Source organism: Nomascus leucogenys, chromosome 6 (genome assembly GCF_006542625.1).
Source record: "Nomascus leucogenys isolate Asia chromosome 6, Asia_NLE_v1, whole genome shotgun sequence".
NCBI classification, from domain to species: domain Eukaryota; kingdom Metazoa; phylum Chordata; class Mammalia; order Primates; family Hylobatidae; genus Nomascus; species Nomascus leucogenys.
In genome coordinates this window covers 58,442,421-58,730,778 of record NC_044386.1, presented here as the reverse complement: position 1 = coordinate 58,730,778, position 288,358 = coordinate 58,442,421, and the positions used below count along the sequence as shown (strand labels likewise).

General features: G+C 42.1%; 3 protein-coding genes, 1 long non-coding RNA gene, 1 other non-coding gene and 2 pseudogenes across 18 annotated transcripts in view; 1 reads left to right on the top strand and 6 right to left on the bottom strand.

Annotated features, from left to right (window-relative positions):
- Positions 1 to 86,269, top strand: part of STARD9 (StAR related lipid transfer domain containing 9) — a 149,154-nt gene extending 62,885 nt beyond the window's left edge. The window contains exons 5-33 of one of the 6 annotated variants that reach the window (XM_003266783.4): positions 245 to 277; positions 364 to 425; positions 1,036 to 1,148; positions 13,072 to 13,141; positions 14,576 to 14,648; positions 23,527 to 23,594; positions 25,159 to 25,256; positions 25,636 to 25,845; positions 26,033 to 26,130; positions 28,142 to 28,219; positions 28,674 to 28,745; positions 32,031 to 32,210; positions 37,268 to 37,319; positions 37,656 to 37,793; positions 38,484 to 38,566; positions 38,692 to 38,795; positions 44,555 to 44,745; positions 45,237 to 45,708; positions 47,248 to 57,462; positions 57,648 to 57,845; positions 58,260 to 58,443; positions 58,856 to 58,993; positions 81,973 to 82,060; positions 82,223 to 82,344; positions 83,025 to 83,089; positions 83,272 to 83,474; positions 83,721 to 83,800; positions 84,038 to 84,196; positions 84,759 to 86,269. In XM_003266783.4, coding sequence (XP_003266831.2) covers positions 245 to 277; positions 364 to 425; positions 1,036 to 1,148; positions 13,072 to 13,141; positions 14,576 to 14,648; positions 23,527 to 23,594; positions 25,159 to 25,256; positions 25,636 to 25,845; positions 26,033 to 26,130; positions 28,142 to 28,219; positions 28,674 to 28,745; positions 32,031 to 32,210; positions 37,268 to 37,319; positions 37,656 to 37,793; positions 38,484 to 38,566; positions 38,692 to 38,795; positions 44,555 to 44,745; positions 45,237 to 45,708; positions 47,248 to 57,462; positions 57,648 to 57,845; positions 58,260 to 58,443; positions 58,856 to 58,993; positions 81,973 to 82,060; positions 82,223 to 82,344; positions 83,025 to 83,089; positions 83,272 to 83,474; positions 83,721 to 83,800; positions 84,038 to 84,196; positions 84,759 to 84,860 — 13,749 coding nt within the window. In that variant the 3' untranslated portion in view covers positions 84,861 to 86,269. Of the gene's footprint in view, positions 1 to 244; positions 278 to 363; positions 426 to 1,035; positions 1,149 to 13,071; positions 13,142 to 14,575; positions 14,649 to 23,526; positions 23,595 to 25,158; positions 25,257 to 25,635; positions 25,846 to 26,032; positions 26,131 to 28,141; positions 28,220 to 28,673; positions 28,746 to 32,030; positions 32,211 to 37,267; positions 37,320 to 37,655; positions 37,794 to 38,483; positions 38,567 to 38,691; positions 38,796 to 44,554; positions 44,746 to 45,236; positions 45,709 to 47,247; positions 57,463 to 57,647; positions 57,846 to 58,259; positions 58,444 to 58,855; positions 58,994 to 81,972; positions 82,061 to 82,222; positions 82,345 to 83,024; positions 83,090 to 83,271; positions 83,475 to 83,720; positions 83,949 to 84,037; positions 84,197 to 84,758 lie in introns of those variants that run through there. The other 5 variants (XM_030814227.1, XR_004030459.1, XR_004030458.1 and 2 more) reach the window with 5 other exon arrangements.
- Positions 72,526 to 72,626, bottom strand: LOC115835782. The gene has a single exon (XR_004030801.1). It is a non-coding gene; the product is annotated as a small nucleolar RNA U13 (small nucleolar RNA).
- Positions 73,912 to 74,844, bottom strand: LOC100599828 (annotated as a pseudogene). Its single transcript, XR_001115856.2, has one exon. The product of XR_001115856.2 is annotated as a protein FRG1 pseudogene (transcript).
- Positions 85,410 to 86,695, bottom strand: LOC115835478. Its single transcript, XR_004030462.1, has 2 exons — positions 85,776 to 86,695; positions 85,410 to 85,654 (listed from the first exon to the last, which is right to left on the bottom strand). It is a non-coding gene; the product is annotated as an uncharacterized LOC115835478 (long non-coding RNA).
- A 2,140-nt stretch (positions 86,696 to 88,835) lies between these two features.
- CDAN1 (codanin 1) lies at positions 88,836 to 102,426 on the bottom strand. 5 transcript variants are annotated; one of them, XM_030814225.1, is made up of 28 exons: positions 102,308 to 102,426; positions 101,597 to 102,075; positions 101,164 to 101,370; positions 100,799 to 100,968; positions 100,550 to 100,663; positions 100,389 to 100,467; positions 99,532 to 99,652; positions 99,244 to 99,353; positions 98,390 to 98,479; positions 97,627 to 97,702; positions 96,916 to 97,121; positions 96,508 to 96,628; positions 96,222 to 96,368; positions 95,896 to 96,062; positions 95,428 to 95,515; positions 95,101 to 95,190; positions 94,872 to 94,926; positions 94,533 to 94,666; positions 94,342 to 94,445; positions 93,974 to 94,132; positions 93,530 to 93,593; positions 93,265 to 93,343; positions 92,931 to 93,079; positions 91,631 to 91,738; positions 91,419 to 91,482; positions 90,798 to 90,979; positions 90,444 to 90,551; positions 88,836 to 89,885 (listed from the first exon to the last, which is right to left on the bottom strand). In XM_030814225.1, exons 1-28 carry the CDS (start codon positions 102,395 to 102,397, stop codon positions 89,760 to 89,762), a joined length of 3,687 nt encoding a protein of 1,228 aa, XP_030670085.1. In that variant the 5' UTR covers positions 102,398 to 102,426; the 3' UTR covers positions 88,836 to 89,759. The 5 variants fall into 5 exon arrangements, with proteins under 5 accessions (XP_030670085.1, XP_030670082.1, XP_030670083.1 ...); XM_030814222.1 differs by having other exon boundaries at positions 102,284 to 102,422; XM_030814223.1 differs by having other exon boundaries at positions 101,164 to 101,367; positions 102,284 to 102,422.
- Positions 102,427 to 104,284: 1,858 nt separating this feature from the next.
- On the bottom strand, positions 104,285 to 286,504 carry TTBK2 (tau tubulin kinase 2). 4 transcript variants are annotated; one of them, XM_003266784.4, is made up of 15 exons: positions 286,108 to 286,504; positions 244,610 to 244,745; positions 238,651 to 238,798; positions 204,490 to 204,563; positions 193,770 to 193,910; positions 191,603 to 191,707; positions 180,100 to 180,165; positions 174,871 to 174,963; positions 173,799 to 173,924; positions 157,738 to 157,895; positions 146,484 to 146,700; positions 139,711 to 139,922; positions 137,810 to 138,398; positions 117,252 to 118,525; positions 104,285 to 111,561 (listed from the first exon to the last, which is right to left on the bottom strand). In XM_003266784.4, the coding sequence occupies exons 2-15, from the start codon at positions 244,676 to 244,678 to the stop codon at positions 111,099 to 111,101; spliced, it is 3,735 nt and encodes a 1,244-aa protein (XP_003266832.2). In that variant the 5' UTR covers positions 244,679 to 244,745; positions 286,108 to 286,504; the 3' UTR covers positions 104,285 to 111,098. The 4 variants fall into 4 exon arrangements, with proteins under 4 accessions (XP_003266832.2, XP_030670079.1, XP_030670080.1 ...); XM_030814219.1 differs by lacking the exon at positions 286,108 to 286,504 and adding an exon at positions 285,461 to 285,898; XM_030814220.1 differs by lacking the exons at positions 238,651 to 238,798; positions 286,108 to 286,504 and having other exon boundaries at positions 244,610 to 244,701.
- Positions 163,943 to 165,711, bottom strand: LOC115835477 (annotated as a pseudogene).
- Positions 286,505 to 288,358: the final 1,854 nt, after the last annotated feature.

Genomic DNA, 288,358 nt, shown 5'->3' with positions numbered 1-288,358 from the left:
TCCTCTTTTCCTTCTTATGGTGATACATACGCCTCTCATTTGGTACATTTCTCCCATGAGTGTCTCTCGGAGCACTGGCACATAAAAGTCTTCTGTATTCCCCAGTGAAACTGCCTGAAGTGAAGAGGCTAGCACAAGGAGTCCATGCACTCATCCCCCATGCTGAGGATGGTTCCTGGGTATTCTGTGGGGGAGGGCATCATCTTGAGTAAACAATAATGCTTTCCTTTCTTCTGTTCTCCAGGCCTCTGTTGGGTTGACACCACGGATATGTGAGGTATAGACTATCTTTTGGCTGGATCCTCTCAAAGTAGGTCTCTGTACAGTTCCTACAGTGAAACCCCAACCCTCTGGTTTGTGCAGGGTCTCTTCGTCAGGGAGAAAGACTGTGCCTCACTGCCTTCCTCCTGTAGGATAAAAGTAAGGTAAGAACCTACCAAGCTCTGGGACCTACAGTAGTTCTCCTTCCACTTCAAATTCTACCATGTTCAGCTGTCCTATCTTTGCTTCCAGAGTCACCACAGGGATGGAGAAAAGCCACAGAAGAAATACCTTGCAGTACAAGAGCTGAGAAAGATACTTAGGCCCTTGGTTGTAGAAAACTTAATTTCCTACCCATAGACTTAACAAGCAGGTCTTTCCTTCTGTGGCCCAACTTACCCTGGCTGTCTAGTAGCCCTTGAGATGCCTTCACAGAACAATAGAGCTCAAGGGTCATGTTTGAAATTCACTCAAGAAACAACCTCTGTGGCCGGGTGCGGTGAATCTGGGAGGCGGAGGTTGCAGTGAGCCAAGATCGTGCCACTGCACTCCAGCCTGTGAGCCAGAGCGAGACTGTCTCAAAAATAAAAAATACAAAAAATTCTATTGTGTATGTATGGAAAGAGAATCAAGGCGGAACCTTGGCTTGATCAATACCTTAGAGTGTCAGAAGTGGAGCTGGAACAGGAACTAAGATCTCCTGATTTTTAGCTCAGTGTTGTTTCTACTTTTTTCCAAAATATAATTATGTTGCCTTTTTCTACTTATCTCTAGTTTTCTAGAAATCTATAATGAACGGGTGCGGGATCTGTTGAAGCAATCTGGTCAAAAAAAGTCCTATACCCTGCGGGTCAGGGAGCATCCAGAGATGGGGCCCTATGTACAAGGTGAGCTACTGTGGTCCTGGAGATCTGAAACCAAACTGAAGCCTGGGAAGCTCTCCTAATGTTCACTAATTCATTGAACATAGGTGTAATGAACACTTATTGTGTGCCAGCTACTGTGCTAGACACTGAATATATATTGATAAATAGAGAAGACGTGGTCCTGCCCTCAGGCAAGCTTACAATCTAGTGGGTGTGAGTCAGGAAACAAACATTCACAAGTAGTGATGAAGGTTAATAAATAAATGGATGTCAATGGCAAAGAGCACTGGAAAGTGTTGGTGACCCACCTGTATAGGGTGATCAGGAGGAGCTTCTCTGAGGAGGAAACGTTTAAGCTAAGACCTGAAAGGAGTATAGTCATGTGAAGAATGACATAACAAGGTGAGAAGTGTTTCAGGAAGAGAGAGTGGAATGGACTAGAGCCCTGGGAGAAGGCTTGGTGTTTTCAAGGGGCCAGTGTGGCTAAAGCATGGTGAATGAGAGGGAAAACTGTAGGGAATGTGGTGGAGTATGCAGGCGCCCAATATGGCATGGCCTCTACTGGTTCCCTGGTAAACCAGTCCCCTTTCTCTTCCATTGGTGGTGGTAGTCAGTAGGTAGGAGAGATAGGGCAAAGTCAGACATCAGACATGAGGTAGGATTTGATGTGTTTCCTAACCAAGTACTGATGTTTGGTGCTTGGTACCATCTGTCTTATATCATTAAGGTAGGTCCTGCTATTAAGTAGCAACAGTTGGGTTCTTTTATAGGCAAAGTTTTTACCCTTCCAGGCCACTTATAAGAAGTAATATATGGCCCAGGCGCAGTGGCTTACGCCTGTAATCCCAATGCTTTGAGAGGCTGAGGTGGGTGAATTTGCTGGAGGTCAGGAGTTCGAGACCAGCCTGGCCAACATGGTGAAACCTTGTCTCTACTAAAAATACAAAAAATTAGCTGGGTGTGGTGGCAAGTACCTGTAATCCCAGCTACTGGGGAGGCTGAGGCAGGCTAATCGCTTAAACCTGGGAGGCAGAGGTTGCAATGAGTCGAGATTGCGCAACTGCACTCCAGTCTGTGCGACAGAGCGAGACGCCATCTAAAAAAAAAAAAAAAAAAAGTAATATATACGTTTTATGTTCCTATAGCAGTATGCTAGTTTATTTTTTATTTTATTTTTTTAGCCACAAGGTCTTATTCTGTCACCCAAGCTGGAATGCAGTGATGCAATCATAGCTCACTGCAACCTGAACTCCCGGGCTCAAGTGATCCTTCCACCCCAGTCTCCCAGGTAGCTAGGGCTACAGGCGTGCATCTAGGCAGCGGATTTTTAAATTTGCTGTAGAGATGGGATCTCACTATGTTGCCCAGGCTGGTCTTGAACTCCTGGCCTCAAGTGATTTTCCCACCTCAGCTTCCTAAAGTGCTAGGATTATAGATGTGAGCCAGCGTGCCTGGCTGTAGTATGCTAATTTAAATCCTGATAAGGAGCGGGACATGAACCATCAAGAGCCGGTCTTTTCTCTGGTCAGGGCATGGCAAATGGATGATACAATAGGTATGCCAGTGACTGATTCTGCTACCTGTGTCTTTTCCCAAATGTTTAATCATAAATGGCAGCCTAGAAACAACAACAAAAACACCATTTCCTTTGCTAGGAACCAGTTTAAGTTTGCTCTGTAAAACTCTGTGTGTATACATATCTGTGTAAAGCAATACTTTCAAGGCAGACCATGAGTTGATGCAGCGGTATCAAGCTTCTCATCTTAAAAGTCTGTGTGTGGGCTGGGTGCGGTGGCTCACGCCTGAAATCCCAGCACTTTGGGAGGCTGAGGCGGGCAGATCATGAGGTCAGGAGATTGAGACCATCCTGGTCAATGTGGTGAAACCCTGTCTCTACTAAAAATTCAAAAAAATTAGCCGGGTGTGTGGTGCGCACCTGTAGTCCCAGCTACTCGCAAGGCTGAGGCAGGAGAATCGCTTGAACCTGGAGGCGGAGGTTGCAGTGAGCCAAGATCACACCACTGCACTCCAGCCTGGCGACACAGCAAGACTCCGTCTCCAAAAAAAAAAAAAAAAAAAGTCTGTGTGTGTATGTGTGGGAGGAGTAACCAGAGGAAGACCTCAGACATAGTTCAGATATCTGCATTCTACAGAAAACAATGAAATCTGGAGAAAGTTAAGGGTTGTTCCCAAAGTCACACAGCTAGAGTTGGGACAGAATTGAAACTGGGAAACTTGCATTGTACTGGAAGAGAGGAATGGAACAGAATCCTGTATATCAAGAACCTGGAAGGAGACCTAGGATCCTAGATGATTTGATTGGTATAGTACCTGCAACTCAGAAAATATGACTTTTGAAAGGTCATACAGCTTGGGTCATATGTCCAATGTCAATGACAGGATCAGGACTCCAATCTCAGGGTTCATGGTGCAAAGTTCAGGATGCTTTTGGATACCTTTATGGAATGAACCCTTGACGGGAGGGAGGTAGGAAATACTACATTCTAAACCAGTAAAAAATCTCTTAGATTCTGTGTTACAAGTTTCTTGAAGCCACTCTGGACTTTCTTAAACCATTACAAATACAGGTGGACTTTTTTTTTTTTTTAATTTAAGTTCTAGGGTACATGTGCACAACGTGCAGGTTTGTTACATATGTATACATGTGCCATGTTGGTGTGCTGCACCCGTTAACTCTTCATTTACATCGGATATATCTCCTAACGTTTTCCCTCCCTCCTACCCCGCCCCCCCACAACAGGCCCCGGTGTGTGATGTTCCCCTTCCTGTGTCCAAGTGTTCTCATTGTTCAATTCACAGGTGGACATTTCTTTTTCTTTCTTTCTTTTTTTTTTTTTTTTTTTGAGACAGGGTTTTGCACTTATTGCCCAGGCTGAAGTGCAATGGCGCGATCTCGGCTCACCACAACCTCCACCTCCCAGGTTCAAGAGATTCTCCTGCCTCAGCCTCCTGAGTAGCTGGGATTACAGGCATGAGCCACCACGCCTGGCTAATTTTTTATTTTTAGTAGAGATGGGGTTTCTTCCATGTTGGTCAGGCTGGTGTAGAACTCCTGACCTAGGTGATCTACCCGCCTCAGCCTCCCAAAGTGCTGAGATTACAGGCATGAGCCACCGCGCCCGGCCGACATTTCTTAATGAAGGAGCCATGAGCTGAAATAGTATAGAACCAGCCTTGGAAGCTAGGACCCTGAGTAGTCACACTGAACTATGTTATTCCCATCATCACCCTCTGATGAGATCTTAGTAAACTTTTTTTAAAAAATGTTTTCTTTCTTTATTGATATATATATCTTATCTATCTGCCTGTCCATCTGTCTTAAGGCTCATCCATTCTGTGAATATGACTTCAAAGTGGAAAGTGGTTTCTGGCATGAAACCAATTCTACAGAAATTTATTGAGTACCTGCAAGATGCCTATACTATTCCAGGTGCTATGGAAAATATGAAAATATAAGCCCTTAAAGAACTTGCAGTTCCAGTTCAGAATTGTGAGATGGACCTTGATAACTACCTAAATCCAAAGAAAGGAAAGGAGTAGCCTTTCCATTAAAAAGTTTATTAATTAGATGAGAGATTAAGTTGAAATCTGAAATGCACAAGGGCCTGCCCAAAGCACACATAAGAGGCCAGTGGTCATAGGATCTAAACTGATACCTAAGTGAGACAAAGACAGTATTGTATTTTTACTCTGGCCTTTATTTTAATATAAAGGTACAGGTGCAAACCAAGAGGTAGGTAGTTGGAACTTGAGAAAAATTCTGTATTTCCTATGTACTCAATCTATAAGTCACAGGAGTTTCCCCCCAACCCCAACCATTTAGTTCTTGTGCCTTTTTTATCTTGCCTTTCTGCATAAACTAGGACCTGTAGTACAATAGTAAATAAAAGTGGTGACAGTCTTGTTCTCAGAGGAAAGCTTCACCATTTTACCATTAAGTAATATATTCACAATAGTGATTGTTTTTAATAGATATTCTATATGCTTCTCAAACTGTGGTGAAGGACCAGTTTTTTTTGTGGTGGTGTTTTTGTTATCGGATCAGAGTCTCACACTGTCATCCAGGCTGGAGTGCAGTGGCACGATCGTGACTCACTGCAGCCTCAAACTCCTGGACTCAGGCAGTCCTACCACCTCAGCCTCCCAAGTAGCTGATACTATAGACATGTGCCATCATGCCAAGCTAATTGTTTTTTATTTTTTCTTTTAGAGATGGAGTCTTGCTATGTTGCCCAGGCTAGAAGAACCAGTTTTTTTTTTTTTTTTAATTCCAATCTTTGGTATACTAATACAATAATTTTTGTATTTTTAGTGGAGTCGGGGTTTCACCACATTGGTCAGGCTGGTCTCGAACTCCTGACCTCAGGTGATCCACCTGCCTTGGCCTCCCAAAGTGCTGGGATTACAGGCATGAGCCACTGTGCCCAGCCCTCGTTTTTTTTTTTTTTTTTTAAACAGTCTCGCTCTGTCGCCCAGGCTGGAGTGGCACGATCTTGGGTCACTGCAACCTCCGCCTCCCTGGTTCAAGCGATTCTCCTGCCTCAGCCTCCCAAGTAGCTGGGACTACAGATGTGTGCCACCACGTCCAGCTAATTTTTGTATTTTTAGTAGAGGTGGGGTTTCGCCATGTTGGCCAAGATGTCGAACTCCTAACCTTGTGATCCGCCTGCCTTGGCCTCCTCTTTTCTAGTATATTTATTTATAGCTATAAATTTCCTTGTAAGCATGACTTTAGCTGTATTGCACCAGTTTTAATGTGTAGTATTTTCATCATTAATCAGTTTAAAATATATATAATTTCCAATATGAATTCTTTTGACTCATGGATTTAGAAGAGTGTTTCTTTATTTTTTAACACTCAGGGATTTTCTAGTTGTATTTTTGTTATAGGTATCTAGTTTAATAATATTGAGTTCAGAGAACATGCTCCACATAATTCAACTAAAACAACATGTATACAGACATGCTTTGGATATATTGCAAGTCTGATTCCAGACCACCACAATAAAGTGAGTATCACAATAAAGCAAAAATCAAAATCAAAACACAAATGTTTTGGTTTCCCAGTGTATATAAAAGTTATATTTATGCTATATTTTATTAAGTACAAAGTAGCATTATGTATTAAAAGTGTACATACTTGATTAGGCACGGTGGCTCACGCCTGTAATCCCAGCACTTTGGGAGGCCGAGGCAGGCAGATCACAAGGTCAGGAGATCGAGACCATCCTGGCTAACATAGTGAAACCCCGTCTCTACTAAAAATACAAAAAATTAGCCGGGCGTGGTGGCAGGCGTCTGTAGTCCCAGCTACTCAGAAGGCTGAGCCAGGAGAATGGCGTGAACCCGAGAGGCAGAGATTGCCGTGAGCCAAGATCGCGCCACTGCACTCCACCCTGGGTAACAGAGTGAGACTCCATCTAAAAAAAGAAAAAAAAAATGTACATACCTTAATTTAAAAATATTTTATTGCTAAAAAATGCTAGTGGTTACCTGAGCCTTCAGTGAGTCATAATCTCTTTGCTGGTGCAGGATTTTTCCTTAATGGTGATGGCTGCTGACTGATCAGGATAGTGATTGCTGAGGGTTGGGATGGCTGTGGCAATTTCTTAAAACAACTTATGGAGTTCGTTACATCAATTGACTCTTCCTTTCATGAAGAATTTTTCTGTAGTGTGAAATGCTGTTTGATAGCATTTGCCTCACAATAGAACTTATTTCAGAGTTGGAGTCAGCCCTCTTAAATCCTGACACTCCTTTATCAACTAAATTTATGTAATATTCTGTTTCTTTTTTTTGTCATTTCACACAGCATCTTCACCAGGAGTAGGTTCCATCTCAAGAAACCACTTTCTCTGCTCATCCATAAGAAGCAACTCATCATCCATTCAAATTTGATCCTGAGATTGTGGCAATTCAGTCACATCTTCAGGCTCCACTTCTCATTCTACTTCTCTTGATAGTTCCACCACTCTGGAATTACTTCCTCTACCAAAGTCTTGAACCCCTTAAAGTCATTCATGAGGGTTGGAACCAACTTATTCCAAACCCCTCAATGTTGATATTTTGAGCTCCTCTCATGAGTCATGAATGTCCTTAATACCATCTAAAATGGTGACTTCTTTCTGGAAAGTATTCAATAGACTTTGCACAGATCCATCAGAGGAATCACTGTGACAACTATAGCTTTATGAAATGTATTTCTTAAATTATCAGACTTCAAAGTTGAAATGATTCCTTGGTCCATGGGCCATAGAACAGATGTTATGTTAGCAAGCATGAAAACATTAGCCTTCTTGTACGTCTCCATCAGAGCCCTTGGGTGACCAGGCACACTGTCAATGAGCAGTAATATTTTGGAAATAATCTTTTTTTCTGAGCAGTAGTTCTCAACAGTGGGCTTACTGTAAGCAGATATGCTGTCATCCAGGCTTTATGGTTCCATTCATAGGGCACAGGCAGAGTAGATTTAGCATGATTCTTAAGGGCCCTAGGATTTTTTTTTTTTTTTTGGGAGAGGGAAGGTCTTGCTCTGTCACCCAGTCTGGAGTGCAGTGGCATGATCACAGCTCACTGCAGCCTCAACTTCCCAGGCTTATGTGATTCATTTTCCCACCCACGCGCTACCATACCTGGCTAATTTTTTGTGTATTTTGTGGAGACAGGGTTTCACCATGTTGCCCAAGCTGGTCTTGAACTTGTGGGCTCAAGAGATCCACCTGCCTTGGCCTCCCAAAGTTCGGGGATTATAGCTGTGAGCCACCGTGTCCAGCCTGGCCTTAGGATTTTCAGAGTGATAATGGCTTCAATTTAAAGTCATGGTGGTTCATGCCTGTAATCCCAGCACTTTGGGAGGTTGAGGTGGGTGGATCACCTAAGGTCAGGAGTTCAAGACCAGCCTGGCCAACATAGTGAAACCCCCATATCTACTAAAAATACAAAAATCAGCCAGACGTAGTGGCGTGTGCCTGTAATTCCAGCTACTCAGGAGGCTAAGGCAGGAGAATCACTTGAACCAGGAAGGCAGAGGTTGCAGTGAGCCGAGATTGTGCCACTGCACTCCAGCCTGGTGAACAAGAGTGAAACTCCGTCTCAATAATAGTAATAATAATAATAAAATAAAGTCACCAGCTACATTAGCCCCTAGCAAGAGAATCAGCCTGTCCTTTGAAGCTTTGAAACCAGACATTGGCTGCTGCTTTCTAGCTATAAAAATCTGGGATGACACCTTTTTCCAATAGAAGCTTGATTTGTCTACATTGAAATTCTGTTGTTTAGTGTAGCTACCTTCATTATCTTAGCTTTAGCTATATCTTTTTGATAACTTATTACAGCTTCTCTGTCAGCACTTGCTTGCTCCACCTTGCACTTAAATGTTACTAAGAAGCTTCTTTCCTTAAACCTCGTGAACCAACCTCTACCAGCTCCAACTTTTCTTCTGCAGCTTCCTCTCTTCTCTCAGCCTTCATAGCATTGAAGGGAATCAGGGCTTTGCTCTGGATTAGTCTCTGGCTTAGGAGAATGTTGTGATGGTTTGATCTTCTAACCATACTGTAAAAACTTTCTTCATATCAGCAAGAAGGCTGTTTTGTTTTCTTATCGTTCATGTGTTCACGGAGCAGCACTTTTAATCTCCTTCAAGAACTTTCCCTTTGCATTCACAACCTGGGCAAGAGGCCTAGCTTTCAACCTTTCTTGGCTTTCGACATGCCTTCCTTGCTAAACTTCAGCGTTTCTAGCTTTTGATTTAAAATGAGAGACTCTTTCTTTCACTTGGACACTTAAAGGCCATTGTAGAGTTATTAATTGGCCTAATTTCAATATTATTGTGTCTCAGGGAATAGGGAGGCCTGAGTAGAGGGAGAAAGAGGGGAAAGGTTGGTTAGTAGAGCAGTCAGAACATATACATTTATCAATTAAGTTCGCTTTTCTATATGGTTCTTGGTGTACCAACACAATTATAATAGTAACATCAAAGATTACTGGTCACAGATCATCATAACAGATATAATAATAATAATGAAAAAGTTTCAAATATATATAGCACAGTTTGATTTGTAGCCTAGCACATTGACCAGTTTTTGTAAGTTTTCCATGTGTGCTTGAAGAGAATGTGTATTATACAATTGTTGGGCATAGTGTTTATACATTACTATTTAGCAGGTTTGATACTTGTTCAAATCTTCTGTACCCCTGTTGATTTTATTTTTCCACTTGTTTTAACAGATACTAAGAAAGGCAAGTTAAACTTTCCTACTATCAGTATGGATGCCTTTTTCTCCTTTTAATTCTGCCAATTTTTGTTTTATATATTTTGAGGCTTTATTATTGCATGCATACAAAATTAGAATTGTTAAAACTTCCTGGTTCATTGAACACTTTTCACTGTGAAGGATTTTTCTTTATCTCTAGTAATGCTTTTACTTTAAAGTCTACTTTGTCAGGCATTAACTAAACTAGCTTTCTTTGGGTTAGTGTTTGTATTTTTATCTTCTTTTCTACTTTCAGTTTTCTGTATATGTTTCAGATGTGTTTTTTATTTTAAAACATTTTCCTTTTACTTTGTTTTACCTTTGTTTCATCACAGTTTTGGTCTTTTAATTTGATATTGTGGTCTGCTTATATTTAATGTAATCACTAATTTTATTTGGGTTTAAATCTGTTATTTTGTGTTTTCTCTTTACCTTTCCTGTTTTATGTTCCTTTTTCTTTACTTTGTCTTTTGGTTTGATAACTTTAAAAAATTATTCCATATTCCTTCTCCACTAGCTTATTATTTACACATTGTCTTACTATTTTGGTGGTTACTCCAGAGATTACAACACAGACCATTGACTTATCAAAGTCTAATATTTACTGATTGTTCTGCTTCTTCCCAGACAATAAACCTTTTGGACCTTATAAGACTTGAACTCAGTTTGTACCTTCTTGACTTAAATGCCATTTTTATGGCTCTTAATTTTTAAAGAATATCCTACCTTTTATCTCTGAGTTCCTTCTACTTTAAGAATAATCTTGTTTTCCCTCTAGTGTAGATCTGCTATTGACAAGTTCTCTTTTGGCTTTTTGTTTGTTTGAGATGGAGTCTTGCTCTGTCGCCCAGGTTAGAGTGCAGTGGCACGATCACGGCTCACTGCAACCTCCATCTCCTGGGTTTGAGCAATTCTCCTGCCTCAGCTTTCCGAGTAACTGGGATTACAGGCACCTGCTACCATGCCCAGCTAATTTTTGTACTCTTAGTAGAGATGGGGTTTCACCATGTTGGCCAGGCTGATCTTGAACTCCTGACCGAAAGTAATCCACTGGCTTCGTCCTCCCAAAGTGTTGGGATTACAGGCATGAGCCCCCATACCCAGCCTGCATTTCTTATTCTTGAAGGTAAAGTTCACTGAGTACAGAATTTTAAATTGATGGTTATTTTCTTTTAGTTATTAAAAATTATACCATTCTCTTCTGCTTTCCACTGTTTTTGCTGAGAAGTCATCTCTTAGTCTAATTTTTTCAATATTTTTCCTTTTGTCTTTGAACAGTTTATTATGATCTACTTATGGGTAGATTTAGGTTTTTAAAAAATCATGCTGGTATTTTTGAATTGTGCTTTTGTATCTTTTTATCAGTTTTGGAAAGTTCTTAGCCATTACCTTTCCCTTTTTCCCCCATTCCCTCCACCACCATTACCTCTTATAATATTCCTTCTACCCCATTCTTTCCTCTTCTTTTGGGACTCTAATTACAGGTATGTTAGGCCTATTCCCTGTATACTCTGTGAGTCTTACCATTTCTTCTATATTTAATTAATTAATTAATTAATTAGACATGAAGTCTTGCTAATGTTGCCCAGACTGGTTTTGGACTCCTGGGCTCAAGGGATCCTCCTGCCTCAGCCTCCCAAGTAGCTGAGATTACAGGTGTGCACTACCACATCTAGCCTCCATTTTTTTTTCTTTGAGATGGAGCCTGGCTCTGTCACCCAGGCTGGAGTGCAATGGCGCAATCTCAGCTCACTGCAACCTCTGCCTTCCGGGTTCAAGTGATTCTCCTGCCTTAGCCTCCCGAGTAGCTGGGATTACAGTCGCGCACCACCACACCCGGCTGATTTTTGTATTTTCATGAGAGATGGGGTTTCACCATGTTGGTCAGGCCGGTCTTGAACTCCTGACCTCATGATCCACCTGCCTCGGGCTCCCAAAGTGTTGGGATTACAGGCGTGAGCCACTGCACCTGGCTGCCTCCATATTTTTAATCTTTTGTCTCTCTGTGCTAAATTTTGCGTATGTTTCTGATCTATCTTCCTGCTCACTCATTCTTTCTTCAGCTATGTCTAACCTGCTATTAAACTTTATATTGAGTTTTTATTTTCACTTACAGTATTATTTCTCAGATATCCATTTTATTATTTCATTTTAGTTTCCAAGTTTACAATCTTGTCTTTCAACTCCTTGAAAATAGTAAGCAGAGTTACTTTTTTTTTTTTTTTGAAACGAAGTTTTGCTCTTATCGCCCAGGCTGGAGTGCAATGGTGAGATCTCAGCTCACTGCAACCTCTGCCTCCTAGGTCCAAGTGATTCTTCTGCCCTGGCCTCCCGAGTAGCTTGGACTATAGGTTCCCGCCACCACGTCCAGCTAATTTTTTGTATTTTTAGTCGGGGTAGGGTTTCACCATCTTGGCCAGGCTGGTCTTGGAACTCCTGACCTCATGATCTACCTGCCTTGGGCTCCCAAAGTACAGGGATTACAGGCATGAGGCACCAAGCCTGGCCTTTTTTTTTTTTTTTTTTTTTTTTGAGACATAGTTTTGCTCTTGTTACCGAGGCTAGAGTGCAATGGCACGATCTCGACTCTCCACAACCTCCGCCTCCCAGGTTCAAGGGATTCTCCTGTCTCAGCCTCCCGAGTAGCTGGGATTACAGGCATGCACCAACACGCCCAGCTAATTTTGCATTTTTAGCAGAGACAGGGTTTCTCCATGTTCGCCAGGCTGGTCTCAAACTCCTGACCTCAGGCCCGCCTGCCTCGTCCTCCCAAAGTGCTGGGATTACAGGCATGAGCCACAGTGCCCAGCCTTCAAGGTTACTTTTAAGTCAGCCTGGTAGCTTCAGTATCTGGGTCTTTCTTGGATTGCTTTCTATTGACTATTATTTTTGTTGGTTTCATTTATGTTACTTTGTTATTTTGGGTGTAATTGTATTTAGCAGTAAGCCCATGAAGTTACTTTGTTTTTGAATCTCTAATACAGAGATTCTCTAGAACAGTTGGGAAGGCCTTTGGGACTTGGTCAGTAACCAGCCATTTCGAAGATTTACTTTCATGCCCGTAGGCTCCTCTTCACCTATCTAAAGCCTCCCCATTCTATAGTGGCTAAATTTAAGTCTCACTTCTTCTATGGAGCCTGCCCTGACCACGCCTCTGATCTCCTCATCATGTATCATCTTTCCAACTCCTGTGGCACTTGGCCATATTGTCTTGTGTAGTGTAACTTACCATGATTGTAAGCTGTGGGAGGACAGAGATGAATGTACTGTGTATTTTGTAGGCCAAACCGAGTCTGCCACCTTGTGGGGAAAACAACACTGGCCTACCTTAGGGACTTTGTGAGGGCCAAATGAGAACAGTTCTTATAACTTACATAGCAGAATTGTAAGGAATTATAGTTGTTTTTAGCATATGGTCTCTATGACTTATAGACCATAATCTCAGTGAGGGCAGAGACCTATATTCCTAGAGCCTATCATATACCTGACGAGATTTCCAATAAATATTTCTTGATTTAATTTATTATCTGAATGAATTTGGCCAGATTCTCTCATTTTTGTCTATTAAATAATATGAAATAGGAATGATAAAGTTAAAGACTTACAAGAAAAGGTTAAAGTTTATCAAAAATTTCATTTAATTTCTTTTTTCCATTTCACAAATCCAATAGGTTTATCTCAACATGTAGTTACCAATTATAAGCAAGTAATCCAACTCCTGGAGGAGGGAATTGCAAACAGGTAACAGGTTTGTTTGTTTCTATCATTCTTTTATCCTCACACTCCTATCCTGTGTTCCCATTTCCCTTTGGGGAGTATATAATGACACTTAAAATTGTCTCTCTGTGTAGAGATGTTCACAACCAGGAGGCTCTTCCCAGAATAGTAATATTCCCAGGGTAAGGGGTGGTGACTAAGATTTAGTTTCTTCTCACTGGTAATGAAGCCGGTATCTGTTCTGGACATAGTAATATTAGGCAGTAAGCCCAAGGAAGTTACTCTATACTTTGTTTAGAGCTTCTCAATTTGGAAGAAAAGATTCTTAACTGCATTGTCCTCTCCTCAGGTTTGATAGATATAAGGATGAATATAGTGTAAATGTTTCAGAAAAACATTTTTTTCTAGTTTTGCATACTTATAAGGTAGCCCCTCAAAAGACTGTTTTGAATCTGCTATGAATAACTAGGTGCTGTAGATTCCCCTAAAAGCTATTGTAAATTGTAATAACATTCCATGTTGTAAGTTACTATGAAATACCTAGAATATTACTAGTAAATGTCCCTAAAAAAGGCTTTTTTTTCTGGGGTAAAAAGGTCTTTAGAGCCTTCTATTTATCTTGTTAATAGCAGGACCAAGTTAATTGCACACAAAGGAAGAAATTTAAATTTAACATTCTCCTGAGCTTCATGGAACTCTCCTGGAGACACTTGCTTCTGGTCTTCAGGATACTCTGAGCTCCGTGATTTTTCAGTGTCAGGCTTGAATCATGAGACTAGCCTCTAGATTTTGGCCCTTTTCTTCAATTCTCCAGATCCTCTGAGAACAGAGCTCAGTGAGATGCTCTTAGATACAGGAAAACCTCTCCTGACTTTAAGGGTTAACACTGTAATGGATTTCTAAGGGAGGTTGTGAATTCCGCCTGGCTTAAGCATGACATTGATGTGATTTAAGATCTCATTTCCAAGATCTTTCTGACACTGTAGAATTAATATTCTGTGTTTAATCAAAACTTATCTTCTCTGTGTTTGAGGTATCTTCTCTAGCAAGCTCCCTACATCCACTTGTCTTATTAAAATGACTCCAAGAATAAAATAAAATAAAGTGAAAGAATAAAATAAAATAAAATGGGTCTATCTTGGGCATGTTCTTCCAGGTTGATGACGCTCTAGTCTTCATTTCCCTTTTCACTCGAATTTTTGCTCCTATTGCTTAAAAAAAGTTTCAGTGTAGTTTAGTATGAAGCTACACTCCATTTTATGCTCAGATATCAGCACCTAGAGTGCTGCTTCTGCCCTCTTTGGACTGTTCTCTTCACGATACTGGACTAAATATGTGTGTTTTATGATTCTCATCTGTGAACCTCAGCACTAACATTTCTTGTATTCTCCATGGATCCTTAAGAACCCACCATGTGTAAACAATCCTTGTCCTAACACTTTTTCCTTGTATACACAGAATCACAGCAGCCACCCATGTTCATGAGGCCAGCAGCAGATCCCACGCCATTTTCACGATCCACTACACGCAGGTTGGTAACCCCTTATGTTTGGTGAGATTTCTTCCTCTCCTTGTACCTTTAAACCACTTTCTTGTCTTCCTTCCTGTTTCATTTTTTGTTTGTTGGTTTTTGAGACAGGGTCTCACTCTGTTGCCCAGACTGGAGTGCAGTGGCACGATCTCGGCTCACCTCAACCTCTGCCTCCCAGGCTCAAGCGATTCTCCTGCCTCAGCCTCCCAAATAGCTGGGAATACAGGAGATGCCACCACGCCTGGCGAATTTTTTTTGTATTTTTAGTAAAGACGAGGTTTCACCATGTTGGCCAGACTGGTCTCAAAGTCCTGACCTCAAATGATCCACCTGGCTCTGCCTGCCTAAGTGCTGGCATTACAGACGTGAGCCATCGCCCCCGGCCCTGTTTCTTTTCCTTTCCTCCTACTCTCACATTTATAGGTCCTCTGATAGAACCTAATACTATAAACTGGATTTACACACAATCCGTTAAGCTATACACCTAGAATGGGTAGAAGCATTTTATAAAGACTAATCAAAATATCTTCTGCTTGTATTTATTTTTAACATTTTAAAACACTTTCACATCTGTGTGATCAGTATGGACATTTAAAACAAAAGGTTGAAAAGAAAATAAGCATTAAAATGAAATATTAGAAGATTCACTTCCATTATGATGGAATGAGGAGGTCAAGTCATATCCCCAAAAAGCAACTATAAAGCTGGACACAATCCTTTCTGTGGTCTGAAAATAGGTTAAAGGAATGTAACAAAGTGAGAAGCACCACACCCAAAATAAAACGATGACTGAAAACTTCCTAAATTTGTTGAAAATCATTTATAGATCTAAGAAGCTCAAAGGACTCCAAGTAAAATAAACACAAAGAAATCCACACCTAGACACATCATATTTAAACTGTTGAAAGACAAAGAGAACATCTTAAAAACAGCTAGAGAAAAATGACTCATACAGTAGAACAATTACGTGATGAATGGCTGACTTCTCATCAGAAGCATTGAACCCTAGAAGTTGGGGCTGAGATAATATAAAAAACTGGCAATAAGAACATTCCCAGATTGGAAAAATAAAAAGTAGAATTTATTGCCAGCAGACTTACCTGACAAGAAAACTAAATGAAATCTTCTAGGCTGAAAGAAAGTGATATTAGAAAGTATCTTAAATCTATAGGAGACAGTGAAATATCTGGGAATGGTAAATGTGTGAGTAAATATAAAAAAACCTACATTCTCATTTCTTCTCCTAATGTCAATAAAAGAATAAGATTACATAAAACCACAATTATAACAATGCATTTTTGTACATTGTCATATATGAACATAACAGCACAAGGGAACTGAAAGGAGATATATTTAAGTAGAGTTACTATATTTTACAGGAATTTAGTATTATTTTGAAGTAGATCATAAATAAAGATATGTATTGTAATCTGTAGAGCAACTACTAAGAAAATAGCACAAAAATATAATTTTAAAAATCAACATTTCTTCTGCCTCCTCTGGGCAGAAAAAACAACAGAAATTAAAATGGTACATATTAATAAAAATACCTAACAAAGGCAGTGGAGAAGGACAGAGGAACAAAGGAGATATGAGACATAGAAAAAAGAAAAATCAGACATGGATGGTTCTGAGCACATCAATAATTATTAAATACATTAAGTGTGAATTGCCTAAGGTACAAATTTTCAGATTGCATAAAAGTGAGACCCAACTATATGCTGTCTATAAGAAACACACCTTAGAACCACAGACACAGGTTGAAAGTAAAAGATGGAAAAAGATATACCATAATAATAGTAACCATAAGTCCTAGCCAGAGTAATGAGACAAGAGAAAGAAATAAAGGGCATCCAGATCAGTAAAGAGGAAGTCAAACTGTTGCTGTTCGCTGACAACATGATTGTATACCTAGAAAACCCTAAAGACTTACCCAAAGAGCTCCTGGAACTGGTAAATGAATTCAGCGAAGCTTCAAGATACAAAATTAATGTACATAAATCAGTAGCCCTGCTATACACCAACAGCAAACAAGCTGAGAATCAAATCAAGAACTCAACATTTTTTACAATAGCTGCAAAAAAAAAAAAAAAAAACCACTTAGGAATACACTTAACCAAGGAGGTGAAAGACCGCTACAGAAAGAACTACAAAACACTGCTGAAAGAAATCATGTATGATACAAACAAATGGAAACATATATCATGCTCATGGATGGGTAGAATCAGTATTGTGAAAATGGCCACACTGCCTAAAGCAGTCTACAAATTCAGTGCAATCCCCATAAAAATACCGCCATCATTCTTCACAGAACTAGAAAAGACAGTCCTAAAACTCACATGGAACGAAAAAAGAGCCCACATAGCCAAAGCAAAGAGACTAAGCAAAAAGAACAAATCTGGGCCAGGTGCAGTGGCTTATGCCTGTAATCCCAGCACTTTGGGAGGCCGAGGCAGGCGGATCACTTGAGGTCAGGAGTTTGAGACCAGCCTGGCCAACATGGTGACACCCCTCTCTACTAAAAATAGAAAAAATTAGCTGGGCGTGATGGCAGGTGCCTGTAATCCCAGCTACTCGGGAGGCTGAGGCAGGAGAATTGCTTGAACCTGGGAGGCAGAGGTTGCAGTGAGCTGAGATTACGCCACTGCACTCCAGCCTGGGCAACAGAGTGAGACTTCGTCTCAAAAACAACAACAAAACCAAATCTGGATGCATTACGTTACCCAACTTCAAACTATACTATAAGGCCAATAGTTACCAAAACAGCATGGTACTGGGACAAAAACAGGCATATAGACCAATGGAACAGAATAGAAAATGCAGAAATAAAGCCAAATACTTACAGTCAACCAATCTTCGACAAAGCAAACAGACACGTAAAGTGGGGAAAGGACACCCTATTCAACAAATGGTGCCGGGATAATTGGCAAGCCACATGTAGGAGAATGACACTGGATCTTCATCTCTCACGTTATACAAAAATCAACTCAAGATGGATCAAAGACTTAAATATAAGACCTGAAACCATAAAAATTCTAGAAGATAACATTGGAAAAATCCTTCTAGACGTTGGCTTAGGCAAAGACTTCATGAGCAAGAATCCAAAAGCAAATGCAACAAAAACAAAGATAAATAGATGGGACTTAAATAAAACAAAAATCTTCTGCACAGCAAAAGAAATAATCAGCAAACAGCCCACAGAGTGGGAGAAAATCTTTGCAATCTATGCATCCTACGAAGGACTAATATCCAGACTCTGCAAGGAACTCAAATCAGCAAGAAAAAAACAGTCCCATCAAAAAGTGGGCTAAGGACATGAATAAACAGTTCTCAAAAGAAGATATACAAATGGCAACAAACATAGGAAAAAAATGCTCAACATCACTGATTATCAGGGAAATGCAAATCAAAACCACAATACAATACCACCTTACTCCTGCAAGAATGGCCATAATCAAAAAATCAAAAAAGAGGCTGGGTCGGTGGCTCATGCCTGTAATCCCAGCGCTTTGGGAGCCTGAGCCAGGTGGATTACCTGAGGTCAGGTGTTCGAGACCAGCCTGGCCAACATGGTGAAATGCTGTATCTACTAAAAATACAAAAATTAGCTGTGTGTGGTGTCGTGCTCCTGTAGTCCCAGCTACTCACAAGGCTGAAGCCAGAGAATTACTTGAACCTGGGAGGCAGAGGTTGCAGTGAGCCGAGATTGCGCCAATGTACTCCAGGCATCTCCAAAAAAAATAAAATAAAATAAAATAAAATAGATGTTGGCCTGGATATGGTGAAAAGGGAACGCTTTTACACTGTTGGTGGGAATATAAACTAGTATCACCATTATGGCAAACAGTGTGGAGATTCCTTAAAGAACTACAAGTAGATTTACCCAGAGGAAAAGAAGTCATTATATGAAAAAGATACTTGCACATGCATGTTTTAGCAGCACAATTCACATTTGCAAAAATATAGAACCAGCTCAAATGTCCGTCAGTCGATGAGTGGATAAAGAAAATGTGGTGTATGTATACTGTGGAATACTACTCAGCCATGAAAAGGCACAAAATAATGGCATTTGCAGCAACCTGGATGGAATTGGAGACCATTATTCTAAGTTAAGTGCCGCAGGAATGGATAAACCAAACATATCTTCTCACTCATAAATGGGAGCTAAGCTATGAGGACACAAAGGCATAAGAATTATACAAAGGCATAAGGACACATAGGCATAAGGATGCAACGGCATAAGAATGAACTTTGGGCTGGGCACGGTGGCTCACGCTTGTAATCCCAGCACTTTGGGAGGCCGAGGCGGGCAGATCACGAGGTCAGGAGATTGAGACCATGGTGAAACCCCGTCTCTACTAAAAAAAATACAAAAAATTAGCCGGGCGTGGTGGCAGGCGCCTGTAGTCCCAGCTACTTGGAGAGGCTGAGGCAGGAGAATGGCGTGAACCCGGGAGGCAGAGCTTGCAGTGAGCCGAGATCGCGCCACTGCACTCCAGCCTGGGTGACAGAGTGAGACTCCGTCTCAAAAAAAAAAAAAAAAAAGAACTTTGGGGACTTTTGGGAAAGGGGGGTGAGGGATAAAAGACTACACATTGGGTACAGGGTATACTGTTTGGGTGATGGGTGCACCAATATCTCAGAAATCACCATTAAAGAACTTATTCATGTAACCAGACACCATCTGTTCCTCCAAAACCTATTGAAATTTTTTAAAAAGTAAGCATAAGAGAGCTGGAGTGGTATTTTAATGTCAGGCAAAAAATAGGTTTTAAGGCTGGGCGTGGTGGCTCAAGCCTGTAATCCCAGCACTTTGGGAAGCCGAGGTGGATGGATTGCCTGACGTCAGGAGTTTGAGACCAGTCTGGCCAACATGGTAAAACCTGGTCTCTACTAAAAATACAAAAAAATTATCCGGGCATGGTGGTGAGTGCCTGTAGTCCCAGCTACTCAGAAGGCTGAGGCGGGAGAATCACTTGAATCCAGGAGGCAGAGGTTGCAGTGAGCTGAGATCGCACCATCGCACTCCAGCCTGGGCAACAAGAGTGAGATTCCGCCTCAAAAAAAAAATAGGTTTTAAGACAAATACTAGAGACAGGAATATTTCATAATGATAAAGGGTCAGTCAGTACATTGAAGAAATATAACATTTATAAATGTATGCACCCTGAACAACCAAACCTCAAAATACATGAAAACACTGATGGAATTGAAAGATTAAAATAGACAGTTCAACAATGGTTGGATATTTCAGTACCTAATTTCCAGTAGTAGGTAGATAACCAAACAGAAATCAGTGAGGAAATAGAAGATTTGAGCAACATTATCAAACTATGTGACCTAACTGACATTTTCAGAACACTTCATCCAACATCACAGAATACACATATTTTCAAGTGCACATGGAGCATTCTCTGAGATAAACCCTGTGCTTCCTGAAGCTAAAGTAACCAAGATAGTGTGGTGTTAGCGTTAAGATAAATAGATTACTGGAAGAGAATAGAGTCCAAAATAGACTCACACATATATAGGCAACTGATTTTTAATAAAGTTGCAAAGACAATTCGGTGGAGAAAATATGTTTTCAGCAAATGGTGGGAGAACAATTGGATGTCTATATGAAAAAAAAAGAATTTTGATCTATATTTTGCACTTTATTGGAAAGTTAACTCATATTGAATCATAGCTCTAAATGGGAAACCTGAAACTATTAAACTTTAGAAGATAACTTAGGAGAACCTTTGTGATTTTTGATTAGGCGAAGGTTTTATAGATATGGCACTAAAAACACAAATTGAAGAAAAGTACAAATTGAAATCTGGAGTTAATCACAATTTCAAACTTTTGTACTTTTATAATTTTTTTTTGAGACAGGGTCACACTCTGTTACCTAGGCTAGAGTGCAGTGGCACAGTCATGGCTCACTGCAGCCTCAACCTCTCAACCTCCCGGGCTCAAGTGATCCTCCCACCTCAGCCTCCCAAGTAGCTGGGACTTACAGGTGTGTGTGTGTGTGTACACTTATAGTGTACAAAATAACTTTTGTATTTTTTTTTGTAGAGACAAGGTCTCGTTGTGTTGCCCAGGCTGGTCTTAAATCCGTAGGCTCTAGTGATCCCCCTGCCTCAGCCTCCCAAAATGCTGGGATTATAGGCATGACCCACCATGCCTGGCCTTTGCATTTTTTTTTTTTTTTTTTTTTTTTTTTGAGACTGAGTCTTGCTCTGTTGCCTAGGCTGGAGCACAGTGGCACAATCTTGACTCATTGCAACCTCCACCTCCCGGGTTCAAGTAATTCTCCTGCCTTAGCCACCTAAGTAGCTGGGATTACAGTCATGCATTACCATGCCTGGCTAATTTTTGTATTTTTAGTGGAGACAGGGTTTCACCATGTTGACCAGGCTGGTCTCGAACTCCTGACCTCAAGCAATCCAGTTTGCCTCTGCCTCCCAAAGTGCTGGGATTACAGGCATAAGCCACTGTGCCTGGCTCCTTTTGCACTTTTAAAGACACTATTAGGAGAATAAAAAGAAAAGCAGGCCAGGTGCGGTGGTTCATGCCTGTAATCCCACCACTTTGGGAGGCCAAGGTGGGTGGATCACTTGAGGTCGGGGGTGGAGACCAGCCTAGCCAAGATGGTGAAAACCCTGTCTCTACTAAAAACACAAAAATTAGCCAGGTTTGGTGGCATGCACCTGTAATCCCAGCTACTCGGGAGGCTGAGGCAGGAGAATTGCTTGAACCCAGCAGGCAGAGGTTACAGTGAGCCAAGATCATGCCACTGCACTTCAGCCTGGGTGACAGAGCAAGACTCCCTTGAAAGAAAGAAAGAGAGAAAAGAAGAAGGAAAGAAGGAAAAGCAACAGATAGGTAAAACTTATTTGCTAAACATACATCTGATGAAGGAATTATATATAAAGAACTCTCTAAACACTGTAAGAAAACAAAACAACGGCAAAAATTTTGAACTGACGTTTCACTAAACAAAATATGTATGCTAGTGACAATTAAATAGTTGAAAAAATTCTCAATATCCTTATTCATTAGGGAAATACAAATTAGAACCAAATGAGATACCACTACCCACCTTTTAACATGGCTAAAATTATACTAAATATCAGCAAGTTGTGTAGGAGCAGGAGTTTTCATACCCTGCTCTACTGGTGGGAATGTAAATGGTATAGCAACTTTGGAAAAGAGTTTTGCAGGGTTTTTTTTGTTTGTTTGTGTTTGTTTTTGTTTTGTTTGTTTGTTTGTGATGGAGTCTCACTCTGTCGCCCAGGCTGGAGGGCAGTGTTGCAATCTTGGCTCACTGCAACCTCCGCCTTCCGGCTTCATGCCATTTTCCTGCCTCAGCCTTCTGAGTAGCTGGGACTACAGGTGCCCGCCACCACGCTTGGCTAATTTTTGTATTTTTAGTAGAGACGAGGTTTCACCATTTTGGCCAGGATGGTCTCAATTTCCTGACCTCATGATCCACCTGTCTCCACCTCCCAAAGTGCTGGGGTTACAGGCGTGAATCATCGTGCCCAGCCTAGCAGTTTCTTAAAAAGTTAAATATATACCTACCATATGACCCAGCAATTCTACTCTTAGGTGTTTATCCAAGAGAAATGTCCATAGAAAGATGTGCACAAATGTCCATAACTGTTATTTGTAATTACCCCAAAATAGAAACAACCCGCACATCTATCAAAAGACAAATGGATAACTTGGTATATCCACACAATGGAATAATAGCAGTAAAAATGAATGAACTGTTGATGGATGCCTTAACATGGATGAATCTCAATTATGTACAGTGAAAAGAGCCAGACGTACGATTCTATTTATGTGAAACATTCTGAAAAGGCAGACTTACAGACATAGAAAGTTAAGTGATTGCTTCAAGCTGGGGATGGGAGCAGAGTGACTGAAAAGACTTGAGGGATTTGGGGATTATTTGAAATATTCTTAAAACTACATTCGGTTGATGATGTATAACATTAACAATTTCTGGTCGGTGCAGTGGCTCATGCCTGTAATCCCAACACTTTGGGAGGCCGAGGTAGGCAGATCACCTGAGGTCAGGAGTTCAAGACCAGCCTGGCCAACATGGTGAAACCCTGTCTCTGCTAAAAATACAAAATTAGCCAGGACTGGTGGTGCATGCCTGTAAGCTCAGCTACTTGGGAGGCCGAAGCAGGAGAATCACTTGAACTTTGGGAGCCAGAGGTTGCAGTGAGCTGAGATCTTGCCATTGCACTCCAGCCTGGGTAACGAGCAAAACTCCAGCTCAAAACACACACACACACACACACACACACACACACACACACACACACAAACAAAAATTAACAATTTCTAAAGCAAAATAACAAAACCGACATTGAATCGGGGTTGGGGGCAGAGTAGTTTCTTCTTGGGGGCTGGATGGCGCTAAATAGAACTTACAGGGCAGTTTCTACCCTGGCAAGTTAAGGTGCTGTGACTGAGGTTAGGAAGAGACCATTAGAGGCCACCCACATGCTGTGGCTGTCTGCTAATAAGAGTCAGAGCCCCCTGGGAGGGAGTTGAGCATTTGCATGGTAAATTGTACTGAAATTCCTGATGCCACTGAAAGTTGTGCTCAGCAAACTTCATGGAAGTTTGTGTTCTTAGTCTGTAAGTTCTGCTGGTGTTTTTTGTTTTGTTTTGTTTTTTTAAAGTGATGATCCAGGGCCCTATTGATTTTATCTGTCAGATATTGAGAGCTCACCTGGTTTACATCACATTAGAATACAGATTTGTTGAGTGAATTGGATAAAAATCCAAAATATCACCTTGGTTAGAAGAGTGTCTAAGGGGAAAACAATACAAATTGTTCCAAATGACAGGCTTTAAATGTTTTCTCCTCTAGGCAATCCTGGAGAACAACCTCCCTTCTGAAATGGCTAGCAAGATCAACCTTGTGGACCTAGCAGGCAGGTAATTAGGATTTCAAAGCTAAGGGGAATTACTCTTGTTCTTGCCTGTTTTACAGGGAATAAGCTTTTCCAATCTTTTTCACATTTCAGTCATCCTGAGAATATTACAAAAGAAATAAGCCTTCGAATGCTAGGTTAAGAAGTTATTTTCTAGGGGCTGAAAAGTTCCTCTACATCAGGGATTCTCAATCTTGGTTGCACATTAAATCACCTGAGGACCTTTTCCTTTTTGAGACAGTCTTACTCTGTTGCCCAGGCTCCAGGCTGGAGTGCTGTGGTATGATCATGGCTCATTGTAACCCTGGACTACTGGGCTCAAGTGACCCTCCTGCCTCAGCCTCTGGAGTAGCTGGGACTACAGGCACATGACACCACATCTGGCTTTTTTTTTTTTTTTTTTTTTTTTGTGGAGACAACATCTCATTATGTTGCCCTGGCTGGCCTCGCACTCCTGGCCTTGGGCGATTCATCTGCCTCAGTCTCCCAAAGTGCTGGGATTACAAGCGTGAGCCACTGCAGCTGGCCACCTGAGGAGCTTTTAAAACTCCCCATACCTATACCTCAGATCAATCAGATTATTAGTGAGGTTGGTGGGAGTGCAAGCATCAGGATATTGTTAAAGCTGCCCAGGTGATTCTAATGTTTAGGAAAAATTTAAGAAACCATTGCTTTCAGTGAAGGTAACCGAATTAGTACAATTTTTCTCTTTGATTTAATATTGATTTTATTTTTTCTTTATTTAATATGGATTTTTATGCAGTTCTTTACTTGAAAAAAAAAGTTTTACTTGGTGGTGCACATCTATAGTCCCAGCTATTCAGGAGGCTGAGGTGGGAGGATCACTTGAGCCCAGGAGTTTGAAGCCAGCCTGGGCAACATAACAACATAGCTCAACCCCATCTCTAAAGAAAAAAAGTTTAAAAAATCTTGAAAGGTTGAGAAGATACTGCCTTGTAGGTATTAGAAGGGAGCATGAATTATAGTTACATATGTATTTAGAAAGAAGTAGTCCTGAGGGGGATAATGTGATCACAAGAAAGGGTAAGATGAAATAAGGCAAATTTTCTTATTTTAAAACAATATGGTACAGTATTCCCTTAAGAACTAAGTGCTGTTTGAAAGAAACTATTATCAGCCAATTGGAAGTGTGAATTTTTAATGTTTCCCATTTACTTAAAAAAATTCAAAACTGTTGTCAGCTAATGGCACAAATACCATAAAGCTATAAATACAAGAATTTAAAACAATAGAGAAGTGAATATACCAAAAAGCCGTGCTAATATCATTACTGTAAATGAGCATTACATTTAGCATAAAGTGTTCTGACAGTCAAAATAAAAACAGAAACATAATGAGTTATTTGATTTTTATTGCCTGAGAAGCAGAAAAAGTCCAGTTCATTACAAGGTGGTAACATTTTCTTCTGGAACTGAATTCTGAAAGGAATTTATTATGTGAGTCTTTTACAGCATGACATACAGAATAAAGGATAGTATTTTTCAACAGCATTGTAAAGATAGTGTCTTATTTGCTTTTGTTTTTGTTTTTCATTGACTGTGTTTTAGTGAAAGAGCAGATCCCAGTTATTGTAAGGACCGCATTACCGAAGGAGCCAATATCAACAAGTCCCTTGTGACTCTGGGAATTGTCATCTCCACCTTAGGTATTTTGCTGATAGATAATGGGAGTGGGAGGGAGACTTTGGAAAATAACTCATGTTTTCATTTTGTCACAATAGGGTTCCTTTTGATAAGGTTATCTTCTGGTTTGGGGCATGAAAATTGATATTTGTCCTTGGTTTTAGAGTAGAATGCTATCCTACTACCATCATTTCTAAAAGAGGGGAGTCTAAAAAATTATGTGGCTCAAACATTCCATATCATGAGTCTAAAGTCTTTAGGGATACCTAAAATACCCTGTTGTATGCAGAAAGGGATTAGGAAATATGATACTTAAGTCTGTGTTCTCCAACCATTGTTTTGTTTTAATATATTTGCTTCATAATTCCTTCTTTCTTCCATTTTCTTTTTTCATCTTTTAAGCCCAGAACTCCCAAGTTTTCAGCAGCTGCCAGAGCCTCAACAGCTCAGTCAGCAATGGTGGTGACAGTGGGATCCTTAGCTCTCCTTCTGGGACCAGCAGTGGAGGGGCACCCTCCCGAAGGCAGTCTTATATCCCATACCGAGACTCTGTGTTGACCTGGCTGCTGAAGGACAGCCTTGGAGGCAACTCTAAAACCATCATGGTTGCCAGTGAGTGGGACGCCAGAGCTGGATCTGTGTTGGGACTGGTACTCAATCTCAGAGAAAGGGCCATGGCCACCAAGGTTTCTCATTTCATCAGGGGTCTTATACAGCATGGGCAGTAGTAGCAAGGCAAGTGATTAAGGGCTGGGATGGATGGGCTGGCATGTTTTTAAACTTTCTCCTTCTACCTCAGCGGTGTCTCCTGCACACACGAGCTACAGTGAGACCATGAGCACACTGAGATATGCATCCAGTGCCAAAAACATTATCAACAAGCCACGAGTAAATGAGGTGAGACCTTTTCATAAGTCCTGGTCTGGTATAGTTTACACAAAGCTTTATTTTTTTTTTTCTCTCATTGATTTCTTTCTCTTTGTACTCACCTCAACTTTCCAGATTTGTCCTCCAAATGATGAGGGAGTAGAATTCTTTCTTGTACTGTCTTCTCCTTCTTTCCTATCTCTACTGCCTTCATTCAGTAACCTTTTATGAATAAGTTATTTTAGATACTTCTCTAAGGCCATTCTTCTTTTTTTTTTTTTTTTTTTTTTTTTGAGACGTAGTCTCGCTCTGTCGCCCAGGCTGGAGTACAGTGGCGCAATCTCGGCTCACTGCAAGCTCCGCCTTCCGGGTTCACGCCATTCTCCTGCCTCAGCCTCTCCGAGTAGCTGGGACTACAGGCGCCCGCCACCACGCCCAGCTAATTTTTTTTTTTTTTGTATTTTTAGTAGAGACGGAGTTTCACCATGGTCTCGATCTCCTGACCTCGTGATCCGCCCGCCTCGGCCTCCCAAAGTGTTGGGATTACAAGCGTGAGCCACCGTGCCCGGCCTAAGGCCATTCTTCTTAAGATTTCTTAGTTTACCATTACTACTCTAAGAAAGGTCATTTATTTTTTATTTTATTATTTTATATTTAGAGACAGGGTGTCACTCTGTCACCCAGGCTGGAGTGCAGTGGTGCAATAATGGCTCACTCTAAGGAAGTTCATTTAAAAAGTTTGTTTACTGCTTTTATTTTGAATTTATGTTGGTTTATTCCTGTGTTTTTGTATTTGTTTGCCTGTTTTGAGAAAGGGGTCTTGCTCTGTTGTCCAGGCTGGAGTAAAATGGCACTATTGTGGCTCACTGCAGCTTCAACCTCCAGGGCTTAAGTGATTCTCCCACCTCAGCCTCCTGAGTAGCTGGGACCACAGGTGCATGCCACCATGTTAGGCTAATTTAAAAAAAAAATTTTTGTAGAAACAAGGTCCCACAATATTGCTCAGGCTGGTCTCAAACTCCTGGACTCAAATGATCCTCCCACCTCAGCCTCCCAAAGTGCTGGGGTTACAGGTGTGGGCCAAGGTGCCCAGTCTTACGCCTGTGTTTTTTTATGCAAGTTGTCTGTGTTTTATTTTTCTCTATGCAAATTGTGGTGACTTCTCTGTTTAGATTAAAAGGAGAGTGTAGGAATTCATTGGTTTTTGTTTATCCTTTAATATTTTTTCTTTCTATTGTTTTTCTCCTCTGCCCACACGGAAGTATTCATTGGTTTTTGAAAGCTAAATGAGAATTTTCCAAACATTCTTTCACAATTTCAGTGAGAAGTTCCAGAGAAGGGATCATAGCTGGTGGCCAGACATACACTACATATATACATATATACATATATATATATATATATGTGTGTGTGTGTGTGTGTGTGTGTATGTGTATATATATGTATGTGTGTATATATGTGTGTGTATATATGTATATATGTATATACACACATGTATATACATATATACACGTATATATGTATATATACACACGTATATACGTATATATACACACACGTATATGTGTGTATACACAGACACATGTGTGTACACACACACATACACAGACATAACCCATATGTAGACTGTTTTAAAAAGGCAGTGTAATTAGGCAGTATTAGGCTTAGTCACAATACAGGAAGGTTAGCACCTACTGCCTGTACATGCCCTGGCTTTTGTGTTACCTGCTTGACCTCTAGGGAAATGATTCGCAAACTTCAGTGTGTCTCAGAATCACCTGGAGGGTTTGTTAGAACACTGCTGGGCCCCAGTCCTTCAGAGTTTCTGATTTAGTAGGTCTGGGGTGGGCCAAAGTGTGCATTTCTAACAAGTTCTTAAGTGGATGCTGCAGGTCCTGGGACCACAACTTGAGAATGATTGACCGCTGTAGAGGCTCCTCCAAAGGAGTAATCTACCTCTTCCGAGCCAATTGCAAATAGCATTTCACAGCTGAGTGGGACTTGATAACAATCAGTGGTGATGGAGTTCTCTCTGTTTCAGGATGCAAACGTAAAGCTCATTAGAGAACTCAGAGAAGAGATTGAAAGACTGAAAGCCCTGCTGCTGAGCTTTGAACTGGTATGCAGACAGTCAGAACCTTTCCATACTTAACTGAAATTCTCCTTCTGAGCCTCTTTTCTTCTCCGTAGAGTCTGGGCCCTGCTGCATTCTATGTTCTCAGTTGACTCCTGAGACAGAGACAGGAGCAAAGACAAAACAGAGATTTCTCTGGTTTCTCAGTGTAGCTTCAGATGGTGTGGGCATTTTTTCACTTTATCATCTCTTGTCTTGTGCCTGGATGGTCCTTGCCCTGTGTGGGCAGGTACGGAGAATGGGGCCCTCCAGGAAAATTTCTGTGTATTTTCCATCTTTGTACCAATATGAGCCCAAATACTTAGGCTCCTGATTTATTTCTCATTTTAATGATAAAGTCTTTCCTTTACTGCATCTTACCTTCCTTCCCAAGTGTAAGGGTGGGACCTACCTGAAGTTCAGACCAGGAAAATATCAACACATCTCTATCTTTGTGCAGAGAAACTTCGGTTCATTGAATGATGAAAAGGATGAAAACCTGAAGGAGCTGGTTCTCCAAAATGAATTGAAGGTGGGTGTGTTGGGTGGACTCAGTTGTGCTTTACATCACCCTAGGAACTCCCTCCATTATTCCTGAGCTAGGTAGGGTTGCTCTCTTGGCAGGGCAGAGAAGAGCTATCTAATTTAAAGACAATGTTTGTTTCCTTTAAGCCTTGACCAGGGGATGTGTTTGCCTAGGAGACTGTTAATGGCTTTCTGACTTTCTGTATTGTTCTCTCAGGGATTCATAAGTCCTTTGGATAGTGAGAGTAGCCTGGGGGGGAAAAGACTGTTTTCTTGTCTGTAAATCAGTCAACCAAGATGGATTTATTGTTTGAGGATCAAATAGGTGCTCAGCATGATGTCGCAAGAGGTACAGAGAGGTCCCTGCCCTCAAATGGTTTGCAGTCTAGTTGGAAACACATTTAGAGAATGGTGTGTTTCATGAACCATGTGATTTAGATGAAAGAGTCTAGGGAAGGAAGAAATCATTATGGTTTGGGATTTTCAGAGCAGACATCATATGTTGGTGCTGGCAGGCAGAGAACTGACCTTGAACTAGCCATTGAAGGTTTGCTAGGGTTGTTACATAGGGAGAAGGGGTAAGGCATTGGGTGAGGGAGGGATAACATAAGCAAAGCCTTGAAACTGGGAGAAGGAAGGGGTGTGAGAGGCCGTGTGGAAGCACACACCGTGAGGAAGACTAAGCTGGTTAGAATGGGTGTTCGTGGTAGAGGGTAGTGCAGGTAAGGTTAGGGCAAGTTTAGAAGGTTTGAACTTGGTGTAAACAGGATTAATAGCTTCTTGAATCAGGTTGGTGACATAATAAAGGAGTATCTTTGGAAAATTAATATGATAGTTGTATGCAGGATGAATTGAAAGGTGGAAAGACTGGAAGCAGGGGACCAACCAGGAAAGAGACTGCTGTAATCCAGTGAGGGCAAGGACAGGACATTTTGGAAAAGTAGAATAAATGGTGATTCCCAGAGACATTTTTTTAAATTTATTTTATTTTTTTTGAGAGGGAGTCTCACTCTGTCACTCACGCTGGAGTGCAGTGTTATGATCTCAGCTCACTGCAACCTCCGCCTTCCAGGTTCAAGTGATTCTCCTGCCTAAGCCTCCCAAGTAGCTGGGACTACAGGTGTGCACCACCACACCTGTCTAATTTTTGCGTTTTTAGTAGAGATAGGATTTCACCATGTTGGCCAGGCTGGTCTCAAACTCCTGGCCTCAGGTAATCCACCCTCCTTGGCCTCCCAAAGTGCTGGGATTACAGGCATGAACCACTGTACCTGGCCCCCAGAGATATTTAAAAGGAAGAAATGGTGGGCAGTTTTTTTTGTTGACGGATTAGATTTATTTTTATTTTTTTATTTTATTTTTTTTGAGACGGAGTCTCACCCTGTCACCCAGGCTGGAGTGCAATGGTGCTATCTCAGCTGACTGCAACCTCCGCCTCCCAGGTTCAAGCAATTCTCCTGCCTCGGCCTCTTGAGTAGCTGAGATTACAGGCTCACACCACCACGCCCAGCTAATTTTTGTATCTTTAGTAGAGATGGGGTTTCATCGTGTTGGCCAGGCTGGTCTCAAACTCCTGACCTTGTGATCCGGCCACCTCGGCCTCTCAAAGTGCTGGGATTACAGGCATGAACCACCGCACTCGGCCTATTTTTTATTATTTTGGGACAGACTTTTGCTCTTGTCATCCAGGCTGGCGTGCAATGGTGTGATCTCGGCTCACTGTAACCTCCGCCTGCTGGGTTCAAGCAATTCTCCAGCCTCAGCCTCCTGAGTTGGGATTACAGGCGCCCACTGCCATGCCAGGCTAATTTTTTGTATTTTTAGTAGAGAAGGGGTTTCACCATGTTGGCCAGGCTGGTCTTAAACTCCTGATCTCAAGTGATCCGCTCGCCTGAGCCTCCCAAACTGCTGGGATTACAGGCGTGAGCCACCACACCCGGCAGACAGGTTAGATTTAAATCCTACAACCAAATATTTCAATTTCCAATATTCTGTTGCATCATACTTATATGTTATTAAAGTATCCTGGCCATGTTAACATTTTGTCACCCTTAGTAAACCTCAAGACTAAATCACACATCTAGAAGTTTCTCTAAAAAATTCCTCCTTCAGTCATGTATTCTGATTTTTGGTTCAGAAAATATCATCCCTCTATACTAAGAGATGAAGTAGGGGAGCCAAAATCATTCCAAAATGATTCTTGCATTATGCAGGCCAGCTGAGCTGGACTTGAACCTGCCCCTTATTGGCTGTATGATCTTAGGCAGTGTAGGAGTAGGTGATGAAAGCTGGCCAGAGGGGCAACTGTGCCAGGTTGGCTGAACTGTAAGCCAGAGTTCACTCACCAATGCCAGGGGTCCCTATCCAACCCAGCCCTTTACAGGTACCCTGTAATTTCCTGATTTCCAAACTTCAACTCAATGATTATTAAAATAATGTTTCTAGGGCACATAAAGCACTTGTACCTAAACCTGGCATAATTTTTTTTAAGTATTCCGTTTATGAGAGAAGCCCGTAGCTAAATCTAATTTTTTTTTTTTTCTGAGCTTCCTCAGTTCTTCCATTCCCAGGATAAGCTTAATGCTTAGGCATCAGTTTCCACTAAAAGAAGAAGTACCCTACATTTATCACTGTGCATGTCCCTAAGGTGGTCTTAGCTTAAGGCCTCTAAGCCTAGGTATATTTACTTTTAAAACTCTGTTCCTGGTACACAGTAAGCACTCAGTATTTTACTGTTATTATTGTTTTTATTGTCTTATTACCTAATCTTCCAGACAAGTTCCATATAGTCTTAGTTCCACCTGGGGAGATTCCTCTCAGTGCTTTGTGGTTCTGTGAGCCGTGTGCAAGCTTATATGATAACTCAAAGTACTGTACTTTGGGAAAGAAGTGTGTAGGTCATAAAAGGGTTCCCAAGTATGGATCATATAAAACCGGGGTGGGGAAAGGGAAATTATAAACATAGATGTCTAACATCCCAATTAATTTTTTAAAAATAACATGTTTTTTTCTAATTATAAAAACAATACATGCCCATTGCAGAAAACTTTAAAAATAACATTTATTGAGGGGGCTTCTGTTTATACAAGTAACACTTGCTTATTGAAGAAAACTTAGAAAACACAGCTTGCAGTTGGAGGAGGTACAAGGGCTTCTGTGGGGCTTTGAATAGTATCCAGGAAGATCATAAGAAAGCAGTACCCTGGGGAAACAGGAATAGATTGTAATGACTTCTGACCTTTAGTCTGTTCCCCATGCTGAGTGTCTCAGATCACCTCCTATACCTCTGCAGATAGACCAGCTGACTAAAGACTGGACCCAGAAGTGGAATGATTGGCAGGCCCTCATGGAGCATTACAGTGTGGACATCAACAGGAGGAGGGCTGGGGTGGTCATCGACTCCAGCCTGCCACACTTGATGGCCTTGGAGGATGATGTGCTCAGCACAGGTGTAGTGCTCTATCATCTCAAGGTGAGGAGGCTGGTGTATCCTTTTCTTCCTAAGCCACTGGCCCCAGAGGTCAAGGAGGGAAAAGCTAGGAGCAGCCGCCATGTTTCTGTGAATTGAAATCAAGACAGATGCTACAGAGCTGCCTTCAGGTTTGCTCTCAGTAAACGTCTACCTGACAAATTATGATCTGTTTTGCCTTTGTATGTATAGAGCAGAAGACTGGAAATCAGAACAATTGTTTTTCAACTGCTGCTACTGTTGTTCTTATGTAACTTACTTTTGTTCTCTTTGCCTTAATTTCCTCATTTTAAAGTAAGAATGATGCTTATCATATTCCTTTTCTGGCTTACTGAAGCATAGGGATACAGTCATGGAGAGTGAAACCCTAACCAGGATAACCATTAGTGCTCCTAAACTCTACAAATACAGACTGCTCAAAGGTGGCTTTCAGGCTGGGCGCGGTGGCTCACACCTTTAATCCCAGCACTTTGGGAGGCCGAGGCGGGCAGATCACTTGAGGTCAGGAGTTCGAGACCATCCTGGCCAACATGGCAAAACCCCACCTCTACTAAAAATACAAAAATTAGCCGGGCTTGGTGGTGGGCGCCTATAATCCCAGCTACTCAGGAGGCTGAGGCAGGAGAATCACTTGAACCCGGGAGGCGAAGGTTGCAGTGAGCTGAGATCACACCACCGTACTCCAGCCTGGGTGACAAAGTAAGACTATCTCAAAAATAAATAAAATAAATAAAAATAATGTTAAAAAAAAGGTGGCTTTCAGAGACTAAAGGGGGAATTCAGAAGATTTGAAAGTTTTCTTCTGACACCCCCACTTCATTCAACCCCAAATAAACAGTACACTTCCCACTTCTCCATCACTACATTTACCTGGAAAAGGAGACAGAGAAAGTAGGTAAAGGAAGCTTAAAACATAGGATCCAAAGAGCTAGAGTGGTGTGATGGTGGGGGAAGAGGGGATGACAGGCATCCATCTAGAAAAAGATTAAAGTTTCCAAACAGCACCTAGCCCACTGGCTCTGTGTCACCTGGAGGCCAGTCCTCATTTCTGATTGAAGTGGTTTTGAGAGTTAGTGACCTATGGTAGACAGAGTCTTTTATCTTGTTCTCATCAATGTGTTCTACTGTGGGAGGACAGTTCCTATGGACAGCAGAACGTACTTCCCATGCTCAAAATCCCTGTGCTCACTGAAAATCTAGTTTTCATTCTCATAATTATCCCCAGCTGATGTTTAAAAAGAACAAAGAGTTTCTGGGGAGTATGTAATGCTGCTGTTATCCCTGGAGAAATTGGACTCCTTCCTAGTGCTGCAGAGCATATGGAAGTGAGATGTTAGCAAAGTTCATCGGTGTTCTTAGGATAAGCCCTTTGGGAAGTTGTCAGAGACTGATCTGCTCAGACAGAAAATTTAAAGTAGTTTATTTTCTGGTATACGGGATATAAATTTTCTTAGTGAAAGTGCCTGAGGCAGAAGTGGCTGGCAACTTTTACCTTAGCAAGAAAACTAAACACCAAATGGCTGTATATATCCTCCCATTAGTCAGAAGCACAGAGAGAGATTGGAGGTCAGGAAGAGACCAGATTGATTAAAATGGTCAGTATTTGAGTAGAACTGATCTGATACATGGATTGGATGTGGAGTGAATAGATGAAGCTAGAAATCAAGTAGTAGAGCTTAGGGTCGCAGCAGAGGGTTAAAGGACATGACTATTAGATTGAATAGTAGACATGGAGATGAATGATGACCTCATCTGAAGATAGGATTGCTGATTTTTTTTTTTTTTTTTTGAGACGGAGTCTTGCTCTGTCACCCAGGCTGGAGTGCAGTGGCGCAATCTCAGCTCACTGCAACCTCAACTGCCTGGGCTCAAGTGATTCTCCTGCCTAAGCCTCCTGCATAGCTGGGATTACAGGCGTGCACCACTGTTGGGAATAATGCTTAAAATTTTAAGGAAATTGAACACTTAAAGGATTTTAGTAAAGCAATTTTACTTTTGTGTAGAGGGGTGCTTCTCCTTGGCCAGTTGCCATGAGAACACCTCTGAACAAAGGGGCATGAGAGCCTTTATTTCTGACAAAAGTCCTGCTCCTGTACCCTTCCCCCTTCCCCACTGGCTGGGGTCGGGTCGTACATTCTAAACTAATCCTGGTTGGCTAAACATTTGAACCTTTTTAGATGACGTGGGCACATAAGGGAGAGAGGGGGAAGGGGTGTCTGCAATGAGCTAGAGAGCTAGTTTTTTTTTAAATAAGGAAAGGAATGTGAGCTGGTACTGATAACACCTGGCATGTCTGGGCATGTAATAAAGGCAGGAAGAAAAAAAGAGAAAAAGGAAAAAAAGGGGTGGGGGGTTACTATGAATTGAAGAATAAAGGATTGATCAGGCTATTTGAAGAGAAACTTCATCATATCCCACAACCACCATGCCCGGCTAATTTTTGTGTTTTTAGTAGAGACGGGGATTCACCATGTTGGCCAGGCTGGTCTTGAACTCCTGACCTCAAGTGATCCACCCACCTTGGTCTCCTAAAGTTCTGGGACTACAGGCATGAGCCCTCACGCCCCGCTGGATTGCTGATTTTCATTGCTTAGTCAGTGCATAGTGAGGATTTTACTCCCTTCCTGGTGCATTTCCAGTGGACCTGGGTAATGAGATTTAGTCTACTTCTAATCCTGGCATTTCTGCATTTTATGTACTTTCCCCACCTTTTGTTTGTTTAGCTTTTGACTTAGGTAATAGTACTAACAGTAATGGCCCAAGATTCTGTTTGTTGCTGTTTGTTTGTTTGCTTTTTGCTAAGTTGGTTACGGACCTAGAACTAGTCCCTGGCAACCCGGAAGCTGTTTTTCCCTGGGTTACCTTGCGGAAGTGTGTTGGGTGGGAAGAGGATAGAGGGAAGGACAGGGAGAGCCCAGGTTACTGATATGCTGGACTTCATCCTCGTAATTGCGTTTGTGCCACTAACTCTGCCTTTGTGCCGCTAACTCTCCCTACATAAAGAGGCAGGGTGGGCAGTGAACACATATGCCAGCCAGCTCAGTCCTCATCTGAGATGCCATCACCTTTTGTTGGTAATTTCTACCCTGCAAATCTAGAAGTTATGATGTGCCATAGCCTTTATCTTTTTGGAAGGGCTGTCCCTGAACGCACATGAAACGTTTCGACCTTTTTCCCTTGAACTGCCCTCTGATTCTGTTTGACAGTGTTTGTGGAGGCTAGCATCTGTTGACTTCTGTGGTCCTCAGTGCCTGAGCAAGAAAGGCTGGCTCTGGCTGTTTGTGTTTGCAGAGAGGAGGGACAGAGGGGGATGCAGTGAGGACAGAGCCTTATTCATTATAGCTAGGATTCTTCCTTCTCGCAAGCTATTTTGGAGGAGTGTCAGGGACCTCCCTGCTCTGGCTGCTGACAGTGAAGCCTAGTGGCGAATTCTCTGGTCTCCTTAAAAACATTACTGGGCCAGATGTGGTGGCTCAAGCCTGTAATCCCAGCACTTTGGGAGGCTGAGGCAGGCAGATCACCTGAGGTCAGGAGTTCGAGACAACCCTGGACAACATGGCGAAACCCCGTCTCTACTAAAAATACAAAAATTAGCCGGATATGGTGGCATGTACCTGTATTCCCTGCTACTTGGGAGGCTGAGGCAGGAGAATCGCTTGAACCTGGGAGGCAGAGGTTGCAGTGAGCCGAGATCGTGCCACTGCACTCCAGCCTGGGCAACAGAGCAAGACTCCATCTCAAAAAAAAAAAAAAATTACTGGTCGGGTGCAGTGGCTCATGCTTATAATCCCAGCACTTTGGGAGGCCAAGGCTAGCGGATCGCCTGAGGTCAGGAGTTCAAGACCAGCCTGGCCAACATGGTGAAACCCTGTCTCTACTATAAATACAAAAATTAGCCGGGCGTGGTGGCAGGCACCTGTAGTCCCAGCTACCCGGGAGGCTGAGGGAAGGGAATCGCTTGAACCTGGGAGGCAAAGGTTGCAGTGAGCTGAGATTGCACCACTGCACTCCAGCCTGGGCATCAAAGCAAGACTCCGTCTCAAAAAAACAAAACAAACAAAAAGACATTCATTACTGGGGAGGTGTTATGTTGAAGTTGGAAAAGGCTGCAGGGGCTTAGGATCCAGAGAGACCTGATTTCTAGTCATAGCTCTCCTATTTGGTATGGGTATATGGGTTTCTCAGGCAGTTTATCCCTTGTGAGCTTCACATTCCTCAGCAATAAAAAGGAGATGTTAATACCTAAATTTTGAGTTGTTAAAGGATAAAGGAATATGATTTGTATAAAGTACTCAGCATAATGCCTAGGACATACTGAATAGTCAATAAATGATAAAGATATGTCTAAAATTTTGCATCCCAGTTGCCCTGTTGCTGTCTTTTCCTAACAGAGCTATGTGGGTCTTAAGCAAATTTGCCATAATCCAAGGTCTAAAAGGCCTTGTCTTCAACTAATCCACTGATTCATTTGTACTAACTCCAGTTTCCCCCTCCTCTCTTACACTCTCTTCCAGTTCTTTTTTATTCTAGAGGTGCTTTTCTCCTATTTGTGCTTTTACCCTTCTTAGAATCTGGTGTCTGTTAAACTTCATCTGCGGACCAAGAAGGTAAAAATCCTGTGTTTCCATAAATCTTCACAAAATGCCTGTTTGACTGAGACTTACTGGATCAAACTTGGACCACATCAACCTTTGCCCCGTAGGGAAAAGCCATACTTTTGCGTGTACTTTCTCAGACTAGAGAATTTTTCTGACCAATGGCTGTAACTATTCCCTAACTTTGGGCTATGGGACAGAAAGGAGTTTGCCCACACTTGCTGGACTTTGCAAATGGCTTGGGCTGCTTTGTGGTATATTTTTTAGCTCTGCCATCTCAGGGGCTTCCTGGGCTGTAGAGTGACTGGGCAGAGGGTCGAGAAGTGGTACAGACCAGGCTGGGATGGGATGAGAAGTGGTACAGACAAGGCTGGGAAGACAGTGAGAGCATTCTAATGTGGACTCTCCTGTAGGGCAAGGTTCTGTCCCTTTAATTCTCATTAAAATGGCTTTTTTCCCCTTTAGGAAGGAACAACAAAAATAGGAAGGATTGATTCAGACCAGGAACAGGACATTGGTAAGTGACAGAGCATATGAGTCCAACATTTTGGGGCAAGTATTTGTGCCTGATAGGTTTCTTCAGAGGACTCTGATGATGCTCTAAGAAGAAGGGAATCATTGGTGTATTCAGGGCCTGCTTCTCTTTCTGCTGCTAGGTTTCAGGTCTGGGACGTGATAGAGGGAGACCCACACGGTGGGAGGATTTCAGGTCTGGGTGGTTTCAGGTCAGCTCTTCCTCTTTTATTATGGTATAAGGTCTTCCAGATGTTGGATTCTGATTTCACAGAAAGAATTGGAGAGGGTGTTTCCCTGGATCGTCCTCCCACCCAAGTGACCACCACCTCTTTTGTAGTCCTGCAGGGTCAGTGGATCGAGAGAGACCACTGCACTATCACCAGTGCCTGTGGTGTAGTTGTTCTCCGACCTGCCCGTGGGGCCCGCTGTACAGTCAATGGCCGGGAGGTCACTGCCTCCTGCCGTCTGACTCAAGGTAGGACTGTCTGCAGCCCTGTTTATCCCAAGATGAGTGATGGACCAGCTCCAGTCTCATGGGCCCAAAGAGCTCAGTGAAGCAGGCTTTAAAAATGGATCACCCAGCCTCTACACCCTCAAGTGTGAAGATTTTCTAATATGTTCCTATTCCCATAAACAAGCCTTAATTCCAAAGTCTCGGAGTGAAGAATGACTATGAAATTTGTACCTGTGTTCATTAGCTCTGTCTCCCTAGGAAAGTCTCTGAGCCTCACTTTCCTCATCTATAAAATGGGGATAATAATAGGATCATTGTGAGAATCGAATGAACCTTATAGTTCTTAACAGTGTGCTTGGCACTCAGTAAACACTCATTATCATTATTACTATAATTACCACTACTGTTATTAATCTGTGCAAATTCTGTCTGTCCTTTGAGACTGAACTGAGATTCCTCCTCTTCCATCAAGTGTTCCCTGACTACTACACCTGGAACTCAACTTCCTTTCCCTTGGAGTAGTAGAGTTCTTCCTGTCTGTCTTATTAATTCAAGATGTATGCTGTGTGATACAGAATTAATACATATCGACTCAGCAAAATTATCAGTTATCGAGGGCATGACTTTGTCTCACAGAACAGTGCCCTACACATAGTGTGTACTCCAAAACATGAGCTGTTGATTGAATTCTCATTTGTCTCTGTGCTGCAGGAGCTGTCATAACCCTGGGGAAGGCACAGAAGTTCCGATTCAACCACCCAGCAGAGGCTGCTGTCCTGCGTCAGCGAAGGCAGGTTAGCAGGGCTGTGTTTTCTAGGTTATTGCTGGCCTCCCTGTTTCCACTTTTTAGAGGAAAAGCCAGGCTGGGAGGGGTGGAGGTGATGACAGCAGCCTCACTGTGCTTTCTTCCTTGTTCAAGGTTGGAGAGGCTGCTGCTGGTGGTGGCTCTTTGGAGTGGCTGGATTTGGATGGAGATCTCACTGCCTCCCGACTGGGTCTCTCCCCTTTGCTTTGGAAGGAAGGGTAAGAAATATCTGCTTATACTGATGTGGAACCTACTGGGTTCACTTCTTAGTCCATGACAGCATGGATCAGGGTGGGGGTGGGGGGTGATTAATGTAGCAGCCAAGGTCTGAATGAGCCCTTGTCTGAATCAACTTGGGCAAGTCATTTGATGATGCTGAACTTGCTGCTAAGTTTGTAGTTGGCAGGGAAGTGGTTTTGGCCCTTGTTCATTTCCTCTTTGGTATTTCAACTTTTTTCATCACTGAAAGAGGTATGTTATTTGATGTTCCTGTGGCCACTTTTCTCTCTCCACAAAATTTAGCTGTGATGTGTTTGTGGGCATCTTTGTTCTGAGCTTACCTTCCTATATACTCCCTTAAGTTCTGGCCTGCCTGTGTGTGAGCTCATAGTATATGTCACATAGTGTATGTGAGCTCATAGCTTCCAGAACATATGGCTTTCTCTGTGTTTTTAAAGATAGTGTGTGACTGAGAAGCCTTTCTTTCTCCTAACCAAGAATCCAGAACTGTGCATAGAGGGGCAGAAACTATAGGAACAATATGAAAATATCTTTGGTTCTACCCTCTCATACCCACTTTGCCTGCATTGTAACTATGAAACATTGAGTCAGAGTTTTTTATGGGATTGATGGCAACTACTTTTCTACTTCATACTTCATCCATTTCTACATAAAACACCCTTCCCAGATCTAGAAGCCTTGCAGATTTGGTACTGGGAGTCATTCTTTTCCTGTACGTCAAAGTGACCTCTGCCTTAGAGATTTCCTTTAGAAAATTTCAGCAGGGGACTTGGTGCCTGTGACATCACTGGTGTTGGGAGGCTGCCAAGCACCTTGAGCACAGGGTCTCAGTGGAGTTATCATGGCCCATAGTTTCTTCAGAAGGATCCAGCAGTTCTTTCCTCAGGCCAGCAGCATTTGATGGCAGATGAAGACAATCTTTTGTCGACCTTGGCAGTGAGGAATGTTGGATACAGGAGCAGAAGTGCTCTGATTCAGGGCCGTGTGCGGTGGGTCATGCCTGTAATCCCAGCACTCTGGGAGGCCGAGGTGGGCAGATCACAAGGTTAGGAAATTAAGACCATCCTGGCTAACATGGTGAAACCCCGTCTCTACTAAAAATACAACAACAACAAAAAATTAGCTGGGCATGGTAGCACGCGCCTGTAGTCCCAGCCACTCGGGAGGCTGAGGCAGGAGAATCGCTTGAATTCGGGAGGCAGAGGTTGCTGTGAGCCGAGATTGCACCACTGCACTCCAGCCTGGGTGACAGAGCGAGACTCCATCTCAAAAAAAGGAAAACAAACTATGCTCTGATTTAGGAAGCATGAACAGCAGGCAAGTCCTCATAGGAGAGCTGCTCAGTGAAGGATGCTACAACAGAAATTTAACGAAGGATGATCCTAGTGTTGAGTGACTGAGAGCTCTATGGGATGGCGAATAAGGTAGAAGAGGTGACACAAGGTGGACTCAGGACTTAGGCTGGAGCTTTTGCTTTGTCAGAGTGACTTTCCTTTTTTGTAGTGAAGTCATGAAAGTAGCTCCTGTTTTAGGTAAGGTTTATGTTGGGAAGACTCTGAAGATCTGTTTTTCCCAGAGTTCAGAGGTTTACAGAAAATAACACTGCAACTTAAATTGTTGAGAATGGAAGAGATGCATTGCAGCAGACAAAACTGGTTCACGTCCTGGCTGTACTACAGAAAAGCTATGTGACCTCAGGCAAGTCAATGAACCTCTGAGTCTGTTTCCCTACATCTAAAGAGACGATACTGCCATCTGTTTTCCAGGGATTCTTATGATAAAGATTGAAAGAGCAAGTATATATGCACAGTGCGGACACACCTCACAACCCCTATTGCTGCCAGCAAGGCTGCCTCCCTTTCTCTTTCCTGTCCTCCTGTCTCAACCCAGCTGACCAATCCACCCCAGAGTACATCGTGGTGTTGTGCACTTCTCTTGCCTTTTAAAAGTCTTCTGTGGCTCTCTAGCCCCACAGGCACTGACATGACCTTTCAGACACACAAGAATGTGTCCTTTCATTCAGAGAAGACAGCAATTTCAGAATCAATTCTCTCCCACCCACTGTCTCCACTCTTGAGCACCAGCTCTAGGAGCCTGTAGGCTGGGCTGGTCCTGCCCAGCTCCCATAGCCAGCATCTGTACCAATCCCTGGTGGAGGTGGTGTGGTGTGGTGCTCAAGTCTGTGATTGGGCAAAGGGACCAGGGAGAGGAACCTGCACGACTAGAGAAAAATATAAATTGTCAGCTGGGCTCCCAGTCTGGATTTGTGGTTGTGTGTCTACGAGTCTCTCCCCTCTGCTCTTGGATGTGGTTGGCTCCAAAGCCTCCCTTTATTCCAGGCTTCTTTTCCCTCATTTATCTCTGGAGCAGCATTCATGAGGAGCCTTCAAAGCTGGAGCTGGCTCCAGAGCCAGGGGAAATTGGCCAGTCTGCCTTCCTTTTCTCCTTGCAGCGGTAATCTGGACCAGAGACGAATTTGTCTTTGAATACCATTGCCTGTGTTCTTGGCATTTTCCCATTTGGAATTTTAGGGGGTTAACCTTAAGTGCCTAGAGCCTGGGAGACACTGTTGCTGCTGCCACTGCCACCACTGCTGCCACTGCGGCTTTAGTAAGTAGATGCTGCTGCAATCTGCTGCAGAAGCTGCCAGACCCCGAAGCTGGGGGAGGGCAGTGAGAGAAGAAGCAGGAGAGGGCAGTGGAGTCCTCACAAGCAGGTGTCTAGGCAGCAGCTGGGGGATACTGGAGCCACCAGAGATGAAGAGCAATTACCTGATAAAGACAGACGTCCCTTGGCTGGCAGGTAAATGAAGACTTGCCCTTTGTAATCTACCCAGACATGTAGCATAAGGTTGCTATTTTCTTTTTCACCTGCTTTCTGGGAACTTGACAAAATGTGCTTAGCAGAGGGGCCATTCTGTGCGGCCTCTTGGGTGAATGTGCTGCATCTATAGAGATCACAGCAGACAGCCTCTCCTTGCAGGTCCTATGGCTATGCAGGAAACAATATCGTAGCTGCCACTTTCTTAGGTGAAGGGTAAGGAGTGCCCCTCTAGGGAGAAGCAGATTGTAAATATGAAGGTTGAGGAGAAAGCCAGACAAGGAAACTGAGTAATCTCAGGGAGTTCAGATAAAGATCCTGTCTCAGCCTCTTGCATCTGGTGGTCTGTGGGTCTTAGCTGGGTTTGTCTAGGATGGGCTCATGTTTGTAATTCAGCCATTTCTATAGTCAGACAAAATTTGGAGCAGTAATACAAGCATGATACATATAGATGTATATTTCCTGTTAACTGCTTTCTCTATTTGTTTGGCATTAACAGGTTTCTATTCCAGTTGCTATCCTGAGCCTCTGCGTAACAGAGAGTAACCTTCCTCTTTCTGTATGCTCCACTGTGTATATTTGGCCTTTTGCCCACAGCAATCAGTGCCAGTCTTCTGAGCACACTCACTCAAGTGTCTGGACCTGTCCTAGTCCTTGGACCTGTTGCAGATTGAATGACCTCATAGCCTTCTTCCCTGGGAAGAGACTGTGGTTGTGTCAGCTCCCACCCCCATTCCCCCAGGCTGTTCCACCTATCACTCTTCACCCATCCATCTTTCACTGTCTTCCAAAGGCTGCGTTATGAAATCTTAATTTCTTCCAAGGCAGGGGTGGCAAACTTTTTCTGTAAAAGGCCAGATAGTATTTTAGGCTTTGTGGGCAATATGGTCTGTGCTGCAACTACTCAATTTTGCCAGCGTGGTGCAAAAGCAGCCCTAGACAGTACATAAGTAAATGGGTGTGGTTGTGTTCTAATAAAACTTTATTAATAAAAACAGGCAGCAGACCAAATTTGGACTCATAGGCTTTCATTCATGGACCTCTTCTGTGATACCCGTGTGATTTCATTCTGCTCTACAAAGTGGTAGATCTCCTAAAAAGTGGTTCCCTTACAGCGTGCTGGTCATACTGCCTGAGATACGGTTCCAGCATCAAACCAATAAGCTTCTCCAAGCTTCTAAGTCATGACATCTTGGGATTGTAGGGAAGGCTGGATAAAGCAGGCTTGATTCTAACTTTTTTGTTAGCCTCTGGCAGAATCTGACTCTTCCCAGCCACTCCCATTCTGTGCCCATCCTGGGGTGCCCATACAGTTGGCTCCTTTAAAAACCTAAATGACAGGGATGAAGATACCCTGCAGAAAAAGCATTTGAGGTCCTTACGTGACCCCAGGGAAAGGTCAGCAAGTAGGTAGAAGCTGTCAGTTTTCAGAGTAAGCCTCTGAGTCATCTATGGTCATATAGGAACCTGGTGGCAGAGTAAGGCATGACTAAAATCTAGAATTTTTTAGGCCAGGCACGGTGGCTTATGCCTGTAGTCCTAGCACTTTGGGAGGCTGAGGCGGGGAGATCACTTGAGGTGAGGAGTTCGAGACCAGCCTGGCCAACATGGTAAAACCCTGTCTCTACTAAAAAATACAAATATTACCCAGGCGTGGTGGCACATATCTGTAATCCCAGCTACTTGGGAGGCTGAGGCAGGAGAATCGCTTGAACCCAGGAGGCAGAGGTTGCAGTCAGCCAAGATCATGCCACTGCACTCCAGTCTGGGCGACAGAGTGAGACCCTGTCTCGAAAAAAGAAAAAATCTAAAATTTTTTGTAAGCTGTTTATTTTTTATTTGTTTATTTTTTTGAGACGGAGTCTCACTCTGTCGCCCAGGCTGGAGTGCAGTGGCGCAATCTCGGCTCACTGCAAGCTCCGCCTCCCGGGTTCACGCCATTCTCCTGCCTCAGCCTTTCCGAGTAGCTGGAACTACAGGCGCCCGCCACCATGCCCGGCTAATTTCTTGTATTTTTTAGTAGAGACGGCATTTCACCGTGGTCTCGATCTCCTGACCTCGTGATCTGCCCGCCTCGGCCTCCCAAAGTGCTGGGATTACAAGCGTGAGCCACCGCGCCCGGCCAGTAAGCTGTTTATTATAGACGACTTCAAATACAACACAAATTATCAACTCATGGCTAATCTTACCTCATTTATAGCCACACTCACTCTCCCTCATTCCCTCTCACTGGATCTAGACAAATTCTTGACATATTTCACCAGTAAATGCTTCAGTATATATCTCTGAAAGGTGTGGTAGAGTCTAAAACTCTTGAATCCTATTCCAGGGCTCATTCACTGAAAGCAGCTCTCAAGTGGAGACCAGCTCTCTTTTTGGTCACACACACAGGTGTGGTGTGTGTATAAATTATCAGCTGCCTTTTGCTACCAGATCACAGAGGATTTCTGTTTCAGGGAATGGAGGTGCAGTAACAATCTCTGAATATGTAGGAGAGAGTTTTATGCCCACAGTGTTTCTGGAGCTTCTGCTTTACTGAATATTTCCAACATATTTTTAGCAGACACCTTTTTATTCTTTTTAAAGGACCAAACTTCTGAATTTAGCTAAAATGTTTTTGTGTCTTTTTAAAAAGAACAACTTTCCTGGTGATTTTCCTTAACTAAAATGGATTTGTGTTTCTGCTAACCCCACAACTCTAAGAATATGCCAGTTTAATGACCATTCTCCCCTCCTGTACTGTGACATCATGAGCTGCCTGTGACACCATGCCTGTTTGTCCAAGGTTGCCAGAAGTCCGAAGCACTCTCTACCCGCTGATTGCAGGGGCTCTCTTGGAAGGCCTTATACGGCTATCAGTTTGTCCTGAGCTTGGTTTGCATTTCCCCTTGGGTAACCTCAGCCGCTTCTGTGACAGGAGAGTGCTTGAAGAGCAATGTGACGAGGACCATCCGCCACCGAGGGATGAAGAGACATCCCACAGGGCCCAGATTCAGCAGCAGCAGAGCTACGTGAAGGATTTGAGGCACCAAATCCCAGCAGAAGAGATTCGAGCTGAGAAGGAACTGGAATTTGACCAAGCTTGGATTAGCCAGCAGATTAAAGAAAGTAGGTGTCCAGCACTTAATGTGTCTGCCTCACCTCCTTATTCTTTCATTTTCATGCTTCCTCAGCCTTCTGTATTCTCTCTTTTGTTTTCTTCGTGATATGATGGAATCTTTGGTATTAGGTGTTCTCTTTTCTTTTAGACACCAGAGATTCTTATAAGAAGAGGGCTGGAAGCAAGAATAAGAAAGCTAATTTCCTTATTGTCCTCAGAATTATAGACTTTCTACTTACTGCTCCTCATTTGCTCATGTATCCATACCCTACTGCCTGCCCTAACATGTGCCCACTGCTGTGCTGAGTCCTGAGGGTCTTCATTCCCTTACTTGGTGGTAAGGGAGCCCTGTAGCCCTGCAGCCCTCATCCTGCCACATCACCTTGGCCAGCTCTTTCACTCCATACAGGTCCAGCCGTGGCTGGAGGTGTCTGAGTCCAGGCAGCCACAAGCAGGGAAGGAGATGCTGAAATTCTCTCTGGGTGTTTTTGGTTCCCAGACCAGCAGTGTCTGCTCAGAGAAGAGACCTGGCTGGCCAGCTTGCAACAGCAGCAGCAAGAAGACCATGTAGCAGAGAAAGAACTTGAGGCATCTGTGGCACTTGACGCTTGGCTTCAGACAGATCCTGAGATTCAGCCATCCCCATTTGTCCAAAGTCAGAAAAGCGTGGTGCAGCTGCAGCTCCTGCGGAGACACACTCTTCAGGCAGCAGAGCGGAATGTCCGGCGGGAAATGGTCTCATTCCAGCTAGAGAGAATCATCAAAAAGCAGAGGCTGCTGGAGGCCCAGAAGAGACTGGAGAAGCTCACGACATTGTGCTGGCTCCAGGACGACAGCACCCAGGAGCCCCCATACCAGGTCCACAGCCCTGATGCCACAGTCCCACGGCCTCGATGTAGAAGCAAATTGACGAGTTGCAGTTCTTTGAGCCCCCAAAGACTCTGTGGCAAGCATGTGCCCCAGCTGCACAGGTACAGCCAGTAGTTGTCACTGGGAAGCACTCGGTTAAAGTTTACAACCTTCTTGCCCAAATAGTGTTCTGTTTTTCCCCATGCCTCATTTCCTCAGTCTGTGAAATGGAAGGATGTGTATAGTCCTCTCTTCCTCATGACTTTTTCCGTCTTCTGGCTACTCTTCTTCTTTCTGTGTATATCGTTTTAGATTCAGGCCTTTCCCATCTTCCTTACCCCCCAAGTAGCAATTCTTGCTTCTTTGGTAATATCTTAGGAGTAAGGATCTCGGCCTCATTTTTCGTCTGTTCCTTAGACCTGGATTATCCATATACGTTTCCTTGTATATCATACCTCAATCTTGTCATGCCTGTAACCAGGCTTCTTGACTCCTACACCACCTCCCACCCTCTCCCTCCCCGACCCGCCACATCAAGTGAGCTTTCTGACCCTGCCTCTCACCTGGTGAGTAAGCTATCTTTTTGACTCCCAGGTTCAAGTTGGGACCTTCCTTGTTTCTTTTCTCCATTACTTCTTACATGCCATCAAGGCAGGGCTGTATTATCTCCCAGACTCCTTGGAGCAAGGGTTTGTGTCTTATACCTCTTTATATCCTCAGGACCTAGCACAGGTTCTTGTCCATAGGACGTTCACAATTAACGTCTGTTAGTGTTATGTTTGCTCACCTCTCTGGTCTTCAAAGTACTAGGTGGGCTTTTTAAAAAAACTTTATTATGAAAAAATTTTAAACATATGCCAAGTTGGAAGAATAGTACACGTATCACTGATATTATTCAGCAATTATTAGGCTTTACACACTTGCCTACCTTCCTGTTTTCTGAAGTTTTTGAAAGCAACTTCTAGACACCATATCACTTTAGTTCTACATTTCTAAGTATACACTTCTAAAAAAAATGGACTTGTAACCACAATGTTATTGTGACAGCTACCAAAATTAAGATTATTTGATGTAGTCTAAAACTTAGGCCATATTCAAATTTCTCTGCTTGCCCAAAATTATTTAGTTTTCTTTTTTCTCTCTCTTTTTTCCCTAACATGGTTCAGCATTGAAACTGTTGGTTTTTCAAATCAAGATCCAAGTAGGATTTACACGCTGCATTTGTTTGTTGTTTTTCAGGTTTCTTTTAGTCATTCTTCCTGTTTTATTTGTAATCATTATTTTTATTTCTTCATATTATTGATAATTATAGTTCTGTAGAATGTGTATCACTCTATAGATTTATCTTTTGGTTCCTCATAATACCACTTAAATTGTTCCTCTATTCCTCATATTGCCTATTAATAGGAAGCTTTCCCTACAAGTGTGATTAGCTTCAGTTCAGTTTTTTAACAAGATGAAGAAATTGAGGAACAGAGTGGGCCTGGAGCCTCTTGGAGAGCTGGGACCAGAGTCCACAATTTCCCTTTACACCTAGAGAGCTTCCCTCTGGCTCTGAAGTCGATAGGAGACAGTGACATTGGTTTTGTTTTTAACTTCCTTCTGTCCACAGGAAGTAGTACCTCTCACATCTTCTGAGATAGCTTTCCTTGTCTTCACAGCATTTTCCTAAGTTGGGATCCCTCTACCACATTACCACCTATGCCTGACCCTACTCACCAAACATCAGAGAAAACATCGTCAGAAGAGCGTTTGCCGCAGGCTGCTTCCTACCCTCCAAGGACAGGGTGTCTCCACAAGAACAGCCTGCATTCCTCAGGCCATGGGCAGCCCTGCACAGCCAGAGCAGCCTTGGCCAGGAAGGGAGCCTCAGCTCCAGACACTTGCCTCACCGTGAGTCCCAACTCTGTTGGCATCCAGGAAATGGAGATGGGGGTTAAGCCGCCCCATCAGATGGTGAGCCAGGGCTTAGCATCTCTGAGGAAATCAGCTAACAAACTAAAGCCAAGGCATGAGCCAAAGATCCTCATCTCTGCTACCCAGACCAGAGGGGCGAAGGGACTAGCAGACCCTAGCCACACGCAAGCTGGGTGGCGAAAAGAAGGGAACCTTGGGACCCACAAGGCTGCTAAGGGAGCCAGTTGCAATTCCTTGTATCCTCATGGACCCAGGCAGACTGCTGGGCACGGAAAGGCAGTCAAGACTTTTTGGACAGAATACAAACCACCTTCTCCAAGCAGGGCATCAAAAAGGCATCAGAGGGTTCTGGCAGCTAGGGTCAGAAATATTACCAAAAAGTCCTCTCACTTGCCTCTTGGCAGTCCTTTGAAGAGACAACAAAATACAAGGGACCCAGACACCATGGTCCCACTCACAGATTTCAGCCCAGTAGTGGATCATTCAAGAGAAAAAGACAATGATTTATCTGACACAGATAGCAACTACTCAGTGGATTCTCTCTCGTGTGTCTATGCCAAAGCCCTTATAGAGCCACTGAAGCCAGAGGAGAGGAGGTGGGATTTCCCAGAGCCAGAGAACTCTGAAAGTGACAACAGCCAACCATCTGAGGACTCACTGGCTGAGAAGAGGTACCAAAGCCCCAAAAACAGGCTAGGGGGCAATCGTCCCACCAACAACCATGGCCACCCCAGGACCAGAACTAGAGCTTCTGTGAGGGGCTTCACTGCACCCTCAGACAGTGACCTACTTGCTCAAACTCACAGGAGCTTCTCCTTGGATAGCCTGATTGATGCTGAGGAAGAACTAGGGGAAGATAGGCAAGAAGAACCTTTCCCTGGTTCAGCTGATGAGATACCCACAGAGACTTTTTGGCACCTGGAGGACTCCAGTCTGCCTGTAATGGACCAAGAGGCAATATGCAGGCTTGGTCCCATCAACTACAGAACAGCAGCTAGGCTGGATGCCGTCCTGCCAATGAGCAGTTCCTTTTACCTTGATCCTCAGTTCCAACCCCGTTGTGAGCTCCAACCCCATTGTGAGCAGGCTGAGTCACAGGTAGAGCCAAGCTGCTCTGAACAAGCCGACTCTCTCCAAGGCATGCAGCTTTCAAGAGAGAGCCCACTGATGTCCATGGATTCCCGGTTTTCCTGTGACTCTAAGATCAACCCCAGCAGCCCCCCAGGAATAGTGGGTTCTTTATGTCCAAGTCCTGATGTGCAGGAATTTCACCCCTGTAAGGGGGAGAGGCCTGGATACTGGCCAAATACTGAGGAGCTAAAGCCATCAGATGCAGAAACGGTTCTGCCATATAGCTCCAAACTGCACCAAGACAGTACTGAGCTCCCCTGCAATGCAAGAGATGAGCACACAGCCTCTGCTTCTGATATGTCTAGGCTGTCTCTCTGGGGAATTCAAAGGCTTATTCAACCAGGAGCCGATGGCACCTTTCAGGGCAGATGTATCCCTGACACAACCCAGCAGGGCAGCTGTGAACCATCCCACAATTCTAGTGTATCACACGTGCTGACTGCCTCTGGCACCACATTGACTCATGTAGGCAGCACCCACAAAAGGGATTGGTCTGCCCTTCAGCAAAAGTACCTCCTTGAGTGCTCTCGCCCTGTTTTGGAGGCCATAGGAGTGCCCAGGCCAGCTTTCCCCTACCTTGAGGAAGACTCTGGTTCCCTGGCCCAATCTTCTAGCAAAGGAGGAGATACTCTATTGCCAGTTGGCTCTCGGGTATCTAGCAATCTGAATCTCAACAACTTTCCAATCCATCTGTCCAGAATCAGGCGTTTGAGGGCAGAGAAAGAACAGGACAGTTTAAATGCCAAATTAGAAGGTGTTTCAGATTTCTTTAGCACTAGTGAGAAAGAGGCAAGTTATGACGAAACTTTTTCGGCAGACTTAGAATCATTGTCTGCTTCTCGATCTACAAATGCACAGGTCTTTGCAGCAGAGAACACGATACCAGATTCCATGACAGAAGCATGTGAAGTCAAGCAGAACAACTTGGAAGAATGCCTTCAGAGTTGCAGGAAACCTGGACTGATGACTTCCTCCAATGAGTATTTTTTCCAGAAGAACGCTTGTCACAGTAATGTCACTACAGCCACCAAAGCAGACCATTGGTCCCAAGGTTGGGCTCCTCTCAGGAAAAATAGTGCAGTCCAGCCAGGGCAATTAAGTCCCGACAGCCACTACCCACTAGAAGAAGAGAAGACAGATTGCCAAGAGAGCTTTAAGGAAGCAGTTAGAAGACACATAAATGTTTCCTTTGCCTTTCCTTCAGGTCCAGAGCTATACCTTCACTCTGCTCCCTGGAATCCATTGTCATCTTCCCTGCAGCCCCCACTCTTGGAAACATTCTATGTGACCAAAAGCAGGGATGCCCTGACAGAAACTGCCTTAGAGATTCCAGCTTGCAGAGAAGTAAGGGTACTTTCCCCACCCCCCAGGGAAGCCTGGGGCTTTGGTCACAACCACCAAGCTCTCCAAGGTGCTTATTTGAAGAATAATTTGCCAGTGCTGTTACAAAACCAGAATTCTAAGATTGCCTCATCTCAGCAGGTCACAGCTGAGATACCAGTTGATCTGAATACCAGGGAAGTCATCAGAGAATCAGGTAAATGCCCTGGAAATATTACAGAAGAAAGCCATGATTCAGTTTATTCTTCTATTACTCAGAACAGACATTTTCTCCCCTCTACCAGCACAACAGTATGTGAATTTGAAAATCAAGTTGGAATTTTAAATAAAAAACACAGTTTTCCAGCACTTGAGGGAGGAGAGGTCACTGCTCAGTCCCGTTGCAGTGTTTCCTCAGACAGCACTGAGTCTGGGAAGCCTCTCCTCCTCTTTCGCGAATCTGAGTCACGCGAGGAAGAAGAGCTGGATCAGAATACAGTTCTGAGGCAGACTATCAATGTAAGCCTTGAGAAAGACATGCCAGGGGAGAGTGCTGTTTCTTTGAAGTCCAGATCAGTACATCATAGAGTAAGCAGCCCAGTGATGGTGGCCCAGGATGGTGGCCCAACCCCAAAATGGGAAGGCAAAAATGAAACTGGGCTTGTTGAAAAAGCTCTTCATCCCAAAGATAGCTCAGAAGAGTTTAAGCTTCCAGGTACAAAGCCTGCATATGAAAGGTTCCAGTTAGTTACATGCCCTCAGGAAAGAAACCCCAGTGAATGCAAGGGTCCTGGAAAGTCACAAGAAATGTTAAATCCCAACGGAGAACCTTCTGGAAAGAAACAGAATAAAAGAGTTAATAATACTGATGAAATGGCTAGGCTAATTAGGAGTGTAATGCAGCTGGAAAATGGCATCTTAGAAATTGAATCTAAGCAGAATAAGCAGGTTCATGCTTCCCACACACCAGGTATCGATAAGGAGTTGGTGTTCCAGGACCAGAAGGAGCAGGAGAAGACTGACCATGCCCTTAGGCCAGACAGCTCTGGAAACCCTTTGCCCTCTAAGGATCAGCCATCTTCTCCAAGACAGACAGATGATACTGTCTTTAGGGATAGTGAAGCTGGAGAGATGGAGGTTAACAGCATTGGGAACCATCCCCAGGTCCAGAAAATCATCCTGAACCCCTTCAGGTCAAGGGAAGGTGTACAAGAGAGTGAACCTGTGAGAGAGCACACCCACCCAGCTGGATCGGACAGATCTGCCAGGGATATTTGTGATTCTTTGGGGAAACACACAACTTGCAGAGAGTTCACCAACACTTCTCTTCACCCACAGAGAATGAAAGCATTGGCAAGAGCTCTGCCATTGCAGCCCAGGCTAGAGAGGTCTTCTGAGAATAATGGCCAGTTTGGAAAAGCATCAGCAAGTCTCAAAGGGCAGCCTTGGGGCTTAGGAAGTCTTGAAGAATTGGAGACTGTGAAAGGTTTTCAGAAAAGCCAAGTAGCTGAACACGTCAGTAGTTCCAACCAAGAAGAGCCAAAAGCTCAAGGTAAAGTTGAAGAAATGCCTATGCAAAGGGGAGGCAGTCTACAGGAAGAAAATAAAGTGACTCAGAAATTTCCTAGTCTCAGCCAGCTTTGTAGGGACACATTTTTCAGCCAGGAAACTGTCAGCCCGTTACTAAGCCAGACAGACTTCTCTACAGCTCCTTCTCACCAAGACCTGAGTAATACCTTGCCCTTGAATTCTCCAAGGCAGCAAAGAAGGTGTCTTCATGTACCTGTTGCTCTAGGCATCTCTCCACTTGACCGTGTGCTGGATCTCACAATGTTGAAAATTCATAACGGTCCCTTGGTAACTGGAGTAGAGCATCAGGACCAGAGTACAGAGACCAGAAGCCACAACCCTGAAGGAAATGTTAGAGGGCGTTCCTCTGAGGCACACACTGCCTGGTGTGGGTCTGTGAGATCCATGGCCATGGGATCTCATAGTCAATCTGGTGTACCAGAGAGCATTCCTCTGGGGACAGAGGACAGGATCTCAGCAAGCACCAGCCCCCAAGACCATGGAAAGGACCTCAGAATCACCTTGCTGGGTTTCAGTACCAGTGAAGATTTTGCTTCTGAAGCCGAGGTGGCTATACAAAAAGAAATAGGAGTAAGTTCACTGAACAAGGTCTCTAGCCAGCCTGAAAAGAGGGTCAGCTTCTGCTTGGAAGAGGATAATGACCAAGCCAGCAAGCCAAGGCAGAAGGCAGAGAAGGAGACTGAGGACCTCGGACTGACCAGCGGTGTTTCCTTAGCACCTGTTTCCCTGCCGAGGGTGCCCACTCCAGAGCCTAGGCTGTTGGAGCCCTCTGACCATGCGTCCATGTGCCTGGCCATCTTGGAGGAGATCAGACAGGCAGAGACCCAGAGAAAGCAGCTTAATGACTTTGTGGCCAGGGGCACAGTCCTTTCTTACTGTGAAACTTTACTAGAACTTGAATGTTCTTCAAGGGTTGCTGGCAGGCCTCAGTGTAAACAAATAGATCAGTCATCATCAGACCAGACCAGGAATGAGGGTGAAGCACCAGGATTTCATGTGGCATCTCTATCTGCTGAAGCAGGGCAGATAGATCTGTTACCTGATGAGAGGAAAGTCCAGGCCACACCTCTGTCTGCAGACAGCTTTCAATCGCTGCCCACTATGGAAACTGACAGAGAGCCATGGGATCCTATGCAGGCTTTCTCCCATGCTGCTCCTGCTCTAGACAAAAAACATCATACTGGAGAACTGAGGCAGTTCGCGGGAGCAAGTGAGCCATTTATATGTCACTCTAGTTCTTCTGAAATCATAGAGAAAAAGAAGGATGCAACCAGAACACCTTCCTCGGCTGATCCTTTGGCCCCAGACAGTCTTCTTTCTTCAGTACCTGTGGAGGGGGTCAGGAGGGTAGTATCAAAGAAGGTAGTGGCTGCCTTATCTTCTCAGGCCCCTTGTGATGATCCTAGAGTTACTCTGCATGAGCTAAGTCAGTCAGTTCTGCAGGAGACTGCAGAGGGCATACCCCCTGGCAGTCAGGACAGCAGCCCAGAGCATCAGGAACCCAGAACTGTAGACACCACATACGAAGAAGTTTCAGATAATTTGTTAGTGACTGCACAGGGAGAAAAAACAGGCCATTTTGAAAGTCAGTCTGTGACCTGTGATGTTCAGAATTCTACAAGTGCCTCAGGGCCTAAGCAAGACCATGTCCAGTGCCCTGAGGCTTCCACTGGCTTTGAAGAAGGTAGGGCAAGTCCCAAACAAGATACCATTCTGCCTGGAGCTCTGACAAGGGTTGACCTGGAAGCTCCCACACAGCAGTGTGTGAAGTGGAAGGAGAGTGTTGGGTCTGGGTTGACAGAAGTCTGCAGGGCTGGCAGCAAACGTTCCAGGCCAACCCCACTGCCAGATCAAAGACCAAGCCCAAATCCTGAGGGAATTGGGGAGGGAGCCCCATGCAGACACCCAAGGGAAGCTTTAGATGGCCCTGCCTTCTCAAGGAACCCTGAAGGCAGCAGGACTCTCAGCCTGTCTAGAGGAAAAGAGAGCAGAACTCTTCCTTGCCAACAGCCATGCAGTTCTCAACCTGTTGCTACTCATGCTTATTCCTCCCATTCCTCTACTTTACTGTGTTTTAGAGATGGTGACCTAGGGAAGGAGCCTTTCGAGGCTGCCCCACATACTATCCACCCACCCTGTGTAGTACCTTCCAGGGCCTGTGAAATGGATGAGACAGGAGAGATCTCTTCTAAGGGACCTAATGTGCACTTGACACATGGCCTTGAGCTCAAAGATGTTAATAGGGAATTTAGGCTAACAGAGAGCAGCACTTGTGAGCCCTCTACTGTGGCTGCTGTCCTATCTCGAGCTCAAGGCTGCAGATCCCCTTCTGCCCCTGACGTGAGGACAAGTTCCTTCAGCCACTCAGCTACTGATGGAAGCGTAGGGTTAATAGGGTTTCCTGAGAAAAAGGTTGCTGAGAAGCAAGCAAGCACAGAACTTGAGGCTGCCTCTTTCCCTGCAGACATGTACTCTGAGCCTCTGAGGCAGTTTAGGGACAGCTCTGTAAGTGACCAGAATGCACAGGTGTCTCAAACCAATCCAGAACCACTGGCAACAACTCAGGGACCACAGACCCTGGATTTAAGTGAAGGGTCTGCTGAGAGCAAGTTGGTGGCAGAGCCACAGCATGAATGTTTAGAGAACACCACCAGATGTTTTTTGGAAAAGCCACAATTTCCCACTGAATTGAGGGATCGCAATTGCTTGGATTCCCAAGCCAAGTTTTTAGCAAGGTTAAAACATACCTGCAGCCCCCAGGAAGACAGTCCCTGGCAGGAAGTAGAGCAGCAGAGAGACCAGGCTTCAGGTGGTGGTGAAGGCTTCGCCCAGGGTGTGAATCCCCCTCCTTCTGATGAAGATGGTTTAGATGGCTGTCAGATTTTAGATGCTGGGAGAGAGGAGGTGGCTGTGGCCAAGCCTCCTGTGTCCAAGATTTTATCACAGGGCTTCAAAGGCCCAGCCATTGTGTCCTTGAGGCAAAATGAAACACCACAGCCTGCTGCTCAGAGGTCTGGCCACCTCTACACTGGCAGAGAGCAGCCAGCGCCCAACCACAGGGGCTCACTTCCTGTGACTACAATCTTCTCTGGCCCCAAACACTCCAGGTCCACCCCCACACCACAGTTCTCAGTTGTCAGCTCTTCTCGTTCTCTTCAGGAGCTGAACTTGAGTGTAGAACCTCCTTCCCCTACAGACGAAGATACACAGGGGCCTAACAGATTGTGGAACCCACATCTCAGGGGCTATTCCTCAGGAAAGTCAGTGGCAAGAACATCTCTGCAGGCTGAGGACAGCAATCAGAAAGCCTCATCTCGCTTGGATGCTGGCACTACCGATCACAGGACCCTGAAGCCTGCCACCCCTCCTTATCCAATGCCTTCCACTCTCTCACACATGCCAACCCCTGATTTCATGACCAGCTGGATGTCTGGTACTTTGGAACAAGCCCAACAGGGAAAGCCAGAGAAACTGGGTGTCCAGGTTAGGCCAGAAAATTGGTGCTCTCAGATGGACAAAGGAATGCTGCAGTTTGGCTCCGGTGACATCAATCCCTATGCGCTGCCCTGGCGTCCAGAGGAGCCTGCACGTATCAGCTGGAAGCAATATGTGTCTGGCAGTGCAGTTGATGTTTCCTGCAGCCAGAAGCCCCAGGGGCTGACACCATCAAATGTGGCCCGGTGCTCCAGCATGGACAATGGCCTAGAAGACCAGAACTCCCCTTTCCACTCCCACCTCAGCACTTATGCCAATATTCGCGATCTGTCAACCACACACAGCAGCACTGAGAATGCCCAAGGTTCAAATGAAGCCTGGGAAGTATTCCAAGGGAGTTCTTCGATTGCCTTAGGAGACCCCCACATCCTGACGAGCCCTGAAGGAGTAGCCCCCACTTTGGGTCATGACAGAAGACCTCAGTTCAGGGGCCCTTCTGATGAAGCAGACTGTCTGAGGAGTAAGCCCCCCTTGGCTGAAGGAAGTGCTGCAGGTCCAGTGGATGAGATTATGCTGCTGTATCCATCAGAGGCAGGCTGCCCTGTGGGACAGACCAGGACGAATACATTTGAACACGGCACACAGACCCTCGGCAGCAGGTGCCACTGGAGCAGCACTGACATCTACTTTGCTCAGCCTGAAGCCAGTGTAGTATCAGCCTCTGATCTGGCCTCATGGACCAGCATGCACAATCTGTCTCTCCACCTCTCACAACTGCTGCACAGTACCTCAGAGCTGCTTGGGAGTCTCTCCCAGCCAGGTGTGGCCAGAAGGGAGCAGAACACCAAGAGGGACATCCCAGATAAAGCCCCACAGGCCCTGATGATGGATGGCTCTACTCAGACCACTGTGGATGAGGGCAGCCAGACTGACCTCGCCTCATCCACCCTGTGCCTCCAGACTTCAGAGGCCGAATCTCAGGGAGCCAATGTGATCCTTGAAGGGCTTGGCTCAGATACCTCGACTGTGTGTCAAGAAGAGGGAGATGTACCAGGGGTACCTCAGAAGAGAGAGGTAGAGGACAAAGCACAGAAAATGGCTCAGCTCCTGTATCTTCAGGAAGAAAGCACTCCCTACAAGCCCCAGAGCCCTTCAATACCCTCATCCCACTTGAGGTTTCAAAAAGCCCCCGTTGGGCAGCATCTTCCTTCTGTGAGCCCCTCAGTTTCTGATGCTTTCCTGCCTCCCAGCCCCCAGCCAGAGGAGTCATATTGCTTAGTTGTCAGCAGTCCCAGTCCCAGTCCCAGCCCCTCTCATTCCCCAGGGCTCTTTCCCAGTACTTCCGAGTACCCTGGGGACTCTAGGCTCCAGAAGAAGCTGGGCCCCACAAGTGTTTTGTTGGTGGACAGGGCCTCCTCCCCAATCCTCACTCTTAGTGCCAGCATCCAAGAGCCAGGTCTTCCCCCAGGCTCTTTGACCCTCTCAGCCCTTTCAGCTTACCCTGTTGAAGGCCACCAGAAGCTTGACTCCAGCCCAGACCCTGTTGGTGCCCCAAGGACTCCAATGGATAATTATTCCCAAACCACTGAGGAGTTAGGTGGCTCCCAGAGAGGTAGAAGTTCCTTACAAAGGAGTAATGAGAGGTCCTTCCTTGAGTTGCACTCCCTGCACAGCCCACAGCAGAGTCCAAAACTCCAATTTAGTTTCTTAGGGCAGCACCCCCAGCAGCTTCAGCCCAGGACCACTATCGGTGTCCAAAGCAGACTGCTGCCACCACCACTGAGGCATGGGAGCCAAAGGCTGGGTGACAGCTTTGTGCCTGAGGAGGTGGCTTCCCCGGAGCATGGCCCACTGAGCGGTAGGGAGCCAAGTCAGTGGCAGAGCAGGACAGAAAATGGAGGTGAGAGTTCAGGATCTCCAGGGGAGCCACAATGCATTCTGGACCGACCTTCTTCATGGGGAGGCCTCCAGCACCTCAGCCCCTGCCCTGTCTCTGAGTTGACTGATACTGCAGGGTTCCAAGGTTCCACCTTGGGCCTCCCGCAGGCCTGCCAACCTGAGGAGTTACTGTGCTCCAGTTGCCAGATGTGCATGGCCCCTGAGCCCCAGCACCACAGTCTGAGGGACCTCCCAGTGCATAACAAATTTAGTAACTGGTGTGGGGTTCAGAAGGGCTCACCTGGGGGGTTGGACCTGACTGAGGAGCTGGGGGCCAGCAGTGATCTCAGCTCTGAAAAGCAGGAACAGAGTCCCCCACAACCTCCTAATGACCACAGCCAGGATCCTGGGTGGTCCAAGAGGGAGCAGATCCCCCTGCAAGTTGGGGCCCAGAACCTGTCACTCAGCGTGGAACTCACAGAAGCGAAACTGCACCACGGCTTTGGGGAGGCCGATGCCCTGCTCCAGGTGCTGCAGAGTGGGACAGGGGAGGCGCTTGCTGCTGATGAACCTGTGATATCCACCTGGAAGGAGCTCTATGCACGGTAAGGACCCCCAGCCTGGAGTCGGGAGGGGAAGGGGTGGGCTGTGAGGAAAAAGAACCCAAGAAAGCTAATAGCTTGCTGTTTCCCCTGCCCTGGTTCATCTCTGGGATCTTCCAGGGGTCAGAGATAGATCTTAAAGTGAAGGATATTCAGGGCCAGCTTCAGCGAATCATGTTTTGCCTCAGGCAAAAAAAGGCCATTGAGACCCTCAGGAGAGAGCGGGCTGAGCGACTTGGGAACTTCTGCCGGACGCGAAGCCTTAGCCCTCAGAAACAACTGAGCCTCCTGCCCAACAAAGATCTCTTCATCTGGGATCTTGACTTGCCCAGCAGACGCCGAGAATACCTGCAGCAACTGAGGAAGGATGTTGTGGAGACCACCAGGTAGGGTGGACCCAGAACCCTGCTGGGAGCAGGCTCTGTTGGGGGAGGGGAGTATGGGGAGCAGGAGCTGAAGTTTTAGCATCCTGGAGGGTTCTCTATGGGAGACAGGGTAAATGGAAAGAGGACATAGACAGGAATGGAGTGAGGGAGGGGGTGGGCAGAGAGAAGGCACAGGAAACGATGGACAGAAGGGCTCTGACATGCTATGCAAGTCTGCAGGCCTGGGTCTCAAGGTGGCTTGGTTCTCTCTGTCCAGCAACCTCTCCTGAGGCTAAAAAATCAAACTTTAAAACTCTGTGGGCAAATGGAGGATGGGTCTTTTAAGAAGGTGGTATCACCTAAGCTAGCCTTGGATGGACAGACCAGGACTGTCACCCACCCACCATGTTCTTTCCACCCTGTGATCTTTCTCAGGAGCCCAGAGTCAGTGTCAAGGTCGGCTCACACACCCTCTGACGTAGAGTTGATGCTGCAAGACTACCAGCAGGCCCATGAGGAGGCCAAGGTGGAGATTGCCCGGGCCCGAGACCAACTGCGGGAGCGGACTGAACAAGAGAAGCTGAGAATCCACCAGCAGATCATTTCCCAGCTATTGAAGGTGTGGAGTGGGGCAAGCCTCTGATTTCAGGATAGGCCTGGACCTCAGACTGGTCCACCTTCACCGTGGCCGCCTCTGAGTCTTGGGAAACATTTGGAGGAGGCTGTGGGACCCCTGTTGTCAACTCAAAGCTGGGCTCACTCTCTTTTTACATCATCACACCAGCTCCTTTCCCCAGGCCACGACCTGGGAGGAAGAGGCTTTGGTGTGAGGTGCAGGGTGTGGGGAAATACGAGCAGCGGTGGCTTTGAGGAAGCCAGGGCATGTGAGGCTAAGTCAGGGAGGCCCTGGGAGGTGGGTGAAGGAGCAGTAGAGGTGAGCAGGGAAGGGGTGGCTTTGGATAGGAGAAGGCGTGGCCTGGGGAAAGTAAGGGTGCATCAGAAGCTGGTTAATGGTGATTTGTCCTTCCCAGGAAGAGGATAAACTACATACCTTGGCTAACTCCAGCTCCCTGTGTACCAGCTCTAATGGAAGCCTCTCATCTGGCATGACCTCTGGCTATAATAGCAGCCCAGCCTTGTCAGGCCAGCTCCAGTTCCCAGAGAATGTGGTGAGTAGGCAGATGTTGGGAATGAGCCAGGGGCCTGGACTGCCGAGGCAAGAGTTTGAGCAGGATGCTGTGCCTCCTGGAGTTTGGGCAGGACACTGTGCCTCCTGGAGGCCGCTGCTGACATGAGCCCTTGTTATGTGCAGGCCTTTGGTTTTCCATTTAGTTCTGCCCCCTGCTCCTTCTGTTTATTCATTCATTCAACAAATGTTTATTCCGTGGGTGTTATTTTAGGATACAGCGGTGAGCAAAACTGTTCTTGTCCTTAGACTGTTTGAGGGATAAATATTAAACAACTGATTTTATTGTTTAGTTATTGTTGCAGTAAATTGTTTGAAGGAGGGTTGCTAAACCAGCATAAAACCAGGGGTCTGACTTAGTCTGGAAGGTCATAGAGATACTCCGAAGAGAATGTGTTTAAACTGAGACTAAAAGGATAAGAGGTAGTTAATGCAGTAAAAGCTTAGTGGTGCTGTTATCGGGAGAGATGTGGGCATGGCAAGTGAGGCCTTGAGGACGAAGAGTTTGAGGAACTCAGTGAAGGTTAGTGTGGTTGGAATGTAAAGAGCGAGACGGTAAAATGACATGAGAAGGGACTAGAAAATCATGTGGACTATAATGAGAGTTCTGGCCCCTTTCTAATCCATCTCACTGCGTGTCTTCCCAAAAGTGAAAAGGCTGCTGAAAGTAATAGAACACTTTTAAGTAGGGGAGTAGAATGACTGGATAGTAAGAAAAGGAGGCAGGAGCAGCTGTGGGAGACCTACTAGATGACCACGGCAGAGCTGAGAGAGATGATTGCTTGCGTTAGGGCACTGCTAGTGAGGACGAACAGAGGTGGATGTAATGGAGAGAGAGATCTACAGGACTTGGTGACTGGTGGGTGTTAGAGGAAGGAAGAGCAGGGAGTTGAGAACAGCACACACTTTTGACTTGAGCAGCTGAAGGGTGGTCATGTAAACAATGACAAGGAACACTGCAGGGAGAACCAGGTTTTGTGTGGAAGATGATGAGTTCAGGTTTGTACTTACTGAGTTGAAGTTGCCTGTGAGAAATCCAGGTGGAGGCCGGGCGCGGTGGCTCACGCTTGTAATCCCAGCACTTTGGGAGGCCGAGGCGGGCGAATCACGAGGTCAGGAGATTGAGACCACGGTGAAACCCCGTCTCTACTAAAAAATATAAAAAATTAGTCGGGCGTGGTGGCGGGCGCCTGTAGTCCCAGCTACTCGGAGAGGCTGAGGCAGGAGAATGGCGTGAACCCGGGAGGCGGAGCTTCCAGTGAGCCGAGATCGCGCCACTGCACTCCCGCCTGGGCGACAGAGCGAGACACTGTCTCAAAAAAAAAAAAAAAAAAAAAAGAAATCCAGGTGGAGCAGTTGGAAATAGCTCATAGGTGAGATCTGGCTGGGGATGAACATTTGAAATTCATTTTACAGATACAATGTCATTTAACAAAATAATATTTAAACAGTAGCAAAGGACATCCAATGTCAGGCACATGTTTGAGTCTCCTATTTGCTTTCCCCAGAAGCAGTCATTTACCCCAGTTTGGTGTATATTTCCAGGGATGATGTGTATACATCTTTTTGTAAAGCAGATGAATGGGAGTATACTGTACTCACTTTCTCACTTTGCTTTTTCTTTTAAAAATATCTTTGGGATATCATTGCATATCAGTAAATCTAGTGCTGACTTCTTTTATTTATTTATTTTAAGAGCCAGGGTTTTGCCATGTTGCCCAGGTTAGCCTCAAACTCCTGGGCTCAAGCTATCTGCCCACCTCGGCCTCCTAAAATGCTGGGATTACAGGTGTTAGCTGCCATGCCTGGCCTTCTTTTTAACAGCTGAATAGTGTTTCTTTTCTTCTCTGTTATTGCATGTTTTTAAGTTTGATGTTTTATATAGATAATATATTCATATAGTAGAAAGGGCACAAATATATACACATACAGGTTGAGCATCCCTAATCCAAATATCAGAAATTCAAAATACTCCAAAATCTAAAACGTTTTGAGCACTGTGACACCAGAAGTGGAAGATTCTACACCTGACCTCATGTGACACGTTGAGTTGAAACACAGTCAAAACTTCATTTCATGCACAAAATTATTTAAAACACCATATGAAATTACCTTCAGGCCGTGTGTATAAGGTATATATCCAACATAAATTTTGTATTTTGACATGGATCCTATCCCCACATATCTCCTTATGCATATGCAAATTTTCCAAAATCCAAAAAAATTCAAAATCCAAAACACTTCTGGTCCCATGCATTTTGGAGAAGGGGTACTCAACCTGTAAAAGGGATACAGGGAAATACCCATCCCTGCCCTCAGTGTACCTCGTTCCTCTCCTTCACCCTACCCAAGGAAAGCAGTGTTGTTTCTTGGAAGGTATCCTCCTAGGGGTCTTTATGGATACAAAATAAAGCATATTATGCCACTGTTCTATACCTTATATATTTTTTTCACTCAGTATAATTTGGAACTCTATTTGAATATGCAGAGAACTTTCTCATTTTTTTCATTGCTGCATAGCATTCCATTGTAGAGTTGCACTGTAATTTAACCAGTATTCTAACTTGGGTTGCTTTCAGACTTTTGCTGTTATCAGCAATACTACAGTGAATAACTTTATGCATGTATCATTTTGTACATAGGCAAATATATCTGTGGGATAAATTCCCAGAAGGGCACTTGTACAAAGAGTATATACATTTAAATTTTTGATAGGTACCATTTTCTCTCACAGATGAGCTAATTTATACTCCCACCAGTAATAGCTGAGAGTTTACCTTTTCCCACACTCTCACCAACATGTTATCAAATGTTTGGATTTTTTGCTGAAAATTATATCTCATTTTTCTTTTTTTTATTTTTATTTTTTATTTTTTATTTTTTTATTATTTTTTGAGACGGAGTCTTGCTTTTTCACCCAGGCTGGAGTGCAGTGGCTCAATCTCGGCTCACTGGAAGCTCCGCCTCCCGGGTTCACGCCATTCCCCTGCCTCAGCCTCTCCGAGTAGCTGGGACTACAGGCGCCCGCCACCACGCCCGGCTAATTTTTTGTATTTTTAGTAGAGACGGGGTTTCACCGTGGTCTCAATCTCCTGACCTCGTGATCCGCCCGCCTCGGCCTCCCAAAGTGCTGGGATTACAAGCGTGAGCCACCGCGCCCGGCCTCATTTTTCTTATATGCTTAAATATTTGTATTTCCTTTTTCATGAGCCGTCTGTTCATATCCTTTGCTCATTTCTCTCTTCCTCTTACCAATTTCGAGAGTTCTTTATATTTTAGCAAGAATAGCCCTTTGACTGATATGAACTAGAAATATTTTTTTACCAGTGCTTCCTTCTCTTTTGACTTTGCTTATTTTGTTTGAGGCCATGCAGGTAGATATATTTGTCAGTTTTCCTTTTATGGTATCTAGGTTATAAATAATAACTAGAAACACATTCTTCAATGCAAAATTATAAAGAATTTCTTCCATGGTTTCTTCTAGAACTTCTTTGGTTTTATTTTTCATATTTAAATCTTTGTTCCTTTTGGAGTCATTTTCATATGAGGTATGGATCCGATTGTGTTCTTTCCAGATGGCTATCCAGTTGTCCCTGTAATGCTTGTTAAACAGTTTATCTTTGCCTCACCAGTTTAAGGGGTCCCCTTTCCTTATACCAAGGCTTAGAATAGATTCTACCCTGCGGTAGTGTTAGTCCACCACTACCCTCATTGCTCTTCTCTTTCTCAGTTTACCAGAGTATTCTTTCTCGTTTATTAAAAAAGAATCGTCTTATTTTATTATAATTGACACAAAATGTAAATATTTGTGAGGTACACTGTGATGTTTCAATACACGTATACATTGCACAATACACGTATACATTGCATAATACACGTATACATTGCATAATACACGTATACATTGCATAATACACATATACACGTAGACATTGCATAATACACATATACACGTAGACATTGCATAATGATCAAATCAGGCAATTAGCACATCCATCACTTTAAGCATTTATCATTTCTTTGTGGTGATAACATAAAACCCTATCTTCTAGCCAACTTGAAATATACATTACATTGTTATTAGCTACAGTCACTCTATTGTGTAATAGAACACCAGAACTTATTCTTCCTTTCTAACTTTGTACCTGTTGACCAACCACTCCCCATTGCCTCTTCCTGATCCCCTCCTCAGCCTCTGGTAACCACTATTCTACTTTCTTCTTCTATGAGATCAACTTTTTTCTTTTCTTTTCTTTTCTTTTTTTTTGAGATGGAGTATCGCTCTGTCGCCAGGCTGGAGTGCAGTGGCGCAATCTCGGCTCACTGCAAGCGCCGCCTCCCGGGTTCACGCCATTCTCCTGCCTCAGCCTCCTGAGTAGCTGGGACTACAGGTGCCCACCACCACGCCCAGCTAATTTTTTGTATTTTTAGCAGAGATGGGGTTTCACCATGTTAGCCAGGATGGTCTCGATCTCCTGACCTCATGATCTGCCCGCCTTGGCCTCCCAAAATGCTGGGATTACAGACGTGAGCCACCGTGCCCAGCTAACTTTTTTATTTTCATTATTTATTTTTGAGGCAGAGTCTCACTCTGTTGCCCAAGCTGGAGTGCAATGGTGCGATCTTGGCTCACTGCAACCTCCGTCTCCCGGGTTCAAGCGATTCTCATGCCTCAGCTTCCCGAGTAGCTGGAATTACAAGCGCCCACCACCACACCCAAATAATTTTTGTATTTTTAGGAGAGACGGGTTTTCACCGTGTTAGCTAGGCTGGTCTCAAACTCCCGACCTCAGGTGATCCACCTGCCTTGGCTTCTCAAAGCGCTGGGGTTACAGGCGTGAGAGATCAACTTTTTTAGATTCCCCATATGAGTAAGATCACGTGGTGGTTCTGTCTATGCCTGGTGTCTTTCACTTAGTATAATGTCCCTGGGTTCATCCGTGTTGCCACAAATGACAGAATTTTATTCTGTTTTATGGCTGAATAGTATTCCATTGTGTATATATGCCACATTTTCTTTGCCCATTCATCCGTAAACATTTAGGTTGATTTCATCTCTTGGTTATTGTGAGTAGTGCTGCAATAAATATGGGAGTGTAGATATCTTTTTGACATACCGATTTCATTTTCACTGGCTATATACCTAGTGGTGGAATTGCTGGATCATATGGTAGTTCTGCTTTAGTTTTCTAGAAACCTTCATACTGTTTGCCATAATGGCTGTATTAGTTTACATTTCTGCCAACAGTGTATAAGAATTCCCCTTTCTCCACATCCTTACCAGCATTTGTTGTTTTTTGTCTTTTTATTATAGCCATTTAGATGGAACGAAGTGATATTTCGTTGTAGTTTTGATTTTGATTTCCCTAAAAACTGGTGATGTTGAGCATCTTTTTCACATACCTGTTGGCCATTTGAATGTCTTTTTTTGAGAAATGTGAAATCAGGTTTTTGCCCATTTTAAAGTTGGATTATTTGGGATTTTTTGCTGTTATTTGAATTCCTTATATATTCTGGATATTAACCCTTTGTCATATGCATAGTTTGCAAATACATTCTCCCATTCTGTGGGGTGTCTCTTCACTCTTTTTTTCTTAGCTGTGCAGAATCTTTTTAGTTTGATGTAACCTCATTTGTCTATTTTTGCTTTTGTTACTTGTGCTCTTGAGGTCTTATCCAAAAATTCCTTGCTCAATCTAATGTAATAAAGCATTTCTCCTATGTTTTCTTCTTGTAGTTTCATATTTTCTGCTGTAAGATTTAAGTTTTTGATCCTTTTTGTATATGGTAAGAGATAGGGGTCTAGTTTCATGCTTCTGTATGTGGATATCCAGTTTTCTCAGCATCATTTATCACAGAGATTGTCCTTTCTCCTTTGTGTGTTCTTAGTGTCTTTGTCAAAAATCACTTGGCTGTAAATGTGTGGATTTCTGTGTTCTCTGCTCTGTTCCTTTAGTCTGTCAGTTTTTATGCCAGTACCATGCTGTTTTGGTTACTATAGCTTGGTAGTATTTTTTGAAATCAGGTACTGTGATGCCTCCAGCTTTGTTTTGCTCGGAATTTCTTTGGCTGTTTAGGGTCTTTTGTGGGTCCATATGAATTTTAGGATTTTTTTTTTCTATGAAGAATGTTGTTAGTATTTTGATAGAGATTGCATTGAATCTGTAGATTGCTTTGGGTGATATGGACATTTTAACAATATTCTTCCAATCCATGAACATGGGATATCTTTCCACTGATTCATGTCCTCTTTAATTTCTTTCATTAGTGTTTTACAGTTTTCGTTGTAGAGATCTTTCACCTCTTTGGTTAAGTTTATTCCTAGGGACTTTATTTTTTTGTAGCTATTATAAATGGGATTGTGTTCTTGCTTTCCTTTTCAGATAGTTTGCTTTTGGTCTATAGAAACACTACTGATTTTTGTATGTTGATTGATAAATAAAAGTAAAATTCTAAGCCTCCAACTGACTGAACAGACCTCCTCTCAGCCAGGGAGACCCCAGAGAAACCTTAAAAGCTGAGTGCATGACCAACAGAAGGTTTTGAAATAAATGCCCTGCCCGGGCATAGTGGCTCATGCCTGTAATCCCAGCACTTTGGGAGGCTGAGGCAGGCGGATCACAAAGTCAGGAGTTCGAGACCAGCCTGGCCAACATAGTGAAACCCCATCTCTACTAAAAATACAAAAAATTAGCCAGGCGTGGCGGCATGCACCTGTAATCCCAGCTTCTTGGGAGGCTGAGGCAGGAGAATTGCTTGAACCCGGGAGGGTGGAGGTTGCAGTGACCCAAGATCGTCATTGCACTCCAGTACAGGTGACAGTGTGAGACTCTGACTCCAAAAAAAAAAAAAAAAACGCTGAATGCATGACCATGACCTGATGGGAGGTTGGACACACCTCCTTATATCCCCTTCCTCGCTAACAGATATTAGGCGTTCTTCCCTAAGGGCTAAACAGAAACCAGCCCTTTCAGCAGACTCCACACTGATAATGTCAGTTACTAGTTTATCTTCCCAGTTATAGAACAAAGACAATTAAATTTTTTTTTTTTTTTTTTTTCGTCAGAGTCTTGCTCTGTCGCCCAAGCTGGAGTGCAGTGGCACCATCTCGGTTCGCTGCAACCTCTGCCTCCTGGGTTCAAATGATTCTCCTGCCTCAGCCTCCTGAGTAGCTGGGATTACAGGCGCACACCACCATGGCTGGCTAATTTTTGTATTTTTAGTAGAGATGGGGTTTCACTATGTTGGCCAGGCTGGTCTCCAACTCTGACCTCATGATCTGTCCGCCTCGGCCTCCCAAAGTGTTGGGATTACAGGCATGAGCCACCGCGCCCGGCCTGTTGTTATTATTTTTAATAGTTTTGTCTTTTATTCTTCATAGCAAAGATAGGAGTGGTCTATCACAGTTATAATATTAGAGTATTCTAAATTTGTCTGTGTACTTAGTTTTACCAGTGAGTTTTATACCTTCAGATGTCTGCTTGTTACACATTAGCATCCTTTTCTTTCAGATTGAAGAACTGCCTTTAGCATTTTTTATAAGACAGGCCTGGTGTTGATGAATTTCCCCATCTTTGTTTGTCTGGGAAAGTCTTTCATCTCTTCTTCATGTCTGAAGGATAGTTTTACTGGATGAAGTATTCTTGGTTGATGTTTTTTTCCTTCCGCACTTTGACTGTCATCCCACTCCCTCCTAGCCTGTAAGGTTTTTGCCAAGAAGTCTGCTGCCAGACCTATTGGAGCTCCTTTACTTGTTATTTGCTTGTTTTCTTTTTTAAAAATTACAATTTAATTTAAGTGTTTTGTAGAAATGGGAGTCTCACTATGTTGCCCAGGCTGGTCTTGAACTTCTGGCCTCAAGCAATCCTCCTACCATAGTTTCCTAAAGTGTTGGGATTACAAGCATAAGCCACCACACCTAGCCTATTTGCTTCTCTTCTCTTGCTGGTTTTATGACCTTTTCTTTGTCCTTGACCTTTGAAAATTTGATTATTATATGCCTTGGAGTAGTCTTATTTAGTTAAATTTAATTGGGAACTTTTTACCTTTCTGTACCTGAATATGTATATCTTTCTCTAGGTTTGGAAAGTTCCCTGTTATTATTGCTTTGAATAAATTTTCTACTCCCCTCTGTTCTCATTCTGCACTCCCTCTTGAATGCCAGTGACTCGTACATTTGTTTTTTTGTTTGTTTGTTTTGTTTTGTTTTAGATGGAGTCTTGCACTGTTCACCCAGGGTGGAGTGCAGTGGCACAATCCCTGCCCACTGCAGCCTCCGCCTCCAGGGTTCAAGCAGTTCTCCTGCCTTAGCCTCCCAAGTAGCTGAGATTATAGGCGCCAGCCACCACGCCCAGCTGATTTTTTTTTTTTTTTTTTTTGTATTTTTAGTAGAGACAGGGTTTCACCATGTTGGTCAGGCTGGTCTCGAACTCCTGACCTCGTGATTCGCCTACCTTGGCCTCCCAAAGTGCTGGGATTACAGGCGTGAGCCACCTCTCCTGGCCACATTTCTTCTTTTGACACTACTGCACAGATTCTTTAAGCTTCCTTTTGTTCTTTTTCATTCTTTTTTTGCTTTCCTCCTCTGTATTTTCAAATATCCTGTCTTTGAGCTCACAGATTTATTCTGCTTTATAATTTCTGCTGTCGAGACAGCATTTTGATGCATTTTTGTTTGTTCAATGTATTTCACCTCCAGGATTTCTGTTTGATTTTTTAAAGATTATTATTATTATTTACTTATTTATTTATTTTGAGACAGAGTTTTGCTCTTGTTGCCCAGGCTGGAATGCAGTGGCGTGATCTCGGCTCACTGCAACCTCCACCTCCCAGGTTCAAGTGATTCTCCTGCCTCAGCCTCCCGAGTAGCTGGGATTACAGGCACCTGCCACAACGCCCGGCTGATTTTTTTTTTATTTTTAGTAGAGATGGGGTTTTACCATGTTTGTCAGGCTGGTCTCGAACTCCTAACCTCAGGTGATCCGCCTGCCTCAGCCACCCAAAGTTCTGGGATTACAGGCGTGAGCCACCGCACCTGGCCAAGATTATTTTAATCACTTTGTAAAGTTTCTCTCATAGATTTCTGAATTATTTCTCTGTGTTTTCTTGAAGTTTGTTGGGCTACCTCAAAACAACTATTTTGAATTCCCTGTCTTAGATTATACTTCTCAATCTCTTCAGGATGGATCACTGGCACCTTATTTAGTTGGTTTGATGAGGTCATAGTTCCCTTAATGTTCTTGATGCTTTCCAATGTGTGTCAATATCTGGGCATTGAAGAAATGGATATTTATTCTAATTTTTGCAATCTGGCCTTGTTTGTACCTGTCTTTCAGAGGGCCTTCCAGGAATTCAAAGGAGCCTGGCTGTTGAGTTCCCTAAGCCTGTGGTCACTGTACCCATCTTAGCACTAGAGGGCACTGTAAGCCTATGTAGCTGGGACTCTGTTATAGACTCCAATGTGCCTGGCCCAGATGGACCTGAGTAAGACCCAGGGAGAGTTCCCCACCTCGTGTGGTAATGCTGGCCAGGGCCCTGAACCAGGTGCTGGTTTTGTTGTTGTGGGCTTGGTACTGGGTTCCAAGGAAAAGTTTCATGCATAATTCCGTCTCCTTCCCCAAAGCAGACGGTGTCTTTCTCTGCACCACATTGCCTACAGTTGGAGGGAAAGGTGATGTGGGCAATTCTGCAGCTGCCACAGCTGATGCTATGCAGGGTTACACCTGAAGCCTATGGCCTCTTGGACCAGGGTGGAAATGGGTCATGCCCAAGGCCCAGGCCGCTACCATGCTGAAGTTTATTTGGGGCCCAGTGATGTGACAATCACATTCATCCTGATGGGGTGGTAAATTCTTTCTGGTGCTTAGTGTGGGTCCACAGTCTTTGTCCATGGGCACAGGCCTGGAATTAGGCTGTGGGGTTTTTTCTGGTCCTGTGTATTACTGTGGCATACTTAGTACTGGGCTCTAAGGCAAAGTGCCATGTCCACTAACCTCTCCTGCCATGTGGACAGTGTCTCTCATCACTACCTAGGGTTGGGGGAGGGTTGGTACAGTTAATATGAGACTCTCCTTCCTGTTATCTTTAATGCATCTTCTTCTTCTTGTAAAATCTAGTACTTCTATCTATCAACTGGTTTTCCTAGCTCTAGCAAAGATATCTTCTTGTGTGGATAGTTGTTCAACTTGATGTTTCTGTGGGGAACTGTCACTGAAGTGTCCTATTCTGCCATCTTGCTGTGCCTCTGTGTTACTGATCTGTTGTTTGTTTGTTTGTTTATTTTTTTTTTTTGAGATGGAGTCTTGCTCTATCACTCAGGCTGGAGTGCAGTGGCGCCATCTTGACTCACTGCAACCTCCGCCTCCCAGGTTCAAGCGATTCTTCCTGGCTCAGCACTCTGAGTACCTGGGGCTACAGGCATGCATCACCCTCCATGCCTGGCTAATTTTTCTTGTATTTTTAATAGAGATGGGGTTTTCAATGTTGGCTAGGCTGATCTCAAACTCTTGACCTCAGGTGATTTGCCCACCTCAGCTGAACAAAGTGCTGGGATTACAGGCATGAGCCACTGCACCCAGCCTGTTGTTTGTTTATTTTATTTTTTATTTTTTGAGATGGAGTCTTACTCTCTCACTGGGGCTGGAGTGCAGTGGCGTGATCTCAGCTTCCTGCAACCCCCACCTCCTGGGTTCAAGCGAGTCTCCTGTCTCAGCCTGCTGAGTAGCTGGGATTACAGGCGCCCGCCCCCACGCCTGGCTAATTTTTGTATTTTTAGTAGAGGTGGGGTTTCACCATGTTGGCCAGGCTTATCTCAAATTCCAAACCTCGAGCGATCTGCCTACCTCAGCCTCCCAAAGTGCTGGGATTACAGGCGTGAGCCACCGTACCCGGCCTGTTGTTTATTTTTTATATGAAATTTAGGATCACCTTGTCTAGTTCAATTGCAAGAACTTGTTACTATTTTTAATAGGATCATGTGGATTGACTTAGGGAGAAACCACGTCTTATGCTATAGAACTTTCTAACCAAAAACGTACTAGGTTCAAGCTTTCTTTTTATGTTTTTAAAGTTTTCTTCATATGTCTCTCACATTTCTCGTCAGAGTTATTTCTAAGCATTTTAAGTTTTTTGTTACTTTTATAAATAGGTTTTTTCCTTTATATCTTCTGATTATTTTGTGTGTATTAAAGCTATTGATTTCTGTGAATTAATTTTGCATCTGTTTTTTTGGTTGATTCTCTAGACCTGCACTACTAATTTTAGCAGCTGCTAATACATGTACGTATCTTAATTTTTTTTTTTTTTGAGACGGTGTCTCGCTCTGTTGCCCAGGCTGGAGTGCAGTGGCGTGATCTCGGCTCACTGCAACCTTCGCCTCGATCTTCAATCGATTCTCCTGCCTCAGCCTCCCGAGTAGCTGGGATTACAGGCGCCTGCCACCATGCCTGGCTAATTTTTGTATTTTTAGTAGAGATTGGGTTTCACCATGTTGGCCAGGCTGGTCTCGAACCCCTGATCTCAGGTGATCCACCCATCTCGGCCTCCCAAAGTGCTGGGATTACAGGCGTGAGCCACCGCACCTGGCTTTTTTATAGCTTTTGAGCTGAGATAGATATATTTTTGCTATACTAAGGAAATATCCAACTGTTCCTACTTTATAGCATATTCTTATCCAGAATGGGTATTTCAGAGTCTTTGGAGATTATTTCATCCATCCATCCATCCATCTATTTTTGGGCTAATATTGAACTATTCTTGCATTCCTGGAATAAATCCTATAATACATATTTATGATTCTGATACACTATTCTTTTAATGTGTTGTTGGAGTCCACTTATATTTTAGAATTTTGCATCAATATTTGAATTTTTCTGTGGTTTTTGCTTTCACAATATATTCTTTAGGTTTTATATTACTGTTATACTCCTTTAATAGGAAGGAAAGATGGTAGTTTTCTTTTTCAAGGTTTATGAATAGTTAAAAAAAGTAATAAAAACTTTATACCTATTAAGTTGGCAAAATTTAGGAAGCCAGATGGTGCCAGATTTTGGCAGGACTTTGAGGATATTGGAACCATTGTAGGTTCCTATGACTCAGCAATGTTTGCATAGGTTATGAGAGAACATGTAAGGAATTGTTTATTAAGGCATTATTTGAAGTGGCAATGAGTTGGAGGACATTCGCGAATCTATCACTGAGAAGAATGGGTAGGTAAAATGTGGTAGTTGCACACATGAAATATTAATACTATGCAAGAATCGAAATCAACAGATTAAACACCTAGGCAGAATACTGAGTGAAAAACTTTTTTTTTTTTTTCAGACATAGTCTTGCCGTGTTGCCGAGGCTGGAGTGCAGCGGCACGATCTCGGCTCACTCCAACCTCCAACTCCTGGGCTCAAGAAATTCTCCTGCCTCAGCCTCCCCGGTAGCTGGGACTACAGGTGCCCACCACCATGCCCAGCTTATTTTTTTTGTATTTTTAGTAGAGACGGACTTTAACTATGTTGACCAGGCTGATCTTGAACTCCTGACCTCATGATCCGCCCATAAAATGAGATATATTACTATTTGTAAATTAAACAACATATACAGTATATAAATACAACATATAAAACAATCACTTTTTGCAAGAACACATACAAACAAAAAGATGTACTCTAAGCACATCAGAATGATATGGGTGGGAGAGTGAAATGGGGATGAAAAGTAAAAAAATTTGAGAGCCGGACACGGTGGCTCACACCTGTAATCTCAGCACTTTGGGAGGCTGAGGCAGGAGGATTGCTTGAGCCCAGGAGTTTGAGTCCAGGCAGGGCAACATAGAAAAAAAAAAGCCAGGCGTGGTGCTGCACACCTGTAGTCCTACCTACTCAGGAGGCTGTGGTGGGAGGATTGCTTGAGCCTGGGAAGTCGAGGCTGTGGTGAGCTGTGATCATGCTGCTGTACTCCAGCCTGGGTGACACAGCAAGACCCTGTTTCAAAAAAAAATTCTTTTGAATCATCTTTTAAAGTTTGATATAATAATCCTTTTAAATTGACAAGGCTTGGTGTTTCAGCAGGGGATTAGTTATTTGAAAAACTTCTTCAATGGAAGATGGTCTGTTAAGATCAGGGGTTAGCAAACTATGGCCCTTTGGCCAGATCTGGCCTGCTTCCTGTTTTTGTAAATAAAGTTTTACTGGAATATAGTCATGCCCATTCATGTACATGTCGTCTGTGGTTGTGTTCCCACTACAGTGGCAGAGAGTTGAGTAGCTGCAACTACTCAAATGGCCCACAAAGCCTTAAATATTCAGCATCTAGCTCCCTACAGAAAAAGTTTGCCAACTTTTGGTTTAGATACTTCGTCTCTCCTGGAGCCAGTTTTGATTCTAACTTGTTCATTTCTGTGTATATTGTTATCAATTTCTTTTTCCTGTGATAGTTTCTCCGTCTTTTCTTGCTTCATGGTTGGTAATTTTTTGGAATGTATTTATCTACTGTTTCTTTCTTTTTTTTCCTTTTTTTTTTTCATGTAAGACAGGTAATGTGCTGACATAATAAGGTTTGAGAGAGGCACTTCTCAGACATGTATTTGAAAACCCGATCATCATGCTTACGACCTACAAAAGGATCATGTCCATGGTTTCCTTATGGTTGGATTGAAGTTATGCGTTTTTGGCAAAAAAAAATGCCATAGAAGGGATTTGCCCTTCTCAAGGTTGGGCAAAGAAAAATACAGGATGCTAGTTAAATTCAAAATTTAGACAACAAATAGTTTTATAGTATGAGTATGTCTCATGCAATACCTTATTCTCGGTGCATTGTATCAGAGGTTACCGGATACCGACATGTCCTGTTTCTGCTGATGTGAACTTTGATTAAGGTGGTGTTTGGGGGTCTCTCCACTGAATGTTGCTATATTCTCCTTTATGATTAATGAGCATGGCTGAATGTGGTGGCTCACGCCTGTAATCCCAGTGCTTTGGAAAGCTGAGGCAGGAGGATCAGTTGGGTCCAATATTTTGAGATCAGCCTGGGCAACATAGTGATATGCCATCTCTACACACACACACAAAAGCTATGTTGGTGGTGCATGCCTGTGGGCCCAGCTACTTGGGAGGTGGAGGTGGGAGGATCGCTTGAGCCTGGAGGGGAGTGAAGGCTGTAGTGAGCCATGATTGCACCATTGGCCTTGGACAGAGAGAGACTCTGTCTCAAAAAATCTTGGAGACTGGCTGGGCACAGTGGCTCACACCTGTAATCCCAGCACTTTGGGAGGCAGAGGTGGGTGGATCATGAGGTCAGGAGTTCAGGACCAGCCTGGTCAGTATGGTGAAACCCCGTCTCCACTAAAAATACAAAAATTAGCCAGGCGTGGTGGCACACGCCTGTAGACCCAGTTACACAGAAGGCTGAGACAGGAGAATAGCTTGAACCCAGGAGGCGGGGTTTGCATTGAGCTGAGATGGCACCACTGCACTCCAGCCTGGGCGACAGAGCAAGACTCCATCCCCCGCAGCACCCCCCAAAAAAAAAAATCTTGGAGACTATGGAAAACCCTGTTTTTCCTCAAACTTTCATCCACTGATTTTAGTGTCTACTAGTGTATCTTATCTGTAAAAATTATTACTGTGATATTTTAGTGGCAATTTTGTATTTCCCTCATTCTACATTTATTACTTGGAACTTTTTTTTTTTTTTTTTCACATGCACACATATGTTTATTGCAGCACTAGTCACAATAGCAAAGACTTGGAACCAACCCAAGTGTCCATCAATGATAGACTGGATTAAGAAAATATGGCACATATACACCATGGAATACTATGTAGCCATAAAAATGGATGAGTTCATGTCGTTTGTAGGGACATGGATGAAGCTGGAAATCATCATTCTCAGCCAACCATTGCGAGGACAAAAAACCAAACACAGAAAAAAACACAAAAAGATAAGGCAGAAACAAAAATCCCAGTCACTTGCAGTATCTGTCGGCTTTCAATTTGGCTCTCCTATCCAGAAGCATCTCATGCAAAAATCCATCTTTCTGAGCCTTTTTAAGAATTTCACTGTCTTCTTTACTTATTTTAAGTTTGTGGTCTTGGAAGCTCTGAAATTTCTTTACATAATTGATTTCACATTGTTTTACACTTCCTTTGTCTTCTTCTGGAATGTCATCTTTTTTCTTGGTTTCTCTTTCAGCACAGGATCTAATCTTGATCATTTCTTCTCCTGCTGTTTTACTTTTTGCTTCTATGTCTCCTGCTTCATTGCATCTAATAAAGCAGATTTTGAAAGACTGGTTCCCATTGTTCTCTTGGTCCAATTGCATCTGAACGCCCAACAACAAATCCATCTGAATTTATACCAAGATATTTTCCATAGCCAGATTTCAGGGCAATTCTGGAATCAGATCATTTGATAGCCGCAAACTGCTCTGGAGGACTAGGGCCCTCATCACCTTCCTTGTGTGGAGCTCCCAGGATAAAAAGACCATTGTCGAGTGCATGTATATAGGTTCCCTCATCTATTTCAATGGCTATGGTTCCTGAAATTTCACCAAAGTTTTTTACTGTCCACCAGATTCCAACAATATCAAGCTGGGTTGCTTCGTCTTCTCTTTTTCTCTTCTTCTCTTTTGCTCTTTTTCTTCTTACTCTTCACCTTGGTTCCCTTGAGCACGACCTTGGTAGACTTCACATAGGAGTACTCGGCCATGGCTCCGGGAGACTTCTGCGTGGAGAGGCTGAAGCCGGCTTAGGCCGAGTATGTGACCGGGAGCAGCATCAGGGCGGGGAGGAACAGAAGTGGAGACGAAGCAAACACTCCCTGACAGCGTACGTCTCTCCAGAACCCGCCTCCGTCTTCACCCAAAGGCTGAATCTACTTGGAACTTTTCTCTAAGAAAGTGTAGTCCCTTCTTCCGCCACTTAATTTATTCAACTATTTAATTTTTTTCAGTTTGGAATCATATTCTTTGGGGTATAATTCAATACGTACTGTCATTATTAATTTCATTGTTCAACTTGTTCCAGCTTTAATTATTTGGAGTTCTTTCAGCTTGGGTCTTGTGTCCTTTTGACATGCCCTGTCTTTTTTTTTTTTTTTTCTTTTTGAGACAGGGTCTTGCTCTGTTGCCCAGACACAGTCATGGCTCACTACAGCCTCGACTTCCCTGGGTGCCGGTGATCCTCCCACCTTAGCCTCCTGAGTACCTGGAGTACAGGTGCGCGCCACCACGTCCGGCTACTTTTGTATTTTTGTTTTCTAGACACGGGGTTTTACCATGTTGCCCAGGCTGGTGTTGAACTCCTGGGCTCAAGGGATCTGCCCACCTCAGCCTCCCAAAGTGTTGGATTACAGACGTGAGCCACCGTGTCTGGCCCTTGAGCACTTCTTTAATTGATTTTTTTATTGTTATAATCCATTGGCTTTAGTATATTCATAGAGTTGTGTATCCATCACCAATTTTAGGACATTTTCATTACTCACCTAGTTATTCCCTAAATTCATCATTCCCCAGCCCTTGGCAACCACGAATCTACTTTCTGTCCCCATGGATTTGCCTATTCTGGACATTTCATATCAATGGAATTATACAATATATGATCCTTTTTGATGGCTTCTTTCTCTTAGCATAATGTTTTCAGGATTGTGTTAGTTTCCTAGAATTGCTGTAACAAATTACCACTCACAGAGTGGCTTCAAACAACAGACATTTATGCTCTCATAGTTCTGTAGGCTAGAAGTCCAAAATTTTGGTGTTAGCAGCACCATACTCCCTCAGAAAGCTCCTGGGAGAAGGATCTGCTCCAAGCCTCTTTCCAGGCTTCTGATGGTTACCAGCAATCCTTGGCATTCACTCCCATTTCTATCTGTCTTCACATGACATTCTCTCTCTCACTCGCACTCTCTCTCTCTGTGTGTGTGTGTCTGTCTCCCTGTCTGTTTGTCCCTGTGTTTTCACATAGCCTTCTTTTTTTTTTTTAATTTAATTTTTTTTTAAGAGACAGGGTCTCTGTTACCTGGACTGGACTGCAGTGGTGCAATCACAGCTCATTCTTACCTGCAACACCTGACCTCAAGTGATCCTCCCGCCTCAGCCTCTCAAAGTACTAGAATTACCATCGTAAGCTACCACATAACTTTTTTTTTTTTTTTTTTGAGACAGAGTCTTGCTCTGTCACCCAGGCTAGAGTGCAGTGGTACGATCTTGGCTCACTGCAACCTCCGCCTCCTGGGTTCAAGTGATTCTCCTGCCTCAGCCTCCCAGGTAGCTGGGATTACAGGCATCTGCCACCATGCCCGGCTAATTTTTTGTATTTTTAGTAGAGATGGGGTTTCACCATGTTGGCCAGGCTGGTCTCCAACTTCTGACCTCAGATGATCCACTCGCTTCAGCCTCCCAAAGTGTTGGATTACAGGCGTGAGCCACTGCACCCAGCTCCACATTGCCTTCTTATAAGGACATTAGTCATTGGATTTAGGGACCACTCGAATCCAGTACTATGTTATATTAACTTGGTTACATCTGCAAGGACCTTATTTTCAAATTAGGTCAAATTCACGGATACTGGGGGTTCGCACTTCAACATATTTTCAATGGAGACAGTGATTTAACCCACAACAAGGGGTCCTTCATGTTTTAAAATATATGAGAGTTTCATTCCTTTTTATGGCTGAGTAATACTCCATTGTATGAATAAACCGCATTTTATTTATCCATTCTTCAGTTGATGGACATTTAGGTTGTTTTCCACTTTTTGCCTACTAATGAATATTGCTGCTGTGAACATCCCTGTAAAGCTTTTGTATGGATATGGTTTCATTTCTCTTGGGTATGTATCTAGAGTTGAGTTGCAGGATCATAGAGGAACTGCCAGACTGATTTTCACAGTGGCTGTCCTATTTTGCCTTCCCACGAGCAGTATATGAGCAGTGTGTTTCTCTCCGTCCTCACCAAGAGTTGCCATGACCTATTTTTGATTATAGCTGTCCTAGTGGATCAGAAGTAGTACCTTATTGTGGCTTCAGTTCCATTGCCCTGATGGCTAATGGTGTTGAGCATCTTTTCATGTGCCTTTGCCCATTTATATATCTTCTTTTTTTTTTTTTTTTTTTTTTTTTGAGACGGAGTCTCGCTCTGTCGCCCAGGCTGGAGTGCAGTGGCGCGATGTCGGCTCACTGCAAGCTCCGCCTCCCGGGTTCACGCCATTCTCCTGCCTCAGCCTCCCGAGTAGCTGGGACTACAGGCGCCCGCCACCACGCCCGGCTAATTTTTTGTATTTTTAGTAGAGACGGGGTTTCACCGTGTTAGCCAGGATGGTCTCGATCTCCTGACCTCGTGATCCGCCCACCTCGGCCTCCCAAAGTGCTGGGATTACAGGCTTGAGCCACCGCGCCCGGCCATTTATATATCTTCTTTGGAGAAATATCTAGTCAGATATTTTGTCTATTTTAAGATTTGGTTATTTGTCTTTTTAAGAGTCCCTTAGCAAATATATATAATTCACAGAAAATGTCCTCCCATTCATCCATTCATTGTGTCTGTTCACTGTCTTGATATAGTGCCCTTTGAAGCCAAAAGTTTAATTTTAATGATGTCCAGTTTACTTTTTATTGTTGTTCCTTGTGCTTTGGTTTCATATCTAAGAAACAAGTGCCTAATCCAAGATTACAAAGATTATGCCTCTGTTTCCTCCTAAGAGTTTTATGCTTTTAGCTTCCACATTTCATTCTTTGGCCCATTTTGAGTTAATTTTTACATATGGTGAGAGCTAGGGGTTGAATTTCAGTCTTTTCCATATGGATATCCAGTTCTCCCAACAACATTTGTTTAAAAGATTATTATTTTGCCCTTTGAATTGTCTTGGCACTCTTGTCAAAGATCAGTTGACTATAGACATATGGCTTTACTTCTGGACTCCTAATTCTATTCCGTTGATCTACATATCTGTCCTTATGCCAGTACCACACTTTTTGCGTGTGTGTGACAGGGTCTCGCTATCTTGCCCAGGCTGGTCTCAAACTCCTGGCCTCAAGCGATCCTCCCACCTCAGCCGCCCAAAGTGCTAGGATGACAGGTGTGAGCTATTGCACCCAGCCTCACACTGTCTTCTTTACTGTAGTTTTGTAGTACCTTTAGAAGTCAGGAAGTATGCATCTTCCAACTTTGTTCTTTTTCAAGATTACTTTGACTATTCTGGGTTTCTCAGATTTCCATATGAATTTTAGGATCAGCTTGTCAATTTCTGCAGAGAAGTCAGCTGGGATTTTCATTGGGATTACTTTGATGGATAGATCAATTGGGGGAGCATTGCTATCTTAACAATATTAAGTCTTTAGCTCTGTGAATATGGGATGTCATCGCGTTTATTTAGGTTTAATTTCAACAATGTTTTGAAGTTTTCAGAGTATAAGTTTTATGCTTATTTTATTAAATTTATTCCTAAGTATTTTATTCCTGTTGACAGTATTATAAATGGAATTGTTTTCACTTCATTTTCAGTTTCTTCATTGCTATTATGCACAAATAAAATCGATTTTTGTACATCGTTCTTGTCTCCTATACCCTTGCAGAATTCATTTATTAGTTCTAATGGTTTTTTAAAATAGATTCCTTAAGATATTCTATATGCAAGATCATGTCATCTGCCTTTTTTGTTGTTGTCTTGTCAGTTGTGCTGGCTAGAATTTCCAGTACAATTTTATTAGTTGTGGTGAGAGCAGATGTCCTTGTCTTACGCCTGATTTGAGGAGGAAGGTATCCATCTTTCACCATTAAGTATGATGTTAGCTGTGGATGTTTGATAGCCAACCTTTATCAGGTTGAGGAAATTCCCCTATATTCCTAGTTTTTTGAATATTTTTATCATGAAAAGGTACTGGATTTAGTCAAATACTTTTTTCTGGTGTCTACTGAGATAATGTTACGGGGTTTTTTCTTTTATTAATATAGTGCATTGCATTGATTTTTGTATGTTGAGCCAGCCCTGTGTTTCTGTGATAAATCCTACTTGCTCATGATATATGATCTTTTTTATGTGTTGCTAGATTTCAGTTTACTAGTATTTTGTTGAGGATTTGTGTGTGTGTATTCATAAGGGATATTGCTCTATAGTTTACTTGTGATGTGTTTGCCCAGTTTTTGTATCAGGGTAATTCTGGCCCTATAGAATGAGTTGGCAAGTGTTCCCTCCTGATTTTTGGAAGAATCTGGGAAGGATTGGTATTAATTCCTTAAACATTTGGTACATTTTCCTAATGAAGCTATCTTGAAATTTTCTTTGATCACTAATTTAGTATCTTAAATCTGTAAACAAAATATGCACTAAGATTTTTTTTTTTTTTTTTTTTGAAATGGTGTCTCGCTCTGTCCCCCAGGCTGGAGGGCAGTGGCGCGATCTCAGCTCACTACAAGCTCCGCTTCCTGGGTTCACACCATTCTCCTGCCTCAGCCTCCAGAGTAGCAGGGACTACAGGCCCTCCACCATGCCAAGCTAATTTTTTTGTATTTTTTTAGTGGAGACAGGGGTTTCACCATGTTAGTCAGGATGGTCTCGATCTCCTGACCTCGTGATCCACCGGCCTCAGCCTACCAAAGTGCTGGGATTACAGGCGTGAGCCACCCCGCCCAGGCTGTACTAAGATGTTTTATTTCTCCTTGAGTCAGTTTAACTTTTGAGTCAGTAATTTACATTATTGAATTTGTCGGCATATAGTTCATAGTATTCATTTATTTTTATTTCTTTTTATGGATGTTTTTAAAGCTAAAAATTTCCCTCTGAGCATTGCTTCAGCCATTTCCCATAGCTTGTGACATGTATTTTCATTTTTAATATAATTTTGCATTTTCTGTTTGTATTTCTTCCTTGATCCAATTGTTGTTGAGAATTTCTTAAACCGTTTTTGAGGCCAGGTGCAGTGGCTTATGCTTCAAACTCCTGGACTCAAGGGATTCTCCCGCCCAGCCTCCCAGGCAACTATACTACAGGCACAGTTATCTTTTAAATTATATTTTCTTGTAATTCTGTTATACTCCTCCATCTCCCAGCATATCTTTGATCCATAAAGCATAAAGGATCCATTTTGGTATGTCTGTGAAATGGGTCTCTGATGCAATCTTTTTTTTTTTTCAGATGGCTGCCCATTTGTCTCAGCAGTACTTATTGATTAATTTATGGATGTTTATTTTTGGAAGTCACTATCCAATAATTTTTGGATATTTATTTTTGTACAGCACTGGGAACAGATTAGGTTACCTAGGAATATATTATGGAGTGAGAAAATAGGGCCCAGGCCTGAATTTTGAAGGGATCCCAAAATGTCAACAGTTGAAGAGGATGAATCAACAACAAAAAAAAAACCACTCAGAGAGATGAGAAGCCAGGGGCTTCTGGAAGTGATTCTGTCAGTAAAAGGGAGAGACTGGCTAAGTCAAAGCTTGCTGAGAGATTCAGGAAGTGTAGGACAGAAGTTATTCACAAGATCCAGCCACATGGACACCATGGACCTTGGTGACTGCTGTTTGGAGGAGTGACGAGGGCAAATGTTAGATTAGGGTGGGTTCAGAAGTCAGTGAGAAGTAGGAGATGGCAAACAGCGAAACTAGTTGCAAGAAGCCTATCTGTGAAGGGCAGGAGACTGAAGAGGAGGGTTTTAAAGATGAGAGAAGCCGGGCACAGCGGCTCACGCCTGTAATCCCAAAACTTTGGGAGGCCGCAGAGGGGAGGATCACTTGAGCCCAGGAGTCTAAGACCAACATGGGAGGAAGAACTCCGCCTACAGGGAGTTGCAGGGAGTGTTAGGACAGGGTGAGATCCTGTCTTTACAATTTTTTTTTTTTTTTTTTTTTTTGAGATGGAGTCTGTCTCTGTTGTGCCCAGGCCAGAGTGCAGTGGCACAATCTCGGCTCACTACAACCTCTGCCTCCTGGGTTCAAGCGATTCTCTCAAGTAGCTGGGATTACAGGCGCCCGCCACCACGCCTGGCTAATTTTTTGTATTGTTAGTAGAGTTGGGGTTTCACCATGTTGGTCAGGCTGGTCTCAAGCTCCTGACCTCAGGTGATCTACCGCCTTGGCCTCCCAAAGTGTTGGGATTACAGGCATGAGCCACCGCCCAGCCCCCAAATTTTTTTTTTAAATTAGCCAAGTGTTGTGGCTAATAGGAAAGATCTAGTGAAGAGGAAGAGGTGGGGGCAACAAGTGAAGAGACTGGTGATCAGTAGTGAAAGGCTTCTGACAGGGCAGTGTGAGAGCTAAGCCAGAGGCAGAAGGACCTGCTGTCTGTCACAGCAGGTGAGGAGGAGATGAGGGTGGAGAGAGAACTGTCTTCATTTCCTCCTTTATTGTGATCAGAGTAGCAGTAGGTTAGAGGTGATGATGGAGGTAAGATGGTGGGTGCCTGTGAGTTCCTCTGTTGTTGAGGAGCTTGCTGAGGTGGAGGTGTGGTGACCACATTGCAGATCCAGAGGGTCACCCCATCTAATCCCCAGTTAGGACCTTTAGCTTGACTGCTGCACCTGGGGTGGGGGCCAAGCGTTCAGCTTTTCATAGCCCATTACTTTTCCTCCCATCCCATCTTCCACATTTATTACCCCGCTAAACCCCCTCTAGCCATGGCCTCATTCTTGTTGCCCTGGTGGTGCAGAGAGCCTCTCATGCACTGATCCCTGGTACCCCCTAGCTTGGAAGGCTGGCAGAGCACCCCATACTCTCAGGCCCAGGTTGTTCTGATCCCTGTTGGAACTATCCTGTAAGCAGCCTCTGCCTGTGGCTTAGAGGGGGAGCAGAGATCGTCTAGACACCCATTTCTGTTGCTGTAGTCTTCTTGGGGGGACGTCCAGCCTCTTGTATTCCCATCTGGGAAGACCTTTGCAGTTGAGTCATCCCACTGGAAGCTGTGAGATGCAGTTCAGAGGCAGAGGAGATAATTCTGTGCTTGCCTTCTGGCTCTGTCCTGAGTATCTTCTCTTCTGCAGGGGCACACAAACTTGCCTGATTCCAGGGATGTATGGATAGGGGATGAGCGAGGAGGCCATTCTGCAGGGAGGAAGAACTCCGCCTACAGTGAGTTGCAGGGAGTGTTGGGCATAGCCAGCTGCCTGGTTTGGGGACTTAGGGGCTGATGGCTGCTAGATCTTAGTGAGTCACTGGTCTGCGGGAGAGCTGTTGCTGTCCTGAGACCCTGATGTTCAGTGCTATCCCAGGGCCTCCACCTATTTCTTGTAGGCCGCAGAGCCTCCCTGGGCAGTTGCTGCTGTTCACCATCCAGTCTGTCCAGCTTGGGGACCTGCTTTTCCTCTTCCTACCAGGATTTGGCCAAGCATGTCGTGGACACTTCTATGGCTGATGTGAGTAACTGCTCCCACCCATCCCCATCATTCCTTTACCCAGACCTCTGCTGGGTGTGCAGGAAGAGAAAGTAGGAAAAAAGCTGGGCAGATGAGGAGCCCAAGGCTCGTGGGCATCTTCAGTGGTTCTTCATCTTGAGAAAAGGGGAATTCGGGTCAGGCACAGTGCTCATGCCTGTAATCCCAACATTTTGGGAGGCTGAAGCAGGAGAATCACTTGAGGTCAGGAGTTTGAGACCAGCCTGGGAAGCATAGCAAGACCCTGTCTCTACAAAAAAATAAAAACATTAGGCCAGGCGTGGTAGCTCACACCTGTAATCCCAGCACTTTGGGAGGCTGAGGTGGGAAGATTGCTTGAGTCCAGGAGTTCAAGACCAGCCTGGGCAACATGGTGAGACCCTGTCTCTACCAAAAAATACAAAAAGATAGCTGGGTGTGGTGGTGTGTACCTATAGTCCTAGAGACTGGGAGACTGAGGTGGGAGGATTGCTTAAGCCCAGGAGGTTAACGCTGCAGTGAGCCGTGATTATGCCACTCCATTCCAGCCTGGGTAACAGAGCTAGACTCTGTCTCAAAAAAAAAAGAAAAGGGGAATTTAGCAGGTGCAGGCCAGACTGACTAACCCAGGGGCTTAGTTTTTACTGTGCCTCCTAATTTGGGTGTGGCCATTGTGTCCCCAGGTAATGGCTGCTTGTTCGGATAATTTGCACAACCTCTTCAGCTGCCAGGCAACTGCTGGCTGGAAGTAAGTTTGTGTAGGGTCCTTTGTACAGTGCCTGTCTTGGTCCTAAGCTTGTCACCCTGCTTGGCTTCTCTCCTCCTTTCCCTTACCTGGATTCCTCAAGTCTTCACTCTGAGCCCCTCCTTGGTGACCCTTAGAGCCCATTTTTGACCGCTTCCTATTTTCTTCTTGGTGTGTCCCCCCAGCTATCAGGGTGAGGAGCAGGCGGTGCAGCTTTACTACAAGGTGTTTTCTTCCACTCGGCATGGCTTCCTGGGGGCAGGTGTGGTGTCCCAGCCGCTGTCTCACGTGTGGGCGGCTGTCAGTGACCCCACTCTGTGGCCCCTGTATTACAAGCCCATCCAGACAGCAAGGCTGCATCAGCAAGTGACCAACAGCATCAGCCTGGGTGAGCCCAGGGAAGGAAGGCTTCCACGGGGCCTGGTTTCTGGTGTGCCCAGTAGGGTCTTGCTGGGGGATAGAGGTGGAGGGTTGGAGGCAGCCCTCTTGGGAGGCCAGGTACTCAGGTTACCTTGATTGCTCAGCCTAGGTTGAGCTAGGTGTCAAGTGATGGGGGAGGGCTCCCTGACCAGGAAGGCTTTAGGACTAGGTCTGTCCATGGGCCTCCTGACCTTCCTTATCCCTGTCCCTCCAGTGTACTTGGTGTGCAACACCACCCTGTGTGCACTGAAGCAGCCACGGGATTTCTGTTGTGTCTGCGTGGAAGCCAAAGAGGTGCCTGCCTTGGTGGTAAAGACGTTGTGGGAAGAACTTGGGCTGAAGTGTCGTGAGAAACAATCTATGTGGGCCTCAGGTCCTCTAGGGGAAGGAGGGCAAATTGGGGCTGGAGCCAGGGTAGGGGTGGCTTGAAGGCTGGCCCAGTGTTGCCTTTCACCATACTGTCTACACGGGAGCCTGTTCCTGTTTTGTCCACACTACACAGGCAGGACTCCCATTTCCCTCTGTCCCCAGGGTCACCTGTCTGTCATGGCAGCCCAGTCTGTGTATGATACATCCATGCCAAGACCCAGCAGAAAAATGGTTCGCGGTGAGATCCTGCCCAGTGCCTGGATCTTGCAGCCCATCACTGTGGAAGGGAAGGAAGTCACCAGAGTCATCTACTTGGCCCAGGTGATAAATCCTTTGCAGCTGGTCTCACAGCACAGGCTGACTTGGTCCCACAGCCCCCTGGGATTTTTCTGTCTCGCTGTTGAACACCCTCCAGTGCCCAGGCCCTTTGGCCTGAGACACGGAGACTCGAGGGCTTCCTGGGCTTGCAGTAAGGGAAGTCAGTGGGGAACTGGAGAGAAGGGAATGAGACAGGAGTTTATCAATCTTTTCTGAAGCTGCTGTTACCGAAAACCTAGTGACCTGCATCCCGTGGGTGATCCCAGTGTCCTTAGGAGATAGATGAGTCATTGTGAGGCAAAAGCAGCAGCCTCGGCAGAGCGGAGTGATGAGCTGTTGGGTTCACCTCTCCCCTCCCAGTCCCTTGACTTGTATTTTGTCACTAGGAGGTGAATGCCAATACTTAGATCTGAATGGCAGAGCCCAGGGGCCTGTAAACACTAAGCCACAATCTGAGGTGCCTCTCCCATCACCACAGGCTGGGGGAACTCCATGGGGCTGGAGTGCGCCTGGCATACTCTCTCAAATCTATTTGCACCTTAAATTCTTCTTTCTCTGCTTTCAGGTGGAACTTGGTGCTCCAGGCTTCCCACCTCAGCTCCTGAGCTCTTTCATCAAACAGCAGCCACTGGTTATAGCCAGACTGGCTTCCTTCCTTGGTAGCTAGCATCTCACCGTCAAGATGGTGCTGCTGAGATGCAGGCCCAGACTGCTCAAGAGAGACACTGTGGCAGTTCCTTGTTACTTTCCATACCCCAGTGCAGGAAAAGCTGATGCTACCTGCTGTGGCCAATTGGGGCAGACAGCACTGGCCCAGGGATGCTAGCAAAGCCCAGTCAGTACTTGGTCACAGCTGGCACCAGTGCAGAGCAAACGGCCTGAGCTCCTAGCCCAGGCTATCCAGAGTGAATGCAGCTCTGCTCACCTTTTGGATTTCTCACCTTTCTTTCCTGTTTCTGGGACTCTGTGGCAGACAGGCCACTTAAGGACCAGGACTGGGCACAGCCAGCAGAGCCGGGGACTGCAGTGCTTTGGCAAGGTGCTTCCGCAGGCTGGTAGGGAAGCAGGCAGCCACTGGCCAAGACTCTGCTCTGAATCTACCTCCTCTAGCATTCAGCTCTACTATGTGATGGGACGTTAAAAATACCAAAACAGAAAGAGGGTTCAGAAAACAGCTGCACAAACCAGAACACCGATTCAGAATCTTTTCTCCCTGTTGAGTTTTTGCAAAATACTTTATTATTGATTTTTGCTTTATTTCTCCCTTTCCCTCCCAGGAGAAGACATTTGGGTCTTGGCCTGAGTCAGGGGTGTTGAGCGATGATGCTCTGATATGAAGCTGTCACTCTAGAGCTCGGTCAGATGGAAGACACTATAGAACCAGGTTGGACAGATTTGGGGTCAGGGTTGGGGGCTGAGTTCTTTTGAGGACTGGTTGGAGTGGCAGCCAAATGCTGGTTGCTGACAAGGCAAGAGGAATTTCAGAGATTAAACATTGCCCTTTGAGGAAGGGAGAGGAGGTGAATGAACTCCCAGAGGAAGTGAGTGGCTTGTTGGGAGGAAGCTCAGTTCCAGAACTTACCTCAGTGCACTTGGGAGGGGTGGAGTCCTGAGCATTCCATGATTTCTGCTCCAGCCCCACCTATCCTAGGATGGGATGGGATGGGATGGAGAGTGGGTTCAGTTTTCTTGTACTTTAGCCTGGCTGAACATGAACTCTGTGTTTACCTGCAAGTGGCAGGGGTGGGAAAGATTCTCATCTTTAGTTCTGGTGCCCAAAATCTTTGGTAGATGGAGGCTAACTGGGGATTCGGAAGACGTGGTAAAAGATATATTTCTGTAGTGTGGCAGAGATGTATTTTTCTAAAGTGTTTGCAGGGCATTCTTCCCTCTTACCTCAGATTATTTATATATTGTTGATTGAAGGTTTTTTTAAATTGCTTTTAAACTTCTATTTCTCGGGTAAATTTTTTGGTGACATGATATATTTAACACCCTATTTATATACTCCTACCTCTTTTCATATAAATCTCTTACTAAGACTACTGACCAAAAAAGAACATTTTAAAATTAAAAGTCCTCTGTGTACTTTATCTAGTGAAGAGTAGATGAAATCCTGCACCGGGATAGCCTAAGTGTGTGATTCGAGCTTGGCAGAGTTAGCTGGAGATCACCCTGGCAATACCCACTCATAGCCATTTCAAAGATTCAGTTTACATGTATGTATAGTTTCCCATGAACTTGGCATTGCTTTGCAGGGTAAACAGCAACCAGGTAAGTTGCTCAACTATAGCCCAAGTAAGAACTGAAGGGGAGAATCCAGAACAGTCACTGCCACACCTAACAGTGACCACAGTGCCCTGGGGCTTCTGAGGCAGAGCCACCTATGGGAATCTGAGTCAGGGGATAACCAGGAGGTGACCCTGTCCGCCTTAATAGAGAAGCCAGCCGGGCACGGTGGCTCACGCCTGTCATCCCAGCACTTGGGGAGGCCAAGATAGGTGGATCACCTGAGGTCAGGAGTTTGAGACCAGCCTGACCAACATGGTGAAACCCTGTCTCTACTAAAAATACAAAAAATTAGCAAGGCGTGGTGGCACGTGCCTGTAATCCCAGCTACTTGGGAGGCTGAGGCACAAGAATCGCTTGAACCTGGGAGGGGGAGGTTTCAGTGAGCCCAGATTGTGCCACTGCACTCCAGCCTGGGCGACAGAGTGAGACTCCGTCTCAGAAAAAGAAAAAAAAAAAAAAAGCAACACCAGACCTGACTGAATCAGCAAGCGAAAGATTGAGAGGGATCTTGTAGCAAAAAGCAGAAGTGGAGTCAGATTTTGGATTCATTGTGTGGTTCTCATACTTTTGCATACATCAGAATCACCTGAATGCTTTCTTATGCCCCAGGATGGGCCCTACACCAGGTTACTGGTTTGGTAGCCCCGGGGAGGGACCAGAGAATTTGTGTTAACAAGAAGTCCCAGGGGACCCTGAAGTTTGCTGGTCTGGGGACCACATTTTATAAACAGCTGGCTTTGACAATTAGAGAGCAGACATACAGAATCTGGTTAGTTCACTGACCCACTAGCTGCCTGTCTCCATAATCCTTAGAGTAGCCTTTAAGGCTCACACAGGCCAGCAGGCATCGGGAACATGTTAAATTTCCATTCAGATTCCCAAGAACTCGTTTTTAACTCAGTGGGCCTTAAGCCAGGCCTGGGTTATGGCCCAGCCCTTCAGTCTCAGCATCCTTAGGGGTTTCAGGTTTTCCTCTCCTGCTCATTCCATGTCACACACCTCAGCTGGGTCCTCTGGCACAAGTCAAGGAGTAGCCACAAGCCTGACGCTGACCCTAAGCTTCCTGGGGGCAGTGCTGTGGTTTAATCACACCCAATGCTAGGCTCTGGGCATAGAAAGCTTTTTTTTTTTTTTTTTTGAGACAGGGTGTCACTCTGTAGCCCAAGCTGGACTGCAGTGGCGTGATCATGGCTCACTGTAGCCTTGACCTCCTGGGCTCAAGAGATCCTCTGACCTCAGCTTTCCAAGTAGCTGTGACCCCAGGCATGGACCACCACTCCTGACCAATTTTCTTTTGTATTTTTTATAAAGATGAGGCTTCCCCATGTTGCCCCGGCTGGTTCAAACTCCTGAGCACAAGTGATCCTCCCGCCTTGACCTCCCAAAGTGCTAGGATTACAGGTGTGAGCCACTGTGCCCGGCCGAGAAAGCATTCCTTAAAGCTTTTTTGGTTCCCAGGCATTCAGAACAAATTGGATTTAAAGGATAAAGATTAAAGGCCTTTGAAAATGAAGAGATCAGGGGAAAATGGTTCAGATGCAGAAACTTGTTAAAGGAGTAGCTGAGCTGAGAAGGGAAAGGCATGGTGTTTGGGAGAAGTACCATCACAAGGTGGTGACTGAGAAAAACTCCCATTTTTCACTTTCTAGGTTGATGGGATTTCCTGGCTCTACCATGGTCACACAAGTGGATCCCTTTAGGTCCTCCTGAGGATTATATTATCAGTCCAGCTCCTGGTGTTAATGCACATGATCACAGTAATGCTTTTTTTTCTTTTTCTCAAAGAGATGGGGGTCTCACTCTTGCTCAGGCTGGAGTGCAGTGACACAATCATAGTTCACTGTAACCTCTTAACTCCTGGACTCAAGCAGTCCTCTCTGCTTCCCAAAGCACTGGGATTACAGGTGTGAACCTGTCAAAATCAGTGGCTCATTTATAGAGCTCGATACAGCTGTAATCAAGAAGCAATGCTTTTGCTCTGAGAAACTCCAAAGCCAAATCAATCAAACAAACAACTCAGCCTTAACAAGCATAACAAGAACACTGCCCCACCATGTGGTTCAGTAGGGAATATCTTATGTGTGGAAACTACATTATCCTAACCCTTTCTCCCACAAATAAAGCAAGTTACACAGGAGAAGTCAGTACCACTGGCAATAAATTAATAGATATTGCCACCAGAGACTAGCCCTCTAGAGTGGAATATACAGGCATTTCTAAGAGCCAAGGTAGCTCACCTTGTAATGGACAGAGCAAAGCCACAATTATAGCGTTCCACCTAAAACCCACCCGAGACTGCAGCCTGCTAAAGGGAAAAGACAGGTGACAATGATTAGACATCAAGCCCTTGTTAAAGAAAACCAGTTTATTTTAAAAAGCTCTAAATGCCCTGTGCTTGGTCCCTGGTCAGGGAGAGGTCTCAAGAGTTACTACCTGCACAGGGGCTGAAGGTACAGGGGGAAAGTCAGGTTTCAGTTGGTTGAGTCCTACCTTATCTGTTAGGCTTTTTCTAGAAAGTCTTGCTCTGTCAGTCACCCAGACTGGAGTGCAGTGGTGCGACCTCGGCTCACTGCAACCTCCACCTCCAGGTTCAAGCAGGTCTCCTGCCTCATCCTCCCGAGTAGCTGGGATTACAGGCACACACCACCATGCCCAGCTAATTTTTGTATTATTTTTAGTAGAGACAGGGTTTCGCCATGTTGGCCAGGCTGGTCTCGAATTTCTGACCTCAAGCGATCCGCCTACCTCAGGCCTCTCAAAGTGCTGGGATTACAGGCATGAGCCACCATACCCAGCCCGTGTTAGGCATTTATAAGGAGATGGCAGTCCAGCTCCTGGTGATAAGAAAATGTAGACTCCCAAGATTCATGTTTTAACTTTCTTCATAAGTTAAGCAGAAGTCATTTGCTTCTGTCATGAATTCCAAGACTACAAAGTTTTAAGAGATGCTGGGATAGCAAATGAGGCTTGAATTCTGTGTTGACAAGCCCACACACCTCATTTCATTTAGTATCCAAGAGATAAACACCACCTCTTCTACTCCAGGACTGGCATCTCTGGGCTTTTCTGCCATAAGACCGAATCAGGCCAACTCTCCTTCCTGTAGGATTCGCGTGGTGGGATGCCAGGCAGCGACACCCTTAGAGCAGGAAGTCTGACTGTAGACCCAGCTACATCCCAACCAGTGAGGGTCTGCATTGGGCACTTGGGCCTCCTCCTGAGGCAGGGGTCCAGGGTTCTGGTGCGATGCCCAAGGCAGGGCCGCTTCTCAGCCCTAGCTCTGGGCCAGCACAGTGCCCCGGTTTGGCTGCACCAACTCACAAGCTCTTAGCTGGGGTTGTGGCAGGTGGGGCTCGGCTAGAAACAGGTTAGACAGTGTTGCTAATTCTTCAGCAAAGTCCTGGAATACATAGAAAGATGAGGGAAAAGGCAGCATGTAATAATTCTCAATGGCTCATCCTTTTTCACTAAAGACCACAAGCTGGCTGGCTACATTAGTTTTTCTCAACTGCTCTTCACACTGAAATGGACATGAAGCCTTGTCCGTTCGTGCTCTGGGAGGCTGAAGTGATGGCAGGGAGGCACAGGCTTGATCAGTTTTTGAGTACTACCAAGTGCATCGACTGCATCTTGAAATCATTAGTCCCATTAAAAGATGAATTATTTTGCCCCAAATCATAAAAAAAAAAAATAGCTGATATTAAAATGCAGGTTATTCTAATTTAAAAAACCCACCTAATGGGCTGTGCTGCTTTCCAACTAACTGCCTGCCTTTCGTCCATCTTCCCACTAACACAGTCCCTCATATAATAGCTACTCAAATCGGGACAATTTCAGGGTGGCCCTGAAGACTCTTGACAAAAATCCACTTAGTTTGGCCCCATCACTTGCTTCCTTTCAGGACAGATGGGATATGTAACACCTGTTCTCTCTCCAAGTAAGACAGGAGACTCCTTACCCCTGGCCACTGGGCCTGGTGGAGGCTGCCCAGGCAGGCCTCTATCTCCATCCGTCCCATCAGACCCTTCTCCACCAGCTCCCGGAGCAAGAATAGCAGCAAGTCCCACTGCAAAACACACCGAGGTCAGGGTTGCTAGGAGGATGGCAGAGTGACCCTGATGACACAGATTGAGATCTCAAAGGGCAGAGCTGCTGGGAAGAGACTTGAGATGGATAAATGGAGTCCATTTCTGTGTGGAATAGGAAGGGGAAATAAAGGAAGCAGAGTAGCTCACAGTTTGGGGCAACGGTAGTGGATGTTCAGAGTGTGACTGCAGAGGGCTGAGATGCCTTCTTGCTCTGTCTGACTCACCTCCCTTGGCCTTATGTCTGCCAGAAGCCCCACATTTCTTGGGCTCAGCAGCAGCTGCAGCGGAACCGGCCCCTGAAAGTCTTCCTTCCACAAGGAAAGCAGCATGTGCAGAAGCCTTCGAGCCTGCCCTCTCTCCAGCCTGTACTGTGCCGGGGGCCCTAGGATAGGAATTTGATCTGCAACTGTGGAAAGAGGAAAGCCAAGCTTTAAAAGATGGGGGCAGGCCAGGTGCGGTGACTCACACCTGTAATCTCAACACTTTGGGAGGCTGAGGTGGGCAGATCATGAGGTCAGGGGTTCGAGACCAGTCTGGCCAACATAGTGAAACCCCATCTCTATTAAAAATACCAAAATTAGCCAGGCATGGTGGAAGACAGCTGTAGTCCCAGCTACTTGGCCGAGGCAGAACTGCTTAAACCCGGGAGGCAGAGGTTGCAGTTAGCTAAGATCGTGCCACTGCACTCCAGCCTGGGCAACAGAGCAAGATTCTGTCTCAAAAAAAAAAAAAAAAAAAAAAAAAAAAAAGATGGGGACAGAAGAGTTGTTTCTAATCTTGCTTGTACCCAACCCTGAGATTTGGGGGATCAGGCAAGAGAGGGATTTGATGGAAAGGAACCATACCGAGGAGGGAAGCTAACTCCACAGAGCACTTTGCCAGATGCTGCTCAGCAGGTGGACACAGGAACTGCAGTGGGCGGGGGGAAGAGAGACCATAGGTATCACCGTGCTTACTGCTGTGAGAACTGGCCCTGAGCCAATGTGGCTCTGGTCATCAGGTCTCACACAAGGACACAGAAAAAAGCAGCCCTCGGGTGGCAGATGCCACATCTCACCTGGCGGCAGCGCAGCGTCTGGCCCAGCTGGCCTAGGAGCTGTTCCAGATGCTCTGGGGAGACTCCCTCGTCAGGGTCCCGTGGCCCCACAGCCAAAGAGAGCACGTCCTGTGAAGAGCAGGGGGAGACATCACCCTGTGCTGGGGGCCAGGATGCCACAGAGAATTTGGCTTGGGACAGGGATCAGCCAGTGGAGAGAGGCAGAAGAATGGGCCCCGGGGTATGGTGAGTGAAGCCAAGTTGCCCCTAGACCTGGGACTTGGGCAGGATAATACAGCCAGGGGAAGCAACCACGTGGACAACAAAAGAGGGAACAAATAGAGGTCAGCTGAGGGACAGCAGGCTGCCAGAGCATGGGAAACGTCACTCAACTTGGGACCAAACTGTAGCTAACCAACTCCCATAGGGCATCTTATTCTTGAAGCATGTAAGGAAACCGGCCTATCAGATACCGTCTTAGTATCTTCTGTCTCTCAAGCCTCTCTGTTCGTCTTCTCTGGAGATCTGAACTTTCAATACAGAAATCCTCTGCATATTGACAACCAGTATCAAATGGCCACTAAGCCTCTTCCTCTCCCTCCTACATAATCTCCATTTTTAGTCTTTGCACCTTATAGTCCCTATTCCAACCTCTATTCCTAGATCATTACCCTAGACCAGAACCAAACAGTAAATATTTTAGGCTTTGCAGGCCATAAAGTCTCTGTCCCAACTATGCAACTCTGCTGTTTAGTTGCACAAAAGCAGCCATAGACAGCTTGTACACATTAATATGGCTGCATTCCACTAAAACTTCACTCACAAAACAAGGGGCTGGCTCGCTTCAGTCCATGGGCTATTTCTTGACTCCTGCTCTAGACAGTCTTTGAATTTTAAAATAAAGTTAAGAGAACTGATGGTTTATTCTTACTGCCTATAACTAAACAAGCATCACCTCCCACATAGAACATTTCTTAAATTGTCTCCAATTACTGGGGCGACTGCCTCCTAGAGACTCATTTGCTATCAAGCTATTCACCACCCCACTCTCATCACCATCTGCATAATAAGCACTTAGTCAAAAATGTCCTGTCTGCCCTTTTCCCCTTTTGGATGATTAAAAAGTCAGAGTGACAATTAGGAAAACCATTCAATTCAGCTCTGCCCTACCTAACCCCATTCAGTAATGAGTGAAACAGGGACTAGCTGGACAGCACAGACAGCTACATAAAAATCCTGGAGCTGATGTGAGAAAGGAAAAACCAGGAACAGAGCAGGGGGAGGGAGCAGGGAAGCCAAAGGGAGTAGGGTAGCCGTGTACTTTTATCTCGGAGATGAGGTGGGAGGGGAGGGGAGCATGGTGCTCACAGGCGCGGGAGCAGCCCCTCCGCTCCCCCCGGGCAGCAGGTTCAGGACCCTGGGCTCGAAGTGTGCGACTCACTGCTGCTTTCACCTCCCTCCTGATCAGTGCTGTGGGGCAGAGGGAGAATGGGAAAGGAATCACGGGAGGGCCCTGCACAGGCTCACCATGCTAACCCATGCCTTTTGCTGTTTCCTACTGGCTGTCAGTCCCATCTCCCGCAAAATGCCTCTGACTCTCTGCCAGTCCACTTTTTAAACACTTGATTCAGCCACTCCCCGCTCCAGGACCTTACCTGTGATGTTGGCTGACAGCCAAGCACAGGCTTTCTCTGTTGCAAGCCCTACAGCAATGTTCTCTGCACTGCTCAGAACCTGCGAACCAGAACTACAGTCAGGGGCTAGGGGAGGGCTGGGTGCAACAAGGGATGCCAGAGTCGAGCACTGACCCCGCCCCCACCACCCTCCTGCAGCCTCACACAGCTGTGTGTGCACATGACTACTCCGTGCACCTCCCCACAACCGCCTGGCCTGCTAGCTGCAGGCCTCCCTCACACGTACGGCTGCCGGGGTCTCCTCTGGAAGCAGCGCCCGCACAGCCCCAGGGCTCTTCCTTTGACAGAACCTAAAAGGAGACGGAGTCAGTGGTCTCTGGGTATTTCAGCCCGGCTGTAGAAGTAAATGTCCCGAGTGCACCAAGCTCCTGACCTGGGAGGCTGTACCTTGGAAGGAGGCACCGTTTGCCCTCCCACCCCACCCCAGGTGCCAGAGAAAAGAGAAGCCCAACTGCCAGCCCCATAACATCACACACGGTCCCAAACCTAGGTTTGGCTTTTGTGCCACAGAAGGCCTACAGCCAGTGCAGGGCTTATAGGGGATGGGGGCAGGGAGAAGAAAAAAGGAGGCATGAAGAGAAGAAAGGGAAAAAAGAGTAAGTGTGAAGGAGGAAAGAAAGGACGGAGAAAGCCAAGAGGAGAGTGGATCAAATGGATCAGCGCTGCTTACTCCCGCGCCAGGGCCAATGCCTGGGCCCCATGGGGGCACAGCTGGGAACACAAGATCTCCAACAGCTGGGCTGGGTCTCCCCCTTCCTCTCCCTGTGTCACCAGCTGCTCTTGGAGAAGTGACTCTGCCTGGCGCACCAGATCTGCCACCAGTGTAGCCCTGCAGCAGGGACAGCAAGGTTGGGGGTGGTTGGAGGGTTAATCGGAAAGGGGCTGCAAATTTAAGGGAATTTGGTCAGAAATTTCCTTCAAAATGTGTCAGCCATTTCAGCCCCACACCCACCCTCTGGCTGACCTCAGTTTAGCAACTGAGGAAAAAGGGGAAAAAATGGTAGGGCAATGAGACCAGGATCCTTAACCCACTCTTACTTGATATGTTTGACACAGTTTGATCCAATTCTCTCTGCCACAAACTCTACAGTCCGGCGCAGGGAGGGCGGCTGGTTGTGGAAAAAGGCCTGAGCGAGCTGCGCCTGGGGGGAGGAGGGAGAGGCAGCAAGGCTTCCTCCAGCCTCCCCGCCCCCCCATTTCCCCCACGGCTGTCTCTGCCCTGCCCTTACCTGCAGCCCCTGGCTGGTCTGGGAAGGCTGGGCTCCCAGGCTGGTGGTAGTGGTGGGGGTGATTTTCCTCATGAAGCCCCCACTCCGTCCACTGCTGCCTGACACCCATGAAGCGAGCAGTTTCCGGAGCTCTCCTGCATCAGTGAAGTCCAAGTTCTCAGTTCCTGAACCCTCTCCCCTCCCTAAGTATCATGGACTTTATTTGTGGAGTCAAGAGGCTCAGATACCCAGGAATGACTATGAACGGAGCAATATCCAAGGGAGCTGGGCCAAGGGGGTGCCTTTTGGGTACTCATGGAGGGACAGACCAAGGACCGTCCAGGGAAGATGGGTGCTCACCGATGTAGGGGCAGCAGGTGTAGAGTAGCTGCTGGTCCACCACAGGCGCGTTGTCCTGGGGAGAACATGCTGGTGTCGGCAGGCTGCCCCACCCCCAGTGCACCCAGGAAGCAGGCAGTTGGCAGGGCATTTACAAGGGTTACATCTGCCCCTGGCTGGGCCTCCCCCAAGCAGCCCACTTCCTTTATTCCTGAGTTTCCCATGGCTCTGGCTGGACCCCAACACTCACCAAGCCATGCTCTGGGGCTACTGTGTCCACCTCAAAGGCGTCTGAGGGACCCTCTTCCAGAAAGAACAAGTCCTCAGGGATTGTGGGAATCTGGCAAGACAGTCACAATTCAGGTCAACTTCAGAGACCCCCACCCACCCCACCTCCCGCACGGTCCCAGGGTGTAGGTGCCAGCTTCAAAGCAGCCGCCTCTGAGATGATGGGAATCCCCAGGCCTTTCCTGAACCTTCGTCTTCCAGCCCTTGCCTCATTCGCATTCAGACATTTGCCCACTCCCCATCTTCGGCTGCAGAACCTCCCCCCAGTCTGGACCCTCACTCTGCCCACCTGGAAAAGCCAGCCCAGGACAGCAAGTAGCAGCAGCTTGTTCAGGAAACACATCTTCCCCACACTCTCCTGCGACAACACCAAGCTCCTGAAACATCAGTGGGCAGTACATGGGTTTGAGCAGAAAGGGGAAGGGAACGGAGGGGACAAACGCTGTCACTGGAAACTGGCTTGCAAAAGCAGAACTAAAGGGACTGGGGCCATGTCGGCAAGCAGGATCCCCCCAGCCCCGCCTCCTGCATGGGGACTCTCAGCGGGGCCACCTCAGGAACAGCATGAGGCCAATGAAAGTGCAGATGATTTCCCACTGTACCTCAGGGGAGCCAATCCTGCCTCTCCCTGGGCTCAGTTATGGCCGGGGCACCACACACAGGGCAGACTGCTCGACCCTCTTTATTAATAGCAGGCTTGACCAATGTCCCCTGAGTCCCGAATCCTTTCATCAAGCTTTAGCCTCGTTCCACTCACCGGTGCAGGCGCAGCAGGAGAGTGAAGATGCCCCGGTAATATTCCAGCAAGGGAACAACATGGTCAGCAAAGGAGAGAAACTCCACCAGCCAGGGCACGGTGAGCACTGCCCGGCGGGCCTGCAGCCCTCGCTGCAGCAGAGTCCGCACATCCAGGACCGGAGGGACCTGGGAGGGCCAGAGCTCAGTCAGAAGGCAGGTCCCTAGGAAGGGCTGGGAGATGCCCTTTAACCTGCCTGGTTTCCAGAATAGCCAAGGAAACCAGTCAGCTTCAGTGCCTGGCTGGTCCTCCCTGCTCCCTCCTCACCAGAATCCCCGCCCATTCACCTGGCTCCTGAGGGCCAAAATGGAGTCCTGAAGCTCACCGGTCGGGGGAGGTTCAGGCCCCCGGTATGGCAGGAAAGCCACAAAGCCCAGGAATTTAGCCAAAAGTCTCAGGCTAAGAAGCACCACGGCAAATTGCTTCCGCTCACCCTGCATGAAATCAAGGGAAGTAAAAGGTCCAAGCATGAAGCTTCCAGAACAATTCCCGATCTGTTATAAAGTTTTTCTTGAACATACTCCCTTCCCTCCTGGGTCAGACCCCATTATTTCCCTTGTTCTGTTTTCAGACCTGCCAGTCTACATCTGACTCCCCGTCTTCATCACTGGGCTCATGCTGGGGCAGGGCAAGGCCATTGAGCTCCCGGATCTTCAAGCTCAGACTGTCCATGAGATGCTGGTTAAACTGGAAGCTGAGAAGAAGGGGTGGGTGGGGCATAAGCACTGGAAGAGGTACAGGAAGAGCCATAATCGAGAAGGGGCACTCCAGAGGGAAGGGAGCAGCAGGACAGACAGGGAGGCCCAGGAGCAACGAAATCGCCCATGTGGGTGACAGAATGAGAAGTGCAATGAAGCCAGCAAGTTTGAGCTGGAAGGAGCCTATCTCCAGGCAAAGGAGACTGGAGAACTATTTACCTTTTGGGAAGCCAAACCTTTCCTGGCCTCTGCCCCATTCCTTGCAAGACACAGGGGAGCCTACCTGCTGGCACTAAGGATGAAGTCCCTGAAGAAGCCTTGACAGCCTGGGAAGGTAGGGGGTGGGCAGGGCCCCCCACTGCTCTGAGGAGCCATAAGCCGTTCCTGTAGGCGCCACAACCGCCCCAGCTTGTCAGCTCCCAGCATACTCAACACATCTGGGGCCTCGCCCAAGACGGTGCCCCCAGCACCACCAGGGCTCTGACACATCTGGGGTGGAAGAGGAAGGAGAGAAATTAAAAAATCAGTAAGTGGGAGGGAAGGACTGAACAAAAAATAAGGAGAAAGTAATGAACATTTAAGGAATGCCAACTGTGTCAAGTGCTTTAGAAAGATTTTCTGAGATGTGAATTACAGTATTGTTTCACAGGTGAAGAAACTGAAACTCCAAGGTTAAGCATGTGCCTAGGGTCACTAGAGCTGGGATCGGAAACAAAGCTTGACTCCTTACTAAGCCTGGGCTCTTTCCCACAGCACAAATCAGAGGGAAGGCAGCAGCAGGCTGGGGGAGCTGCAGGGCCCAGGATGTGTCAGAGAGAGTGCCCTGGCTTTTCTTTGGCCACTGGAGTTTCAGCCACTCCGCGAGGAGAACTCTTGTTCAAATTCCAGCCCAGGACCTGCCAGGCTGTCCGCCCTATCCCAAAGTGCAGCCGTTACGTGGCTGCCTATGATACCTGCTGTTTAATGTGGATTAATCTCTTGCTGGGGCTGTTACCTGGAGTAGTTGTTTTTGGAAAAGCCGAACAAAGTGGCTGTGGCTGCAGGCTGCGGAGAGCTGACCCATCATGGCCCTGAGGAATAGAAGGCGGGAATGAAGCGTGTGGGAAGGAGGGAGAGGGAGAAAGGTCTGAGAGAAGTAGCCAACCCCTGGACTTCCCAGCCCTTTACCAGGGACTTGAGCAGACTTCAGCCAGAGCCAGCCTGCACAGGGACACTGAAGGCAAGGGACACTCCCTCAGCACCAAGGTCCTCCGAAGCTAGAGGTGCACTTAACCAAACAAGAAATCATGCCACCCCTCCCGTCTTCAGCCACACTAACGGGCAGCGGGTTTCATGAGCAATGTGAAGGGAGATGACTGGACTGAGGTTCGCGTTCTGAGCCCAGGCATCTACCTACACAGTGACCAGACTTGCCCAAACTAGAGGATGGAGAAGATGGAGGCTGGATGTGTCTAACCGGTGACTTGGGCAAAAAAAAAAAAAAAAACTCAAGCAACCTGGGTTAAGAGCTTTGGACTTTCTACGCAATTGCCACTACAGAACAAGGATAAGACACCTGTGAGTGGAAGGAGCTGGAGAGACACATCCCTTTCGAGTAGAGGTAGAGTTATCAATAACTAAAGAAATTTCAGAGGATAGAAGAAAACAGCTAATGGCTGGAAGGAGCGGGGGAAAAGCCTTCCCTCCTCCCTCCTGCCACCGAGCAAGCACTGAGCTACTCATTGCCAGGCACAAGAAAGACAAGGTCTAGCACCCACCTGATTCTGCTGCCCAAGCCCTTCTCAAAATCCCAGCCAGGCTCCTCATGGTGATCTTCCCACTCTCGCAGCACCTCATAAAACACATCCCTGACGCATAAGAACGCCTGATCAGCCGAGGCACTCACTCCCACCACTGCCTTCCCGCCCCGGAAGAACTGAGGACAGGACTATCCACAGCCCACCCACCACTTTTTTTTTTCTTGGAGATGGAGTCTTGCTCTCGTCACCCAGGCTGGAGTGCAATGACGCGATCTCGGCTCACTGCAACCTCCGCCCCCCTGGGTTCAAGCGATTCTCCTGCCTCAGCCTCCGGAGTAGCTGGGATTACAAGTGCCTGCCACCACACCTGGCTAATTTTTGTATTTTTAGTAGAGACGGAGTTTCACCATGTTGGCCAAGCTGGTCTCAAGAACTCTTGACCTCAGGTGATCCGCCCCTCAGCCTCCCAAAGTGCTGGGATTACAGGCGTGGGCCACCGAACCTGGCCAGCAGCCCCATTTTTAAATTTCTCCAGAGTTCTCTACATGATGACAGTAGTGCTACAGACCAGCAGCACACTACAGGCTTCATGTACTTCTGTGGGCAGTGACAGTTCATCCTGGCACACTCTGGCCTGAGAACCCTGAGGCTGAAACCATACACCTGTGAGATAGCTGGCTAAGCGCCGGGGTTCACAGGTGCACAAGTGAATGAAGTCAGGTGGTCCCTATGATGGCCGGCAGGAAGGACCTGGGGGGACTAACCCACCACCTGTTAGTGCCAAACTCCTAATTTCTATGAAACCAAACCGCTGCCTATTCCAGAAAAATGTCATCTCATTCCCTCCCCCAAAAAGTCCCTTTTCTTATCACCTCTGTTTCTTAAAAGTATGAAAGGCTCGGTCACTGGAGAAGTTGGCACGATTGTCAGTCTCTGGCTGAAAGGAGACAGCCTGAGCAGAGGGAGGCATCGCCAGAGAGACCTAAAATACAGCAGGAACGTTAGGGACCGCAGGGTCATGCTGAGAAAACGTCTCCCTCTTATTCTTGCCCAGAGTTAGCTCACATTACACTTAAGTGTCGTCAGCAGGGTTGCCTGAATTTATGAAAGCTAGGAAGGGTTAGGTCCAGGCTAGTGGGCAACTAAGCTGGGGTCACTACCTTGGCAACACTGCCCTCATAGGCAGCTCGAAGGCGGCCTTGCAGAGCTGGTGAGAAGCACAGCAGCCGCTCATTCTCAGCCAGCAGCTTCAAGGTCCCTTTGTCCAGGTTGGAAAGAACCCTGCAGGGACAAGAGCACCTATGACTGAGACCGGAACACAGACTGCAAGTAGGAAGCCAGCACCTCCACACCACAGAGGATCTCTAAGGCATGGCGCAGGTATACAAGCCCAGATATGTACTGCAAGGTCATGGGCCAAGGATCAGAGATAATGAAAGTAAAGGGGAGGATATGAGACTTTACAGAGCAAGGACCAAGACAGCAGGACAGGAACATTACCCAGAAACCCAAAGCTCAGCTGCCAATACCACAGGGGTCCATTTCTTTTTCTTTTTTTTTTGAGACGGGGGTCTCTGTCACCCAGGCTGGGCTGCAGTGGCATGATCTCACTACAGCCTGGACCTCCCAGGCTCAGGTGATCCTCCCACCTCAGCCTCCTAAGTAGCTGGGATTATAGGCGCACTCCACCACACTCGGCCTTTTGTTTGTTTGTTTGTTTTGTTAGAGATGGGATTTTGTCATGTTGCCCAGGCTGGTCTCAAACTCCTGGGCTTAAGTCACTGTCCTGCCTCGGCCTCTCAAAGTGGTGGGAATGCAGGCGTTAGCCACCACACCTGGCCCCATCTCATTCTTTTAGGGACTACATTCATAGCCTTAACACAAAATTAAAGATTACAGGTAGGAGGAGGTCCAGGACCACTGCCCCTGTGTTAAGCACCAACATATATCCCAAGCAGCCAGAGAGCTAAGCAGATGATGAGAATGAGGCCCAAATGTCTCAGCCAGGGAAACTCACTGAAAGTGACACTCCAAAACCTGCACTGCAAAGAAGACACAATCGTGGATGCTTTGGAACAGTGGACTTTCCAGGGAATCTAGAAGGACAGTACCAAGCTGTCAGTTAACAATGGTCCCGTTTCTAGACCCCATGTCTCAAAAGGAGGCTTGCTCACTGACCTAGGACAGCTGGACTTAGTTCAGTGTCACTGTCCTTGGCAGTCACCATCCTCCGGGCAGTGAGGAGCTGAAAGACGAAGAAAAGCTCCAAGAAGAGGTTTGGTACCAGGTTCTCTAGATAGATACAAAAAGAAATCCCATGGTATGGGCACCATTTGGAGCCAAGGCTCAGTTCCAGGTGCCTTATCAATTCTCTTACCCAGCAGTTCTACAAGTATCTCCACTCCAGCTCCCTCTGCTCTCACTCACCAGCAATGCACGAGGAGTAAACAAGGGCTACCAGCTCCAGGCGCTGGCGGGAAGACACTCTGGCAGGGTCCGCAGGTTCATCTGTGAGGCTTCCTGTCCGGCTGGGGAGGGGCGACCCCAATTCTGGGGTGGGACAGGTGGGGGTAGGTGACTGCTGCAGCTGTTTAGAGCTATGGAATAAAGAAATTTCATGAGCAGTCAGCTTGGCTTCCCTGCCACGGCTACACTCAGGTCCCTCCAGAGAAGATACCAACAGCCCAGGAGACAAACCCAGAGTCCCCAAGAGGGAAATCAATTTCAGGGAAAACCCCTGAAGATCCCCCATAGCGAGGAGGCCGACATCCCCAGGAGCGGCCAGGCCATACCGCTCCTTCCTGAGCATCTCTCGCTCCTCTTGCAGACTTCTGCACCCTGGGGGAAGGCCAAGGCCCCAAGGGCTAGTGTCCAGGGCTGAGGGTTGGGAACTGGGGACACAGCTGATTGGGGGTGAGGTGAAGCAGGTCTTGGGCTTGGAGAGTGACCGCTCTTCGCTCACCGGAGTTGGGTTGATCCTGCGAGAAGGCTTCGTCCTGCTGAGAGTAGCCACAGGTTTTTCTCAAATTCCTATCTTCAAACATCTCCCCTCCTCCACCGCAACAGCTAAACCTCTTGCAAAAAAAAAAAAAACCCACCAAAACCCTCACCATCACCCCCAGCCTTCTACCCATCCTGGCGCTCCACTGCGGAGCGCCAAGCCCGAATGACTGACTCCCCAGAGCCTTCGTGGTACCCATCTCCTGCATGAGAGCTGAGTCTCACCCTGTAGGGCCGGGGGGGACCGAGCCTACGGGAGGGAACTCCTCCAGGTTGCTGAGGTTTGGCGGATCATACAGCGTGAGGCTGGGGCGGCTGGGGCTGCCAGAGCCCCTAAGCCTCCGGCCCCCGGCTCCGGGCAGGCTCTCCCCGCTGACCCCCTCCTCCAGGCCGCGGCCTCCACGCTCGCGGACCGGCCCCGGGCCCCGCCTCCTGCCCCCGCGGCGGGCCAGAGGGGCCTCGGCAGCGGCGCTCAGGGCCTCGGTCGGAGGGAAAAGCTGGCTGCGCGCCCCGCGGCTGCCCCGCGGCGGGCCTCCCGGCCTCCCTGGCAAGGCTGCCGAGGCGCCCGGGGCTTTGGCGGGGGTCGGGGGCCCCTGCGGGAGGACGCGGCTGCTCTGCTCCCTCAGGAAGTTCAACAGGAACGGTACGAATTCTTTCCGCAGGGGCCGGAGTGAGCTCAGCGCGGCCGCCTCCCCGGCGTTATCCTAGGGCAGAAGCACAGGTGGAGGGGCGAGAACGTCAGCCGCCGGCCCGGGGGCCGTGAGCAGCCGGGGCCGTAGGGCGCGCCTCGGGTGGGCGGCCCGGGCAGCGGCGCCCAGTTGGAGTGCACTCGGCCCGGCTGGCAGCCAGGCGCCCTAAAGGAAGGGGACTGGAGGGCTGGACTCCGCTGCGGGAACCGGCTTCGAGTCAGACCTGGGGGCGTGTCAGCGCTGTTACCTCCGAACCCTGGGTGCTGCGCGCGATCCACCGCACGACGGCTGCGACCGACACCTCTTCTCGCAGCAGCGACTCCAAAACGGCCGCCATCCCGGTCGGGGCGCTCTGGGGCGACTGCGCAGGCGCCGGCGCGCCGCGGGCGGCCAGGGAGGGGCGGGGCCGGCGGCGGGGAACGACCGTTGGGTCGCGGGACGGGGAGGGACCGGGCTGGCGGGACGGGGCGGAGCCGGCTATTGCCCAGACCCACGGTCAAGGCCTCGTTAGGTCCTCAGCCCCGGCCGACAGGCCGGTTGTTAGGAGGTGGAGTGTGGATCACAGCGCCTGGGGAGGCCCACCTTGGCTGCCCGCCCTGGAGCGACCTGAAGGGAGGGATTCGAGCTGGGAGTGGGGCTGCCGCGGGTCGGACGCCCCTCTGGGGAGACCGAGGACCCGGGAGAGAGGTAGAGGGGAACAGAGACAACCACCAGCTTCTATCTTCCGCTCTAAGCACATTTCTTTCACGAGTTTAAGTTTCCTAGATCCAACTGGCACCACCCCAGAGAAATTATAAAGTTAATCTCATCTTTCATTTTGACTTTGTTTTTCTCAAAGGCCGATTTTTCAATCCCTTGGCCGAGCAGTACCCATCGGCTTTTCAGCGCTCACCATCAACCGATTGACCATTTAGGAAAGAATTATTTCTAGGAGGTTCTTAATAATCCCCAAGCCACAACCCTTAAAGTGCCTCGGGCCACCCTGCACACAGAATTGCTTGTATGTAGCTTTATTTACTTAAGTGGGTTCACATGAGGTTGATATTTCAACTACTTTGCAGTTTAGATGTCAGTAAGCATATCATGATTAGCTTCTGGGAGCTTGAGGTTTGTTTTTTTTTGTTTTTTTTGTTTTTGTTTTGAGACAGGGTCTTGCTCTGTTGCCCAGGCTGGGCCCAGGCTGGAGTGCAGTGGCGTGAGCACGGCTCACTGCAGCCTTGGCCTCCTGGGCTCAAGCAACCCTCTCGACTCAGACTCCCTAGGGCTATAGCCCAGCTAATGTTTTGGCGGGGAGGGGCCGGCAGATCCAAAGTGCTGGGATTATAGGCGTGGGCCACCATGCTCGGCCTGAGTAATTTCTTAATCTCCTTTATTTTGAGATGGAGTCTAGCTCTGTCGCCCCCGGGCTGGAATGCAGTTGGAGGCAGAGGTGGGTGGATCACGAGGTCAAGAGATGGAGACCATCCTTGCCAACACGGTGAAACCGTGTCTCTACTAAAAATACCAGAACTAACTGGGCGTGATGGCACGCGCCTGTGGTCCCAGCTACTCGGGAGGCTGAGGCAGGAGAATCACTTGAACCTGGAAGGTGGAGGTTGCAGTGAGCCAAGATCACACCACTGCACTCCAGCCTGGGTGACAGAGCGAGACTCTATCTCAAAAACAAAACAAAAAAACCTGAAAGAGCATTTTGGAGGTTGCTGCTTAGTGAGAAATCAAGCAAGGGAATCCAGGTGGAGAAAAACAGATGGCACGAACATTCCAGGTCAAACCAAACCAGGAGGGGTGAGGCAGTGCCATTGTGAATGCCTCCTGAGAGTTCCTCTGGTTCAAAGGAAGGTTACAGGCGGAAGGATGAGGGTGGGAGTGCAGGAATCTCTCTAGTGGTAGAAGGGGCATTTCCTATGGAGAAGGAAAAAGTACCTCCAGCCAGACAGAATAATGGACTAAAAAGGAGCTTTTAATATTTTAATTTTATTACAGGAAAACATCTCCTAACATCCTTGCACCCTGGTTTTCACCTGCAGGGACACTTAACACCTACCTTCTATTCAGTACTGGGCTGCTTTTTCTAGGGAACTTCTAGATGTGGTACTGCATTTACAGTAACGCTGTCTGCTCCCCGTTGATCTTGTAACATCTGGTGTATTCAATAACTTTATTAAATTAGAAAAATAGTAGTTTCCACTTTTGAAATCCAGACCATCACACAAATAGAACGAGATTTTGCATGCGGAATGAATATTTTATTACTAGGTTATAAAAATAAAATACAAAATAATTTTAAAACAGAACTTAAAACACTGTACAAAGCTTTAATATGATACAAATGGGAAAATTAAATAAATAATTACACTTTTATGTACAGGTGGCCTATACAAAAGCACTCCATGTTTCTGCCGATACTCTGTCCTTGGTTGCCTGAGCAAAATTGTATAAAGGGAGCTGCTTGGAGCGGAAAGGAACACAATAAAACGCCTCTGGAGGTATTTCAAAGAGTAGTTTCTCATCTCTCTGATTTCAGGAAGAGGAGAAGAGAGGGAGAGAAAAGTGGAATTATTAAAGTCATCTAACTCATTGGTCTTGCTCAACAAGAAAGAATTCTGGTTTGTGTCTGAATCTGATTTAACAGCTGCCAATAGCTCATTACTTCTAAGATGTATATCTAATTCAAAACTAGATGCTCCCCCCTCCCTCTTTTTTCCCTAAAAGCTGGGAACTTGTAAGTAAATGGCCTAGTGAAATAGACACTGGCTATTTTAGAAAAAGGGTCAGAAGGTGGACCAGGAACTATGTATCAGGGAGAAGTAAGCGAGGCTCAAGCCCAGGCCATCTAGGCTGTGTTTATTCAGTCCACCCAATCCAATGTCAAAGTCCCAAGTGGGCCAGTGTTACCTTTATCTTCCCATCTTTGTATTTCTGAAAGCTTTTTCACCTCAGTGGACTACTTTGTCTGATGAACAGTTCAAAGAGAAGATTGTTTTGGAAAAAGTCCCAAGGGCTTTCCCCTTTCTGGGTAGCTCCCTATAAGTCAAATTCAAGTTCTGGTAGCCTTGTTTACCCCTTGTAGGCGAGTGATGAATGCCCACACAGAGCCCAGATGTGGTGAAATGCTGGGCATGGATTCCTCAGGATTTAAACTGCATATTATTAGAGAAAAAGAACATCATATGGCAAGGGTAGTCTATATAAAAACTTGGTTTACTCAATGTTTTTAATTAGGCAAGTGAACACTCATGTATATAATATTAAATAATATTAAACTAATAAAAAAAGAGGTAAAATTCCTATCCATTGTTATTGTAAAATTATGTCATCAGCAAATTCTACAGTCACATGGGCTCAAAGATCTGCCTCATCCAATCTTGTTCCCTAGGTCAAGGAACCCAGAGCCAGGGTACCTGGGAGGCATGGTCAGCATCACCAGTGTACCTACATTCTGTGCCCATACTACCACTAACGCTTCCAGCTGAAGAGGAGGCAGAAAACCGTTACGTTGCACAGGGCCATGAAAGGAAAGGCTTCACTACTTTTACATGTTACCTTAAGACCAAAGATCCAGCAAAGTCTAAGGAAATATGCTAATCATTACTGTTACTTTTTTGCTATTCAGTGTCTTGAGATTGTGTGGAAATTCAAGTGACCTGATCTTGTCACATACTTTAATTTTCTGATCCAAATTTGCTGAAAGGGAATAATTAAACATCAAGCTTAAATATTTTTTTAAGTAGGAGCAGACAATCACAAATGAATTAGAAGACGTCTTAATGGGCACAGACTTTATTTTTGTTTTACTTTTTTTTTTTTTTTTTTAGATGGAGTGTCGCTCTGTCGCCCAGGCTGGAGTGCAGTGATGCGATCTTGGCTTACTGTAATCTTCTGCCTCCCAGGTTCAAGCAATTCTCCTGCCTCAGCCTTCTGAGTAGCTGGGACTACGGGCGCCCGCCACCATGCCCGGCTAATTTTTTGTATTTTCAGTAGAGATGGGGTTTCACCCTGTGAGCCAGGATGGTCTCGATCTCCTCACCTCGTGATCTGCCCGCCTCGGCCTCCCAAAGTGCTGGAATTACAGGTGTGAGCCACTGCGCCTGGCCTTGTTTTACTTTTTAAAATTTCTGTGAGCTGCTCTAGAAAACTAAAGGACCAAAACTTTACTGTCATAATTCCATGTTCAGTCAGGGATTTCTCAGAATTGAGGTGTGCAGCATCCAGATTCCCCTTTATGTGGATAGGGATCCCTGTGCCATGTCTTGGACTTACCTAAGAACTATAGGAATTCTCCATGTACCTCCTACAGTTTTTCTAGCAGTGTTGGGCAATGGATTCTGAAGGTTTCTGAGACTTTGTTGAATTTCTCATAATTCCCAGAGGGAAGGCCAAAATATTGAGAATACTCAATGATAGGATGAGTTTCCATTCTACTTTCTTATCCTCAAGGCACACAGCAGAATTCTACATGAGGACAGGGAAGTAGGATGTCCCACACCCTCTGAGGGTTTTCATGCATTAATACCGCCATATGGGCTGATGGTTGGAACTGCCTTTAGTTCTCTAAGTAAAGGTCTAAAAATGCACCTGTGGTTTCTGAACTTGGGTATATGCTGATACATAAGGACTACCATAGAAGTTACATGCCTTAATCCTGTAATACTTTTGTGTGGTATCATTCTGCTAATATACTGTCCACAGAGCCAAACCCCAAGTTACACAGTGCAACAGCACTTGTCAACCACTCCATCTCCTCACTGACACAGGTGCTAAAGTACCTCTCCCTGAGGCAAAGTCCTGACACATCTGTGGTAAGTGCACATAAACAGAAATGGGCAGATTTTGAAAGTGAATGCAAACAACTTAATTCCAAAATACATAAACATGACAGAAGACGTGGTTCTCTAACATATGCCATGTTTTGATCAATATAAAGAATAAGTTTTTAAAATATAAAATACTTTGATCTCCAAGACCAAATCTAGACTTATCTACAAATAAATAAATTTTCAAACAGCCAGGGGAAAATGCATTTTTTTCCCCCGAGTCTCACTAAATCGTTCTGAATTCTGGATCCTGCTTCTTGTATCACCAATTCCTAATGTTATGTTAGGAATGTAGAATTGTCTGCTCTTGGGAAAAAAAAAAGATTTGTTTTTAATTCAAAGCTCTTGGGTATAGAAAAACTAATGGTTTTAGCTATCTGTGTCTGGGTTTATAAAACACGCACCAATGTACACTTTCTCCTTGTAGACTGAATGCAACTATAGAAATATTAGCATAAAAAATATGTGGCCTGGAAGGAATCTCTGAAGATACTGAAGAACCTCAAGTTCCCTACATGGCCAGGAGCCAAGGGAAGGAGACACTGCACACCTAGAGCACTGAATTAGCAGCTGAGGTTTTAGTATTTGAAAGCAAATAATATAAAGCGAGTAATGACTACAGTGGGTCTCAGTTACCATTTTGCTACTTATTTAGGACTCGACTAACTTGGCAACTTTTACAAAAAACATTCACGTCTCAACATGCAACTTAAAAAACAGTTAATGTGACTATGCCACTATCAGCAAGGCCAGCTTGCATACCAGAGTTAAGAATGAGAGTGCCTGTCTGCCTAGGGCTTAACATTCAAAGATATTTATAATCTGTGTTTTAAGGTTAAATTTTATATGACCCAGTTTTCCTTCTTTGTTCACTATACACTAAAATTAAACGCCTCTACGCTGTGCAAGAAATCACTATGTGTGATTTTACTATTTCAACCAATCCATATACCCTGGGGATTTGGCAGCAGAATTCAGGAGAAACGCTACCTAAAGTGATTGAGCTGTTGCTAATTCTGCCTTCTGTTCCACTCAAGTACCTCCAGGGACTAACAAGGGAAGGCAAGGGCAACTGTGACTGACTAGGTAACCAGCTATTCTGTTGTGACAGAAGAAACCAGGTAATACTTGATTTTCAAAAGATAATTTTAACTGCTGCCCTATACTACTTTTAGTATAGTTTGGCTTGACCTTAATAGCCATGTCCCTTATCTTAGGTAGAATAACCAAACTGGTTTAAAATTACTTGATCTATGTTACTGAAACCTGAAATATGCCATCACTAAGAGAACCCCCAAATAAAAAATAAAGAACTAAAAAACACAACCAAACCAAATCCAACCAAAAACCTCATTCTCTATATCATACTTTAAAACTAAAATAAAAATCCCTGTGTCACAGGTGCTTGCTCAGGGCTGCCAACTTCTATTTTTCACCTGAGAGACATCTAAAAGCACAAACTATGTGTGTAAAAACCACAAAGTAAATCTCCACATAGGACAATACTTACAAGCAGACCTATTGATACCACTTATAATATAAATAGTCTGTTTTCTTTTGAAAGTATCAGAGCAAAAATGTCTTTGGTTAATTCTTTCCTCTACATGCAAAATAAAATATTCTTACACGATGAGACTGTTTATCTCTGGATCTTGATGAGTTTGTCAATGCCATTTAGAAAAGGGGATAACACACTGGAAAAGTTGAGATAAAAATGGAAGGAACCAAGAAAGAGAGAAAACATTCAGTTGCCACATTCCCATCACTGTCAGTTCCAACTGCCAGCAGAGAAATGCCAATAAGAAATAAAATCACACACACGTACCACAGTTGTAGCCACATCAGCTTTTCCAATGATTACTACTAGCATATTTCCGACTAAAGGGGGTCGGGATTTAAAGCTAGCTACTTTTAGCACAATTTAGCTAATGCAACAGAAATATGATAATTTCTTCATTATTCCCCCAACGCCCTGCAAAAAAAGTGAGATGAAAAGAGGAAAGTAGAATGGCATTTTTTAAGAAATGTTTTAAAAATCTATCAGACTCACCATTATCATCCCAGTTTATCCACTCTAACTATAAGGAGAGAACTGTGTGATTAACATGACAAATCTTTGAACCAGTATTACAAGCATGTCCCTGTAATTTTTTCCCTATTAAAATATTTTTGAAATGAAAATTAACCTATCGTGGCTTGTTAAATACTTTCCACCCTTGCATTGTACACAGGGAAGGCAAGAAGACTCTGAGGTGTCACATGCCAAGAACATAGTTTCAGAAAATGAAGATAGGCAAGGCCCAAGTGTACATGAGGCACACAATAGAAAAGGAATTTCGCCATCTGTGATCTCGAAATTACAAATGGAGAATAACAAAGAATGAGTCTATATAAGGATATGTCTCTCTCTATATTTATAAATATTTATATAATTTACCATGAAGACATGCAAGTAGTGTTATAGCAACTATTATACAATATAATACAGAAGGACTGGTCTTCCAATATTACAGTTGCTTTAGATAAACAGCAAATATGTCTTATCTATTGCATTCCTCTGTAGTGTTTGAAACTGGAGAGAAATTAAGATTCCACACTATGCTACATTTCTTATAAGAGACGTTATATGCCTCAATAGTGTTTTGAGTTTGTTTTTTTAAAAAGCTCAACACAGACAAAGAGAACAAGAGAAGTTCAGTGCAGCTTCAGGGCAGCTTTGATGCAGCATTAGAAGATGTTCACTTGGGGAGGAAATGTATTTCTTTCCTTTTTTTTGTTTCCCAATTCAACTGTATTAGGTTTGGCAGCAAATACAAGGTCAAACAGAAAGCACAGATGTTTGCTAGAAGGCAAATTTCAACAGCAAGCAGACCAATTTACCTGACCTTAATAAGGTCTTTACAACACAAAACACCTAGAGAGTATAAAAACAGCCCATTTTAAAAGTCTGGTAGACTTTCATTTTGCCTGATTCCTATTAGAAGAGTGAGATTAGAACAAATATCTTCCTCTTTATAGCTTCGTAAATTGAGATTGTATGAAAATCAGGCCAAGAAGCCCAAATGTTGAACTGAAACACAGGAGAAGCAGGTAACAAAACATTAAAAAAGAAATATTTGCCTAAATTTATTGCCCCAGATATTAATTCCTTATTGGCTAAATGTATAAAATACAAAGTTTGAGGATTCTAAGCCTCAATAATATATCTAATTTATTTCTAAATCTCAAGTCACAGTCCAAAGCATTGTGCTTCCCTCGTATCATCTTGGAGGCTGATATTACAAACAGTTGGAACCCAGAAGACTTAAGGAAGCAGTCTACTCTGGTCAGTTTTCCTTCTACTCAAGTTTCTAAAGGAGGACACTTAACAGGGATGAAGGGACATCTTCTATCTTGAAGGCTATTACCCCACACTTTCTTTCTCTCCCGAAACACTAAAGCCTGGAAAATAGCTCTAGTTAGACTTTTCTTTCCTTTACTTAAGTTTCTTATTTTTCATAATAAAAATGTAGTATGTTAAGAACTGTTGCTCTAAAAAAAAAAAAATCAGGGACCTAAAAAAAAGTAATTGGATTTGACAGTACAACTAGGACCATAAAATAAAAGCAGAGAGATTGAATCAGATGAGACATACTAAACTGTAAAAAAAAATCTGAACTCCAGGGAGGGTACTAAGAATGAGGCAAAGTAAAGGTGTTCATTCTCAATACACAAAATAAACACACAAGCCAAATATACATGAGTACTGGCTCCCTGGCAACAGACTTCTTACATAATCTAATATCTGATCAATGACTCTCCAGGGTGGGAAAGTTTTGAATGAAAATAACAAACAAGAAGTTTCACTTTTGCTATATAATCTTTGAGTTGAGGCTTAAAAAAATTAGGCAACCCCCCTAAAATTCCATTCTATCTCCTATCCTCAACTCTTTTGTTTCAAAGGCAGCTTAAAAAATGAGAGCTCATTTTAATGAGTTTCTCCCCCTTGGATTTTTGCTCTATTTTTCCTTCTTGTACAAAGACATTGATTCCTAATCTACTTGTTGCCTGCCTTAGGTAATTCCTTATCATGTATTTTTGTCTTCCTATAAATAATTGATCATGTTACTTTCTTTTGCAAGTGAAGATCAACACTGATTTTCTTTACATAGACAGTACAGGGACACACATGCATCAGGTTTAGGAGGAAGATCTCACACCTTTCAAAGAGATGCAGCCTGGCTCCTATCTGCTGAGTTTACTGGCTGGCTTACTCTTCCCTGGGGGGGTTTTAGTGCTGGCTGAGTGGTGGTGGAGGCTGCCGGATCCTTTCAGGCCATTCTTGCTGGGTTTGCAATGCTCCTGTTGGCAGGACCTCCTGGAGGAGGAAGATCCTGAGTGGCTGGGAGGTGACTTGCTTCTCCCCAGATGTGGGGATGAACTCCTCTGGTCATGGTGGGGCCGTCCAGCCCTAGATGGTGAGGAACTAGACGTGCGAGGCAAGGATGAGCTTCGAGGAGAGGCACTGGGACTCCTGCGAGGGACAACTGGACTCTTGGGTGGTGTTTTTGGATTGTGAGGAGATCCTGGACTCTTGCACTGAGTAGTGCTCCGGGGTTTCTGAGATCCATTTTGAAGAATTTGGGCCAGGCGGGAGAAAAGGTCTGAGTCGGAGTTACTACTCCCTAGGACTTTATATCTGCGTAGCCTTAAAAGAACAGAGAAAATATATTTTAATTCAAGTGTGCCTAAAACGTCACAATGTCCCAAAATCATAATGTGAATGTGTAGAAATCAGAAAATAGACTAACAGGATACAGGGTTACTCTGTCATATACTAGTTGTATGACCCTGGACAAATTCTTTAATCTCTCCCTGCTTTCAATGGGAATACTGTCTATTTCACAGGGTCACTGAACAGACCAAGGGTAGTAACCCAAGTACGTAGATGAACACCTGCCATGAAGAACCCCTTAAATGGTATTCGTTCCCTTCCTCCTATGCCATGTTTATTCTGCTAATTTTCAGATGAATTTAACTGTCTCTAGCATGTTAGCACATAAGACAGACAGTAAACCATATTGTGTAAGGATGTTAGGACAGGAATCCTACAAACACAAAATCCCACAATGTAAGTGTTTTTTTTTTTTTAATTTTCTTTTTTCTGCCAAGGATCTGTCACCCCTAAGTCTTCAACATGAACTACACTCAGCAAGAGGAGGAACTACAGATAAATACACATTCCACTCATTTAATAATTTCCAAGAGAAAAGAGTAGTCATTGATTTCTGTGGACCTCAGTTTCTATTCCTGTCAATAGTCTGGGATTAAGGAGGGTGGACGCTGGAACTGACTGCCCACCCCATACTAGCAACTGAGCTTGGGCCTCGGATTTTTTTTTTTTTTGCAACAGGGTCTTGCTCTGTCACTCAGGCTGAAGTGCAGTGGGATGATCACAGCTCACTGTAGTCTCGACCTCCTGGGCTCATGCAGTCCTCCCACCTCAGCCTCCTGAGTAGCTGGGATGACAGGTATGCACCTGTAGGGCATGCCTGGCTAATTTTTGTATTTTGTGTAGAGACAGTTTTGCCACATTGCCCAGGCTGGTGTCAAACTCCTGAGCTCCAGCGATCCTCCTGTCTCAGCCTCCCAAAGTGCTGGGATTACAAGCATGAACTGTAGCACCCCGGCCCTTGGGCCTCAGAATTCTACAAGTATTCATATGAATAGCAAATGTCTTCTTTGTCCTAAATGTCTTTCTGGTTTGGCCTAAGAATCAAAGAAAATGGAACATATAAAAGTGTTTTTATAAACTACAAAGCAGTGGTCCCCAACCTTTTTAGCACCAAGGACCAGTTTCGTGGAAGACAATTTTTCCACGACGGGGGGGAGGAGGGGCAAGGATGGTTTCAGGATGAAAGTGTTCCACCCCAGATCATCAGTCATTAATTAGATTCTCATAAGGAGCGCAAGACCTAGATCCCTCCCATGTGCAGTTCACAAGAGGGTTCACGCTCCTATGGGAATCTGATGCCACTGCTGATCTGATAGGAGGCGGGGCTTAGGCGGTAATGCCTCCTGCCGTGCAGCCCTGGGGTGGGGAGGGCCTGCTATAAAGCAGTCTACAATATATTTTAGTGGCAATGCCAAATTATGTAGTGAGAAGGACCCTAGGGCCCCTCTAATAATAAAACTATGGTAATGGAAAGTATATAGCAAAGGAATAGACAAATGAACGGAACAGAGCACTGAATCCAAAAAGATCCCCACGTTTCTATGGGAAATGAGTACTGCGATATCACTAACTACTTGGAAAAAAACTTCACATCATATATAATGATACACTTTAGAGCGACAATAAATTTATACACAAAGCAAAAAACTATAAGGGTACTGGAAATTACTACCTTTTAAAAAAATATTAGGGTTGAAGGACCTTCCTATGCATGATATAAAACAATAAAAAATGTTCAGTTCCATGAACACTAAACTTTTCTTTCAAACAAAAGGCACTACAACTCAAGTTAAACTTCAGACTAGGATAAAATATCTTCAATATAATTTGCAGAGAAGGGGGTTAGTTACAGAAAGTAACCCAGGGCATGGTGGCTCACACCTGTAATCCCAGCACTTTGGGGGGTTGAGGTGAGTGGATAGCTTGAGGTCGGGAGTTCAAGATCAGCCCGGCCAACATGGCGAAACCCCATCTCTACTAAAATACAAAAAATTAGCTGGGCGTGGTGGCAGGTGCCTGTAATCCCAGCTACTCAGGAGGCTGAGGCAGGGGAATCACTTGAACTTGAGAGGCAGAGGTTGCAGTGAGCCGGGATCGCACCACTGCACTCCTGCCTAGGCGACAGAGCAAGATTCCGTCTCAAAAGAAAAAAAAAAAAGTAACCCAATAGAATGTTTTGACATGAACACAGACAACAACTCATAGAAGGATCCTCCCACCTCAGCCTCCCAAGTAGCTGGGAATACAGCTGTGTAGCACCCGTGCCTGGCTAATTCTTGTAGAGATGAGGTTTCACCATGTTGCCCAGGCTGGTCTCAAACTCCTGGGCTCAAGCAATCTGCCTGCCTCAGCCTCCCAAAGTGCTGGGATTACAGGTGTGAGCCACCACATTTGGCCCTGGAAAGCACTCTTCACTGGTTTACCACCTCACAATATTTTCCCCTCTTCCTCAAAATATAAACATTGTGTGGTCAAATATATCATGATAATATTTAAATAAAAAGTATAGCATGCAGTAGATACTAAAGCAGTATCTTTACTAAGTATGGTTGTATATAACATCAGACCTAGGGAAATCTATAGGATTTTTTTGGTTTAATTCATTATAATCAAGATAAACAGCACTGTTACCAGGGTCCATTTATCAAATCATAGACAATGTATTCTTCACTAGCATTTGACATCATAATGGCATTATGGGACATAATGGGATTCTGACTGAACAAAGCTAGAAAATTGCTGATCATCAAAATGCAACTGGAGACAGACATAATCTTTATTACATGCTAAGCAATGTACCAAGTCCTAGATGTATGTGGCTTTGTTTCATTCTCCCAAAACTATTAAGCAAATATTTTGCCCATTCCATAGATGAGGAAATGGAGGTTCTTACTGCTAGAAAGTGGGAGAGCCAAAAATTAACCTGGATCAGAGAAGATTCTGGGAAGACAGTAGAGTAGGAAGCACTAGGAATCTGTCTCCCCACCTAGGCAACTGCACTGGCAGAATCTGTCTGATGTAATTATCTTGGAAATCTGGAGTCTACCGAAGGCTTGCAACTTCCAGGAGAAGGCTTGGACTGTCAATTACCGTTAATTTTAGTCTATTTCAGATTTTAGTGCAGTAATAGCTACCCATCCCCTATTCCCGGCCCCATGGCAGGCAGCTGTGCACTTATTTCTGGAGCAGTTTGCACACAGCTTACAAGAATCAGGTGGGCAAAAAGAACCCTGTCCTCCAATTACTGGGGATCTGTGCTCTGATTACTCATTGCTGCTTCTGATCACAGAAGAGCAGAGAAAGAGGTAGGTAGTAACTCTTCATTTTTCCCCATTGTTACAAACTGGTTCTCCTCTGGCTGAAGTGACTGCTAGGGGATTAAAGGGGCCAGTCCTCTTTTTTTCCTTCCCTCATTTTTCTTTTTTCCCTTCTTTGGAGCCAGATATTAAAGACTTGTATATTCAAAACCAACCACATATACTGGGGAAATCAGAAAGCTACTATGCTTAGCCAGGAAAAAGTACAGGCTTAGAAAAGGTCTGAGACCTTAGGTTTACATCTCAGGCTGGTCCTCAGCACAGAGACAGTCTACAACCATCAAAAAACAAACAAACAAATTAGCTAGGTGTGCTGGCATGCACCTGTAGTTCCAGCTACTCAGGAAGCTGAGGCAGGAGGATCACTTGAGCCCAGGAGTTAGAGGCTGCAATAAGTCATGATTATTCCACTGCACTCCAGCCTGGGTGACAGAGTGAGACCCTGTCTCAAAAACAAAAAGAAACAAAAACAACCCACAGCAAATCCCGAAGAAAGGGGAAAATCTTATTTTCAGAGTTACCACATTATTAGATTCAAATATCCAATTTTCAACAAAAAAAATCAAAAAACATACACAGAAACAGGAAAGTATGGTCCATTCCAAGGAGAAAAAAATATATCAACAGAAATTGTACCTGAAAAAGACCTGATGGCAAATCTACTAGACAAAGACTTTGAAACAACTGTCTTAAGGATGCTTGAAGAACTAAAGAAGACATGGAGAAAGTCAAGAAAACAATGTATGAACAAAATGGAAATATAAATAAGAGACACAAAACCTAACAAGAACCAAAAAAAATTTGGAACTGAAAAGTACAATCACTAAAATAAAAAATTCACTAGACGAATTCAAAAGCAGATTTGAGCAGGCAGAAGAAAAAATCAGCAAACTTGAAGACAGGACAATGGAAAGTATTGAGTCTGAGGTACAGAAAAAAAAGGGAGTAAAGAAAAGTAAACAGAGAGTAAAGGGCCTGTGGGGCCATCAAGCAGACCTGCATGCACACTGTGGGAGTTCCAGAAGGAGAAAAGAGAAAGAGGCAGAGAGAATACTTAAAAAAAAAAAATGGCTGCAAACTCCCCAAAAGTCATAAGAGATATGAATATACAACATCCCAGAAGCTCAACAAACTCGAAGTAGGATGAACTCAGAGACCCACAATGAGACACATTATAATCAAACTGTCAAAAGACAAAGACAGAGAATCTTGAGATTCTCAAAAAAATTATCAGAACACTTCTCATCAGAAACATTGAGGCTGGAAGTACTTTAGTACTTTAAAGTACTTCTTTTAAAATACTAAAAGAACTGTCAGCTAAGAATCCTATATCTGGCAAAACTGTCCTTCGAAAATGAGGGAGTAATTAAGACATTCTCAGATAAAAGCTAAGGGAGTTTGTTACCACCAGACCTGCCTTGCACGAAATGCTAAAGACAGTCCTGTAGGTTGAAATGAAAGGACGCCACACAGGAACTTCAAGCCACATGAAGAAATAAAGATATTAATAAAGGCAAACACATGGACAATTAAAACTCCACTTTTTTTACATAATTTAAGAGATTAATGCATTTTAAAAATTATTAGTTTATGTGTTTGAACACACAATGTATAAAGATGTAATTTTGTAACATCAACAGCTGAAAGGAGTGGAGATGGAGACTGAAAGGAGCAGAGTTTTTGCATGATATTGAAGTTAAGCTGATATAAATCCAAATGAAAGTGTTATAACTTTAGAATATTAAGTGTAACACAACAATGTGAATGTACTTAATACCACTGAACTGTACACTTAAAAATGATTAAGATACAGCTGGGCACAGTGGCTCAAGCCTGTAATCCCAGCAATTTGGGAGGCCGAGGCAGGTGGATCACTTGGGGCCAGGAGTTTGAGACCAGCCTGCCCAACATAGTGAAACCCTGTCTCTAGTTTAAAAAAAATAAAATAAATAACCTGGTGTGGTGGCAAGTGCCTGTAATCCTAGCTACTTGGGTGGCTGAGGCACGAGAGAATCTCCCAGGATGCAGAGGTTGCAGTGAGCTGAGATTGAGTTACTCCACTCCAGCCTGCATGACAGAGCGAGACTCTGTCTCAAAAACAAACAAAACAAAAGTTAAAATGCTAAATTTTATGTTATGTGTATTTTACCACAATAAATTGGAAAAAATAATTAACCTGGATCAATCTGATTACTTCCACTGCACTAGGCTGTAAGGCCTGGGAAAGGCAGGAAAGAAAGAAACTGAGAAGGGGGCAACACAGAAATGATGCCATTGGTGGACTACAATAAAGCAGATATAGAAATGGTGTTACACACTTAACATAGGGAGAGCATACAGCATTACCTGGCTTCTACTCCAGGCCTTGTAGGTGGCTTTCCTGGTGGTGGCCGAGGAAAGAACTGAGATGAAGTTGAGCTATTGACTTGATCTGTGTTGACCCATGAAACTGGCCTTGGAATCTTGCTCTTTCTAGACTGGGAGATGATGGGTGACAGAAAGCTATCTTCAGCTGACCTACTCAGGTGAGAATCTACTGTCAGTCTTGAAAAGGGAGTGAGCACTTCCTCCTCACAAAAGGGAGCAGGAACAGTAGCTAATTTCTCCTCTAGCAATTTATCAGAGGCACTTGAGAGGTCGCCAAGGAAGGACTTGAATTGTCTTTTTTCCACCAGAAGCTTGACTAGGTCTGGCTGATAGGCTTTCTTTTGGAGGAGCTTTTCTTTTGCAGAAACTGGAGAGGATGATTCCAAAGTTGAGTCTATCTCTTGTGCTAAAACAGGGATTCGGCTGTGTCTAGTTACAAAGGATGACCTAACCATATCCTTCCGGGTTGGGGCACCATGTTCATTCTCTGAAACACAATGAAATAGTTCTCCATTTCTAGGGGTGATTTTCTCTCTCTTGCCCTCTTGGTGCAAAAAAGTAGAGAGGTCTCCTTGATGACCCGGCAAGTCTTCACTCATGATGTCATCATCCTTAGATATCTTATTTTTTTGCATTTCTGCCACTTGGCCTATCTGACCTTCAACATGTGGGTCAATGTCTCTGGAAGAAATTTCTGAAGTTCCAACTGTCAGAAGCTTCATTATCTCATTATTTTTGTCTTGATTTGGCACCACACTAAAAGTCTGTGTTTTTGTCACATCAAGAGGTTCAGTAGTAGCTGAGTGATCCTTTTCCACAATTACCAAATCTCCTGGGAGAGAGGAGATCTCAATACAATGCTGCCCTCTACTTAACTTCTCATCTTCATTATCTGACTCTAAAAGGATGCTTTTCTCTTCAGTTTCCCCAGGGAGATTTTCAAATTCTCTCACAACCAGTCTGTTATGATCAGGAAGTTCTTTTGGTCCCAGGTCTTGAGATTTGTTACTTTCTCTAATGTTGGGTAACATGTCACGACCAGTGTGATCTATCTGAAGCCCCAAATCTGTTCTGCTTCCTCCACTAGGAGGTTCACCCTCTGTCACAACCAAGCCAGAGAAGTTTTCCCTTGGAGAGTAAAGTTCCACAGTGGGCTCCATGGGCTGAAGATCTTTCTTCTCTGGCTGCTGACCATAGTGAAAGCTTCCTGAAGTTGACTGTGTAGATGCCACAGAAGGTCTAGGAATTGTAATCTGGAGAAGGGGAAGAAAAAATTAAAATGCAATTATGTAAAATATCAATAAAGATGCATGCTTTGAGATTTAATACCTCAAATTCTAATTTATAGGAAGAACACAGATGTTAACCAGGTCTGCCCAACTTATAAGAAAAATGAACAATTCTGAATAACAATGAAAGATACTCAACCTACCCTACTCAGAAACTGTGCAGAACAGTCTCTCCCTGTAGGTTTATCCCTGCCCCTTCTTTGGTGTGCTGTATGCCCTGGAAGACTAATTTCTACAGACTGCACCACCTGGGTTTCCTGCCTTTCTGATTTGTGGTTAGATCTGCTCAATGGATGGCACCAGCAGGCAATCAGAAGGTTAGAGGAAAGAGAGGGCTGGGTCACGATTCTCCTTGCTTCCCCACTGAGGACTGTGGCACTGGTGACAGCTACATTCCACTATCCTGGCCACAGCTCCCTTCTTATGGCCTCTCTCTCAGCTACTACCCTCGCCAAGTTCTGCGAACACCCACTTCTACTCCCCTTTCAGGACTCATGGTAGGAATGGCTCCCTCTGTTGCTGGTCCCACTGGCTCTCTTAACTCTGCCCATACATCTGTAAAAAATTCCTTACATTAAATTCTCTCCAAGTCCCTTTGAGTATGCCATCTATTTCCTGCCAGAATCCAGATACAGGATTATAGGAAAAAATTATTGGCAAATAATTGTTCATTGAAAAACTCCAAATTTTAATGCATTTTGTTGTTTTCCATAAATTCTATTAAATACTATGATTATATATTCCTACAAGTAAAGACATACAGAGGTATTTACTAATGTTTCATGATTTCTCTAATGTTTTTTTTTTTTTCTTTTTTTGAGACACAGTCACTGTGTCACCCAGACTGAAGTGTAGTGGTGTGATCTTGGCTTACTGCAACCTCTGCTTTCCAGGCTCAAGTGATCCTCCCACCTCAGCCTCCCGAGTAGCTGGGACTACAGCATGCACCCCCACATCTGGCTAATTTTTGCATTTTTGTAGAGATGGGGTGTCACCTGTTGCCCAGGCTGGTCTCGAACTCCTGAGCTCAAGTGATCCATCTGCCTTGGCCTCCCAAAGCGCTTGGATTAAAGGTGTAAGCCACCACACCTGGCCAATTTTTTATTTTATTATTATTTTTTTTTAATGAGATGTTGTCTTGCTCTGTCGCCCAGGCTGGAGTACAATGGCGCAATCTTGGCTCACTGCAACCTCTGCCTCCTGGGTTTACGTGATTCTCCCTGCCTCAGCCTCCCAAGTAGCCAGGTATGGTGGTGGGCGCCTATAATCTCAGCTTCTCAGGAGGCTGAGGTGGGAAAATTGCTTGAACCTGGGAGGCGGAGGATGCAGTGAGCCAAGATCATGCCACTGTACTCCAGCCTGTGCAACAGAGCCAGACTGCTGGACCCTGTCTCAAAAAAACAAACAAACAAACAAAACAAAAAAACCGGTCACCTAATTATTATATGTAATTCTAAGTACATTAGTCAAAATGAACACAGCAGTGCTATAAGAATAATACTCCAGGCCGAGTGCCATAGCTCACGCCTGTAATCCCAGCACTTTGGGAGGCTGAAGTGAGCGGATCATCTGAGGTCAGGAGTTCGAGACTAGCCTGGCCAACACGGTGAAACCCTGTCTCTACTAAAAATACAAAAATTAGCTGGGGGTGATGGCGGGTGCCTGTAATACCAGCTACTCGGGAGGCTGAGGCAGGAGAATGGCTTGAACCTGGGAGGCAGAGGTTGCAATGAGCCAAGATCGTGCCACTGCACTCGAGCCTGGGCAACAGAGCGACACTCTGTCTCAAAACAAAACAAACAAAAAACTCCATTGGTCTTCTGAGATTGAAGCTAGGGTTAATTTCTACAGTTCTGAGACTAACTCATTTTAGATTCAGGATATAAATGTGTACATACATATGGTATAAAAAAAAGAGTGGCAATTTTATACATAGAAAATATATATGAGCCAAGCATGGTGGCCTGTACCTGTAATCCCAGCTACTCAAGAGGCTGAGGCAGGAAGATTGCTTGAGCCGAGGAGTTTTGAGACCAGCCTGGGCAACATAGCAATACCCCGCCTCAAAAAAAACAAAAAACAAAACAAAAACAAAACACCAAACCAATAACAATAAAAAAAAATATATGAATCACCAGATGGGAGAATTTTTCTTGAAAAGATTCTGAGCAATTATGATAAACTGTGCACAAACTACTCTCATATATTTTCATAGTACTTTAAATTTCATATTTCCCAGATCATTTTTACAAACCCCATTTCATAGCTTCTTTATATTTTAATCGGCTACTATTATCATTTTTTAATTATTATTATTATTTTTAGAGACAGAGTCTTTCTCTGTCACCCAGGCTAGGTGCAGTGGTGCAATCACAGCTCACTGCAGTCTCCAACTCCTGGGCTCAAGCAATCCCTCCACCTCAGACTCCCAAGTAGCTGAGACTATAGGCATGCAGCACCACACCAGCTAATTAAAAAAAAAAAAATTTGCACAGACAGGGTCTCACTATGTTGCCCAGGCTGGTCTTGAACTCCTGCGCTCAAGAGATCTCCCTGACTAGGCCTCCCAAAGTGCTGAGATTACAGATATGAGCCACTGTGCCCGGTCAGAGTACTATTACTAATACAAATTCACAAATGAGGAAAAACACAGCCAAGAAGTCATAGATAGGACTTCAGGATTTTGAAAGTTGTGCACAGCACAGTACAGCCTACTGACATGTACTACACACTCTCAAAGTTGGGAAAGTGAGTCTGCAATAACATTATCTGACAAAATAAAAGGAGAAAACCTAGGATCAGTAGTTGAGTATAGAGAAGAGAAAGCTAATTCTAAGTGTAGCTGCAAATAGCTTCCTTAAACTATAAAGACATAAAAGCAGTTCTCATACTTGGGGCGCTCTGCAAATGGACCAAATAATCTGCCAGTAAGCCATATACATCTTTTATAGCTTTAATTTCCATAATTCACAAACATTTCATTATGGCATTAATCCAATCATTTCCTTTCTTCTGTTCTATAATTGTATCATGTACATCTTTCTAAAGAATTAGAAAAGGATCTCAATATTTTCCATTTCTTTCATAGTTTCTTAGTTCTATCAGTGCCTAGTACTAAGTTTGACCAAAATTAGTGTCTTACTTAATGGTTCAGGTAAAAGCAGCCTCACTATTTTTCAGTCACCCCATGTTTCAAACTAGCCACTAGTGAGAAACAATGAGCTGCAAACCAACTACCATTTGGATTTTAACTTACAAATTATCCTTTTACTTTTCTCTCATTCAAGGATTGTAATGTTACTAAGATAATTTGCGAAATTCAACATCCATTCCAAATAGCCTTTCTTCCAAATGAAAAGAATGTGGTATATGAAATTTCTTTTTTTTTTTTTTTTTTTGAGACGGAGTCTTGCTCTGTCGCCCAGGCTGGAGTGCAGTGGCGCAATCTCGGCTCACTGCAAGCTCCGCCTCCCAGGTTCATGCCATTCTCCTGCCTCAGCCTCTCCGAGTAGCTGGGACTACAGGCGCCCGCCACCACGCCCGGCTAATTTTTTGTATTTTTTAGTAGAGACGGGGTTTCACTGTGTTAGCCAGGATGGCCTCGATCTCCTGACCTCGTGATCCGCCCGCCTCGGCCTCCCAAAGTGCTGGGATTACAAGCGTGAGCCACCGCGCCCGGCCTGAAATTTCTATGTCTCATTTTTGTTTGTTGACAAAGACAAATAATTGAGCAGAGATATACATAGAATAATTTATTGGTACCTAATACAGCCTGGCCTATTAATAAGTTAAATTTCAGCCATTCAAATTCTACCTCAGACCTTTTTTGTCTAAAGCAGCTTTATATAATACTTTATAGAAATGTTGAAAATTACAGCTGGGCACGGTGGCTTACGCCTGTAATCCCAGCACTTTGGGAGGCCAAGGCAGGCAGATCACCTGAGGTCAGGAGTTCAAGACCAGCCTGACAAACATGCAGAAACCCCGTCTCTACTAAAAATACAAAATTAGCCGGGTGTGGTGGCACATGCCTGTAATCCCAGCTACTTGGGAGGCTGCGGCAGGAGAATCACTTGAACCCATGAGGCGGAGGTTGCAGTGAGCCGAGATGGCGCCATTGCACTCCAGCCTGGGTGACAAAGCGAGATTCCATCTCAAAAAAAAAAAAAGAAGAAGCCCAAGAAGGCAGCATGGAGGCACCCAGCCTCTGCTGCCCTGTTACCCAAGCCCAGATTGGGCTGGAGTCAGGAAGGACTTCCTGTTGTGGGAAAAAGGTAAGCAGAACAGCCTCATCAGCCCTCACTGCCACTGCAAACACCTACAATCCTTACTACAAGAGAAACCAACAGTCCTTGCAAGCCTGGAGCCTAGTTTGGAGAGCTGCTAAAAATTCACACAGCTGCTTTGCTCCAGATTAGGAGAACAAGGTGAGCATTCCCGCCCACCCGTGAGCCAAGCTGCCACAGCTTAGTGCCACCCTAAGGCCAGAGCCACTTCTGGAGTGTACCCTGTTCCGGGAGTCAGAAGCCACTGCACCTCTCCAGCCCTTGGGCTCCATCTTCATTCCACCAAGCTCACACAGGTGGCTGGTGGCTACAATGTCATGACCCTGAGTGCTTGGAGCCTGGGCTCAGGATCAGCTGTGATTCGAGTCCTGCACAGCAGGAAAACTAACCCATGGCATGCACACTTCCAGGTAGAGAAACAGTCTGGCAGTCCCACACAGGGCAGACACACCCTTGAGCAGGAGAGGCTTTCAAACCCCTGAGGAGCTGACCCACCTTCAGGTCAGTGTATTTGCCAGCACTCAGGGCCAGCTGGCTCAGGCCAGCTCCTGGCAGATACACCCCCAGGCCAGCTGAGCGACTGCACACCTGTGCCTTGGACCTGAGAAACAGCCTGCTGAGCCTGCCCCTGGCAGGTATGCCTCCCAGCCCAGCCCAGCAGCCATGAGCCCATGCCCCTGGCCACAGTAACAGCACTGTGGCCCCAACCCCAGTGAGCCAGACTCCAAACTGGCTGACCCACTTGTGTGCACATGCAGACCCTGACCTGAGAAGCAGCCTGGTGAGACCACACTCAGAAAAATCATGCCAACACTGCCACAAACTCTCACCTTAGGCCACAGAGACACTTGCAAACATCTCCAGCATGGGTTACAGCTGAAGAAATTGCATGAAGACTACACTATTGCATCCACCTAGCATCAAAGCGACGGCACCACACCCAACTGATACCCCAAGACTCAAGTCTTTCCCTATGAAATCTACTCCATAAAATTTGGAGAGTCAACTGTTCTACCAGATGCATAGAAATCAACATAGGGACACATCAAACATGAAAAAGCAAGGAAATATGACACCACTCAAGGAACGATAATTCTCCAGTAAAAGACCCCAATCATAAGGAATTATACAAAATCCCAGAAAAAAAATCTAAATAATAATTTTAAAGAAACTCAGTGACATATAAGAGAATAAAGATAGACAATTCAGTTAAATCAGAAAAACAATTCATGATTTCAATGAGAAATTCAACAGAAATAGATATCATAAAAAAGAACCAAAGAAATCTTAGCACTAAAGAATTAAATGGGCCAGGCGCGGTGGCTCACGCTTGTAATCCCAGCACTTTGGGAGGCCGAGGCGGGTGGATCACGAGGTCATGAGATCGAGACCACGGTGAAACCCCGTCTCTACTAAAAATACAAAAAATTAGCTGGGCGTGGTGGCGGGCGCCTGTAGTCCCAGCTACTCGGAGAGGCTGAGGCAGGAGAATGGCGTGAACCCGGGAGGCGGAGCTTCCAGTGAGCCGAGATCGCGCCACTGCACTCCAGCCTGGGCGACAGAGCGAGACTCCGTCTCAAAAAAAAAAAAAAAAAAAAAAAAAAAGAATTAAATGGGCCGGGTGTGGTGGCTCACGCCTATAATCCCAGCACTTTAGGAGGCCGAGGTGGGCAGATCACTTGAGGTCAGGAGTTTGAGACCAGCCTGGCCAACATGGTGAAACCCCATCTCTACTAAAAATACAAAAATTAGCCAGGTGTGGTGGTGGGCACCTGTAATCCCAGCTACTCAGGAGGCTGAGGCAGGAGAATTGCTTGAACCAGGAGGCAGAGGTTGCAGTGAGCTGAGATCACGCCACTGCACTCCAGCCTGGGTGGCAGAGCGAGACTCTGTCTCAAAAACAAAACAAAACAAAAAAAAAAGAATTCAATGAATGAAATAAAAAATACAATTGAGAGCTTCAACAACAGACTAGACCAGGCAGAATTTCTGAATTTGAAGACAGGTCTTTTGAATAACTCAGGCAGACAAAAATCAAATTTTTTAATGAAGAAAACCTACAGGATCTACTAGATTTTCTGTATTTTGTTTGCTTAACAAACAAAATAACTAGGAATAAATTTAACCAAAGAAGTGAAAGATCTCCACAAGTAAAACCAGAAAATACTAATGAAAGAAATTGAAGAGGACATACAATAAAATGGAAAGATATCTCATGCTCTTGTATTGGAAGAATTAATATAGCTAAATTAATAGTGTTTAAATGCCTATAGTATCTGAAGTGCTACAGATTCAATGCAATCCCTATCAAAATACCAATGACATTTTTTGCAGAAATAGAAAAACAATCCGACCCCAAATAGCTAAAGCAATCCTAAGCAAAAACACAAAAGAAAACAAAACAAGTTGGAGGTATAACACTACCTAATTTCAAATTATACTACAAAGCTATAGTAACCAAAACGGCATGGTACTGGCATAAAAATAGACACACAGACCAACAGAACAGATCAGAGAATCCAGAAATAGATCCATTTATCTACAGCCAACTGAGTTTGACAAAGGCACCACAGCATTCACTGGGGGAAAGAACAGTCTCTTCAATAAATGATGCTGGGAAAACTGGATAGCCACATGCAGAAAAATTAAACTAGACCCCCATCTCTCACCTTATATAAAAATCAGCTCAAAATGGATTAAAGACCTAAATGCAAGGCCTGAAACTACAAAACTACTAGAAGAAAACATAGGGTAAATGTTTCAGAACACTAGTCTAGGAAAATACTTTATGAATAAGACCTCAAAAGCACAGGCAACAAAAACAAAAATAAATTGGATTATATCAAACTAAAAACCTTCTTCACAGCAAAGGAAACAGTCAATAGAGTGAAAAGATAACCTACAAAATGGAAGAAAATATCTACAAACTATTCATCTAATGGGATTAATATCCAGAATATGTAAGAAACTCAAACATCTCAACAGCCAAAAAAAAAAAAGAGAAAAGAAAAGAAAAGAAAAACATCTCATTAGAAAATGGGCAAATGGTCTACAGAGACATTTCTCAAAAGAAGATATACAAATGGCCAACACATATATGAAAAAATGTTCAGTATCACTAGTCATCAGGGAAATGCAAATAAAAACCACAATGAGATATTGTATCACCCCAGTAAAAATGGCTATCATCAAAAAGACAAAAAATAACAAATGCTGGCAAGGATGCAGAGAAAAGAGAACTCTCAAATACAGTGTTGGTGGGTGATATGGTTTGGCTGTGTCCCCACCCAAATCTCATATTGAATTCCCACATGTTGTGGGAGGGACCCAGTGGGAGGTAACTGAATCATGGGGGCAGGTCTTTCTCATGCAGTTCTCGTGATAGTGAGTAAGTCTCATGAGATCTGATGGTTATAAGGGAGAGTTTTCCTGCACAAGCTCTCTTTGCCTGCTGCCATCCATGTAGGATGTGACTTGCTCCTCCTTGCCTTCCACCATGATTGTGAGGCCTCCCCAGCCATGTGGAATTATAAGTCCAATTAAACTTCTTTCTTTTGTAAATTGCTCAGTCTTGGGTATGTCTTTATCAGCAGTATGAAAACAGACTAATACAGTAGGAATGTAAACTAGTACAGTTACTACTATGGAGAAAAGTATGTAGGTTCCTCAAAAAAACTACAAATAGAACTACCATACAATTCAGCAATCCCACTACTGGGAAGATCAGTATATTGAAGAGATATCTGCACACTCACGTTTACTGCATCACTGTTCACAATAGCCAAGATATGGAATCAACCCAAGTGTACAACAACAGATGAGTGGATAAAGAAAATGTGGTATATCGGCCAGGCATGGTGGCTCATGCCTGTAATCCCAGAACTTTGAAAGGCCAAGGCAGGTGGATCACCTGAGGTCAGAGTTAGAGACCAGCCTGGCCAACATGGTGAAACCCCATCTCTACAAAAAATACAAAAATTAGCCAGGGATGGTGGCATGTGCCTGTAGTCCCAGCTACCCAGGAGGCTGAGGCAGGAGCACTGCTTGAACCCGGGAGGTGGTGGTTGCACTGAGCCAAGATCACCACCACTGCACTCCAGCCTGGGTGACAGAGCAAGACGCTGTCTCAAAAAATAAATAAATAAATAAATAAAATAAAATGTGGTATATATAAACAAGGGAATACTATTCAGCCATAAAAAATAAAATGCTGTCATTCATGGCAACATGGATGGCACTTGTGGCTGTTATGTTAAATGAAATAAGCCAAGCAAAGAAAGACAAATACCGCATGTTCTCACTAATATATGAGGAAGCTAAAAAAAGTTGATTTTACGTAAGTAAAAAGTAGAAGAGAGGTTATTAGAGGCTGGAAACAGTAGTGGGAATGGGGAGATAGGGAAAGATTTGTTAAAGGATACAAAATTACAGCTAGAGAGAAGGAATAACTTCTAGTGTTCCATAGCACTACAGGATGATTACAGTTAACAATGATATATACATATATATATATATATATATATATTTTTTTTTTTTTTTTTTTTTTTTTTTTTTTTTTTTTTGAGACAGAGTCTCAGTCTGTCACCCAGGCTGGAGTGTAGAGTGCAATCTTTGCTCACTGCAACCTCCACCTCCTGGGTTCAAGCAGTTCTCCTGCCTCAGCCTCCCAAGTAGCTGGGATTATAAGCATGCCCCACCACACCCGGCTAATTTTTGTGTTTTTAGTAGACACAGGGTTTCACCATGTTAGCCAGGTTGGTCTCGAACTCCTGACCTCAGGGAATCCACCTGCCTCAGCCTCCCAAAGTGCTGGGATTACAGGCATGAGCCACTGTGCCTGGCCCAATAATATATATTTTCAAATAGATAGAAGAAAGAATATCGAATGCTCCCAACACAAAGAAACGATAAATGTTTGAGATGATGTAGATGCTAGTTACGCTGATCTGGTCACTATACATTGTATGTCTCAAAACATCACTATGTACCTCATACATATGTATGATTATTATGTGTCAATTATAATTTTTTTAAGAGGCCATACATGGTATCTCCCACTTTGGCCAATGTGGATTGAGATGAGGGTGGATGGGGAAGAGTGGGGAAGGCAGCAGTCTTTGCTACAGAGGTGGGCAAAACTTTTAAACCTAAAGCCTCAAAACCTAAGTGAATGAAAAGTAAAAGCTGCTTTTGTCCTTACCTCGTCATCCCACTCCCCAGACAAGTCACTCATTATTGATAGTTTAATGTGTCTTTAAAGGGGTTTGCAATTATAAAAATTTTGTGGGAGTACTAAAAATCATAAGCCATAACTCATATCCAAAGAACAGAAGCCCAGAAAAGATAGACTAAAACAAAAATATTTTTTGGCAGGCCTGTAATTATATATTATATACATGGCGACAGGATTAAACAGTCAGTTTTCTAGCCCCTTCATGCAGTATTGAAAGACACCTTAGGGATTCTGTCCCAAGATGGCCGAATAGGAACAGCTCCGGTCTGCAGCTCCCAGCATGATTGACGCAGAAGACAGGTGATTTCTGCATTTCCAACTGAGGTACCTGATTCATCTCACTGGGACTGGTTGGAGAGTGGGTCCAGCCCATGGAGGGCAAGCTGAAGCAGGGCAGGGCATCACCTCACCCGGGAAGCATAAGGGGGTTGGGGGATTTCCCTTCCCCTAGCCAAGGGAAGCCATGACAGACAGTACCTGGAAAAACGGGACACTCCCGCCCAAATACTGCGCTCTTCCAAAGGTCTTAGCAAACGGCACACCAGGAGATTACATCCTGCACCTGGCTCAGCGGGTACCCACGGAGCCTTGCTCACTGCTAGCGCAGCAGTCTGAGATAGACCTGTGGGGCAGCAGCCTGGCAGGGGGAGGGGCGTCTGCCATTGCTGAGGCTTGAGTAGGTAAACAAAGCAGCCAAGGAAGCTCGAACTGGGCAGAGCCCACTGCAGCTCAGTAAGGCCTGCTGCCTCTGTAGACTCCACCTCTTGGGGCAGAGCATAGCTGAACAAAAGGTGGCAGAAACTTTTGCAAACTTAAACGTCCCTGTCTGACAGCTCTGAAGAGAGCAGTGGTTCTCCCAGCATGGAGTTTGAGCTCAGAGAATGGACAGACTGCCTCCTCAAGTGGGTCCCTGATGCCCGTGTAGCCTAACTAGAAGACACCTCCCAGCAGGGGCTGAGTGTCACCTCATACAGCTGGGTGCCCCTCTGAGACGAAGCTTCCAGAGGAAGAATCAGGCAGCAATATCTGCTGTTCTGCAATGTTTGCTGTTCTGCAGCCTCTGCTGGTGATACCCAGGTAAACAGAGTCTGGAGTGGACCTCCAGCAAACTCCAACAGACCTGCAACTGAAGGATCTGACTGTTAGAAAGAAAACTAACAAACAGAAAGGAATAGCATCAATATCAACAAAAAGGACATCCACACCAAAACCCCATCTGTAGGTCACCATCATCAAAGACCAAAGGTAGATAAAACCACAAAGATGAGGAAAAAACAGAGCAAAAAAGCTGAAAATTCTAAAAGCCAGAGCACCTCTTCTCCTCCAAAGGATCACAGCTCCTTGCCATCAATGGAACAAAGCTGGATGGAGAATGAATTTGATGAGTTGACAGAAGTAGGCTTCAGAAGGTCGCTAATAACAAACTTCTCCGAGCTAAAGGAGGATGTTCGAACCCAACACAAGGAAGCTAAAAACCTTGAAAAAAGATTAGACGAATGGCTAACTAGAATAAACAGTGTAGAGAAGACCTTAAATGAGCTGACGGGGCTGAAAACCATTGCACAAAAACTACGTGCCGCACGCACAAGCTTCAGTAGCCGATTTGACCATGTGGAAGAAAGGGTATCAGTGATTGAAGATCAAATTAATGAAATGAAGCGAGAAGAGAAGTTTAGAGAAAAAAGAGCAAAAAGAAATGAACAAAGCCTCCAAGAAATATGGGACTATGTGAAAAGACCAAATCTACGTTTGATTGGTGTACCTGAAAGTGACAAGGAGAATGGAACCAAGCTGGAAAACACTCTGCAGGATATTATCCAGGAGAACTTCCCCAACCTAGCAAGACAGGCCAACATTCAAATTCAGGAAATACAGAGACCACCACAAAGATACTCCATGAGAAGAGCAACTCCAAGACACATAATTGTCAGATTCACCAAGGTTGAAATGAAGGAAAAAATGTTAAGGGCAGCCAGAGAGAAAGGTCAGGTTACCCACAAAGGGAAGCCCATCAGACTAAGAGCGGATCTCTCGGCAGAAACTCTACAAGCCAGAAGAGAGTGGGGGCCAATATTCAACATTCTTAAAGAAAAGAATTTTCAACCCAGAATTTCATATCCAGCCAAACTAAGCTTCATAAGTGAAGGAGAAATAAAATCCTTTACAGACAAGCAAATGCTGAGAGATTCTGTCACCTCCAGGCCTGCCTTACAAGAGCTCCTGAAGGAAGCACTAAACATGGAAAGGAACTGTACCAGCCACTGCAAAAACATGCCAAATTGTAAAGACCATTGATGCTAGGAAGAAACTGCATCAACTAACTGGCAAAATAACCAGCTAACACCATAATGACAGGATCAAATGCACACATAACAATATTAACCTTAAATGTAAATGAGCTAAATGCCCCAATTAAAAGACACGGACTGGCAAATTGGATAAAGAGTCAAGACCCATCAGTGTGCTGTATTCAGGAGACCTATCTCACATGCAGAGACACACATAGGCTCAAAATAAAGGGATGAAGGAAGATCTACCAAGCAAATGGAAAGCAAAAAACAAAAAAGCAAGGGTTGCAATCCTAGTGTCTGATAAAACAGACTTTAAACCAACAAAGATCAAAAGAGACAAAGAAGGTCATTACATAATGGTAAAGGGATCAATTCAACAAGAAGAGCTAACTATCCTAAATATATATGCACCCAATACAGGAGCACCCAGATTCATAAAGCAAGTCCTTAGTGACCTACAAAGAGACTTAGACTCCCACACAATAATAATGGGAGACTTTAATACCCCACTGTCAATATTAGACAGATCAACCAGACAGAAGGTTAACAAGGATATCCAGGACTTGAACTCAGCTCTGCACCAAGCAGACCTAATAGACATCTACAGAACTCTCCACCCCAAATCAACAGAATATACATTCTTCTCAGCACCACATCACACTTATTCCAAAGTTGACCACATAGTTGGAAGTAGAGCACTCCTCAGCAAATGTAAAAGAACAGAAATTATAACAAACTGTCAGACCACAGTGCAATCAAATTAGAACTCAGGATTAAGAAACTCACTCAAAACCGCACAACTACATGGAAACTGAACAACCTGTTCCTGAATGACTACTGGGTAAATAACGAAATGAAGGAAGAAATAAAGATGTTCTTTGAAACCAATGAGAACAAAGACACAACATACCAGAATCTCTGGGACACATTTAAAGCAGTGTGTAGAGGGAAATTTATAGCACTAAATGCCCACAAGAGAAAGCAGGAAAGATCTAAAATCGACACCCTAACATCACAATTAAAAGAACTAGAGAAGCAAGAGCAAACACATTCAAAAGCTAGCAGAAGGCAAGAACTGAAGGAGATAGAGACAGAGCAGAACTGAAGGAAACCGAGACACAAAAAAAACCTTCAAAAAATCAATGAATCCAGGAGCTGGTTTTTTGAAAAGATCAAAAAATTGATAGACTGCTAGCAAGACTAATAAAAAAGAAAAGAGAGAAGAATCAAATAGATGCAATAAAAATGATAAAGGGGATATCACCACCATCTAACAGAAATACAAACTACCATCAGAGAATACTATAAACACCTCTATGCAAATAAACTAGAAAATCTAGAAGAAATGGATAAATTCCTCGACACATACACCCTCCCAAGACTAAACCAGGAAGAAGTTGAATCTCTGAATAGACCAATAACAGGCTCTGAAATTGAGGCAATAAATAGCCTACCAACCAAAAGAAGTCCAGGACCAGATGGATTCACAGCCGTATTCTACTAGAGGTACAAAAAGGAGCTGGTACCATTCCTTCTGAAACTATTCCAATCAATAGAAAAAGAGGGAAACCTCCCTAACTCATTTTATGAGGCCAGCATCATCCTGATACCAAAGCCTGGCAGAGATACAACAACAAAAAAAGAATTTTCGACCAATATCCCTGATGAACATTGATGCACAAATCCTCAATAAAATACTGGCAAACGGAATCCAGCAGCATGTCAAAAAGCTTATCCATCACTATCAAGTTGGCTTCATCCCTGGGATGCAAGGCTGGTTCAAAATATGTAAATCAATAAGCATAATTCATCACATAAACAGAACCAATGACAAAAACCATATGTTTATCTCAACAGATGCAGAAAAGGCCTTCGACAAAATTCAACAGCCCTTCGTGCTAAAAACTCTCAAAAAACTAGGTATCTGTGGAACGTATCTCAAAATAATAAGAGTGAGTTATGACAAACCCACAGCCAATATCATACTGAATGGGCAAAAACTGGAAGCATTCCCTTTGAAAACTGGCACAAGACAGGGATGCCCTCTCTCACCACTCTTATTCAACATAGTGTTGGAAGTTCTGGCCAGGGCAATCAGGCAAGAGAAAGAAATAAGGGGTATTCAATTAGGAAAAGAGGAAGTAAAATTGTCCCTGTTTGCAGATGACATGATTGTATATTTAGAAAACTCCATCATCTCAGCCCAAAATCTCCGTGAGCTGATAAGCAACTTCAGCAAAGTCTCAGGATACAAAATCAATGTGCAAAAATCACAAGCATTCCTATACACCAATAACAGACAGAGAGCCAAATCATGAGTGAACTCCCATTCCCAATTGCTACAAAGAAAATAAAATACCTAGGAATCCAACTTACAAGGGATATGAAGGACCTCTTCAAGGAGAACTATGAACCACTGCTCAAAGAAATAAAAGAGGACACAAACAAATGGAAGAACATTCCATGTTCATGGATAGGAAGAATCAGTATCGTGAAAATGGCCATACTTACCAAGGTAATTTATAGATTCAATGCTATCCCCATCAAGCTACCAATGACTTTCTTCACACAATTGGAAAAAACTACTTTAAATTTCATATAGAACCAAAAAAGAGCCCGCGTTGCCAAGACAATCCTAAGCCAAATGAACAAAGCTGGAGGCATCATACTACCTGACTTCAAACTGTACTACAAGGCTGCAGTAACCAAAACAGCATGGTACTGGTACCAAAACAGATATATAGACCAATGGAACACAGCAGAGGCTGCAGAAATAACACCACACATCTACAGCCATCTGATCTTTGACAAACCTGACAAAAACAAGAAATGGGGAAAGGATTCCCTATTTAATAAATGGTGCTGGGAAAACTGGCTAGCCATATGTAGAAAGCTGAAACTGGATCCCTTCCTTACACCTTATACAAAAATTAATTCAAGATGGATTAAAGACTTAAATGTTAGACCTAAAACCATAAAAACCCTAGAAGAAAACCTAGGCAATACCATTCAGGACACAGGCACGGACAAGGACTTCACGACTAAAACACCAAAAGCAATGGCAACAAAAGCCAAAATTGACAAATGGGATTTAATTAAACTAAAGAGCTTCTGCACAGCAAAAGAAACTACCATCAGAGTGAAGAGGCAACCTATAGAACGGGAGAACACTTTTGCAATCTATCCATCTGACAAAGGGCTAATATCCAGAATCTACAAAGAACTTAAACAAATTTACAAGACAAAAACAAACAACCCCAACAAAAAGTGGGCAAAGGATATGAACAGATACTTCTCAAAAGAAGACATTTATGCAGCCAACAGACACATGAAAAAATGCTCATCATCACTGGCCATCAGAGAAATGCAAATCAAAACCACAATGAGATACCATCTCTCACCAGTTAGAATGGTGATCATTAAAAAGTCAGGAAACAACAGATGCTGGAGAGGATGTGGAGAAATAGGAACACTTGTACACTGTTGGTAGGAGTGTAAACTAGTTCAATCATTGTGGAAGACAGTGTGGCGATTTCTCGAGGATCTAGAACTAGAAATACCATTTGACCCAGCAATGCCATTACTGGGTATACACCCAAAGGATTATAAATCATGCTACTATAAAGACACATGCACATGTATGTTTATTGTGGCACTATTCACAACAGCAGACTTGGAACCCAAATGTCCATCAATGATAGACTGGATTAAGAAAATGTGGCACATATACACCATGGAATACTATGCAGCCATAAAAAAGGATGAGTTCATGTCCTTTGCAGGGACATGGATGCAGCTGGAAACCATCATTCTGAGCAAACTATCACAAGGACAGAAAACCAAACACCACATGTTCTCACTTATAGGTGGGAACTGAACAATGAGAATACCTGGACACAGGGTGGGGAACATCACACACCGGGGCCTGTCGTGGGGTGGGGGGCAGGGGGAGGGATAGCAGAAATACCTAATGACGAGTTGATGGGTGCAACACACCAACATGGCACGTGTATACCTATGTAACAAACCTGCATGTCGTGCACATGTACCCTAGAACTTAAAGTATAATAATAATAATAATAATAAAGACAACTTAGGGATAAATCTAGTCCAACTTCTACAACACATAAATTTCTATCACAGCACCTATAACACTTAAACTATTTCTTTACTAGACTGAAGTCCCTTGAAAGCAGTGAGGTGACTAACTGGGCTTTTTATTCTTGGTACTTAGCATAGTACCCAACTCACAGTAGACACTCAACAAATGTTGCACACATGAGTGTATCAACCATTGCATGCTGAGGTTCCTTCCACAAAAATCTCCCAAGTGATATTCCAGTCTGTACTCAAGCACTTCACAGATGGGCTTTCTTTACCTTCCAGTGCAGTCCATCCAATCTCCGATCCTTTCTGACTGTACATAGGTTGAAGTGTAATATCAAATACAATTCCAGAGATGTAATCTCATAGAAAAAAAAACTTTCCTATGATTATAATGACCAAATCTTCTAGATCAAAAATAGGAATTCATGGTCAGACACAGGACATTTGGCCACTCCCCAGTCAATATACATACATTCAACCCTCCTGCAAAATCCATTTTAAGAAGTTAAACAGATGGTAACCAACCCAAAAAGTCTTCACCTTTTCACATTATTAAAGCACACCTCTATTAATACATGTGTGGATGATTCCTGTGTCAATGGAGGCTCTGAAAAACTCCATGAGCTTTCACACAGACACTGTAGTTTATACAAGGGATCCAAATAAGCAAAGCATGCCTCGCCAGGAAAGTCACATGGAACTATTTCTTTTTTTTCTTTCCTTTTTTTTTTTTGACATGGAGTCTTGCTCTGTCGCCCAGGCTGGAGTGCAGTGGCACGATCTCAGCTCACTGCGACCTCCGCCTCCGAGGTTTTTAAGCAATTCTCTGCCTCAGCTTCCGGAGTAGCCAGGATTATGGGTCCTGCCACTACGCCTGGCTAGTTTTTTGTATTTTTAGTAGAGACGGGGTTTCACCATCTTGGCCAGGCTGGTCTTGAACTCCTGACCTCGTGACCCACCCGCCTCGGCCTCCCAAAGTGCTGGGATTACAGGCATGAGCCACCACGCCAGGCCTGAAGCATTCCTTAACCTTCCCAGAAAGATTTTTAATTACCATGCTAAAAAAAAATTAGAAAATAGAAGTTGAGAAAATAAAGATATCCAAAATTCCACTCCTAAGTCCTAGGCAGATATGTCTGTGTCCTCATTCCTGTAAACAGCCCCACTACAATCACTTCAGGTTGTTTAAGGTAACTGTTTAGATGTAAGTTTTCATTGCCAACCTGACAGGTTGGTGCCAACTTGTTATCCCTGAAATACAGCAAAATTAGCTGGGTGTGGTGACTCATGCCTGTAGTCCTAGTGACTCGGGACGCTGGCATGTGAGGATCACTTGAGCCCAGGAGCTCAAGGTTACAGTAAGGTATGATCGTTCCACTGTGCTACAGCCTGGGTGACTGAGGAAGACCTTGCCTCTACAATAGAAACAAAAAAACTGAGAAATAAGTATACAATTGATGCAGCTGACATTTCGTTAGAGACTTTCAATTAATACAAAAAAATTAGCCGGGCTTGGTGGTAGGCACCTGTAATTCCAGCTACTTGGGAGGCCGAGGCAGGAGAATCACTTGAACCCAGAAAGCGGAGGTTGCAGTGAGCCGAGATCGCACCACTGTGCTCCAACCTGGGCAACAGAGTGAGACTGCGTCTCAGTAAAGAAAGAAAGAAAAATAATTCAAAGATATCTAAAAATAAGGTTAAACATCACATACATGAACACAAGCCTATCAACAACTTGTCAGAGAAAACACTGCAGTAGTGTAAGAGAACCATGAGCACAATCTTTGTAAATAGGACAGCATCGAGAGAGGGCAAAAAAATACCAGGAGAAATGGAGCAAAGGTTTTAGAAAGCCTCCATGAAGGGAGGCACACCAGAATGCTGCTGGAAACATGCTACAGCAAAAGTTAGTACATAGCATAATAGAGTTAAAGAATAAAGTGAACCTGGGAAGGTAGAAAGAGTGGATGAATGGAAAGAGGAAAGGTGGGTTGGGAGAAAGGATGGAGCAGGGAGGGAGGGAGTTAGTAGTTACCTACCTCTAGCCTACATGATAGCTTTGTACAATTTGGAAAAGAATGCCCTTCCAAAAGGAAACAGCCCTGTGCCAAGATGCACAGTTCGGAAAGCAAAGTCTAGGGTAGATTTCAGCCCTAATTTGTTTCCTGGCTAGATTCCTTTATGCCACGAACAACCTGCCTAACTATACAAAGCAGTCCCGGGAAACAGGGACCTGCTAACTAACTGGTGAAGAAGGAGGCAGGCCTTTATTTCCCTATTTTGGAGCACAGGCAAATTTCTCAGAACTGTACACAAAATGAATTTTCACTGGTATCTTTTCCCGCTGTTTTGCACCTGATGTGGAATTGTGTTCTAATAGAAAACATTTCAGTTTGGGGAACAATGCTGTTTCTGGTGAGTTGGAGGAGGGGGACTGCTAGATGATTATGGAATTTAAGGAAACCTGGTAGCTCTCATCACATAAGGATAGAGGTACCTGTGGGTGCCTAAGATTTGTGTTCCCAGTTACTTATTTAGCCTGGGGGGCTTTTCATGGCTTTGCTTGGCCATCTCTGGCTTTTCTGGGGCTCCTCCTCACACAGTCACCGGGGGCACCACTGCTTACTGGTAACAGGGTAACAGGCTTCTCCAGCTGAATGCCCAAAACTGAAAATAAACAATAGTGGTTCCTCAAAAGTTTCCTTTGCAGAAGACCTGTATCATAAATGCCGCCTCTATCCGCTTGTGAAAATGAGGATTCCTGAGCACACTCTTCCCCAAACCTACTAAAACAAAAGTTCTGGAAGTAAGGCCTGGGACTCTGCATTTTGAACAGTGGCCATCAATGTTATAAAATGACTGTTTAACAGGAATATGAAATATGAGAAATTCCTGGGTGGACTTTATGAAAGGGAAAGGGAATTAAAGGCTCAGGCCTTGCAATAGTATACAGTGTAAAGAACAAACCATGAATGGTTAAATATATGCCTTCCTCAGTAAATGTATAGTAAAAATTGCTAGGAACTTCAAAAAATTGTAGCATATATAAACACACAGATAGCTAGTGCTTGTAGTCTAATTAAAAATGTTATTCTAAAATTAGGTTATAATGACATTTCACGTATTGAGTTTGATATAATAAAAGAAGACCTCACTTTTTGAAAAATTTCATATTGGAGGGTTGCCTATAGAACTTAGTACAAAATCACTCCCTGGGCCATCTGCAAAATTTAGGCCTCTACTGAAGAATCTTAGTTGATCAACTGTTAGTCCTTTCTTAATAGCACCTTGAGTGGGTAACAGAGAATAATAATAAAAACAAATTTCTTACCGCTGTAAGGGGTCCTTCTGCCTGTGCCTCCATTAGACTTGTGGGCGTCGCTGCAATAAACTGACTAGCAGCTCCAGGCTGGAGTTCCAGCCTATCTGTATATTGTTCTGAAGCAGCAGTAGGAGGACCCTCTGCAGAAAGTGCTAAGACCACACCTGAGGTTTCCTTCTTTAAATGATCATTTTCTGCCCAAGGACCTAACTGGAGCTTTTCATCTTGAGGTGATGCCTCCAGGACTTGAAGTACTTCAGGCTCCTCATCAGAAGGACTTCCAGTTGTTTTATGTCCTACAGCCTCATTTGTCCTAAAATCCTGAAGGTCCTGCTCCTTGTCCACAATTACCCATTCTTTGGAATCAATTTCTTGCTTGCAAGAGCTCAGGTTAACAGCTATAAATCCATTGCTGCCACCACCATCTGCCTGCTCAGGGGTGTTGGCAGAAGCAGGCTTGGAGGCATCTGGAAGATATTCTTCATCATAGTGCCAGATGTGGTCAGTACGGGATGCAGCAGGAACGCAAGGCTTATGCAGCAAAGCAGGGAGAATAGATTCTTTTCCTGCACTGGTATCTTTCTGCATTTTCTCCAGGCTTAAGGAAATGGAAAGAAGTTACTCAACTGTCCTAAGGAAACATTTATTATATAATATATAAGCTCCATAGAGAACTAATATGGACACAAAGATGAGAGAAAAAAAGATGGATAAAGCACAAGGAAAGTTTCACAGCATTGATAATGTTCTTCTCTACCTGCCACATCCTGCTTTGGAAGATGGAGCTCAGTTCTTTCCTCAGCAAGGCCCTTTTTAGTTCCCTTCTTTTGTCAAACCAACTTTTTATTGAACTAAGCTTTTATCCCTATTGTATGTTGATAGTTATTCTCAATATGAGCCACAACTCAAAATGTGTAAACCAATGCCCCATCCATCCTTTTGATCATGTGAGCATGTAGACATGTGCTTACATAACATAGCTATGAATGATTACCACATGAGGAAGAACACACATATGTGAAGGATTGTTTAAAATGGACGCCAGATTGGAGTAGGCCAGAAGTGGCTGAATTGTCTTGGGACACGGTAATTATCATCTTAGTCAAATTCACAGTCCCTCTAACCTAATATTTCATTACCAATAGTAGCCACTAGAGATGCACCACTGAAGGGCATGACTACTATTAAAGGAAATTAGGTCTTAATACTGCGAATACTACTGAAGCTTTCTATAATTCATAAATATATCCCACACTTTTTTCATTTCTGTCTTCTGTTATCAAAATTTGTTGTAGGGATAATGTGCCTCAAAACCATGCATTACAGTCTTTACCTATGTATAGATCTCTCAAGTTTCACCTTCCTTTCTCTCTAGGTAGATTGCGAACTCTTGAGGGCAAGCATGATATACTTATTGGTATCTATTTTCCTACAGTATCTTACTCCTAGAAGGTCTTCACTAAAGTGAATTGAACTGACTGTCCCTTGTGTATAAATTACTTTTTCCCCTCCTTTATGTATTCCCCTCATCTCTGCCTAATGCCATCTTTATCATGCCCTCTCCAACACTACACTGTTGTGTGGAAGAGATTACTTTCTAAACAAAGTTACTGTAAAAATGTTCATTTAACTTGTACCTAGTGTTAGGAAGTTATCAGCTCTTACTGCTCAGCTTCCAAAGCCAAAGGATATGCTATAGAATTTATAATAATTAAGAATCAGGATAATAATAATTAAAAACATGGATGAAAATTAGAGCTTAATAGACTCAGTGTTACAAAAATGCAAGAATTTCTTATTTGAAAGACTTTATGTAACAGAAATACACAATAATAATAACAACAACAACAACAACAACAATAATAATGGTACCTTAGAAGCTTTAAAAAGAAAAATACACTATTTTATACCAGGTCTCAAGGAACTTGTCAGTGTCTGGCTTTGGCTCCAGGGTCAGACGTTTTTCTAGCTCAAAGCTGTGGATGGAACGTAACTTTCGCACCAATGGAATATCTCTGTCTGGCTGAGTAATCTCTGAGCGGACACGAATTGGTGACCCAAGGCTTGGAGCATTGAGAAGACCATTTGCCTGGCCATGGCTATTCTCCTCTTCAGTAGCAGCCTATCCAAAATATAAAATAAAACCATGAAAAACATTCTAGGCAACACACATGACAGGAATCATTGAAGCCTTTCAAAATAATATAAATAAATGATTAGATGTGTTTTCAGACGATTAGGATATTTTGGCTAGTTTACTTCATTACATTCTTATCTATTAACTCTTCATTAAATGTGTTTTCTTAATTTATACTCAGTTTCAGTATTATTTTAGTTTTTTAAAATACTTTTGGCACAAACATAAATAATCTAAAAATGTTTAACAGACTTGGATTTTTGAATTATGTCTGACTTGAGCCTTGTAGTATCCCATTCCACTAACCTGAAACTGAAACCTGGAAAGGATGTTCCCTTTGAGACATAAGTGGTCTCACGAGTTAGGAGAGGCTGCCAAGCCAGAGTCGCTATACCTCTTTTCTCATTCTCCCTCTAAAAAACAAAAAACAACAAAAAGCCTGGGGGCCAGACTACTAAGGAGCTGAGGCAGAGGAGAAGGAGGATGAGTGTGAGGCAGCCCAGGGGGTGGGATTGTTTAAGCACAGGTGCCTACAGCAGCACATTATCAGGGAAAATAAGCCTTATATAAGGAGTGTGGTGACAGAGGGAAGTCTGGGACATCTACTCTGATTAGAGACCCTCCAGAGGATGCCTAATTGGCTCAAATTGGTGATATACTCAGGGTAGCAGCAGAAACACAAGCCAGTCTTCCTTGAAGGAAGGTTTCCCCAAACCCCAATTTAGGTCTCCAGAACTCCCATCAATTATTAATTAATTAGCAAAAAAAAAAAAAAAAGAGAGAGAATCAATACATGAGAGGGCATGCTACCATGATTGACACAACAGAAATAATAGTCAAAATTAAGAAAAACATTTAAAACTCCCAAATATTTCAGACTGAACTGGTTCCAATACAAAATATAGACCAGCTATGCATAAATGTTTAAATAAATAAAGGTTACTATAACAAAGATCAACAAAGGGTTATTTGGAATTAAATGATTGATTAACTTAATATTTAATATTCAATTAACAAGTTAAGCAGCAAGTAAGCAAAAAAAAAAAAAAAAAAGGTTTAAATTATTAATTAGTGAAGTGGAAGACACAGCCAAAGAAATTACCTAGAATAAAAAACAGCAAGATAGGCCGGGCGTGGTAGCTCACATCTGTAACCCCAGCACTTTGGGAGGCCAAGGACAGTGAGTCACAAGGTCAGGAGTTGGAGACTAGCCTGGCCAACACAGTAAAACCCTGTCTCTACTAAAAATACAAAAAAAAATTAGCTGGGCATGGTGGCACACACCTGTAATCCTAGCTACTTGGGAGGCTGAGGCAGGAGAATCACTTGAACCCAGGAGAGGGAGGTTGCAGTGAGCCGAGATCGTGCCATTGCACTCAGCCTGGGCAACAGACCAAGATTCCATCTCAAAAAAACAAAAACAAAAACAAAACAAACCCAGCAAGATAAGAAGAAAGTTATGAAAAAAGTTATTAAGAGATATGATGGATACAATAAAAAGCCATAACATATGTCTAACTGGAGTCCTAGAAAGAGATAATAGAAAGAATGAAGAGGTAGTAACATTTAGATACAGAATGGCTGTTATTTCCCAGAACATATTTTTATACAAAAATATGAATAAAAATATTCAAGGGACACAAGATATCCCAAGCAAGATAAATATATGCTCAGAAACATCATAGTGAAAACGCAGAACACCACAGACAAGAACAAGAACTAAAAAGTAGCTGGGAAGGAAAGATGAAGGTGGGGGAAACAATCACTTAAAAAGGAAAAAACAATTAGAAAAACAGTAAGTTTCTGAACACCAGTGACTGAAGCCAGAGGAAAAATAACTATCAATAGAAAACTTTATATTTGGGCTGGGCATGGCGGCTCACACCTGTAATCCCAGCACTTTGGGAGGGAGGTGGGTGAATCACTTGAGGCCAGGAGTTCAAGACCAGCCTGGCCAACATGGTAAAACCTTGTCTCTAATAAAAATACACACAAAAAATTAGCCAGGTGTGGTGGTGCATGCCTGTGGTCCAGGCTACTCGGGAGGCTGAGGCAGGAGAATCGCTTTAACCCAAGAGGTGGAGGCTGAAGTGAGCTGAGATCACGCCACTGCACTCCAGTCTGGGCAACAAAGCAAAACCCTGTCTCAAAAAAAAAAAAAAGAAAACAAACAAACAAAACCCCCAACTTTATATTTGGCATAAACTATCTTGAAAGAATGAAGCTAAAATAAGTACATTTATAGATAAGAAAATACATTTATAGGAAGAGTCCTCTACCAAAAGACCTGAGGTAAAGGAACTTCTGAAGGAAATATTTCCGGAAGAAAGATGAGCCAAGGACTTTCAGAAATGAAAGGAAATAGTAAACGTCTTTGAAAGTCCATATAAACATTACTTGTATAAAAGAACAACATTAATAATCTAATTCAATGCTGGGCCTGGTGGCTCACGCCTGTAATCCCAGCAATTTGTGAGGTAGAGGCAGGTGAATTACTTGAGGCCAGGAGTTCAAGACTTAGCCTGGCCAATATGGTGAAACCCCGTCTCTACCAAAAATACAAAAAATTAGCCACGTGTGGTGGCATGTGCCTTGTACTCCCAGCTACTTGGGAGGACAAGGCATGAGAATCACAACCCAGGAGGCGGAGGTTGTAGTGAGCTGAGATCGCACCACTGCACTCCAGCCTAGGTGACAGTGTGATACAAGGTCTCAAAAAATAAATAATATGATGAGTTCATGTCCTTTGTAGGGACATGGATGAAACTGGAAAACATCATTTTCAGTAAACTATCGCAAGGACAAAAAACCAAACACCGCATGTTCTCACTCATAGGTGGGAATTGAACAATGAGAACTCATGGACACAGGAAGGGGAACATCACACTCCGGGGACTGTTGTGGGGTGGGGGGAGTGGGGAGGGACAGCATTAGGAGATATACCTAATGCTAAATGACGAGTTAATGGGTGCAGCAAAACAACATGGCACATGGATACATATGTAACAAACCTGCACATTGTGCACATGTACCCTAAAACCTAAAGTATAATAATAAAAAAAATTAAAAAAATAAATTAAAAAAATAAAAAATAAAAAATAAATAAATAAATAAAATAGATAATAATCTAATTCAAGTCATTCTTTTTTGTTGTTGTTTGTTTGAGACAGAGTCTCACTCTGTCACCTAGCCTGGAGTGCAGTGGCACAATCTTGGCTCACTGCAGCTTCTCCCCCCAGGTTCAAGCGATCCTCCACCCTCAGCCTCCCAAGTACCTGGGACTACAGGCACATGCCAACATGCCCGGCTAACTTTTTTTTTTTTTTTTTGGTAGAGACGGGGTTTTGCCATGTTGCCCAGACTGGTCTCGAACTCCTGGGCTCTAGTGTTCCTCCCACCTTGGCCTCCCAAAGTGCTGGGATTACGGGTGTGAGCCACTGTGCCAGGGCAAGTCATTCTTTTTCTTTTTTTTTTTAAAGAAAGAATTAAAATTAGAAGAGTACTAAAATGTTGGGAGAAGGGTGAATGAAGTTAAAATGTTCTACAGTCCTTGCAGTATCAGAAAAGTGGTTAAGATATTGCTTAATTTTAGACTTTTAAGTTAAAAATAATTGGAAAATTTCAAGGACAACTACCAAGAGAACAGAATTAGAATGTTTAAATCCCCAGTAAGTACAAAGAGAAAACAGAAGATGAAAAATACCAACAAAATCTGTAATGAAAAGAAAGGCAGAAAAAAGGCATTAAAAAACTGAATAGAAATTTAAAAGAGAAGAGAAACAAGTTCATATAAAAATAATTTGGCTGGGCATCGTAGCTCGTGCCTGTAATCCTACCACTTTGGGAGGCTGAGGCGGACAGATCACCTCAGGTCAGGAGTTTGAGACCATCCTGGCCAACATGGCAAAACCCTCTCTACTAAAAATACAAAAATTAGCCAGGCATGGTGGCGGGTGCCTGTAATTTCAGCTACTTGGGAGGCTGAGGCAGGAGAATCACTTGAACCCGGGAGGCAGAGGTTGCAGTGAGCCGAGATCGTATCACTGCACTCCAGACTGGGTGACAGAGCGAGACTCTGTCTCAGAAAACAAATACATAAATACAATAATAATTCTAAATGTAAATCAATTAAGCTGACTAATTAAAACATAAAGATGTAAGATTGTCCACTTATATTCCACTTAACAGAAGTCACAACAGAATACAGATGAGAAAAAATAGAAAGATAAAGGCAGAAAAAAGATACACCAGGCATGTACTACCCAAAAGAAAGTTGGTATAACTGTATTAACATCTGACAAAATAGGCTTTAATGCTAGAAAAAAAAAATAGTAGGAACAGAATAGAAATAGTCACTATATAAAGAAAAACAAAGCTTTTAATCACCTGGCAGATGTAAAAACTCTAAACTTGTATGCACTTCACTCATGGATGAAAAAAAATCATTACAGAAAAATATTTAGAACAGAATGAGAATGAAAATACAACACACCAAAACTTTTACAATACAGTAACAGAGATATTTATTACATTCTTTCTGCTTGTCTTAGCTTATTCTGCTGCTTCTTTTTCTACTTTCTTGAGGTAGGATTTAGACTACTGATATAAAGCCTTATCTTTCCTAATGTAAGTATTTAGTGCTATACATTTCTCTCTCAGTACTGCTTTAGCTGCCTCCCAAACATTTTCATATGCTGTAGTTTCGATTTCATTCCATTCTATGTAAATTAAAAAACTTTTCCTTTAAGGCTTCCTCTCTGACCCATGGATTAGAAATATGCTGTATAATTTCCAAGTGTTTAGAAATTTTCCTGTTGTCTTTATGTCACTGATTACTAGATTAACTCTATTATTTTCGGAGAACATAGTATGTGTGATTTCAATTATTTAAACTTATTAAGGTTTGTTTTGTAGCTCTGCTTTTATGGAATCTAACCTAAGACAGTGGTTACCTCAGTGGGGATAGGGTAGAAGCATAAATATAGAAGGAATATATTAAAATATTCTAGTTCTTGGGGCAGATGGTGGATTCACATGCTTAGATTACTATGCTTTGACATGATATATATAAAATCTTTTATATATAGTATAAGTAGATTTTAAAAGATAAATATAGCTGTTTTGAATTTTTCTCCTAGATGACCAATAAATTCCTAAAGTTACAAGCTCTATCCATGCACTTTTTCATGTATATATGTATATACATATAATTTGAGGCAGAGTTTCGCTCTGTTACCCAGGCTGGAGTGCAGTGGCATGATCTTGGCTCACTGCAACCTCCACCTCGCAGGTTCAAGCAATTCTCCTGCCTCAGCTTCCCGAGTAGCTGGGATTACAGGTACCCACCACCACACCCTGCTAATTTTTGTATTTTTAGTAGAGACAGGGTTTCACCATGTTGGCCAGGCTGGTCTTGAACTCCTGACTTCAGGTGATCCGCCCACCTTGGCCTCCCAAAGTGCTAGGATTACAGCTGTGAGCCACCATGCCTGGCCCTCATGTACATATTTTTACTTATACTTCTACTTCAACCACTTCTTCCATAAGGCATGTTCCCAACTCCCACCCCATCTGCATGCATTTTAATTCTTTTTAATGTTTTGCACAATGTTCTGTCTTGTATTATATTTGCTTGTGCAGCTACATATCTACCCGAAGAGACGGTAAGCTCCTTAAAGGTAAAAGATGTATCTTAAACTGCACAGCACCTAGCTTAGTAAATTGTCTTCAATATTTAGCTTAATGCTTTATCCAGATGTTCAAAATGAGAGCTTGTATTGTACAGCACTATACATTATAAATTCAATAAACTGCACATCACCATGATAACAAATAATGGACTTAGGGTCAAAACTATCTACCATTCAAATTTCACTGAGATTAAATAGTGATAGTGGGTAAAAGACAGAAACTAAAGTAACTAAGATCTTCTATGTCAAGTGCCACTTCATTCTCTCACATACACAGATATCCATATGGGCTGACAACTGAGAATGTCACTAGTGATTTTTTTTTTTTTTGCTATAAGAACAGTTTGTTCCTGGTGCCATAAAGACAGCCACAGCTGACACTAGAAAAATCTGACACTGACTCCCTGTCTACTTTCCACTACTCATTCCTGATTACTATTGGTCCAGATTGTGCTTTGTCAACAGCCAAATCACATTGTGGCATATCACATCGATCCAGAGATCATTTTGCAAATGACTCCCATGACTGAACATATACACCTGCTATAGTTTGAATGTTTGTGTCCCCCCAAAATTCACATGGTGAAATTCTAACTCCCAATGTGAGGGTATTAGGAGGTGGGCCCCTTGGGAGGTAATTAGGTCAAGAAGGCAGAGCCCTCATGAATGAGAGTGGTGTCCTTACAAAAGAGGCCCAAAAGAGATCCCTTTCCCCATCTACCACATGAGGACTCAGCAAGGAGGAGTCACAAAACAGCCCTCACCAGATACCAAATCTGCCTAGCCTTCCTTCTTGGACTTCCCAGCCTTCTGAACTGTAAGAAATAAATTTCTGTTGTTTATAAGGTACTCATACCTTACAAATTCCAAGCTTTATCTTATTTTTGTTGGCATCCATTTCTTCCCAAACATCCTTCTCCTGGGGACGGGGGTGTCCCAGAGATCCAGGCAATTTATCTGGTGACACACCAACAGGGATGCCATTTTCTCCATCGCTAAGCTGTTCATCTGGAAATACCTCATCTGTATTTTCTCGAAGCAAGTCTCCAGGGATGGGAGTGGCATTGGCAATTCTACATATGAAGGGAGGAAAAAAAGGCAAGAATCAAAAATTACTATGAGACTATCTTACATCATTTTATTTCTTCATTTAAATGAACTCCACACATAATTAAGAGAGTTTAAAAAAAAAAAAGCACCTTGAAAACTTAGGTTGGCCAGGCATGGTGGCTCACACCTGTAATCCCAGCACTTTGGGAGGCTGAGGCAGGCAGATCACTTGAGGTCAGGAGTTGCAGACCAGCCTGGCCAACATGGTGAAACCCTGTCTCTATTAAAAATACAAAAATTAGCTGGGCGTGGTGGTGGGTGCCTGTAATCCCAGCTACTTACGAGGCTGAGGCAGGAGAATTGCTTGAATCCAGGAGACGGAGGTTACAGTGAGCCGACATTGCGCCACTGCACTCCAGCCTGGGTGACAGAGCAAGACTCCAGCTCAAAAAACAACAACAACAACAACAACAACAAAAAACAAAAGAAAAAGAAAAAGAAAAAAAAACTTAGGTCATGCCAATCCTACAAAATAAAACTTTAAAATTTTGATCAATTAGAATTTTCAAGCTGATTTTAAAATACAAATTCTAAAACAATAACACCCTAATTTGACAATCACTTTATAAGTAAGAAGCATTTCATCTATTTTCAAAGAAGTCTCTGTCAATTATAACAAGTTTTTTTTTTTTTTTGAGACAGAGTTTCACTCTTGTCGCCCAGGCTGGAGTGCAGTGGCGCGATCTCGGCTCACTGCAACCTCCACCTCCGGGATTCAAGCGATTCTCCTGCCTTAGCCTCCTGAGTAGCTGGGATTACAGGTGCCCACCACCACACCGGGCTATTTTTTGTATTTTTAGTAGAGATAGGGTTTTGCCATGTTGGGCAGGCTGGTCTCAAACTCCTGACCTCAGGTGATCTGCCTGCCTCGGCCTCCCAAAGTGCTGGGATTACAGGCGTGAGCCACAACGCCCGGCGTGTTAGAGAATTTTAAAAAATTCTAAACAGGAAAATGTTAAGTGCTGTTGAACTCAAAATAAAATACAGAGATGAATCTCCAAATTAACATTTCATTTGGGAAGCAGGAATTACAATTTGGGGCACACACATAGACTGAGTGGGTCTCTGGTATATCTGAAGACCAAAGGAGAGGTTGAGGGTTTTATGAGAGAGATGTCACATACTGTTTTGAAAGAAAGCTCATTGGCACTAGAGAAGCTTTTGGGAGCTGGCAGGCTCTGACTGGTGAGTGACAGAGGTATGTAAATTTAGTCTTAGAGTCACAGCAGCCCATTTCAGCAGCTGGGCTTATGAGAAATTAAATACCTGGTGCTGTGTGCCCCAAGTACTTTCTCATTCATGAGGGCTCTGCCTCTTGATTCATTTAGTTGAGTATGACAAGAATGACCTAATTTGTATAATCAACTTTCGCAGCACCATAATGAAATAAACAGGTGTCAGATCAATCAGCTATGTTATTTTTTTACAGTGTGAAATGTGTATTACTTTTGCACTCGCAGATTTTTTTTTTTTTTTTGAGACAGAGTCAAGCTCTGTCTCTCAGGCTGGGGTGCAGTGGCATAATCTTGGCTCACTGCGACCTCCGCCTCCTGGATTCAAGCAATTCTCCTGCCTTGGCCTCCCAAGTAGCTGGGATTACAGGCATGCACCACCATGCCCAGCTAATTTTTTATACTTTTAGTAGAGATGGGGTTTTGCCATGTCAGCCAGGCTGGTCTCAAACTCCTGGCCTCAAGTGATCCGCCCACCTCGGCCTCCCAAAGTGCTGGGATTACAGGTGTGAGCCACCGTGCCCGGCCACTTGCAGACTTTTTACTAAGCACCTACTACATGCAAGGCCCTAGCAACACAAACAAGAGGAAGGAAATTCTTGCCCTAGAGGGAAAACTAGACTTTCTGTAATTATACAGTTGATATAGTTCAGCATGAACTGACCTGGGGAAATAGCAAATATTAATTGGTATTTGCCTATATATTTCTTTCAAAGTAATTCCAGGTCTTATTTACATGGTTGGTCATCGCTCCCTTAGACCCTCCCATGAGAGGCTTTTCTAGTTCACAGTTATCGTTCACCAAGTGAAAAGGCTCCTACCAGTACTATAACTCTATATTCTAGGGTTTTTTTTTTTTTAATATTGCTGACTGAACACAATACTTAGCACACAATGAAACCTCCTCTTAGAAGTGACCTGGAATGTCTCAAAGTAGAAAAATTAGTCTTCAGTACATTATACTGACACCTGTAATTACTGTGAGTGGCAACACAGGCATCCTCTCAGTTAGCCACTTTAAGGGTCACAGTTACAGCCTGGCACTGGTGTCACGAGTACTTCATATGCTCTGAGAAGACCAGTGATTTTTCAGGGACTTGTTCCACCCGACTTGGTAACCGATGACCTTCACCACTACCTTTGCCTAAATGGGTCAATGCTAGAATGAACCTCTTTATCAACAGTTTACAAGGATATAATCTAGAAAAGCACTGATAATGGCTCTCAGAAAAAAGAAAGAAAGAAAAAAAAACGTACAACCTAGTAAAGTAGTATCTGTAGTTCTGACAGTGGAAGCATATTTAAAAGGTAGTTGGGCCTAAAATAGTTCAAATAAACAGATTTATTATAGAGATAATTAAAGATCAGAAATAAATTGGCTACTAACAGATTTTTCAGATATTAGTTCAATATAATTTATTTATTGATGCAAGAGTCATAATGGACACTAACATACATGTACTACATGGTAATCCAAATGTTGAGAAAGAATTCCCTCTATTCCTGAGGAAAGAGAAAGGGAAATAGATGAATATTTGAACTCAAGAAGCTTAGTCTATTATCATCACCTTTTTTCCATTTTAATCACTCAGTATTCTTTCAAGTCCCTTTTTCCCTTATGTCTAGCCATTATTCTGCTTTTTTTCCAACTACCTCAATTCCTTGGCATTTCCTTCTTTCACGCCTCAGGAAACAAACCACACTTCCATCTCTGAATACACTTCTACTTTCATTCAATCCTACTTTTTCCTATCTCTTATGCTTCAGTATGATACCACACACTCCAAGGACATCGTCCATCTTCTCCACACAGGCTCTCTTTTATAGGACTCAGGTTCCTCTCCCACCCGGCCCCTCCCTCTGCACTTATTCTCCACTCCTTTCTCCTTCCCTGGTTATTGTTTCTTTTCCTAAACTCTGATCCAAATCTGGAGTATGCAATATGGAAAGAAATAATTCCTTCCCAGGAAAATTATATCATGTTGAGGAATATGAATGAGTGAGAAAGTATACATAAGAGTGTTATTAGCACATGGTCTGTGTTTCTAGGCAAGGTATTATATAACTGAAGCAGATTAAGGGAATAAGTAAGAAAATGGGTGGAAGAACTGAAGAGATATGAGAGAAAATAGTAAGAACGAACATCCTTTTCATATTTCATTCCCCCTAAGGCAAACTAGTGCCTGTGGGCCAAATTTGGCCTGCTTACCAACCTATTTTTTTTTTTAATAGACTTATTGGAACACAGTCAGTCTCGTTTGTTTACATGTTGGCCATGGCAGCTTTTGCACTACAACAGCAATGACAGTAGTGACAGAGACAGCATAGCTCACAGATATTTATCTGACCCTTTACAGATAAAGCTTGCTGGCTCATGATTTAAAGCGTCCTCTTACCTTCTAAACTTTCATTCTCCCTCTACAAAGAAATTCAGGGTTCTGGGACATACACTGTAAATTTTTCTCTTTAACACTGATTCTCCAGGTATTCTACCATATCATTTGCAAAAAGAAAAAAATCAGAGGTTGGCAAACTTTTTCTTAGAGGGCAGATAGTAATGGTTAGGCCTGTGGGCAAGATTCACTGATGGATGCTACAATTAATAGGAAAAGTATGACAAGAAACACAGTGCTGACATAGTTGCAAATATCTTCCCACAAGATTATTTCTTACAAAGAGAAAAACAGTAACTTTATAGTAGAAAGAACTGGCCACTGTAACCAAATTATCAACATTAGTATCATCAGTAATGAGACATACTGACATTATGTACCTCCTTGTTTAATGCCATAGGTTTTCCTCTGATCTTTGCTCTAAAGTTATCTCATAGATTCTGATAACTAGTGTTTACATTATCATTTTTTTCTATAACTTTTAGTTTTTATTTTCCTTTTCACCCAAGAGTACAGTCATGTATTGCTTAACAATGGGGATACATTCTAACAAATGCCATCGTTAGGCAATTTCGTCATTATCCAAATGATCACAGCGTACTTAAAAAAACTATATTGTATAGCCTATTACATGCCTAGGCTATATGGTATAGCCTATTGCTCCTAGGTTACAAACCTGTACAGCATGTTACTGTTCTGAATACTGGAGGCAAGTGTAACACAATGGTAAGTATTTGGGTATTATACCATATCTAAACATAGAAAAGGTAGAGTAAAACTACAGTATTGTAATCTTATAGGACCACTGTCATATATGTGGTGTATCACTGATTGCAATGTCATTATACAGCACGACTGTAATTTAACAGGTTCTTAAATTTCCAGTAAAAGGGTCTTTGATATTTTAATTTTGTTGGTAATTTCTAGTTTTCTTGCAGTGTGATCAGATAGCATAATACTTCTACTTTATGGAAATACTTACATGTTTCTTTGTGACCTAATACCTGATCAGTTTTTGTGAATGTTCCAGGGGCCCCTGGGCAGGAGGTATAGTCTCTATCATCAAGGTATAGAGTTCAGAAAACATAAACATGATCTACCTTACTATGATCGTGCTGTTAAAGTCTTCTATCTTCCTATTCTCTGTTCACTTGATCTGTCTTAAACTGAGGGTGGTACATTAACATCTCCAATTATGAGTGCGTTTTTACGTCTCCTTGAATATCCTGCAGTTGTTATTTCCTAAAGGTGAGTGTCATGATTCTGGTGACTAAATATTAATAAATTTTGTATCCCACTTGTGAATTGTGGCATTTGGCATTAAAAAGTGCCCTTCCATCTTTTCTAGGTTTTTTGTTTTGGCTTGAATTCTACATTGTCTCTTATTAGGATCACTTCTCTTTTCTATCTTTCTGATATATCTTTGTCCATCTCTTTCTTACTTTTTTTAGGTGTGTGTCTCTTATATACAACATATGAATATAGCTATATAACCCAAACTGAAAATCTTTTCCTTTTAATAGGTGAGTTAACCCCATGTAGATTTATTGCTGTGACTGATATGTTTGGTCTTAAGTCTGCTGTATTTTACTTCCTTAAATTGTATTTGAGCTTTGTAACAATGTAATAGGATATACATAGACAGTAAAATGGTTATTACAGGAAAGCAGATTAACATATCTATCAACTCACAGTTACTTTTTTTGTGACAAAGAGCAGCTAAAATCTACTTATTTAACAAAAATCTCTAATACAATTTTATTTTTATTTAAGATATGTCCAAGTCTTCTGAAAATAGTTTTATTAAGGTTATTCCTTATGTTGTCCATTAGATCTCCACACTTGTTCATCCCACATATCTGCTATTTTATATCCTTTGACCTACATCTCCCCATTTCCTTTCCTTCCTCCCTCCTTGAACCCCCTGTGGTAACCACTGTTTCATTCTCAATCTCTGTGTATTTGAGTGCTTTAAAACATATATATGTGTGTGTGTATATATATATATGTGTGTGTGTGTGTGTTTTGTTCACATATAAATGAGATCATGCAACATTTTTATTTCTGTCTGGCTTATTTCACTAAGCATGTCTTTTAGTTCCACCTATGCTGTGGCAAATGGTAGGATCTCCTTCTTTTTAAAAGCTGAATAAGGTCGGGCGTAGCGGCTCATGCCTGTAATCCCAGCACTTTGGGAGGTTGAGGCAGGCGGATCACCTGAGGTCAGGAGTTCGAGACCAGCCTGGCAAACATGGTGAAACCCCATCTCTAATAAAAATACAAAAATTAGCCAGGTGTGGTGACACAGGCCTGTAATCCCAGCTGAGGGGAGGAAGGCTGAGGCAGGAAAATCACTTGAATCCAGGAGGCGGAGGTTGCAGTGAGCAGAGATCATGTCATTACACTCCAGCCTGAGCAACAGGGCAAGAATCAGTCTCAAAAAATAAAAACAGAAAAATAAAAAGCTGAATAATATTCCATTATGTGTGTGTATGTATTTATACATCATCTATATTCCATTGTGTGTGTATATATATATACAAACACATACAATACACACACACACACACACACACACACACACATTTTATTTATCAATTTGTCCATCAATGGGTATTTAGGTTGTTCCTGTATCTTGGCTATTGTAAATACTGCTGCAGTGAACACGAGAGTGCAGATATCTTATTTGGTCAACTAATTTTCAACAAGGGCACCAAAAGGACACAATGGGGTCCAATAATAAATGGTGCTCTTCAATAAATGGTGCCGGAAAAACTGGATTTCCACATGCAAAGGAATTGGACCCCTATTTTACATAGTACACAAAAATCAACTAAAAATGTATAAAAGACCTATATGTTAAGACCTGAGACTATAAAACTCCTAGAAGAGAACATAGGGGGAAAGCTTTGTCATAGTATTTTATTACTATGTGCACAGTATCTTGCTATATTTGCTATATTTCTTCCTCTACAAGATGTATTCTTTGTCCAATTTTTTTTTTTTTTGAGTCAAGATCTCACTCTGTTGCCCAGGGTGGAGTATAGTGGCGCGATCTCAAGTCATTGCAACTCCATTTCTTGGACTCAAGCCATTCTCCAGCCTCAGCCTTCGGAGTAGCTGGGACTACAGGTGCACACCACCACACCCGGCTAATTTTTGTATTTTTTGTAGAGACAGGGTTTCACCATGTTGCCCAGGATAGTCTCAAACTCCTGAGCTCAAAGTGATCTGTCCACCTTGGCCTCCCAAAGTGCTGGAATTACAGGCATGAGCCACTGTGCCTGGCCTGTACTTTAATTTATAAATAATTTTGGGGGGGTATTTCAGAAGGTTCGCCTTTTTCTTCTAATGCTTATCTTTGGACATAAACCTTTTTAAATGCTCTTAGTTCTCTGTGAGTTTTTGTTTGTTTCTTTCTTTCTTTTGTGACGGAGTCTCATGTTGTTGCCCAGGCTGGAGTGCAGTGGCGTGATCTCGGCTCACTGCAACCTCTGCCTCACAGGTTCAAGCAATTCTCCTGCCTCAGCCTCCCGAGTAGCTGGGACTACAGGTGTACGCCACCATGCCCAGATCATTTTTGTGTTTTGTTTGTTTGTTTGTTTGTTTTGAGATGGAGTCTCGCTCTGTCACCTAGGCTGGAGTGCAGTGGCTCGATCTCAGCTCGCTGCAAGCTCTGCCTCCCGGGTTCACGCCATTCTCCCACCTCAGCCTCCCGAGTAGCTGGGATTACGAGCACCTGCCACCATGCCCGGCTAGTTTTGTTTTTGTATTTTTAGTAGAGACGGGGTTTCACTGTGTTAGCCAGGATGGTCTTGATCTGACCTGGTGATCCGCCCACCTCGGCCTCCCAAAGTGCTGGGATTACAGGCGTGAGCCACCGTGCTCGGCCAATTTTTGTATTTTTCAGTAGAAACGGGGTTTCACCATATTGGACAGGCTGGTCTCGAACTCCTGACTTCGTGACTCGCCCACCTCAGCCTCCCAAACTGCTGGGATTACAAGTATGAGCCATCACACCCAGCCAGTTCTCTGTTTTTAAATCTAACCTTCTACTATTTGGTTTCTCAGTTTTAACGTATTATTTTGTTTTTCTTCTTCAGGGACTCCAACAACCTGAATGTTATTTCTTCTCTGCCTTCAATTTGCACTACCTTCTCTCTAACTCTTTTGAATTATCTTATTTTCATTCTCTCAGGGTTTTTTCTTTGTCCTTATTCAATGACTATTAAATTTTCACTTATGTCTATTCTCCTTTGTGTATTTTGTAATATATTCTTCAATTATGAGATACTTTTGTCTTTTCCTTCTATTTCTTTCCTGAGTTCGATCAATTATGATTTCATTTCTTCCTCTCCCAATAAGGTCTGAACCTCAGCCCTTGGGCAGGGGTGGGACAGTTCTTGCTTGGATGTTTAATCTCACTCAGTCCTAGGCATCATGGCTGGACCTTGTATCTGCTATTCCTGTACCTGTATTCTTTACATTTATCTTTATTTCTTATTAATCAATCCCACGTTATTCCAATTCCCTATTAGTGACTATAGTTAACAATATCTTGTGTAGGCTGGGGGTGGTGGCTCGTGCCTGTGATCTCAGCACGTTGGGAGGCTGAGGCAGGTGGATCGCCTGAGGTCAGGAGTTCGAGGCCAGCCTGCCCAACATGGTGAAACCCCGTCTCTACTAAAAATACACAAATTAGCATGGTGGCACATGCCTGTAATTCCAGCTACTCGGAAGGCTGAGGCAGGAGAATCGCTTGAACCCGAGAGGCGGAGGTTGCAGTGAGCCGAGATTGTGCCACTGCACCCCAGCCTGGGTGATGGAGTGAGACTCTGTAGCAAACAAACAAACAAACAAACAAACAAACAAAAATACTAGTGTATATTTCAAAAATAGGTAGAAAGTTTGAAATGTTCCCAACACAAAGAAATGATAAATGTTTGAGGTAATGGATATCCTAATGACCCTGATTTGATCACAACACATTGCATGCATGTATTAAAATATTGCATGTATCCCATACATATGTACAATTATTGTGTATCCATAAATAATTCTTTGACTTTTTTTTTCCTATTCAAATTACTGTGTAGTTTCTGTCTCCTGACTGGACCCAAATTGATACATCTTTTTTCTTCTGCCACTCCACTAATGAAGGACACTTCTCCCTTTTTTTTCTTTTGAATTATGCATATTTTTACTTCCCTGAAATTCATCATCTGATCTATCAGGACACTTTTTACTATTTTCCTTATTAGCATGGGTTTAATCTTTCTAGCACTGGTTTTATTTATTTATTTATTTATTGGGATCAAAAGACAGCTGGAGTATGGCACTGGTTTTAGAACAACCTTACATCCCATTGCTAATTTTCGTCTTCCCCACAGTTTTTCTTGATCTGTCTTTATAAAGTCTTCTGGCAGGGGTAGGTTAGGCAAGAGCATGAAAGATAACTGCACTAGGATTTGTGGTCTCATTTTTTTCTCTATTTTTATTTACAGTTATTTTGAAGCTTGGGCATCTTCTACAAGTTACGCTGAGGACATGGTTTTTCTGTGTAGCTTTAGTTTTCCTTCTTCGTTATTCTGTGCTATTTTGGAGAAAATATTGGAAGATGGGAACATAAACTGCCTTCCTTCTCTTTAGGTCCCTGAAGTGCTATCACCTGGATTTTTGCAAGTTTGAGACTTATTTCTAACAACAATCAAAGGGGAAGGACAAAAACACTAGAACAAAATTTCTGGACTGGCTCCAGCTCTGCCATTAATATTTACCTAAAGTTGGATTTACTTCAGTGTTAGGATTATTTCCTCATTTGTAAGATAGGGTGGCGGGACTAGGGCAGTGGATCCCAAACTCTGATAAGCATGAGAAATACTTGATGCATATGGACTTCTGTGCCCCACTTCTAGGCATTCTGATTCAATAGGTCTGGGGTAGGTCCCAGGAATAGGTGTTTTTAAAAAACATCCGTGGTGATTCTGGGTCTAGTCAGGGTCTCACATTTAGGAATGCTTAGACATGATAGTCAGTGATACTATCCAGTTATGTGAGTCTATGAAAACTCTTCCGATGATTCAACAAGTTCTGGTGATCCCATCTTTCAATATAAAAATCACAAGGGTGCATGTCTGTAGTCTAGAGAGGCTGAGGTAGGAGGATTGCTTCAGCCCAGGAATTTGAGGCCATAGCGCACTATAACTGTGCCTATAAATAGCCACTGCACTCCAGCCTGGGTGACACAGCCAGACTCCATCTCTTAAAAAAAAACAAAAAATGAGGTCGGCGCAGTGGCTCACGCCTGTAATCCCAGCACTTTTGGAGAACGAGACAGGCAGATCACTTGAGGTCAGGAGTTTGAGACCAGCCTGACCAGCATAGTGAAACCCCATCTCTACTAAAAATACAAAATTAGCCAGGCGTGGTGGCAAAGGCCTGTAATCCCAGCTACTTGGGAGGCTGAGGCAGGAAAATCGCTTGAACCCGGGAGGCGGACGTTGCAGTGAGCTGAGATCGCGCCACTGCACTCCAGCCTGGGCAACAAGAATGAAACTCCACGCTTAAAAAAAAAAAAATCAAAGCAATGGATGAGTGGTATAATGTCCCAATTAACTTAAATTGTATGATAATTTGTCCCTATTCACTTTCTTTTCCCCAGAGACGGGTCCCACTCTGTTGCATAGGCTAGAGTGTAGTGGCACAATCATAGCCCATTGCAGCCTCTAACTCCCGGGCTCAAGTGATCCTTCTGCCTCAGCATTTTGGGTATTTACTTTTTTTTCTTGACCAAAAAGTTTGAAACAACCAAAGCAGGTAAAAAATTAGAAAAAAAAAAAAAAAAAAAGACAAAACAACAAAATAAAAGACAAAAGGAACTGTATTTAATACACGTAGAGGAAAAAACATTAACGATAAAAAAACTAAGATCACGGAAACAGATCATAACCTCTTGTTAATACATTATGAAAGTTCAATCACTTTAAGAGGAACATGCTACATGCTTTGTTCCCACTAAACTTTGGCACAGTATAGTTAGATATAATTGTGGCACATTCTTTTCAGGGTTCCATATGTTATTTGGAAACACAACTAATGCTGGTCCTCATTTTGAAGAAAACCCATTATAAATTTGATATCAACAAGTCACATAAGCTCTAAGCTCTAAGCTCCCATTTCACAGTATAATCTATCAGTACTATCTAAAGCAAGTAATTCCAAAGGTGTACATAAGAGCAATGTTAATTCGAGGAGATCCATAGGCTTTCCCTGATGTCTTAGCATTTGGTCATCTGAGGGAATCTGGATGAAATAAATTTTTGCAAATATAATGCATCCAGGAAAGACACCACCAAATGATCTGTTTAGGACATACCCAACTGCAGCAGGGGTCAAGCGAGTGTGCAACTGAGGGGTGGTAGAAGTAGTGGTGGTTGTTAGGGAGCCATCATTTCCAGTCTTCTCCCAGTCAAAAGGGTCACTCTCAATTACTCCAAAAGTCTTGATGCTATTGTCAAACACCGATGTAAGAAGCTAAACCACAAAGAAAAAAACTAGAGTAAGTGAACAGTAAACATAGTCACTTTATTCTATAAGAGAAAGCACACCAGACTCATAAAATGATTTTGTAATGTGATTTTCTTTAAAAACTGGTGGCTTAAATTGAGAAATTTGAATAGGAACTATATGTGGATGATGATACTGAATTAATGTTTATTTTTCTCAGTTGTGTAGAATGTTTCTGTTTTTGAGAGATACATAATGAAGCATCATATCTATAACCTACTCTCAGATGGTTTGGCTAAAGGATGTGTGTTGTGTATAAGTGTATATGTTTGCGCATTCAATTGAACCATCTATTTCATCATTTATTTGTCAAAACAAAACAAAACAAGGACTTTTTATATGTTTCAACCTAAAAAAGTAGCCAGTGTTAACGGGTAATGTGTCTAGGTAAGGGGAATATAGAAGTTCATTGTGCTTTCCTTCATTTTTTTTTTTGCAGGTTTAAAAAATTCTTAAAATATGTGTGTGTATGTTTGTGTGTCTCCATATACAAATTATTAAAAAATTGCTTGATTTATATTCTGTTAGTTTGATCTATATTCTGTATAATTTCATTTTTTGTCTTTCAATTCCTAAAGTTTGATGTGATCTTAAGAAGGATCTCATAAAAGACCTATATTGTTTCTGTCAGTAAGCAACATTTCAAATTTTATGATTATAGCTTTTTTCTCTCCTCATCATTTCTGGAACTCTGTTAGTATCCTATCCTCTGAGATTCATCTTGTACATTTCCTGCCCTAGACCTGAAATCAGCACTTCTTTGGAGGATTTTGCTCAGGTCTAATTTAGGCTTTAAAAATATTTCTTCACCAGCCTGGTGAACATGATGAAACCCTGTCTCTATTAAAAATACAAACATTAGCCGGGTGTGGTGGTACATGCCTGTAATTCCAGCTACTCAGGAGGCTGGGGCATGAGAATTGCTTGAACCTGGGAGGCGGAGGTTGCAGTGAGCCAAGATCATGTCACTGCACTCCAACCTGGGTGACAGAATGAGAATCTTTCTCAAAAAAAAAAAAAAAAAAAAAAAAAAGATTACTTCAGCTATTAAGTGGTCAATAGATGACATAAACAGGGACGGGAATGGGGGTACTTGGAACAGATGACCAGTTAAGAGATTACTGTCAGCTGAACCAGCATGGTAACAGTAAAGGTGATAAGAATTGGACACAGATTTCTGTCCTGAGCCAGTGGGTCAATGCAGTGACATGGAAAGCAGTGAGTTTAGGGAGGAATAGGAAATGCAGATATAAATTTGGGTGTCATCAGCATATAGATATCAAGAGATACTGGCCACGCACGGTGGCTCGCACCTGTAATCGCAGCACTTTGGGAGGCTGAGGTGGGCGCATCACTTGAGGTCAGGGGTTCAAGACCAGCCTGGCCAACATGGTGAAACTCTATCTCTACTAAAAATACAAAAATAAGCAAGGCGTGGTGGCAGGTGTCTGTAGTCCCAGCCACTTGGGAGGCTGAGGCACAAGAATTGCTTGAGCCTGGCAGAGACTGCAGTGAGCCAAGATTGTGCCACTGCACTCCAGCCTGGGTGACAGAGCGAGACTTGGGTCTCAAAAAAAGAGACAGAGAGAGAGAGAGATATTATTTAAAGCCATAGAACCAGCTGGTATTATTGAGGAAGAATAGAGAGCAAAAAATCCAAGGGCTATAGCCTACAGTACTCCAATATTTAGGTGAAAGAAGAGAAAGACTCAGCAAAGAAAACAAAAAAGGAGTGGCCAGTGAGGCAGGAAAACCACGAGTCTGGTATTCTAGACTACAAGTGAAGAAACCATTTCACTAAGGAGGATGATCAAATGTTATCAGTTGTAAATGTATAGTTAGTTCTGTATTTAATTAATTTCTCTCTCTTTCAACCCAGACTATATGCTCCAAGATGCTGATATTAATCTGATCTTACTCATCATTGTGTCTCCAGGATCTCATACATTACCTTACTCATAACATTTACTCTAAAAACATTCCAATAATACATGTTAATTTGTAATAATATTTACTGACTCACATGATTTGATCTTTCATTTAAGTTCCAAAAGGAAGAATTGTAAATACAGAAAAAGAAACTAAAAAGATAAAGGGAACTGGAAAAGACATGGTTATAAAATCTGAGAAATTTTATTTGGGTCCTGTTTTTGTTCATGTAAGTCACCTACGTTATAGCTTAGACTTCTCCAAATGTCAGAGGTAGAGGGCTGTAGAAAACACAAAGGAGGAAATAAAGATGGACTGGAACCTAGGATATGGAAATTGAAGAGCCAGACCTTTGACCCTCTCTCCTAACTCTGAAATCAAGGTTCTCATAGATTCTCACAGAGTGAGATGCATGCTTCCTGGAAGGTGGAATCCCCATCCAGGGGAGCCTTGCTATGTGAGCACTTAGACTGCCACTGCTAAATTCTCTGTCTATACTGTGCTGCAAAAGGAATGATCCTAAATGGTTTTTATGTCAGATGTCCTTTTATCATGGAATTATTTTCTTACATCTATCACAGTATTGTATGTCTTAGAAAATGTATTCTATGGCACTGGACCTCAAATTAGAAACAGTTTGTTACTATGATGGTGATACTAGACATCAGCAGCAGGAGGCAGAAAGATGGAGGACACAGAACAAAAGAAACAGAAAAGCTAAAAGCACTGAGGCACTTAAAGGCACCCTAGTGGGAACAAATGGTCAGACTGGGCAGAGCTCTGCAGATATTTTAGAGAAACACATTTCTAATCTAGCAAAATAATTTTCTAATTCGGGAGCAGGGTGGCGCTAAATCCTAACCTTCCTCAGATTGGAATAGTAGAAACAGGACAAGTCAAGGACTTACTTTTTTTGGTAACTGAACGTGTTACATCACATTTGGTTATGATAAATAATAAAAACAGAAAACTCTTAATTCAGTGAGTCAAATAGATTTTAGAATAAAAATTACCTTGTAAGTCATCTATATAGTATATACAGTATACGTAGTGTGTGAATATATGTCTGTGTATATATATACGTGTGTGACTGTTAAATTTGAATAGTCCTCATGCCTTTTTTATTTTTTATTGTTTTTATTTTTATTTATTTATTTTTGAGACAGAGTCTCACTTTCTTGCCCAGGCTGGAGTGCAATGGTGCGATCTCGGCTCACTGCAACCTTCGCCTCCCGGGTTCAAGCGCCTCTCCTGCCTCAGCCTCCTGTGTAGCTGGGACTACAAGCACACGCCACCATGCCCAGCTAATTTTTGTATCTTTAGTAGAGACGGGGTTTCACCATGTTGGCCAGGATGGTCTGAAATTCCTGACCTCAGGTGATCCGCCCGCCTCGGCCTCCCTAAGTGCTGGGATTATAGGCATGAGACACCATGCCCGGCCTCTCATTCCTTTTTATATCCCAATGTCATTGGGGAACAAAGCATTTTCCCATCAGAACAGGGACTCACTGTGGCAGTAATTCTCAAACTGGAAAGGGAGAAGGGAAAAATCTGAAAAAAATCTTCCAAATGATTCCAACGCTTCCCTCTAAAAGGCATGTCCCATATCTCTTCATTGGTAATCTCTGAAAATCTAGTATACATCTCACTCCTTATTTTACTTAATAATACATTCTTAGAAAATATAAATTCATCTACATTTAGAGTCTAAGTTTCTCAAACTAGGGTAACATGTACCCCCAGGGGATGCAGCCATATGCCAGAGAGAATTTAAAGTCATTTGACAATGTGGCACAGCTTCCTGGAGTATTTTACACAGATGTATGACATTTATTACAATATTTTATAATACAATGAACACAAAGAAGTTGGAAGGCAAAATTTAAATGAACCTTTAAGATAAATCAGGAGAATACAAAGAAATTTTGGACTTATGGTTGACACTGTAAGGCTATTCCCAGACTTCTTGAGAAATATGCTTATACTTGGCTGCCAGAGGAGTAACTGGTGAAACAGTGTGAGAAACACCAGAAGCAATCATCTTCGGGAAGGTGAATCTTCTGTAAATGGATGTAGGGAAGGGAGGCAGTTAAGTGAAGGGGAAGTTGTGTGAAGAGGAGGGAGAACTTGAAGAAGGTAATCAACAGGCAAAAATGCTACGCAGGTTGAGCATCCCAAATCTGAAAATAGAAAATCCAAAATATTCCAAAACACAATTTTGGGTGCTGACGTGATGCTCAAATGAAATGCTCACTGGGGCATTTCGGATTTTCGATTTGGGTTGCTCAACCAATATAATGCAAAATATTACAAAATCCTAAAAAATCTGAACTCCACCAGGAGCGGTGGCTCACACCTATAATTCCAGCACTTTGGGGGGCCGAGGCGGGTGGATCACAAGGTCAGGAGATCGAGACCATCCTCGCTAACACAGTGAAACCCCATCTCTACTAAAAATACAAAAAATTAGCCAGACGTGGTGGTGGGCGCCTGTAGTCCCAGCTACTCGGGAGGCTGAGGCAGGAAAATGGTGTGAACCTGGGACACAGAGCTTGCAGTGAGCAGAGATCATGCCGCTGCACTCCAGCCTGGGCAACAGAGTGAGACTCCGTCTCAAAAAACAAACAAACAAACAAACAATCTGAAATCCAAAACACTTCAAATGAGGTATATTCAACCTGTATTACTTTTTTTTGTTTGTTTGTTTTTGAGATGGAGTCTCACTCTGTTGCCCAGGCTGGAGTGCAGTGGTGTGATCTCGGCTCACTGCAACCTCTGCCTCCTGGGTTCAAGAGATTCTCCCGCCTCACTTCCCAAGCAGCTGAGACTATAGACATGTGCCCCCATGCCCGGCTAAATTTTTTTGTACTTTTAGTAGAGACAGGGTGTTGCCATGTTGGCCAGGCTGGTCTTGAACTCCTGACCTCAAGTGATCCTCCTGTCTCGGCCTCTCAAAGTGCTGGGATTACAGGCATAAGCCACTGCGCCCGGCCCTGCATTACTTTTTATTTGGCCGCTGTGTGGATTATTTGTGTCAATCCCTCTTCTACTTGCACTTATGAATAAGAAGCAGTCCATTTTAAATCTGATGGGATATTCAATACAATGATTTTTCAAAAGCAAATTATTCAAGATACAAAGTAATAAAAGTCAATTACAGCCTAGGCAACATGGTGAAACCCTATCTCTACCAAAAATACATAAAATTAGCCAGGTGTGGTGGTGTACACTTCTGGTCTCAGCTACTTGGGAGGCTGAGGTGGGAGGATTACTTGAGCCCGGGGAGGCAGGGTTTGTAGTGAGCCAAGATCACACCACTGCACTCCAGCCTGGGCGACAGAGTGAGACCCCGTCTCAAAATAAATAAATAAATAATAAAAGTCAATTATTATGTCAGGATGAGATTCTGAGTAATCTGGATTTTTAATTTTTCTGTAATTCTAAAACTTTTATAATGACCACATATTACTTTTAATAACTAGAAAAAATTAACCAACAAAAATATATTATTCTAAAATAAATCGACTATATACCTATATGCAGCTTACATAGATGCTTGGTGCCAGCTCCTACTACCTAAAATACCCTTATTCTTTATGGCAATAAGTCATCTGACATACACACAATGCCTTAGGGAAGCACTCCTCTTATCCTTGGCACAAAATGCAATAAATAACTGTATCATATTTACCTCCATATGAAATCCCAGTTTGCCCTTTCAAAGAGAGTGTAGACCAAGTCCAGCTTTTGCAAAACCAAGAATTATTTATAAGGTGATATTAAGAACTCACTAAGAATCCTGATTCCTGAATTCTCAGTTAATAAATGGTAAATTAGTGGATCAATAAAGCACTTAAGCAGGAGAGCACAATGGCAATGTTGGCTTGGCTGATTGAAGGGCAGATTATTTACTGCAAAAGAAATTGCCCCACTTCAGTAATAAGTAGATGCAATAGAGGGAAAGAAATGCATACAGTCTTTTTTTTTTTTTTTTTTTTTTTGGCAGAGCTAGCCGAGGTTTCATTTTGGGAAAAAAAAAAAAGCAATTGAATTGCTTTGCAGCTGGAGGCATGGGCAAGGGGGATCCCCAGGTAGTAAACTCTCTCGCGGATGGGCTGAGGGCTAGGGCTGAGCCTCAGGTGGGTCTCCCGTTCCCTGTGTTCCCCTGCACAGTGGCCTCCCTCCTAGGCTCTGTGGCAGCCGCAGGAGGGGCAGGCTGGGAGGGGCTTCACTTTGGCAGGACGTCGGAGGACTCAGACACCAGCTTCCCATCACGGGTTTCGATCTTCTTCATGACCACGGCCCTGGAGGAGCTGGTGCGGCTGAAGAAGCTGGAGCCCATGCCAGAGCCAAAGCTGGAGCCCAGGCCTTAGCTGAGGCCAGGGCTTGTGAGGCCCCCATAGGCCAAGCTCTGACCACCTGCATAGCTGCTGGTGGTCTTCATATGGATACTCATGTTCTGCATCCCAGACTCCAGCCAGCTCTCCTCACCCTCCAACAGCTTCCTGTAGGTGGCGATCTTGATATCCAGGGCCAGCTTGACCTTCATCAGCTCCTGGTACTCATGCAGCTGCTGCGCCATGTCTTGACTGGCTAGCTGCAGGGCAGCCTCCAGCTCAGACAGCTTGGCGTCGGCATCCTTAATGGCCAGCTCCCCACGCTGCTTGGTATCTGCGTGGCGGCCTCCAGGGAAGCCCGCTGGCCTTTAAGACCCTCAGTCTCAGCTTGGAGCCCGCTGATGTTCCGGTTCATCTAGGAGATCTCAGTCTTTGCACGCCACAGGTCATCCCCATGCTTCCGACCCAGCGTCTGCAGCTCCTTATACTTAATCTAGTACATGCTCTCAGCCTCAGCCCGGCTGCGGTTGGCAATCTCCTCGTACTGCCTCTTGACCTCAGGGATGATGCTGCCCATGTCCAGGAAGCGGCTGTTGTCCATGAACAGCACCACAGATGTATCCGAGATCTGGTACTGCAGCTCCTGATCTCCTCTTCATACAGCTGCCTGAAGAAGCTGATCTCGGCAGTCAGCCCTTTCAGGGGAGACTTCAGCTCCATCTTGTTCATGTAAGCTTCACCCACATCCTCCTTGATGAGCACAAATTCATTCTCCATCTCTGTACACTTACTGATCTCATCCTCATACTTGTTCCTGAAGTCCTCCACCAGCCTGTGCATGCTGCCAAGCTCCGCCTCCAGCTTCAGTTTCTCCTGGCCCAGAGTCTCCGCTGCCACCTAAGGCTGTTGATGTAGCTCTCGAACATGTTGTCCATGTTGCTCCGAGCCATCTTTTGCTGCTGCACAAGGCTCCACTTGGTCTCCAGCATCTTGTTCTGCTGCTCCAGGAACCGTACCTTGTCTATGAAAGAGGCAAACTTGTTGTTGAGGGTCTTGATCTGCTTCTCCTCCTGGGTGCGCACCGCCTGGATGTTGAGGTCCACCTCCAGGTTAAGAGGGCTCAGCAGGCTTTGGTTGACAGTGACAGCAGTGATTCCTCCACTGGCCCCACCGGCCCCACCATATTCTGCACTCAGGCCACCCCAGAAGCTGCTACTGCCCATTCGGAAGAAGCTCAAGGAGCTGATGCAGGCACCAGGCCCACTCGTGTAGGAGAGGCTGTTGAAGGCCTGGGGGCCAGAGGTGGATACCTTGTAGGACTTCTGGGTCACCCTGATGGGCATGGTGGAGGCAGGAGTGGAGGCAGGCGGGCCAAACCAGAAGGAATCCCAGAAGGAGTGGAGAAGCTGCTTCTTGGTCTGCACACAGTCTTTACTTCTCTGCTCTTCTTGGGGATTTTAGCAACATTGGTAAAGAAAAAAATTTAACTGCACCCATCCTCTAACAAACTAGCAAAAATAACATAACATAACATAACATGACATGACATGACACGACATGACGCAACACGACATAACATAACATAAATAAAATAAAATTAAATTAAAATTAAAATAAAGAGAATGAGTTGAAGAAGCTGCAACCTTTACCTGTTTTCACCATTAAGTCGGGTGTCACATAGCAACGGGGATACATTCTGAGAAATGTGTTGACAGGCATTTCATTGTGCAAGCATCATAGAGTGTACTGTGATGGTTAATACTGAGTGTCAACTTGACTAGATTGAAGGATCAAAGTATTGATCCTGGGTGTGTCTGTGAGGGTGCTGCCATAGGAGATTAACATTTGAGTCAGTGGGCTTGGGAAGGCAGACCCACCCTTAATCTGGTGGGCACCATCTAATCAGATGCCAGTGAATATAAAGCAGGCAGAAAAATGTGAAAATGTGAGGCTGGCCTAGCCTCCCAGCCTACATGTTTCTCCCATGCTGGATACTTCCTGTCCTCCAACATCAGACTCCAAGTTCTTCAGTTTTGGGACTTGGACTGGCTCTCCCTGCCCCTCAGCCTGCAGACGGCCTATTGTGGGGCCCTGTGATCATGTGAGTTAATACTTACTAAATTCCCCTTTATATATATATCTATTCCATTAGTTCTGTCTCTCTAGAGAACCCTAATACATGTACTTACACAAAGCTAGATGGTATAGCCTATTACACACCTAGGCTATATATAGTATAGCCTATTGCTACTAGGCTACCTATCTGTGTAGCATGTTATTGTACTGAATACTGTAGGCAATTGTAATGCAATGGTAAGTATTTGTGTATGTAAACGTATCTAAACATAGAAAAGGTATAGTAAAAACACAGTATTATAAGCTTATGGGACCACTGTCGTATATGCAGTCCATCATTGACTGAAATATCATTATGTGGCGCATGACTGTATATCAAGATACTGGAGATTCAGAAGTGCCCCTCATGGTTGGCTGCCCCAGGACCTGAGGCAGGGTAAGGCAGCATGGTCACTTACTCAGCCAAAAGTGCTGGCTGATATCAGTCTTCCCTTTCAGGGGCTCAGTCAGTCCAAATGGTAAACTGCCTGGAAATATAGTACACTAAGGCTTTTCAGTGCCTCCTCACAAGGCCAATAACAAAGGTAAACAACATTTTCTTATTGCTATGACAGGACAAAGCAGCAAACAGGCAATAAAAGAAGTTCTATTAACATAGAAGGTAATGCTGAGTGAAGAAAAATGAGATGATTTTAGGCAGGGTGCGGTGGTTCACATCTGTAATCCCAGCACTTTGGTAGGCCAAGGTGGGCCAATCACCTGAGGTCAGGAGTTCGAGACCTGGCCAACGTGGTGAAACCCCATCTCTACTAAAAATATAAAAATTAGCCAGATGTGGTGGTGCACGCCTGTGGTCCTAGCTACTTGGGAGGCTGAGATGAGAGGACTGCTTTAACCTGGGAGGTGGAGGTTTCAGTGAGGCAAAATTGTACCATTGTACTCCAGCCAGGAGAGAAAAAAAAAAAAAAGAGAAAGAGAGAGAGATGATTATAAGCAAATGCAGTATCACTGTGGTACATGTAAAACCACTTACATTTCTTACATTTACATGATACTTTAAAAGTTACAAATTATTCCCATAATTACCTCATTAAAAATATTAACGATGGCCAGCTGCCATGGCTCACACCTGTAATCCCAGCACTTTGGGAGGCCGAGGTGGGCAGATTACCTGAGGTCAGGAGTTCGAGACCAGCCTGACCAACATAGTGAAACCCCATCTCTACTAAAAATACAAAATTAGCTGGGCGTGGTAGCACATGCCTGTAATCCTAGCTACTTGGGAGGCTGAGGCAGAATTGCTTGAACCCAGGAGGTAGAGGTTGCAGTGAGCTGAGATCACGCCATTGCACTCCAGCCTGGGTGACAAGAGCGAAACTCTGTCTCAAAAAAAAAAAAAAAAATCTTAACAATAATGCTGTGAAGTCAGTATTTCCACCATTTCACAGACTACAAAACTGAGATCTAGAAAGGTTATCCAAACGGTGTGTGGCAAAGCATCAATTTAAACAGGTCTTTTAAGTACGGTGCCATTTCTACTAAAGAAGAGTTACAGCCAGTCAGCAGGCAAGGTAAAAACAGCATATAGTTGAAATTATTCTTGAAAGTGCCTTAAAATGTCCATAAAGTACAGAATACTACCATTTCTCAATAGGTGCAACAGAACCAGTTTTTCTTCCAGCTCTAGAATAGATGTCTTTTCCTCAGATGAATGTGAATAAAGTAAGCTGGCTGCAGACAGCAGTCACATTTGTACCAAAAAAGTACTTTGCTTTCAACTATTGGACTCATACTGGTGCAGCCTGATTTGGGGCCACTGAACTGCTGTCAATGAGAAGACTGAGAGAATAGCAGATGCATGAGGGCACTAAATCATTACCCTCACCATAAGGCATGACTAAGCCAAAGGGCAGGCAGAATCACAGATGTTAAGATTTTTCTACCTCCTGAACACACAGCTGAATTTAAGTGAGTCATGTAAACATAGTGTGACCCTATTGTATTCCATAGCTACATCAAATATCCACTCCTTGTTTCAGACATACATTGACTGCCTACTGTCCTGGGTGCTGGGAATACAAATGTTAACAAAACACAGTCCTGTCTTTGGGTGGTTTACATTCAACAGAAGCAATAATCAAGCAGATTTAATTAAATTTTTCACTTTTATTAAATGCCTATCATTGTGCTATGTTCTTGAGAAAATTGAGATAAATGTGCAAGGAAGGCCCTGGCTCTTAAGGAGCTTATATAATAAAGAGACAAAACAAAGTACTGCTGCTCTAAGAGTTGAACAGAAGAAATTACTCCACTATGGAATATGGAAGGAATGGAAGGAATCAGAGGAGGCTGCAGAGAAACTGACATCTGAGTTGGGCTTTCAATTTCACAAGACAAGCAGTGTTATGAAACAGAGGCACATTCCAGGCAGGGCACACTGGGAGAAGAGCTGGCAGTCTCATTTGACTGCATTAAGGGGTCTAATATGACTAGATCATATAAGTACAATGGGGAATGAAAGGAGATAAGGTGTAATGGGGCAGAGGCAAGAATTCACCCATTTCCCTCCATCTCTACTACTTCTCTCAAGTCAAGGCCATCATCATCTTGCCTCCTGGCCACAAGGGAATACTCTACCTCCTAGCCTCCCCTGCAGTTAGAATTGGGCCAGCGTGATTGAGTTCTGACTACTGGGCATACACCAGTGTTGTAGATCACTTCCAGGCCTGGCTGTAAAACCCCTAAGCCATCATCCACACTATTCCCTTTCCTGATAATAGTAAAAGGCCATGTATTAAAGACAGCAGTGTCAATATATGGGCAGAGCCTGGATTTTCAAGTTACTCTTAAGAGTTGCCTAGGAGAGCTGTACAACTTGACTAATGTATTATATGATCAAGAACCTTTATGGTGTTAAGACACTGATTTTTAGGCCAGGTATGGTGGCTCATGCCTGTAATCCCAGCACTTTGGGAGGCCAAGGTGGGTGGATCACTTTAGGCTAGGAGTTTGAGACCAGCCTGGCCAACATGGTGAAACCCTGTCTCTACAAAAAATACAAAAATTGGCTAGGCGTGGTGGCATGTGCCTGTGGTCCCAGCTACTTGGGAGGCTGAGGCAGAGAATCACTTGAACCCAGGAGGCAGAGGTTGCAGTGAGCCGAGATCACACCACTGCACTCCAGCCTGGGCAACAGAGCAAGACTATGTCTCAAAAAAAAAAAAAAAAAAAAAAGACACCGATTTAAAAATATTTATTTCTTTCCAAGGCACAGCTCAGCTTATCTCAGTACCTTCCCAACTAGTCTCTGATTCTCCTTTGTTTCATTTGGATGCACATAACTGCAAAAGTAATCCTCTTAAAGCACAAATTGGATCACCATGCTCCTGTTTATAACACTTCCAGCACTTTGTGTTGTACTTAGAATAAAAATCCAAACTCCTTAAAAAGGCCTACAAGGCCCTGCATTATCTGGTTTCTGACTCTTTCCAACCTCACCTCAACCTGTTCTCTCTCCTTATTTATTGTCTGACCATACTTGTCTTCTTTCAGTCCTTTCTCACATTAGGGCCCATGCATGTACATGTTCTTCCCTTGGCTTGTAACATTCTACCTCTTATTTTTGCTCTTCACATGGCCAACACAATCCCATCTTTTGGGGCTTGGCTTACAATCAAGCTTCTCCAACCTGTAACCCAGGACGGCTTTGAATGTGGCCCAACACAAATTTGTAAACTTTCTTAAAACATTATGAGATTTTTTTGCGATTTTTTTTTTTTTTGGCTCATCAGCTATCATTACTGTTAGTGTATTTTATGTGCAGCCCAAGACAATTCTTCTTCTTCCAATGTGGCCCAGTGAAGCCAAAAGATTGGACACCCCTGGGCCTTACATGGTAGCTTTAGAAAGAGACCTTCCTTGACCACTCTATTTGATCGGAGGTTCCTCCTTGTTTTCAGCTCAACCTTGTAGCATCTATGCCCTCAGAAAAATTTAATTCAGATGTTATCAGAGTCAGAGGATCCTACAACTGCTCTATGTCCCCCAAAGCAAGAGGCAAACCTATTACATTTTGATGTAATCTACATTTAAATAGTCCCATTCCTAAACCCAGAAAGTATATTAAGAAGATTAATGAAGCTTGCTTAGCTTTGCATTTCCTCTCTATCCTATCCTCTGATATTAGCAACGCTGTAGCAGTGGGTGAACTGGTTGAGATACACATTTTAGTTTCAGGCTCACCAACAGTGTGTATATTTATGGATTTCATTAGTCTTCTCAACTTGCTACGTGATGCTTAACAAATTTGAACACTCTAATAAAGATATTTGTGTTATCAGGATCATGTGATCCTATTAATTATTATTATTATTTTTGAGATGGAGTCTCACTCTGTCACTCAGGCTGGAGTGCAGTGGCACAATTATGGCTCACTGCAGCCTTGATTCACTCAAGTAACCCTCCCATCTCAGTCTCCCAAGTAGCCGGGACTACAGGTGCATGCCACCACACCTGGCTTTTTTTTTGTTTGTTGTTGTTGTTGTTGTTTTGTTTTTTGTAGAAACAGGGTGTTACTATGTTGCCCAGGCTGGTCTCAAACTCCTGGCCTCAAGTGATACTCCTGCTTCAATTGCCCAAGGTGCTGAGATTACAAGCATGAACCACTGCGCTTGGCCCACTCTGTCTCTTGTAGTTGTTACAATACTCAGAATCTAACAAAACAATATTTATAGGAACATATCTGCTTTAATCTTGTTTATAATTCTGATATCTTCACATTTATTTTAACAGACAGAAAACAGTATTTATGCACTTATAGGGTTAATTTTTCTTGTATTCTCTGTGTAGGAGACTGTCGGTCCAAAGTAAAGACTTAATTAAATTTACCTAACATTTGTTGAAAATTTAGGTGCCAGGTGTAATATGGGGTTAAAAAAATAAGACATGGCTATTTCTCCAGGATTTAAAAGCTAGTTAGGAAAACAGACTCATACATAAATACTAAGTACAGATAAACTTGATGTAATTTCCCAAAATAATATAATACTTCTCAAAAGCAAATTTCGGCCTTTATTGTAAAGTGAGAGACACATAAAAGATTCCTGGTAGAAAACAAAATAGCTATTCTCTCTAGGTCCACACCTGATGTCAGAGTGAACAGCAGCAGCTGTTGGATGAGGTGTTGGCCATGTGCAACGTGTTGAAGTAATAATATTCTATGGCAAGATATTCTAATTTTTAAAGATTTATAAAATATACACAAAGTGAAAGTGGCTCTGTAAAACTGCATCATTTAACACTTTGATTATAACAAAAAAACTGACTTTGGTCTTAGCTCAGAATAGACAAAGCTGGAAACATATCATTGCTATTTGACCTTTGATGTAGCTAGGGAAGCATGCTTTTTGCTTGTTGCTGGAGGAGGTTTATTGGTTTTTTTAACTTTATTGGTTGTCCCATGAGAAATCTAAAATTTTGAAAGAAAAGACCAGGTATGGTGGCTTCATGCTGGTTATCTCAGCACTTTGGGAGGACAAGGCAGAAGGATTGCTTGAGGCCAGGAGTTCGAGACCTGCTTGGGCAACATAGGGAAACCTCATCTCTGCTTTAAAAAAAAAAAAAAAGCCGGGCATGGTGCACACTTGTAGATCAAGCTACTCAGGAGGCTAAAGTGGGAGAATCACTTGAGTCTTGGAGGTTGAAGCTGCAGTGAGCCATGATTGCACCAATTGCACTCTAGCCTTGCTGACAGAGCAAGACCCTGTCTCAAAAAATTTTTTTAAATAAACAAAATAAAATCTTGAAAGAACAGTAAGTAAAATCAAATTTAGGAATGAATCTCAAACTATAAAATTAATCACAGGGACAGCATGAGTTCACGAGACCATTCAGATTAAAAGTAGTTATTTTTCTCAAGATGAAGACTCAGTAGAGAAACAAGAGGCAGAAGCTGCAAAGCTCAGGCTTTTGAAACCTGATGTCACATTGATACTAGTCATTAGAACACACCCATCACTTACATAACATCTTTTTTCAATTATCCTTCTCCTGTCCACCTGCCCTCTGTTCTCACTCACTGCTTATGAAAGATCAGAGCAGGAAAGAGCTGGATTATTTACAGAATCTGTGAAACAAAGTAATGTTATGCCTGTTCTTTTTCTTTCAAAAGTGGAAAATTACCATACTTTGTTTTGTTATTAAGTGATAGAAAAGCCCCTAGGAGAATGTCCAACTGAAAAACTCGAGAACAATAATTTGTTAGTTTAAAATAATCATGAAGTTTCAAACTTTAGCTGTAAATATGATAGTCTTCTTTAGATATAGGTTTAAGAAGAGAATGTGATCAAAGTTTTTTACTGTCCTAAATTCCCCTAAACAAATTTTGTCAATAAGAAACTATTAGCACTCAAGATGGGAAAGTTGGAACATTTTTCACCTCCTCTTGAATCTAGTCTTACAGGTATAATTTCATTGCTTTAAGTAATGTGAACTCTATACATTTCAGAAAATACATACAAAAGACAAATATAAGAACACATTCCAAAACAACTCACACACAGTGTATTTTCTCAATTTGTTAGACAGTCCCTATTGTTTACAATACAAATTGGCATATGCATGAGAAGACAAGCTCACCCATTTAAGGTCTCTAAGGACTCAAGGCTGTATGTTGCCTCTTTGCTTTATATCCTGTTTGTATCTTATACAAAAGCAGCAATTTCACAGATAAATAATTAGTATATGCAAATACATTTACTGTGCTATAGATACTTCTTAGTCTTTTGACTGCACAACACTGACAACACCGTAGAATTTAACTACCATGAACGTGCAGTAAAGTCTATGTGTTGTCCTTTGTAACTAAGAATGATATACTAATACATATTCTTATTAATCTATGTGTAGCCGCATTTATGTTTTCAGTGGTAGCAATTATTTGGTATTAAGCCCTGACCAAATTCTCCCTGAGAGCAACAGAATCTTCTGAAATACCGCTGGTTGGGGTTAGGGATGCAATTTGTAGTAAACCTAGTAGACCCTTCTAAGGCTCATTAACTGATGCTTTAAGGAAATGATTCTCTGACCACAGACAAAATGGAGCCAATTTTCACTGACCGCTGTCCCATAGCATATTAACATATGATATGCTGCCCTAAAGCCCTTGACAGATGCATTACCTAGTTCGACATTTCCTTCTAATCAACAAATTAGCTATAGAATTTACATAATTTCAACTATCAGCAGTTCTATATGCCAAATGAATCATGCAGGAACAGTAAAATCTGTCACAAGATGAATAAACCTAAAACTCTAATGAAGTTAAGTCTATCCAGAGGGATGAAACACAAAACACACACACTGACACTCTCATCATAAGTTAATTTCACCATGTTTCTCAGGATGTATTAAAACAGTCTTATTCTAAGGACCTCCCCTACTCATTTATAACACCTTCAAAGCTACAATGAGTGAAAGCAGAGACTAAGAGAGAAAATAACTAACCCACAGAACTCACAAAGATGGTTACCTGGTAGTCTGGTTTTGTAAAATAATCCAAAGAAGAGATATGGTCTAGAAAGATGCTGAATTCTGGTGGGAGATGTTTCAACATGAGCCTGTGGTCATATCTCTCCTTAATAGATCCTACTTGCTCCTGGGAAGTAAAGAGAAAAAGAGCTACAGTCAATTTCTCTTGGCGGTTAGGCATTAAGAGCCCCTCAGTAACCGCCTCAAGGGTATGTACTAGGGAATGAGATAGTGGGTAATTAAGTATAAAGCAAGAACTGAGCTCTTACTAACAGCTTAATGTACAGTGTTTTAAAGCGGAAAAAAACTATAATGCAGAACCAAACAAGTAGCACAGAGTTCTGCATCAGTGTATTGATAGTCCCCAAAATAAGTAATTTATTTATTTAGTTTTCTGAGACAGGGTCTTGCTCTGTCACCCAGGCTGAAGTACAATGGCATGATCACAACTCACTGCAGCCTCGACCTTTGAGACTCAAGTGATCCTCCTGCCTCAGCTTCCCAAGTAGCTGGGACTATAGGTACATGCCACCATGCCCAGGTAATTTTTAAAAGTTTTTTGTAAAGATGGGGGTCTCGCTATGTTATCCAGCCTGGTCTCGAATTTTTGGGCTCAAGTGATCCTCTTGCCTCAGTCTCCCAAGGTGCTAGGATCATAGATGTGAGCCATTGCACCCATCTCAAAATAATTTATCTTAAATCTGATCTACTTTTCTTTATCAACACGTGTTTACAGTTTTCTAAATCAAACAACATAATGTGACAATCAAAAACTAAAAGCTTACTTGACTTACAAAAACAAAGGGGAGAACTAATAAAATTAAAAGCTAAGAGGGAGGGCTATAAATTAATCAGAAGCAATTAGTATCTATTCTCCATGTACACAGAAAAATCTCCTAACATTAATTTGATCTCTAATGTCAGCTCACACAGAAAAATATATATATTGGGATATAGTGAAAATGCTTGTAGATTTTAAGTCTTATACATAAGTATATTTTCAACAAAAATGTTTATTCAGGAGAAATTTTTATTTCTTCTACCAAAATTGACATCTCCATTCCCAAAATTACCTTGTCCTTTATTTTTCTCCAGGGCAGCTGACCAACCACAAACTCCACCAACATGTAGAATAAGGACCAAAGGTCATCATGTCTTCCCATTTCCTTCATAAACAAAACAGAATCCAGTCACATAACATTACTATTACTTGTGAGTACATTACATTGTTCAAGGTCTAACCATTTTGTTTCACCTTATTAGGCTAAAAATGTAAATTTATTTCCCAAATAATTATATGGTAAATATATATATATATAAATTTACATAGCTATATAGCAATCTATATGGCAGAATATACAAATTGAAAAACTTTTTGAAACAAAGGACACCCCAAAACATAGAAATGCTGGAAGTAATATAACAGCCCATTAGTTAATGTGTTCATTTAGAAGAAAGAGAACTCTTAAAAGCTATTTTTTAAAAGGTGGAAATAAGGGAAGCAAGCTGATGCTGAAGTTTTGGCTGCTGTGGGGGCATCTGTCATGAGTTTATCAACCAGGAAGGGGACAGGCATAAAGGCTTTGGGCCTACACAGGACATGAGTTGTAATTGAGATACACCCCACCCCCACCATATAGCTAGGGCCCTAAAAGGGTTACATCCGTATTGCAGTATTTGGTGTGCACATTATACTGTAATAATTGTTTTCTGTAAAATTGAACTGCTATCAAAAGAAAAAAATGAGTTTAAAAAAAATTGTCCTGGGAACTTGTTACCACAGGCCTGTCCCTCATTTAGATTTGGGGGTTAAATATATACCCATGTGGTCTGAAAAACCAAGCCTAGAAATTAACTTGAAATTAACTTCTGGGTGATCATGCCCTGCAGTCATGACAGAAGCAAATTTATCCTCTCAGGATAAATACATCCCTGAATTCAGACCTCATAGAAGTGCTATAGAAAAAGCCTCACCAAACATATGTTCATTATTCAAATTTATAAAGTATATTAATAAGCTAATGTCAAAAGAAGCTACAAACAGTAGAAAAAGTATCCCAGGATTTCATAAATGGAATTATAGGGTACGAAGAATGTTTAAAATGTTAAAATGAAAAATGGAATCAGTCATCAGAAAAGAACTATATTCAATAAAAACCAACCAAAACCCAACCAGATTTGAAAAATGACTAAAAAGAACATCTAGAAATAAAAAGCACAATTATAGAAATTTAAAACTCAATAGGCAGGTTTAAAAGCTGATCAAACACAGCAGAAAAAAATCAATTGGAAAACAGATCTGAAGAAATTATCTAGAATGCAGCACAGAGACACAAAGAATTAGAGAATCCAGTAGTGAACTTCAGAGGCAGCACAAAGGACAGAATAAGAAAATCTAAGAAAGTCTAAAGTATCAATTTGGTGATCTGGGAAAAAGGGTATAAAGAGAAAGGGAAAAAGGGAATATGAGAATCTTCCAGAATCAAGGAAAGACATGAACATTTTGGTTAGGAAACACATCAAATCCCAAACAGATAAATATTTAAAAACCCACACCTAGGCACATTTGAATGCAGGACTCCAAAGACAGAGAAGATACCAAAAGTACTCAAATAAAAAGGACAAATTGGTTAGGCATGGTTGCTCCATGCCTGTAATCCCAGCACTTTGGGAGGCCAAGACAGGTGAATTGCTTGAGCTCAGGAGTTTGAGACCAGCCTGGGCAACATGGCAAAGTGCCGTCTCTACAAAAAATACAAAAATTAGCCAGGTGTGGTGGTGTATGCCTGTGGTCCCAGCTACACAGGAGGCTGAGGTGGGAGGACTGCTTGAGCCCACGAGGTTGAGACTGCAGTGAGCCGAGATCATACCAGTATACTCCAGCCTGGGCAACAGAGCAAGACTCTCCCAAAAAATAAAAAATAAAATAAAACTTTAAAAAGGACAAATTAAGGCCGGGCACGGTGGCTTACACCTGTAATCCTAGCACTTTGGGAGGCTGAAGCTGGTGGATTGCCTGAGCTCAGGAGTTCGAGACCAGCCTGGGCAACACGGTGAAACCCCATCTCTATTAAAAAATAAAAAAAAATTAGCTGGGCATGGCAACGTATGCCTGTAATCCCAGCTACTCGGGAGGCTGAGGCAGGAGAATTGCTAGAACCCGGGAGGCAGAGGTTGCAGTTAGCCAAGATCATGCCATTGCACTCCGGCCTGGGCGAGAGAGGGCAAGAGAGCAGGACTCCGTCTCTTAAAAAAAAAAAAATGTAACAACAATTAAATAAAGTGACAAAGGTTCTCAACAGTGACCCAAGAAGCAGAAGAAAGTAATTTTTTCAAAGTATTGAGATAAGTATTAACAAAATTAAAATGTAAAACAACAATAAGACAGTATGACAGAGTTCAAGTGTTTTTTTGTTTTGATTTTTGTTTTGTTTGTTTTTTGAGACAGAGTCTCGTTGTCGTCAGCCAGGGCTGGAGTGCAATGGGGCACTATCAGCTCACTGCAACCTCTGCTTCCCAGGTTCCAGCAATTCTCCTGCCTCAGCCTCCCTAGTAGCAGAGATTACAGGCGCCCGCCACCACACCCAGCTAATTTTTATATTTTTAGTAGATACGGGGTTTCACCATGTTGGCCAGGCTCAAGTGTTTTTAAAAGTCCTTGTATTATTTAAGAATTATTTATGTTAAAACTTTAAGATTTGGCAAGGCATGGTGGCTCATGCATGTAATCCCAGCACTTTCGGGGGCCAAGGCTAGAAGACTGCTTGAGGCCACGAGTTTGAGACCAGCTTGGGCAACACAGCAAGACTGTTAATATGAAAAATTAAAAAATTAGCCAGGTACAGTGGTGTGCACCTGTGGTCCTAGCTACTGAGAAGGCTGAAGCGAGAAGATTGCTTGAGCCCAGGAGTTCAAGGTTATAGTAAGCTATGATCCTGCCACTACACTCCACCCTGGGCAACAGAACAAGACCCTGTCTCTAAAAAGTAAAGTTTAAGGAACCAGAAAAAGAGAAATAGAGTGTATTATTTTTAGATATTATCAAATCAGGGTTTCAGAGTATGGAAAAAAGAAGCATGTTAGAATTAGCTGGGAAACCTTTTAAGATTAGACAAGCAACTCTGGAAGTTCCAAGAGCTGCACTCCTGCATCACCTCACAAACTAACAATCGTGAACTATGTTACTGAGTAAAAGCATTCTACCCCTCAGGTGTGCTGGCAGCAGAAAAGAGGGTTAAGAACCACTGTTATATACTATCAAATTCCTCTACAAGGTTAGATGAGTAACAAATAAGCAAGTTATCAAAGTAACCGTTAGAGGACACTGTGCTGGAAAGGCTTTTAGAAGAAATCGCCACTGTCTAAATTAAAACAGTAAAAGTACATAATCTCTATTAGCTATTTTGAAAATGCTTATGTAGCTATTATAGTCTCTGAAAATACTTATGTTTATCTTAAAAATAATGTATTTTCACAGATTCCAATGTTGACATAATTCTTTAATAAAATTAATTGGAAAACCTAGTATTTCTAAACTTTTATAAGAATCTACCAGGAAAAGAAGAGAGCTTCTTTTCAAGGCAAAGTAAATGACTAGATATCATAAAATAAAGCAACACTGAATCAAACCAAATGAGTTTAAATGCTTGGCAGAGTGCTACACACCGAGAAAAATAGCTTTACTATTTTCAATTTATAATCACGCCATAAGAAGCCAAATTAACTGCAGCACAGCATTTAAGACCACAGTATACTCTTCCTATCATATATTGGTCAAGTTCTCATTTTGGCTTATCAGAACAGGAACAAGGTAAAGAAAAGAATCAACAAAAAATACTTTTCTCCCTATTTTATCAAGGAATCACTTGCTCAGTTTCTCAACTCCATTTAAAAAAGTTAAAGGATTGATAATCCATAAAAATGCCCAGTTTTCCTACTCATAAAGTTTGGGATGAAGGGGAAAAAGTCAGCACAGAACAAAGGGACCAAAGTAAGGGGGTGAAGGGAGATATTTTTAAAATTTAACCCAAGAGGAAAGGGATAATTTACTAAAACGAACATTTTTAAATTGTCTGCACTTGAAATCTTCATGAAAACAAAAGGTTTGGTGGGGAGAGGGATATCACAGATTAGATACATATTACAGATAAAATGATGACTCCCACATTTCATTAGATATTGATAGTATTATATTATATTCCCAAATAATTTCTTGAAATAGTACACAGATGTTCAATCTCTTCCAAATTCTCTTTCTCTCTATATATACATATATATAAAAAATGTATATATATATATTTTTTGAGACAGTCTTGCTCTGTCTCAAATTTGGAAGAGATGTTCAATCTCTTCTAAATTCTCTATATATAAATATATATATTTAAAAAATAAATATATACATACATATTTTTTTTTTGAGACAGAGTCTTGCTCTGTTGCCCAGGCTGGAGTGCAGTGGCACGATCTCAGCTTACTACAACCTTCACCTCCCGGGTTCAAGTGATTCTTTTGCCTCAGCCTCCCGAGTAGCTGAGACTACAGGCACATACCACCATGCCCAGCTAATTTTTGTATTTTTAGTAGAGATGGGGTTTCACTATGCTGGCCAGGCTGGTCTCGAACTCCTGACCTTGTGATCTGCCCACCTCAGCCTCCCAAACCTCTATATTAAATTTGTTAATACTTATATCTAATTAAGGACACAGATTTCCCATAGACATAAATATACTTAGCTACTGTCTTTTCTGGCAAATCCAATTTTATTTTCCAAGCACCTGCACATATCTATTATCCACGATACACTATACTGTGCATTAGTATTACCAATTCCGTTATCATTAGTGCCACACAAGAATGAATTAGGACGAACATTCCAAGCAACTTTGTAGCTATTAAAGGGATCCTCAACTCTCAAGCACTTTCCTTAACTTTGTACTTTATAAAGAAGTCAATCTCACTTTGGGAGGCTGAGGCAGGCGATCATGAGGCCAGGAGTTTGAGACCAGCCTGGCCAACATAGTGAAACACTCTCTACTAAAAATACAAAAAATTAGCTGGGCGTGGTGGTGGGCACCTGTAATTCCAGCTACTAGGGAGGCTGAGGCAGGAGAATAACTTGAACCCAGGAGGCAGAGGTTGCAGTGAGCCGAGATCAGGCCACTGCACTCCAGCCTGGGCAACAGTGCAAGACTCTGTCTTGAAAAAATATATATATATAAAATAATAATAAAATAAAAAAGAAGTCAATCTGATTTAAGCTCTTAGCATACTTATACAGATATGACTCTAGTTCGGATACCTACCCTGTTCCGATGTGCGTTGATTGATGCATAACGAACTGTCCCTCGAAAGCCTGCCACAGCTCGAGGCTACAACAAAGCCATGCAAAGAATAATAAATGAGCTTCAAACAGCAATACATTCAGCACACTTGAACCATGAAGTAAATGGAAGAAACATGACCTTTATTGTCACAATAAAATACTATTTAATTTCTAACTTTTAACTATGAAATTACAAGAAACTAGAGAGATTATCTCTAAATCACATCTTTTAAAAAAAAACGCTGACAAAATTTTAATTTTCAGTCCAGTTTTTTTCCTACCTACATTTTAAAATACAGAGGCATTTATGACATCTATACAATTCTGTATATTAGAAAACATTAAATGCTTTCATATACCCATAATCATGGTAAGTATCATAGTATATATATTAGTATTCAGGTTCTGGATACACATAAATATATTTAGATGGTGAGGAATCACTAAGTAAACCTGAGATACCAAGCTCTTCATATCTTGGCTATTTCATTCAAACTCAATTCAAAGGTGGTGGCAACTTGTACCCTACCTTCATATGCAATTCATGTATTAAAAATTCAAGTTATCGGGTGCTTAGTATGTGCCACATACTAGAAATAACACCAACATGAAAAATACATGATCCTAGTCCTCAGAGAACTCAACTTAGAATAAAGTCCAAGCTTTTTACTTAGCCTATGAGACTTCTCATGATCTGGCATTTGTCTCCTTCCACAATGGATTTACCTTGGTTTCTTTTATGACCAATTTTGGTTTTAGCTCAAAACAGTGCACACACATGGCTGGGCACGGTGGCTCACGCCTGTAATCCCAGCACTTTGGGAGGCTGAGGTGGGCGGATCACGAGGTCAGGAGATCGAGACCATCCTGGCTAACACGGTGAAACCCCATCTCTACTAAAAATACAAAAAATTAGCAAGGCGAGGTGGTGGTCACCTGTAGTCCCAGCTACTCGGGAGGCTGAGCCAAGAGAATGGCGTGAACCCCAGGGGGCGGAGCCTGCAGTGAGCCGAGATCGCGCCACAGCACTCCAGCCTGGGCGACAGCGAGACTCCATCTCAAAAAAAAAAAAAAAAAAAATACAGGTTGTGGTTTAGCAATTCTGAGAAGGGGACTGAGATTCTGCATTCCTAACAGGCTTGAGTGGATTCCAATGACAGTCCGGGGATCATACTTTGAGAAACAAGCACCTAGGTCACATGTCACTATTGTGAATTCATCTCCAGGTGCACACAATTCTCTCCAGTTGGAATGCCAGCTCCTTGAATCCCTCCAATGGCTAGCTCTTCTACTCCATTGTAAGGCTTCTGCTCACATGTCCCTCCTCAGAGAAACTTTCCTTAATCATTCTAATCTAAAATACTGCTCCCCCCATCTGTAGTGCCACTCTATTCTTTTACTCTGCTTTCTTTCTTATAACAGCTTTACTACCCCAAATCAATTTTATTTATATTCTTATTCTGTTTATTGCCCATTTGTTTAGATTTTAATTTTTTTAAGAGATGAGGTCTTGCTCTGTAGCCCAGGCTGTAGTGCAGTGGTGTAATCATAGTTCACAGCAGCCTCAAATTCCTGGGCTCAAGTGATCCTCCTGCCTCAGCCTCTCAAGTAGCTGGAACTACTGGAATGTGCCACCACATAGGGCTAATCTATTTTAATTTGTTTACTGCCTGTCTTCTTTTAGTACATAGAATATAAACTCTGTGAGGGCGAGGTCTTTGTCTTGCTCATTTTACAAATATATAGGCTCTGAGAGGTATGTAACTTGTCTAAGGACACAAAAATCAGTAAATAATAAAACCGGGCATTAACTAAGGTCTTTCAACATTGTCTCCATTCGGCTGGGCGTGGTGGCTCACGCCTGTAATCCCAGCACTTTGGGAGGCTGAGGCGGGCGGATCACGAGGTCAGAAGATCGAGACCATCCTGGCTAACACAGTGAAACCCCGTCTCTACTAAAAATACAAAAAAATTAGCCAAGTGTGGTGGCAGGCGCCTGTGGTCCCAGCTACTCGGGAGGCAGAGGCAGGAGAATGGCATGAACCTGGGAGGTGGAGCTTAAAGCGAACGGAGATCGCGCCACTGCACTCCAGCCTGGGCGACAGAGCAAGACTCTGTCTCAAAAAAAAACCCAAAAAACAAAACAAACAAACAAACATTGTCTCCATTCTACTGCTCCACAAGAATCAAGTCAGTACCCTGACGATTCGTGGGTGGCACCGTAGCTCAATATGAAAACTGCCAAAATTGAAAATGATCATAGACACACTTTTCATTAGTATAATTTTTGGGTTTTTTTTTTCTTAAGTAACCTCAAATTTTTCTCAATTAACATGTATTACTTTCATAGTCAGAAAAGATAGTAAATGTTATTTTAAAAATCCTGGCCAGGTGCAGTGGCTCACGCCTGTAACCCCAGCACTTTGGGAGGCTGGGGTGGGCAGATCACAAGGTCAAGAGATCGAGACCATCCTGACCAACATGGTGAAACCCCATCTCTACTAAAAATACAAAAATTAGCCAGGCGACAGAGTGATACTCTGTCTCAAAAAAAAAAAAAAGAAAAGAAAAGAAAAAAATCCTTACCAGAATAATTTGGTCATATGTTATTGCATAGGATAAACAATCTATGTGTTCTTCCTCCACTTGCTCATTTTTATAATCTATGTTTAATCAAGTTAGCTATTTCATTTCTTTCTTCATTAAATACTCTCTTTCCCTTTACTTTTGTTTGGTTTTTAAGACAACTATTTTAAAATATTTTCTATTTAATGGCAAGTCTCAGTAATTAAAAGTTCCTGCAATCTTTAAAAAAATCCCCATTATTTTCTTAGCTGCCATTCATTGACAATCATAGTCAGTGGATCTCAATATTTTCCTAAGACATCATGATTAACAGGAATACCTAATATTCTCAATTTGATTGATGGAACTAAGGTTGGAGAGTTCTCTTTTTAGAAGAAAAACGTCTAAGAGAACATATGAAAGTCTACTATGAATCTTTTTTGGTAAATAACATTTCAGAGGTTGTACTTTTATTCATTACCTGACAATGAGCCTTCAGCTAACATAGAATTTTTTGTGTGTTATGTAATTTTGCCCAATTATTTTCATTCCAGTAACTGTCAGAATGAAAATCTCCAGACTTATTATCACATTCTGCAGCCTAGTCCACAGTTGATTGGGCATCTAGACTTCTCCCTGATGGATTCTAGCCAAGACAAGCCCAAGAGACTCTTTCTACTTAAGAGTTTCCCTGGCCTGGCTCTGACCTTATGTCTGCCATAGAAAGGCTGAAATAGAGATAAAGAGAAATCAGCTGTTTAGAGAAATCTTGACATAGTCAAAGAAGTAATACCAGTTTGCATATCTCATCTAATTCTAATAAGAAAAAGAAATAATGTCAGATCAAGGAAATTCAATCACCTTATTTAATGTAGTAAAGACAACTCAAACGCAATTGAGGAAAAACAGCCACATATGCAAATGATTCCAATTTAAAGCAGATTATAATGAATATCATTAGTGAAGCACAATGAAATATAAACACTAGGGAGAGGTCAGGATTAGTTCCATGCAGTAGGAGGGAGGAAGGACAAGTCTTAGGAATAGGCAGCACTTTACTGGGTCTTGAAACAAATAATCTCTTGAAACTTCCTCAATGGATGGTATTTCGGCAATATTTATCAAAATTGTAAATGCATATATTCACTTTGTCTCATAATTTCACTTCTGGAAATCTATCTCACAGATATACTTGCATTTGTGCAAAAATAGTGGATGTACAAAGTCAGTCACTACCATCAGTGTTTGCGATAGCAAAAGATTTTGTGCAACCTAAATGTCTGCCAATAGGAGACACTGATTAAATACATTATAGTATGCCCAAATAATGGAATACACTCTGAAGCTGCAAAAAAAAAAAAAAAAAAAAAAAGGGGGGGGCCGGGCACAGTAGTAGTTCATGGCTATAATTCCAGAATTTTGGGAGTCTAAGGCAGGAGGATCACTTGAGGCCAGGAGTTCAAGACCAGCCCAGGCAACATCATAGTGAGACCCCAACTCTAAGAAAAAAAAAAAAAAAAGAATTAAAGAATTAGCTGGGCATGGTGGCACACACCTATAGCCCCAGCTACCAGCTACTTGGGAGGCTGAGATGGGAGAATCCCCCATCTATTTAGGAGGATGTGGTAGGAGGACTGCTGAGCCATGGCTGTAGTGAGCTGTGATCGTGCCACTCCACTACAGCTTGGGTGACAGAGTGAGACTTTGTCTAAAAGAAAAAAAAAAAAAAGAATGAGGAAGTTCTATATACCAACATGGAAAGATCATCTAGATACACTGAAAAAAGAAAGGTACAAAATGTATATCATGCTACCTTTTGAATCAAAAAGGGAAAAATAAGAATGTTCATTTGTATTTGTATGTGAATAAAGAAATTCTGGAAGAATATATTAAGAAACTAATAACAGTACAGCTACCTAAAGGTGAATGTAGGGAATAGGGGGAAGAATCAGAGACAGTATAGGAAATGAGTAGATTTGGAACAGGCAGAGGTGAAATGGAGATTTATTTCACTGTTAACTTTTTAATTTATTTTCAAGTCAGGTTTAATTTGCTTTACTTTTAATTATTGAGGTATCATCATTTACTTACAGTAAAATTCATACTTTATATATACACAGTTCTATGAGTTTTGACTGATACAAAGTCATATAACTACCACCACAACTAAGATATCAAATATTTCCATCACTCCAACAAGTTTCCTTAATGCCCCTTTGAGTCAATCCCTCCCACCCCTAGTCTCTGACAACCAATGATTTCTGTCCCTTGTCAGCACTTAGCATTGTCTGGTTTCTGTTTTAACCATTCTAACTGGTAGGCAGTGGTATCTTGCCAGGGTTGTTTTTTTGTTTTTTTTGTTTTTTTTTTGTTTTGAGACAGAGTCTCACTCTGTCTCCAGGCTGGAGTGCAGTGGCGTGATCTCGGCTCACTGCAAGCTCCGCCTCCTAGGTTCATGCCATTCTCCTGCCTCAGCCTCCCGAGTAGCTGGGACTACAGGTGCCCGCCACCATGCTCGGCTAATTTTTTGTATTTTTAGTAGAGATGGGGTTTCACCGTGTTAGCCAGGATGGTCTCAATCTCCTGATCTCGTGATCTGCCCGCCTCGGCCTCCCAAAGTGCTTGGATTACAGGTGTGAGCCACCGTGCCCAGCCTCTTGCCAGGGTTTTAATTTGCATTTCCCTAATAACTAATGATATTGACCATCTCTTAATAGGCTTATTTGCCATTTGTATCTCTTCTTTGATAAAATGTCTATTCAAATCTTTAGCCCATTTTTATTGTGTTGTTTTCTTTTTATTGAGTTGTATGAGTTGTTTACAGATCTTGGATATAAAACCTTTATCAGATGTGCGTTCTGCAAATATTTTTCCCCATTTGTGACTTGTCTTTTCATTTGCTTAACAGTGTCTTTCAAAGAGCATAAGTGTTTAATTTTGATACATTTTTAATTCTTTAATTTTTGCATCACGTGAATATATTACCTATTTGAAATTTATATTTAAAAACATTTTGAAAGAAAAAGAAAGTAAAAAGTGAAAGTATTTAACAATCTATGGAGCATATTTTATTTGATACCTAGATATTCAAATGAAAACAAAAAAGAAAAAATAAATCGGGCCTTGAAGGGCTGACAGAATTACAATAGAAAAAATGAGATGCATTTTAAGTAAAAAGAACATGGTGAACAATGCAAAGAGGGAGGAAAACACTGTTGGTGTTAGAGAAACAAATCTAGTATGACTGCAGCAGACCATGAGAGAAAAAAAAACAGAAAATAGGTTGAAGTCAGATTAAGGAAGGACTTAAATGTCAAATTAAGGTCTTCTTTAATTTGGTTTATAACGTGTAGGTAATTGGAATTCATAAAATATTTTTAAGCTGGAAAGTAACGATTGAGAAAATGCTCTGGATGGATGTTGACTCTGGTGGAAGTATAACAGATAGACTGAAAGGAGAAGACAGAGAGATGAGTGAGGAAACTATTTTAACAATTAAAACAAGAAACAACAAAATTAGTACAAGGGCAGAAGCAGTGTGAATGTAAAGGAGGGAATGTATGTTAGAGACGGGATGAACTCCTAGGAGAATAAATCAAGAAAGAAGAGAATGACTCTAGGAATGAGCCCTGGCCTATTGCTAACAAAAGGGAAAGATCAGGGGAAAAAATGCAAGGAGAACTATGTAATACAACTACTCCCAATGGAATTAAGAAAATATCTCAAATTCAGCTAAATTCTGAAATACTAACAGAGAAAAAAGACTTTAAACATTTTTCTTATGTAAGTTACTACAATCCTAGGCACTGGAAGTTTCAGGTGAATGGTTAAGAAGGGAGCAACAGGAGAAAACATGTCACTCCAAGAGCTTAGACATAAAGGGCCAGTGTGAGATGCCAGCTGAAGGGCTGAAACTGGGGAATGCCTTAAAAGCAGGATACATACAAAAAATGAACAGGCAGATTCAAATCATTAGGTAAACAGAAGTTCAACTCTGAAATTATGAATCAAAGTGTTGCATATATATATAGTTTAGGACTTCTTTGCCCCTCACAACCCTACTTAATGTAACTAATACATCTTAAAGGTGATAAAGAGTAGAGGCTGTCAAAACCAACTTCGTAAACACCACACTGGTATAACAGATACACTCCATCATTCCCTCTGTGATGCCTTCTGACTGATGGTCCTATACCACAAGATTGGTAAATAAATATACATTTACGTTTTGAGGAAGTTCCTTCATGGTGATAGAATAGTTTTTTATCTGGATTATGGTGTTGATGTCTTAGTCCATTTGTACTGCTACAAAACAAGCTTGCCCAACATGTGGCCCAGGATGGCTTTGAACACAACCCAACACAAATTCATAAACTTTCCTAAAACATTATTATTTTTTTTGTGATTTTTTTTTTTTTTTTTAGCTCATCAGCTATTGTTAGTGTATTTTATGTGCGGCCCAAGACAATTCTTCTTCCAATGTGGCCCAGGGAAGCCAAAAGATTGGACATCCCTGCTATAAAGGAATACCTGAGGCTGGAAATTTATAAAGAAAAGAGGTCTGTTTGGTTCGCAGTTCTGCATGCAGGTTGTACAAGAAACATGGCACCAGCATCTGCTTCTGGTGAGGGCTTCAGGCTGCTTCCACTCATGGTAGAAAGCAAAGCAGAGGAGGCATGTGCAGAGGTCACATGATGAGAAATAAAGCAAGAAGGTGGGGGAAGATGCCAGGCTCTTTTTAACAACCAGCTCTCATAAGAACTAACAGAGTGAGAACTCACGACTCCTCCGCTCCCAAGGGAGGGGAGTGATCTATTCATGCGTGATCCAACCCACGACCCAAACACTGCCCATTAGGCCTCATTTCCAGCACTGAGAATCAAATTTCAACATCAGATTTGGATGGGACAAATATTCAAACTATAGCAGTTGGTTATATGAATCTATACATGTGATAAAATTTCATATACCACCCCTCCCCCACCAAAACGTGCATGTTGAACCTGGTAAAATTTAAGTCTGTACTTGAGTTAATAATAATATACCAACATCAATTTCCCAGTTTTGACAATGTACTATGATTATGTAAGGTATTATCACTGGAGGAAGCTGGATGAAGGTACATGGTAACTGTACTATTTTTGTAACTTCTTATGAGTCTTAACTAGTTCAAAACAAAAAGACTTACAAAACAAAGAAAAATATAAAAAATGCTTAAAGTAATATGTCATGATTCTTCATCCTTAATGAATCTTTTCAATTAACAGACCAACTACTATTACATATTGATCAGCCAACAGGGTATTTACTGTGATAATAAAACAGTATTTGTTATGATGAGAACTCATAGGCACAAAGGGAGCGACGTACACTGGGGCCTCCTTCAGGATGGAGAGTGGGAGGAAGGAAAGGATCAGAAAAAATAACTATCGGGTACTAGGCTTAGTACCCGGGTGATGAAATAATCTATATAACAAACCCCCATGGTACGAGTTTACCTATATAACAAACTTGCACATGTGCCCCAAACCCAAAATAGAAATGAAAAGTAATAATAAAAAAGGAAAACAATATACATCAAATCAGAGGAAAAAGCAAATAATAATAATAATAAAATAATAAAAAAGCAGAGGAGGCCAGGTACGGTGGCTCACACCTGTAATTTTAGAACTTTGAGAAGCTAAGGCAGGAAGATCACCTGAGCCCAGTAGTTTGAGGCTACAATGGGTTTGATTGCACCACTGCACTCCTGCCTGTGCATCAGAACAAGACCCTGTCTCTTTAAATAATAATAATAAATGTAAAAAGCAGAGGGAAAGGAATATGAGAGAGAAGAGGGAGAGAGGGACTGGATAAAAAAATTAAAAGTAGATTGGGTTAAATTTATAAGCTAAACATGAAGGCCTGTCACGGCAGCTATCTGCATCTGCTCCCTAACTCCAAAACAAGTACCCTCAAGATCTGCAGAAGAGAGAAGAAAGAAAACAAAGAAACTAGTTAACACAAAATATAGAATGGAGAGTATGTCAAGGGCTGCACTGGCTAATATGATAGCCACTTAAAATTAATTGAATTTAAAATTCAGTTCCTGGGCCAGGTGTGGTGGATCATGCCTGTAATCCCAGCACTTCAGGAGGCCAAAGAGGGTGGACCCGTTGAGGTCAGGAGTTCAAGACCAGCCTGGCCAACATGGTGAAACCCTGTGTCTACTAAAAACGCAAAAAGAAATTAGCTGGGTGTGGTGGCAGGCGCCTGTAGTCCCAGCTACTCGGGAGGCTGAGGCAAGAGAATCGCTTGAATCTAGGAGGCAGAGGTAGCAGTGAGTCGAGATGGCGCCATTGCACTCTGGCCTGGGCCACAGAGCGAGACTCCATCTCAAAAAAAAAAAAATTAAATTAAATTACAAAATAAAATAAAATAAAATTCAGTTCCTCATTTGCTCTGGCTACAATCCAAGTGCTCTATAGCCACATGTAGCTAGTGGCTGCCATATAAGACAGTACAGATACAGAACATTGCTATCATCATAGTAAGCTCTATTTGTCAGTGCTGCTTGAGGAAGAAAAAGGGATATGATCAGGAAAGGACCCACAGCATGCTTCTAAGATGGTAACATGCCATTTCTTTTTTTTTTTTTTTGAGACGGAGTCTCGCTTTTTCACCCAGGCTGGAGTGCAGTGGCTCAATCTCGGCTCACTGCAAGCTCCACCTCCCGAGTTCACGCCATTCTCCTGCCTCAGCCTCTCCGAGTAGCTGGGACTACAGGCGCCTGCCACCACGCCCGGCTAATTTTTTCTATTTTTAGTAGAGACGGGGTTTCACCGTGGTCTCGATCTCCTGACCTCGTGATCCGCCCGCCTCGGCCTCCCAAAGTGCTGGGATTACAAGTGTGAGCCACCGTGCCCGGCCTGGTAACATGCCATTTCTTAACCTAGATGGAGGCCAGTGATGTTTTGTTATTCTTCCTTAATTTTTTAATGTTTTTTACACTCTTTTGGAATATATATATATATATATATATCAAGACAAAATAAAATCAAAATACAGATTTCTGCAGATAACATGACGGTATAACTTAGACAATCAAAACAACCAATTCAAGTTTCCTAGCAATAAATAAATAATTGTACATATGAAACAAATCTACAATGGGAACTTTTGATTTTATATTAGTAGAACAATATGAGAAAATTATTTCAACCACAATCCAAAAAAGTATGACATTAACTTTTATTTTTATATTTATTTTTTATTTTATATTTATTATTAATTTCATCAAACCAAAACTTTAAAGAAGCAGACAGATCCCAAAACAGACAGGAGCTGAGACCAAATAAGACTTGGTCTCATTTGAATCCCATACGGAGACCAAATAAGTCCATTTACGATATTGACAGAGTGACATCAATGCCTTACAGTTTTATTGCTAAATTAAGTTTGGCCTAAAACTGCCTCTGTACATGTTTTATGGCTGGCCTAGATGTAATGATGGTAACCTAACTTGTGTAAATAGACTGTAAACTACTCTTGTAACAAATAGCCAAGTCTCAGCCAACCACATCAGCCAACTGTTCAAAACAGATTCAAATACAGCAAATGCCCAGCTGTAACCAATCCAGCTGTTTCTGTACCTCACTTACATTTTCTGTACTCATTTTACTTTTTATGTTCATACATGTTATCTGACCATGTGGCAGCCCCGGAGTCATTCTGAACCTATTCTTATTCTGGGGGCTACCTGATCCATGAATCATTCTTTGCTCAACTAAACTCTGTTCAATTTAGTTTGCCTAATGTTTTAACAAACCTAAAAGCCCTATCAAAAATAGAGGTTGTGGTAAAGGGAACTGGGAGGAAATTCACTGAAGATACAGCTTAGAGAATAGCTGGGCAGGAGAGAAGTAGGGGGAAAAGATAGCTGAAAGACCTGACGTCAGAACAATGATCAAACGCTGACTTCAGAAATGATTCCATTTTAGAAGCCACAATTTGATTAAATTAGTTAGTCAAGGTATTTATGCCCCCAAGATATTGTTATAAACAATAAAGTAACCGGCCTGCAATTAGTGAAGTTCAACAGCTGGATGTGGCCAAGGAGCAGAAGTGAGCCTTACTGGCACCACTACCATCACAGTGTAATTGTGGTCATACCCAAAGATGCACCTCCCTGAAGAGCAACAACAGAGTCTTAATACTGTGTGTACGGTTGGCAGGAAGGGAGGGAGAACGGAACAGATTTCACTAAAATGATCCTGTCAGCCACTAAACAAAAAATAACAACAAGCCCTAGAAGGGGAAGACCAGTACCCAGAGTTGCTGGAATATATTACCTAAAATGCCCAGTTTCCAACACAAAAATCATGAGGCATGCAAAGAAACAGGAAAGTATGACTTACACATAGGGGGAAAAAGGCAGGCAACAGAAACTGTCTGTGAGAGTGACCAGATATTGGATTTAACAGAGAAAGATTTCAAAGTAGCCATTATAGGTATGTTTTCAGAAATAAAGGACAGCTTGATTAAACAAGTAAAAGAAAATGTGATGATAGTGTGGCACCAAATAGAGAATATCAATGAAGAGAACTAAGTGGAAATTTGGGAGTTAAAAAGTACAATAACTGAAATAGAATTATAGTATGTAGAAAGGGTCTCACACTGCAAAAATGACCCCTAATCTCAAAGGGTCAACGTGTGTTCTTACTATAAGACCACTCTAAATCTCCCTCTAATGTACATTTTTTGAAGCCACAAATCTCAACAATAAAATTTATTGTCATTCTATAATTTAATCATTAAATGTATATGCCACTTCTTAGATAACACCCATTAGGATAAATAATTAGCATTGTTTAAAAAGTGTGATACTATAAATACCAGGGTAATTATCAAATATTTGATAATAATATGAAAAATCTTACTGGTCTGACGTCACCACAGGAATTGGTAAATTGTCGAGCCAAGCCAAAATCAAGCATGTAACATTTCCTACATGTACTAGGAAAGCGACCCATAGCGAAGTTCGACTAGAAAAATAAAGAAGGAAAATATATACATTTTTATAATACTTAGTCCTTACATTTTATCATTCTTACATTTTAAGTCTTCTTCTATGTAAGCTCTATATACATGTTCCAAATATACTATTCTAGTCAATGATGTTCAGTGGTATTAAAATATGATTTAGTTTTGGGTTCTATTAATGCTTAATATCAGGTAAACTTTGAGCAAAAAAGGATGTAAATGACTAAGGTTACATACAAAACAACATTAACTAGACTTGGAACTCTAAGTTCCTGAAATTCTAGTCTAAGTTAATGCTTAAATGACAACTCAATCCCTACTTTTTAAAATAGGAGAAATCAGAGATGGACCAAAAAAAAAAAAAAAAAAAAACCCGTAGAAATTTAAAAGAATTTCCTATAAGCAGCCAGGTGTGGTGGCTCACGCCTGTAATCCCAGCCCTTTGGGAGGCTGAGGTGGGTGGATCACGAGGTCAGGAGTTTGAGACCAGCCTGACCAACATGGTGAAACTCCGTTTCTACTAAAAAAAACCAAAAAACAAAAATTAACCAGGTGCGGTGGCTCACTCCTGTAATCCCAGCCCTTTGGGAGGCCGAGGTGGGTGGATCATGAGGTCAGGAGTTTGAGACCCGCCTGATCAACATGGTGAAACCCCGTTTCTACTAAAAAAAAAAAAAATACAAAAATTAACCAGGTGTGGTGGCGTGTGCCTGTTATTCCAGCTACTCAGGAAGCTGAGGCAGGAGAATTGCTTGAATCCAGGAGGCAGAGATTGCAGTGAGCCGAGATTGTGCCACGGCACTCCAGCCTGGGTGACAGAGTGAGACTCTGTCACACACACACACACAAAAAACGAATTTCCTATAAGCATCATAAAGCTGAATTTCACTAAGTCCAAAATTAAAATACAAAAATACAACTTATAGAAACATTTCAAAACAGACTTAAGGAAAATACACTTTGTATTCTTCCCCTAAAGAAAATCAGCGTGATATTAAATGACCACAAATGCAAAGATGAGTATGTAAGTAAGAGGACTTGTGAAGGTAAAAGCCAAATTGTTACCAGAACTGTTAGTTTTTTGTTGTTGTTGTTTTAATATTATTCTACTTATGGGCTTTCTGATAAAAATAGAAACTCTTCCAACCATGGTTCTCAAATAATGATGCATAGAAATAGACTGACTCTACTATGTTAAATTTAGTTAGCATTTTCACATAAACTAATTTTAGAAGTCATGTAACAACTGATGGTTATACTTTTCAACTGTACCAACATATGATACATTTATAGTAAATATGGTATATCAGAAATGGGTCATTTCACCTAATGAACAATCAAACACCAAAAAGCACAAAAAAAAAGCCTATTTCACACTTATGGAAATGATAATTTCTAAGCCAAAAAGATTAGTAAATAAAAACCCCACTATATTTCCACAGTAGCACTCAGGAGAAAAATAACGACTTTCACAACTGATGATTTCTTATAATTTTTGACTTAACAAATAGTTCAAGAACACAGTATGAACAACTAAAAGCAACATATATAGTTTTTTAACCAATATATCTATAAAAGAAACCAAGGAATAATGCCAATTTAGACATAAGGTTAAGTAACCGGCAATGTTAGCGCACATAATAATAGTCAAACATAAAGCTTTTTTAAGAGACAGGGTCTCACTATGCTGCCCAGGCTGGAGTGCAGTGGCTATCCACAGGAGCGACCACAGCTCACTGTAGTCTCCCTCTCCTGTACTCAAGGAATCCTCCTGCTTCAGCCTCCTGAGTAGCTGGGACTATGGGCATGTGCCACTGCCCCAGTCTCAGTTTTTATTTTCACTGTATGAGAAAAACTCCTGAAAATAAGTTGTAGTTGTAATTATCACTTAAAAAAATTAAGAGGTAAGTTATATTTTTGCTTCCAGGTCTCTACTGGAATGAAAATATTACCTTGTATTTTACCACAGTAAATACACAAAGCTACATTTGTAATTTATTGTGTCCCATCATAACATTAAAAGTATCAAACTCATTCTGTGCTCTGGATAGAAAAGGTCCCTACCGGTTTGATGTCTCGATGCAAGAATCCCACAGAATGAATGCTTTCAATAGACTCCAAAATCTGTCTACCCAGCCGGAGAGTAGTACTCATGGTGAATGTGCCTCGGGACTGGCTACGGCGAAGATCTGCCAGATTCCGACCCTATGGAAATCAAATAAACACTTTCAAATACAATACTAAAACTATATTATAAGAGAAGACTGGGAAACTACTCACTTACCATTAAAAAATGTTTTCAGTAAAATAGCAAGAATTTTTTTTTTTTTTTTTTTTTTTGAGACGGAGTCTCGCTCTGTCACCCAGGCTGGAGTGCAGCGGCGCGATCTCGGCTCACTGCAAGCTCCGCCTCCTGGGTTCACGCCATTCTCCTGCCTCAGCCTCCAGAGTAGCTGGGACTACAGGCGCCCACCACCACGCCCGGCTAATTTTTTCTATTTTTTTAGTAGAGACGGGGTTTCACCGTGTTAGCCAGGATGGTCTCGATCTCCTGGCCTTGTGATCCGCCCACCTCAGCCTCCCAAAGTGCTGGGATTACAGGCGTGAGCCACCACACCCGGCCTTTTTTTTTTTTTTTTTTTTTTGAGGTGGAGTTTCACTCGTGTTGCCCAGGCTGGAGTGCAATGGCGTGATCTCGGCTCACTGCAACCTCCACCTCCCGGGTTCAAGCAATTCTCCTGCTTCAGCCTCCCGAGTGGCTGGGGTTACAGGTGCATGCCACCATGCCCAGCAAATTTGTCTATTTTTAGTAGAGATGGGGTTTCACCATGTTAGTCAGGCTGGTCTCGAACTCCTGACCTCAGGTGATCCACCTGCCTCAGCCTCCCCAAGTGCTGGGATTACAGGCATGAACCACTGCACCCAGCCAATAGCAAGAATTTTACCCAAATTGTGATCCTCTCACTCAACAGATCTCTTAATCATACAAATGTTTCAGACAAGTTTTAGAAAAACCAGATTTTTAGCATATCATGTTTCTGATTCATCATGTTTCCCTTTATCTTTGAAGTCATAACAAAAAATAGTCTTGATTATTTAAAATATAAGTAATCAAATACATAATTTATATTATTTACATTTATATTTATTTATTTAAAATATGTGATCAGGCCAGGAGCGGTGGCTCACGCCTGTAATCCCAGCACTTTGGGAGGCTGAGGTGGGCGGATCACAAGGTCAGGAGATTGAGACTATCCTGGCTAACACAGTGAAACCCTGTCTCTACTAAAAATACAAAAATTTAGCTGGGTGTGGTGGTACACGCTTGTAGTCCCAGCTACTCGGGAGGCTGAGGCAGAAGAATCACTTGAACCAGGGAGGCGGAGGTTGCAGTGAGCCAAGATCACGCCACTGCACTACAGCCTGGGCAACACAGCGAGACTCCATCTCAAAAAAATATATGTGTGTGTGTGTGTGTGTGTGTGTTCAAGTATATATAATGCATATACATACAAAGGGCACTAATTCCTCATTACTGCCTAACATATATTCTCATACAAGCTACTTAACTTTCTTCAATCAGTTTCCTCATAAAAACAAGCTAATAAAACCTACCTCACAGAGCTCTGTGAGGATTAAACAAGATCTATTTAAAGATTTTTTGTGTGTTTTTTGTTTTTTAAATAGAGACAGGGTCTCGCTATGTTGATCAGGCTGGTCTCAAACTCCTTGTCTCCCATCTCAGCCTCCTGACATGCTGGGATTACAGGTGTGAGCCACCATGCCTGGCCCCATATAAAGTTTTTAGAATACTGTGTGGTACACAATAGGTACTCAACATATGCTAACTATTGTTATTATGACCAAACATTATATGACAAACATTTAATTTACTTATAGAAGTATATAAAAGCAATGAATACATCCAGCCTCTGCCATTCATGATTGCACTGAAGCCTCACAGTATCCTAAATAGAAGCTGTTCCTGTGTCTGTTTTACAGATAAGGAAACTGAGGTTCAAAGAGGTTAAATAATGTTAAGCTGTTAATGTAAAGCTGTTTTCCAAATCTAACTCTGTCTGACCCCAAAGTGCTCTTCTTTTACAGTCCTCTTTCACAGAGCTTTTCTACAGACTTTTTCATGATGCTGCTCCACCAAGGGTCCTTGCTGCTTAGGTAACAAACCAGTAATCTGAAAAGGAGAGCAGGACCATGGCCCTGCAGCACTACCTCCCAAAGAAAAGACTGGCTCTCCTATCGCAAGGCGATTTAAATACCCCAATCTATTCCCACACTTTTATAATATATCTTTAGGGGTACTATGCCACTAATATCATCACTTCATCTAAAGACAATTGATTCACTTTTGAAAAGCAATAAATTCTTAGATTAATATCATTCAAAATAAAATATGAAGTACTCCTCAAGTAACAGTTTAAAAGTACAGTAAAGTCAGGATCCTTTCATACTTCATATCTTCTTTTTTAAATGCAGCTTTCTCATAATATAAATTAATTGGGATTTACCATAGTTATTATTTTTAATGGAAATTTGTTGTTCCCCGCACCTGTAGCAAATGTTAAATAAGTGACAATCTACAGCAGTGAACTGTATAACCATGAGAGTACCTAATAACTTTTATTAGCATTCCAATAGTTTTTTCTTCAAAAATCAAAATTGTGATTGCCGAAAATATACCTAATATTGAAATTTTATTTGTAAACAGCTTTCACCACAAAAACTTTCAAAAGGAAATCAATTAAATTTTATTTATGACATTAGTAATACTTTAAAAGATTTAAATATTTTAAAATATAAGCCTAACATATCAACTCACAAAATCTGAGAAGGTAAACACGAAACTGATAAGAGTATGGGGTAAAGTGTTATTAACATGTGGTAAAAACATGCAGGTACCCACTAAATTATACTTTAAAGTAAATACTGCTAATGAATTATTATTTGTTACAAAGAAAAACTGAAAACAACCTATACAATAGTCCATGGTTATACACGGTTTTACTTCATCCATGGTTTTACTTTAGTGGTTTCAGTTACCCACAGTCAACCGTGGTCCGAATATATTAAATGGAATATGCCAGAAATAAACAGTTAATAAGTTTTACTTTACAGGCCATTCTGAGTAGTGTGATGAAATCTCATACCATCCTGCTCCGTCAGGCCCAGGACGTGAATCACCCCTTTAGTCCAGCGTATCCACATGTTGTTACCTGCCCTTTAATCACTTAGTGGCCCAATCAGTTACCCAGATGTCCAGGGTTCAGTATGATCTGTGGTTTTAGGCATCCACTTGGGGTCTTAGAAAGCATCTCTTCAGATAAGGGGGTACTATTAATAAATGAATAGTTACATAAATAATGTACATTAATAAATGAATAGTTACATAAATAAAGTACATTAATAAATGAATAGTTACATAAATAATGGTACAGTCATCTTACTGACTGATATGCAGTCATTCAAAAAATGAAGAATCAAGAACTTATGAACACAAAGAAGAAAACATCAGACACTGGGGTCTACTGGAGGGGGGAGGACTGAAGGAGGGAGAGGAGCAGAAAAGATAACTATTGGCTACTGAGCTTAATACATGGGTGATGTAATATTACATACAAAAAAAACCCATGACACATGTTTATCTATGTAACAAACCTTCACATGTACCCCCCAAACCTAAAATAAAAATTTTTTAAATAACATAAAATGTCACAAGCCACCACAGTTTGTATTAAAAAAAAAAAAAAAAAAAAAAGGAAGAGGACTATATATAGTAATGTGGAATGAATAAAAGAAGCAAGTTCATTTCTCTATAAATTTACAAGATCTCAATAAAAATGCAAGTGAATTGCTAAATTGAAGATATGAAACATACCCAAAAGGAGAAAAAATAATATAATGAACCTTCATGTATCTACTGGTCACCCAGAATTAATAATTATCAATTCATGGCCAGTCTTGTTTCATCTATTATTCACCTCCCCATCCATATCCTCTCCCCTACCACCCACACGTACTGAATTATTTTCATGTAAATTGTAACCATATAATTTCATCTATATACATTAAAAAGTGTACGCCAGGTGTGGTGGCTCGCATCTATAATCCCAACACTTTGGGAAGCCAAGGCAGGAGGATCACTTGAGCCCAGGAGTTCAAGACCAGCCTGGGCAACATGCTGAGACCTCATCACTACAAAATATTAAAAAAGTAGGGCCAGGCATGGTGGTTCACATCTGTAATCCCAGCACTTTAAGAGGCCAAGGCAGGCGGATCACGAGATCAAGATATTGAGACCATCCTGGCCAACATGGTAAAACCCCGTCTCTACTAAAAATACGAAAATTAGCTGGGCGTGGTGGCAGCACGTGCCTGTAGTCCAGGCTACTCGGGAGGCTGAGGCAGAAGAATCGCTTGAACCTGGGAGGTGGAGGTTGCAGTGAGCCAAGATCGTGCCATTGCACTTCAGCCTGGGCGACAGAGAGAGACTCTGTCTCAAAAAAACAAAACAAAACAAAACAAAATTAGCTGGGCATGGTGGCACACACTTGTAGTCCCAGCTACTCAGGAAGGTGTGGTGAGAGGATCACTTGACCCCAGGAGGTAGAGGCGAAAGCGAGCTGTGATCACTCCACTGTGCTCCAGCCAGAGCAAGACCCCACCTCAAAAAAAAAAAAAAAAGAGGGGGGGGTGTATAAAAGGAAAGAGATAAAAATGTAAGTAGAAGTTATTAGCAATTATATCATTGTAAATTTGAATTAGAAACATCAATATGAACCATGGCATACTTTCTCATTTTTTTAAATGTATTTCTTAAATCCATCCACTTGAAAAGAATTAAAAATAACGACCAACCCACTTTCAACAGACACCCACATCATCTAGAGTTTGGTCTCTAAACATCATTTCCCATTAAAAGGAGCCAAGGCTTAATGGAGAAATGGCTGATTCCAGATCTGGAGTATGAAATATACAGAATGAGCCTGGTACATAGTGTTGCACCAAAAAATAAGGATGCTATCAAAGACTGCTGCAGCCTAGTCCTAACAAAATGAATCCAGATCCAACATGAAAGAAGCCCCTGTAGCAAAAGATGAGACAATTTGAATATTAAAAAAACCGTAGGCCAGGTGCAGTGGCTCATGCCTGTAATCCTAGCACTTTGGGGGTTTGAGATTAGCCTGGCCAACATGGGGAAACCCCATCTCTACTAAAAATAAAAAAATTAGCTGGGTATGGTGACGTGAGCCTGTAATCCCAGCTACTCGGGAGGTTGAGGCAGGAGAATCGCTAGAACCAAGGAGGTAGAGGTTGCAGGGAGCCAAGATCGTGCCACTGCACTCCAGACTGGGCAACAGAGTGAGACTCCATCTCAAAAAAATAAATAAAACTGCAATAATTGAAAGACATCAAACATGTTAAATCCATGAATTTATGGATTTATTATATAGTTATATATTTATTATGTGTTTATATTAGAGAACCAATTCATTATTCTACAAACTGAAGAAGAATTCTAGTTAACAAAAGAAGAATAAAATGATAGAACACTGTATTTGCAACCCCCATTAAAATAATGGATGATGATTACAAATGGGTTAATAAAACCATTAGGAGAAAAACCACTGGTAACTTTAAAATGGATGGATCAGACTGACAATGCCTGAACCCACTGACCAATCTTAACTTCACTGAAAGAGAGACAACCAGATACTGCCTCCTGATGTGATTCAAGAGGAAGCACACAACCCACCTCTGAAGTATCCTTGCAAAGTAAAACTGGAATCTTATATAATCATCAATTTATAGGAAATACAGGAGACAGAAATACATATTAAAGACAACCACAGGGAAACAACCAGCAAAATCCAGAATATGGTAATGTGCGCATGTCAAATTCCTCCATTTTTATCAATAACAATAAACACAACGAAAAGAAAATTGCAAGAAAATAAAAGACAGAGAGAGAACCAATAGCTTAAAAGAGGCTTAAGAGATAAACAACGTGTGAACCCTATTTGGAACTCAATTCAAATAAACCAAATGTAAAAAAAAAAAAAAAAAAAAAAAAAAAAAAGAGATGGACAATCAATGAAACTGAAGAGTGGCTTGATATTTGTGCTATTATTAAGGAATTATTATTAGGTATTGTGGTTACTTTAAGAAAAAAAGAGTTCTGGTCTTCTAGAAATGTATATATAGATTAAATATGCCTTGGATTAGCTATAATTTCGGGAGGGACAGGAGAAAGAGAAAATACTTGAAACAAGATTAGCCATATACTGATAGTTGTTGAAGTTGGGTAATGAGTAGATGGGTGTAAATTATACTATTCTCTCTACTTTGTGTGTGTTTAATTTTTCCCATAATAAAAAGCTTTTAAAAGGTAGTAGGTGTTAGGCAATCTAGATCTACAGTTGTACTGGTTACAGAACTCGAAAAAATGTTTTGCACCTCTGTAGTTGATGTACTTATCACAATATATCACCCTTTGGCTATACTAAAGATGCTCATATAAAGCTTCAATGGTGACAAAATATTAGGTGAGACCTGGCCAAGGTCTTGCGAGAGGAATTCAGAAAAAAAAATGTGTACAACTGCTTGAGCTCTGTAAGATTTTAAAAAACATTTTAATGGCAAATAGAATTTCTACAACAGAGATAAGGTTGTTCCTTAAAAATTTTTAAGGCAGATATTATGTAATTGAATCAGCAGGAGGAAAAGAACAAGTTTATCTTAAGAATAATGAATTTATGGTTTTTAGAATAAATTAGGACTGTCTGTGGGAAGCTGAATACATGGAGGAGACCCAGTAGTTATCTTCCATATGTCAAATAAGAGAAAATATGCTCTAGCGGTTATACCAGCTTTAGCCCAATCCCGAATCAAGTCAACCACAAACTGTACAGATGGGAGTTTAAATGGGTTAACTTTCTTGTGACAGGAAAAAAATATAGCATGCAATTCAAATGGAAAAGTTCTTAGACAAATCCATAGGAACTTGCCAAAGGCCACAAAGGTCATCATTGCCTAATACACACCAGTCTCTTAGGTTTCCCAGTACCAGGAGCCTTCCCATTTACAGAAAGTCAGATTTAGGTAAGTACAAGAATGAAAAGGAGTATATGCTAAGACTCAGAAAGACTCTGCAGACTAAAGAAAAAAAGCTGCTTTCTATAATTCTCCAGTCAATAGTAACCTGAGACAAAACAGTTTTTTCTTATTACTGCCTAAAGAATACTGAGTTCAGGCTTCCACCAAGCTTTAATACCCATCAGGTAGGCTAGTACCAGACAAATCACGAACCTCCTTGAGACTCAGCTTCTCCATGTGCAAAAGAGGTATAAAACTTGTTCTCTCCTCCCCATGGGGGTATAATGAGGATCAAATAAGATGATAAATCCAGATGAAAACTATAAAATGTCACATAAAAAGTTATATTATTACTAGCCAAAATGAGAGAAAGCAGGATCCAAATTAATGATCTAAAAAGGTTCAGAGGCTGGGCACGGTGGCTTATGTCTAGAATCCCAGGGCTTTGGGAGACCAAGGCGGGCAGATCACCTTAGGTCAGGAGTTCAAGACCAGCCTGGCCAACATGGTGAAACCGTGTCTCTACTAAAAATACAAAAATTAGACAGGTGTGGTGGCACGCACCTGCAGTCCCAGCTACACCAGAGGCTGAGGCAGGAGAATCACTTGAACCTGGGAGGCGAGGGTTGCAGTGAGCTGAGATCACACCACCGCACTCCAGCCTGGGTGACAAAGCGAGACTCCATCTCAAAAAAAAAAAGGCCAGGCATGGTGGCTCACGCCTGTAATCCCAGCACTTTGGGAGGCCGAGGTAGGTGGATCACTTGAGGTCAGGAGTTCGAGACCAGCCTGGGTAAAATGGTGAAATTCAGTCTCTAATTAAAAACATAAAAATTAGCCAGGTGTGGTGGTGTATACCTGTAATCCCAACTACTCGAGAGGCTGAGGCACAATAATCATTTGAACCCAGTAGGTGGAAGTTGCAGTGAGCCAAGATCGCGCCACTGCACTCCTCCCTGGTGACAGAGTGAGACTCTGTCTCAAAAAAAAAGGTTCAGGGATAGCTGCTTAAAGAAATAAAACTAGGCTGGCTCAAGAGTTAGTGAATCACATGACTCAGAAAGACCTTAAGATTATAGTCTACAGAGGTTAGTATCTTTAAATCTAAATGAAATCTGAAGGATGGCTGAGGGAAACAAGAGAAGCCTCCTGATGAGAAGAGGAAGCATTTAGGCCAGGATCTATGTCTCTAGAATCACTGTTATTTAGATAACTTGAAAGAAAATAAAGAAACCTGCTGGGCGCGGTGTCTCACACCTGTAATCCCAGCACTTTGGGAGGCTGAGGCGGGAGGATCGCCTGAGGTTAGGAGTTTAATACCAGCCTGGCCACCATGGTGAAACCCTGTCTCTACTAAAAATACAAAAAGTAGCTAGGCGTGGTGGCAACTACCTGTAATCCCAGCTATTCCAGAAGCTGAGGCAGGAGAATCGCTTGAACCCGGGAGGCGGAGGTTGCAGTGAGCCGAGATTGTGCCATTGCACTCAGCCTGGGTGACAGAGCGAGACTCTGTCTCAAAAATAAAATAAAATAAAATAAAATAAAGAAACCAAATGCCCAAAACAACGTTTGCTTAAGATGAAAAGAAATACTGAGAATTCTAGATCTAGGCAGCAAGATCAAGATGAACCATGGTTTTTAAACTTTGAGGGTGACTATAGTTCAGTGTGTGTGTGTGTGTGTGTGTGTGTGTGTGGTGTGTGTGTGTGTGTTTTCAGGGTCAGAGGTAGTGTCAGAGAAAATAGAAAGGTTTCCCTCTTCTCCCCACTGTAGCCATTATTCCAATATTCCTTTTCTGAATTTCTTTCCTCTGCTCCCTCGACTTAACTCCACTACCATCTAAAGAACAGGGAACAGGCTGGGGGCAGTGGCTCACGCCTGTAATCCCAACGCTTTGGGAAGCCAAGGCGGGCAGACCACCTGAGGTCAGGAGTTCGAGACCAGCCTGGCCAACATGATGAAATCCCACCTCTACTAAAAATACAGAAATTAGCCGGGCATGGTGGAGCACGGCTGTACTCCCAGCTACTTGGGAGGCTGAGGCAGAAGAATCGCTTGAACCTGGGAGAGGGAGGTTTCAGTGAGCCAAGATTGCACTACTACACTCCAGCCTAGGTGACAGACCAAGACTCCGTCTCAAAAAAATATATATAGGGAACAGAGTTATGTTACTGATGAAAAGAAAAAGAAAAGGAATGGCATTTCTCCTCTATCTCAAAGTTTCAAGTAGTCAAGACTGGTACTTGCTATGGTTTTTCTTTTCTTTTTCAATATTTATTTTAGGTTTGGGGGTATATGTGCAGGTCTGATACATGGGCAAATTGTGTGTTGCTGGGGTTTGGTGTGGAAACGATTTTGTCACACAGGTAGTGAGTATAGTATCCAATAGGTAGTTTTTCGACCCTCATCTTCCTTCTTTGCTCCACCCTCAAAGTAGGCCCTGGTGTCTATTGTTCCCCTCTCTGTGTCCATGTGTATTCAGTATTTAGCTCCCACTTATCAGTAAGAACATGCAGTATTCGGTTTTCTATTCCTGCATTAATTTGCTTAGGATAATGGCCTCCAGCTGCATCCATGTTGCTGCAAAGAACATGATTTCATTCATTTTTATAGCTGTGTAGTATTCCATGGTATACATGTACCACATTTTCTTTATCCAGTTCACCACTGATGGGCATGTAAGGTTAATTCTACTTGTTTGCTATTGTGAATAGTGCTGCAATGAACACATAAGTGCATGTGTCTTTCTGGTAGAATGATATTATTCCTTTGGGTATATACCCTGTAATGGGATTGCTAGATTGAATGGTAGTTCTGTTTCAAGTCCTCTGAGAAATCTCCAGACTGCTTTCCACAGTAGCTGAACTAATTTATATTCCCACCAGCAGTGTATAAGTGTTTCCTTTTCACCACCATCTCACCAGCATCTGTTATTTTCTGACTTTTTAATAATAGTCATTCTGACTGGTATGAGCTGGTGTCTTACTGTGGTTTTGATTTGCATTTCTCTAAAGATTAGAGATGTTGAACATTCTTTCATATGCTTTTTGGCCATATATATGTCTTATTTTGAGACATATTTTGGTGTGGAAGTGGGGTAATCTTGGAAGCAGGTTCCTGATAAAAAGGATGAACTGGGACCCCTTCTTCACCTTCCTTGCTCACGTACATACTTACTTGCACTTCCAACTTCTACTATGGAATGATGCAGCAAGAAGTCCCCTGAAAGATGTGGGTCCCTAGATCTTGGATTTTGCAACCTCCAGAATGGTAAGAAATAAATCTCTGTTCTTTATGCATTACTCAGCCTCAGGTATTCTGCAGCAGCACAAAACAGACTAAGACAATACTTTAGAATACAAATGGAAAACTGGAACCCCTAAGGTAATGAAGAGTGGAAGGGGCAAGATGCACATTATATCCCCTCATCCATGCAGGGATTGAAAACCGCAAAGATGACAATCAGTAAAGATACAGGTCAACTCAAACAGCGGACAATTATTTCATTTTTGGAAAATCTGTATCAAGTCTGTTTAAATAAAGTTCCATCTGCACAGTATAAAACATTATCACATGGTACTAAGAATGTTGTTACTTTTTATTCATATTCACTGTAATTATATACTTTGATCAAAACCGAAGGATTTAAAGATACATTTTCAAGGTAACCTACCTGCAACTGCATGACCACATAGTTGAATCGATCATTCCTCCCACAGCCAATAAATCTACAAACATGGTCTTTCCCTGGATAAAAAAAGAAAACAGTGGAAAAGAATATACTATGGTTTCTCTTAAAAAATTAATAATTTGCTTTTCTGTATAGTGTTTTATGATTGAACATAAAATACATCTTGAGAACCTTAAGGATAGAAAACTTATATTATTCAAATTTTCTACCTACCTCCTCTCCTCCCAGGCACTGTACTATTCCTTTGGGTGGTCAAATAAATGTATTTGAATGAATAAATAAACAATATATGAATGAGGAAACAAATGTATGGTAATTTATTTAGGGAGGAAAAGATTAAGTGGTCAGTTCAGATCAACCTGCCCAGATACAATACATATGAAGGCACAGAAGAGCAATAAAAAAGAACTATGTTAGGAATATAAACCCTGAATTTTAGATATGTTATGGTACTCATTGTTATGACTTCAGCAAGACACACAATCTTTCTGGGCCTCACTGATGTGGATTAGCCCAGTGATTTTCAACCTGAGTTCCATCTGAGAAACCTAAAAAAGTGCTGGCTGGGGCACAGAGGGGAGCAGCGGTACAGCAGAAATCTAATTAAAGAAAAGCATGCAAAGACCCCCCAAAAGAACTGAGCCACACATATTGGTTAACGTTTTTCAACCCTGGCTACTTATGAAAACCAGCTGGAAAACTTTATTTTTGTTTTCTGACACCACTGACCCGAAGGCAGTGGAAAACGTTTTAAAGATTCCTCAGTTCTATATTGATTCAGAATCTGTGGAGAAAGATAAAGAATATGAACTTTTCAAAAGCTCATTGTTATTTTTTATTTTTTTGAGACAAGGTCTCACTTTGTTGCCCAGGCTGAAGTGCAGTGGCATGAACTTGGCTCACTGCAACCTCTGCCTCCTGGAGGGCTCAAATGATCCTCCCACCTGAGCCTCCCAAGTAGCTGGGACTGGAGGTGTGTGCCACCACATCTGGCTGATTTTTGTATTTTTTGTAGAGATGGGGTTTTACCATGTTGCCCAGGCTAGTCTCAAACTCCAGGGCTCAAGCGATCTGCCTGCCTCAGCCTCCCAAAGTGCTGAGATTACAGGCATAAGCCACTGCACCTGACCTCAAAAGTTCTTTAAATGATCCTAAAGCAGGTAGGGCATGGATAGATATTTGAAAACTACTGCAGGGTAATGAGAAGTATCGAAAAGATTTTAAGATAAAGAATAACATACTAAAACACTGTGGCAGCAATGAGGAGGGTAGACCACAAAGGGGTCAATTCTAGTGGAGAAGGTCACTCTGGGGGATAGTTACAATATCCAGGAGAAAGAATAAGGGGATTAGAGATAGATAAAATAAGATAAATCTGACCAATATTAAAGATGTAGTTTTTTACTAGAATTGGCAAAATTAAATGAAAAGTTGTACCAAAATAAGAGAATATAGTAGGCTGTATAGATTTTAAGGGATACTAAAATGTTGAATTTTAGGACAATCAAGTGAATTCAGTAGACATTGTAAGTTCAGGCCTGGCGCTGAGACCAAAAGGCAGAGCTCCAGATGTACATTGAGGAACCATTAGTTCATGGACAATACATGGAAGATTGACAAGTAAAAGAATGTAATATAAGAGGAAAAGAAACTTAAGCACATAATTTGGAAAATGAAACATTAATTATTATTATTATTATTTTAAAGACAGGGTCTCACTATCTTGCCCAGGCTGGTCTCAAACTCTGGGCTTAAGCAATCCTCCCACCTCAGCCTCCCAAAGTGCTGGGATTACAGGCATGAGCCACCATGCCTGCCCTAGAAAATGCAACATTCAAAGCATGAGCAAAAATAAGAGTCCCTCAAGGAAACAGAGGAATAGCCTGAAAGATAGGAGGAAACTGACAGAGCCGTATCACAGAAACCAAGGGAGAAGAACACTTCATGAGGGCAGAAGTGGACATTGACAAGTACATAGAAAGGCTGAGAAGTACTAATATAAACCGGAAGTCATTAGTGAGTCAAGGGGCAGAAGCCAGTTTATAATGGGTTAAAGAGTAAAGAGAATATGAAATATGAGGGCAGACAGCCTTTGAAGGAGCTTGCTTGAAAGTAAGAAAGAGTAACAGGCCAAAGCTTAAAGACGAAGATTTGGTATACTGATGAAACACTAAAAAAAATTTGCCTCCTAACTGACTTAAAACATAAATACAATTAAGACTCAGCAAAGCCAGGTGCAGTGGCTTTGCCTATAATCCCAGCCACTTGGGAAGCTAAGATGGGAGGATTGCGTGAGGCCAGGAGTTTGAGACCAGCCTGGGCAACATAGCAAGACCCCTTCCCTTAAAAAAAAAAAAGACTAATTTTTTTGCACCTGTGTTATCAACCAGTTATAAGACTGCTCTATCATTGTCTATGTTTTTGTTTAAAAAGGGGGTATAAGCTAGCAAGAATGGGTGCAATGGAGAACACAATAATTCACAATGTACACAGTACATGTTGATCACTTAACATGTATTTCACATATATTTGCAAAACAGTGTTATCTATTACATTGTAGTAAGAATGAAAGGATAAAATGATGGTCATTAGCAACTTATTCTTCTCCTCCAGCTTCAAAGAAACAAAAAATAAGTTAAATAGTGTTTTCCTTGTATTATCCATCCCTTAAGACTGCTTTTCTGTCATGTACAGGGACCATATCTATCTTGTTCTGGTACTAAAAACACTTTTGCAAAAACTGTAACAGTGAGAGACATCCAACATAGCTGACTCTATCTTTCTTCTAACCTCACAAGCTAACTGCCTTTGCTCATCCCTACACACAGGCCAAGCTGGCTATGGGAGGAATTTAGTTTACAGTTTAACTTTAAAGCAAGGATGACACTGGCTCCTTCTCAAAATAAGCCCACTCTCTGGGGACGGAAACTGCTTTTATAAAACTAATGAAAGGCCAAAAACAGGATTACGGTAGGGGCCTGAATTCTGTTAAGGTTTAGGTATAGTTACATAATAACTAGTCATTGTTTCCTAACTTGCCTTTTTGTAATTGCCTACTACTCAGGAGTCACTAGCTGGTGGTGATAAGATTTGTAACTTCCGGCTGGGCACAGTGGCTCACGCCTGTAATCTCAGCACTTTGGGAGGCTGAGGTGGGCGGATCATGAGTTCAGGAGTTTGAGACCAGGCTGGCCAATATGGTGAAACCCCATCTCTACTAAAGATACAAAAATTAGCCGGGCATGGTAGCGCATGCCTGTAGTCCCAGCTACTCAAGAGGCTGAGGCAGAAGAATTGCTTGAACCTGGGAGGAGGAGGCTGCAGTGAGCCAAGATTGCACCACTGCACTCCAGCCTGGGCAACAGAGAAAGACTTGGTCTCAAAAAAAAAAAAAAAAAAAAAAGATTTGTAACTTCCCAATTGCCCCTACTGATAACATTGCTATTGTGAAACCTAAGACTGCTGTTTGAGGTATTTTTTAGCAGACCAACTGACACCACCCAGGTGTCCCCCACCCAGGGAATGACTCAGCACATGAAGATATTTTCAATACCCCTGTGACTTCACCCCCAACTCAACCAATCAGCAGTGCCCATTCCCTAGCCCCCTGCCCACCAAACTATCCTTTAAAACCCTAGTTGTCAAATTTTCAGGGAGGCAGATTTGAGAAATATCACACATCATCCTCAATGAGCCACACTGCAATTATTAAACTCTCTGCTGCAACACCAGTCTCAGTGTATTGGCTATTTCTGTGCAGCAGGCAAGAAGAACCTGCTAGGCTGTAACAGTACCTGGCACAATACCCACAATACCTGGCACAGTAAAGAGTGATTTAAATGCTCAATGAATATGTGTAAATAAATGAATAGAATAATGGCTAATAAAATATGCATAATATGAGCCAGGAGTAGTGGCTCATGCCTGTAATCCCAACACTTTGGAAGGCTGAGGTGGGGGGATTATTTGAGTCCAGGAGTTACCAGCCTGGACAACATGGCAAGGCCCCATCTCTACAAAAAATACAAAAATTAGCCAGGTGTGGGGGCACATGCCTGTAGTCCCAGCTACTCAGCAAGCTGTAGTGGAAGGCTCAGTTGAGCCTGGGAGGTCAAGGCTGCAGTGAGCTGTGATCATGCCACTGACTCCAGCCTGGGTGACAGAGTGAGATCCTGTCTCTAAATAAACAAATAAATAAGCATAATATGCACACATAATATGCAAGTATTTTATGCCAGTCTCTATATCAAGCATGTTACATGCATGTAATCCTGCCAATAATGTAAGTATTGTTATATTCTCCATTTTTCAGATATAGAAATAGAGGCTTAGGGAGGTTACTTTGTCCAAAATTACAACCAGAACATGAAGCAGTTTAATTCCAGAGCCTTTGCTCTTAACCATTATGCCCGGAAATGACAGAAACAGATTTTAAAATCAAGTGACACCTTGTCTGTAAGTATTAAAACTAAAAGGGAAAGAAAGACTGGGACAGAACAGAAACAGGATGACCTACTATATGCCAAGTACTAAAGTAGGCACTAGAAATACAAGATAAATTAAGTAAGATCCATGCCCTCAAAGAGTTCACAGCCAAGATATGTGAACAGAAAAAGTGATACAGTATGAGTTCTATAATATTATATATAAACTGCTATGGATATAAAGAAGATTCAAAAATTTGGCTTATGAGGCTTCACATGAGCATTAAATCACTAGATTTTACAGGTTTTTGAGAAGAGTATTCTAAAAGAAGGTCACCCACAAAGTCATAAAGGATCTAAGTACACGTGATAAATAATTAATAGAGCTGACAGGGTAGAGGACTTGATACGAGTTAAGGTGGGCTGAGGTGGGAAGTATGATCAGACAAGAAAAGTAAGCTAAAACCTTATATGCCACTGTGGTATACAGTTGTCCTTTGGTATCCATGGGGGACTGGTTCCAAGACCTCCCTTGGATACCGAAATCCACCAATGCTCAAGTCACTGATATAAAGTGGGGTACCTGCCAGGCGCAGTAGCTCATGCCTGTAATCCCTGCACTTTGGGAGGCCAAGGTGGGTGGATCACCTGAGGTCAGGAGTTCAAGACCAGCCTGGCCAACCTGGTGAAACCCCATCGCAGTGGGCACCTATAATCCCAGCTACTCAGGAGGCTGAGGCAGGAGAATCACTTGAACCCGGGGGGTTGCAGTGGGCCGAGATCGCACCATTGCACTCCAGCCTGGGCAACAGAGCAAGGCTGCATCTCAAAAAAAAAAAAAAAAAAAAAAAAAAAATGGGGCACTATTTTCCATGTAACCTAGGCATATCCTCTCATATACAGTCAGGCTTTGCATAACGACAGGGATATGTTCTGAGAAATGCATCCTTGGGTGATTTAGGCACTGTGCAAATATCATAGGGTGTGCTTACAAAAACCTAGATGGTATAGCCTACTACATGCCTAGGCCTATATGGTATAGCCTATTGCTCCTAGGCTACAAACCTGTATGGCATGTTACTATATTGCATACTATAGACAGTTATATCACAATGGTAAGTGTTTATGTACCTAAACATGCAAAAGGTACACTAAAAACATAGTATTATAATCTTATAGGACCACTGTCTGTCACTGAACAAAATGCTGTTGTGTGATGCATGACTATATATAATCTCTAGATTACTTATGATACCTAATACAATGTAAATGCTATGCAAATAGTTGCCATACTGATTGTTTAGGAAATAATTACAGGAAAAAAAAGTCTATACATGTTTAGTACAGACGCAGTATTTTTTCCTAATTTTTTTTCTTCTTTTTTTTTTTTTTTTGAGACAGAGTCTGCTCTGTCACCCAGGCTGGAGTACAGTGGACTGATCTCATCTCACTGCAACCTCCGCCTCCCAGGTTCAAGCAATTCTCATGTCTCAGCCTCCTAAGAGGCTGGGATTACAGGCGTGCACCACCATGCCCGGCTGATTTTTGTATTTTTAGTAGAGACAGGCTGATGGCCAGGCTGGTCTCGAACTCCCGACCTCAAATAATCCCCCCACCTCGGCCTCCCAAAGTGCTGAGATTACAGATGTGAGCCACCATGCCCAGCCTTTTTCCTAATAGTTTCAATCTGTGGTTGGTTGCATCCACAGATGTGGAATGCATGGATGTGGAACCCACTGACAGGAACAGCCAACTATAATATGAAATATATTTAGTCTCTGTCCCTGGTACTTGTCACCTGGCTTCTAAAACTTGTGGAATTTTCTGAGTGATAGAAATGTCTTTGTTATTTATTACTCTTTTGATAACACCTGAGTTTATGTTAATCAGGTAACTTGGACGAAGCCCCTATATAATCAGGACAGGGCCAGTCACCAGAAAGACAAAGTGCTTAGAGGAGGGGATTGGAACTTTCAGCCTCACCCACCAACCTCCAGGAAAGGTGAGTGGGAGGGGCTAGAGATATAAAGACTCTTGAACAATGAGATGTGTGAGCTTCTGGTTTGCTGAATAAGTGAAAGTGCTGGGGGGGTGGCCTACCCAGAGAGGGCACAGAAGCTCCCCACTCCCCCATACCTCACACTTATCCATCTCTTCATCCAGCTGTTCATCCATCTTTTGCAATATCCTTTTTAATAAACTGGTAAACATGTTTCCCTGAGTTCTGTGAGCCATCCTAGCAGGTTAATCAAACCCAAGGAGGGGGGAATCAAGGGAGCCCCAGGTTGCAGCCAGTCAGAAGTATAGTTTAAGCCATTCTAATGGTGTGCCATGGTATCTCACTGTGCATTCTCCTAATGTTTAGTCATGTTAAACATCTTTTCATGAACTAACACTCTATATCTTCTTTGAAGTACCTGTAAAAGCTTATCAAATATTTTTAATTGTTTGTTTTCTTATTGTTGAGTTTTCAGAGTGCTTTATATATTCTGAAAATAAGTCCTTTGCAGGTGATTTGCAAATATTTTTCTTCCACTCTGTAACTTGTCTTTTCATTCTCTTCATAATGTCTTTTGGAAGCAAAGTTTTTAATTTAATGAAATCCAAATTATCAATTTTTTAATTTTATGAATCATGCTTTTGTTGTCATTTCACAAGCTTCTTGCCTAAACTCAAGTTACAAAGATCTTCTCCATGTTTTCTTCTAAAAGTTATACAGCTTTATATCTCACGTTTAGATGTGTGGTACATCTTAAGTAAATTTTTGCATAATGTGTGTAGTTTAGGCAGAGGTTCATTACTTTTGTAAAACGATGCCTGATAGTTCCAACACCAAGACTATTCGTTTTCCACTGAATTGCCTTTGTAACTTTGTAGATTATTATTGGCCTTCTTTGTGTGGGTCTGCCTAGGTCCAAAATCTCTATTTTATTCCACTTGATCTATATGTCTACCCCTTTGCCAATACCACAGTCTTGATTATCCTAGTTCTGTACTAAGTTTTAAAATCATATAGTTTCTTTGCTTTTATTTTATATTTTTAGACAGGATCTCACTTTGTCGCCTAGGTTGGAGTATGGTGGCACAATCATAGTGCACTCAAACTCCTGGGCTCTGGCAATCCTCCCATTTCAGCCTCCCGAGCAGCAGGGGACTACAAGCATGTACAACCATGTTGACTTAATTTTTTTTTTCTTAGTTAATAGAGATGTGGGTCTTACTATGTATTTTTTAATTGATGAAAATTATACATTTTTATTGTATAAACATGATGTTTTGAAGACATGTATAAACGATGGAATGGCTCAAACTAACGTCTCATAAACACAACATTTTTAATAAGAACACTTAAAATCTATTCTCTATGTGGTTTGATTTTTTTTCCAACATTATTCTTCTTTTTCAACATTGTTTTGGCTACTCTAGGTCCTTTGCCTTTCTATATTAACTTTAGAATCAGCTTCTCCATAACTACAAAAAGTACTGCTGGGATTTTTTATTATTATTTCATTAAATCTATAGATCAATTTGGGGAGAATCAACATCTTTACTATAGTGAACCTTCCAATTAATGAATATGGTATGCCTCTCCATTTATTTAAATCTTATTTCTTTAATCAGGGTTTTATAGTTTTCAGCACACAGAATATATACCTATACTTTTTTGTTTTTGAAACGGAGTTTCACTCTTGTTGCCCAGGCTGCAGTACAATGGTGCGATCTCAGCTCACCGCAACCTCCACCTCCCGGGTTCAAGCGATTATCCTGCCTCAGCCTCCCAAGTAGCTGGGATTACAGGAATGCACCACCATGCTCGGCTAATTTTGTATTTTTAGTAGAGACGGGGTTTCTCCATGTTGGTGAGGCTGGTCTCGAACTCCTGACCTCAGGTGATCCACCCACCTAAGCCTCCCAAAGTGCTGGGATCACAGGCGTAAGCCACTGTGCCCAGCCCAGATCCTGCATATATTTTGTTACATTTATACCCTACGTATTTTTTGGGGGGCTACTGAAAATTTAAAAAATTCAGTTCTCAATTGTTCATTGCTAGTACACAGAAATATGGTTGCTTTCTGTGGCCTGATCTTGTATCACTTGCTAAACTCACTTATTCTAGGAAGTTTTTATGACTCTTGGGATTTTCTATATAGACAATCATGTCATCCACAAACACGAACAGTTTTATTTCCTCCTTTTCAGTCTGTATGTCATTATTTCTTTATATATCTTTGCTGCACCAAACTCAGTCTCATTCTGGATTGCTGATGACACAAATGTAAGATGTTTTGATATTATCTCATAGGTCACTGAGGCTCTGTTTATTTTTTTACATGTTTTTTCTTTGTTGTTCAGATTAGATCATTTCTATTGATCTGTTTTCAAGTTCACTGAATCTTTCATCTATCATGTCCATTCTGCTATTGAGCCCATTCAGTAAGACTTTTTATGTCTGTAATTGTACATCTTGGGTCTAAATGTTCCATTTAGTTGTTCTTTATATCTTCTATTCCCTTGCTAAGATTGTCTATCTTCCTGCTTATTCTTGTAGCAAAGTCATAATGGCTGATTTAAAGTCTTTTTAATATAATTTTAACATCTGTATGATACTAGCATTGGCATCTACGTTCTATCTTTTTCTATATGAGTTCAGATTTGTCTGATTCTTTCTAAGCTGAGTGATTCTAGGTTGTATTCTGGACATTTTGAATATTATGTTATGAGACTCTAGGTCTTATTCAAGTCCCACCAAGAATGTTGGTATTTTTGCTTCAGCCAGTAATTGACCCAGTTGAGTTCATGCTTCAAGTTCTGACCGGCCTTCTGTAGGTTGTATTTCTAATGTCAATTCAGTTTTCAAAGCCTCTGCAGTTCTATTTAATGTGTTCCATAAGTACCCCACGTGGTTTCCCATTTGGGATGTGGGCAGTGGTCTATCCCATAATTCAATTCTCAAAGTCCATATGTGCTGTTTAGGATTGGACCCATGCATGCACAGATTGGAGGTCAGCTCAGGAGTCCAAAAGCAACTTTAGGTGGTCAGTGTCCCAAGTTCTTCCCTCTTCTACAATCTTTCATTTCACTGGGGCTCCCCTTTTCCAGTCGTCCAGCAGAACTCTGAGGCTTTATTAACACCGCTCTGCAGAGTACTTCCCATGACTGTGCTCACATCAGGCAGGGCCAAGCAACAGAACGGCAGAGGGAGAAAAAAAGCAGTGGGGATTTGCCCAACTCTCTTCAGACCACAGTTCCTCCAATCTGAGAAGAAGGATCCTCTCCCTCTATTTTAGGCTCTCGCCTGCCCCCATTGAGGCCACTGCAGCCACTGTCAAGGATTGTTTGAGGCCTGGGTATAAGAGAATAAAGAAAAGAAAAAAAGAGAGAAAGATGTAGGATTTCCATGCTTTCTCTGGGCATTAGGAGACCCCTTTCCTCCTCCTTGAGTCAGAACTAGAAGACTTCTGTCGACGCATTTTCTGTCCATGTCAATGCTCACTTCCAAGTTGCAGGATACATTAAGTTCAGGCTGGGGCATACTGGAAGAAAAAAATGGTAAACTCACTGCTGGTTCAATGGTACTTTGAATTTTGGTCTTCTTCCCCAGTCTGTCTCCTACAATTTACTTTTCGGAGTCCTCAAATAGCCACTCCAAGAATTATGCCCAGGTTTTTAGCTGCATTCAGTGGGAGAGACAGAGTGAAGTGCGCTTACTCCATCTTATCTGGAACCAGAACCTGGACTACTGTTTTTCTTAACAAACTTTGTAGAACTCATTATTTTATACTACTTGTATAACCTGGATCTTAATTAAAAATTAAAAATAAATCCTGTAATAATCTTGCTGAGGAAGAGGGAAAAAGCAAGTTAGTAGAATCACGTTTTTTTAAGGCATATATACTTTTGGACATTATATGTATGTGAAAAAAAGTGAAGTTCTTAATTGTACTTTGCTTCTTGTCTTTGAATCTTGTATGACCTGTGGACTTTTATAAATATTAGGACTATTATACATTTTTTAAAAGAAGGAAAAAAAAGCAGGAATTACTCAAAGTGTGAGAAAAAAGAAGCAGTTTGCAGGTGAGAGGCTGTAAGCCTTAAGAAACTGAAAATATGGCCAGGCGTGGTGGCTCATGCCTGTAATCCCCACACTTTGGGAGGCTGAGAAGGGTGGATCACGAGATCAGGAAATTGAGACCATCCTGGCTAACATGGTGAGACCCCGTCTCTACTAAAAATACAAAAAAAAAAAAAAAAAATTAGCCGGTCGTGGTGGTGGGCGCCTGTAGTCCCAGCTACTTGGGAGGCTGAGGCAGGAGAATGGCATGAACCCGGGAGGCGGAGCTTGCAGTGAGCGGAGATCACACCACTGCACTCCAGCCTCAGTGACAGAGCAAGACTCTGTCTCAAAAAAAAAAAAAAAAAAAAAGAAAGAAAAGAAACTGAAAATAGTTCAGGATGACCAGCACTCTGGGTATAAGCCCAACATTTTCGACAGAAAAAGCATTAAAATCCTACAAGAAAACCTAGGCAATACCATTCAGGACATAGGCGTGGGCAAGGACTTCATGTCTAAAACACCAAAAGCAATGGCAACAAAAGCCAAAATTGACAAATGGGATCTCATTAAACTAAAGAGCTTCTGCACAGCAAAAGAAACTACCATCAGAGTGAACAGGCAACCTACAGAATGGGAGAAAATTTTTGCAACCTACTCATCTGACAAAGGGCTAATATCCAGAATCTACAATGAACTCAAACAAATTTACAAGAAAAAAACAAACAACCCCATCAAAAAGTGGATGAAGGACATGAACAGACACTTCTCAAAAGAAGACATTTATGCAGCCAAAAAACACATGAAGAAATGCTCATCATCACTGGCTATCAGGGAAATGTAAATCAAAACCACAGTGAGACACCATCTCACACCAGTTAGAATGGCCATCATTAAAAAATCAGGAAACAACAGGTGCTGGAGAGGATGTGGAGAAATAGAAACACTTTTACACTGTTGGTGGGACTGGAAACTAGTTCAACCATTGTGGAAGTCAGTGTGGCGATTCCTCAGGGATCTAGAACTAGAAATACCATTTGACCCAGCCATCCCATTACTGGGTATATACCCAAAGGACTATAAATCATGCTGCTATAAAGACACATGCACACGTATGTTTATTGCGGCACTATTCACAATAGCAAAGAGTTGGAACCAACCCAAATGTCCAACAACGATAGACTGGATTAAGAAAATGTGGCACATATACACCATGGAATACTATGCAGCCACAAAAAATGATGAGTTCGTGTCCTTTGTAGGGACATGGATGAAACCGGAAAACATCATTCTCAGTAAACTATCGCAAGGACAAAAAACCAAACACTGCATGTTCTCACTCATAGGTGGGAATTGAACAATGAGAACTCATGGACACAGGAAGGGGAACATCACACTCCGGGGACTGTTGTGGGGTGGGGGTAGGGGGGAGGGACAGCATTAGGAGATATACCTAATGCTAAATGACGAGTTAATGGGTGTGGGAAATCAACATGGCACATGGATACATATGTAACAAACCTGCACATTGTGCACATGTACCCTAAAACCTAAAGTATAATTTAAAAAAAAAAAAAAAAAAAAAAAAAAAAAAGAAAAAGCAGAAGCAGCAGGCAGGGGTCGGTTCAGTGTTTTGTATGCCATGTTACAGTGTGTGGACTTTACACGAGAAAAAGAAGATTATGAATAGTTTCTAGCAAAGGCTGGGGAGTGACATAACTGTTTAGTATGTTAGAAGGATCACTCTTGCTGAAAAACATTAAGGTGAATAGAAAATAAATCTTAGTGACTGAATTTAAGGGACACAGTGAGTTGCAGAACAGCCTATATAGTTTGATTCCATATGTTGTTGTGGAAGGTGGGTAATGGAGGGGGATTTTATATATACATACATATATAAACATATGGATTATTATATATATTATTTTAGATATACGATTTTATATATGTGTGCATATAGATGTGTGTATATATATCTATACATATATAGAGCTGATTATAATATGAATAGAACATTTCTGGAAAATACACAGGAAACCGGTAACAGCAGTTAACAGTGGAGAAGAAAGTGAGGGGCTTAAAGGAAACTTACTTCTCATTTTATTCTGTTGGGTTGATTTTTAAGTTTCTTATTGTGACCGTTTACACTCTTAAAAATGTTTATTAGTGAAATGGAGGGAGGGTTTATGCACGAACTGGGTATTAGTTATATATGAATGATACTAAAACAAGATAAAGTATCAATGAGCCTAACATTCAGTAGCACTGTTCTACCATATCGTTAGCACTCAAACAAGTAGTATAGATGTCCCGACACATAAGATATTACCACCTTTTTTTTTTTTTTTTGAGATGGAGTCTTACTCTGTCACCCAGGCGGGAGTGCAGTCACACGATCTCAGCTCACTGCAACCTCCGCCTCCCAGGTTCAAGTGATTCTTCTGCCTTAGCCACCTGAGTAGCTAGACTACAGGTGTGCACCACCGGGCCCAGCTAATTTTTGTATTGTTAGTGGAGACAGGGTTTCACCATGCTGGCCAGACTGGTCTTGAATTCCTGACTTCAAGTGATCCACCCACCTCAACCTCCCAAAGTGCTGGGATTACAGGCGTAAGCCACCGCACCCAGCCATTACCAACTATGTATACATTAAGTTCACAACACAAAATAGCTTTTAATTACATTACAATACAATGGGCATAAAGGGAAAAAGTAAAATATCTTCTCCTTCTCTGACCCCTCTGATTCTAATCACCTCAGGGGCTTCTTGAGTTACATGTGATTCCAAATGTTCTTTGTGCATATGGAGCATATATAAATACGTATGTGTGTTTTCAGGCAAAGACACACATATTCTATTTCATTTAAAGGAAATAGACCTCTGCTCCTTAAAATACCATAGGCCTATTCTATTCTCTACATGTCATTTTTCTAAACAAAAGCAGAATAATGAGTAAACGAATCCCCAAGCCTACAGATAATGTTACATCTTCCAAGGAGAAAAATGTGAAAATGAATGTATTCAACAGATAAAGTTCTCAGAGACCCCCATACACCCTTTGGTGGAACAATGAACATCAACAAGGACAAGCAAAAAGTTACTTTAGGAGACAAAAAATGCACAGGATGAAATAAACAAAAGAGTAGATTATATGTTTACATAAGGTTAAAGGATAGAATGAAGGGTAAGGATATATCCCTAATCTTTCAGGTCCCAGTATGTAACTATTATGCTCTCCCACAAAAGGTCCCTGTGGAGGAATTTTCACAGTTTTCTATACTGGATAAACCAGTTGTCTAATCCAGAAATTACATATTGATTCTATTCTTATGATTGGGAAAAAGGAGCAGTCATACTTTGCAGCAGTAGCTGGAGACTTCAAACAGGGAAGGCAGAACAGGTGCAGTTCCTCTCCTGTAACAGTAAGTTACTTCTCCTGTAACAGTAACCAACTCTCAGCTTGTGCTCTGTAGCCTAAAAGGGAAAAATAAAATCCAGGACCAATATTTCAGGGTAAAAAAAAAAAAAAATCCCTGAAAATCAAAACAAAAGCATTTCCTCTCCATGACCTATAAAGAAAAATGTAGTTTTTCCTGAATTTATATGAGGCAAGACAAATTAATTCCCAAATATCTCAACTGAGAATAAAATTGTTTCATTATCAAACAATGACATTTATTCTGTTATTTTTTGGTATTAGTTGGACCTCCACTCACTTCAGACGATGGAAAGGAGAAAAATTTAAAATACTTAAATAATCCTTCAATTAATTACCTTCTCATCCAAGGGAAAAAACAGAAAAACATCAGTTCTACTCAAGATGGTACACTGAAAAATGAAAAAGGACAAGAGATGATGCTGATCACTCGCAGCATAAAGTAAAGAGCTAAGATGGGCAAGAAGGGCCAAACAACTTTCTATTCAATCATTGACTTAACTAGTGATTTTTGAATATAACCAACATCGTTAGATTGAACATACTATGGAGCGAACACACATAAGAATAAATGAGCACTCCTGTAATCCCAGCTACTCAGGAGGCTAAGGCAGAAGAACTGCTTGAACCCAGGAGGTGGAGGTTGCAGGGAGCCGAGATGGCACCACTGCACTCCAGCCTGGGCAACAGTTCAAGGCTCCGTCTCAAAAAAAAAAAAAAAAAAATTTAAAAAGAAAAAAAAAAGAATAAATGAGAAATCAGATCTACAGAATATTTGTATTTATTTATTTACTTAGCACGGGGTCTCACTCTGTCACCCAGGTTGGAACACAGTGGCATAATTATGGCTCACTGCAGCCTTGATCTCCTGGGTTCAAGTGATCCTCCTACCTTAGCCTCTCAAGTAGCTGGGTCCACCGGCGCACATGATTACACCTGGCTAATTTTTTTATTTTTTGTAGAGACAGGGTCTCTCGCTATGCTGCCCAGGCTGATCTCATACTCCTGGCCTCAAGTGATCCTCCTGCATTGGCCTCCCAAAGTGCTAGGATTACAGGCATGAGTCATGGCACCTGGCCTACAGAATACTTTTAAAAGAGAAACGTTTTGTTATGCTCAAGTAAATATGTATATACCAATTAGAAGCCAGTAAATGATGTATAAACTTTTAAAGCTCCTAAGAAGACTTCCTTTGATAAAAAGATACACTAAATATAAATGCAGCAAGTCCTCATTTAATGTCATTGAGAGGTTCTGGGCTTTAAGCAAAACAACATGTAATGTAATTCAGTCCTCGAAAAACCTTATTGAGTTCAAAGTCATTCTGTCATAACATTGGTGAGGAAAAACAATTGGTTTTGTTATACATTGTTTCGCTTAAAGTTGCAGTTTCCAAGAACCTAACTGAGACTTAAGTGAGGACTTACTATTATAGGAATTTTACAATATTCTGAATTCCTAAAACATTAGACCAACCTATATGCAAGAGAAAAAAAAAAAACTCAAATCCTTTAACCAAATGAAAATTTTCTGGAAGATCCAAGGGACTGTCTTCCATTATAATAAAGAGTTGACTGTCTATATGACACGGTCTTGGGACTCGGAGCCCTAGTCATCCAAAGGTAATTGTCAACAAGTAATTATAGCACTCTTCAGCAGATTATTACAGAACCTCAGTATTTATTTTTCTTACTCAGAAAAAAAATCAACAATAAAGTTTATGAATAACCAGAAATGGAATAGGTATGTTATCCTATCTTCCCACATCAATTTACAAATGTATGCTATAATTGAATATAAAGATACTTTGTGCTGTTATTTTGCCACTAAGCATAATATAAAAGTCAAGTTTAAATATATATAATCTCTGCTTTTTAAGAGGCCTACAATTTAAAAGAGAATACAAATTTATTTCTTTATTTATTTTTGAGATAGAGTCTCACTCTGTTAGCCAGGCTGGAGTCCAATGGCGCAATCTCGGTTCACAGCAACCTCAGGCCTCTCGGGTTCAAGTTATTCTCCTGCCTCAGCCTCCTGAAAATTTATTTTTTTAAATACCATAACACAAGTTGAAAAGTGCACAAGATAATAAACAAGGCAAAATACAGTCCTTATTAAAACCTATTGAGAGAAATGTGTTAGCCCAATAGCAATTAGTACCCTAGTGGTCATATTGTGGTCTCAATTGTTTCCCAATACAAGGAAACAGAGTTACTAGGAGAAACAAGTCTCCTGATTCCGAATATGGCACAGAAAAAGTTTAAGGAACATCTGAAATACTCTGCTGTGCCAGAAAACAAGGATGACATCAAAGAATACTGGAGTTATACAAGAAGAACACAGAAGCCAATGCAAAAGGGCTTCTACTGGTCAAAGATACGAAATTTAAGCTTCAAAAGGATAATGATTTCAATGGTTTGAAATAAAATATAGAAAAAGGCATGAGTTCATAATGATACTCAAAACAAAAAACAAATCACTGGTCATATAAGACCACAACTTATTTATTTATTTTTTATTTTTTTGAGACAGAGTCTCGCTGTCGCCCAGGCTGGAGTGCAGTGGTGCGATCTCGGCTCACTGCAGGCTCTGCCTCCCAGGTTCACGCCATTCTTCTGCCTCAGCCTCCCAAGCAGCTGGGACTATAGGAGCCCGCCACCTCACCTGGCTAATTTTTTTGTATTTTTAGTAGAGACGGGGTTTCACCATATTAGCCAGGATGGTCTCGATCTCCTAACCTCGTGATCCACCTACCTCAGCCTCCCAAAGTGCTAGGATTACAGGCGTGAGCCGCCATGCCCGGCCAAGACCACAACTTATTATTCCGAAAATTGATAAATAAAAGAGAAGAAAACTCAAGCCCTTTATCCTGTCCTTCCTATACTAACTATATTTCAAGGGAAACAAATGATGGAATAACATTCTACTTTGTAAAATAATTCCAGTTAAGGAATTTAGAAGGAATCAGAGAATTAGGAAAACCACCATTTTGCAACCCCTAATGAAAACAATGAATGCAGGTGATGGATTCTTCCCAACAATAACAACAGCATGAATCTCATTAATCCTCTAGATCTAATTAGGAGTTCACAAGAAATATGAAGGATAGAAGAACACATTAAAAGACAACACAAGGATGCAATCAGCCATATCCAGATTTTGGACTATTTTATCAAACTAAGAACTTCATTCCTTCAATAAAAAAATGGGAAGGCAAGGGAAAAAAAAGTAGGTGAGAACAAACTCTGTGACATGGCAACAAAATATAATGCAATGTGCCTGCCTTGTATATAAAGCCAAATTTGAACAAAGCCACCTGTAAAATGGTATTTTTGAGACAATGGGAGAAATTAAATACTGGATAGATATGAGATGGTACTTTAAAATAACAGTTCATTTTGTTAGGTTTTCAATACCACTGTGTTCACATTATTAAAAGAATCACTTTGGGAGGCCGAAACAAAAAGATCATTTCAGGCCAGGAGTTCAAGTTCTCAACATAGTGAGAACTTGTCTCTACTTAAAAAAAAATTTTTTTTATGAAAAAAGAAAAAGAATCCCCTAATGTAAACTGTGGACTTCAGTTAATAAAAATCTAACGCCAGGCGTGGTGGCTCACACCTGTAATCCCAACACTTTGGGAGACTGAGGCGGGGGATCACCTGAGGTCAGGCATTCAAGACCAGCCTGGACAACATGGAAAAACCCTGTCTCTACTAAAAACATAAAAATCAGCCGGGTGTGGTGGCACACACCTGTAATCCCAGCTCTTCAGGAAACCGAGGAAGGAGAATCTTTTGAACCTTGGAGGCAGAGGTTGCAGTGAGCTGAGATCGCACCACTGCACTCCAGCCTGGGCAACAGAGTTAGACTCAGTCTCAGAAAAAAAAAAAAAAAATCTACCAATATTGGTTCATCAATTGTAACAACTGTATCACAAGAATGCAAGATGTTAATAATAGGGAAAATTGGATGGGAACTCTGTATACAGGAACTTTGTACTTTCTACTCAATTTTGTGTAAACCTAAAACAGTTCTAACAAGTAAAGTCCAGGGCCAGATGCAGTGGCTCATGCCTGTAATCTCAGCACATTGGGAGGCCAAGGCAGGAGGATTGCGTGAGGCCAGGAGTTCAAGACCAGCCTGGGCAATATAGCAAAACCCCGTATCTACAACATTTTTTTTTAAAAATTAGTTGGGCATAGTGGCATGTACCTGAAGTCCCAGCTTCTCAAGAGGCTGAAACAGAAGGACTACCTGAGCCCAGGAGTTCAAGATTGCAGTTAGCCATGATTGTGCCACTGTACTCCAGCCTAAGCAACAGAATGAGAACCTGTCCAAAAAAAAAGAAAAAAAAAGTCCATTCATTAAAAAAAAGAAAAACTGAGAACATGGGTTTCCTCTCCAATCCATTCTTAAAACTGGTCACCTGAGGAAATTCTACAGCCTATTATTTCACTTTTCAACAATACAGATCCCTCAAATTTCCCTAATGCTTAACACAGCTACTTCTAATACATTCTTACATAAAAACTTTCATACAATTTTTTTTTTTGGCAATGGATAAGTGGCAAAAACTTTCTGTGCTCTAGTAAGTACAAGTTAATGGGGCCAGGCTCGGTGGCTCACGTCTGTAATCCCAGTACTTTGGGAGGCTGAGGCAGGTGGATCACCTGAGATCACAAGTTCAAGACCAGCCTGGCCAACATGGTGAAACCCTGTCTCTACTAAAAATACAAAAATTAGCCAGGCATGGTGGCACATGCCTGTCGTCCCAGCTACTAGGGAGGCTGAGGCACAAGGATCACTTGAACCTGGGAGGCGGAGGCTGCAGTGAGCCGAGATCACAGTCCAGCGACAGAGCAAGACCTTGTCTCAAAAAAAAACCCAAAACAACAACAACAACAACAAAAACCAAAGTTAATGGATTCACAAAATCACCAATCATCAACTAATCTCTCACAGGCAAAGTAATGTCTGCCAAATTTTGACACATCTCCAAACACCCCATCTCTACAGATTCTCTGACTAGGAACTAGGAATACAAAGTATATTTATCTATAAAGAATATTTTCATTACAAAAACAAAGGAGCCCCCATTTGTTAGACAGAGATACATACTCAAAAAATTATATGATGTCTATAATTTATTTTAAAGTACTCCAGAAATTGGGGGAAAAAAATGTTGAAGGAGTAGGATATATTTGCAACAATATTGGCCAAAATGCTGATACTTATTAAGACTGAGCTGAGTTTTGGATACATGAATGTTCATTATAGAATTCTATTTTGGTACATATTTAAATTTTTCATAATAAAAAATTAGAGTAAGGGACTTCATTTCCAGTTCCACAAGTGAGGAACATGGAAGCTGCCACGCCATTCTATCAACAAGTACAAAGCCGAGCAAGTGAAAAAATCACCAACTCTTCTTAGAGCAAACTGCTGCCTCCAAAATTGGAAAGAGAGATGGGCGGACACAGAGAGTTATGACATACCAGAGCAGAATCATACACAGGAACCAGAGCCAGAGTAGAAAAACCTGAATTGCAACTCACAGATTGCTGGAGGCTAGGTGTCAACAAGCCCAAGACTTTAAAACTTCAGGGGTACCTAATCATAGTATGTTCCCCGAAATTTACAGAAATATTAGACAGAAGTCATGCTTTTGTGAGTTTTATCTCCAGGAGTTCTAGTTTTTTACAGTATATATAGGAGAAAAATTCCCTCATGCTTCCAGCAGGGAGAAGAGAAAAGGAACCATTTTTAAATATTCCACAGCATTCTGTTCCTCCTAACAAGGTCTGCCCTCAGGAGAAATAAGTTAACTACACCTAACCTGCTGGAGTTTATTTATTTTTTATTTAATTTTAATTTTAATTTTTTTATTTTATCAGGCAGGGTGTTGCTCTGTTGCCCAGGCTGGAGCGCAGTGGCACAATCACAGCTCACTGCAGCCTTGACCTTCTGGGCTCAAGTGATCTTCCCACCTCTCAGCCTCCTGTGTAGCTGGGACTACAGGTGCACACCACCATGCCCAGATAATTTTTTGTATTTTTTTGTATAGGTGAGATTTCACCACGTTGCCCAGGCTGATCTCAATCTCCTGGGCTCAAGCAATCCACCCACCTCAGTCTCCCCAAGTGCTGGGATTACAGGCATGAGCAGTGCACCATACCTGGCCTGGGGTTTTATTGAAGCTTAATTGATCTGGGGGAGAGGAAATACCCAAATGCAACACATTCTAACCATCCTGTCTCACCTAATGGGGTGTGGGGGGACTAGAAGCACTTAGGAAGTTCACAGTCCAGAAGTATAGGCACGCTAAAAAACTGAGAACTAATAATAGGACTATGGAATGCCTCCCCTCTATCCACCTATTGCCACATTACTAACAGTCTGTTTTTAGCAGTTGCTTTTATGCAGTGCATTATGTCTGGCCATCAAGAAAAATATACAAGGAATACTAGAAGGCAAAAAAATACAATCTGAATAGAAAAAGCAAATAAATATCAGAACCAAACATGGCAGGGATGTTGAAATAATCAGATCAGGAATTTAAAACATTGATTAATACGCTGAGGGCTCTCATGGATAAGGTAGACAGCATGCAAGAAGAGGTGGGTAATGTAAGCAGAGAAGAAAATCCTAAGAACGAATGAAAAGAAAACACTAAAGATCAAGAACACTGTAACAGAAATGATGAATACCTTTTATGGGCTTATTAGTAGATTGGACACAGCTGAGAAAAAAAAAAGTATCTGAGCTTGAGCATGTATCTACAGAAACCTCCAAAGGAGAAAATTAAGGAAGACAAAGACAAAAAAAGAAAACAAAGAAACAGAAGAAAGGATTAAGGAACAACTATAAAAGACATAACACAACCATACACAATGGGAACACCATAAAGGGAAGAGAGAAAGGAAAACAGGTAACTATATGAATCAAAGACTAAGAATTTCCCCAAGTTAATGTCAAACACCAAACCACAAATCCAGGAAATTCAGAAAACGCCAAGTGGAATAAATGCAAAACAAACAAACAAACCCAAAAACCTACATCTAAACATACTATTTTCTAACTATCAAAAATCAAAGATAGGCCGGGTGCGGTGGCTCACGCTTGTAATCCCAGCACTTTGGGAGGCCGAGGCGGGCGGATCACGAGGTCAGGAGATCGAGACCACGGTGAAACCCCGTCTCTACTAGAAATACAAAAAATTAGCCGGGCGTGGTGGCGGGTGCCTGTAGTCCCAGCTACTCGGAGAAGCTGAGGCAGGAGAATGGCATGAACCCGGGAGGCGGAGCTTGCAGCGAGCCGAGATTGCGCCACTGCACTCCAGCCTGGGCAACAGAGCGAGACTCTGTCTCAAGAAAAAAAAAAAAAAAAAAAAAAAATCAAAGATAAAGAAACAATTCTGACTCTGAAGAAAAAGTTTGAAAAAAAAGAAAAAAATCTGAATGAAGCTAGAGGGAAAAGAAAAACAAGCCTTACCTATAGAGGAACAACAACAACAACAACAACAAAAATTACCCAGGCACAGTAGCTCATCCCTGTATCCCAACACTTTGGGAAGTCAAGGGGGTTGGATGGCTTGAGCCCAGGAGTTCAGTTCAGGCAATAGTGAGAGCCCATCTCCACAAAAAATTAAACATTAGCAGGGGTATTCTTTCATTCTTTCTTTTTTTTTTTTTGAGATGGAGTTTCACTCCTGTTGCCCAGGCTGGAGTGTAATGGCAGAGCTCGGCTCACTGCAAACTCCACTTCCCAGGTTCAAGCGATTCTCCTGCCTCAGCCTCCCAAGTGCACCACCATGCCTGGCTTTTTGAATTTTTAGTAGAGATGGGGTTTCACCATGTTGGCCAGGCTGGTCTTGAACTCCTGACCTCAGGTAATCCACCTGCCTCAGCCTCCCAAAGTGCTGGGATTACAGGGATGAGCCACTGAGCCTGGCCTAAAGCTGGGTATTCTTAGACAAAACAGAATTTAAACCAACAACAATCAAGAAGGACAAAGAAGGGCATTACATAATGATAATAGGTTCAATGAAATTAGACTTAACTATCCTAAATACATATGCACCCAACATTGAAGCATCCAAATTCACAAAACAAGTTCTTCTTGACCTATGAAAAGATTTAGCCCCACAATAATAGTGGGAGACTTCAACACGCCATTGACAGCATTAGACAAATCAAGGCAGAAAACTAACAAAGAAATTCTGGACTTAAACTCGACAGTCAACCAATTAGACCTAATAGACATCTACAGAATACTCCACCCAATAACCACAGAATATACATTCTTCTTATCTGCACATGGAACATATTCTAAGATTGGCCACATGCTAGTTCATAGAGCAAGTCTCAATAAATTGAAAAAATCAAAACCTAGCACTCTCAGACCACAGTGCAATAAAAATAGAAATCAATACCAAAAACATCTATCAAAACTACAAAAATACATGGAAATTAACCTGTTCCTGAATAACTCATGTGTGAACAATGAAATTAAGGCAGAAATTAAAAAATTCATTGAAATTAATAAAATAGAGACACAACTTACCAAAATATTTGGGATGCAGTTAAAGCAATGTTAAGAGGAAAGTTTGTAGCACTAAATGCCTTTATCAAGAAGTCAGAAAGATCTCAAATTAGCAATCTAACATCTTGCACAGAATAGAAAAAAAAGAGAACAAACTAATCCCAAAGCTAGCAAAAGAAAATAAATAAAATCAGAGAAGAATTGAACAAAACTGAGACACAAAAATCCATACAAACTATCAATGAAATAAAGAGCTAATTTGTCTTTTATTTTTTTTTTTTTTGAGATGGAGTCTCGCTGTGTCACCCAGGCTGGAGTGCAGTGGCGCGATCTCGGCTCACTGCAAGCTCCGCCTCCCGGGTTCACGCCATTCTCCTGCCTCAGCCTCCTGAGTAGCTGGGACTACAGGCGCCCGCCACCACACCCGGCTAATTTTTTGTATTTTTAGTAGAGACGGGGTTTCACCGTGTTAGCCAGGATGGTCTCGAACTCCTGACCTCGTGATCTGCCCGCCTCAGCCTCCCAAAGTGCTGGGATTACAGGCGTGAGCCACCGCGCCCGGCCATAAAGAGCTAATTTGTCGAAAGAATAAACAAGATTGATAGCACTAGCTACATTACCAAAGGGGGAAAAACAGAGAAGATCCAAATAAGCACAATCAGAAATGACAAGGATGACAACTGATCCCACAGAAGTACAAAAGATCCTCAGAAATTATTATGAACACTTCTAAGCGCACAAACTAGAAAATCTAGAGGACATGGTTACATTCCTGGAAACACACAAACTCCTAATATTAAACCAGGAAGAAAGTGAAAACCTGAACAGACCAACAACAAGATTCAAAATGGAATCAGTAATAAAAAACCTACCAACCAAAAAAAGCTCTGAACCAGACAGATTCACAGCCCAATTCTACCAGCTGCACAAAGAACTGGTATCAATCCTACTGAAACTATTAAAAAAAAAAAATGAGGATGAGTGGCTCCTCCCTAATTCATTCTATGAAACTTGCATTAGCCTGATACCAAAATTTGGCAGAAACACAGTAAAAAGGGAAAACTTTGGGCCAATATCCACGATGAACACAGACACAAAAATCCTCAACAAAATACTAGCAAACCAAATCCAGCAGCACATCCAAAAGTTAATTCACCATGATCAAGTAGACTTTATTCTTGGGATGCACAGTTGGTTCAACACATGCAAATAAAAAAATGTGATTCACCACATAAACAGAATTAAAAACAAAAACCATATAGTCATCTCAATTAGATGCAGAAAAAATTTTTCAATAAAATCCAACATTCCTTCATGATAAATACCCTCAACAGACTAGGCATCAAAAGAACATATCTCAAAATAATAGCCATCTATGGCCAGGCGCGGTGGCTCACACCTGTAATCCCAGCACTTTGGGAGGCAGAGGCGGGCAGATCACCTGAAGTCAGGAGTTCCAGATCAGCTGACCAACATGAAGAAACGCTGTCTCTACTAAAAATACAAAATTAGCCAGGCGTGGTGGCACATGCCTGTAATCCCAGCTACTCGGGAGGCTGAAGCAGGAGAATCACCTGAACCAAGGAGGCAGAGGTTGCAGTAATCCGAGATCGCACCATTACGCTCCAGCCTGGGCAACAAGAGCAAAACTCTGTTGCAAAAATAAATAAATAAATTAATTAATTAATAAAAATAATAGCCATCTATGACAAACCCACAGCCAACATCATACTGAATGGGCAAAAGCTAGAATCATTTCCTATGAGAACTGGAATAAGACAAGGATGCCTACCTACTCTCACCACTCCTACTCAACATAGTATTGGAAATCCTAGCAAGAGGAATCAGGCAACAGAAAGAAATAAAAAGCATCCAAATAGGAAAAGAAGAAGTCAAACTATCTCTCTTCACTAACAACATGATTCTATGCCTAGAAAACCCTAAAGATTCCACCAAAAGGCCCCTAGAACTGATAAACTTCAGTGAAGTTTCAGTATACAAAACCAATGTACAAAAATCAGTAGCATTTCTATAGACTAATAATGTTCTAGCTGAGAGTCAAATCAAGAACACAAGCCCGTTTAAATAGCCACCAAAAAAAGAATGAAAAATAAATGAAACACCTACGAATACAGCTAAGCAAGGAGGTAAAAGATATCTACAAGGAGAACTATAAAACATTGCTGAAAGAAATCAGAGATGACATAAATAAATGTTAAAACATTCCATGCTCATGGACTGGAAGAATCAGTATTGTTAAAATGGCCATACTACCCAAAGCAATTTACAGATTCAACACTATTCCTATCAAACTACCAATGTCATTTTTCACGAATTAGAAAAAAAAATTCTAAAATTCTAAAATTCATATGGAACCAAAAAAGAACCCAAACATCCAAAGCAGTCTTAAGCAAAAAAGAACAAAGCATCACATTACCCAACTTCAAACTATACTGTAAAGCAACAACACAAACAAAACAGCACGGTACTGGCACAAAAACAGACACACAGACCAATGGAACAGGTTAGAGAACCCAGAAATAAAACCACACACCTATAACCATCTGATCTTTGACAAAAGTCAACAAAAGCAAGGAATGTGGAAAGGCCTCCCTATTCGATAAATGGTGCTGGGATAACTTGCTGGTCATATGCCGAAGATTGAAACTAGACCCCTTTCTTTCACCACATACAAAAATTAACTCAAGATGAATGAAAGACTTAAATGTAAGCCCTCAAAGTAAAAAATCCTACAAGAAAACCTAGATATACCTTTGTTGACATTGGCCTTGGCAAAGGCATTTTGGCTAAGTCCCCAGAAGTAACTGCAACTATAACAAAAATTGACAGGTGGGACCTATTTGAACTAAAGAACTTCCACAAAGAAACCTAGAAACTACCAACAGAGTAAACAGACAACCTACAGAATGGGAGAAATTACTTACAAACTATGTATCCTCCAAAGGTCTAATAATCAGAATTTATAAGAAACTTGAACAAATGAACAATAAAAAACAAATCACCCTATTTTAAAACAGGCAAAGGACAAAGTGAAATATTAAAGTATTCAGAGAAGGCCAGGCGTGGTGGCTCATGCCTATAATCCCAGCACTTTGGGAGGCCAAAGCAGACAGATCACCTGAGGTCGGAGTTCAAAACCAGCCTGACCAACATGGAAAAACCCCGTATCTACTAAAAATACAAAATTAGCCAGGCATTGTGGCACATGCCTGTAATCGCAAATACTCAGGAGGCTGAGGCAGGAGAATCCCTTGAACCCGGGAGGCGGAGGTTGCAGTGAGCTGAGATAGCGCCATTGCACCCCAGCCTAGGCAATAAGAACAAAACTCCGCCTTAAAAAAAAGAAAAAAAAAAGTGTTCAGAGAAAAACTCACCAACCTAGATTCTGTACCCCCCAAAATTATCCTTCAAAAGTGAAGGAGAAATAGACTTTCTCGGACAAAAATTGAGGTAATTTTTTGGCAGCAGACTTCTCTTACAAGATATGTTAAAAGTTCTTTGGAGAGAAGGAAAGTAATATAGGGTAGAAACCCAGATCTGAAGACTGAAAAAGTGAAGGCAACATAATAAATTATCTTATGCTTAATTGATCTAACAGATAACAGTTTGCTCAAAATAATAATAGCAACAATGTACTGAATTATGTATGCTTATATATACATTTTGTGCATATAAATATATATATGCTTATGTATGCTGAATATATATGATGACTACAATGATATAAAAGACAGGAGGGAGAAATTAGGATCATTTTATAACAAGAAAATATCTTCACATTACCTTTGAAGTGGTATAATGTTATTTGAAAGTGGACTTGGATTAGTTATAAATCTGTATTGCAAAATCTAGGGCAATCACTAAAAAAAGTAAAAACAGAAGTATAATTGATATGTTAAGAAAGGAGAGAAGGCCGGGCGTGGTGGCTGTAATCCCAGTACTATGGGCGGCCAAGGTGGGTGAATTGATGGAGGTCAGGAGTTAGACCAGCCCGGCCAACATGAGACCAGCCTAGCCAACATGGTGAAACCCTGTCTCTACTAAAAATACAAAAATTAGATGGGCACAGTGGCACGCATCTGTAGTCTCAGCTACTTGGGAGGCTGAGGTGGGAGGATCACTTGAGTCCAGGAGGCAGAGGTTGCAGTGAGCCGAGATTGTGTCACTGGCACTCCAGCCTGGGCGACAGAGCGAGACGCTATCTAAAAGCAAAAACAAAAACTACAAAAGACAGAAAAAGAGTGGAAGACAAAAATAATAATAATAATAATAATAAACCAACAACAGGCTGGACACAGTCGTGCACACCCTTGTAATCCCAGCACTTTGTGAGGCTGAGGTAGGAGGATCACCTGAGGCCAGGAGTTGGGGACCAGCCTGGGCAACATAGCGAGACTCTGTATCCATCAACTTTTTAAAAATTAGCTACGCATGGCAGCACACACCTGTAGTCCCAGTTATTCAGGAGGCCAAAGCAAGAGGATCACTTGAGCCCAGGAGTTCAAAGCTGCAGTTAGCTATGATCACACCACTGCACTCTAGCCTGGGTGACAGAGTGAGACCCCATCTCAAAAAAGAAAAGAAAAGAAACAAAGAACAAGACAACAAATAGAAAACAATTAACAAAAATGGTAGATATTAATCTACCTATACAAACAATCACTTCAAACATCAATGGTCTTAATGTACCAAATAAGAGACTGGACAGACCAAATCAAAAAACAAAACCCAATTGTATGCTGTCTACAAGAAACTCACTTTAAGTATGTAAATACAAACAAAGTAAATGGATGTAAATTATATACCATACTAATACTCAAAAGAAAGCAAATATTGCTATATTAATTTGACAGAGCAGGCTATACGTCAAGAAAAATGAACAAGTACAAAGAAGGGCATCATAGCCAAGCACAGTAGCTTGCACCTGTAATCCCAGCTATTCGGGAGGCTGAGGCAGGAGGATCACTGAGGTCAGCGGTTCAGGACCAGCCTGAACAACCTAGTGAGTACATCTCCAAGAAAATTAATAATAGTAATAATAATAAAAGAAGAGTATTACATAATGACAAAGGGGTCAATTCTCTAACAGGCCATATACTATGTGCCTCATAATATCTAGAAACATGCATGCATCTAACAACAGAGCTTCAAACTACATGAGGTAAAAGACAATAGAACTGTAAGGAGAAAGATGAATGCACTATTATAGCTGGAGACTTCAAAACTCTTCTATCAGAAATGAACAGATCCAGCAGCCAGAAAATCAGTAAAGACATAGCTGAACTAAACAATATCATCAATTAACTAGATATAACTGACATCTATACACTACTTAAACCAACGACAGCAGAATACACATTACTCTCATGCTCACACAGAATATTCACCAAGATAGATCACATTCTGAGTGCTATAAAACATACCCTAACAAACTTAAAAGAATAGAAATCATACAATATCTGCTCTCAGAACACAGTGGAATTACACTAGATATCATATTAGAAAGACAACTGGAAAAATTCTGAAATACATGGAGATTAATACGACGCACTTCTAAATAACACATGAGTCAAAGAACCATCATAAGAAGTTTAAAAATATTTCACACTAAATAAAAATAAAAACATAACATCAAAATTTCTGGAATGCACTGAAAAAGGAGCTTGAAGGGAAATTTATAGCACTGAGTGCATGTATTAGAAAAGAAAGATCTAGGCCAGGAGCAGTGGCTCACACCTGTAATCCCAGCACTTTGAGAGGCCAAGGTGGGCAGATCACGAGGTCAGGAGATCGAGACCATCCTGGCTAACAGGGTGAAACCCCGTCTCTACTAAAAATACAAAAAATTATCCGGGCATGGTGGCAGGTGCCTGTAGTCTCAGCTACTAGGGAGGCTGAGGCAAGAGAATGGCGTGAACCTGGGAGGCGGAGCTTGCAGTGAGCCAAGATCACACCACTGCACTCCAGCCTGGGTGACAGAGTGAGACTCCGTCTCAAAAAAAAAAAAAAAAAAAAGAAAAGAAAGATCTAAAATCAATAACAAAGTTTTTACTTTAGGAAACTAGAAAACAGAAAGCAAATTAAAGCAGAAGAGAAGAAATAACAAAAATTAGAACAGAAATCAATCAAATTAAACATAGAAAATCAATAGAGAAAATTCGGCCGGGCGCGGTGGCTCACGCTTGTAATCCTAGCACTTTGGGAGGCCGAGGCGGGCGGATCACGAGGTCAGGAGATCGAGACCACGGTGAAACCCCGTCTCTACTAAAAATACAAAAAATTAGCCGGGCGTGGTGGCGGGCGCCTGTAGTCCCAGCTACTCGGAGAGGCTGAGGCAGGAGAATGGCGTGAACCCGGGAGGCGGAGCTTGCAGTGAGCCGAGATTGCGCCACTGCACTCCAGCCTGGGCGACAGAGTGAGACTCTGTCTCAAAAAAAAAAAAAAAAAAAAAAGAAAATTCAAAATATTCGCAAAAGACCTATATGATAAAAGACTGATATTCAAATATCTGAAGAATTCTAAAAACTCAAGAGTAAGAAAACAAACAACCTGATTTTAAAATGGGCCAAAAACTTCTGACACCCCACCAAAGAAAATATACAGATGGCAAATAAGCACATGAAAAAGTGCTCCATATCACACATCATTAGAGAAATGCAAATTAATGACAATGAGATGTCACTACACACCTATTAGCTGGCCAAAATCCAGAACACTGACAATACCAAATGCTGGTGAGGATGTGAAACAACAGGAACTCTCATTCACTGCTCATGAGAATGCAAAATTATACAGCCACTTTGGAAGAAAATTTGGCAGTTACTTACAAAACTAAACATACTCTTATTATCAAATCCAGCAATAATGCTCTTTGGTATTTACCCAAACAAGTAGAAAACTTATACCCATACAAAAATCTGCACAGCAACCAAGATATCCCTCAGTAGGTGAATGGATAAATGAACTGTGGTACCTCTAGACAATGGAATATTATTAAATGTTAAAAAGAAATTACCTATCAAGCCATGAAAAGATGTGGAGGAAACTTAAGTGCATATTACTAAGTGAAAGAAGCCAATAGTGTATGATTCTAAATATATGACATCTGGAGAAGGTAAAATTAAAGAGAAAGTAAAAAGATTAGTCATTACCAGAGTTTAGGAGGCAGGGAAACAGTGCACAGAGGATTTTTAGGGCAGTGAATAAATAGAGATGGTTCCTGACATACGATGGTTCAACTTACAATTTTTCAGCTTAAATGGGTTTATCAGGACATAACCCCATCATAAGTTGAGGAGCACCTGTATACACATAATGGTGGATATATGTCATTACACATTCGTCCAAACCCACAGAATGTTCAATAAGAGTGAACCCTATTGCAAACTATGGGATCTGGGTGATAATGATGTATCAATGTAGGTTCATCAATTGTAACAAATGTACAGCTGTGGGGATGATGATACTGAGGGAGTACATGCATGTGTGAGGGCAGGCAATATATAGGATACCTCTATACTTTCCTCTCAATTTTGCTGTGAACCTAAAACTGCTCTTTTTTAAAAAGTCTTTTAAAAATTAGGGAAAAGAGCAAATTTAATATTTGCCTATCTCAGGCTGGGCGTGGTGGTTCACACCTTTAATCCCAACATTCTGGGAGGCTGAGGCAAGAGGACTGCTTGAGCCCAGGAATTTGAGACCAGCCCAGGCAACATAGCCAGACTCTACGTCTCTACAAAAAAACAAAAAAACAAAAAAAAATTAGCCAAGTGTGGTGGCACACACCTGTGGTCCCAGCTACTCTGAAGGCTGAGGCCAGAGGACTGGTTGAGCCACAAGATTGAGGCTGCAGTGAGCTGTATTTGGGCCACTGCACTCCAGCCTGGACAACAGCGTGAGACTTTCTCTCAAAAATAAATAAATAAATAAATAAATAAATAAAAGATTTGCTTGTCTTACTTCAGGATTCTACATGTGTACCAAATTCTATTGAGACTAGAATGGAAATCTAACTTTTTTAGAAGTACTGATGGTTCCTGAGGAACCATCATTTTACTATAGAAATTACTAGTGATCAGATTTGAAATCAAAGGAGAGAAGTTTTTTTTCTCTTACAATGGCACTGCAAATCTATACTTTTTTATTTGAGACAGGGTCTGGCTCCGTTGCCCAGGCTAGAGTGCAATGGCACCATCTTGGCTCACTGCAACCTCCGCCTTCTGGGCTCAAGCGATTCTCATACCTCAGCCTCCAGGGTAGCTGAGATGACAGGCACACGCTACCACGCTTGGCTAAATTTTGAATTTTTTAGTAGAGATGGGGTTTTACCACGTCGCCCAGGCTGGTCTCAAATTCCCAACCTCAGGCGATCCACCCACCTTGGCCTCCCAAAGTGCTGGGATTTATAGGCATGAGCCACCGCACCTGGCCTAAACTATACTTATTAAAAAGAAAAAAAAGAACTGGTGTATTCAGATACAGCACAAGAGATCATGAAAACTGAGAAAAAAACAACAAAAACATTTTGTAATAAAAATAGAAAGTGGAGAAGTGAAGATTGGCAGGATATCATTACAAAACATTCATTTAAAGTTGGAGAAAAAGGAATCTAACAGATTAGAATGGCAATGACCACCTTTGCAGTTTCAAAGCAAATAAACTGAAAAATAAAGGATGAAGATAGTACAGTTGCAAATGGAGAGGGCGAAGAGACACACATAAATGTTTATACAGAGATGTATCTCTGAACAATGCTGTGAATAAAAGGATAGGCTTAATAAATTTTAGGGCTGTACTTATTAGGAACACTTTAGAGAATAATAAGGTATAGAAATACTACCTAATAGGCTTATAAATAGATAATTTAGTTTATAAGTAGCTAAAACATTCAAATACATTTGTAAAAACCAAGTAAAATTCAGGAGTCTCGGCCAGGTGTAGTGGCTCACGCCTGTAATCCCAACACTTTGGAAAGCCAGGACAGGAGGATTGTCTGAAGTCTAGAGTTACTCGCCTGGCCAACATGGTGAAACCCCATCTCTACTAAAAATACAAAAAATTAGCTGGGCATGGTGGCACCCACCTGTAGTCCCAGCTACTTGGGAGGCTGAGGCAGGAGAATCGCTTGAACCCGGGAGGCAGAGGTTGCAGTGAGCCGATATTGTGCCACTGCACTCCAGCCTGGGCAACAGAGCAAGTCTCCATCACAAAAAAAAATAATAAATAATAAAATTCAAGAGTCTAGCTTGATTCATTAGAGAATTGCAGGTTACATCCAGAATATTTCTGAAAGCTTTGAAAAGAGAGTAATCTGATACAGCAACATGGGGGAAGGTCACTCAGAAGAAAATATGGGGTGAAATGCTAAGGCCTTCACACTTTAGGGTCAAAGAGAAAGGAATATACTAGTAATGAGAGTTTTGCCTGAACTGAGAAAATCTAGGGTTGTTAAGTACAGAAAAGACTGCGAGAAAGAAAATTGAGAACTGAGGGAATGTGAGAACAGACAATATGTGCATTTTGAGAAGAGGAATTGATTTATTAAAAGGAACAAAATTAGGGGCAGGTCATCATAAAATATCTTTTTATCTTGTTAAAAAAAAAAAACACCGCGGCCAGGTGCAGTGGCTCATGTCTGTAATCCCAGCACTTTGGGAGACTGAGGTGGGCAGATCATGAGGTCAAGAGATCAAGACCATCCTGGCCAACATAGTGAAACCCCATCTCTACTAAAAATACAAAAATTAGCTGGGTGTGGCGGTGTGTGCCTGTAGTCCCAGCTACTCAGGAGGCTGAGGCAGGAGAATCGCTTGAACCCCAGAGGTGGAGGTTGCAGTGAGCCGAGATCGTGCCACTGCACTCCAGCGTGGTGACAGAGCAAGACTCTGTCTCAAAAAAACAAAACAAAACAAAACAAAACAAACAAACAAAAAAAAACCTTATCCCAGCTATCAAAAACTGAACATCAATTTAAAAATCAACTAATCCTATAAAGGGTTAGCCTCTGGTTAAATACTTTTTCCTTACACTCAGCCTTTTCATTGGGATCATTCAGTAAGAAGTCATTAGGCCAACATGACAGCAAGAGCAGCTCAGCTCCATAAAAATGTTATCAGAACGGTCCAGATTACAAAGCACCCTCAACAAAATGAAGCTGTGAGGAATAAGTATGCAGAAGGCATAAGTTAGGAAGCCAAGAGAAGAGAGTCAAGGACTGCCTCACTGAAATAGGGACCAGAAGATTAAAAATCAATTTATTTTTGGAAAATGAAGGGTTCTTAAGAATGGTTAATGTGGTTATAAGCAGATAGGAGAAATATTTTAGTTAATAACATGAAAAATAAAATACAAGAAAAGGAGAGAGCTAGCATCCAAGGGTCTCTAACTCATTCATAAAAGGTACTAAACTGATCTTCAAGCTTTATCAAATAGAATCCTGAGTAAACCATAGACAAACAGGAGAACCTCCTGAAGAGGTGGCAAAGCTGTATCCTGCCTCACCTGGAAGCATCTCCTTGGGGCCAAGTAGGAGAAAGGTGAAGTGGCACTATCCACACCAAGCTGATGCTGACATACCCTTCATGGGCTTGGCTGATAGTAAAACAGGTATCCTGGGATCTGCGCAACCCAGGAAGATGTAGCTCTGGCGATACCTGTTTGTAGCCTCTATACCACTGAGTTGAGAACAACAACTCAAGAGAAATGTGGAGAAAATAGAAAAGGTCAGAAAAAGAGAGAGCCATCCTTTTACCTATTCTTTCTTCTCCAATTATTTATTTTTCCAGTATTGACAATAGGTGTTAATTTATCCACTGTTTTCCTGATTTACCATGTTGTGGAGATGCTAAGTTTAAGCTAAAAATTACTATAAAAACAGATCTATAATTTTACTAGCATCATTCTCTAATCAAATGAGCCAACTGGTAGAGAAACTTGGATATGCTTGGGGCAAAGGAAAATGATCATCCCTATTTAATTTTGTTTCAGATCAAACATTCAAATATCAGTGATATCAGAGAGTATGTCATTAAGCTGAAAATACAAAGGTGAACACAAACTAGCAATGTATTCAGGGTTTTATGCCACTGGATTCATGTCAGAAAAAAAATTATTCATTCTTGTAATAAAAACAAATGGGGCCCGAGTAGTAAAATGGACTTCAAAAATGACGACAGGGCCAGAAACAGTTATTCTCTGAAACTGAAGTTAATATGAATCAACACATAATCAACAGTATTATTTTTAATCCATCCTGCAGTGTGATTTGAAGGCAGCTTCCTTACTGTGATTAAAATATATTTAACATCCAAAGACATGGGTAGAGACAACTCAGAGGTATCTGTTATTGGTAGTTTAAAAAAGAAAGGCAAATAGCGGACTTATGACAATACTTTCCAAAGCAGTAAAAATTCTGCTAATTCACACTCTCTCATCCTTACTCCATGAAAAAGAACTCCCAAAGCCCAATTATTCTAAGTAATTACATACTTCTACTACTACTAACTCGTTATAAAATTTCCAAGAGAAAAATGCTCAGTGTATTTATACCCAGCTGACACCAGTACATTCAATTAGTACCTAAAGAATGTAATTAAGGTTCAGGAAGATACAAATAATTATAAATTATCATACAAATCATAAATTGTATATTCTACAAAGGGCTTACCTTGCAGCTTTTTCAAAACAGCAACTTCCATTTTCAGAACTTGTTTTGGTTGTTGAGCTGATTCCACCTTCAGTGCAACATTTTCCCTGGTGAGCATGTCCAAGGCATCGTAAATTTCTCCAAAGCCCCCACCCCCAATCTTTCTCAACTGCACAGAAAATAAGAACACATACACTCAAAATTACTAGAAGATTCTAACTTGAAAGCAATTGATCTCTTATATTTAGAAAATGTATAATTTTACAATCTGTTTTTTGATAAAGTATTTCAATATTGTTAAGTTAATTATGTATATGCCAAGAAAAAAACATACGCCTGAAAATAACATCAAAACCTTTCCCCACAGGTTTATCCACAACAAAGTAATGAAATTATTTCACTCACAAACAATTTTAAAATTTGGTCAACAGCCAGCATCAGAAATGTCACCAACAATACAGTATTTGAAAGAATCACTTCCTGCAAATGCCACTCAACAACCAGATTTGTTGTTTTAATTTTAAGGAAGACTTTTTAAACTTTTTAAACTATGAAAACTGGCTGAGTGCAGTGGCTCACACGTGTAATCCTAGCACTTTGGGAGGCCAAGGCGGGCGGCTCACTTGAAGTCAGGAGTTCGAGACCAGCCTGGCCAACATGCTGAAAGCCCCATCTCTACTAAAAAATACAAAAATTAGCCAGGCGTGGTGGCACATGCCTGTAATCCCAGCTACTCAGGAGGCTGAGGCAGGAGAATTGCTTGAACCTAGGAGGCAGAGGCAGAGGCAGAAGTAAGCCAAGATCCTGCCACTGCATTCCAACCTGGGTGACAGAGAGAGACTCCATCTCAAAAACGAAAAAAACAAAAAACACTACAAAATCACCCAGCCCTCTCACCACCACTTACCATTCTCTCTGAGGTACCTAACAGGGTCCACAGAGCAGGCAGAGAACTCTAGTACCAAACTATCCCAGAATTCACTATACATCTATTTATTCAAATAAGAGTAAAAAAAAATCAATTTAAGCAAGTTCAACAAATACTATTCTCTCTGATAAAATATGTTAGGTTAACTGGGGAATATCAGGATGCTGGTCTGAGTATCATAAGCAAGTTCTGAAGAGTCAGTGGCAACTGCACCTGTAGGGTCTGAAAGCTGGGTTGTAGGGGTAGATACTTCAAGCTAGATACAGCAATTTTTTTCCTTTTCCTGAAACTAGGTTGTTTCCTTATCACATTATCCAACATCCAGGATGTGATATAATGTAGGAAGTCATCATAGGCACAGGGTCCTAAATCATAACCAGCTCAAGACACCCCAGCTCCATGTTCTACCTCTTTCTCCACTTGGTCTTCACTGATTACTACATCTAGGTTAATTTCTTTATCTTCTGAATTTCTACAGTAATTATTTGTTTAATCATTCAATTAATCACTTTACCAGGCCATACCTCAGATAGCACTTCTATTATTCCCTTGTATTTTTTAAATTAAAGACCTGTCCATGAAATAACTTGCTTTTAAACTGTCATGTTGCTTAACTTTCCATTGTCAATGTCCTATCCTGCTACAGAGAAACTAAGCCTCTTCAAAGAGATGGCCATTTGTTCTATTCTATTTCCTTGTGCCCCCCATAGCATTTGGCAAAGTGCTACCTTATAAATATAATCCTATATTTATTACTTTGCACATGTGAGCCATAATCCTTCTTTTATTTTATTTTTTTTTAATTTTTTGAGTTGGTAGTCTCACACCGTCGCCAGGGCTGGAGTGCAGTGGCATGATCTTGGCTCACTGCAACCTTTGCCTCCTGGGTTCAAGCAATTCTCCTGCCTCAGCCTCCCCAGTAGCTGAGCTTACAGGTGTGCGCCACCACGTCTGGCTAATTTTTGTATTTTTAGTAGAGATGGGGTCTCACCATGTTGGCCAGGCTGGTCTCAAACTCCTGATCACAGGTGATCCGCCCACCTCTGCCTCCCAAAGTGCTGGGATTCCAGGCGTGAGCCACCACACCCAGCCGATCCTGCTTTATTTTCATTTGGTGATGGGAAAGGAATACTACATGAAACTACAGGATGAATTCAAGATTTTTTAAAAGTTCCAGAAGTGGCCAGGGGCAGCGGCTCACACCTGTAATCCCAGCACTTTGGGAGGTCGAGGCAGGCGGATCATGAGGTCAGGAGTTTGAGAGCAGCCTGACCAACATGGTGAAACCCCGCTTCTACTAAAATTACAAAAATTAGCTGGGCATGGTGGCACGTGCCTGTAATCCCAGGGCATGGTGGCACGTGCCTGTAATCCCGGCTACTCAGGAGGCTGAGGCAGGAGAATCGCTTGAACCTGGGAGGCGGAGGTTGCAGTGAGCCAAGATCACTCCAGCCTGGGCAACAGTGTGAGACTCTGTCTCAAAAAAAAAAAAAAAAAAAAAAATTGATACTTATGATTCTTTATATTTTGTCCATTAAATAAAACCTAGTGTAGCTTTAAAAACTCATAAACAGTACCAAACAGATTTCTTTCTAACTAAGCACTGGTAGAGGTAGCTTCATGTTTTACCTCACAAAAAACCTTACCAAATGACAGAATAAAACATCTAGGCTGAACTAAATGTTCTTGCTTCTTAGTCTATTTCTATTCCTATAATGCCATTTAAACATTAATACAGCATTTTTTTAATTGGCCTGACAAAGCCCTAAGAAATTATCAAGGTTTATGAGGCAAAGAGACAGAGGCAGTTTAGTATGATTGGGGTACACAGATTACAAGAAGAACAGAGGTAAGGTCTGTGGAAGATTCTATTTTCCAACGACAGGCACAACAATATCATCCATTCCTGCTCTTCTTCAATGTGAAGAAAACCTTTCACACTGATGAAAACAATGTGACCTTGCTACTCCCACACAAAGAGGTAGAGTCCATTTTCCCCTTAACTGTTTCCATCAACAGAATAGGGCAAAGTGACACTGTGCCAGCTCTGAGGATTGCCCTTAACCATCCTGGGAGCTTCCATTTCCTGTCTCTTGAAAGCTAGCCACCATGTAAGAAATGGGACCATCTGGCTGGGCACAGTGGCTCACATCTGTAATCCCAGCACTTTGGGAGGTCGAAGCAGGTGGATCACCTGAGGTTGGGAGTTCCAGACCAGCCTGGCCAACATGGCAAAACCCTGTCTCTACTAAAAATACAAAAATTAGTCAGTGAGATGGCACGTGCGTGTAATCCCAGCTACTCAGGAGGCAGAGGCAGGAGAGTCGCTTGAACCTGGGAGGCGGAGGCTGCGGTGAGCTGAGATCACGCCACTGCACTCCAGCCTGGGCGACAGAGCAAGACTCTGTCTCAAAAAGAAAAAAAAAGAAATGGGACCACCCTGAGAAGCCACAGCCACGTGGAGATGCCCTAGAAAATGAGCCACCAGGTTGGGGGTTGGGGGTTGGGGGTGAAGAGCTAAGGAACCCCAAGATACCAGACAAGTGAGTGAAGAAACCATGTATAAATGGATCCTCTAACCGAAACAATCCTGCTAGTGCCACATGGCTAAGAGACAAATCACCGAGGCAAACTCTTCCCAAATTCCTATGGCACAAAACTGCTAAAACACCATCCATAACAATGAGCTTGTCATTTTTTTTTTAACTAAAAATGCCACTATGCCCTCCCAAATTTTGGAGATAAGTTCCTCAGATATATTAGTTCTAATTACCAGGACAAGGGAACCATGCCAATTAAGAGTTTCACTTGTCACCTTTTGATATGTCCACTGGAGAACAAACCAGCCTTAACACAGTGCTTACTATAATCCTCTCACCAAAGCAACACTCATGTCTGACTTACATAAAAGATTAGCAACTGCTGAATCTCCCTGCACCAGTCCATGATAATGACATAGTTTTCTTATATTTGGTCAAGTAAATTTTCAAAGCCTACTGACTTACCTAATCAGTAAAACACACTGTACCATACAAATAAAAAATATAAATTCTATTTCTAAAGGGTCTTATTTTTCCAATCTGTTCATAGATTAAGGAAACCATTAAAATAGCTTTGTGAAAAAAACTTTGGTGGACTGTGTAGCAATAAAAAATATTTAAATATATCCCAAACAAAAATAGTTCCTTTAAGAAACAAGTAGTATTAGAGAGATGGCAGATTCCAGGTCTAGGGAAAGAAAGCCATTGAAAGACTATTAGGATCCTGTCAAAAGAACTCAGAAGACAATGTGAAGTGTGTCCCCTTAGTCAAATAAGACAATTTAAACATTTATAAGGATAACTACCGTGGACTGAAATACGTCAAATTTAAATCCATGAATTATTAATTATACTAAAAAACAAATCTAATTGATCACTTTTGGAGAATGGCAAGAAACCAATTCATTGTTTTGAAAACTGATAAATTAAAAAAGAGAAGCAAGTATTTATCTTGTTTTCCTAATCAAATTGTACCTCAAGATAATCAAATAATTGATGATAAAAAAACTTGTCCTTATAGATACATTTCAACTAATAAATGAATTATGGAATATCACCAATTTGCAATCCCTAAGTAACAGACCTAGGCAATGATCATCAATAGTGTTAACACCACAAAAAAGAAAGACAGATGGACAATAAGATATATGCCTCCTAGTGAAGCCTCACAATAACATTTATGAAAAAAAGATGTCCCCATCTCAAAACAAATCTAAAGTCAGATCTAATCAAGCCTGTAGATACAACTACCAATTTACATGAAATACACAAGACAGAGAAACGTGTTAACCCCAAATGGAAGCAAATAGCAAAATCCAAACCATGGGAAAGTCTACAGACAAATCACCTAATTTCTTCAGTAAATAAATTGTAAGGAAAAAAAAAGAGCAATAAAGAGGAAGGAACCTAGAAATGAAAAGAAAATTAATGGCAACTAATTACAATATCCAGATTTTATTTGGATCTTGATTCAGGCTGTTCAAAATACTTTACAATCAGGAGAATGTGAAAACTAAAACTGTATTTGGTGATATTAAGAAATGATTACTTTTTTTTAGTACTACTACAGTATTTTATAACAGTAGAAAGTAGCTGAAAAATACTACATGCTAACAGACAAAATGATACACAATCTTGGGGGAGGAGTCAGCAGGGAAGAAATGATTATTTTTAAGGTATGATAATGGTATTATGATTATGTTTTTAAAAGTAAGTCATTATTTTTTAGAGATACATACTGAAGTATACACAGAAGAAATGCTAAGGTTAAATATCGCTTCAAAATATTCCGGGAGAGAGATGAAACAAAATTAATCATACATTGATGACTAACTTGAGTCATGAGTACATGGAGGTTCATTATATGTCTCTATTTTTTATGTATACTTACAATTTTCCTTAATAAAAAAAAAAGAGCAGCTGATTGTACTTTTTTTTTTTTTTTTTTTTTTTTTTTGAGACAGAGTCTCGTTCTGTCGCCCAGGCTGGAGTGCAGTGGTGCGATCTCAGCTCACTAGAAGCTCCGCCTCCCGGGTTCACGCCATTCTCCTGCCTCAGCCTCCTGAGTAGCTGGGACTACAGCCGCCCGTACCACGCCCAGCTAATTTTTTGCATTTTTTTTTTTTTAGTAGAGATGGGGTTTCACCATGTTAGCCAGGATGGTCTTGATCTCCTGACCTCATGATCCGCCTGCCTCGGCCTCCCAAAGTGCTGGGATTATAGGCGAGAGCCACTGCGCCCGGCCAGCTCATTGTACTTTCAAACACTGTATTTTTTTCATCTGTTCAAAAATTGAGTACTATACGAAGCAAGAGTAAGAATTAGGGTATAAACAGAGCTTAAGCATAGAAAAATAACTCTAAATAACTGCTTTAGGCATATAAGTAATGTATGTAATATTTCCTAATGAAATGCTATTTTTATCAGGATACCAAAAATTACCCCCCAATATGTATACACACACACACACACACACACACACACACACACACTCTCTAAGATGTACACTCACCACTTTCCATCTTTCTTTCACTATGATTCCAACACTCAGGATATCCGGCTGCTCTCCTCCCCCGCTCATTGCAATACACTGATACGGTAGAACAGCTACACAGGCATCCAGTTCCCAAGGGTGGTTTCCATTTAACCTAAAACAACAACAACAACAAAAAAATAGTAGCAGTATTTAGGGTTAACTAATCAACACAAATAACATTCCAGCATCAGGAAGCACTACTAATACTATACATTAATTAGGCTATTTTGTTGGGAAGAAGGGGAAAAAGACCCAGAAATGTTTAATGCGTATTTTTAAAACCACGTATCTTTCCATTACAGATGCCCAGTGAAATAGCTAGGCATTACAAAGACACCGTTAAAACACAGATATTATTTATAATAACTGAGATTGTTAGATTATAGGGCAAGCATGATGTCAATGGCACTTGAACTAGGTAGACAACTATCCTGAGTACAATATACTGCTAAAAAGACATAGTACCTAATTTACAACTGCTTATAGTTTGTAACTTGCAGCTTAATATCATTAGAGCTAATAGTATTTTAATGTTACAAAATGCACAGGAAATAAATACTAACAAATAAAAGGGTTGTTGACTAAACCTCATTCAATGACATTGTAAGAAAAAGAGGATACTAATAAGATGAACAGCATACCTGTAGAAAATGAAGATATAGCAGAAAAATATAGCCTAAAGGAGATGAAAACTGTAACCAGTCCAGGAATGAGAAAGATACTGATACAGAGTGACTTTCAAGATACATTGTTTAGTGAAAAAGGCAAGACAGTAAAGGGTTTATAGTGTGCTATACTTTGGAGAAAAAGGAGATAAATGTTGAGTATATTTAAGTATCTGCTTTTTTAAAAAGAAAGAAAAAAGGGAGAAATAAGCCAAAACTTAATGAAAATGATTGATTCTTTATAGCAGGAGTCAGCAAACTTTTTCAATACAGGTCTAGAGAGTAAATATTTCAGTCTCTAGGCTACATACTGTATTCTCTGTCATAGCTACTCAATTCTGCCACTGCGGCACAAAAGCCATACACAATTATGTAAACGAATGAGTATGGCTGTGCTCCAACAAAATCTTATTTACAAAAAAAAAAAAAAAGTGGGCCAAATTTGGCCTGCAGACTGTTTACCAACCTTTACTCAATAGCAAAAAAAAAGGCCAGGTGTGGTAGCTCACACCTGTAATCCCAGCATCTTGGGAGGCTGAGGCAAGAGGGTTGCTTGAGCCTGGGAGTTTGAGACCAGCCTAGCCAACATAGGGAGATCCCGTCTCTACAACAAATTTAAAAATTAGGCAGATGTGGTTGCACGTACTCGTAATCCCAGCTACTCAGGAGTCTGAGTGGGGAGGATCACATGAGCCTGGAAGGTTGAGGTTGCAGTGAGCTGTGAAGGTGCCACTGCACTCCAGCCTGGGTGACAGAACAAGACCCTGTCTCAAAAAAAAAAAAAAAAAGATGGAAGGGATAAGAAAGAAAGCCAGACTTCTGTGAATACATCTCGTGATATAGTTTTGATTTTTGAACCATGTAAATGTTTTACATATGATTAAAAAAAGTTCTAAACTCCAAATTCCAGAAAGGACCGTAACAACAAGTAATCATCAGAACTGGTGTTAAACCCATCCTAAGCCCATCAAAGGAAACTTTGAATGAGTGATATCACTTCAGCAAGTCACCAGTCAGCAACAGCCACAATTCATAACCACATTTACATAATAAAAGGTCAATCAATTCCTAAATACTCCTACTTCACCAATCCCTGAACTCCATAATTCTTCAAATCCTATTTAAGACCAGCAGTTTCTTTTCTTTTCTTTTTCCTTTTGAAACAAATTCTTGCTCTGTCACCTGGGTTGGAGTGCAGTGGTGCAATCATAGCTCATCATATCCTTGAACTCCTGGGCTCAAGCAATCTTCCCATCTCAGCCTCCCAAGGAGCTGGGACTATAGGCGCACACTACCACACCTGGAAAACATTGTTTGTTTGTTTACTTTTAGTAGACAGGGTCTCACTATGTTGCCCAGGTTGGTCTCAGATTCATGGCCTTGAGTGACCCTCCCACCTCAGCCTCCCAAAATGGTGGGATCATAAGCATGAACCACTGCACCGGGTCGGGCAGTTTGTTTCATTCAGAGAAATGATGTCCTACAATTATGGCTCTCCCTTGTATATCGCACAATAAATTTAGCATTTTGTTCAGAAAATGAATGATGGCATGTTCAAGACAAGAGACAAAAATTTTTAAAAACACTAAAAATAAAGGACAATCTCTAAAAATTCAAAACAAACTGAAACCAATAACCTACTGCAATCTGTTCCCCAAAAACCTATGGAACTAAAAAAATTAAAAAAAAATAATAACCCATTGCATCCATTGCATACTGTGTTTGTGCCACAGTCACACAGAAAACAATTACTTCAGCTGGGCATGGTGGCTCATACCTGTAATCCCAGCACTTTGGGAGGCCGAGACAGGTGGATCTCTTGAGGTCAGGAGTTCGAGACCAGCCTGGGCATTATGGCAAGACTCTGTCTCTACTAAAAATACAAAAATTAGGCCAGGCGTGGTGGCAGGTGCCTATAGTCCCAGCTACTCAGGAGGCTGACGCAGGAGAATGGCGTGAACCCGGGAGGCGGAGCTTGCAGTGAGCCAAGATTGTGCCACTGCACTCCAGCCTGGGTGGCAGAGCGAGACTCTGTCTCAAAAAAAAAAAAAAAAAAAATCAACATTCTCCACAGATTTTAAATAAGACTCAAATTAAAAAAAAAAAAAAAAAACTTTTAATGTTGAGCATACAATCCAAAATTACCAAGCACACAAGAACAAAGAATATCTCAATTTACATACGAAAGCACAATCAATAGATGCAAATGCCAACATGACATAGATTTAGGACTTATCAGGAAAAATGTTCCAAAAAATAAAGGTGAACACCCAAGAAATGAATAGAAAGATATAAAGTCTCAGTAAAGAAATAAGAGACATAAAGAAAGAAATTAAAATTTTAGGCCAGGTGCGGTGGCTCACGCCTGTAATCCTAGCACTTTGGGAGGCTGAGGCAGGCAGATCACAAGGTCAGGAGTTGCAGATCACAAGGTCAGGAGTTCAAGATCAGCCTGGCCAACATGGTGAAACCCCATCTCTACTAAAAATACAAAAATTAGCGGGCATGGTAGTAGGTGCCTGTAATCCCAGCTACTCAGGAAGCTGAGGCAGGCGAATCGCTTGAACCCAGGAGGTGGAGGTTGCAATGAGCCGAGATCGCACCATTGCACTCCAGCCTAGGCGACAGAACAAGACTCTGCCTCAAAAAAAAAAAAAAAAAAATTTAGAAGTGAAAAATACAGTAAATGAAATTTTAAAATTTCACTGGATGGGGTCAATAGAAAAATGGCAGTGTCAGAGTAAAGAGTCAGTAAACTGGAAGATAAATCTATAGAAATTATGCAATCTGAAGATAAAAGATTTTTATAAATGAATATAGACCCCAGGGACTAGTGGGACAATACCAAAGATTCTAATATTTGTGCCATTAGAGTCGTAAAAGAAGAGGTAACAGTTTAGGACAGAAAAAAATACAAAATGGCTAAAACTTCACAAATTTTGTGAAGGAAATAAAACAACAGATTGATGAAGCTGACTGAATACAATAAGCACAACACACACACACACACAAAACAACTCTTAAACATATCATAACCAAACTGCTGAAAATTAAACAGAAAAAAATATATACTTAAAAATAACTAGAAAACAGCCAGGCACGGTGGCTCACACCTATAACCCCAGCACTTCGTAAGGCTGAGGCAGGCAGATCACCTGAGGTCAGGAGTTCGAGACCAGCCTGGCCAGCATAGTGAAATCTCATCTCTACTTAAAATACAAAATATATATATATATATATATTAGCCAGGCGTGGTGGTGCATGTCTGTAAGCCCAGATACTCAGGAGGCTGAGGCAGAAGAATCACTTGGACCCAGGAGTCGGAGGTTGCAGTGAGCCAAGATTGCGCCATTGCACTCCAGCCTGGACAACACAGTGAGACTTCATCTCAAAATAATAATAACAATAATAATGATAACTAGATAAAAATAATATATCACTTATAGGATAACAGTGATTTGACTGACTGTGGATTTCTCATCAGAAATCATAAAGGCCAGCAAGAAATAGAAACACATATTTAAAGTACTAAAAGTAAAGAACTGTCAACCCAGAATTCTATATCCAGAGAAAATATCCTTCAGAGATTAGGACATTCTCAGATAAAGGAAAATTAAGACTATGTGTTGTCAGCAGACCTGCTCTTAAAGAATTGTCAAAGAAAGTTCTTCTGAGAAAACGGTAATTATAATACAGAAAAATCTGGAATAACAGGAAGAGCAATAGAAATCCAGGGAAGTATAAGAGCCTGATTTTCTCCTCTTGAGTTCTCAAAAATATGCTTCCAAGTTAAAAGCAAAAATTAAAAACTAGCTGAAGGGATTTCCAATGTAAACAGATACAACTCATAACACTACTTCAAAAAAAAGGTAGAGGGCTGGGCACAGTGGCTCACACCTGTAATCCCAACACTTTGGGAGGCTGAAGCGGGTGGATCACCTGAGGTCGGGAGTTCAAGACCAGCCTGACCAACATGGAGAAACCCCGTCTCTTGTAAAAATACAAAATTAGCCAGGTGTGGTGACACATGCCTGTAATCCCAGCTACTCGGGAGGATGAGGCAGGAGAATTGCTTGAACCCGGAAGGTGGAGGTTGCGGTGAGCCGAGATCGTGCCATTGCAATCCAGCCTGGGCAAGAAGAGCAAAACTCCATCTCAAAAAAAAAAAAAAGTAGAATGGTGAAGGGACTCATGTAAAGGGACTCATGATTGCGGTTAGGTTTCTGCATTATTTCAGGTAACGTAATATTCATATTATATAATATTTATAGAAAATATTTAATATTTAATGTAATAACTCTAAGTAGATGGTAAAAAGTAGATATATTGTAAGCCCTATAGCAACCGCTTTAAAAACTACACAAAGAGATATCAGGAAAAGCAAAAAAATAAAAAATAAAAAAATAAAGTGGAATACCAAAACATGTTAAGATAATCCAAAAGTAGGCAGAAAGAAACAGAAGAACAAAAATAAAGGGATAAACATAAAACAAATAATAGAATGGTTGACCTGAGTCCAAACTTACCTGTAATTACCTTAAGTATAAATGGCATAAACACACCACTGAAAAGACAGAGATTAGCAGGGTAAATATGATTCTATAAGAAACTCACTTCAAAAATAATATGTAGGTTAAAGTGAATATACTTAAATACCACTGAAAATAATAACAATAATAATATTATTATTATGTAGGTTAAAAGAAATGGGAAAAAGTATACCATGCAAATATTAACAAAAGGAAAGCTGGAGTTATCTATTATAATATCTGACAGTGTTGACTTCAGGGCAAAGAAAATCACTGGAGATAAAAAGAGATACAGAACCATGGAAGAGCCAATTTACAAAGAAATTATAAATATGTATGCACCTTAAAAAGACCATCAAAACACATGAAATAAAAATTAATGAACTGAAAGGAGAAACAGACAAATCGGTGGTTATAACTGGAGTAGACAAATCCATAGCTATAACTGAAGACTTCACTCCTGTCCCAAAGAAATAACTAGACAGAAAATTGGCAAGAATACAGAAGCTAAAACAGTACCATTAGGGTATAATTGTAAAATATATTTGGTTGTGATATTGCGACTTATATTAACAATAAGAAATATAAATATTTGGTCTTTGTCCCTGGTTCTTGTTCAGCACTCATAAAGCCCTTGTAATTTCTGAAGTGATTGGGGTGATAGGAGCATCTTTTGGTATAATATTTGGTTTTTATACTCGGTTCCTGAAATAGCTCCAGATAGATAAAAGATGATAGGAGTGGATTTTGTTATTCATAACAAGCCCCTTTCAACCACATCTGGGATTTTGTTAATGAGGTGACTTTAGGAAACCTTTAAAGAGAGATGGCTGGTTGCCAGGGGAACCAACCCTGTGATTAGAGGGCTGGAACTTTCGGCCCCACTCACAAGCTCTGGGGAGGAGAGAGATGCTGAAGGTTGAGTAGATTTCCAGTGGCTAATGGTTTAATCAATCATGCCTTAATGAAGTCTCCATTAAAAACACAAAAGGACAAGTTTTGGAAACTAATAAGTGTCAGGCCTCTGAGCCCAAGCTAAGCCATCATATCCCCTGTGACCTGCACGTATACATCCAGATGGCCTGAAGCAACTGAAGATCCGCAAAAGAAGTGAAAATAGCCTTAGCTGATGACATTCCACTATTGTGATTTGTTTCTCCCCCACCCTTAATAAGGTTCTTTGTAATCTCCCCCACCCTTAAGAAGGTTCTTTGTAATTCTTCCCACCCTTGAGAATGTACTTTGTGAGGTCTATCCCCTGCCCGCAAAACATTGCTCCTAACTCCACCACCTATCCCAAAACCTATAAGAACTAATGATAATCCCACCACCCTTGCTGACTCTCTTTTCGGACTCAGCCCACCTGTACCCAGGTGAAATAAACAGCCTTGTTGCTCACACAAAGCCTGTTTGGTGGTCTCTTCACAGAGACACGTGAGACATTTGGTGCCAAAGACCTGGGTCAGCAGGACTCCTTCGGGAGACCAGTCCCCTTTCCTCACCCTCACTCCGTGAAGAGATCCACCTACGACCTTGGGTCCTCAGAACAACCAGCCCAAGGAACATCTCACCAATTTTAAATCGGGTAAGCAGCCTCTTTTTACTCTCCAACCTCTCTCACTATCCCTCAACCTCTTTCTCCTTTCAATCTTGGCGTCACCCTTCAATCTCTCCTTCTCTTAATTTCAATTCCTTTCATTTCTGATAGAGACAAAGGAGACACATTTTATCCGTGGACCCAAAACTCCAGCGCCAGTCACGGACTCAGTAAGGCAGCCTTCCCTTGGTGTTTAATCATTGCAGGGATGCCTGCCTGATTATTCACCCATGTTTCAGAGGTATCTGACCACGCGAGGACGCCTGCCTTGGTCTTTCACCCTTAGCAGCAAGCACCCCCCGACCGCTTCTCTCCATGTTTCTACCCCCTTCTCCACTTTCCTGGGGGGCAAGCACTCCCCACCCCTTCTCTCCATGTCTCTACCCTTCTCTTTAAACTTGCCTCTTTCACTATGGGCAACCTTCCACCCTCCATTCCTCCTTCTTCTCCCTTAGCCTGTGTTCTCAAGAACTTAAAACCTCTTCAACTCTCGCCTGACCTAAAATCTAAGCGTTTTATTTTCTTCTGCAATACCGCTTGGCCCCAATACAAACTCAACAGTAGTTCCAAGTGGCCAGAGAATGGCACTTTCGATTTGTCTATCCTGCAAGATCTAGATAATGTTTGTCGAAAAATGGGCAAATGGTCTGAGGTGCCTGACATCCAGACAATCTTTTACACATTGGTCCCTCCCTAGTCTTTGTTCCCAATGAGATGCGTTCCAAATCTTTCTTCTTTCTGTCCTATCTGTTCCTTCAGTCTCCACCCCAAGCTCTGAGTCCTCTGAATCCTTCTTTTCTACAGACTCATCTGACCTCTCCCCTTCTCCCCAGGCTGCTCCTCGCCAGGTCCCAATTCTTCTTCAGCTTCTGCTCCCCCACCCTATAACCCTTCTATCACCTCCCCTCCCCACACCCGGTCTGGCTTACGGTTTCGTTCTGCGACTAGCCCTCCCCCACCTGCCCAACAATTTCCTCTTAAAGAGGTGGCTGGAGCTAAAGGCATAGTCAAGGTTAATGCTCCTTTTTTCTTTATCTGACCTCTCCCAAATCAGTTAGCATTTAGGCTCTTTTTCATCAAATACAAAAACCCAGCCCAGTTCATGGCCCGTTTGGCAGCAACCCTTAGATGCTTTACTGCCCTAGACCCAGAGGGGCCAGAGGCTGCCTTATTCTTAATATGCATTTTATTACTCAATCCACTCCCAACATTGGAAAAACTCCAAAAATTAGATTCCAGCCCTCAAACCCCACAACAGGACCTAATTAACCTCGCCTTCAAGGTGTACAGTAACAGAGAAGAGTTGCAATTACTTGACTCTGCTGTGAGAGAAAACCCCAGGCATATCTCCAGCACACAAAAACTTCAAAACGCCTAAGCCACAGTGGTCAGGCATTCCTTCAGGACTTCCTCCCCCAGGATCTTGCTTCAAGTGCCGGAAATCTGGCCACTAGGCCAAGGAATGCCCACAGCCTGGGATTCCCCCTAAGCCGTGTCCCATCTGTGAGGGACGCCACTGGAAACTGGACTGTCCGACTGGCCCAAGGCTCTGACTTACTCCTTCCCAGATCTTCTTGGCTTAGCGGCTGAAGACACACTGCCCAATCTCCTTGGAAGCCTCAGATGCTTTGGGTAACTCTTACAATGGAGGGTAAGTCCGTCCCCTTCTTAATCAATACGGAGGCTACCCACTCCACATTACCTTCTTTTCAAGGGCCTGTTTCCCTTGCCTTCATAAGTGTTGTGGGTATTGACAGCCAGGCTTCTAAACCTCTTTATACTCCCCAACACTGGTGCCAACTTCGAAAACATTCTTTAATGCACTCCTTTTTGGTTATCCCCACCTGCCCAGCTCCCTTATTAGGTTGAGACATTTTAACTAAATTATCTGCTTCCCTGACTGTTCCTGGGCTATAGCCACACCTCATTGCTGCCTTTTTCCCCAGTTAAAAGCCTCTGTCACATCCTCTCCTTGTATCTCCCCACCTTAATCCACAAGTATAGGATACCTCTACTTCCTCCTTGGCAACAAATGATGCACCCCTTACCATCCCATTAAAACCTAATCACCCTCACCCCGCTCAACGCCAATATCCCATCCCACAGCACACTTTAAAAGGATTAAAGCCTGTTATCACTTGCCTGTTACAGCATGGCCTTTTAAAGCCTATAAACTCTCCTTACAATTCCCCCATTTTACCTGTCCAAAAACCAGACAAGTCTTACAGGTTAGTCCAGGATCTGCACCTTATCAACCAAATTGTTTTGCCTATCCACCCCGCGGTGCCAAACCCATATACTCTCCTATCCTAAATACTTCCCTCCACAACCCATTATTCTGTTCTAGATCTCAAACATGCTTTTTTTTTTACTATTCCTTTGCACCCTTCAACCCAGCCTCTCTTCACTTTCACTTAGACTGACCCTGACACCCATCAGGCTCAGCAAGTTACCTGGGCTGTACTGCCACAAAGCTTCACAGATAGCCCCCATTACTTCAGTCAAGCCCAAATTTCTTCCTCATCTGTTACCTATCCCGGCATAATTCTCATGAAAACACACGTGCTCTCCCTGCTGATCGTGTCTGGCTAATCTCCCAAACCCCAATCCCTTCTATGAAATAACAACTCCTTTACTTCCTAGGCATGGTTAGTGCAGTCAGAATTCTTACACAAGAGCCAGGACTGCGCCCTGTAGCCTTTCTGTCCAAACAACTTGACCTTACTGTTTCAGCCTACCTCTCATCTCTGCGTGCAGCGGCCACCGCTGTTTTAATACTTTTAGAGGCCCTCAAAATCACAAACTATGCTCAGCTCACTCTCTACAGTTCTCATAACTTCCCAAATCTATTTTCTTCCTCATACCTGATGCATATACTTTCTGCTCCCCGGGTCCTTCAGCTATACTCACACTTTGTTGAGTCTCCCACAATTACCATTATTCCTGGCTCGGACTTCAATCCGTCCTCCCACATTATTCCTGATACCACACCTGACCCCCATGACTGTATCTCTCTGATACACCTGACATTCACTCCATTTCCCCATATTTCCTTCTTTCCTGTTCCTCACCCTGAACACACTTGGTTTATCGATGGCAGTTCCACCAGGCCTAATCGCCACTCACAAGCAAAGGCAGGCTATGCTATAGTAGCTTCCACATCTATCATTGAGGCTACTGCTCTGCCCCCTCTACTACCTCTCAGCAAGCCGAACTCATTGCCTTAACTCGGGCCCTCATTCTTGCAAAGGGACTATGCATCAGTATTTATACTAACCCCATATCCTGCACCACCATGCTGTTTTATGGGCTGAAGGATTTCCTCACTATGCAAGGGTCCTCCATCACTAATGTCTCTTTAATAGAAACTCTTCTCAAGGCCTCTTTTCTTCCAAAGGAAGCTGGAGTCATTCACTGCAAGGGCCATCAAAAGGCATCAGATCCCATCGCTCAGGGCAACACTTATGCTGATAAGGTAGCTAGAGAAGCGCTAGCGTTCCTACTTCTGTCCCTCATGGCCAGTTTTTCTCCTTCTCATTGGTCACTTCTATTTACTCTCCTACTGAAGTTTCCACCTATCAATCTCTTCCCACACAAGGCAAATGGTCCTTGGACCAAGGACAATATCTCTTTCCAGCCTCACAGGCCCATTCTATTGTCTTCATTTCATAATCTCTTCCATGTAGGTTATAAGCCACTAGCTCGCCTCTTAGAACCTCTCATTTCCTTTCCATCGTGGAAATCTATCCTCAAGGAAATCACTTCTCAGTGTTCCATCTGCTATTCTACTACTCCTCAGGGATTATTCAGGCCCCCTCCCTTCCCTACACATCAAGCTCAGGGATTTGCCCCCACCCAGGACTGGCAAATTGATCTTACTCACATGCCTTGAGTCAGGAAACCAAAATACCTCTTGGTCTGGGTAGACACTTTCACTGGATGGATAGAGGCCTTTCCCACAGGATCTGAGAAGGCCACCGTGGTCATTTCTTCCCTTCTGTCAGACATAATTCCTCAGTTTGGCCTTCCCACCTCTATACAGTCCAATAACAAACTGGCCTTTATTAGTCAAATCACCCAAGCAGTTTCTCAGGCTCTTGGTATTCAGTGGAAACTTCATACCCCTTACTGTCCTCAATCTTTAGGAAAGGTAAAACGGACTAATGGTCTTTTCCCAAAAACTCGCCAACCAAGCAAGTAATTACGCTGAACCCCCTTGGGCACTCTCTAATTGGATGTTTGGGTCCTCCCAATTCTTAATCCTTTAATATCTATTTTTCTCCTTCTTTTATTCGGACCTTGTATCTTCCGTTTAGTTTCTCAATTGATACAAAAACCGCATCCAGGCCATCACCAATCATTCTGTACGACAAATGCTCCTTCTAATAACCCCACAATATCACCCCTTACCCCAATATCTTCCTTCAACTTAATCTCTCCCACTCTAGGTTCCCATGCCACCCCAATCCCACTCGAAGCAGCTGTGAGAAACATCGCCCATTATCTCTCCATACCACCCCCAAAATTTTTTGCCACTCCAACACTTCACTTTTTGTTTTATTTTTCTTATTAATATAAGAAGACAGGAATGTCAGGCCTCTGAGCCCAAGCTATGCCACCATATCCCCTGTGACCTGCACGTATATGTCCAGATGGCCTGAAGCAACTGAAGATCCACAAAAGACATGAAAATTGCCTTACATGATGACATTCCACCATTGTGATTTGTTTCTCCCCCACCCTTAAGAAGGTTCTTTGTAATTCTCCCCACCCTTGAGAATGTACTTTGTGAGATCCACCCCCTGCCTGCAAAACATTGCTCCTAACTCCACCGCCTATCCCAAAACCTGTAAGAACTAATGATAATCCCACCACCCTTGCTGACTCTTTTTGGACTCAGCCTACCTGCACCCAGGTGAAATAAACAGCCTTGTTGCTCACACAAACCTGTTTGGTGGCCTCTTCACACGGACATGAGACAATAAGCATATCCATATGTTGTGAGGGTAGTGTATCCTAACTTCATGAGGAAAGAAACTCCTGCTCTGAGGATCCTTCCAGACTTTGCCCTATGTATCTCTTCATCTGTATCCTCGTTTATATCCTTATTAGATAATAAACCAGTAAGCATAAATAAAGTGTTTCCCTGAGTTCTGAGAGCCATTCTAGCAAATTGCACTTCTCTGTCATTTGCCAGAAGTATTCAGTATAGTAGTAAGAACAGTTTATTTTTTCCTATCTTACATTTTGGTGTCAGAGAATTGGTATTCATCTCCAAATTCCTGGCAGTGCTTGGAATTTCCTAAGTGACATGAATGCCTTTGTTATGCTAATGAAGTGACTCCAAGCTTCAGGATGGGGGCTGTCACCTGAAAGCATATGACTACATGACTAGAACTTTCATCTCCACCTCCCAACTTGCAGGAAAAGAGTTACTAGTGATTAAGTTCAATCACATGGCCAATGATTTAATCAACCATGCCTATGTAATAAGCTCTTTTTGTTTGTTTTTTGAGATGGAGTCTCACTCTTCTTGCCCAGGATGGAGTGCACTGGTGCGATCTCGGCTCACTGCAACCTCCGCCTCCCGGGTTCAAGCAATCCTCCCGCCTCAGCCTTGTGAGTAGCTGGGATTACAGGTTTGCGCCACCACACCTGGCTAATTTTTTTGTATTTTTGGTAGAGATGGGGGTTTTACCATGTTTGGCCAGGCTGGTCTCGAACTCCTGACCTCAGGTGATCCACCCGCCTCGGCCTCCCAAAGTGCTGGGATTACAGGCATGAGCCACCACGCTGGGCATTTTTTTTTTTTTTTTTTAAGAGATGGGGTCTCACTGTCGCCCAGGCTGGAGTGCAGTGGTGTAAACATAGCTCATTACAGCCTCGAACTCCTGGGCTCAAGCAGTCCTCCTATCTCAGCTTCCCAAGTAGCTAGACTACATGCATGTGCCACCACACCCAGTTCATTTTACTTTTTGTAGAGACAGGGTCTGGGTATGTTGCCCAAGCTGGTCTTGAACTCCCAGACTCAAGCAATCCTCCCACCTCAGTCTCTTGAAGTGCTGGGATTACAGGCAAGAGCCACTGTGCCCAGCCCTGAACTCTGTATATTAAAAACTCTGTAAATCTTAAATTCAGCTGGATAAAAAAGAAAAAAAAAAACAAAAAACTCTGAACAACAAGGCTCAGGGAGCTTCCTGGTTGATGAACATACTGATGTACCAAGAGGGTGGTGCACCCTGGCTCCACAAGTATAGAAGCTCCCGTGCTTGGGAGCCTTACAAACTTATCATATAGTCCTCTTCATCTGATTGTTCATTTGTATCCTTTATAATAAAAAGGTAATTTTAAGTATAGCACTTTCATGAACTCTGTGAGTCATTCTAAGCAAATTATTAAACCCAAGGGGATTGTGGGAAGGCCCAAACTTATACTCAACCAGGGAAAATTTGAGTGGCTTGTGGCTCCAGTCTGAAGTGAAGGCAGCTTTGTGGGACTGAGCCCTGTAACCTGTGAGGTCTGCATTAACTTGAAGCAATTAGTGACAGAACTAAAGTGAATTATAGGACACCCAGATGATGTCAGTGAACTTAATCAAACACAACCACCAAACAACTGGAACTGACATTTATAGAACACTCCACCCAACAAAAGCGGAATACACATTCAAACTCACAAGGAACGTACACCAAGAGACTATATAATATCCCAGGTCACAAAACAAATTTTAGCAAATTTAAAAGAACTGAAATAAGTTCTTTTAATACTATGTTCTCTGATAACAAGCTAGTATATTCTAGCTTAATGTTATTAAGCTAGAAATCAATAACGGCAAGATAACAAGAATACAAACACTTGGAAATTAAACTGTAACAACAGGGCAAGGTGCCTGATTTTTATATAAATAACACTTTATTGGAACTAAGCCATGCTCATTCATTTATATGTTGTGTATGGCTGATTTTATACTACTAGGGCAGAGTTAAATAACTGCAACACAGATGGTATTACACTTAGGCCTAACATATTTATTATTTGGACCTTTAATAAAATGTTTGGCTGGGCACAGGGGCTCGCACCTGTAATCGCAGCATTTTGGGAGGCCGAGGCAGGTGGATTGCTTGAGCTCAGGGGTTCAAGACCAACCTAAGCAAAATGGCAAGACACTGTCTCCACAAAAAATATAAAAATTAGCCAGGTGTGTGGCACTCATCTGTGATCCCAGCTACTCAGAAGGCTGAGGTGGGAAGATCACTTGAGCCAGGAAGTTGAGGCTGCAGTGAGCTGGGATTGCAAGACTGAACTCTAGCCTGGATGACAGAGCAAGACCCTGTCTCAAAAAAAAAAAAAAAAAAAAAAAAAAAGCTGGGCACAGTGGCTGACGCCTGTAATTTCAGCACTTTGGGAGGCTGAGGCAGGCGGATCACCTTAGGTCAGGAGTTCAAGACCAGCCTGGTCAATATGGTGAAACCCTGTCTCTACTAAAAATACAAAAATTAACCAGGCGTGGTGGTGTGTGCCTGTAATCCCAGCTACCTGGGAGGCTGAGGCAGGAGAATCTCTGGAACCCAGGAGGCGGGGGATGCAGTCAGCCGAGATCATGCCACTGCGTTCCAGCCTGGGTGACAGAGCAAGACTCTGTCTCAAAAAAAAAAAAAAAAAAAGAAAGAAAGAAAGAAAAAAAAAAGAAAATGTTTGCCAATGCCTGTTCCAAATAAGCCATGGTTAAAGACAAAGTCCCCAGGCAAATTAGAAAATATTTGAATTGAACAAAAAGGAAAATAAAACATATGGTATGCACCTAAAGCAATGGTTAGAGGAAAAACTATAGCACTGAAAGCTTATATTAAAAATGAGGCCAGGTACAGTGGCTTAGGCCTGTAATCCCAACACTTTGGGAGGCCAAGGCAGGAGGACTTGAGGCCAGGAGTTCAAGACCAGCCTGGGCAACCTATCAAGACCCTGTTACTACAAAAATTTTTTTTAAAAACTTAACTGCATGTGGTGGGTGCCTGTAGTCCTAGCTACTCAAGAGGCTGAGGTGGGAGGATAATTTAAGCACAGAACGTTGAGGCTCTGATGAGGTATGATCGCTCCATTGCACTCCAGCCTAGGTGAAAGAGATGCTGTCTCTTAAAATATATATATAATACTAAAATAATTTTTAAATTGAAAATAAGTGAGAAAGTTTCAAATTAAAACTATAAGCTTCCACCTAGGGGAAAACAAACAAACAAACTAAACTCAAAACAAGCAGAGGAAACAAAAGACAAAATAATAATGATGAAATTAAAACCAGAAATGTCATAGAAAAAAAAAATCAATGAGACCAAAAGCCAGCTCTTTATAAAGATCAATACAATTTATAACCTTTTAGGAAAACTGGGAAAAAAGAACTCACAAATAATCAATATTAGGAATGAAACAGGGGTTATCACTATAGACTCCACAGACATAAATATATAATTAGGAAACATAATGAACAACATTATACACAAAAAGTGAATACAGACAACCATCAAAAACTACAAACTACCACAATTCACCCAAGGTGAAAGGGACCTCCTTAATAGTCCTACTAAAAAAATATAGGCATGATATGGTTTGGCTGTGTCCCCACCCAAATCTCATCTTGTAGTTCCCATAATCCCCACATCATGGGAGGGATCTAGTAGGAGGTAACTGAATCATGGGGGCGGCTACCCCCTTCTCATGATGGTGAGTGAGTCTCACGAGATCTAATGGTTTTATAAAAGGCAGTTCCCCTGCACATGCTCTCTTACCTGCTGCCATGTAAGACGTGTCTTTGTTCCTCCTTTGCATTTCACTATGATTGTGAGGCTTCCCCAGTCATATGGAACTATGAGTCCATTAAACCTCTTTTTCTTTACAAATTACCCAATCTCAGGTAAGTCTTTATTAGCAGTGTGAGAACGGACTAATACAGGCCTAGATTTTTATTCCAATGGCAAATTCTACTAAACATTTAAAGAAAAAATGAAACAAATTTTATACAATCTCTCCAAAAAAGAGGAGGAAAAAACACTTCCCATCTCATTTTATGAGTCCAGCACTAACCTGATCTTAAAATTAGTCAAAGGATGGGCATTGTGGCTCATGTTTGTAATCTTAGTACTGTGGGAGGCGAAGGTGGGTGGATTGCTTGAGCCCAGGAGTTTGAGACCAGCGTAGGCAATATGGTAAAACCCCATCTCTACAAAAAATACTAAAAATTAGCTGGACATGGTGATGCACACCTGTAGCCTCAGCTACTCAGGAGGCTAAAGTGGGAAGATCACCTGAGTCCAGGGAGGTAGAGGTTGCAGTGAGCCAAGATACCATCACTGCACTCCAGGCTGGGCAGCAGAGTGAGACCTGTCTCAAAAAGAAAACAAAAAATAACAGACCCATATCCCTTATAAACATAGACATGAAAATTCCTCATAAAGTAGTAGCAAACTGAATCCAGCAATACATAAAATGAATAATAGACCACAATCCGGTATGGTTTATCCTGGGGATGCAAGGCTGACTCAATATTCAAAAATCAATTCATGCAGTACAGCAGATTAATAGTCTAAAAATGAAAACCACATGACCTATCATTTGATACAGGAGAAGCATTTGACAAAATTCAATATTCATTCACAGTATAAAACTCTCAGCAAACTAGGAATAGAAGAGAATTTTCTAAACCTGATAAAGGGCATCTAAAAAAACAAAGTTCACACAAACTGTCAGTTTTAACACAATTCCAATTGAAATCTAAGCAGAATGTTTCATATAAATAAGCTGACTCTAAAATCTATGTGGATAAACAAAAATTACCCAAATCTTTATTAAAAAATAAAGTTGGAGGAAACACACTACATGATTTTAAGTCTTACTGTATAAAGCTACAGTAATCAGATCAGTGAGCTATCTGCAAAAGGATAAAAATATAAACAAATGAAACAGAAAAACAGTCCATTGAGGGTAGAGGGTAGGAAGTGGGTCAGGATCAACAAACTACCTATTGGATACTATGTGTATTACCTGGGTGACAAAATAATCTGTACACCAAACCACTAAGACACAGATTTACCCATGGAACAAATCTACCCATGTACCCCTTGGACCTAAACTAAAAGTCAGAAAGAAAAAAAAAAAAGAACCTATACATCAAAAAGATTTTTTTTTTTTTTTTTTTTGAGATGGAGTCTCGCTCTGTCGCCCAGGCTGGAGTGCAGTGGCGTGATCTTGGCTCACTGCAAGTTCCACCTCCCGGGTTCACGCCATTCTCCTGCCTCAGCCTCCCAAGTAGCTGGGACTACAGGCGCCTGCCACCATGTCCGGCTAATTTTTTGTATTTTTAGTAGCGATGGGGTTTCACCGTGTTAGCCAGGATGGTCTTGATCTCCTGACCTTGTGATCCACCCGCCTCAGCCTCCGAAAGTGCTGGGATTATAGGCGTGAGCCACCGCACCCGGCCATCAAAAAGATTCCATTACCACTATCTAATCCCAGAACATTTTCACCATCCCAAAACAAAACCCCATACCCATTAGCAGTCACTCCCCATTCCCTTCTTCTCTCAGCCCCTGGCAATCACTAAATCTTTCTGTCTGTATGGATTTGCCTATTCTGGGCTAAATGATATTTGACAAAGATGCAAAGGCAATTCAATACAGAAAAGACAGGCCGGGTGTGGTGGCTCACATCTGTAATCCCAACACTTTGGGAGGCCGAGGCCTCAAGTGGATAACCTGAGGTCAGGAGTTCGAGACCACCCTGACCAACATGGAGAAACCCCGTCTCTACTAAAAATACAAAATTAGCTGGCTATGGTGGCACATGCCTGTAATCCCAGCTACTTGGGAGGCTGAGGCAGGAGAATCGCTTGAACCTGGGAGGCAGAGGTTGCAGTGAGCTGAGATCGTGCCATTACACTCCAGCCTGGTGACAGAGCAAAACTCTGTCTCAAAATAATAATAATAATAGTAATAATAATAATACAGAAAAGATAGTCTTTTCAACAAATTATGTTGAAACAATTGTATTGCCATATGTAAAAAACAGAACCTCTGTCTAAATCTCACACTTTACACAAAATGTAACTCACAATGTATCATAGACCTAAATGTAAATATACAACTTCTAGGGCAGGCATGGTGGCTCACACCTGCAATCCCAGCACTTTGGGAGGCTGAGGAAAGACTATCGCTGGAGGCCAGGAGTTTAAGAACAGCCTGAGAAACATAGCAAGACCCCATTTCTACAAAAGATTAAAATAAAAACAATTAGCCAGGCATAGTGGTACGTGCCTGTAGTCCCAGCTACTGGGAGGCTAAGGCAAGAGGATCACTTAGAGGCCAGGAAGTCAAGGCTGCAGTGAGCCATGATCACACCACTGCACTCCAGCATGGGCAACAGAGTGAGACCCTGTCTCCAAAAAAATAAAATAAATAAATAAAAGATTTAACATGTAATAGGTTTACTATTATTAAAAATTTTTTTAATTTTTTAAGGTTTAGTTTTTTTGTTTTGTTTTGAGACAGTCTTGCTCGTCGCCCAGGCTGGAGTGCAATGGCATGATCTCAGTTCACTGCAACCTCCGCCTCCCGAGTTAAAGCGATTCTCCTGCCTCAGCCTCCCTAGTACCTGGGATTACAGAAGCCCGCCACCACACCTGGCTAATTTTTGTATTTTTAGTAGAGACAGAGTTTCGCCATATTGGCCAGGCTGGTCTTGAACTCTTGACCTCGTGATCCGCCCGCCTCGGCCTCCCAAAGTGGTGGGATTACAGGTGTGAGCCACTGCGCCTGGTCAGTTTTAGTTTTTAATATAGTAACTATCAATAGATATAAATCTATGTTAAAGAAAAAGAATCTTTAGAGAACCAATAATTTTTAAGATTAGTAAGAAGTCCTGAGAGTTTGGGAATGGCTAGATTATGTAATAGAGATCTATAATCTTTTTTTTTTACTATTAATAATCTTGATTTATGGTATATATTTGAATGAGTGAACACTTTTTAAATACTCTACTATCTGAAGTTTTACCAATCATTCTTTCAATAAACAAACATTTGACAAGAACACCGACAATAGCTGAAGGAAATATGAGATGAGTAAGTCATGCTCCCTAGCCTTTTAGACAGGGTGGGAAAAAGATCTGATCTCCAGGGCAGCCTGACACACTAAGTTGAGAAGGATCCTGAAGCAAAGTCTGGGCTAAAAGGAAAGGATGCCATTATTGGTTAGTCGGTCTTGGAAGGACAATGGCAACATTCATCCATTCGACAAGTATTTATTGAGAACATATGATGTGTTTTAGGCATTTTTCTTTAGAATAAATTCACAAGGAAAACCCATACAAGACAGGAGACAATGATAAAAATTTGCAAGTTGGACAGAAGATGTACAAGAGTTAACTTACTTAATGAATCTGAGAAAACTGAACTTATACCAGTAGTGGTACACACACACACACACACACGGAACTTCCAATCAGCTTCACTACTCTTAAAAAAAGAGATAACCATCCAGGCACAGTGGCTCATGGCAGTAATCCTAGCACTTTGGGAGGCCAAGGCAGGCAGATCCGTTGAGCCCAAGAGTTTGAAATCAGCCTGGAAAACTTGGTGAAACTCCGTATCTATAAAAAGTATAAAAAATTAGCCAGGTGTGATGGTGCATGCCTGTTGTCCCAGCTACTTAGGAGGCTGAGCCAGGGATGTCGAGGCTAACTGCTTATGATGGCCTTCTCAAGTAAATGGGTAAGGGGATGACAAACAACTCCTCAAATAAGTAATCAAGGTTCAAGTTGTCATGATAATGGTCATTTAAACCACTCATTTTGCCATAACTGATCCATGACCAGACCAAACAGAAAATACTACACTTCTGGCCAGGTGCAGAGGCTGATACCTGTAATCCAGCACTTTGGGAGGCTGAGGCAGGAGGATCACCTGAGATCAGGAGTTTGGGACCAACGTGGCGAAACTCTGTCTCTAAAGAAAATACAAAAAATAGCCAGTCACGGTAGCATGCACCTGTAGTCCCAGCTACTCGGGAGGCAGAGGTTGCAGAGAGCCAATCGCGCCACTGCACTCCAGCCTGGGCAGCAGAGTGAGACTCTGTCTCAAAAAAAAGAAAAAAAAAAAAAGCATTGACAGAGTCATAATAACTTAAACTCTGAGTACTGGCCTAACCAAAATTAAACTCTGAGTACTGGCCTAAACTCTGACTACTGGCCTAACCAAAATTAAGATATAACATTATTGGAAAAATAAAAGGATCTAACTGTGCATGTGTAGTAGGAATGAGATGGGCAGCGAAAAAGTTAAATCATCTTCCATAGTGGAAAGCTGATACATAATGACTAAAACTGAAAAATTAATCAGTAGTAACACAAGCATCTTAGTTTGAGATGTGGAGGTAAATACCAAAAGTACTGAAAGTGAATACTTCCCAAAGGATGAAAATGGGACACAGTGGAGAAGCCAGAAGACTCCTTTTTTAATAACAACTTATATATAACCATTAAACTTTTAAAATTATGTGCTGTTAAAACTCTAATAATAAAAACTAAATTTAAAAAGCAATTTGTAGAATTTTTTTTGGCAGGGGAGAGAGAGAGGGTCTCACTCTGTCACCCAGGCTGGAGTGCTGTGGTGTGATCTCAGCTCTCTGAAAACTCCACCTCCTGGGCTAAAGCATTCCTCCTACCTCAGCCTCTTGAGAAGCTGCAACTACAGGCACATGTCACCTTGCCTGGCTAATTTTTTTCATATCTTTTTTTGTAGAGATGGGTTTTACTATGTTGCCGAGGCTGGTCTCGAACTCATGAGCTCAAGCGATCTGCCTGCCTCAGACTCCCAAAGTGCTGGGATTACAGGCGAGAGCCACTGTGCCTGGCAAATTTATAGAACATTTAAACATAAAAAGTTTCTCACACCTGTAATCCCAGGACTTTTGGAAGCCAGGGTAGACGGATCACTTGAGGTCAGGAGTTCAAGACCAGCCTGGCCAACATGGTGAAACCCCATCTCAACTAAAAATACAAAAATTAGCCAGGTGTGGCCGGGCATGGTGGCTCACGCCTGTAATCTCAGCACTTTGGGAGGCCGAGGCAGGTGGATCACGAGGTCAGGAGATCGAGACCATCTCGGCCAACATGGTGAAACCCCGTCTCCACTAAAATACAAAGAAATTAGCCAGGCGTGGTGGTACATGCCTGTAATCCCAGCTACCTGGGAGGCTGAGGCAGGGGAATCACTTGAACCCGGGAGGTGGAGGTGGCAGTGAGCTGAGATCTGTCACTGCACTCCAGCCTGGTGACAGAGCAAGACTCCATATAAAAAAAGAAAAAAATTAGCCAGGTGTGCTGGTGGGCACCTGTAGTTCCCAGCTACTCAGGAGGCTGAGGCAGGTGAATCGCTTGAATCCAGGAGGCAGAGGTTTCAGTGAGCCAAGATCACGCCACTGCACTCCAGCCTGGGCAACAAAAGCGAAACTCCGTCTCAAGAAAAAAGAAAAGTGCACTCTAGCCTGGGTGACAGAGCAAGACTCCATCCCAAAAAAAAAAAAAAAATAGAACTTTTATTTTCTCTTTTTTCAGATGGAGTTTCACTCTTGTTGCCCAGGCTGGAGTACAATGGCATGATCTCGGCTCACTGCAAACTCCACCGCCCGGGTTCAAGCGATTCTCCTGCCTCAGCCTCCTGAGTAGCTAGGATTACAAGCACCCACCACCACGCCTGGCCAATTTTTGTGTTTTTGGTAGAGATGGGGTTTCACCATGTTGGTCAGGCTTGTCTCGAAACTCCTGACCTCATGATCCGCCTGCCTCAGCCTCCCAAAGAGCTGGGATTACAGGCGTGAGCCATCACACCCAGCCTAGAAAAGTTCTTTATGTTTTAAATTAAAAACATAAAACAGTACATATGTATGATCCCATTTCTATTAAAAATGTGTACACATAAATAAATTATGCACAGAAAAAACCTGAACTGAAATTTACCAACTATTAACAGTAGTTATAGGGCTGGGCGTGGTGGCTCACGCCTTTAATCCCAGGACTTTAGGAGGCTGACACAGGCCGATCACTTGAGGTCACTAGTTTGAGACTAGCCTGGCCAACATAGCAAAACCCCATCTCTACTAAAAATACAAAAATTAGCTGGGCATGGTGGTGCATGCCTGTAGTCCCAGCTACTCGGGAGACTGAGTCAGGAGAATCACTTGAACCCGGGAGGCAGAGGTTGCAGCAGTGAGCCGAGATCGCGGCACAGCACTCCAGCCTGGGAAACAGAACCAGACCCCATCCCCCCACCAAAAAAAACAGTAGTTATTTCTATGTAGTATGGTTATTTTCTGGCAGATGGGGGAATTCCTCTTTTGTAAATTTACTACAGAAAACGTGTATTTTTACAATTAGAAGGAAAACTTTTTAAAAGTTAAAATATTTAACTCTCCCAAACATGGTCAAATGATTTTCAACAAGAGTCCCAAGATCACTCAATGGGGAAAGGAAAGTCTTTTCAACAAATGGTGTTGGGGAAACTGGATACCCACATGTAAAAGAAAAAAGATGGACTCCTACCTCATACCATATACAAAAACATACTCAAAATGAAGCAAGGAACTAAACCTAAGAGCTAAAATTATAAAATTATTAGAGGAAGGCTGGGCATGGTGGCTCACACCTGTGATCCCAGCACTTTGGGAGGCCGAGGCAGGTGGATCACCTGAGGTCAGGAGTTTGAGACCAGCCTGGCCAACATGGTGAAACCCCATCTCTACTAAAAATACAAAAAATTAGCCGGGCGTGGTGGTGCGTGCCTGTAATCCCAGCTACTCAGGAGGCTGAGGTAGGAGAATTACTTGAACCTGGGAGGCGGAAGTTGCAGTGAGCTGAGATCACACCATTGCACTCCAGCCTGGGTGACAGAGCAAGACTCTGTCTTGAAAAAAAAAAAATTATTAGAGGAAAACATAGGGGTAATGTATTCAGACATTGGATTTGACAATAATTTCTTGGATATAATACCAAAACAAAACAAAACAAAAAATAAATTTGGACTTCATCAAAATTAAAAACTTTTGGCCAGGAACAGTAGCATGTGCCTGTAGTCCCAGCTACTTGGGAGGCTGAGGTGGGAGGATCTCTTGAGCCCAGAAGCTCAAGTCCAGCTGGGCAAAATAGTGAGACCTCGTTTCTGGAAAAAAAAAAAAAAAGGAATTTAATTTAAAAAAATTTAAAACTTTTGTGCATCAAAGAATACTATCAACAGAGTGAAAAGACAACCCACAAAATGGGAAAATATTTACAAATAATATATCTGATAAGGGATTAACATCTAGAATACATAAAGAACTCCTAAAACTCAATCAACAACAAAATAACAACCTGGAAGAAATGAACAAAGGACTTGAATAGACACTTGTCCAGAGAAGATATACAAATGGTCAATAAACATGAAAAGATAGCCCCAACATCACTAATCATTAGGGAAATGCAAATCAAAACCACAATGAGGGCCAGGGGCGGTGGCTCACACTTGTAATCCCAGCACTTTGGGAGGCTGAGGCCGGCAGATCACCTGAGGTCAGGAGTTGGAGACCATCCTGGCCAACATGGTGACACCCCATCTCTACTAAAAATACAAAAATTAGCCAGGCATGGTGGAGCATGCCTGTAGTCCCAGCTACTAGGGAGGCTGAGGCAGGAGAACTGCCTGAACCCAGGAGGCAGAGGTTGCAGTGAGCCAAGATCGTGCCATTGCCCTCCAGCATGGGCAACAGAGTGAGACTCCATCTCCAAAAAAAAAACAACCACCGCCGGGGGTGGTGGCTCACACCTGTAATCCCAGCATTTCGGGAGGCCGAGGTGGGTGGATCACTTGAGGTCGGGAGTTTGAGACCAGCCTGACCAACATGGTGAAACCCCATCTATACTAAAAATACAAAATTAGCCGGGCGTGATGGCAGGTGCCTCTAATCCCAGCTACTTGGGAGGCTGAGGCAGGAGAATCTCATGAACCCAGGAGGTGGAGATTGCGGTGAGCCAAGACTGTGCCATTGCACTCCAGCCTGGGCAACAAGAGTGAAACTCCATTTTATATATATTAAAAAAAAAAAAAAATGAGACACCAGTTCACTTTCATTAATATGGCCATTATAAAAAATAAATACGGCAGGTGCTGGTGAGGACGTGAAAAAATCAGAGCCACTCTGCATTGCTGGTAGGAATATAATATGGGACAGTTACTATGAAAAACAGTGCGGCAGTTCCTCAAATAACCAAACAGGGCCAGGCGCAGTGGCTCAAGCCTGTAATCCTAGCACTTTGCAGGGCCGAGGTGGGAGAATTGCTTGAGCTCAGGAGTTTGAGACCAGCCTGGGCAACGTGACAAAACCCTGTCTCTACAAAAATATACAAAGATTAGCAAGGCGTGGTGCCATGCACCTGTAATCCCAGCTACTCGGGAGGCAGGAGAATCACTGGAACCCAGGAGGTGGATGTTGCAGAGAACGGAGATCGCGCCACTGCACTCCAGCCTGGGCAACAGAGTGGCACTCTGTTTCTCAAAAAAAAAAAAGAAAGAAAGAAAGGGAATTCTTTTTAATTTATTTTTTTATTTGAGACGGTCTCGCTCTGTTGCCCAGGCTCTGTCGCCCATGAGCCACCGTGCCCGGCTGGGAATACTTACCCATGCTAAAATGCAGATAAACCTTAAAGACATCACACTAAGTGAAATGATTCAGCACAAAGGGATGAATATTATATGATTCCACTTATAATAGGTATCTAAAGTAATCAAGTTCAGGGACAGAAAGTAGAATGATGGTTACCAAGGGCCACGGTGAGGGGGTATGGAAAATTAGTGTTTAATGGGTGTGGAGTTTCCATTTAGGAAGATGAAAAAGTCCTACAGATAGATGGTAATGATAGTTTCAGAACAATGGAAATGTACTTAAGGCCACTGAACTGTACACTTAAAAATGCTTAAAAAGAAAACCTTATGTATATTTTACCATAATAAAAAGAAAGTTTAAATTTTAAATAAGACTACTAGGCACTCCTCTGATGTAACTATAAAAGCCAAATAATTTTCACTATCTCACTCTAAATTACCAGTGGAAAAATCATGTGACAAATGGGTAGAGTCCTTCAGTACACTGAAATAAATCTAAGAATAGACTTGTCCCAATTAGGAACCGAACACTAGGAGAAAGACCAGGAACTCTATAAGACACCCAGGTTTGAGGCTGACTGCTTCTAAAAATGGCTCTCAATGACCCTCATCTCCTGCTATTGATCCTTTCCCTTAAGTGTGGGCTGTATCTAGTGACTTACCGCTAATGAACAGAATACAGCAAAAGTGATAGGATGTTACTTCCCAGATAGGTTATAAAAGACTGTGACATCTATCTTGCTCACATTCTCTCTCTCTGGCTCTTTCCACTTACTTGCTCTGATTAAGCGAGCTGCCATATCACCCTATAGAAAGGCCCACATAGCAAAGAATTGAGGCAGCTTCTGCTAGAATATTACATGATTCTGCTTATAATAGACCAATAGCTAGCAAGGAACTGAGGCTCTCAAACAAACTACAGGAATTGAATCCTGCCAACAACCATCAGAATGAGCTTGTAAATAGAACCCTCCCAAGCTGGGTCTTGTGATGGCTGCAGCATACCTTGATTGCAGCCTATGACTGACCCTGAAACAGAGTATCCACCCGAGTCATACCCAAAATCTTGACCCACAAACATCGTGAGATAATAAATGTTGTTGTTTTAAAACACTAAGTTTTGAATAATTTGTTATGCAGCAATAGATAACTATATACCAGGCTTCACTGGTAATGGGGTGATAGTTTCTCAAAGTTATGCAAGACCACAGGTTCCTTTTTTGTTCTAGATTATGGATTATACCTGAAAAATTAATAACTTAGCTACAGTACCAATATTGCCAAGAATTATTTTATATTTATTTTTTCAGTAAGACTTACAATAAAAAAAAATCTTGGTGCAAGAACACTAGATACTGCAAAACAGAAATTAAATAAATTCCTCCTTGGTAATATCCTTAATGACCTAACACAGGAAGTAAATCGCATGCTAATGAATTCGGACAAAGATGCTAACCCTGGAGGTGTTGCCAAACAGACCCAAAGAAGATCACAATATGGACAGAACATACTAAATGGAGACTCAATTTGTAAATGTAGAATAACATGTGGTGAAAAGTCATTTGAAAAAATTTGCTGGGTAGAAAAAGACTAAGAAAATAGCCAACAAATTAATAAGTAAACACTGACAATCCCCTAGATTATAAACTCCTTGAAGATGAAGACCCATATCATAATCATTATCCTCTGCCATAACCAAGTATTGAGCTTTGCAGTTTATCAATAGATATTTGGCAAAGTTAATTAAAGGGCTCAAAATGAGACAAGCAAACTGTATATAATTTTTTTTTTTTTTTTTTTTGATGCAGGGTCTTACTCTGTCGCCCAAGCTGTAGGGCAGTGGTGCAATCTCGGCTCACTGCAACCTCAGCCTTCTGGGCTCAAGTGATCCTCCCACCTCAGCTTCCCAAGTAGCTGGGACTACAGAAACACGCCACCATGCCCGGCTAATTTTTGTATTTTTTGTAGATACAGGATTTCATCATGTTGGCCAGGCTGGTCTTGAACTCCTGGACTCAAGTGCTATCCGCCCATCTTGGCCTCCTAAAGTGCTGGGATTACAGGCCTGTGCCACTGCACTTGGCCCTAAACTGTATGTAATTTAAGTCATATAGATTCACATATACAAATAGAGTAAAAAAGATAAAGTAGAACAAAATTAAGAACGATAAGAGGCACAAAGGGAAGTTTTTTGTTTTGTTTTGAGACAAGGCCTCAGTCTGTCACCCAAGCTGGAATACTGTGGCATGATCCCAGCTCATTGCAGCCTTGACCTCCTGGGCTCAGATGATCTTCCCGCCTCAGCCTCCCAGGTAGCTGGGACCACAGGCACACACCTAGCTAAATTTTTGGAGATACAGGTTTTGCCATATTGCCCAGGCTGGTCTCAAACTCCTGAATTCAACAGATCTTCCCAACTTGGCTTCCCAAAGTGCTGGGGTTACAGGCATGAGCCACCATGCCCAGCCAGGAAATATCTTTTAAACTGTATAGGAACTTCAAGAAACATAAGCCAGACCAAACAAGACTTAATGAAAAGAACTCCCTAAAAGAGTATTATCTGAGATATTAACATAACACTACAGTAAGTTTATTGTCTTCTAACTCCAGGAACTCCTCACAAAATAGAGATTAAGACCAGACTACTGTACCTAGATTCAAATTCTGGCTATTGGGCCCATTACTTAACTTCCCTGTACCTCAATTTCCTCATCTATGAAAAAAAAGGGTAATGACAATCACTAAGCATTAAAAGTGCTAAGATATATGTAAAGTGTTTATTCATCACAGTGCCTAGTACACTGACTGTGCTCAATAAAATTGGCCAGGCATGGTGGCTCACACCTGTAATCCCAGTACTTTGGGAGGCCAACGCAGGCCGATCACCTGAGGTCGGGAGTTTGAGACCAGCCTGACCAACATGGAGAAACCCTGTCTCTACTAAAAATATAAAATTAGCTGGGCGTGGTGGCACATGCCTGTAATCCCAGCTACTCGGGAGGCTGAGGCAGGAGAATCACTTGAACCTGGGAGGTGGAGGTTGTGGTGAGCCAAGATCATGCCATTGCACACCAGCCTAGGCAACAAGAGCAAAACTCTGTCTCAAAAAAAAAAAAAAGTAGTCATTACTTATGTAATTCTGCATGTTTCCTAAACAACAGAGGAGAAACAGTCACATTCACAGACATAATACTGTCCAAAACAGTTCCTGTACCACTTGAATATTAAAGAAAATTATCATATTTGCACGGAGGCCCAGAATTGAAACCTATTATACAAATACTACTTATCAAATTCATATAAAAATATTTTTGTCAGCAAAAGAAAATTACCGTACTAATATGATTACAAATTACAGCATTTGCATTGTTATAATTTTGCTTTTAAAGTTATTAGTAATAGAAAAACCCCTATCTTTCACCATACACAAAAATCAAATCAAAATGGATTAAAGACTTCTTGAATCTAAGACCTGAAACTATGAAACTACTAGAAGAAAACACTGGGGAAACACACCAGTACACTGGTCTGGGCAAAGATTTCTTGTGTAAAATTTCAAAAGCACAGGCGACCAAGGCAAAAATAGATAATTGGGATTATATCGAACTAAAAAGCTTCCGCACAGCAAAGGAAACAATCAACAAAGTAGACAACCCACAGAATGGGAGAAAACACTTGCAAACTATCCATCTGACAAGGAGTTAACCAGAATATATAAGAGTGCAAACAACTCAATAGCAAAAAAATTAAATAATCTGATTTTTAAATGGGCAAAAGATCTGAATGGACATTTCTCAAAAAAAAAAGACATATGGGCCAAGAGCAGTGGCTCATGCCTATAACCTCAGCATTCTGGGAGGCCAAAGCAGAAGGATCACTTGAGCCCAGGAGTTTGAGGCCAGCCTGGGCAACACAATGAGACCCTGTCTCATTAAAAGAAAATAAAAAGAAATACAAATGGCCAACAGATATATGAAAAAATGCTTAATATCACTAATCATCGGAGAAATGTAAATCAAAACCTCACAAAATAGAGATTAATGTGATATCATCTCACCCCAATTAAAATGGCTTATATGAAAAAGGCAGTAACAAATGCTGGCAAGGATACGGAGAAAGGGAAACCCTCATACACTGCTGGTAGGAATGGAAATTAGTACAGCCACTATGGAGGCGCTATGGAGGTTCCCAAAAAAAAAAACTAAAAATAGAACTTCCATATTATCCCGCAATTCCACTATTGGGTATATATCCAAAAGAAAGGAAATCAATATAGCAAAGAGATATCTGCACTCCCATGTTTATTGCAGCACTATTAACAACAGCCAAAATGGAATCAACCTAAGTGTCTATCCAGATGAATGGATAAAGAAAATGTGGTATACACTATGTGTATACACATTCAAAAGAATGAAATGCTGTTATTTGCAGTAACATGGATGGAACTGGAGGCCATTACATTAAGTGAAATAAGCCAAGTACAGAAAGACAAATGTTGTATGTTTTCACTCACATGCCAGAGCTAAAAAAGTAATCTCATGAAGATAGAGAGTAGATTGGTGGTTACCAGAGGCTGAAAAGGGGAGGGGGAGGGGGAAGAAAGGGGAAAAAAAGAATATAAATGTATTTATTGTTACTAAACTGTGCATATAAAATGGTAAAGATGGTAAATCTTATTTGCATGTTTTATCTCAATTAAAAAATTCTTTTGGCTGGGCATGGTGGCTCACAACTGTAAATTCAGCACTTTCAGAGGCCAAGGCAGATGGACCACTTGAGCCCAGGAGTATAAGACCAGCCGTGGCAACATGGCAAAACCCCATCTCTACAAAAAAAAAAATAATAAAAATTAATAATAATAATAATAATTAGCCTGGCATGGTGGCATGTGCCTGTGGTCCCACTTAGGAGGCTGAGGTGGGAAGACTGCTTGAGCCCAAGAGGCAGAAGTTGTGGTGAGCCAAGATCATGCCACTGCACTCCAGCCTAGATGACAAAGTGAGACCCTGTCTCAAAAAAACACAGCTTTTAAAATAAAGTTAATAGAATTAGTTGATCAAAAAGGGAATAAAAATAAACCAATGCCACCTACTATTTTTAGACTGGCAAAAGTACAGATTAGGACAGGCAAGGTGGCTCATACCTGTAATCCCAGAACTTTGGGAGGTCGAGGTGGGAAGACTGCCTGAGGCCAGGAGTTCAAGACCAGCCTAGGCAACATAAGATGCCGTCTGTAAAAATTTAAAAAATTAGTCAGGTGTGGTGGTGTGCATCTATAGTCCTAGCTATTCAGAAGGCTGAAGCCGGAGTATTGCTTGAGGCTAGGAGTTCAAAGTTGCAGTGAGCCATGATTGTGCCACTGCATTCCAGCCTGGGTAACAGAACAAGACCCTGTCTCAAAAAAAAAAAAAAGAAAGTATAGATTAGTTCTCAAATGTGTTTTAACTTGAAGCAAATTTTGAGTACTCATCCATATAAAGGAAGCATTATCATAGTTAATATCAAAGAAGTATTTAAATTAAAAAGTGAGGACTTTTGTACACCTCTAGTAGGAATATACTTTGTTGTTGCTTGCTAATCGTCCAGTGTACATGCCAAGGGAATGTACTTTGAAAATGCTATTGTACTGTATTATAAAGGAAAGCTGAAGATAATGCATACCTTGTGACTCAGCAACTCCTTTACTAGGTATACATTCTAGAAATACTTTTTCCCCATGCACACCAGCAAACAGGTACAAGAATGTTCATAGTCACACTGTCCATAAATGGTAAAAACTACAAACAACCCAAGTGTCCAGCAAGAGAAGAATGGATAAATTATAGTATATTTGTCCTGTATATATATTCACATAGCAGCTTCTTACTGCTGCTGTAACAAATATGACAAATTTAGTGGCAAAAACAACACAAATTTGTAATCTAATAGCTCTAGAGGTCAGAAGTCTGGACTTCCACTGGGCTAAAGCTGTAGGGAGAATTTATTTCCTTACCTTTTCTAGCTTCTAGAACCCACCTGAATTCTGTTTTGTTGTTGTTGCTTTGTTTTGTTTTGTTTTGTTTTTTAAGAGACAGGGTCTCACTATGTTCTCCAGGCTGGAGCGCAGTAGCTAGCTATTCACAGGCTCAATTATTACACACTACAGTCTCAAAGTCCTGCGCCTAAGCAATCCTCCTGCCTAGCCTTCCAAATAGCTGGGAATACAAGTGCACCACCAGGCCCAGCCTGCCTGAATTATTTGGTTTACAGCCTCCTCCCCCACCTTCAATATCAGTAGTATAGCATCTTCAAATCTCTCTCTGACTTTTGCTTCCATTGTCACATCTCCTTATCTCTCTCTGACAAAGTATATGCCTCCCTCTTATGAGCACCCCCTTGTGATTACATCGGACCCACTCAGATAATCAAGGAAAATCCTCCTCTCGCAAGAGCCTTAATTTAATCATATATGCAAAGTCTCTTCTGCCACATAAGTTAACATATTCATGTGCTGGGGATTACGACATGAACATTTTGGGGGGCCATTATTCCACTTACCGCAAAACTACACTAAAAAGAAAATGAAGAAAATATTGCTATACTGAACTACACGAATGAATCTCACAAACAACACTGAAAAAAATTAAGCAAGACAAAATAATATACACAATATGAGCCCTTTTACATAAAGTCCAAAAATAAGCAAAACTAAACTACGTTAAATGGAGATGCAAACATAGATAGTAAGTCTATAAAGAAAAGCAAAAATATTATTATCACAAATATCATAAGAATGGATACCTTTGGGGTAAAGAAAGCAGGTGAAAGCCAGGCAGCTTACACCTGTAGTAATCACAGCTACTAGGGAGGCTGAGGATCACTTGAGCCCAGAAGTTTGAGACCAGCCTAAACAACACAGGGAGATCCCATTTCAACAAAACAAAACAAAAAAGGCAGGTGAGATCAGGAACGAGATTCTGAGATGCTGGCAACGTTTTATTTATTGAACACTGGCTTTATAATTATTCCTTAAACTGCACATATATGTTTTATATACACCATGATTAATATATCTTATAAAAAGAACAGTAACAGATAATAGTTATATAAACCAGAAACAGAGAAAGCCAGACATAGAATAGATTAGGCAACAATAATCTAGCAGTGTGAGAGAGAGCAGAAGAGTGCCCCATCTACACACACACACACAAAAAAGCCAGCTAACCTGTGAGTTGAGCATGAAGCAGAAATATAGGTTGGAGTAAAGAAACAACCTTAGAAGCACGCACACAATTTACGTCCTCCTAATAGAGTACACATTTCTTGAGGTCAAGAGCATCTACTCATTCACTTCTACTCATCTAGCATCTAGCCTAATACCTACCATAGAACCTTTCACTAAATGAAATATCTTTCACCTCCCATACAGCTGAATGAAACTAAATAGTCCTCTGGCAAATAACTGGACAGTTGATTTGAAAATTTAACATATGCTCATTCAATAAATTGTCATGAATACAGGGAAGAGAAAAAAGAAGCATAATGCATAGCTTTGCCCTCAATGAGTTAACAATCAGGGGAAGAAAAGTTATTATTTCAAAAAATAATTATTTCCAAAATAATCTTTGAATGAGAATACATAATACAAAAACAGAAATTAACAGTAACTATCTGGGTTTAAAAGGTAAAAAAAATAGGGGCCTGGTGCGGTGGCTCATGCCTGTAATCCCAGCACTTTGGGAGGCCGAGGCAGGCAGATCACGAGGTCAGGAGTTCGAGATCAGCCTGGCCGACATGGTGAAACCCTGTCTCTACTAAAAATATAAAAATTAGCCAGGCATGGTGGCAGGTGCCTGTAATCCCAGCTACTCAGGAGGCTGAGACAGGAGAATCTCTTGAACCCAGGAGGCAGAGGATGCAGTGAGCTGACATTGCGCCATTGCACTCCAGCCTGGGCGACAGAGCGAGACTCCGTCTCAAAAAAAAAAAAAAAAAAAGGTAAAAAAATAGAAAAAGTTAACCTACATCAATTTGTAAGGGTGAAATGCATACAAAAAATCAAACAGGGAGGTTAATACTAGCTAGGATTGTCATACAAAGTTTCTTACAAGAGGTGGATATGATTCGTAGAAGACGTCTGGTCGATTGCAAAATAGCCACACATTTCTCCCATTCCCGTACATACATTCGTTTGCAATGTGTCCTTGAAACTTTGCAATGTGTCCTTGATACATATCCCATCAAGAGGTAGGATTGTGCTGGGCACTGTGGCACATGCCTATAATCCCAGCTACTAGAGAGGCTGAGGCAGGAAGATCGCTTGAGCCCAGTAGTTTAAATCCAGCCTGGGCAACATAGCAAGACCTGGTCTCTAACAAAAGAGGTAGATCATTCCTTTGGTTCCTTTCTCCTTCTCTGAAATTGGGGTTGGTCATGTGATTTGTTTTGGCCAATGGGACATTAGCAAACATGACTCAGAATCCTGAAAAGCACTTATACACTGGACTTGCCCTCTTTTGCTACTTTTGGAGCCCAGACTCATGAGAAGAAACTCAAGCTAGCCAACTGCCTCATATAAATGAGAACGAACAAGACCAAAACAAGTACTATTCAGCTGGGCCTAAACTGCCAACCCACAGAACAGTTAACGAATAATTATTGTTTTAGCCTCTAAATTTTGAGGTGCTTTGTTTCAAGGCAAAAGTTAACCAAGGAGGTATGCAAAGGCACAGAAGAGGAAATAAGCATAACATACAAGTGCATGGGAAAATAAATGATAAGATTAGTCTACATCAGGGGTGTCCAATCTTTTGGCTTCTCTGGGCTACAGTGGAAGAATTGTCTTAGACCACACATGAAATATACTAACACTAACGACAGCTGATGAGTTAAATACACACACACACACACAAACCCACACACACACTACAAAAGCTCATAATGTCTTAAGAAAGTTTACAAATTTGTGTTGGGCCACATTTAAAGCCATCCTGGGCTGTGTGCGGCCCATGGGCCGCAGGTTGGACAAGCTTGGTCTATGTGAAAAGGGTGCTTATTGGGAGAAAGAATACATAGGCCTGAAAGGTAAACTGAGTTCAAACTGCAAAAACCAGGCTAGGAAGAGGACGGACATCATTCTGTTTCAGTCAGCAAGGTGGCACAGGGTGGGCCTGAAGGCACCCCTTCAGGAGCTGGAGGATGATATAATGTAAGAGGAAAAAGAGTCCATTTAGAAGACTATTACTATCACTATTATCTCTCAGGCTAAAGTAATAAACTCCTACATTTAGGAGGGAAACTAGATAATTCACCAAATAGCACAGTTTTATAACTGTCATATAGTTTATATAAGATTCTACTCTTTGGCCAGGCTTGGTGGCTCACACATGTAATCCCAACACTTTGGAAGGCCCCAAGGTGGGTGGATCACCTGAGGTCAGGAGTTCAAGACCAGTCTGGCCAACATGATGAAACCTCGTCTCTACTAAAAATGCGAAAAAATTAGCTAGGCCTGGTGGCGGGCACCTGTAGTTCCAGCTACTCGGGAGGCTGAGGTAGGAGAATTGCTTCAACCTGGCAGGCGGAGGCTGCAGTGAGCCGAGATTGCGAGATCACACCACTGGACTCCAGCCTGGGTGACAAGCGCAAAACTCCATCTCAAAAAAAAAAAAAAGTATCTAAATTGTTACATTTTAAAATAAAACAAGATCATGTGTAGAAACAAGTTTACAAAGAGTACACACCAGCTACATTTTTCAAGGCATCTAATATACTAATAAGCAACAGAAATAAGGTGCAAGGATAGAAAAACTCAATGGGATTTTGTTTTTGTTTATGTTTTTCTTTTTATCCCATAGATCTTAGCAAGAGCTCCTCTGAAGAGTTAGTAAAAAGAAATGAAGATTTGTACAGAACCCCATTTGCTGATGGCAAAAGAAGAGAAGGTAAGTTTATTCACCACTCACACTTCAACTGTTCTTTATCAACTTTGAGGGGAGGTAAATTATACTTCGGGCAACCGGAAATCTCTCTGAGCGCAATAAATCTAAGTAAAATATCTATTAAAAGTAAAGAGAGGCTGGGAGCGGTGGCTCACGCCTGTAATCCCAGCCCTTTGGTAGGCCGAGGCGGGCGGATCACGAGGTCAGGAGATCGAGACCATCCTGGTTAACACAGTGAAACCCCGTCTCTACTAAAAATACAAAAATTAGCCAGGCGTGATGGTGGACACCTGTAGTCCCAGCTACTTGGGAGGCTGAGGCAGGAGAATGGCGTGAACCCGGGAGGTGGAGCTTGCAGTGAGCCAAGATTGCGCCACTGCACTCCAGCCTGGGCGACAGAGCGAGAATCCATCTCAAAAAAAAAAAGGAAAGAGAAGCTTTACAGGTCAGTATCGTTATGGTTACAATTACTGACAACAAAATAAAAGTGTAAACAACCTAGTTTTCCTCTCCCTGGCTACCATACTAGCAACACATAAACAAATTCTTCCCTTATAGGAAGTACAGTGTAACTTACATGACCAGACTGTTAAGGAAAACACTAAACATTCCTTGGGTAAACAAAATCATTCCTCGGGTAAAATCTACTATAACCAAATCAACCGAGCAAAGCATTATGTCTATGATCTTCCCACTAACACAAAGAAAAATCAATACAGAACCTTTTCTGTCCCTTCATTGCAATAACATTTTAAGTATATCAACTTCCTTTTTTTTTTTTTTTTTTTGAGATGGAGTCTTGCTCTGTCACCCAGGCTGGAGTGCAATGCTGCTGTCTCGACTCACTGCAACCTCCACCTCCCGGGTTCAAGCGATTCTCCTGCCTCAGCCTCCCGAGTAGCTGGGACTACAGGTGCGTGCCACCATACCCGGCTAATTTTTGTATTTTTTAGTAGAGACAGGGTTTCACCATATTGGCCAGGCTAGTCTCAAACTCCTGACCTTGTGATCTGCCCGCCTCAGCCTCCCAAAGTGCTAGGATTACAGGCATGAGCCACCACGCCTGGCCTTAACTTCCTTTTTCAAAAACAGCAAAACTGGCTAGCCACAGTATAATATAATATATCCTAATATACTATATCCTAATCACTTGTACATTTAATGAATCACCTATAAGCTGCTGGGCCCTAGCTACAGAGACACTATAACCATCTACTTGGAACACCTCTTTCTTGTAACCATGGCTTGTACTCTGGCTTCTGGTAACACAGTCCTAACTTCTCATGGTTCAAACAGAGTGTAAAAACATAACATAGGAACTCTGTCAGTATTCAAGTAATTGAGGCTTGGGAGAATCCAAAGTAGAAACCCATATTGGAGGGAGAGTGGGGACTCTTTAGGACAAAACTCTTCCAAGTGTTCTTGTGTTCTGAAAGAACTTGTCTAAAGCTGTTTCAGGGGTTGTGTGGACATTTAATTTCAAATAGCCTTTTAAATTTAAAAACATTTACTTTTTCATTATTTATTTAATTATTTAACTAATTATAGGGATAATATATCCACTAGCCTCTGAATCTGATGAAGTATGTAGAATGAACTGTGGCTGATGAAACAGAAACTTCTTCCCTGAACCCACCTCTTCACTGTTAGGTCTGTTAAATGCTCATGTCTGCATCTTCCCTTCATAATACTTGGAACATTTGTAATTCCTTCTTCTGCAAATGTCTGCTTCCACTATTTGTAAGCTCCAAAAGTGAGCAGATTATTTGTCTTGTTGGCTGTTAAATCTCCAACCCCTAGCACAGTAACATGGTAGATGCTAAGCAAGTATTTAATCAAGGAATGCGGCTACTGTTACACAGTAATCCCCCTTATCCATGGTTTCACTTTCTGCAGTTTCAGTTACCCATGGTCAACCACAGTCCAAAAATATTAAATGGAGAATTCCAGAAATAAACAATTCATAAGTTTTAAATTGTATATTGTTTTGAGTATGGTGATGAAATCTCAAGCTGTTCAGCTGTGTTGCACCTAGGACGTGAACCATCCCTTTGTCCAGCATGTATCCGCACTGTCTGTGCTGCCTTACTGCTTGTCACTTAGGAGCCATCTCGGTTGTTACATCACTGTCTCAGTACAGCAGTGCTTGTATTCAAGTAACTAACTCTTACTTAATAATAGCCCTAAAACACAAGACTAGTGATGCTGGCATATTACGATAACTGTTCTACTTTATTATTAGCTATTGTTGTTACTCCCTTACTATGCTTAATTTATAAACTTTATCATAGCTATGTATGTATAGGAAAAGCATAATTATCTATAGGGTAAGGTACTATCTGAGGTTTCAGGCATCCACTGGGGGTCTTGGAATGTATGCCCCTTAGATGGGGATGACTACAGTAGTTTAAAGTTTCACAGAGACCAAAGTAAGGTGTTAGCAATGGAAATAAAATGCAGAGGGCTAGGCATTGTGCCTCATGCCTATAATTCCCGCACTTTGGGAAGCTGAGGTGGGAGGATTGCTTGAATTCAGGAGTTCAAGATCAGCCTGGGCAACATAGTGGTAGCACATGCCCGTAGTCCCAGCTACCCAGGAGGCTAAGGGAGGAGGATTGCCTGATCCCAGGAGGTCAAGGCTGCAGTGAGCTATGATCATGGCACTCCAGCCTGGGCAACAGAGCAAGACCCTGTCTCCAAAAAAGGAAAGAAAGCAGAGGTTTTGTGTGAGTAAGATCAGGAGAAAATAGGGAGCAAAAAGAAAAAAGAAAAAACAAGAGAGAGAGAGAGAATGTGTGTTTTGATCCTGTATGACTAAATGATAATGCCTTTATTTGTACAATTAAGGAAGTTAAAAAGAGAACTGACTATTATCTTGGATATGTTGAATTTTTTAAGTGCTAGGGAAGTCCAGCAGAAATGAAGTCCTAATCTAGTTTATTATCTACCATATAATTTAGCCTCCAGATGATTTTTCTTAAATCAAATTTCCATGAGAGGCAAGGCTCACATTTTTTTCTTTGGTTATTCATTTTTTCCTATTTTCCTCCCCTCATCTTTGCCTTATTGGTCATTGAAAAATGTTTTTTGTTTTTGTTTTTGAGACAGAGTCTCAATCCGTCACCCAGGCTGGAGTGCAGTGGCACAATCTCAGCTCACTGCAACCGCCGCCTCCCAGGTTCAAGCAATTCTCCTGCCTCAGCCTCCCGAGTAGCTGAGATTACAGGTGCATGCCACCACACCCTGCTAATTTTTCTATTTTTAGTTTAGATATTTTTGAAACTGAAGCACTTGGAGGATTAAGAAATTTAAAAAGACTTTACAAACTTCATCTATAATATATAACATGTGGAAAATTAAATGTTGGAAAAATATGAACAAAATACAGTCTTTCAATGATCATATGGCTAGAAAAAGATGAGGGAAACTGCAACTTCATTTTTTTTAAGGCAACTACTTTGAAACTGCAGAAATAAAAAGACAAATATAAAAATATTAATTATAAAAGCATTTTGGTAAAAACAAATATAATGGCAAATATGTTTTCTAATTCAAACATTTTAAAATGTTGATTCTTGTTTTCAATAAAGATGTTAATTCTCTGTTTAAAAAAATAACGATTCTGAAAACACGGTTAAGTCTCAATAGCTTACCAAAGGAAGCTAAGAAGCTACTTACTAACTTCCACTCTTTAGGAGGCACTATTACATCCCAGATTCTTTTCGAAGGACACTTAAGTTTTTTACATTGGGAAGCTTTACCCTAACTGAAGTGAAAGCAAATTCCTATATACAATAAAAAACAGCTATAAACACTCCAAAACACCAAGGATTATATAGACGAAGGTTAAAAAAAAAATCACAGGAAAAAAAATCCAAAATGTTCACAAAAGTTTGTAAGTACTATATGTTCACTTAAGCATCAAGAATAAAGTCGCGTGACATTAATGAAAATATACTAAGAAGTCTATTTAAAAATAACCTACTGAAAAGATGAAACTATCTAGCAAAACTGACATTCATATTATGTTATAATATAATTTCAATCTGTATTATAAACCTATCATCAAGGATCACCAGACTTTAATGAGGCAGTTTTGAGTAGTAATACGTGTTGTCCTTATGCTCAAAATTTAGTTCTAAAAAACTGAAGTTTTTCATATGAACTTAAAGGCTCTTTCACCAAATATAGACATATGATATTTAACTTGAAAGCTTTCCGTATTTTCAGCATAAAAGGTTCTATCCACTGAAGCCTGGGGAAAAAACTTCCACTACCACACATTGTTTACAATATGCTGGATGACCAAAAAAAAAAAAAAAGACTAGGAAATAAAACTGAATAAAATGTATTTAATTTCAAAAATCCATAAATATTGAAGGTATATTGCAATATTACTAATCAAACAGAAATAGCTCCAGCTACATTTTGAGTGTCTCTCAGAAACCTCAATAAGAGCAAAAAATGAATACATGACTAGAGTAATTTTGAGTAGCATACCCTCAAATTGAAAACACTGTTTGCTATATATTTATAAAAGAATATTTCCTATAGGATTTTTTTTAAGTGCAGAAAGAAGTAAGCTATAGCTATATTTTCCATAATTCTCAAAGACTTTTTATTTTACTGATCAACAGAGTCCTTACTAGATCAATAATGATCATAAACACTTTCCCTTGTCATAGATTTGTATTTATTTATTTATTTATTTATTTATTTATTTTAAGAGATGGGGTCTTGCTCTGTCACCCAGGCTGGAGTGCAGTGGAGCGATTACAGATCACAGCAGCCTCAACCTCCGATCCTCCCCCTCAGTCTCCCTAGTAGCTGGAACCACAGGTGTGAGCCACCATGCCCGGCTAAATTTCTGTTTTTTGTAGAGACAGGATCTCCCTATGTTACCTAGGCTGGTCTCAAACTCCTGGGCTCAAGCAATCCTCCTGCCTTGGCCTCCCGAAGTGCCGGGATTACAGGCATGAGTTATTTTTTTTTAAAGCAGCAAACATTTATTATCTCACACAGTTTCTCAGGATTCGAATCTGAAAGTGTCTTAGGTAGGTGGTTCTGGCTCAGAGTCTCTCATGAGTTGCAATCAAGCAGTCATCTGGATATATGTTACTTTTTAAAGTTATAAAGCATATAAAAAGTTGGCTGCCCCCACCAAAGTGAAATTTAAATTCCATGATCACAGCTAACTCGTATCTGTAATATTCATTTACTTTGAAAAACCAATAACTTATCGTTGCCATATTTTTAGTGCACTTTTTAGAAGTAAAATACCCTCAAAAATGGTCTAAATTATGCAAACTTCCCTTCTAGTATTACATTTAAAGATATTTGAAGCCCCACATAATTGAGTTCAATTTGCTAAAGCAAATGAGGTCTAACCTCTCGAAGATTTCCTGAAGTATTAAAATAATCAACACTCAAAATCAAAAGAAGATACAACAATCTAAAGTCATATATAATGCAATAGAGAATTTACTAAATTATGTATTAACCATAGTACAAGATAATGAGCAAGATATATTATTCTCAGTCAGCCCCCTACCAATGTACAAATTTGCATCAACTTGATATTATATATTAAATTAATGAAGCTATGGACTTTAATTTCTTCTGTGTCTAAAACTGGAAGAGGGAAAAAAGCATTTCCTAAGATTCTATCATAAAAGAAAAATGTTAGGAGAAACTTTCCTTTAAAACCATGCTTCATATGTCCCCTTCGGTGTCTTCATAAAATGTTATCATACAGGAAAACGTAAGCTTCTAAATCAAAGATTTCCTTCAATGTTTTCAATTTGCATAGATCACAATATAACACACACTTATTATTTGAAACATTTTTGACTTCAGACAAATGCCTCAAGATTAATCATATGAAGCTGTATTTGTCATTACTGCTTCTTTATTTAAAAAAAAAGGAAAGCAAGCAAGCAAGCAATATATAGCATTCAATTCCCTTGATAAGTTAAAATCATGTCCCCCTTCTACCCCCAAATGAACGTTATTCTATTCCATTTAGCCAAAGGTACACAGCCAACACATCTTCGTGGTATACTGTGGCAAATCAGGGTTTAGATATCAATGCAACTGTTATCAATGGTTCAGAACCAAACATTGTTAACAAAACACTTTTTAGTGCACACACTGAGTGGATCCTCCCTCTGCGTGTATGTGTGTCTACATGTGCCCATTCATAACATGACCCTCCTACACACACAGAAACTCAATTTCTACTGAATAACAAAACATCTTCACATTATTAAAAGTGTATAATAAAACTGTCCTCTTTAATGTTCAAAGAAAGAACAATTTCTAAAGCGATGAGAGAGAAGAGTTAATACCAGGATTGCTGCTACCCATCAACTTCAATTCAAAGTACAACTCAATGTCATTTTTACCTCTACTGTAGCCTCGATGGAAACAAAATTACCTGCGCTGTAGAATAAAGTATCCTGGCATCCCAATGGATTATTTACTTCTCCGATTTGACAGAACATATACGTGAGTCTTTTGTCCCTCCCACAGCATCCCAGGGTGTCAACATCATCTCTGCCACAGCAAATGACGAGCAAATCCCTCAGATCATTACTTCAGCACCCTAAGTACAAGAAAGTCGCGGCCTTCACTGTCGTTACAACACGGCAAACAGATTCAGTAGTCCCATGTTCCTTTCCATTATAGTTGGGGACGCGGGGTGGGAAATAAGCGCTCAGATTTCCTAGGAATCCTTCGTGTTCGGTGCTGGTACCAGAAGTGGCATGAGTACAAGTGATATGTGGGTCACCCACAGAGAGAGACGCAGAACGAAGCTTCGCGACCCTCCAAGTTCAGTGAAGACACCCAAAGCCTGGGGCAAAACGGGGCGGCAGCCCTCGGGGAAATGGGGCAGAACCAAAACGATCTCCGAGATGGAGAGTGACGGGGTCTGGCACGAGCCCGGGGCTTGCAGCGACCTGAGAGTCCCCGGTACCCCTCCCCTTCTCAGCAGGCTCGGTCACTCGGCGAGGGGTGCGGCCGGAGGAGGGGGTCGGGACTGGGGGAGGGCGGCGCCCTGGGGGGTCGGGGGGTGTGTCCTACCTGGGCCGTGGCGGACGCAGGGGTTTCTGGAGGAGGGCTCTGGTCCAGCTCAGGACCGGGACCGGCGGGGGTTAACCCTCAGCAGGCGGGACCGCCACTGCCTGCCCATCCCCCACCGCCGACTGCGGCGGGACCCGAGCGCGGCTTCCAGGGCTGGCCGGCTGGGTAGTCCCCTGGGGTACCGTCTGCGTTTACTGGCGGCGGCGGCGGCTGCTGCTGTTACTGCTGCTGCCGGCTCCCCCAAGCCGCTGCTCTTGTGCCAGCACCTGCTCCCCCTCCTGCCGCCGCCGCCGCCTCGTCCCCACCGCTCCCATCGCCGCTGCGGCGACTACTGCAGCGCCCGCTGACCCGACCCGACGTTATTCTCCCCCCCTCGTAACCCGACACAGCCTAGCCCACCTGCCCTGCCAGCGGGCACGCCCTCCTCTCCGCTACAGGTGCTGATTGGAGAGTGCGTTCCGAACTCACAGCGTCGGTTAGCTAGTCCCATTGCCTATCACGAAGGGGGCGGAGAGTCGGGCAGAAACCGTCTCCGCCCCCCACCGGAGAATTGCCGCTATCTTCAGGTTTGCCTGAGAGGGCGAGTTACCGGGAAAGGAGCATCACAATGGCAGCGCGCATGCGCATAGGAATTCTGGGCCTCGTAGTTCCAGCCATAGCCGCAACTCCCCGCCTGTCCCGAGGAGAGAAGTAGGGCTTCTGAGACAAGTAGTTTGAGCACATAGGTGTTCTCCTAGCGTGACAGTTACATTGGTTATAGGGGGATGGTTGGGATCCCAGGGTTGGGCTTTTCGGAATAAAATCGGAAATGCTTTGTCACGATACGAAATTACACACTGAGGCAGTCGCGATGAAGGGCCCAAATCGTGAGGCCCTGCAAGCCTTAAGGATCCATCCTCTTCCTCAGCATCAGCGCTGACAGGATCCCGCAAATTGGCGCCGTCCCCAGAACCGCCTAACGTGAAGCTAATCATCTTCGGGGGACCGGGGAAGGGCCTTAGGTGTGACGAGGAAAGGAGATGGGCACTTCCATAAACGAATGTCAGCCTGGAGACCGGAGTGTCCTTACGGTTTCACAACCCAAGAACAAGATTTCATTCCCTTTGTGAAACACCACCAGCTAAAGACTCAATGGCCAGCCCCGGTGCACACCAATATGCGATGCTGAGCAAGTGTATGCGGGAGGTGCTTAAAGACTTTCAGAGAAAAGCGAGGAGGGCGGAGCAAGGACGCTGTGCAGGATGCGTTTCTATTTAGTGTTGTGTCAGCCGCTTTGGCGAAGGAAAACCTTAAGATTAAGCACCTCTCCCATCTTTGCCCACCAATGTACAGTAGAGAAAACCCATGAAAAACGCTAAACAGCTTTCCTAAGGTTATAAAACTAATCAGTGGCAAAACCAAAACTCAGGTCTCTCATACGCCCCACATCTAATGTCCTTTCTACTTAAGAATCACAATGATCCCCAGGGGTCTGCCATGAATGGAAAGAATGTAATGAATTATGAACTTCATTTTTACTTTAAATCCTTTTCTTCACTCAAGTGACATTGTCATTAAAGCTGATTAAGAATATAGAAAGATAAATGACTAATCCTATATTCAATCTTGGAACTGTTCCTATAGAATCTGTTTCTTCTTGCTCAGGAAGTGCAACAGCCTCTTGCTATTCTTTTTAAAAACAGCAGGCATCTCTACTGTCTGTCATGTCCAGATCCTTGGATTAAAAGCAGGACAAACTGTACATTAAAGGCAAGTGATGATGCAGCTGATCTTGTTCTATGCAAACATAAAGATGTTGCCAAATTGGTTTTTATTTCTACTCATTAAAACCACGTTACTTTTTCTATTACTATGTCTAATAGAGTATTTCATTCATTTCAGAGTATTGACCCAATCATGTAATTTGAATAAGAAAACATTAGGGTTTCTGCAAATATTTTTCTTTAAAATTAAAGAAGTTTTTAGGGGCCAGGCACAGTGGCTAATGCCTGCAATCTCAGCACTTTGAAAGGCTGAGGTGGGAGGATCACTTGAGTCCAGGAGTTCAAGACCAAACTGGGCAATGTAAGGAGACATAAGGAGACTCCTTCTGCACACACACACACACACACACACACAGTTATCATGGAAACATGGATTTAAATTTTTTTTTAATTAGCCGGGCATGGTGGCATGCCCCTGTAGTCTCACCTATTCGGAAGGCTGATGCAGGAGGATCAGTTGAGCCCAGGAGTTCAAGACCAGCCTGGGC

What these genes read in the sequence shown, in the direction of transcription:
- CDAN1 (XM_030814222.1), bottom strand. Translation starts at nt 102,397, where the DNA reads ATGGCGGCCGTTTTGGAGTCGCTGCTGCGAGAAGAGGTGTCGGTCGCA. An exon ending in GGCTTGGGCAGCAGAATCAG is followed by an intron (nt 97,703 to 98,389) that starts GTGGGTGCTAGA and finishes TCTATTCCTCAG; the next exon opens with GGCCATGATGGGTCAGCTCT. An exon ending in AACTGTGTCAAACATATCAA is followed by an intron (nt 94,133 to 94,341) that starts GTAAGAGTGGGT and finishes TCCCTGCTGCAG; the next exon opens with GGCTACACTGGTGGCAGATC.
- TTBK2 (XM_030814219.1), bottom strand. Translation starts at nt 285,489, where the DNA reads ATGCCAGGATACTTTATTCTACAGCGCAG. An exon ending in TCAACGCACATCGGAACAGG is followed by an intron (nt 174,964 to 180,099) that starts GTAGGTATCCGA and finishes TTGTTTATGAAG; the next exon opens with GAAATGGGAAGACATGATGA. An exon ending in AGGCCTGGAGTAGAAGCCAG is followed by an intron (nt 111,562 to 117,251) that starts GTAATGCTGTAT and finishes TGTTCTTTTAAG; the next exon opens with GCTACGCAGATATAAAGTCC.